At 46.8% G+C, this 285,211-nt stretch overlaps 6 protein-coding genes and 4 long non-coding RNA genes across 16 annotated transcripts; 3 read left to right on the forward strand and 7 right to left on the reverse strand.

Annotated features, from left to right (window-relative positions):
- Window positions 1-1,016: 1,016 nt before the first annotated feature.
- Ccdc182 (coiled-coil domain containing 182) lies at window positions 1,017-1,901 on the reverse strand. Its single transcript, XM_090351742.1, has one exon. It carries the CDS (start codon window positions 1,835-1,837, stop codon window positions 1,376-1,378), a length of 462 nt encoding a protein of 153 aa, XP_090207868.1. The 5' UTR covers window positions 1,838-1,901; the 3' UTR covers window positions 1,017-1,375.
- Window positions 1,902-2,058: 157 nt separating this feature from the next.
- On the forward strand, window positions 2,059-3,360 carry LOC150051907 (uncharacterized). The gene is made up of 2 exons (XR_016538462.1): window positions 2,059-2,188; window positions 2,634-3,360. It is a non-coding gene; the product is annotated as an uncharacterized LOC150051907 (long non-coding RNA).
- Window positions 3,361-62,953: 59,593 nt separating this feature from the next.
- Window positions 62,954-70,231, reverse strand: Mrps23 (mitochondrial ribosomal protein S23). Its single transcript, XM_090351089.1, has 5 exons — window positions 70,127-70,231; window positions 69,650-69,820; window positions 66,537-66,614; window positions 66,126-66,252; window positions 62,954-63,352 (listed from the first exon to the last, which is right to left on the reverse strand). The coding sequence occupies exons 1-5, from the start codon at window positions 70,168-70,170 to the stop codon at window positions 63,239-63,241; spliced, it is 534 nt and encodes a 177-aa protein (XP_090207215.1). The 5' UTR covers window positions 70,171-70,231; the 3' UTR covers window positions 62,954-63,238.
- Window positions 70,232-75,533: 5,302 nt separating this feature from the next.
- Window positions 75,534-160,214, reverse strand: Cuedc1 (CUE domain containing 1). Of its 3 annotated transcripts, none has more exons than XM_090351090.1 (11): window positions 160,146-160,214; window positions 95,743-96,363; window positions 91,592-91,719; window positions 86,111-86,237; window positions 85,017-85,194; window positions 84,067-84,150; window positions 82,139-82,210; window positions 81,209-81,302; window positions 80,291-80,349; window positions 79,456-79,526; window positions 75,534-76,991 (listed from the first exon to the last, which is right to left on the reverse strand). In XM_090351090.1, exons 2-10 carry the CDS (start codon window positions 96,322-96,324, stop codon window positions 79,459-79,461), a joined length of 1,392 nt encoding a protein of 463 aa, XP_090207216.1. In that variant the 5' UTR covers window positions 96,325-96,363; window positions 160,146-160,214; the 3' UTR covers window positions 75,534-76,991; window positions 79,456-79,458. The 3 variants fall into 3 exon arrangements, with proteins under 3 accessions (XP_090207216.1, XP_090207217.1, XP_090207218.1); XM_090351091.1 differs by lacking the exon at window positions 160,146-160,214 and adding an exon at window positions 136,354-136,448; XM_090351092.1 differs by lacking the exon at window positions 160,146-160,214 and adding an exon at window positions 112,331-112,349.
- A 9,250-nt stretch (window positions 160,215-169,464) lies between these two features.
- Window positions 169,465-187,669, reverse strand: Vezf1 (vascular endothelial zinc finger 1). Of its 3 annotated transcripts, none has more exons than XM_090351093.1 (6): window positions 187,449-187,669; window positions 181,478-182,172; window positions 180,675-180,738; window positions 179,236-179,437; window positions 176,481-176,630; window positions 169,465-171,837 (listed from the first exon to the last, which is right to left on the reverse strand). In XM_090351093.1, exons 1-6 carry the CDS (start codon window positions 187,479-187,481, stop codon window positions 171,410-171,412), a joined length of 1,572 nt encoding a protein of 523 aa, XP_090207219.1. In that variant the 5' UTR covers window positions 187,482-187,669; the 3' UTR covers window positions 169,465-171,409. The 3 variants fall into 3 exon arrangements, with proteins under 3 accessions (XP_090207219.1, XP_090207220.1, XP_090207222.1); XM_090351094.1 differs by having other exon boundaries at window positions 179,236-179,419; window positions 187,449-187,666; XM_090351096.1 differs by lacking the exon at window positions 187,449-187,669 and adding an exon at window positions 187,025-187,193.
- An 885-nt stretch (window positions 187,670-188,554) lies between these two features.
- Window positions 188,555-201,867, reverse strand: LOC150051911 (uncharacterized). Its single transcript, XR_016538362.1, has 6 exons — window positions 200,730-201,867; window positions 199,331-199,498; window positions 195,148-195,223; window positions 194,062-194,255; window positions 189,341-189,490; window positions 188,555-189,180 (listed from the first exon to the last, which is right to left on the reverse strand). It is a non-coding gene; the product is annotated as an uncharacterized LOC150051911 (long non-coding RNA).
- Window positions 201,868-202,475: 608 nt separating this feature from the next.
- Srsf1 (serine and arginine rich splicing factor 1) lies at window positions 202,476-206,209 on the reverse strand. 2 transcript variants are annotated; one of them, XR_016538361.1, is made up of 5 exons: window positions 205,879-206,209; window positions 205,260-205,444; window positions 204,826-204,998; window positions 203,894-204,575; window positions 202,476-202,987 (listed from the first exon to the last, which is right to left on the reverse strand). XR_016538361.1 is itself a non-coding variant. In XM_090351097.1 (4 exons), exons 1-4 carry the CDS (start codon window positions 206,070-206,072, stop codon window positions 204,381-204,383), a joined length of 747 nt encoding a protein of 248 aa, XP_090207223.1. In that variant the 5' UTR covers window positions 206,073-206,209; the 3' UTR covers window positions 202,476-204,380. The 2 variants fall into 2 exon arrangements, 1 of the variants encoding a protein (XP_090207223.1); XM_090351097.1 differs by having other exon boundaries at window positions 202,476-204,575.
- Window positions 205,920-211,549, forward strand: LOC150051913 (uncharacterized). Its single transcript, XR_016538363.1, has 3 exons — window positions 205,920-206,002; window positions 207,077-207,739; window positions 208,439-211,549. It is a non-coding gene; the product is annotated as an uncharacterized LOC150051913 (long non-coding RNA).
- A 22,858-nt stretch (window positions 211,550-234,407) lies between these two features.
- On the reverse strand, window positions 234,408-238,756 carry LOC150051914 (uncharacterized). The gene is made up of 3 exons (XR_016538463.1): window positions 238,670-238,756; window positions 237,354-237,497; window positions 234,408-234,882 (listed from the first exon to the last, which is right to left on the reverse strand). It is a non-coding gene; the product is annotated as an uncharacterized LOC150051914 (long non-coding RNA).
- Window positions 238,757-260,102: 21,346 nt separating this feature from the next.
- Window positions 260,103-268,533, forward strand: Dynll2 (dynein light chain LC8-type 2). Of its 2 annotated transcripts, none has more exons than XM_090351099.1 (3): window positions 260,103-260,198; window positions 265,148-265,286; window positions 268,145-268,533. In XM_090351099.1, exons 2-3 carry the CDS (start codon window positions 265,155-265,157, stop codon window positions 268,280-268,282), a joined length of 270 nt encoding a protein of 89 aa, XP_090207225.1. In that variant the 5' UTR covers window positions 260,103-260,198; window positions 265,148-265,154; the 3' UTR covers window positions 268,283-268,533. The 2 variants fall into 2 exon arrangements, with proteins under 2 accessions (XP_090207225.1, XP_090207224.1); XM_090351098.1 differs by lacking the exon at window positions 260,103-260,198 and adding an exon at window positions 261,650-261,927.
- The last annotated feature ends 16,678 nt before the right edge of the window (window positions 268,534-285,211 follow it).

The raw sequence follows: 285,211 nt of genomic DNA on the forward strand, positions 1-285,211 counted from the left end.
TGGTCTCTAGGCATCTCTTTGCTTAAAGGACAGTGGCTGCTACATGACAGCATTTCTGGGGTCAGGGAAAGAATATGTAAAGCAATGGAACAGAAGGCTAATGAGAAATAAAAGATGCAGGAGACACCTAATGACCCCCCCAAATCACCCATGTGATCATCACCATCACCGTCACCATCATCATCATCATCACCATCATCATCATCATCATCAGGACAACTCCAAAGTCACCTAGGGTTGGGAGTTGGGAATAGTGAATGAGCATGGGTGGCCTACACTTGAAGACTCTGGGGACAGGTCTCAGCCTCCTTTGGTGGCTTGATCAAGCCACCGTAGGAAAATACCATTCCCCTCCAGAGCTGTTTGTGGAGGCCTATAGGGTAGGGCGTGTATAGCATCTGATAAATGGCCCCAAACCATCACAAGTCTGGCTCCATGAATCCAACATGGAAGTCACGTCACTACTTTATTGTGCCATTTTACAGGGTCCCATCATCAGCTCAGTAAGGATCACCCATCCAAAGGCTTAACAAGCTTGTCGGCCAGATTGTCCAGGCTGCAAACCAAACAGAGGGGAAACAGATGTGGACTAAGACAGCAATGTAGGAGAGGAAAAGTCCAGTGTGAACACAACCAGGAAGCGCAAACAAGCAAGGGCAAGACTGATAAAACTGGGCCGGGAGTTTGGCCTAGTGGTTAAAGTGCTTGCCTAGCACGCATGAAGACCCGGGTTCGATTCCTCGGTACCACATACATAGAAAAAAGCCAGAAGTGGTGCTGAGGCTCAAGTGGTAGAGCTCTAGCCTTGAGAAAGTCCAAGGACAGTGCTCAGGCCCTGAGCTCAAGCCCAGGACTGGCAAAAAAAAAAAAAAAAAAAAAAAAAAAAAAAAAGACTGATAAAACTAAAGCCATCTGGGACCATTTGCATACGCAGGCAAATAAACTGGCAAATGTAACCATACATTGACAGGTCTCCGTGGGCCACGCATGAAGTGACAAATCGTAAGAGTCTTGAGTCATTAAAAGGTAAGTCTATTCAACACAATCAGTTTAAGAATATACAAGAAAAAATGCTAGCCATCCCAGCAATATTACTGTTACAAACAGGAAAGCATTCCAAGTACAAGTTACAGGTATGTGACAGGCGGTAGCGGGTTGCCTCCTTCCTTGATGAGGTGGAGAAATGGAACTTCACCCAAAACACATTGAGGTCTTTTTGGCTCTCTATAAGCTGTTATTTTTTTTTTTTGTAGAAGGAAAGCAATGGAAATGAGAAAGAGAAATAAGTGGGTGAGGACTTAACATTTGTCCTTCATTAAAAACAAAACCAAAAATTTTCCACTTAGCACAGGGCTGGCCCAGCACAGGTGGTAGGTCAATCTGCCTGGCTATTTCTGGTGATGGTCTGCACGTCTCGACCTCTGCCCAGAAGCATGTACTCCAGCCGCTGGCAGTGCTCCCGGAGCTGTTTCTCCCGTGGCAGTAGAAAAGTGAGGACCTTATTACGCACGACGCCTCGATCCTCCTCTTCCCTCAGCCTCTGCTTCACTCGGGCCGCCTGCTCCTCTTGCTGAGTGAGGATGCTATTCATCTCGCAGAAGGCATCCTCTAGATAACCGATGGCCTTCAGCACCTCCTTCTTAAAGTCCTCCAGCTCCCGCTGTACCAAGACTACTTTCTGCTGAAGGCTGTCCAGGTCAGCCGGGGGGAGAAGGCAGGAAGACCACGATTGAGAGAGGGAAAAGTCTCCAGACTGAAGACCACTCTCCACCATCTTCTGCCCTTGTAAAGTATTGACTTTCATGAGAATGGAGCCAGCCTGATAGAGAGGTTCCATTGCCTTACTTCCTCAAGAGAGGGAAACAAGAGAACAGCCTGACCAATGAGTTGTTGGGCTAGAGGCATAATCTTTTGGAGTGGCCAGATAGTACCCACTGTGACGTCAAGGCCTTGTCAGCCAATCAGGAAGAATAGCACAGCCCTCTTATTTACATATTGCAGCCTCCTCTGGTGGGACAGAACTTAAGAGTTCTGTCTGCACTTTCCAAGTCACCCTCCTGAGCGGTGGATTTATCCTCTTTCTAGAACCAGAGCTCAAGCTCCCCTCTGGGACAGATCACAAGCAAGAAAAAGCAAGACAGGCCCTGCTCACCCTGTCAAGACTCCCATCCCGACTGATCTTAGAATGGTATCTAGATTTCAGTATCTCACCAGTAAGATGGCGATGTATAAAAAATGAGGCCTAGCTCTATTAATCTAAGTCTATATTCTTATTATGGGTTCACATTGTGAGAAATGTATTCATCTTGATGGACCCACCACAGTAGTGGCTCATTCACCATCACCAGGGTAAGCCTGGCTATTCCTATCCAATAAATACTTCCTGTGAGCTCACTCAGTACGGGAACCAGGGGAACAAGTGTGAACAATGGTGCGTGGTTCCCCAGTATACCTGGGTGTTGACAAATATGAGAAGAAGAAGAAGAAGAAGAAGAAGAAGAAGAAGAAGAAGAAGAAGAAGAAGAAGAAGAAAAAAAGGCTGAGTCTTACGCTTTTACCTGGGTACTATATTTTTCAAACAATCCATGTTTGGTATAGAGAAGAACAAACCTCCACTTCAATCCCTTTCCCAGACCTCTCTCCTGAACAGGAAACCTAAGCCTCTCACCAGCCGTGAGCCTCAACTCTAATCCTTCCAAAGCTGAATCGATGACCTATCCAACCAAAATGGTTCCAGTTCTGGTGTTTCTGTCCTGCTGCCTATGACTGATACCAACCTGGGGTAGCATCCACAGGAGAAAACTGGTGCAATGGTTTTGGGATGTTGCTGCCTCCCCAACTCATGCTGAAAACTTAATTGCCATTATATCATGTTTAAGAGGTGAGAGATGAGCTGGATGTTGGTAATTCACACCTATAATCCTATATACACAAAAGGCTGAGATCTGAGAATCACAGTTCAAAGCCAGCCCAGAAAGGAAAGTTCATGAGGCCCTTATCAACTTAACCATTCAAAAGCCAGTAGTAGAGCTGTGGCTCAAGTGGTAGAACACCAGCCTTGAGTGAAAATGCTAAAGAACATTGTGCCAATGCTGGCACAAAAAAAAAAAGTGGAAGACTTTAAGAGGCAGAACCACCCTGACTACATAAATGCCATTATCTCCATTGTGGGTTCCTTATCAGAAAAGGGTGAATTCTGCCTCCTTTTGTCCCTTTCCCTTCTTCTCTTTTGCTCTTTCCTGATGGGACATCTTTCACCATGGGATAATGAAACAAGAAGATCTTCGCCAGATACCAGCACCTTGACCCTGGATTTCCCAGCTTTCAGAACTGTGAGGAAATAAATTTCTGTTCTTTATAGATCGCTCATCCTCTGGTCATTTTGTTCTGTCAGAATAGAACAGAGTAAGCCATCTGGGATCAACCTAGACTTCTCCGTATCAAAGTGGCTTTGAGTGATATTAAGTGTATAGCACTTGAAATACTCTAGCACCAAATTGCTTGGGTTGGCGTCCTAGCTCCACCACTTGTGAGCTACTCCCAGCGGTAGCCTACATGTCAAACTTCCCTCCTTGAGCATGTTTCCTTCTCTATAAAGAAGAGTTACTAATTCCATGGTGAGCAGGAAAAAGAAAAGAATAAAACTCTAGTTTATAGCTATTACCAATTCCTACGGTGTAAATACTCTCACATAACCAATTTCAAGCTACCAGCACGTCACAAGAAAGAAATGAACCAAACCAGGGCTCCTGACCCTAAACAAGCCACCTCTAGCATCACAGGGCCTGTGGGAAAGGCCACTGCTGACTGCCTAGTGTGGAGGAGGGCGGGCGGGGGGAAGAACTTGTGGAGTCACGAAAGAGGTCATTTGGTGGGGAGGTTTGTACTAACCTAAGGTGGGAATGCAAATGGCTGTGTGTGTGTGTGTGTGTGTGTGTGTGTGTGTGTGTGTGTGTGTGTATGTGTGATATTCTTGCTATCAAGACAGAATGTCGCGTGGAAAGAGCACTCATTGGTCTGGAAGTTGGGAGACCTAGTCTCGGGTTGTTGCATGGTGGTAGATCAGTTGCCTCCATTCTGAACCTGGATCCTGGGCTGGAACATGGGAAGGCTTCTCAGAAGACTGACATGCTGTTTACTTTCCGTCTTCCACCTCTTTTCCTTACTTTAGACCTTGTTCTTCCAGGCCCTTTAGCACAGGAAACACCATAAGGACTGGAGACTGTTTACCTCTCACCCTGTTTGCCCTTGGGTATCCTGTCTAGTGTCCTGCACATCATGGCACGCCTATAGCCAGACAAAATCAAAACTGCTGCTAGGTAGCTGGCAAATCCTGAGCACCCTAGCTTTTCTGCTGATAGGGTGACCCCTACTGGTCACAGCAGAAACATCAGCCTCCTGACTACAGAAGAACCACAGATGCGAAGCTGGTGTAGAACAGCACGGGGATTATGGTGTGTTTACTTAGGGGGTGGTTGGACACGTAGTAGGTTCTGAATAGATAGTTCTTGAACCAGTGAAAGGAAGGTGTTTCTGTCTCCCAGTCTCTTGACAATCTGTTTTAGTTTCTGCCCTTTTTCATTACCCTGCCAATGTGTGTGTGTTCGTGTGTGTGTGTGTATGTGCATCTGTGCATCTGAATGTGTGTGCATGCAGGTGTGTCACTGCCTCTTTGTCTTCCACAAGAAATGGTGGCAGTCACAACCAAAGCTGTGAATCAAAAACTAACAGAGAGCAGAATGGAATTGCATGTTTTCAATTTCCTAGGTGCCATTGAATGAGATTTCAGTTTGCTCCATGGAACCAGAGGGAGAAGAACGCAGTGGTCCCCCTTATCCTGGAAGCCACGGAAGATGTTAGCAGAGGTCTCAGGACTCAGGGCTGCTATACTCCCAGAGTCCCACAAATATGCCACAAAAGGACTTCGTTCCAGTCTTCACACTTAGGGTACAGCCACAAGGACATAGAGAGCTGGAGATAATATTCAAGAAATAACAGCAAGGGGAAAAGCTCAAGACAAAAACTGGAACTCAGAGGAGCACTGTGGCTAGAGGCCATGCTAAACGAGTTGGCTGGGAGAGAGGGAAGGAGGAAGGGAGGACACAGTGCAGACAGGGTCTAGGCTTCCCTGGTGTTGTGCGTGCCCTGGCCACCCAGGGACATCTAGAATGCAGGCAAATTTCCACTTGTGCAGCTGGTATTCCAGTCTGGGGAATGGGGGCATGACAGATAGGGGTGGAGGAAGGAACCAGGATCAAGAACAATACTTGGTACTGTTCACTATGATTAATTAACCCAGTGCCAGAGCCCCAAGGCACAGTGCTAAAAATACCTTCTTTCCTCTGAGATGCGGCAGCTGCCACCCAGCAACTTTTAGCCACACCATTTGTCATAATTTGACACCGCTAAGGAGTTGTCCGCGGGGCGGAGCATCTGCAAGAACAGGGTTCATCCAGGCCCCACCAGCCAGCTGGTCCTCGGGCCCTGTCCACTGTGCATTCCTGCCTTAACTCTTCCCTCATCCCGGAGCCCAGAGCCTTGCCAGCTCTGCACCACCACCACCCACCACGTGCCTGCCAGCTGTCCACAGCCTGCAGCCTGCTGCCCGCTGGGCTCGCCTCCTCCCCCAGAACTGAGGCACCCACCTCCAGAGGTGGGCGCCAAAGCATCCTCTAGAGCAGGAGTGCGTCCTCGGTACCATGTTGCACTCCACTGCAACTCTGCAACTCGGATTGCAGCCATCTCTCAGAGGCCCTGCCAGCCCAGGGCGGCACTTTAATTAAAATATGTAAAACGCCCTGGTGGGAGTTGGAGCTGAAGACACAGAGGACAGGAGCAGGCCCTGGCTAGCCCACCCTGGAGCTGGGCTTTCTCTAGTCTGTGTGGTTGGCACTGCCAAGAGCACTCTTCTTAAGGATCGGCTGGTAATGTCTGAGAGACACCAGCATCCACTCTGGGGCACAGAGCCAGGAGAAGAATGTCTCCTCCAAAGAGCAAGTCCAGAGCCAGGCGCTGGGAGCTCACAACTGTAATCCTAACTACTCAGGAGGCTGAGGATCACAGCTCAAAGCTAGGAAAGTCTTGAGTCTCTTCTTATTAACTACCAAAAAGCCAGAAGTAGAGCTCTGGCTCCAGTGGTAGAGCATCACTAAAGGGTAGTGACCAGGCCCTAAGTTCAAGGCCCAGGACTAGCACACACACACACACACTCACACCCATGAACTAGCACAGTGAAGGATGTGGTGTCACCCCAGCTGCCAGTGTCGGGGATTCAAATTCTCTATCACATTTTCAACATTAACTTTCTTAAATTCTTTTCTTTCCTTTCTGGTGTGTGTGGGGGGGGGTGGGTGGGTGTGGGTGTGGGGGGGGTGGGGGGGGTAGGGGGGTGTGTTCAGCCTGGTAGCTGTTCCTGAGCTTTTGGGCTTAAAGCTAGCACTCTACCACTGAGCCACGGCTCCACTTCTAGCTTTTTTGCTAGTAATTGGAGATGAGAGTCTCATGGTCTTTCCTGCCCCAGCTGGCTTTGAGTCCCCATCCTCGGCTCTCCTGAGCAGCTAGGGTTACAGGCACGAACCACTAATGCCCACACTCCCCCCACCTTTTTGTTAACAACTTTATTAAGAAATAACTCACTAGGTGGTTCAACACTCATTTTTGTCAACAACTGGCTGTGAAACTGATGGTTGACATTGGCACAGATGCTCCAACAGAGCTGTTTCCCCTTTCCCAACTAAGCAACAACCGAGGTGCACTCTTCAGACATTGTTCCCCGCATTGCTGGGACAGGTGATAGAGGCTGCATGGGTGAGAAAAAGGGTGAGCAAACACTTTTGCACAAAGATTGTGCAAAATCAGGGGAAAAAATAATTTCTAGGCCAAATTTTTCAATACAGCTTTCTTTAAAAAAAAAAAAGTATCAGAAAATGCAATAATTGCAAATTGCGTTAAGCACACTAGCCGCCCCCCCCCCCCCACACACACGTCGTGGGAGAAACCTGTGATGCTAACTGAAATGCTCCTATCACACACTGCCGCTTGCACTGGCAGCCAGGCCTCCGGCATGAGGTCTGAGATTACCATGATGTAGACTGTGGGGGGAGCGTCAAAGGATTCGGGGCTCACATGGAACCCTAGGCCCAACCAGAGCCCCCGGGTCTGGTAAAGCAAGTGAAGCCAGTTTCTGGAGAAGCACGGGAAGGAGGTAATGAGACACCAAGTGTCGTCAGAACCAGAACGAGGCGTCTCCTGTCATTTCACCAGCCTGCACCCCTCCAACAAGGACAGCTTCTTGGGGCAGTGTGGGAGTGAAGGTCTACATGCCAGGATGGCAGGAGAAATTATTTGAGCTTCAAAACCAAATCGCTTCCTTCCTGGGTTACTTCACTGTCTGCCTGGTGAGGCAGGAGATTCCTGGTGACAGACACTGGGGCCTTCTAGAACCTCCAGACAGAGCAGCTTTGGTCACCTGGAAAACTCCAGACACCCAGACTCCTAATCATGAGTCATGAGCTTGAACGAGGCAGGTACCTAGCATTGGGCCACAAACACCCCCGCTCCCCCGGAAGTGGAGGAGCCCGGGCAGTGGGGGGGGCACCGTCCCCCTTCATCCTGGGGGGAATCTGATCCAACTCCATTCAAGAGTATCGCCTTGTCATTCATTCATGTATCTATTGAATACGATACGCCAGGCCTGATGCTAGATGCTCAAATAAGCATGTATCCTATGGACATTTGCCGTTTACCATGGGAAGAGCCTTATAGACCCAGGCTGCCTGATGGGGGGGGGGTCTGACCTCAGGGCATTTACATCGCTCCTACACGGTCCCTTCTGGGAGTAAGGACACCACCCAAGCTGGGAATGGAAGTGATTCCAGATTCCTAAAAACAGGAGTTTCCTTTGACTCTGGGAGATTTCCCAGTTTTGTTGTTTGGGGGTTTTTTGGGGTTTTTTTTTTTTTGCTTGTTTGTTTTATTTTGTTATTTGTTGGTTGTCTGTCAGTCATGGGGCTTGAACTCAGAGCCTGGGCACTGACTCTGAGCTTTTTCACTCAAAGCTAGCACTCTACCACTTTGAGCCACAATGCCACCTCCCATTTTCTGGTGGTTAGTGGGAAATAGAAATCTCACAGGCTTCCCAGGCAGGCTGCCTTTGAACCACGATCCTCAGATCTCAGCCTCGTGAGTAGCTAGGATTACAGGTGTGAGCCACCAGCACCTGTCTGGTTTCCCAGTTTCCAGCTGTAATTCATCTGGGATTTTCTCCGGTCCCAGTGTTGCCTGGAATTTGTCAGCCTCGAGTTTCCTTTTGGCTTCTTAGGAGGTTAAACCTGGAGACTAAAAATTTGGCCCAGTAGAGAATCATCTAGGAAGAGGGTTCAGCATTGTGAAGGCCTCAAGCCCCACCCAGCCCCACAAGAGATTTTAATTCAGGAGGCCTTGGAAGATTTGAGTTTGAAGTTTGCCCAGAACTGAAAGATGTTAGACTTTCACTGTAAAAGCAGAGACAGTCCTGGGAAAATCTGGACAAGTTGATGACCCTAACTGGAGCATGTCCTGTTAGTCCCTGCCTAGCAACAGACCTTTCTTCCCTGAGTCATAGCAGAACTCCAGTTTTAATGAGGCAGGCAGTAAGATGCTCAGAGATGGTGAATACCCATCCAACCCAAGCAATAAAAATGGATTGTTCAATAATTCCATCCCTATTGCTATTAAGGTCAGACCTGTGACCTGTTTCTGACCAGTGAGCAGTAAAAGAAAGCTTTATAAAATGGCATTGTATCTGAGGTGAAGAAATGAGAGGTGGGGGAGAGAGAGAGAGAGAGAAAGAGAGAGAGAGAGAGAGAGAGAGAGAGAGAGAGAGAGAGAGAGAGAGCGCTACCCCCTTGGATATACTGGTGTAAGAACGTGCAAGCTGTAACTGTGTGAGACCTTCTGCAGTCAAGAGACAACAAATCCAAGGCTAGCCCTTCATCTAAGGTATCAGAATGATACTTTTTCTTTAAATAACATCACTGAAATTCTACACAACCCTGAAAAGTGTTAACCTTCAGTCTGATACATGATTAAAATACATTTCTTGCTCAAACAACTATGGTCTGGCATTCTATTAACTGCGCCTGTCCACCATTACAAAGCGTCTTGACTATCACTTCAGTTTTGAACGTGGTCCTCTAAATCATTCTGACGCCCCCCACAAATGGGCTCATTCCCCTCGCTCATTCTCAAATGTGAGTCTCATACCAGCATCACCTGGGAACGTGTTAGAAAGGCACATTCTCAGGCCCTGCCCTGCCCTCCCGAACCAGAAACTCTAGGAGGGAGGGGGCAGTAGTCTGTCTTCATGAGCCTTCCAGATGCTTCCAGCCTTAGCTGAAGGGCAAGTCACTGCACTGATCCACCCGCTGGTACTCGGCACAACCTGTAATCCCAGAAGCCACCATCTTCAGAATGGGACTTTTAAACTTAAATCACTCACCCTTCTCTTGAAAAGCTCAGCAGTATGCCTCCTCACCTCCTCGGGGTTTCCTCCCTCCTCTCTAGACCCTCCCCAATTAGCTCATCTTGCCCGAGTTGCATGGCCTGATGGGAATGAACTTGCCAAGCTAGTGACTAAGGAGGAAGGAGCATGGCGGCGTTGATGCCTCTGGCCGAATAATCCTGGGTGGCAGCATTTGGCCGCTCTGTGATGGTCTACTCACCAGACAAAGGCGGCTCAGGACCACTGGCCCAGTGAGGAAGACCCAGGCAGCTCCACGCTTCACCCTCTCGTGCAGCGAGGCAGCGCCTCCTGGCCGGCCTCTCCTGACCCATCAGCTGCTCACAGCTACAGTGAACGTCCAGAGGCAGAAATGGAGCAAGAGAGAACGGGATGCGAAAGACACAATTAGAGTACATTCCTCCTGATGTCTCCTCTCGGGACGACTTCCTCTAGCCTGCTCTCCAGCTTTGCACCTGTGCTCCTGAATCTTGCTGTTTCTTTTTTTTTTTTGCCAGTCCTGGGCTTGAGCTCAGGGCCTGAGCACTGTCCTTGGACTTTCTCAAGGCTAGAGCTCCACCACTTGAGCCTCAGCACCACTCCCAGCTTTTTTCTATGTATGTGGTACCGAGGAATCGAACCCGGGTCTTCATGCATGCTAGGCAAGCACTTTAACCACTAGGCCAGACTCCCGGCCCCATGAATCTTGCTGTTTCTTCACAAAACAGCACACTCAAATCATTCCCCAGTAAACCTATCATATTATGACCAATTTATTTGAAAAAAAAAATAGTAACACCCAGGTGCCAATGGCTCACGCCTATAATCCCAACTACTCAAGAGGCTGAGCTATCTAAGGATCTCAATTTGAAGCCTGCACCGGCAGAAAAGCCCATGAAACTCTTATCGCCCATAAATCTGATAAAAAAACAAAAAAAAAGCTGGAAGTGGCGCTTTGGCTCAAGTGGTAGAACGCTGGCCTTGAGCATAAAAAGGCTCAGGACAGCACCTGGGCCCTGAGTTCAAGTCCCAGGACTGACTAAACAACAACAATCCTAGCTACTCAGGACACTGACATGAGACATTGGTCCAAAGCCAGCCCAAGCAGAAAAGTCTATGAGACTCTGATTAACCACCAGAAAGCCAGGAGTAGGGCTGTGATTCAAGTAGTAGAGTGCTAGCATTGAGACGAGGGAGAGAATGAGGCCCTGAGTTCAAACTGTACTATGGGCACAAATAACAACAACAACAACAAACAATAAAAACAGCACACTGGAGGCATGGCTCAAGTAGTGGCATGCTAGCTGTAAGAGAACTCAAAACCTTGAGTTCAGGCTCCAGTACCAACACAAACAATAGAAACACAACCAACCAATGTGAACGACTATTGCCATGCACTCGGCCTCAAGGGTTTTACATGGGTCATTCTTCACATCCCGGCCCAGGCACACTCCCAAGGCTGGCTCTGTCCCAGCTCAACGAGCTTATGAGCTTGAAACTGCAATTTCCTTTTGCCATTTCCCATTCATATGTATCAAATAAGGCCTCAATGCCATAAAATATTTGAACACACATACCACTTTTGCTTCAAAGGTCACTCTGGCAGTGACCGCTGGCCATAGGCCTCCTGAAACGGCTGGGAGGGCTGCTCAGCCAGAGGCTTGACAGTGGAGAACGTCCAGCGGTTCTGAATGTCCACGGTCAGGAGTGAAAGGCACACCGGAGTCCTGCCTGGCCTGTTTCATCAGAGGTCCCAGTGGCTCTGGCTCCCCCAGCCCTGTAGGTCTTGGCTAGGGGCCCATCTCTCAAAAGGCCAACCCCAGGCACCCCTTAGGTGGACACCTGTTGGGACGCTTGGTTGAGTCACCCTTTTCTTGGCGATCATCATTAGTCGCTGTTACAGCCAAGGCTGAGACATGAAAAGGTCCCTCTTGATGGGACAACTGCATGAGACTGCCGCTAAGGGTGCACTAGAGACCAATGGAAACACTCAAGGTCATTCTATAACATGCAGACAATTTGGAAAGTGCCGTGGACACCAAGTCTGAGACTGAGTTTGCAGCCAAGCCCTGGAGCCATGCACTCTGCGGCTGTCACCTGGCAGCCGGCTACATGCCACCTCATGCAGCCCCCTTTCCTTCTGCTTCCTCTGTGGGGGGTACTCAGTGCAATCTGCCAACCACAGGAACACTTTTGCCAAAAGGCCAGCCATTCCACCTTCCCACTTCCCACTGCCCCCCCACAAGACCCTCTGAACCCAGAGGGCGGTGTGGAAAGGCCCAGGAGGGCTCAGGCAACCACGTGCCTGCCATTTCTTTCTTCTTTCTCCGTCCCTCCCTCCCTCTGTCCTTCCTCCCTTCCTTCCTTCCATTCTTCCTTCCTTTCTTTCTTTCCTTCCTTCCCTTCCTCTTTCTTTCTTTCTTTCTTTCCTTCTCCTGTACTAGGGCTTGAACATAGGACCTGAGCACCATCTTAGCTTGGTTTTTCTCAAGGCTAATGCTCTGCTACTTGCCCACAGCTTCACTGCTGGTTTTACTTGTTTGGTTTGGGGGGTGAGGGGTGGGAAGCATTAGTGGTTAATAGGAGTTGAGAGTCTTGCAGACTTTCCTGCCCAGGCTGGCTTCAAATCGCAATCCTCAGCTCTCAGCCTCCTGAATAGCTAGGATTATACATGTGAGCCCCTGGCCCCTGGCTCACATCTGGCTTTTAATCATAGGCTACTGGCACCCTAGCACTGGGGCTGGGAAGAATCGTGGTTATGCTGGCTGCAGGGGTCTGCAGGGGGCGACCAGACTCTCTAGGGAGCAGCCTTTAAGACCCAGTGCTCTGAGACAATGGAAAGGCTAGCCTCTGGGAGAGGTGGAAATTCCAAGTCCTTCTTGGCCACAAGCTTGCCAGAGCCCAGGAGCAGAGTGGCCGGGGCTGCTGGGCCCCTCCCTTGCCAGCCGCAGAGTAACAAAGCCTTCAGGAATCAATCACCTGTCTGGGACACAACGTTCTGAGCGAGCAGCTCCCTTTCTCCCTCTGTTCTCGCCCAAGGAGGCCAGAGTTCACATCAAATGTCATTAATCACTTTCCTGGGGGCTGGGGGCTTACTGGACAGTCCTATTAATCAGAAGCCTATCACACCCACAGTCTGGCTGGGTCGGCATTGTCCTGGTCCTCACCTATCATAGAAAGATTAGATTATCAGTGACAACTGAGACACCCTGTGAGTCACAGGAAAGCCAGAGAATGGGGTTGCTTTTATTTATTTATTATTTTTTTATTTATCCTCCTGATTCGAGGATGAGCTGTTTCGAGTTTTGCTTCAAAGAATCAGCTTGAAGAATCCAATTTGTCAAACGGGACAATCATTGGCAAATCCATTTAAAAAAAAAAAAAAGCCCTCAGTGACTTTATCAAAAAAGGTAAAGTAAAGCAGAAGGTTTTAAATGGGGTCTGAAAGGATTAGAAAGTAAGTTGCACTTGACAACAATTAATCTCTGAAAAACAGGCACACTTCAAAAAAAAGAAAGGACGAAAGGAAGTGGCAGAGATGTGTGAAGGGATCCGGGCCCCACAGCTGGGGTCTGTCCATCACCTGCGTACCCATCCAGCTTCCAAGATGGAGTCCAGTGCAGACCTGGGGCCAAATCACAGGAGGCTTCCTCCAAACTTCCTCCTCAGGGCACAGCAGCAAGCAAAGCAGAGCAGCCGGGAGAGCACCACGAAAGGGGTGATGTTGGTCAAAATGCATTGTTCTCCTCAGCTGGTGCATTGACTTGGAACTCCTCTATAGAACTAGTGAAGATATTTTTTAATTAAAAAAAAAAAAGCCAGGTGTTGGTGGCTCACACCTGTAACCCTAAACTTCTCAAGAGGTAAGATCTGAGGATCATGGTTCAAAGCCAACCCCAGAGTAACAGAAGGTGGAGAGACATCTCCAATTAACCACCAAAATCTAGAAGTAGAGCTGTGGTTTCAGTGATACAGCACTAGCCTTGGGCAAAGGAGCATTCAGGAATCTGCACCCACACCTAGAGTTCAAGTCCCCGAACCAGCACCAAATGAGAACAAACAAACCTACAGAGCAGTGCAACACAGAGACACCTCGTCCTCACTCCTCTCAGTTCCATCAGGGACCCGATCACCTGTGGAGTCCACCCAGAGCGAAGGGCTCCTCCACTGGAATAGTGTAAGGAGGGGCGAGGGGAGGAGAACCAGTGACCACTGAACCCAGCCACTGTTACCCCAGATGTGTTGATGGGCCATGGAGGAATGTGAAGCTGGGACATGGTAAGAGTAAACTCCTGTAGCAAGCAGCAAAGGTAGAAAAAGGACCTGTCAGGCCTGGTCCAGGCCAGAACTGGATCTATGAGCCCAGATGTGAGCAATCAGCAGAAACATTGCCTCGAGAGCAGAAGCAGTAGAAAGAATTGAGAGCACAGAGCTCATACTTCTGCTGTGAAATCAGAGAAAGGATTCCATAGATAAGACTGAGGGTTGCAGGGCTGGGCGTTTGGCCTAGGAGTAGAGTGTTTGCCTAGCATGCACGAAGACCCGGGTTTGATTCTTTGGTACCACATACAGAGAAAAAGCCAGAAGTGGTACTGTGGCTCAAATGGTAGAGCATTAGCCTTGAGAAAAACCCAAGGACAGTGCTCAGGCCCTGATTCTAAGCCCAGGACTTAAAAAAAAAAAAAAAAGAAAAAGAAAAAGATTGAGGGTTGCTGTCTCACAGGCACCATCTTCATTTAATTGTCTGACTCCTTGAAAGGAACCTTGGAAAGCATTCACACTGGAAACAATGGGGAGGCACACCTAGAGAATCCCGCCCTCTGGAGGCTGAGGCAGGAAGATCTCAAATTTGAGATAGCAAGATCCTGCCTTAAGGAAACAAAACAAAATCCCACTAGAGTTGTATAGCCTACAGGTAAAATACTTGCCTGGCAGGCACAAGGCTTTGGGCTCCATCCCCAGTACTGCCTCAAAACAGTGACATGTGAGTTGGGGTGGAGGGACAAAGCAAATTATTCTACACTAATTGTCTGCTGTTGGAGAAAAAGGAAACAGCAACAACAACAACCCAGGTTCCGTTCAGAAATGGAAGCTTTACTTTGGGGGTGGGCACAGCCCGTTGCAAGTCATCTTGCCTTCCTGTCTTAACTTCCCTGGAAAGAAGAAGAGTTTCTGCTATAAATTCATTTAAAAGCAGAGCCAAGTAAGGCCTTCAGGCTCTCAAATAAGTTAGCCAACATCAGCGTAGTTCACGTGGTCTACGTGTCCACCCCGAGCTCATTAAAGAAAGATTTGTGAGACAACTCAGACTGGTTTTGTCCACTGCAAGTTTGAGACCAGCTTCATTTTTTAAAAAAGATTCTTTCCCCAAGGCAGCTGCAATCATTAGTGAGAGATTGGGCCTCAAAGCAATTTTGGTGTTTGGGCAAAGATGCCGTCTGTAGCATTGTGGTCAAGCCGGTGGATCCTTTGTGAAAAATTGAACACTTGGATGTGTTAACTGCTGGCGAAACTTCACAGCTAGTGTGTGCCTTCATCTGGTGATTAATTAAAGGCTGCTGGAGGTACTGGTGTGAGGGGAAAGGCCTGGGTTTGGTGCTTTGATAGATTTCAGGACCGATTGGAACTCTTCACTGGGCTCCAAAGCCTTAGGCTAGTTTCTTAAACTCTCTGAGTCTCCATTTATTCTTGTGTGAAATGAGGGTAATAAAATGACTTCAAAAGACTTGGTGAGAATTAACAGAAAATGTATGCGCCGGCACCCTGAGCCTGCATGCTCCCCCCCACCCCGCCTCTGGGAAGCCAGGGCAGCTGTTCATCCGTGGACAGGCGTTCACTGAGTGGTTCTCATATGAAGTCTCTTGTCAAGTGCCCAGATGAATCAGCTCAAAGCTGAATTCAGGTTAATGTCAGCTGAGAGCGGAGAACAATGAACCACGTTCATGCTTTGTGCTTCTGTTCAGGCTTCTGATCTAAAGGCCAATTGTTGGGTTATTTAAATGGGTTTGCCCCTTCCTTGGAGCTGAGGAGGAATGTGAGGTCAGAGTCCTGGCTGAGTTCCAGCTGAGGATGCTATTTCAGATTTATTGACCTTTCTGTAACCTTCCACCTTGCAGAAGCCAGTGAAAGGGAAGGAACCCTAGGGTACGATGCTAGTCAGGGAAGACCCACAGAGACTGTGTACCCCCCAGCCCCATTCTTCCTGCTGCAGAGCAGTTCCTCAAGACTGACTGTGTTGCCTGGTGGTGGCTCATGCCTGGAATCCTAGCTACTCAGGAGATTGAGATCCGAGGAACATGGTTCAAAGCCAGCCCAGGCAGGAAAAAAATAAAGAATCCATGAGACTCTTATCTTCAATTAACCATCACACCTTAAGTGGAGTTGTGGCTCCAGTGGTAGAGTGCTAGTCTTGAACAACAACAAAGAAAAGCTAAGGGAAAGCTTCCAGGCCCAGAGTTCAAGACCCAGGAATAGGACACACACACACGCGCACACACACACACACACACACACAAATGATTAATTGTGTCCTCTCATCCCACAGGAATACAAAGAAGATGACATTAAGATAAGAATCTTAATGTCTTGCATGCGTGGTACCCACAGGGAGTTCCTGGCCCCCCAGCTTCCTTCATGCCTTTGCTTTCTACCCTGGCTCTGAGAGAACCCCAAGGGTCATATTTGTGCCCTGTCTCATGTCTGGAAAAACTTAACTTGAGCCTGGAAAGGCATGCTGTGAGCAGAGGCCAGTGTGTGTCCTGAGAGTGATTGTCCTGAAGCCACTACTGGGGCATGAATGCAAGACCTGAGCACGCTCCCTTCATTTTTTTTTTCTGTACTAATTGTCTACCATTCGAACCATGCTTCCATGTCTGGCTTTTTAGATGGCTAACTGCATCCAGGCCCACCTGGCATGGCTTCAGACCATGATCCTTGAATCTCAGCCTCCTGAGTAGTTAGGATTACAGGCGTGAGCCACCGTCTCTGAGCTGTGCCTTTGGTTTCTATGACCTTGCAAAAGCTCTCCCCTGGTGCACTGTTTAGATTTGAGGCTGATTGTTTGGGAAGCAAGAGGAAAGGTGAAGAAGAATAGGTACAAACCAAAATAGGTATATTGGCAACCAGGAGAGAAACTCAGAACCAGAGCGAGGATGAGCAGGCTTCCAGCCACTTGAAATAGTAGCATTTTCTCCTACACGCTTAATAAAAGCTGACAGCCCTCACTGTCTGCCGCCACAAGGTAAGCTGCGTCCCAGTGATAGGGTGAGGAGAGCAGAGGGACAAAGGCGCCAGGGCTGAGGAGGGGGAAGTGGGGAGGAGTAAAAAATAAAAAGAGCTCATGGGGGGAGGCCCACTCTTACTGGGGGGGGAGGCTGGCAGGAGACCCTGGGAACGGCAGTCACTGACAGCAGAAACCAGGGGCTCCAGATGGCTTTTTGTCTGGATGCAATAAAAAATGTAATCTGACAGGGTCTGGAATGGGACTCGGGAAACAAAAGTCTGGGGAGGGGGGTGAAGGGAAGATTGGGAGGAGAAATGGGAGCGGGTAGGGTTAAAGGTATCAGAGTCAGAGACAATAGGAGGAGGAGGAGGAGGAGGAGGAGGAGGAGGAGGAGGAGGAGGAGGAGGAGGAGGAGGAGAAGGAGGAGGAAGAGGAGAAGGAAGAGAAGGAGGAGGAGGGGGCAGTGGCCAGTGTTCAGTCACAGACTTTGCACATGTGTAATTCCAGAGGTGCCTACCAAGGTCAAAGCCCGCTGCCTTCTGGGCCTGGCAGGAGGAAGAATTGGAAATGTACTGTGAGACTTCGCTAGTTAACCATAAATGTGGGCGTTCTACACTCACACACACACACACACACACACACACACACACACACACACACACACGCTCCCCACTACCACCACCATGTCATTAGAGAATGATATAAAGATCCAGGGCTTCCTGGTGCAACTTAATTGCTCATAGACCGCAAAGCACCGAGCTTCACGGGGTTGCACCGGCGTCCTGTAGGAGACCAGCTGCCGGCCTAATGCGGTTCTGGGAGGGGGTCACAGCCGCTCCCGATCCACGGGAGCATGCAGATAGCCCGGGAAGCTGCGGCACCCCTGTGGCCTCTGATGGGGCTGTCGCTTTCTATTAAAAAATCTCTGCCTTTCAAATCACTGCGTGTTTTCTTCCCAGAGGTCTCAGTAGCTGTGTGGGCCCAGCGCACGGCAGGCTCTCCATAAATATTCAACAGTGGCTGCTGCTGACTCCAGAGCTCATGACAGGGGGTGACTTGTCACCGGGGGGTGGCCCCCAACTCCAGGGCTGTGGCGTGGTCACTGGGGATGGGTAGTAGGAAATTTATGGTGTGGGTAAGTTAGAGTCCCCAGGCAGAAACTTCAGGGGAGATATTTAATAAGTACATCCGTGTGTGTGTGTGTGTGTGTGTGTGTGTGTGTGTGTGTGTGTGTGTGTGTGTGTGTAGGTCCTGGGGCTTGAACTCAAAGCCTGGGTGTTGAGCTTTTTTCCACAAGACTGGTGCTCCATCACTTGAGCCACGGCTCTGTCTCTGCCGTGTGTGTGTGTGTGTGTGTGTGTGTGTGTGTGTGTGTGTGTGTGTGTGTGTGTGTGTGTTTAACTGAACAGAAGAGTCTCATGGATTCTATTGCCCAGGCTTGCTTTAAACCACGATCCTCCAATCTCAGCCTCCATACCCAGCTCTGGTAGTATCTCTTGCTGAAACAAAAATTATAAAAATCAGACACTCCTCTGTACATCACCTTTATAATAATTAAAAATTGTATTTGAGGGGCCGGGAGTTTGGCCTAGTGGTAGAGTGCTTGCCTAGCATGCATGAAGACCCGGGTTTGATTCCTCGGTACCACATACATAGAAAAAAGCCGGAAGTGGTGCTGAGGCTCAAGTGGTAGAGCTCTAGCCTTGAGAAAGTCCAAGGACAGTGCTCAGGCCCTGAGCTCAAGCAAAGAACTGGCAAAAAAAAAAAAAATTGTATTTGAAAAGGGAGTTGCATAGTTTCCATGGAGTGGTAGAGAGAATGCTAAAGACTTTTCAAAAGTAATGTACCAAGCTGAGCACCAGTATCTCGCACCTGTAATCCTAACTACTCCAGAGGCTTAGATGTGAGGATCCTGGTTCAAAGCCAGCGCTGGCAGGAAAGCCCCAAGACTATCTCCAACTAACTACTGAAAGCTGTAAGTGCAGCTGTAGCTCAAGTGGAAAAGCACCAGCCTTATTGGAAAAACAGAAACAAAAACACAACTTAGGGACAGTGCCTAGGACCTGAGTTCAAGCCCTAGTACTAGAACAACAACAACAACAAAACAACTAGGAAAGATATAGATGAGATGTGCACAGAAGAACTCAATTCCTGGCGCACACTCAGCCCCCACAGTGGTGTTTAATGTCATTTTAAGCCAATGCACCAGGCACCAGTGACTCACGCCTGTCATCCTAGTTACTCAGAAGGCTGAGATCTGAGGATCATTGTATGATGCCAGTCTAGGCGGGAAAGTCTATGAGACTTCAATTTATCAACTAAAAGCTGAACTTTCACAGTGGACTGGGAGAGATGCCCTTGGTATCTAACTCTACCTGAGGAAAGCTGAGCCCAGAAAATTCGGTGATTCTTCTTGAGATGCACAGCCAATGAGCAGCCAAGTAGAATCTGATCCTATGCTTTAAGCCAATCACTGACTAAGAAAAGTACGAGACAAACCAGGTATGTGACTTAAAATCACCCAGCAGCCAACTTCAAATGGAAAATGAAACAGGTCAAGTTAACTTTGCTAACACATTTTCTTTAACCCTAAATATCTAAAGTGTCATTGAACATATGATCTCTATTAAAATCGAGACATTTTACAGGCTTCTTCTTTAGACTAAGCCTTCAAGTCTGCTAAGGAGTTAACCTTTTCTAGGGAGGACAGGTATATCTCAAGCAGCCTCTATACACTTCTAGCCACTGGACTTTCCTTCTGGAGTCTGGCTGCGATCCTAAGGTGCATGTGTGTTGGGCACTGGGTTGGGTGAGTGCAAAATAGGAGGTGCTCAGGAGAGAAATCTGGGACTTGGAGCTGGGAAGAAGAGAAACACACACACACACACACACCACCACTACCACCACCACCACCAACAACAACAACAAGAACTTTAAAGCTGGTAGAAATGAGCCAAGAAAGCTGCAGCCAATCAGAAGGGTAGAGAAATCTACAGAAGGGGCAGGAGAAACAGCCCATGGCCATTACAGAAGGCCCAGCCAGCTCACTGGCAAGCTTAGCCTCCAAAGTCCAACAAAGAACCAGTTCCTTCTGCCTGTAGTCTTCAGTCAGCTAAGGAGAAGAGACGTATTTAACACCAAATGTGATGGTGCCGAGGTCAGTAAGACAGAAGGACAGTCCCAGTTGTCACAGCCCAGAAGCCCAGAGAACCAGAAAAAAGTAGCCGCCTGTTTGTCCCGGGCAGGCCATGGTCTCTGGGGGAAGTTTGGAGGCGGCCAACCCTGAGCTGGACCGACGCCTGGAGGGTTTCTCCTAGCCCGAAGGGGATTGGCGCAACAACTGAAGGGTTCAACTGCTTAAAGCAGGAAATCATCACAGAACCAGGAACACGATCTGCCAGCCCAGAGCTGGCTTCCAGCTCAGGGCCTGCAGGACACAGGGGGCATGGGACAGCATAAGAAGTGGGATTCACAGCCTCTTCTCAGCCTTCCAGCTCAGATACCCTGCTCTCCTGGCTGAGGTGTGAGGGGTAATGGTTCTGAATAACCCTCACAGACATATGGTGGGAGGATTAATTAACGGGGCTAAGGTGCTGGGAGATCCCCACACGAGGGCATTAGCCAGGGGCCAACATTGTTAGAGGGATGATGGCTATTAGGATTACGCTATTGTTATTATATTTGCACTCTCAACCCTTAAATCACACTCCGTCAGTGCAATCGCTTGTGTTTTATGTAATTATAGCTTATATAGGTAACAAATGGATATTTCTGAAAGCCAGAGAGAGAGAAAGCGCAAGCTTTCTGCATACATTAATTTGCTTGATTAGTTTTCTATCTGGTGTGCTTTGTTCCCCCAAACCACCCCTGTCTTGGCCAGCTTCAACAGAAAATTAATGAGTTTTAACACCTTGCAAAAATGGGCTAAGCCATGGGAATACCTCAAGTGTACTTTAGCTTTTAAATCCTCATGTTCAAGGCTTCCTAAAGGTTAGACAAAGGTTAACAAACAATTAATATGTTGAATCAGTGGCTAAATCTGTTTACCCAATCTTGGCCATCTAAAGGCCATTAGCCATGATTCCCCACACTTCACATTGGTCTCTCTTTCCTCACCCCTCCCCCACACGATCTCAGAACAACTTGAGTGAGATGAGACCAAAAAACCCCACAAAAACAAAAACAAAAAGAAATCCTACTAGAAAGCTGTAAATGTCTCTGGAAAGTTGGGAGTTTGTTGCTACTTAATGGTCAAAATTTCAGTTCTGATAGATTTGATCAAATGAAATGAAAAGTTCTGAGAAACCACAGTAGTATCAGTGGCTCATGCCTGTAATCCTAGCAACTCAGGAGGAGGAGATCTGAGAGTCACAGTTTGAAGATGACCAGGGCAGGAAAATCCATGAGATTTCTATCTCCAGTGACCCACCAAAAAGTCAGAAGCGAAGCTATGGCTCAAGTGGTAGAGAGCCTTGAGTGAAAAAAATTTCAGGCACAAGACCCAGGCCCTGAATTCAAGCTCCAAAACACACACACACACACACACACACACACACACACACACACACACACACACACACAGAGTTCTGAGAAGGCAATGCTGGGTAGGGTGTTTCTGCCTTTTTAACAAAGAGCAAGTATGAGTTAGGCAATGGGTGGCTAGCCATTGAGTTGTGCCTCATGTGTGAAGTCCCTTCCTCATGTGCAGTAAGAGGAGGTGTGAGACAGCTTCCACCTAAGGGATCAACGGGAAAGCAGTCCTGCTTCTCTGTTTTAAATAAGTCATTTCAGAAAGGTTAGCATCCGGAGCCAGGGGTTTGGCCTAGTGGTAGAGTGCTTGCCTAGCATGCATGAAGACCCTGGTTCGATTCCTCGGTACCCCACATACCTAGCAAAAGGCCGGAAGTGGTGCTGAGGCTCAAGTGGTAGAGCTCTAGCCTTGAGAAAGTCCAAGTACAGTGCTCAGGCCCTGAGCTCAAGCCCAGGACTGGCAAAAAAAAAAAAAAGGTTAGCATCCACAATGTTCTTTTCCTTAGAGAGAGCAAAAAGGTAAGAAACAGCCAAATGAGGGGCCCGAGTTTGGCCTAGTGGTAGAGTGCTTGCCTAGCATGTACAAAGACCCGGGTTCAATTCCTCGGTACCACATACATAGAAAAAAGCCAGAAGTGGTGCTGAGGATCAAGTGGTGGAGTTCTGTCCTTGAGAAAGTCCAAGGTCAGTGCTCAGGCCCTGAGCTCAAGCCCAGGACAGGAAAAAAAAAAAAAAGAAATAGCCAAATGCAAAGCGGGGTGCTGTGATTCTCCCCACCCCCACCCTGTGATCCTCAGAAGCCTACAAAGAGCCTGTGCTTCTCGCATTTGAGTATGCAGTGATAATCATGAGGATCACGACATCAAGGCAATGACCTTGACACAATCGTCATTAGAATCCCAGAGCATGTGAAAAGCAAACACCTGTTTTCTCACGCCTGTTCCTCACTTTGTATACACATCTATAGTGCTGGGATTTAAACCCAGGACTTTGAGCTTGCTAGGCCAGTGCTCTACCACCTGAGCCACACATCTAGCCCTGATTTTGACTGTATTTTGGAAACAGGGTCTCATGAACTTTTTTGCCCAGGCTGGCCTCAAACTACCATCTTCCAGATGGAAACATCAATAGACCTTGAAAATCAATAGCCTGGCCTCCCTCCCAAAAGGAGCTGTCTTTCCTACACAACCCGTTCCGGGCTGGGTGTAGCAAAACAATCTGCCACAGTGACAGACAGCCCCTCTCCTTTGCTGGTTTCCAGTCTCTCCGACTTGCCAATCAGCCAAGCCTCCTTGTTCTGATGACCATTCTCACACAGACGGCCAGCTCTGGCCCTGAACATATTTCTTCCCACAAGTGTGTGACATTTGCTCTGGGACTCTCAGCCCATATGCCTGCCTTCGTTCTCCTCGTCACTGTCAGAGATGACTTCAGAAGACCTCAAGTGTGGCGTCACTTTCTTCCCCAAAGGAAATTTTCCCCAGGACTGAGAGCCAACTCACAATCTGCTTTTGGTTTGCATTGGTTGGTGGTGAGCAAAAATTGTGCCTGATCAGCGGGGACACCTGGAGAAACAGCCGGCAAAGCAGAGCTGCGCAAACCCGCTCCACACTGGCCCTGGTTAGCGGGAGATTTGGGACAAGGAGTCATTTCAAGGTCATCAGAGTTCCTTGCTCACAAACTAACTCTCTCTCTTCTCTCTCTCTCTCTCTCTCTCTCTCATCTCTCTCTCTCTCTCTCTTCTCTCTCTGTCTCTCTCTCTCTCTTCTCTCTCTCTCTCTCTCGTCTCTCTCTCTCTCTCTCTCATCTCTCTCTCTCTCTCTCTCTCTCTCTCTCTCTCTCTCATACTCCACCCCTTGAGTCACAGCTCTACTTTCAGATGATTCTTTTTTCAGTAGATTATTGGAGATAAAGTCTCATGGACTTTCTACCCAGACTGGCTTTCTTATTGCATTTTGGCTTTTTTTCTGTTTATAAACTAAGCTTTGTTTCATTTTATTCCCACATGCAGTGGAACAAAAGTATTCTTTGTGTCTACACTTTCTTGCGTGTGCATAAAATGTGTGTGATGACATGTTGCAGACTCTTGGGACTTTGACACAACTGATCTCATTTTGACCCTTTTGGTAACACAGCCCAAATTTCACAGATGAGGGGAGGGGAATTAGAGAGGTTGTGTGTCAGGTCTGAACAGTGCATGCGGATGAAAATTAATGGAGCTCATGTTCTTCATTGTCAAGATACAGCTGTACCCTACAAGGCTATGTCACCCCTGTAAGAAAAAAGAATATTGCATTGATTGTATGTATGTGAGTGTGTGTGTGTGTGTGTGTGTGCCGCCAATACCAGGCCTTGAACTCAGGGCCTCAAGATCTCTCTTAGCCTCATAGCTCAAGGCTGATGGACTACCCCTTGAGTTACAGCTCCGCTTCAGGCTTTCGGGTAGTTATTTGGACATAAGAGTTAGATCTGTGTGCCCGGGCTTGCTGGGAACTACGATGTTCAGATCTGAGGCTCCTGAGTAGCTAGGATTACAGACATGAGCTAGTGAACCTGGCTTAAGGGCTGGGATGTAACTCAGTGGTAAGGCACTTACCTAGCAAGTACAACATCCTGGATTTGGTCCCTAGTACCAACAAAGTTTTTTAAAAGATTATAAGCTATCTATCCTAGAGGAAATCAGATGAGTCATGGCTAAATAATGCTTCATAATATTCTTTTCTCTGTCCTTTTCTCTTAACCTAGAAATAAGGTTAATGTCTAGCTTGTAATAAGGGAAAAACTAAAAAAAATCAAAAGGCCAGGAGTTGGGCCTAGTGATAGAGTGCTTGCCTAGCAAGCATGAAGACCCAGGTTCCATTCCTCCGTACCAGATACATAAAAAGAGCCACAGTGGTGCTGTGGCTCAAGTGGTAGAGCTCTAGCCTTGAGAAAACCCGGACACTGCGCAGGCCCTGAATTAAGCCCCAGGATCGAAAAAAAAAATAATAAAACTCAACAATCATAATATGGAAAGATAAATGCCAATAATATATCCCTTTAGTATATTAGCAATCATTAAAAATAAATTTTGCAGATTTTTGTGACAGTCCTACATTAAAAAAATGAATAAAACAGGATTCAAAAATCCCATGTAAGGTGTTATATATTATAATGACTATTTCAAACATCTTGCATAGGTTTTCATGGGTTAAAGGTACCAAGGCCTGTAATTTGGAAATGAATCAGAAAATGAGATAGAAAAGGCCCATGTACAGAGTCTCAAGCCTATAATTCTAGGTTCTTGAGAGGCAGAGATTAGGGAATTGCAATTAGAGGTCAGACAGAGCAAAAATGTCAAGACACTCTGCCTAAACCATCGGCTGGGCACAGGGACACAGAAGCACAAATAGAAGAGTCAAGGTCTGGGGCCGGGAGTTTGGCCTAGTGGTTAAGGTGCTTGCCTAGCATGCACGAGGACCCGGGTTTGATTCCTCGGTACCATATACCGAGGAAAAAAGCTGGAAGTGGTGCTGAGGCTCAAGTGGTAGAGCTCTAGCCTTGAGAAAGTCCAAGGACAGTGCTCAGGCCCTGAGCTCAAGCTCAGGACTGGCAAAAAAAAAAAAAAGAAGAGTCAAGGTCCAGGCTGCCCCTAGGAATAATAGGTCTGGAGGCATGCTTCAAGTGGTAGAGTACCTGCCTACCACATACAAGATTGTGAGTTCAAGTCCCAGTGCTACAAAAAAAAAAAAAAAACCAAAGACAATAAATAAATGAGGACTGGTAGGTGGACAAATGGATGATAGAAAAAGTTGATTGTGGAAATATAAGTGGTGGGTAAATAGTTGCTTTTAGAATATATGTTTGAAAGATTTCAGAATGAAGTATTGGGGGGAATTATAAAGAAAATAAGAGTCTGAAAGGTAAAGCATGCAGATGTTAAGCGCAGTCCTCTTTCTGTGACAGCATTATGGGAGCTTATTTTTCCTCTAACACTATTTCAGGTCCCTAATGTTATATAACAAACTACCCAATAGCTAGAGTCTGGAAATGATATCCATCTATTATTTCTCATATTCTACTTGTGAGTTAGTGACTTAAACACCAACTGCTTCTTGGCCAGTGGCATGTTCCTTGGCTGGCTTTATCTAGGTTCACCCAGGCAGTTGTGCTCAGCAAAAGGGGCAGAGTAGAGATCCAGGAGGGCCTCTTAACTGGGATCATAGTGACCTTTCTCTCCACGTGGTCTTTCATCCAGGCAATGTCAGGCCAGCGTTCCGAGAGAAAAGGTAGGAAAAAAACCTCTGGATTTTGCAAAGATCCAAAAGGTCCAGCCTAGAAACTGCCTAGGCCTCTCTACCCCATTCTGTGTGGACAAGCAGATCTAAGACCCAGCCCAGTTGCAAGGAGTGGAGCTCTCCGCCCTGGGATGGCAGGAAAAGTGCCACCAAGGCTCATGACCTTCAACTACAATGAATCTGGAGCAATAAAAAAACCTACAGCTACTGAAATTGGATGTTAAAATGAGATTCTTGTCTCTATTTTTGTACTGAGGTCCCAAAGTAGAGAATAATAGATATATTAATCTGTTTTGAGTTACCCTGAGGCTGAGTAACTTTATAAAGAAAAGCAGTTTATTTTGGCTCATGATTCTGGAAGCCCAAGGTTGAGGAATTGCATCATGATGATAGCCTTCTGGCTGGCAGAGTTTCAAGGCAGCACAAGGCCTCATGTGGCAAGAGATGTGTGTGTGTGTGTGTGTGTGTGTGTGTGTGTGTGCGCGCGCGCGCGCGCACGCGTGCGTGTGTTTTCCAACATGGGGCTCCACCCTGATGACCTTATTTAGTCCTAATCACCTCCCAGGCCCCACCTCTTAAACACAATACTTGGATTGTTTCCACGGTCTTAATGCCTTTTGACAGGGATTAAATTTCAGCAGGTGAATCCTGGGGGAGCAGAGTCAGAGCACATCCAAACCGCAACCATCGGTGCCAAGAAAAGCAGGCTGCTAGGCCACCTGGACAGGACTTGCAACTGGGTCAGAACTGGAACCTCACCGGCCTCCATGCTGAGAATGCATGGATTAGGGTGATGAGATTGAGAAGAAGTTCAATTAAAGCTGGAGAAAGCGGGGCTCACACCTAGAATCCTAACTGCTCAGGAGGCTGAAACCTGAAGAACGGCAGTTCAAAGCTACCAAGGGCAAGAAAGTCCATGAGGCTCTCACCTCCAATTGACCATCAAAAAAACCAAAACCAAAAACAAACAAAAGTGGAACTAGGGTAAAGTGCCAGCCTTGAGTGAGAAAGCTAGGGAACTGTGCCTAGGTTCTGAGTTCAAGCCTCAGTACTGGCAAAAATAAATAAATAAATAAATAAATAAATAAATAAATAAATAAATTTGGGGGGGGCGGGGGTCATGGGACTTGAACTCTGGGCCAGGGCGTTGTCCCTGAGCTCTTCAACTCAAGGCTACCACCCTACCCCTTGAGCCACAGTACCACTTCCAGTTTTCTGGTGCTTAATTGGAGATAAGAGTTTCATGAACTTTTTGTGCCTGGGCTGGCTTTGCACTGTGATCCTCAGATCTCAGCCTCCTGAGTAGCTAGGATTGCAGGCGTGAGCCACCGTGCCTGCATGCTGGCGATTGTTTTTCTTAATGTGTGTGGGATGGTTCCTTGTTCAACTCCAGGGTGGAGGGAACTTATAAGAACCACTCGAGTCAGGCCCTGGTGGCTCACCTGCAATCCTAGCCACTCAGGAGGCTGAGATCTGAGGCTCACAGGTCAAAACCAGCCCAGGCAGGTAAAATCCATGAGACTCTTACCTCCAATCAGCTATCAAAAAACCAGAAGTACAGCTGTGGCTCAAATGGTAGAGCGTTAAATTCGAACACAAAAGTCCAAGGACAGTGCCCAGGCCCTGAGTTCAAACCCCATGGCAAAAAGGAAAAACCACTTGCCCTCTGTGTCTGGAAGGCAAAGGCTTGATGAATGTAATTAACTCATCCCTAAAGCTCCGAGACAAAGGGTTAACACACACAGTGGCCTGCATGCAAAGAGAAGGTGGCAAGAAGTACATTCCCATGGTTGGTAGTGGGAGAGCACATCTCACAAGGTCCAGAGGCAGACTCCCCTACCATCAGATGTGCCCCCCCCACACACACATACTCATCTGGGGTTCTTCCTGCTAGAGAAACAAGGTGACCACACAGAGGGGCTCTGTAAATGAGCTGCTGTGTGCAGCCAGCTGAAGGAAGCTGTCAGGTGAATAGAAAATCCCCAGAGGCTGCCAGGTGGGCACCATTACCTGGCTACTTAAGCCTCTTCCCTGCCTCCTCCATTCCTCCAAGAGGAAGACCAGAAGAGCAGAGAGAAGATGGACTGGGCTGACCGTGCACCAAGGCCCACAGGCCAAACCCAGGAAGGGAGAAAGTTATAAACTGCACAAGAATTGTTTCATTTTGTGTTGGGGTCAGCAGGGACCACAGGCCTAGGCACTGTCCTTTTTTTTTTCTGTTTATATGGACTTTTCTGCCAAAGCTGGCTTTAAACCAGGGTCCTTCGATCTTGGTCTTCTGAGTCACTAGGATTATAGGTATAAACCACCAACCCCCGGTAGCAAGAGTGTGATAGGACCCCGGGCCTTGGTGTTTTGTTATGAGAGAAAACAAGATTTTTTTTTCTTCTGGCTGGTCCTGGGATTTGAACTCAGGGCACGGATGCTGTCCCTGTCTTCTGCTCTACCATTTGAGCCACAGCTCCACTTCCAGCCTTTTTGGTAGCATAATGGAGTCAGTCTCACAAATTTTCCCGCTCAGACTGGCTTCGAACCTCAGTCCTCAAATTTCATTCTCCTCAGTAGTATAAGAGTACAGGTGTGAGCTGCTGGCTCCCTGCAAGGCCCTGGGAGTATCAGAAAAGCGAGACAGGAGAGAACACATACACAGAGCCGGTGTGCAGGGAGGTGAGGGAGATGGGCCCAGTCCAAGCAGATGGCGACTCACGATTTCCCAGTTTTTATATTGAATTGCCACGACTCACTCCGAGAATGAAAAATAAACTCCATTACTTTTAAAGAAAGAGAAGGGTTTTGTGCCTAAAAGTTCCAAGCATTTAGATGGGTAAGAAAGTATCCTGACAGGAGCCGAGATCCACCCAGAGAAGGAGGAAACGAGAGGCACTCCAAGGAATGAGGAAGTCCTTTTTATCCAGATTTTGTGTCTAAATAAGCCCATGAGAGTGCAACAAACACAGAGTGTAAGTGGCAAGCCCTGAGATACCTGATCCACCCCCACCAACGGGACCACAGGCTGCCATTTTAGATGGACAGAGCTGTGATTTTTCTCCCTAGCATCAACACATTGTGCTTTTCAAGTTCCTGAGAAATGAATGCACAGCTTGCTCTGGGGTCCCACAGGGGAGAGAGCTTGGGGAGAGCACTGCTTCCTCGGCCCTTCATGGAGACCCCAAGAGAATACAGATCACCCCACTTCAAGCGGAGGTCCCAGAGGCCACCTTTCCTGTCTAAAGAGAGGAGCACGTCTCATTGTTTTACAGAAATGCCAAGCGGATGATATGAAGGAGAAAAGATAAATAAGTAACACAATGCCCTCTGGATCATTCCAGTGTTTTTATGCATAGATTTTTATCCTTACAAATAGGAAGAACCGAAGCTGTCAGATCTGACTTGCCAAGCAGCCAGCCTCTGACATGAGAGCGTGTTGACTGCAGAGGTGACAGCACTAGGGAAAAGATACCGGGAAGAGCAATCGGAAGCCACTGGCTTTGGATAGGGTGCGCATGTCTGACAATTGGCGCACATGGGAGCTGGGCCATCTGGGGAAGGGCAGGCCTGGGTGAGCTGCTGGGGCCTGGGACGGGAGAGGGGGGGGGAGTGGGGGGGAGGGGGGAGGGGAAGGACCAAATCTTGCAAGATTCCAAGCCAGTACTTGCTGGATCTTTCTTCCCTTTCAGACCTGGAATGACCAATTCAGGAGCCATTGCTCACTCCCCACCCCAGCCCCATTAGCCCCAGATGCTTAATGTGGCCTCCTCTGACTTGTCTCCATTTGGGAGGAAAGCAAGGGGGACTTTCTTCAAGCTGCCAGCCCCAGTGAGGGATTATATGCATTTCCGCTCGGATCTGCAGCCAAAGAGAGAAAGAAGTAGGAGCTGATACCTTCCAGAGAGACAGGGAGAGATGCACCATATCGTCACCAAAAGGCGTCACTGTGGCCAGATCATGCTGGTCCCGATAGAGGACGGCAGTTCACCACGAGCCAGATCACACCAGAGACCACCCATCCACAAGCACCACAGCTGCTCTGGCTCCTTTTTCCAACTAGTTCTTTAATTAATTTATTTTTTTCATTATTATTATTATTTTGTAAGTCACGGGCCTTGAACTCTGGGCCTAGATGCTGTCCCTGAGCTCTTCAGCTCAAGGCTACCACCCTACTCCTGGAGCCACAGCCCCACTTCCCATTTTCTAGTGATTAATTGGAGGTGAGTCTCATGGTCTTTAGTGCCCGGGCTGGCTTTGAACTGTGATTCTCAGATCTCAGCCTCTTGAGTATCTAGGATTACAGGTGTGAGTCACTGCACCCGACTTCTTTATTTTTTATAGCACAAGGGCTTGAACTCAGGGCCTTGCACTTTCTAGGCAAGCATTCTACCACTTGAGCCATGCCCTCAGCCCTTTTTGCTTTAGTTTATTTTTCAGACAGTCTCTCATTTTGCCCACCAGTGTCCTCAAACCATAATCTTCCCTTCCCTGTCTAGTGGGGATTATGGGCGTAGGCTACTTCAGCCAGTCCCTTAACTCATTCCTGAACTCTTTCTCCTCCATGGCCCTCCTCCCTCTTCCAGAGCACGAGGTGAAACTACATCGCCCAGCTTGCCCTGCAGTTAATGGGAGTCAGGTAACCAAGAGTTCTTGAAGGAATATGGGTAAAAATGAAGGATGCCATGACCCAGTCTGAGCCCTTGGGACACATAGTGATGCCTGTGCTTCTAGGCTTTGTCCCTTATCCTGTGTGCCTGGAGCCATGGTGGCCCAGGCCTCAGTCTTGTAGACAGCACCCAAGCCTAACAAGAAAAGCTTAGGTCCTTGAATGACTGGATGAAAGACTCATCTCAAACCAGTCCATTCTGCAGAAGACGCCTACATCCCATAAACCATTCAAGTTACAGTAGGCCTTAGCTACATCCAGCTAACAACCCTGTGCCTATAGCCTAGCTTGCTCATCTATCCCCAGAGAGGAAGCAGGGAAGGGGCAGAGAGAGAGAGAGAGAGAGAGAGAGAGAGAGAGAGAGAGAGAGAGAGAGAGAGAGAGAGAGAGAGAGAGAGAGAGAGAGAGGGAGGGAGGGAGGGAGGGAGGGAGAGAGAGAGAGAGAGAGAGAGAGAGAGAGAGAGAGAGAGAGAGAGAGAGAGAGAAGCAGCAGTCTAAAGGTGTGCAGAAACACAACGCAGAGAGGCCTTCTCTCTGAGACCTATTGGAGACCAGAGGCCAAGGAGACAAGCCCCAAACTCTCTTCACTTCTCCTTGCTTAATTATATTCTCATTTGTAAGCCAAGCCCTGTCATTTTGTCTCCCTTAATGGCTAGTTTCTATTCTGGTCCTTTTTCCACCCTATTATCTTTTGCAATATTCACGAGTTCAGGCGAGGAAGGGTAGGCTGCTTCCTTACACTGCCGTTCCCTTTCTCTATCTTTTTAAATATTTCAGTTGCTCCCAATCCTTATTTTTGCATTTCGATTTCCTGTGGTACAGTAAATTTATCTTGGTCACTCAATCAAATTCTTCCAGGCTCTCCCCCACCTCCCTTATCTTTCTGGCTCCGGGCTGGCTGAAAATATCTACATAATCTTTGCAGCCAATATGCGATTGGAGGAGAATCTACAGATTGTCTCGATAGGGAGTCTTCTGAAGGAAAACTTGGAAATGCTGTGCTTGTCAGAACAAGGACAAAGCGGGAAGCCTCCATCGGTGACTTTCAGTCAAGGTTAAAGGCATGGTGCTGGTCTCTTTCAAAGGCTAGCTTCAGTTCAAATCAGATTGGCCTCTGGATGTTTGTCCTTCCCCAAAATGGATTCTCTTTCCTTTCTCCTTCTTTATTTTTTTCCCCAGTCCTTGGGCTTGAACTCAAGGCCTGAGCACTGTCATTGGGCTTTCTCAAGGCTAGCGCTCAGCTACTTGAGCCACAGCACCACTTCTGGATTTTTTCTAAGTATGTAGTACTGAGGAATCGAACCCAGGTCTTGTTCATGCTAGACAAGCACTCTATTACTAGGCCAAACTCCAGGCCACCAAATATATATATATATATATATATATATATTGTGGGTCATGGGGCTTGAATTGGCCTGGGCTCTGTCTCTTGAGTTCTTCAGCTCAAGGCTACCACCCCAGCCCTGAGCCTAAGCATTGCCCCAGAGCTCTTCCGCTCAAGGGTACCACCCTACCCTTGAGCCAAGCATAAGAGGCTCAGGTTTTTTTGTGCCCAGGCTGGCTTTGAACCTTGATCCTCAGATCTTAGCCTCTTAAGTAGCTAGGATTACGGGCATGAACCACCAAGCCCGGCTCCTTCTTTATTTCTTCCTCAAACCTTTTTTTTTTTGGTGGTGCTGGTATTTGAACTGAGAGCTTCACACTCCTAAAGAGGTGCACTACCATTTGAGCCACACCTCCAGCCCCAAGTGAAGTTTCTACTCCTCTGGCCTCAGCTGCTGATCCATGACTTCCATGAGCGCAGGCCTTCCAGTGTGACACCAGCATGCCGGTTGTAGATTTTTAGGAGATATTTGCATAGCTCCCAATGGATTCCCCAAACCAAAGGCCCGGACAAAAGTTCTGCCCTCTTGCCTGGAATCCTGAGGCCTTTGAAATGGGAAAAATCCCGCCTCACCCCTTTTGATTAGAGTCCAGGCTAGAGTCACAGTCCTCCAGCCTTTTAGCCTCCCAAGAGCTGAGATTACAGGCGTGCACCAGTACACCCAACTCCAGATACCCTTTTGATTATGCTTCCCCACCTGTAGGAAATCAGAACATGGAGGCAATAGCAAATGAAAATCTGTCCAAGGGTGGAAGCTGGGTTCCGGAGCCAAACCTTGGGGCAGCGGGCGTACTGGACAACCTGAGCTCCCAGCTTTGGTGACATGAGAACTTGACAGGCTGGCCACTTCCTGGAGAGGTGCACGGACTTTGCTCATTTCTTCTGCACTGGACTTGACCATTTGTAGCGACACGGGTAGGACAGCAGCCAGTAAAGAGAGTGGTGGTTTTCCTGAAGCAGCCCACACTGAGCCCAAGCCATCAACAGCACTCAGCGTATTGGGATCTGTTCAGAATCCACATTCCTTGTTTGATCGTTGCTCCTCAAAGGGTGCTGGCCTTTCCTGCTCCTCTGCCCGTGGCCTTGGGTGGTCACCTGCTTCAAAATCAGTAAGGAAAACCCTCCTTTCTTCTTTTAACTCACTTCTTCCCCTCCCCACGGGCTGCACATCTGTTCAACCCCTGGTACATTTCCTCTCGTTGCATTTGATGACTCTGGAATTAGAGAGTGAGGGAAGAGACGTACATTCAGATTTTGCCAGATGGACTCCTCTTAACAAATCTCTGGCGTGCAATACAAACGTATCTGGTTTCTTCTCTGAGGCTTTAACACTTAGGAATTGCATTTATCTTCCTGAAAGAGAGACCGGATCAATGTAGCCTAAACAAGATAGAGATTTATTTCTCTCTCATCTTACAAAGAAGAGTGTATGCACTCAAATGTCCAGAACAAGGCAACCAAGCACTGATCTGGTAGCTCCCAGAATCTTTCTATGCTTTTAATCGTAGCATATTGCTTCCCTCATCATGGCTGCTGAAGCTCCAACCATCACACTGACACTCTAAACAGTAGGAAACAGCCACAGCTAAAGAGCTTTCATTCATATTTCACTGACTACACCCAATGTGTTAGGTCTGCCAGGGAGAACAGCTTCCCCCACCCCCACCCCCAATTCTTCCTGAGGAACAGCATATAGCTTTACCAAAAATCCCCTGCCTGAAATCAATCATCACCTGACTGTCAGTCAGCAAAGGACCCTAGACTGAGGTCACTTCCTCTTCCACCAAGGCCACTTCCTGAACTGCCCCAGCCATGTCTCCTTTGGACAGTGAGAGGTTCCTCAGGCTCTGAGATCGCTTCTGCATCGGCTGTGTCATACCTCCCTGCCTTTCCCTATGGAATCTCTCGCAAGCATTAAGCTCCCTCTCCTTTCCTCTCTATTGGCCTTCATCTGGTGCAGGCTGGTAGTTTGTTGGTAGTTTGCCCTCTCCCCAATAAACTCTTTTTTCTGCCTGAACCATGTGGTGTTCACCTTTCCCCAAAACTTACACAAGGGAGATTAGAAAATGCAATTTCTCACCTTAGCATTGTTATCCAGGGTCATGACACTGAAACAGAGAGTAGACTGGATTCTGGGTAGATGCCAGGAATACCTTCCACTGAGGTAGGGCATGGTGAGGAGCAGAGGGACCGGAGCCTAAGGCCATCAGGTCAGAGCCTCTGCTCCTCCGTCACCAGCTTGCATGCTTAGGCTAGTTCATCTCTATTTAGCTAAGGCCTGTAATCCTAGTTACTAGGGAACCTTGAGATATGATGATCGCAGTTCAAAACCAATACAAGCACACCAGTCTGTAAGACTCTTAGCTCCAGTTAACAACCAAAAAACCAGAGGTGGGGTTGTGGCTCAAGCAGTAGAGCACTAACCTTGAGCTGAACTGCTCAGAGACAGAGCCCAGGCCCAGAGTTCAAGCCCCACAACTGACAAAAAAAATAAAAATTGGCAGATGCATGTGGGCAAATACTACATTGACATGTACAAAGGTAAGAAAAGGACAGAAGAACAGAAAGCCACCAGCACATAGGAGATATCTACTTAGCAAGAAAGACAATGGAATGAAGATATGGTCAAAAACCATAATAGCCTGGTCTGTAATGCTTTGTTTTATAAGGAAAGTGGATGCAGGCAGTTAAAAACTAATTTTAAATGTGTATATTGAGTGCTGAGCAGAAAGTGATATGTTTAATGCTCTTGAAGATTCCTACCTAGTAAAGTAAAAATTACTATAACTCTTTTGGAAAGCAATTTGGAAGCGTTCCTACCCTTGGTCTCATAATTCCACTTCTGGGAATTCATCCTAAGGTTCTAAACTAAAATGTCAAACACCTTCATGCACGAATATGTCCATTGTGATAGGAATTATGGTAGCAAAAAGCTACAAGCCTTTCAATAATCAGTCATACAGGGCTTAAATAAATTTTAATGCTTCTACATGATATTTTGCATATTACTTAAAATGATGTTTGCAAAGAGTCTATAAGTAATTTGGGGAAATGCCAAGTGAAGGAATAAGATAGAGTAGTATATATCTAATATCTGTATATATATATATGTATGTATACTTCTGTTGTGATTATAATAGAAAGGATTAAGGTGACAGCTAGGGCACACTCAAATGTCACAGTAGTTATTTTTGAGAGTAGATTTATGTCAATTTCTTTCCTAGAACGTGGTTTTTTCTATGAGTAGTTTTTTTCTAGAACAGTTTCTCAAAAACAGCATAATTTATATATAACTAAACCCTAAAGGCCTCAGAAAGGGTGCTCTCATGGACTGAATATATCCCCCCCTCAAAAAAAATTCATAGATTAAAATCCCAAACCCTTGCTGGCACTGGTGGCTCATACCTATAATCCTAGCTACTCAGGAGGCGGAGATCTGAGGATCACAGTTTAAAGCCAGACTGGGTAGCAAAGTCCATGAGACTCTTATTTTTATCTCCAGTAAACTATACCCCCCACACCCAGAAACAAAAAAACAAAAAAGGCAGAAGCAGAGCTGTAGCTCAAGCAGTAAAAAAGCTAAGATACAGTGCCCAGGCCCCCAGTTCAAACACAAATCAAAGAAGCGACTCTCTCACACCTTATCTTGTCGCAGTACAGCCTCTTCTGACCATCTGCGACCCCAAACCTCCCTATCTCCCTCCACAGGAGACCCAGAACTGGATCATTGTCAAACATTTGCATTTGGCAATTCATCACACAGGGACCTGTGACATCTCTTCTACGTCATGGAAACTATTACGTGCATGGCTTCCTAGCATGAGCTTGGGCTTGGGCCTCTTCTCTTCAACCGCATGACAAGCACCTTTGGAGCGGTTTCCTGCAGCCTGGCACTGACTGACTCCTACTGTGCGCCAGAGCTTTGTGTTTGTTTAGGTCCCAGTGCACGTGGCTGGTGCAGGGCCGAGTAGCTGTATCCTAGAAGTGTCAAAGCAGCTCTACGCACAAGGGGAAGGCTGGGTGGTGCAGTCACACCTATAATCCTGGTACATGAGACACTGAGGCAGGGAGATTATAGACCAGCCTGCACTATACCGTAACACACACACACACGTGCACACACAGGCACACACACAAGCCAACAGGAAACAAGTCACAAGGGAAAAAAAGAGGCAATACAAAGTATCTGCGTGTTGCCAATCGCCCTTCATGGGCAATTCCCTGCTTCCAGGCACGCTAGTGCCCTGGTGTGGTGCCAGACCAGGGATCCCAAATGAAGAATAAAGTTTGTTAGGGACCATGCCAGGATGCCGGATGCTTCCTGGCACCCACAGCTGCTGTGGGAGCCCCAAGTGGTAGCCACCCAGAGACACTGGGCTTAATCAGGAAGTGTACCAACTGCCAGCAGGGCACAGAGAATGCACAGGGAGCCAAATCTGGAGTCAGTTAGGAAGGGAAGTTCCTCCTCTCACATCTCTGCTTCCTGGAGGCCACCACTACTGCGCTCCCAGCAAGAGCAGCTGTGCCCCCCTCTCTCTCTCTGTGGCCTGGAGCACCTCTGGTCAAGCTAGGGGTGATCACCTGCAGCTGGCAGCTGTGGTGGCAGCAGGGCTCCGGGGCCCACCACAGGGGTACCTTTAGATCCTGCCACTGCCCGGGAGAGCCGCTCTTTCCTAACAAATGGCCAGTGGCCTCCTGGATTAGGGGATGGGGGGGTAGCCTCCCCCGCTTCTGATCCACAGGATAGTTCTTCCTGCATCCCTAACAATGCAGGAATCTCCTTTTCAAACAAGAAATTCCTATAGCAGAGGCTCTTGTGGCTGAAATCTTAGGAAGAAGCTGACTTGGGCAGAAATTTACAATGGGAAACCAATAGTTGTTGACGCCTGTCCAGTCTTAAATCCACACATCACCCTACACCCGAGTTAGACGCCTGGACTCCCAGACAGAGGCAAGGGCCTTCACGTGTTCGCTCTACTCGGGTGGATTTGGCTGTTTTAATATCAGTGTTTCCAAGCCAGAGGACCACGCATCCCCTCCTACCCTACTCCAGGGCCTTTTCTCCAGGCGGAGGCTTTGGTGGTCGTTATTCTGGCCCTGGGGATTTAACTCAGGGGAATGGGATCCTGAGCTTGTGTGCTCCGGGCTCTTTTTGTGGGTCATGGGGCTTGAACTGGGCCTGGGTGCTGTCCCTGAGCTCTTCAGCTCAAGGCTACCGCCCCATTCTTGAGCCAAGCCCCACTTCCCATTTTCTAGGGGTTAATTGGAGATAAGAGTCTCGGGTCCTTCTGTGTCCAGGCTGCCTTTGAACCCTGATCCTCAGATCTCAGCCTCCTGAGTAGCTACGATTACAGGCAAGAGCCACTGCATCCAGCTTCCATTTCCAGCTTGTAACTAGGCATGAGCCACTGCATCCACCTTCCATTTCCAGCTTGTAACTGTAGATAAGAATCTCAGACTGGATTTGATCTTCCATCCCCAGATCTCAGCCTCTGGAACAGCTAGGATTACAGGAATGGAGCCACAATCACCCAGCCAGAACAGAGGCTTTTCATAACACTCCCTAGCATAGTGGGTTCTTCCTGGTCCTGGAAAGTGGCTTTGGTGGTTACAGTGGCAGTGGTGGCGGTGGCAGCAAAGCAACAAGCTGGGAAGGGGAAAGCTGGGCAGATGGAGAATCTGCTCCTTTGGTCAGCTTCTCGTGACCACAGAGCGCCCCCTGCTGCCCAAGATCAACCGACTTTGCCCAGCCCGGATGCTGGGAACAAAGAGAAAGGGACAGAGCCCAGTCCAGGGATCTGTGATTGGCAGCTTGGCAGATCCTACTGCACCACTCAGGCTGTGCAGTTTCCCTGCGGTGACCACAGCCTGGGCCCGCCTCCCCACCCCAGGGTTTCTTGATTAAGAGAATGAGGTCTGGTTTGGCCCCTGACCCTGACATGAGGTTTCACCCCTGAAACTTTGGTTTCGTCATTATTAAACTGAGCTAATCAATAGTACCTATGTCAGAGTGAGGACTCACAGAGATAATTCATGTAAAGCACAGGCGAGCTTTCAATAACAGTAACTTGTTATTGATTCCGCCGACATCCCCTACACACAGTGATAAGAGAACCAACAAGGGCTTGTGGACAAAAGTCGAGGGATTTGTTTTGGGGTAGTTTTCTTTTTCTTTCCTACTTTTTCTTCAAAGCATTTTCATCATTCACTGGATCTGGTTTAGTTCCATGGACATATCTGAGAAAAAGAGCTTTGCCTAAAGGGGAAATAAATGCCAGAGACAGCCACAGACACATCAAACACAGACAATTACTAAACACATTGATCAATGCTGAGAGCCGCGCAGTGAGGGAAAGGGAGTCTGCACCCAGCTTCATCCATTCGTCCCTCTCTGCTAAACTGCATGCGTGGACGACAAACTTAGTGAGCTATCTCCTCCATGAAAAAGCAACCAACGAAAGGAAGTCCCTTCCAGCCAGCTCCCAGGCCACCTCCGCCTCTTCTTTCTGTCTTGCGCATCTGAATAATGGCACTTCCCATTTGCAATTGCTCAAGTCAAACACCCTCACCCACCATGTCTCACCTTTGCTTAAACCCTCCAAGGTTCTCTTCTTCTTGGGAGGAGAAGGTGAGGTCCTGCCATGATCTGCAGGCCATCAAAGGTCCTGGGCTTCTCCTCTGAGTCCATCTCCCATCCCCAGTGCTCGTGTCATGTGGGCCTCTTGGCAGTGGCTGGAGTGTGCCTGGCACAATCCTGTCTCAGAGCCTTTGCCCCTCTAATTACGTCATAAGCTCAAGGACAGCAGGAACTTTGTTTTGTTCACAGCTCTTTTCCAGTTCCTAGGACTGGGCCTGAGCCATGGTAGCTGCTCCAGAAATGTCACTGTGTCTACAACTGGCTCCTCCATCCATAAACAAATGACAAGATATTCAAGGCAGGCCGTCTCCACACTGATTTCCAAGAAATATTTAATGTGTTTGTGGCTCTGTGCTTGACTGGTACCAATAACCCCGAGGACACTCCTATATCTAGAACAAAAGCAATAATGCATCTGTATTCTCAGGCTCAAGAATAATGATCACATAAAGCTTGGAACTTTAAATAAGCATGACTTATTCCACTTTGGGGTTGCCCAGTTACATTCCCCCATTTTTCTTTTCCCATCATAGGAGCAGAGGCAAACCTGTGAAGTAATCCACTCCAGATTTTCTCTCTGTTCTACCATGTCATCAGCCCCATCACTCACTGTTAAGGTGCCGGGTTCAAAGACATAAACGTTTAGGGGAAGGCATTCTGGGTCTGGACAACCTTTGATGGAAAGTGGGCCAGTGCCTCTAAATCGGAATTTGCTTTCTTGTTCTACAACTGTAGAATTGTATGCACTGCAAGAAAGCAGTGCAAATATTCTCAAAAAGTATCAGGCAGTCCAAAGCTGGTAGCTCAAGCTTGTAATCCTAGCTACTTGGAAGGCTAATAAGATGGAGAGAATTTCAGCTCAAGTCCAGCTCAGGAAGAAAAGCCCATGAGACTCCACCTCAACAGACAGGAAGCAGGATGTAGTTCATGGCACAAGCCTGTAATCTCAAGTATAAAATAGGTGGCTCACAGTCCTGGCAAGAAACAAGACCCAATCTCAAAAATAACCAGAGGAAGCCAGCGCTGGTGGTTTGCACCTGTAATCCTAGCTACCTAGAGGCTGAGATCAGAGGATAGAGGTTCAAAGTCAGCCTAGGCAAAAAAGTCTGTGAGATTCTTATCTGCAATCAGAAGTGGAGCTGTGGCTCACAAGTGGTAGAGTACTGGCCTTGAGCACAAATGCTCAGAGATAGTGCTTAGGACTTGAAGTCCAGCCCATAACAAAAATAAAATTTAAATAAAATGATATTTATACACACAAAGGGGGGGGAAACAGAGCTGAAATGTAGCACCATAGAAACAGCAGCAGCCTAGCAAGAATGAGGCCCTGAGCTCAAACTCCAGCATGGAAGGGGGAAAAAAAAGTGATAGGAGAGTGGTTGGAAACCACCCCCCTCCTTTTTACAAATTGCTCTCTCTCGAGTCTATCAGCTTCCCCGCCATGTCATTTCCAGGTTCATTTTGGTGAGAGGATGATGTTTATGTTTCAGCTGGCTCTCCTCCTAGCTACTATGGAGTGCTTTGAATGGCCACCAGACCAAAGGTCCTGCCCCTGGTCTTCTGGAGGTTTTTTCATCTTATCACAAAGGCTTACAACTTCTAGCAGCTCACCTATTCCCGCAGTTCTGTCCCCAGCCTCTAAGTTGACCCTCTGGTTTTGTTTATTCTTGGTCCCCTTGGGCCTCTAGAAATGCCAAGTCCTGTTCTACAGGAGCCCCAGATTTATGGCTTCAAATGTAAATTCCTCTCATCAATTATGTCCTCATTCTTTCATCCAACTAGCATTTGACTAGATGGACAGCCATATAAATTCACAGTTACCATCTGTGTGCTAAATACAAATGTAGGTATTTAAAAGGTGCCAAGGAAGAAAGATGATTCAGGGGGAGGGTTAGAGAGGATGGATGGGGGTGCTGGGTACAGTTTATCAATTGTAAAAGAATTGTGTAATAAATAGCCCAGGCAAGATCTAGTGAAGCTCTGGGGGGAGAGGGAGGGTGGGTGCTGTGGAATGGCCTAAACCAAAGAGCAATTCCAAGAGCTGCTTGCTGTTGTAATCACGCCTTTAGCTAAAGAGGCTGAGATCTGAGGATCACAGTTTGAAACCAGGCTAGCTGGAGGGGATGAAGAGGTGCTACCTCCAGGGAGACTCCCAGATTCGGGGGGGTCCAGATTTGACTCCCAGATTTAGGACACTCAGAAAGACTGGTTGCCATCTCTTCCTCTTCCATATCTAGTTGTCTCTCGTATAGCCATGGCTCCAACCGCCCAGCCTTATCACCTTTCTGTGACTCAGACTCTGCATCTGTAAACTGTGATAATAAAGGGCATTTGCAGAGGTGGCATTGTGGTTCAAGCCTTGTGCTGAAGAGCTCAGGGACAATGCCCAGGCCCAAAGTTCAAGCCCACGACTGACTACTACTGCTAAAAATAATAAGTAATGAACATTTGCACCTAAGTCTGTAGCAAGGAATAAGCAGATTGTCTAGCTCATATAAAGTAGTTTGGTACAGTCCCTGGGATGTAATAAACAGCCAGGAAGTGGCAGCTATGGTGACATCCCTGATGTCATCATCTTTCATCATCGTGGCTATCAATATCATCACCACTGACATCACCAACATTTACTTGCCATCCTCCTACCACAAACCCTCCAAGAGTTACCACTCTCCAAACGGATGACATCATTCTACTATCTTTTCAAGCTTCCTATTTCTGGTGTTTCTGCTCCAAAAGGAACTCTTTCTCCAAGACTGACTCGCCATGTAAGTGAAATTAAACCTGGAGATGGCTTTCCAGGCTCCATCCACAGCAGCCGCCCACTTCTGTATCCACTGGCTACTTCCGTCTCCAGTGGGTGTGTGAAACAGAGCCCCCCTCCCTCACCCAGGGGCGGGGAGGGGAGGGGAGAGTGCCTCCCGCCTCCTGACAGGCTGTTGTTGAAGCCTGCTTTGTTTTTCTTTCCACTCTCTAAATCCACACAGATGTCTCTCTGTTTTCTTCCGAGATATGCTTTCCAAAAGAGGGAGCCTGATCAGATACATGTAAATAGTTTAATCTCTCTTTTTCCTTCTCTCTTACTATCAAAAGAATAAGTGGCTAAGGGAGGTAGAGTTTAGATTGGCCAAACAAACCTGCAAGCAGCTTCATTTCACATTCTGATGGGCATGGGGAACTAGAATGAGCTCTTCACCCCTTAATGCTCTGAGACCTTTGCCCAGGATGAAGGGACAGGAATGGCAGATGCCCAGCGGAGATGATTCACACCTGTCGCCCTAGCTGCTCAGGAGACTGAGATCTGAGGATCGTGATTCAAAGTCAGCCAGGGGAGGAAAAGTCATAAGATTCTTATCTCCAATTAACCACCAGAAAAACCCTAAGGGGCACCGTGGCTCAAAGTGGTAGAGTGCTAGCTAGCCTTGAGCTGAAGAGCTCAGGGATAGCACCCAGGCCCTGAGTTTAAGCCCCATGATTGATCAAAAAGAACAAAAAAGGGGGGGGGGGAGAATGGCAAAGATAAGGAGTAGTGACAACCACACAGTTCTCTTGGCATCCCCATCAGAATATGAGATGAAGCTAGCTGCTTGCAGGTTTGTTCAGCCAATCAAAACGCCACTTCCCTCAGCCTCTGGTTCTTTTGATAGTAAGAGAGAAAGAAAAAGCTTAAACTACTCGATGTCTTTCAGAAAAGACTGTGCCTTTGGTGTCATGCCCTTTAAAGTTTATATGGGCACAGGGAAACATTTACTACAAAAGGCATGACATGTGACACAAGGCCACTCTAAATTTAAAGACTCACATCAGAACTTTCGTGTAAATTCATGAAAAACCAGTGACAAGGAAATTAGACAAATGAGTCAAGAGCCCTAAAAATACCCAACACTAGACTCAAGAATCCTACATCTTGGGTTGGATCCTAGGGAAATCACTCCAAATATAGAAAAAGATGTTTGCTGTGATGTTATTTATAATTGCAAAAATGGTAGCATTCTCTCCTGTCCCTTTGTAAAGAGAGAGGAACACCAGGAGATCTTTCTCAGCACAGCCCCTGGCAACATGCCTGTTAGGAAGAGTCTTTTGAGCCCCTCTATGGGAAGAATAGGAACTATCTGCCTGGTGATGGTGGCTCTCACCTGGAGGATTTTTTGTGCATGGGTTAAAGCCAGCCCTGGCAGAACAGTCCAGACACACACACACACACACACACACACACACACACACACACACACACACACACAAACTGAAATTCATAACTGTATTAAAATTGGTGAATGTCGTGGTTGTAATAAACAGTGAGACTTTTTTTTTTAATGTGTATGCTAGGATTTCAACCATGCACTCGATGCTGATTGTGCATTTAAAAACCACTAGCAGAATTAAACAGATGAAAATATATTGGTTTTGTATTTGACAATAGAGCCACGTCTGTATCTTTTTCTTCTTCTTCTTTTGCACCCCTCTTATGTATTTTTTCAAGAGTTCGTTAATGGAGTTTCTCACTTTTAAAGTAGAAGATAATTATGGGCCTTCAAATTAGAAAAACCCATCAAGAGGTTTTGCTTTCGCATCTAAATGAAAAGTTTTGAATGGGAGAAGTCCTTTTCTTTTTTCTTGTTTTTTTCAGAATTGTTTTTATTCCCTTGAAAAAATCCACTGATGTTCAAATCCTGCCACTCCACGCATGCTAGCACATCTTCCACTCTCACAGTGGTCACTCCAAGCAGAGCTGGACTGGGGGGTGGGCAGGGGGCAGGGTATCCAACAAGACAGAAGCAACTGTGGTATACAAAACTAAACACAGATGCACTGCTTAAACTTCTGGCAGGAAGACCCAGAGGACATTTGGACCAAATCTTCTGCTGGATCATCTAGCTCACCTAGATGCCAGGAGTCTGTAGAACACAGACATAGGAAGACCCCAGAAATAGTAGAAGAGGAATATGAGAACACATTGCCTTCTGACTGTGATGGGGGGGAGGGTCGGGGAAGTAGACAGGACCTGAATGGCTCCTCTGTAATAGTTGCTCAGAAGCCATGGCTCACATCTGTAATCCTTGTCACTCAGGAGGCTGAGAGCTGAGAATTAGACTTCAAAGTTTCTAATATGCCAAGCCTGGGCTGCCAGGATGAATGGTCATCAGAAACCTTCACAGCCACTAAGTGTGATATCATCTTGTTTCCTCCCATAACTTGTTCGGAAAAGCTAACCCCGCTTTGCTGATATGTTGTAATGGTAGAGCCCACAGAGAGCTGTATGCATAGCAGTCTTGGTGTCAGTGGTAGCCATTAAAATCTCTGGGACAACCTCAGGAATCACCGTCCTCAGCTCCACACATCCCCTCCACATCTGATGGCTTTCAGTAGATCGCCCTTGGGCTCTGCAGCTGCTTCACTCCGGGAATTTCACCCATTCCCCCTGGGTGGGGCCACAGACAACAAGTGCAGAACTGGAATGTGAAAAGGCCCAGTTCCTTTGATTCAAGGTGATGACTCTTTAGGTGGAATTTATAATCCAGGACTCCCCATGGGGTTCTGCTCCCCCCTAGTTGCTATCTGCAATCTAGCTTTTTCTTCATCCTGCAGCTTTCTCTGGAGAGCAGTTCCTTGCCCTGAGATCCTTGGCTCATGCTCTTGATAAAACTCAGTCTTAAAATCCAGCCAGATACCAGTGGCTCACACCAAAAATCCCCTAGCAACTCAGGAGGCTGAGATACAAGGATCCTGGTTCAAAGCCAGCCACGGCAGGAAAATTCCTAAGATTCTTATCTCCAATTAACCACCAGAAAACCAGAAGTGGAGCTGTAGCCTTGAATGGAAAAAGCTCAGAGACAGCACCCAGGCCCTGAGTTCAAACCCCAACTACCTCCCACACTCTTACTGTCCTCTACTTTCCAAACCCCAACCAACCAGGGTGAGGAACCTTAAAAACAACTTCACATCTGCACATCGATGCTTGTAGTAGAACACTCATGGTTTTTATTCAACTTTACAAAAGAACACACAACAGGGTTCTTCCCATGGGGAGCCCCAATTGTGTACTTAAAATAAAATTATAAAATTTTACCCAAAAAGAAAAAAAAAATAAGTGACCTAAGGTAACTTTCCAGAAATAAGACATCCTACATAAAGCAGTGCCCCGTGTACCAGCGTAATAATCAAGACTTTGAAAGTCCTCTGTGTGCAAATGGCTTTCTCCTTGGGGCCCCCTGGTAAGTCTCTCACTCTTCTCCTCCACCCCCTCTGTTGTACCCTGAAAGGAGTTGCCATGGCGACCGTGGGACTGTGACCTCCAGGGAGTAGCTCAGAAGAAAGGATTTCCCCAGTGTAGCTGAGAAGCAAATGGCTCCTCTGTCAAGCTGGCAGATGTTTGGTGGGCTTAGCCTCCAACCCCAGAAAGGGGTCGTATCTGAGAGAAGGGTCCAAAGGCTTTCTGATGCCCCAGAGCTGACACAGGGCGCAAAAACTCGTTCCCACTAATACCCACACCAATCGAAAGGTCGCAGGAGAGGAGGCTAGTTGGGGCTGAATGGCTCTAATTCATTCATTATTGGAGTTCACTGGTATAAAGAAAGGGTCACTACATATGTAAATGAGTCTCTGTTTATCCCAGGATCTAAACCTATTTAACTAAGGAAAGGAAAGCTGTCTCACTTTGGTTTAATTAGCTCATCTGAATAGAAGAGAAGCCAGAGGGAGACAAATAAGACCTAAGACTCATTTCTCACTCCCTTAACACAGAGACCCTCGCAAATTATTAACATCTGTAATTATAAATATAGTATGTGCTTATTATAACAATAGAGATAAGTTTATATATATATATATTGTATATATTGTTGTTGTTGTTGTTACTGTTTTCTGTCATGGGGCTTGAACTCAGGGTTTGGGTGCTGTTGCTGAACTTTTTACTCAAGGCTAGTGCTCTCCACTTTAAACCACAGCACCACTTCTGGTTTTCTGGTGATTAATTAGAGATAAGAGTCTCAGGGATTTTCCTGCCTGGGCTGGCTTTGAACTATGATCCTCAGATTTCAGCCTCCTGAGTAGCTAGGATGACAGTCATGAGCCATCAACACCCAGCAAGAGTACATTTCTTTTTGAACAATGTCACCCCTTCCCTTGACAATACTTTTTTTTTTTTTTTTTTTTTTTTTTTTTTTTGCCAGTCCTGGGCTTGAGCTCAGGGCCTGAGCACTGTCCTTGGACTTTCTCAAGGCTAGAGCTCTACCACTTGAGCCTCAGCACCACTTCTGGCTTTTTTCTATGTATGTGGTACCGAGGAATCGAACCTGGGTCTTCATGCATGCTAGGCAAGCACTTTAACCACTAGGCCAAACTCCCGGCCGAATAGACTTTTTTTTAAAACCGGTCCTGGGACTTGAACTCAGGGTCTGGGCATTGTCCTTGAGCTTTCTCAAGGCTAGCACCCTACGCTTCAGCTACAGCCCCACTTCTGGCCTTTTCTGTTCATGTGGTTCTGAGGAATCAAACCCAGAGCCTAATGAATGCTAGGCAAGCAGTCTACCACTAGGCCACACTCTTGGCCCAACAAAAGACTTTAACAGTGAATCAATCTCTTCCCCTTCCTTCACTCCAGCTCCAATCAAGTTAAGCTACCACCAGGAACTTCCCGAAGTACTTATATCCTTCTGGGTCTTTCTTTGAAATTGCTCAGTGTTGCACACTTGTCTGTCCTGCACCCCGCATGTCCTGCATGCTAAAATAGGGCCCAACTCAAGGTTGAGTTTGGGTTTTGCTACTTAAATGGTTATCACAGTGATTCTTCCATATCAATATTAGTCTAGCTTGCCTTTGACTGGTTTTAGAATGATCTATAGTAGATATTGAAGGGCCCCCTTTCTTGACTTCCCCCAAATCCATCCCCTCTAGGCATTTCCCATCTTTATGACAAAGGAGGATTTGACCTAAGGTGGGGGGGGGGCCTGCAGAATCCCTGATAACAGCTCAGATTACAAGAGCAGCTAAGCCAGTTGGAGTTACCAGAATTCCTCCCCACCCCTCCCCCCTTGGCCTGCCAGGGAATTCCCTCCCCTTCCTTTGTCGTCAGAGCAGTGCGCCAGAAGCCCACTGAAATGATAGGTCCGTTCAAACAGCAAAGGTGTCAGTGGTTGCCCCAGCCATCAATCAACCATGCTGAATTCCATTGGCCACCTGTGTGTGGCCAGCCCAACCACATGGCTGGGGCCTATAAAAGTAGCCTGTGAGATCAGGCGGGGTCGCTCTCTCCCTCACATCTTAGAGGTCGCCCTGACCGGTCAGTATGATTCTCGATGCTAGGTGTGGAATAAAACTCTGTTTAACTTAACTTCCAACTTCCGCTTTTGTGTCAGACTTGTTCCTTTGACCACGGACCCTAACAGATATAATTTGCTAAATATCCCTTTATTGATTATCCAAATTTTACCCTACTATGTGTTCCAGGGAACAATTCTACAATAAACAATGTGTGCATGTGCATACATATCTATATGAATATATAACTTCATACTGCTGCCATTATTTTTATAGCATATGTTCCCAAAATTTATATTGCTAGATTAAAGGATCTGTTCATTTTTAATTCTAATCAATTGAGACTTGAGACTGCTTTCCCACTTCACCTAGCCATTAACAATACATGAGAGTTCCTGTTTACCCACATACTTAACAATACTGCATGTAATCAATTTTAATTTTGGCTGTCTGATGAGTGAAAATGGCATTGTTATTTCACTTTGCAGTTCCCTGACTACACAGAGTTGAGTGTGTGTATCAAAGGCAATTGGCCGTTTGTTTGTATTCTCTTGTCTGTAAGATGCTTGTTCCATTCTCTAGCCATCTTTTTTGAAGTTTCTTCTTTATTCTTAGCAGATTGTATATTAGGGATTTTATTTCTCATCTGCCTTATGGGTCTTCATTAATCTTTTTGGCTTAGTAAAAATTGATCATTTTTGTCCCTTCCTGTCAGCTTCTCTTATGAATGTCAGCTTTCACCCCTTTCTTACTTAATGTGTAAAGGGAGGGAACTAGCGAACATCAGGCAATAGCATAAAACAGGAGACTGAGGTCAGCAGAGCAACGAAACAGAACTCATGCAGGGAAACTGGGAGAGAAGACTGGGAAAGTCAAAGGGGACCACATTCGGCATCGACGATACTCTTTTTTTTTCCTTTGGAAAAATTATTTCAACCGTATGCCATTGGCTCATGCCTGTAATTCTACATCTTCAGAAAGTTGAAATCTGAGGGGTGCCATTTGAAGCCAGCCTGGGAAGACAAATTTGAGACTTATCTCCAATGAACCCCCCTCCCACTAAAAAATAGAAAGGGAAGTTGTAGCTCAAGGGGAGAAAACAAAAGTTAAAAAGTGAGAGCATGGGGGCCAGGAGTTTGGCCTACTGGTAGAGTGCTTGCCTAGCATACATGAAGACCCGGGTTCGATTCCTCAGTACCACATACATAGAAAAAAGCCAGGAGTGGTGCTGAGGCTCAAGTGGTAGAGCTCTAGCCTTGAGAAAGTCCAAGGACAGTGCTCAGGCCCTGAGCTCAAGCCCAGGACTGGCAAAAAAAAAAAAAAATTAATTCATGCTAATAAAAACTTAAGAAGAATCTCTTAAAGAAAAATAAAGCCGGGTGAGGTGGCTCATGCCTGTAATCCTAGCTACCCAGAAGGTTGAGATCTGAGGATTGCAGTTTGAAGCCAGCCTGGACAGGAAAGTCTGTGAGACTCTTTAGTGCCAATGAACCACCAGAAAACTAGAAGTAGCCTTGTGGTTCAAAGTAGTAGAGTGCTAGGCTAGAGCCAAAAAAGCTCAAGGACAGTGCCCAGACCCTGAGTTCAAGCCTCCCAACCAAGAAGAAGGAGGAGGAGGAGGAGGAAGAGGGGGAGGAGGAGGTGGGAGGGAGGGAAAGAAGGAAAGAAATGCTTACTTAACAAAATTATATAATGAGTTCCTCATGTCTCCACATCCTTCCCAGAAAACAAAAACAAAGCTCCAAGTTGGTTTGTTCTTTTCCTTAGCCTTTGCTTTTGCTATTATAAATAACACCAGAGCCAACACCTTCCTTCTGTTTTTCAAGCAATTTGCTTATGCAAGTAGAATTCCTGCACCAAAGATGATGTACTTTTTTTTTAATGGCTCATCACCTATTTGGCCAACTTTCCACAGAGTTGGCACTAATTTGTGCACCCACTCGGGATGCAAGCACCCTTGTGCCAGGTACTCCTTGTGCACTGAACACAGTCCTGCTCCAGCATTAACTCTACAAGCTCTGAACCCTCACACTCAGTGCTGCGTGGTTTGGTGGTGGGTATTATCCTTAGGGATAATACTGGCTCAGAAGAGACGATCCTGACATATCCCCAGTTTGTCATCAATTACAACGAGAAAGTTTTTTGTTTTCTTGATTTTTTTGTTTTTGTTTTTTGAAGAGTTCCAAAAGATAGCCTGCCTGTGTTTAAGAAGCTGGTAACTTTCCAGTATTCCCAAATAGGTACCTTGGGGATTGTGGCTGACTGACCCAGTGGAAAAAGCTAGGTTATTTAAAGTTCTGATTCTTTTCCCCCTTTGCAATAAAGTAGTAGAGTGTTTGGGAAAGGGGGTTGTTTGTAGCTGGAATTTGTGTTTTTGTTTGTTTTTGTATTTAATGAGTCCCTTGTTGATGGTGCTAATGAGAGCATCCTAGAAGCTAGAATAAGATCAGTCATTTTCCACCTGCTTCCAGTCCACAGAACATAGACCTAAGGCTTTATCTTCCCCTAGGACTGATGAGCTTCCTAGATTCAGGAGAGGAAAAGAAAAATATGACAACATTATTTGCCTCTGTCTCCTCTCTCACACACTTCTCACTGTGCTTGGGTCCCAAGGCTATAGCTCAAGCAAAGAGAAGCAGTTAGGTAGACATGGATCACAGGGTCTGGAAGATTCTAGAAGTAGAGGCTCCTGAGAGATCGGGCCATCAGTGTTCACAGTACACAGTCCAGTGACCTTTCCCAGGCCTTTCCCTCTTTCCTTTGCCTACTTTAGCCTCCTCTCAGCCAGATACATCCCTATGAAATAAGGCCTACTTCCATCATGTTCTTCCCTGACAGGTGACACGGGCAGGGCAGGCCTCCAGCTTCAGGTTGGGCTTCCACGTGAGTCCAGGGCCTGTGGATTTCCTGTGGCACTTGAGGCTTCCCCTCCACCCTGTACCCCACCCACACCCAGAGGATTCATCAGACCACAGCAGGAAATGAGGAACATCTTTTAAATCAGAAGGGGAAAGCAATGTCTTTGTGTCAGATAAGTGGCCTGGATCCAGGGCTGAGAGACTGGGGCGCATTTCTCCTCGCAGACAGCAGGTGCTCTTGGAGATGTGGTTATGGCAACAAAATAAATGATGGATAATTGCTTTTGTGACAACTTGCCAATTAAATTAGACTCAGCAGAATAACATAATGACAATTTGTTATGCTCCGGTGGGCACTAACATACCAATCATAATTAAATGCTATGACTGAAATAGAATACCGCTCAACGCAGGAATATATAACCCCAATTCCCTCTCCGTGAAACATTATAGGTTGAGGCTTGATTTTAATTTCGGGAAGATAATGGCATTAGTGCTTCTCCAAGTGGGTTTGTGGAGAGGCCTGTGGTGAGAGGAGACGGGACTGCATGGAGTCTAGCCTGGGATGAACTGCCCCAGGGACTGAATGGCAAGGGCATGAGGAAAGCTAAACCCCGTAGAGACAGGGCTTCATGGTGTGGTGCTGTGACCAGTTCTGCCACAGAACTTGGGAGTGAAAAAAGTGAAGAGTCAGCTCCCTGCACCAATCAAGAAGGTGATGTGCGCTAGGCTCCGTGAGTCCTGAGGCTCCCAGAGACCACCCTCTGGAGTCCCCACCTCCAGAAGCCACTGACTTACCAAGCAGCATGAAGAGGCACAGAAAAGGGCTTCATCACAGGGCCAGGCCATGGCGCAGGCAGCCCTGTCTCTCGAGCTGCGTGACCCAGCAAGTGTCCCTGGTGCTAGGACGAGGTGCTCCGTATTCCACTGTTGACGTCCACCCATGTGCCCTCAAAACATGACTGGGGAGAATTGTTCATAGTTAGAATAAAGCCTTCCATAAGCCAAGGACAAATCCAAGGACCACACTTGTTCTTCCAAATGGAGGGGAAGGGCTACCAGCACGTATGAGTTCCTTAGGGGATATTTTTAGTAAATGACAGAAAAATGCAGAAAACAGCTTGATTGACTGACAGACAACCCAATTTTTAATCTGGACATCTTTAATAAATTCTGCAGGACAGGATTATCCATCTTATCTCCCCTGGATTCCTACTCTTCCTGAGGAGATGGCCTTGATTTTAGAGGCCAGAATAAGTGGTTTCTTTATCAAAAGGCTCCCTGCAAATACCTACTTTTGAACGATTCTGAGTCAGTCTCCAGGAGCCAAATTTCATCAACTTTTCATGGTAAGAATTTTTCTGAGTAGTTACACCTAGGGAATATGTTACTTGACATAAGCCAAGGTTTGAACAGAAGCCAAGTCCACATGTCAGTTTTGTCGGGATGCAGCCATGCTACTCCAAGAAGTTAGTCGTGACCATGTCTCATGTTGACAGAATGTTAAGTTCTTAATATCCATGACCCTTTCTTTCTTTCTTTGTTTCTTTTTAAAATTTGGTACCAGTCCTGGGGCTTAAATTTAAGGCCTAGGTGTTGTCTCTAAGCTTTTTTGCTCAAGGCCAGGGCTCAATTTCTTGAACCACAGATCCATTTCTGGCTTTTTTGTGGTTAGAAATAAGAATCTCACATACTTTCCTGCCCAAAGATGGCTCTGAACCAGGATCCTCAGATTTCAGCCTCCCTCGTAGCTAGGATTACAGATGTGAGCCATCCACACTCACTTATCCAGGGACTTTTAATCCTTACAACACTTCCAAGCAGAAGCAGAGCCCATCCTTTTGTGGATGACACAGTGACGAGTGCTGAAGGTAATTCCCCAAGGATTGCAGAATGATGTATCCAAACCAAGCACCAGAGGCTCACGCCTGTAATCGTAGCTACTCAGGAGGCTGAGATCTAAGGCGCATGGTTCAAAGCCAGTCAGGGTAGGAAAGTCCATGAGATTCTTATCTCCAGTTAAACACATGCGCACACACACACACACACACACACACACACACACACACACACACACACACAAAGTAGATCTGTGGCTCAAGTGGTAGAGCTCTAGCTTTGAGCACAAAAGCTCAGACAGCACCCAGCCCCAAAGTTCAAGCCCCATGATAGGTGGGAGGTTCAAAAAAAGACAGGAGGGGATGGGGGAAGTAAAGGGGAACAAAACCATGAGAAGGGGTATCAAGGTTCAAGAAACCATGCATCCATTACCTGACAAATGTAACTGTAACCCCTCTATATATTATCCCAACAATAAAATACAATTTAAAAAAAGACTTAAATTTAGACTGGGAATATGATTCAAGTGACACGAAGCCTACTTAGCAAGCATAGGGCTCAGAGCTCACATGTCAGTTCCACCACAAAAGGAACAAAGTTTGATTTACATATCTGAAAAGGAGGGGAAACTGAGGGCCACTGAGCCAGCTGTGCAAGCTTACGGATAAGGCCTACGCCAGGCTGCTTTTCTCATCTGGGAAATGAGAAGAGGACTGACACCTGTCTCATAGTATTGTCCTGTGGATTAAATAAGACTAAATATTACAGGTAAAACCTTTAGCACCATGTTAGATGCCTGTTGGATAAACATTATCACTGTGAAGACATCATGTCCACACCAACCACCGCTCTCTTCCACACGCATGCGCACAAATCCAGCTGACTGGCTGAGAACCACAGCCTGCCTTAGTGATATTGGAATAAATCACTCAATTCCAATGGTCCAGTTGTTAAGGACATTATTCTAAAGGCCTGAAAGGCAGACCTCCTGGATTTTACCTCCCTTAACTCATTCTGTGACCTACAAACTGAAAGGAGAACGATAATTCAGATGTGAAAAGGGCCCGGAGCTCCCCCCACTTTGATAAAGAGGTACCCCCGCAGTCACACGGCAAGTTGTGCTGTTGTGATAAAGCAGGAGGCTGTTTGAAAATAATCAAAACTTCTCTCAGGAAGTCCAATTATATTTTTACATCAAGAATCAAAATGCTGGTGCTTGCAGCCTTCAGCCTATCATTCACAAACCTTTTATCCTGTAATTAAGCCAGAGCTGCTGCTGGGCTAATTCTTCCCTGAATGACACCACCCTTTGAGCCAGCCCGCATGTCAGGAGAAGACTTCACTCTGATGATCTATTACACCAATACATCACCGCGGTGAGCTGCCTCCTTAATGATTTATCCATAACACATCAGCAGAGCGAGGCACACTCGTAATATATTGCTCAATAAGACTGTGGTGGCCAAGGGAGGAAGTCTCGAACACAAGCCGAGTCAATGCCCTGACATGGCTGGTGTCAGAGCATGGCCCATGCTGGGTTCTGCCTTCTTAAACAAATGTTTGTATAGGCAGGAGGGTTCTCAGGCCCAAGAGCCTGACCTTAAGAGAGTCATCTAAATCCATAGCTGAAAAGCCTATCCTTCCTTCCTTCCTTCCTTCCTTCCTTTCTTTCTCTTTCTTTCTTTTTTTCTTTCTTTCTTTTTGGCTAGTCTTAGGGCTTAAACTCAGGGCTTGGGTACTATCCTTGGACACTTTTTTTCTCAAGGCTAATGCTCTGCCACTTGAGCCACAGTACTACTTCTGGCTTTTTTGGTATATGTGGTACTAAGGAATCAAACCCAGGACTTCATGCATGCTAGGTAAATAATCTACCACTAAGCCACATTCCCAGCCCCACCATTCAGCTTCAATTTGCCTTTTAAGTTCTCTGTAGAAGCTGGGCACTGATGGCTCATGCCTATAATCCTAGCAATTTAAGAGTCTGAAATCTGAGGGTCGCAGTTCAAAGCCAACCCAGGCAGAAAAGTCCTTGTGAGACTCCTATCTCCAAAAAAACCACTCAAAAAGAGCACTATGGCTCAAGTAGTCAAGTGCTAGCCTTGATGACCAAGAAGCTCAGGGACAGAGGACTGGCCCAAGCCCTGAGTTCAAGCCCCACAGCCAACAACAACAACCAAGAGTTCTAAGTAGAAGACCACCACCACTGCCCTGCCCACCCAAGGGCGGCCACGACATTCCCAACCTCCTCCGGGAAAATGATACCCCTGGAATGTGCACCTGGTAGCCTGAGTCCTCCCACAGAAAGGACTGATGTTAAACATGCCAACTGCCCCATCGCACGGCCTCATTCAAGTCAAAGCTTTGGGAATATCAACCCGATTTCAAGGGTCATTGAATAAGATAATGTACATCGAGCATCTGTCCAGGCCCACCAACAGAAAGAATGCATAATAAGAACTCCAATGAATAATAAGGTAGCTCACCTACAATCCTGGCTACTCAAGAGGTTGAGATCTGAAGATTGCAGTTCAAAGCCAGCCTCTAGGCAGGAAGTCTGTAAGACTCTCAACTCCAGTTAACCACCAAAAAGCCAAAAGTGCAGCTGTGGCTCAAGTGATAAAAAGTGATAGCCTTGAGCAAAAATAGCTTAAGGGAGGGGACCCTGGCCTTTGGTTGAGGTCCCAGTACCAACATAAAAGAAAAAGATGGCAGACACGCACTAACTTTCATCATCCCTGTGGCACATCTATGCCACGTGCTCACTTTCTCTGCCTTGTTTGTTTTCTAATAAACCAGCCTATCATTTTCAGTTATGTCCAAGCCTCACCCGAATTCTTCTCTTGCCAGAAGCAAAGACTGAAGTTGCTTAGCTGCCCTAAACTATTTATTTCGGTGGCCTGGCTCAGATCCAGTGTTTAGGCTACAGTAGAACCTCACCTTAACATAATTCCATCTTCAGAGATGCTATTTCCAAATACTGGCACATTCACTGGCACTTGCAGTGATGACTTTGGGGTGAAGGCATAATTCAACCCAAAACCTTAATTAGTGTCATTACACAGAGGAGCTGAAATGGGTGAATAACCCACTGGATACAAGAGAAATTCTAAATCCCCCATCAAAGCAGAAAACCAAGGAACAAGGATTGTAGTTAGTAAAACAGGAAGGATGGAAGAGCCAGAGCATGTTCTTTGATCAAGGTAACCACTGAATACACTAAAACAAGAAATGGTTAAAAGCAGCTGGCAAGCTGGGCCTAGTGGCTCACGCCTGTAATCCTAGCTTCTCAGGAGGCTGAGATCTGAGGATCGCAGTTCAAAGCCAGCCTGGGCACTAAAGTTAGTGAGACTCTTATCTCTAATTAACCACCAGAAAACCAGAAGTGGTGCTGTGGCTCAAGGGGTAGGGTGGTAGCCTTAAGCTCAAGGACAATGCCCAGGCCCAAAGTTCAAGTCCCACAACAGACAAAAAAAAAAAAAAAAAATGGAGCTGGCCCCAGGGACAGGCCAGATGACAAAGTAGAGAGCTTGTTCAGAGCCCTGTGGGAAACTTGAAGACAGAGTGGCAATCAGAACTATTCTAGAATGAATATTACTTATCTTGCTGTTAGATCTGATCTGTGTTGATATAAGAAAGGGTCTTATGGGGAGTGAGAATGTGGCTTAGTGGTAGAGTGTTTGTCCAGCATGCATGAAATCCTAGGTGCTATTCCTCAGTACCACATAAATAGAAAAAGCTGTGGTCAAGTGGTAAATTGCTAACCTTAGTCAGAAGAAGCTCAGAGACAATGCCCAGGCCCTAAGTTCCAGGCCCAAGACTAGCAAAAAAAAAAAAAGGAAAGAAAGAAAGAAAGAAAAAAAAGAAAGAAAGAAAGAAAGAAAGAAAGAAAGAAAGAAAGAAAGAAAGAGGGGCTGGGAGTATGATCTAGTAGTAGAGTGCTTGCCTAGCATGCACGAAGCCCGGGGTTCGATTCCTTGAGATCACATACACAGAAAAAGCCAGAAGTGGTGCTCTGGCTCAAGTGGTAGAGCTCTAGCCTTGAGAAAGCCCAAGGACTGTGCCCAGGCCCTGAGTTCAAGCCCCAGAACTGGGGGTGGGGGGGACAGGACATCAAAGAGCTACGCACCAATACCTGAAATTCTAGCTACTCAGGAAGGTGTGATCTAAGGATCTCAGCACAAATCCAACTTGGGGAAAACAAATCCAAGAGGCTCTTATCTCCAATTAACCAGCAAAAAGCCAGAAGTATAGGTGTGCTTCAAGTGGTAGAACCACCAGCCTTAAGCAAAACAGTGAGAGTTGGGGCCGGGAGTTTGGCCTAGTGGTTAAAGTGCTTGCCTAGCATGCAGGAAGACCCGGGTTCGATTCCTCAGTACCACATACCTAGAAAAAAGCTGGAAGTGGTGCTGAGGCTCAAGTGGTAGAGCTTTAGTCTTAAGAAAGTCCAAGGACAGTGCTCAGGCCCTGAGCTCAAACCCAGGACTGGCAAAAAAAAAAAAAAACAGTGAGAGTTCAAGATCCTGAGTTCAAGCCCAAGGGTTGGCAGTCTGGCTCAGTAGAAGAGCACTTGTTCAGCATATGTGAGACCCAGGGTTCCATTTCCAGCAACCTCCCCCCCCCCGCACACGTGAGCACGCATGCACAGGTGAGCACGCATGCACGTGCACGCACGCGTGCGCACACACACACAAATAAGCAGGGAATAATTCAAAAAATAAGATAATCCCCAGTAAGATAATTCAGAATATATATGTGCAAATATAGATGAAAAGAAGCCATGTTCCCAGATTCTGTTGCAGGTTGGGTTAGGTGTGTCTTGAAATGGTTAGGTAATTTGTCCAAAGCCACATAGTGTTGCCAGCATCTGGATTTGAACTCAGCTATTTTGGCTAAGACAACAGAGAGAAGAGGCCCCGCTCTGCAACCCACCCTGGATAGTGCACATGGCTCCTATGCTATTTGGCCTAACACACAGATAACCAGTTTCAGAGCCCTACCCCCAGCAGGCCAGATGAAAGCAGGTAAACCTGGAGGAAGGGTAACACTAGACATTCTAGAAGCCACCCTGTTCCCTTCACAAGAAGGAAGAGAAGAGGGGGTGGACAAAATTCCCGCCCTGCCCCAGTTACTAATTGGCTCCAGTCCCCAAGAACTTTTCTCAGCTGGGCCTCTCGGTAGAGACAGTCAAGAATTCCTCAGTCATCTAGAGTAGGGCCAGGAAATGGGGGTGGAAGGAAGGAAAACAGAAAAACAGAACAGTGTACACAGGTAGGCAGAGGACAGATGATAAGGAAAGAAGAGATTTCAGCTGGTGTGATGGCTCATTCCTGTGATCCCAGCATTCAGAAGACTGAGGCAGGAAGATTATGGGTTTCTAGCCAGTTTGGGCTACACAGTAAAACTTTGTCTCAAAAAATAAAAAAAGACACTGATTTCTATATGCACATATACACACAATATAAGAAACAGCAACAAAAGAAAACGGCAAAAATTTCAGTAAAATCTACCGATATTAAATTCCAAGAATGGATTAACTCTCCAAGACGTTTGCTTTCCTCTTTTTTTCTTTTCCTTTCTCTGTGTGTTCATGCATATACACATTCTAGGGCTGGACAGCGCCTGGGCACTATCCCTGAGCTATTTTGCTAAAGGTTGCTGCTCTGTCACTACAGCCACAAGCTCCACTTGTGGCTTTTTGCTGACAAAAATAAGACTTCCATGACTTTCCTGCCGGGGCTGCCTTTGAACCCTGACCCTCAGATCTTAGCCTCCTGAGTAGCTAGGATTCACAAGTGCAAGCTACCTGTGCCCCTGGCTTTTTCTTTCTTTTCTTTTTCTTTTTTTTCTTTCTCTCCTCTCCTTCCTTCTTTCTTTCTTTCTTTCTTGACACATACTGGAGCTTGAACTCAGGGCCTTGAACTTGCTGGGTGGGTGTTGTACTGCTGAGAAATGCCTCTAGCCTTTTTTGTATGGGCAATTTTTTTTTTTTAATTCATTCTTGTGCTAAAAAGTGACAGTAAGGGGCCGGGAGTTTGGCCTAGTGGTTAAAGTGCTTGCCTAGCATGCATGAAGACCGGGGTTCGATTCCTCGGTACCACATTACATAGAAAAAAAAAAAGCCAGTAGTGGTGCTGAGGCTCAAGTGGTAGAGCTCTAGCCTTGAGAAAGTCCAAGGACAGTGCTCAGGCCCTGAGCTCAAGCCCAGGACTGGCAAAAAAAAAAAAAAAAAAAAAAAAAAAGTGACAGTAACTACTAGGTTGGAGGGCAGGGAATTGAGAACTACAAGTTTAAGCCAGCAGCTGGCAAGAAAGGGGCACAGACCAAATTTGTTTCTTTTGAAGTTAACCGCATACACACATTCCTCCTGCCCAGTGTGTGGGGGGGGGGGAGTCAGTTGCCCGGAGCCTCCCTGTCTGAGAGCAAAGGACTAAGGAGTACCAAGAACTCTGCTTATGTTCCTGTTTGATTCCTGCAATAACTCAATGAGGTAGATGTTATTTCTGTCTTCAAGATACAAAAACTGAGGTTCAAGTTGTCCCTAACTCCCCTAAGGTCATAAGACAAAGCAGGAGATGAGGCTGCTCTTCCTCTTAGGCCTGGTTCCCCTCTTTCAAGCTGCCCGCCCCCCATCCTCCACAGTAAATCAAGAGAGATGCCACTGAGTGGAAAAGGTTAGGAAAAACTGCTCCAGGCAAAATCCCCAAAGGGCTTAGCACTGTTGGCTCCCTCCTCTCCAGCTCCTGGCTCTTAGAGCTCAGGGAACTACTCCTCCCTCCTACTCCCCGCTCTCCCCCCTTCACCTCCCGGAAGGGCAGACCTTTGTAATTCGCCCTCCCATCCCTACTCCATCTCAACAGCACCACCACAGACTTCACAGCTCTCTAAATCTCATCCAGAACCTTATTTTACAAGGACATTCACCAACCTTGAAAGGCAAGCTACCCTGAGGCAAGGAAATAAAAAAATAACTAAATCCTTCTAGTTGAGCAGTGTATGAGTGAGCAGCGCCCTCTAGTGGTGCCAAGGCCAACTGTTCGCAGGCAGTGACATTTTCAGACAATCAATACCTCATTATTAACCATAATCACAGCCTGATGTTTACTTTTGGAGAAATGTTAGCAGCAAGGGATGCACTTGCACTTTTCTGCATGTTTCCAAAGCCCACGATCCTAAATGCCACAATGACTATTAAACAGTGTCCTGCCCAAGAGCAAACAGGAGGGAGCAGAGATTGATTGTATCTTTTTTCATCTTAAGCTGCTCACCAAAAACAAAGCACCCATTCAAGCCAATGACCTTTCACTAACTGCTGGGAGGAAAATGCTTGATAAAAAAAACAAATAGTCCACTGCTGGATGTTGCTTAGAACTATCTTCTAATTAAAAGAACTGAGCAACCAAAAGGTCAGATGGCTGATAGAGTATTTAAGTTCCAGCCCAAGAAAAGTGTCAATCAAGGGTAAAACTATACTGGGCATGCAGTCTGCCAGCTTGCAATTCAACAAAAATTCTCTTTCTGCAATCTCACCAGTGGTAAGTGATGGGGACATTTTTAGGAAACATAACACTTTATTTCCCGTGTTCTCTGCCCTTCCCTAGCAACCTTCTCATTATTGTGCCCCAGCAATAACCACTTGTCTGGCTCAGCATCTCCACAGACAATGCTTTAGTGCTGGCCTCATCCAATCAGAGACATGCTTAGCACACAATGCTATCCTGGGAGTGGCATGAAAATCACTTCCTGTTTTTTTCCACTGGAGGGCAGGTGTCCTTCCTTTGCCAGCCAAGGTGACCTCAAACAACTGGCTCATTGAGCCTGCTCAGGCATCCCTCCTCTCACCCAGCACAGTCAAAGGGTGAAAACACACGACAAGCCTTGCCAGAGTCAGTCCTCCACCTTTGGGATATTCTGGAGTAAAACTTAGAAACATAGGGCAGGGAGTTTGGCCTAATGGTAGAGTGCTTGTCTAGCATGCACAAAGACCCCAAGTTCGATTCCTTGGTACCATATACATAGAAAAGGCCAGAAGTGGTGCTGTGGCTCAAGTGATAGGGTTCTAGTCTTGGGAAGACCCAAGGGCAGTGCTCAGGCCCTGAGTTCCAGCCCTAGGACTAGACAAAAAAAAAAAAAAAAAAAAAACAACTTAGAAACAAAGCAAGAGTATAGGCCAACCCTGCCCCACCGTGGCCATTGGCCTTTCCTTGCTCCTACCTCCAGTGCTCTGGCCCTGTCTTCACTACAGTGCCACATTATCTCCAGCACATATACTACAACTTCCAGCCCAGTTCTAAATCAGGCAACAGGCACGGCCACAGTCGAGAACTGAGGACACATCCACTCCAGCATGCCACATCTAAACTCGCAGAGGCAGGCACTGAGGGCAGCCTCAGAGAAAAAGCCATCATTCCATTAAATAAACGACTTTGTTTAAAACAGAAGTCTATCTGCTGAATGCTTTTACATTACAAACTATCAGTTGTTTAGAGTGAAAGGTATATTTAACAAAATGAGGAATCAGAATTCAGAAAATGCATAAACCAAACTATAAAAAAAAAAAGGTATGTGGTTGTAGTGGCTCCTACTTGTAATCTTGTATACAAGTTCAGTTCCAGGTAAAATGTGAGATCCTATCTGAAAAACAACTAATACCAAAAGGTCCAGAGACATGGCTCCGGGTAGAGCACTGTATAGGACCCTGAGTTTAAATCCAAGCACCTCTAAAAAGAGGGAAAAAAAAAAAAAAGAACTCTAAGAGCGCTATCACATTGAGCTACAGCTCCGCTTGCTGTTTTCTGGTGGTTAATTGGAGATAGGAATCCTATGGACTTTCCTACCCAGGCAGCCTTCGAACTGGGTTCCTCAGAATTGCTAGGATTACAAGCATGAGCCATCAGTCAGTGACTGGACTGGCTTTGAACTCTTTTTTTTTTTTTTTTGCCAGTCCTGGGCTTGAGCTCAGGGCCGAAGCACTGTCCTTGGACTTTCTCAAGGCTAGCACTCTACCACTTGAGCCTCAGCACCACTTCTGGCTTTTTGCTAGGTATGTGGGGTACCGAGGAATCCAACCCGGGTCTTTGTGCATGCTAGGCAAGCACTCTACCACTAGGCCAAACTCCCGGCCCTGGCTGTCAACACCATCCCCTTGATCAGATCCACCTATCTGTTCAAACCTGACCTCCACTACCCCTTCACATTATGAAGAATTTACATTCAAGATCTAACTCATCACAGCACTAATAAAGAAGGCACAGAGGAAAGCACTGCCCTTATCTTACAGGCCAGTGGAAATAGGTGTCCAGAACTACCTAGATCCTGACTTGTTTTATGCGAACCTCAATGTAACCTCGACTCCTGCCTCTCTCAACTCCGGCTCAGCAAGCTCCTAGCAGCTTTCATGGTGACAAAAAAGAACTTCTGCCTTTACGTTTTCTTTTTGAAAGTACTGCAGTGTGAACTTGGCTTTGCTGTCCTACTGCTTGAGTTATCACACCTCATTTATACTCTTTTTTTTTTTTTTTTTTGCCAGTCCTGGGCTTGAGCTCAGGGCCTGAGCACTGTCCTTGGACTTTCCCAAGGCTAGCGCTCTACCACTTGAGCCTCAGCACCACTTCCAGCTTTTTCTATGTATGTGGTACCGAAGAATTGAACCCGATCTTCATGCATGCTAAGCAAGCACTTTAACCACTAGGCCAAACTCCCGGCCCCTCATTTATACTCTTAATAGGGGAAAGTATATCACCATATGAATGGAGGCCAAGGGCACCTGGGCTGAGTAGACAGACCAGGTATACCAGCCGCAGAGAAGTACGTGAGTGCAGTCTGTGCGGGATTCCACAGGGACCTGACATTTGATTTGAACAAAAGAAGTTTTCAGGTAAAGACACCAATTACAAAGAGCACTGAAGGTGTGAGTTCTAAACCAGACTGGCTGGGAGTGCTTCTCCAGCCCTACTCCCTCCCAAACCTCACTCAAGCAGCACCCCTAAAGTCCAGAGCTCTTCCCTCACCCAGGAATCCTTGCTAGGTTTAGAATCCCCCTTCCCATCTCTTATAAAGCCATGCTCAGGGCTATGCTTCCATTCTCTCCAAAACCACAAGAGAACTTGATGAAGGCTTTTGCCACAGCTGTGGGAAATGTTCCCTCTGAATTCTCAAGTCTCACACCTCTCACTAAGTCCCTGTCACTGAGGCTCAACCTGAAGGAGCCACTGTATGGTGGTAGCTTTCTGCCCATCCCAAGGCGCTGTGGGGGGGAACCTAGCTCCCTCCCGCCAGGCCTAGGCTCTCCCGAATCCTCTCATTTAACAAGATCAGAATGTGTGGGGAAAGGTGCTCTCTCACACTGCTACTGAGAGCCGACTTTTAAAAATCAACACCCAGAAACAAGGTTTAGCCACCCCATCACTGCCTCTGAAAGAACTATCTTTCACCTGCCTGTCAGGAAGCCTTTCCAAGGTCAGGCCAGACACTGGACGTGAAGCACCCAAACATGAGGAACCATGAAACACATGACAGATAGCACTGGGGGCTCGGGGCAGGGGGAAGAACACAGCTAAGAACTGCTACTGCCTCCTGGGTCCTTCACCCTCTTTAACTGAAAGCCAGGAAGCAGATCCTGCCTTTCAGTCTGCCAGGAGAATGCAGTGACCCGACACTGAGTCACAAAGCCACCCAAGGTTTTGTTCCTTCGGCCAGGACCAGAGTTTGAACTCAGGACCTCACACGTTGACTCAGCTTGTTTTCTCAGCTGGTACCTTAACACTGGAGCCCATCATTTTGCTGGTTAATTAGTGACAGTGTCAAGGACTTTTCTTCCATGACTGGCTTCAAACTTTATCCACACTAGTAGGAGTTCCATCAAATAATCTTTATAAAGGTTTCCTCGTGTTATTTACAACTTCAAAGTAAATTTACTTTATAAGCAGCTAGGGAATAGCTAGGTTTATAGGTATAAGACTGGCACCTGGCACACATGCTTGTTTTAAAATATAGTATTTCTGAAGCAGCTTACTATTAGGTGCTAAAATTACTGGCTTGACTACAAATACAAGAGATACAAACACTGGGTGCTGGTGGTTCATGCTTATAATCCTAGCTACCCAGGAGGCTGAGATCTGAGGATCATGGTTTGAAGCTAGCCCAGGCAGGAAAGAAAGTCTGTGAGACTCTTATTTCCAATTAATCATCAGAGTTGGAAATGAAACTGTGGTTCAAAATGGTAGAGTGCTAGTCTTGAGTAAAAAGGGAAGTAGCCAGCCCTTGAGCTCAAGCCCCAACACCACAAACAACAAAATGTCACAACCATAGAAGAATGTTTCACCTATTCAGTAAAATAGGAAAATAAGGGTGAAACAGTTGGTAAGCACGGTAGCACACTATGGTACCCCAGGGATAGTGAAGAATACTACCTGAATCACCTGACCCCATCCTACCACCAAGCAGGCCCAGTGACCAACTAAGTCCTTAGCTGGGTGTAATCATTCATCCATTTAGTCACTCGGCAAGTACTTACTGAGCATCCTACCTCCAGGACTATGCCAATTAGCACTAACACACTCGATTCATGAGATGAAAGATACTTTTGGCCTTTTCCCATCACCAATGACAGGTCCTGGCTCTGAATGCAAAACCACAAGACAACTTGGCCTCTCTCAGTAAAGTCAGAAGTACAAAGATTATCTGCAGACAGACAGCTGGCTGAGGGATGACACCATGTGTGCAGGCAGAAGTCTGAAGGACCCACGAAGATTCAGACCAGAGGATCGGATGTAGCCAGCCTACATGCTGACACACACATCTGAGCAAACCACACTAGAAGGAGTTCCATCAAATAATCTTTATAAAGGTTTCCTCGTGTTATTTACAATTTCAAAGTAAATTTACTTTATAAGCAGCTAGGGAATCCTTTATTTAGAAATGTCTTAAAATAAAAGTTCACAAAACTGCTTCTTTCCAACTATGATACTGAGTTTTCTAACAATCCAAAAATGGGAAGAGAAGGCAAACATATGTCTCAGAGATCAAAAAATATTTACACAGTTCAACTATTAAAAATGGCTCAGCCTTCCTCCAATGAGCACAGTGGGGCTGTCGGCACACACACCCTTCAGGGAGGAGAGAGATCTTTTGGCTGCTCTTTGATTGTCTCCAAATGCTGGTCTGGAGCAACTTCTTTCTGAGGCCAGTTGCCCTCCGACATGGTTTGGGGTTTGACAATTACCTGTTGAGATTTCCAGAAAAAAAAAAAAAAATAACAATGACTACCTTCTGTTGCTTAAAACATCAGAGATGTCATACTGATACTACCATTTTTACTCAACTGACTGGAACTTCAGCAGTCATCACATTGTTACTGAGTGAGAAATTTAACACTAATATCTCATGTCAAATTCTATGAGGCAGGGGGCCAGGAGTTTGGCCTAGCGGTTACAGTGCTTGCCTAGCATGCATGAAGACCCGGGTTCGATTCCTCGGTACCACATACACAGAAAAAAGCCGGAAGTGGTGCTGAGGCTCAAATGGTAGAGCTCTAGCCTTGAGAAAGTCCAAGGACAGTGCTCAGGCCCTCAGCTCAAGCCCAGGACTGGCAAAAAAAAAAAAATAAAAATAAAAAAATAAAAAATTCTATGAGGCAGGCGACAGTAGCTCATACCTGTAATCCTAGCTACTCTGGAGGTTAAGGTATGAGAACTATAGTTCAAAGCCAGCTCGGGCAGAGAAGTCCAAGACTCCAACTCTACATATACACACAAAAATTCTACTAAGACAAATAGTATGATTTTTTTTTTAATTTCTATTAAGCCACAATTTCAGAAGCATCAAAGATAACTCACTTCATTCTAAGTAGCAGCTATTAAAAGTCCAATACAGCTGGCACAGTGGCTCATGCCTGTAATCCTAACTACTCAGGAGGCTGAGATCTGAGAATCAAGGTTCAAAGCCAACCAGTGCACAAAAGGATCTGAGACCCTTATCTCCAATTAACCTCTAGAAAATGGGAAGTGAGGCTGGGCTCAAGAGTAGGGCGGTAGCCTTGAGCTGTAGAGCTCAGGGACGGCACCCAGGCCGAGTTCAAGCCCCATGACCCACAGGGGAAAAAAAGAAAACGTCCAGTACACTCAATCTAACAGTATTTGAACAATACCACTCCCAGAGAAATGGACTTTGACATTCTTGGGTCCCAAACAGATGCTGACCTAAGATGTATACATAAGTCAATTGACAAGCTCACTGACTCACTGGGGTCCCTAGCTGAAGTTGTCCTCCAGAACAAAAGAGGACTAGATATATTGTTTCTAGAGGTTTGAGTGTCACCCTGGGAGAAGAATGTTGCTTTTGGGCGAACCACGCTGGAGTAATAAAAGATAGCCTAGAAGCTATAAAGAGAAGACTAGATGAGCAAGAAAGGAGAGACAGGGGTTCCAAGGATGGTATGAGAGGCCGTACAACTGGTTCCCCTGGGGAACTTCCCTAATCTTAGCCATGATTGGCCCACTGGTGATTATTTTAATGTTACTGTTGATTGGCCCCTGTGTAATTACTGCAATGATGTCCTTAGTAAAAAAAAAGAGGATCAGAGTTATAAAACTGATGATCCCACACACCCAATATAACCCCGTTTGTACTGAAGTATATGAGTCAAGGATTTGACTAGGCTAAAAGAAAAAGGGGGAGTGTTAAGGGGAGCAAAGACTGGCACCATCTTGAATGCGCTAAGAGCTACCTGCCCCATTGTGGAAGGCCAACAATGGTAAAGCAGCCCAGCCATTTTTGCCCTTCTAGGGAGGGGCACCTTATCCCCACCCGCCATGAAGCAGGACATCCACTTGGTTTGTGTGTAGGGGGGACCTGCTTTGTGTGGTGATCAGCCAAATTCACTAGCTAATTCCTACAAAGGTGATAGGTTAATTCAAACACTGGGCTGTAACCCTATTGGCTACCTGCGTATGGCTGGAGCTGGCTACAGTCCCTCTGTATATGTAACTATCCCATTGTCCACCTGGGTGCGGCCAGGTTTGACCACATGGGTTTTGCCCTTAAAAACCCAGTGTGAGAACCTTTCGGGGTCACAGTGTTAGCTCCCGAGTCTGCACTGTGTCCCTGGCCGGGGAGTTCACCATCTATTTCCCCAATAAATTCACCATTTTGTATGAAAAAAAAAAAAAAAAGGAACAATACCAGTTGAGCACCAATGATTCATGCCTGTAATCCCAGCTACTCAGAAGGCTGAGATCTGAGGACTGCAGTTTAAAGGCAGCTTGGGCAAGAAAGTCTGTGAGACTCTTATCTCTACTAAACCTCTAAAACAGCTAGAAATGGAGCTGTGGCTCAGGTGGTAGAGTGCTATCATTGAACAAAAGAAGCTCAGAGATAGTGTCCAGGCCCTAAGTTCAAACCCCAGGATTGGCACATAAAAAAAGGTAACAAGCCGGGAGTTTGGCCTAGTGGTTAAAGTGCTTGCCTTGCATGCATGAAGACCCGGGTTCGATTCCTCGGTACCACATACATAGAAAAAAGCCAGAGGTGGTGCTGAGGCTCAAGTGGTAGAGCTCTAGCCTTGAGAAAATCCAAGGACAGTGCTCAGGCCCTGAGCTCAAGCCCAGGACTGGCAAAAAAAAAAAAAAGGTAACAATACCAATCTTATCTTTTTTGGGGGGCTGGGAGGAGGTTGTAGTTCTGGGGATCAAATCCAGGACACCTCTTTAGGAGGTGAGGAGAGAAGATGAAAAAAGAGTGATGGAAGAGGTAAGTCTGAACAAGATACACTTTGTGTGTGTGTGTGTGTGTGTGTGTGTGTGTGTGTGTACGTGCGTGCAGATATATAGATATGTACAGACCCTTGTAATAAAAATGTAACTTAAATAATATATTACAATAATATAATTTTTAAATGTAATAATAATAAAAAAATCACATCACACGCCAGACAAGTATTCTACCATTAATCCATATCCCTAGCAGGGTAATAACAAATTTAACAAGAAAGTACTCACAGTTCTTGCTTCTCCTATTCGTCTTAAAATGATGCCTTTTGCCAATAAAGCCTTCCCTGTTTCCACAAATAACTTCTCTTCATCTGTTTCTCCAAGACTCTGCAGTTCCAAGTACTGCTCCACAAATCTGGAATTCCAAGCAGACTCATCTTAGATTGCGTGTTAGTGCTGTCAAGACATGCTGGTCTAAGGTGGGGACTAGCTCAAGTGGTATAGTGCTTGTGTGAATACAAAGCCCCAGACTCAAATTCCACACAAAAAGACCGACACGTTGTGGTTACAGAGTGCCGAGCATGCCCTCAACATTGTTTTCCTATAGAAATACCTTTTGCTGAAGTAGATTCAAAACTTCTCAAACTGGTAACTAGTCCTTGAGAATGGGGGGAAATAACTCACGACTCCATGGCTTACCGTTGACAGGTAGACTTGAAATTAGGATTGAACAGATCAAAAGCCTTTTGACCAGACCCATAGGTAGAATAAAATCTCCTAGAAAACATAAAAGTATAATATCAATCTCTAGTAATAGTAAACATGTGGAAATGCCTATGGGTTTTACCTAGGTTGGCTACAAAAGCCTCCTGAGTAGCTAGGATTATAGGCCTTAACCACTGGAACCTAGTAACATTAGCCCTTCTTAATATGTAGCATAATCACGCTGTGCATCACCTCCATCTAGTTCCAAAAGAACTCCATTAGGTAGTCAGTTCTCACCTTCCATCTTCCCTTTTGAACTTAGTTATTCCAAGAGACCATATCAAATCAGTGCAGGTACACTGTTTCCAGTGCTTTGCAACTTCAGACAATGCTGCAAGGACTATCTGCACCCAAACTGTCCCAGTGTACTCTGCAAGTACATGTGTGCAAAAGCTTAAAGTAATGATTATGGGATCAAGGAATGTACTTATTTACCTAAATTACTAAAAAGTGCTACCAATTTACACTCCCATTAGTAATGTGTGAGTACCAAGTTTACCATATCCTGGTCAAATTGTACATTCCAACTTTTTTTATCGTTGCCAATTTGATAACTGAGACATTATAATTAACTACTGTGCTTTCAAATTACTTTTTCTTTGATGGAAGAGATTGTCCATCTTATTTAAAAAAAAAAAAAAAAAAAAAACCCTGACTTTCCTTTCTGCAAACTACCCACATTTTTTGCCTATTTTTCAATTTAGTGATTGCTAGGGACTGAATGTTTGTGTCCCCTGAAGTTCTTACAATGATTTTCTAATCCCCAAGGGGATGGAATTCAGAGATGAAACCCTTGGGAGAGTATCAGACCATAAGATTAGTGCCCTGAAAAAGAGAGGCACAGGCTTGTTCTCTCTCTCTCTCTCTCTCTCTCTCTCTCTCTCTCTCTCTCTCTCTCTCTCTCTCTCTCTCTCTCTCTCCCTCCCTTCCTCCCTCCTCCCTCCCCACTCACCCTCTTATTTTTTTTTGGGGGGGGGTTATCGTGGGACTTGAACTCTGGCCTGGGCACTGCCTCTGAGCTCTTCAGCTCAAGGTTACCCACCCTACCTCTTGAGCCACAGCGCCACTTCTGGTGTTCTGGTGGTTCATTGGAGGTAAGAGTCTCATGGACTTTAGTGCCCAGGTTTGAACAGCAATCCTCAGCCTCCTGAGAAGCTAGGATTACAGGCGTGAGCCTCTGTGCCCCGCTTCTCTCTTTGCTCTCCTTCATTATAAGAACATAGTAAGACAGGCCTCTTCCAAATCAGGAAGAGAGCTCTCTCCAGAACTCCTACCTTGATCTCATATTTTCCAGCCTCCAAAGCTATGACAAGTTTTTGTTCATAAGCCATCTAATCTGTGGAATTTATTAAAGAAACCTAAACTAAGACAGTGATTATTTGCTTACTTATTTATAAACAAATATTGTAGTGTAGGAAATCAGTTCTTTGTCAAATATGCTACAAACCTTTGTCTTGATTTTTTTGTTGTTGTTGCCTTTTCTAATGTTTTGTGCAGAAATTTTCAACGTTTTCTTTTATAGCTTCTATGGTTTATGTGATGCCTCTTAAGACCTTTTGCCCCCCCCAATATTGCCATGATTTACTTTTTTTTTTTCCCCCCCAGTCCTGGGCTTGAGCTCAGGGCCTGAGCACTGTCCTTGGACTTTCTCAAGGCTAGAGCTCTACCACTTGAGCCTCAGCACCACTTCTGGCTTTTTTCTAGGTATGTGGTACAGAGGAATCAAACTCGGGTCTTCGTGCATGCTAGGCAAGCACTTTAACCACTAGGCCAAACTCCCGGCCCCTGCCATGATTTACTTTTTATATTTAGTTCTTGACAATAGCTGGAATTTATTTTGCTAATAAGTTCTTAAAACTATGAAAACCACCATATGGGAGTAACAGGAGGGAGGGGAAGGTATACAAAGATAAAAGTTAAAGGTTCAATTAATTATATCCTGGCATTAACAGTAAGAGAACAATGAAACACTTGACATTCTCCAGTGACTACCACCCCCTTCCAGTGCTGCCCACATCAGAATGGCAGGAGAGATGAGACTAAAGCAACTGAAGGATAAAAGCACTCTAAGTTCATGCAATGGATCTCTAATTCGAGGCCAGGAATTTGGCCTAGTGGTAGAGTGTTTTCATGGACGAAGACTGGGGTTCGACTCCTCGGGAAAAGCCCAAGGACAGTGCTCAGGCCCTGAATTCTAGGCCCAAGAATGGCAAAAAAAAAAAAAAAAAAAAAATCTTAATTCCGCCAACAATCTCATAGTCATCCTGAAAGATTCACATAGAACAAGAACATGCCTGTTCCCTTACCTCAAGAAAGCCCTAAGGGAAAAAAAGGAGGAAAAGAGCTGGGCACTCTTGGCCCATGCCCAACATATCCAAGATATTCAAGAGGCTGAAATCAGAAGACCACACACACACACACACACACACACACACACACACACACACACACAGAGCGCACTGGCTCAAGTGGTAGAATGTGCCAGCTTTGAGCCAAAAGGCTCAGGGACACCACCCAAACCCTGAGTTCCTGAGTTGAAGCCCCTGGAACAGTACCCCCCTCCCCAATTTTTTTGGGGGGTGGGATGGGTCATGGAGCTTGAACTCTGGGCCTGAGTGCTGTCTCTGAGCTCTTCAGCGCAAGGCTCACCCTACCCTGGGTCTGGGCACTGTCCCTGAACTCTTCAGCTCAAGGCTACCACCCTACCCTTGAGCCACAGCCCCACTTCCCACTCTTAGTGATTAATTGGAGATGAGTCTCAATGCTTTGTAGTGCCCCAGCTGGCTTTCAACGGAAATCCTCAGATCTCAGCCTCCTGAGTAGCTAGGATTACTCAACTATGAGCTAATCACAGTCAAGAGTAAGCACAGTGCCTGGTGCTCAGAAAAAACAGATGTCTGTAATTGCGAAGACTAGTCAGTTGCTAGACTGACTAAAAGAACTTTTTTCCTCCCACAGGCTCCGTGGAGCAAGCCTCTGGCTCCACTAGTTGTTCCATGAGCCTTTCCTTCCGGGGTTCTGCGGCATCCTCATCTCTGCGCACTCACGCTCGGATGCGATCTTCGTGGTAAAAGATGTCCTGGATGGGAGCTTTGGCTTTGCCATATCGCAAACGGGGCCTCTGGAACTGCGGCTCCTTCAGCGGAGGAAAGGCCTCGTAGACGTCATACCACAGGGGCTTCTCCTTCAACACCGACGCCCGGAGCAGGTCTCGGGTCCTAAGAGGGAACCGCGGTCAGTGGGGTCCAGAGGCCCGCGAAGCCCCCGGACCCGCCCAGCGGAGCCTGGAGCAGCCTCGGCACAGGGCAGGGCGGGGCGGCCCGGCCCCCGCCCCGCCCCGCCCCGCCCCGCCCCGCGGAGGAGGCCGCGGAGGCCGGGCAGCCTCGCCCTCCCTTCCTCCTCCACAGACCCCCACTCGGCGGGGGGAGCACGAGGACCTCGCCCCGCCCGCGGAGCAGCCCCGCCCCGCAGAGCCTCCGCCCCGGGGAGCCCCCCTCCGCCCGCCCCCGGCCTGGAGGACGCACCTCGTGAAGACGTTGCCGATCGTTTCCAGGCGGCTGCCCGCCATGGTGCGAACGCCTTCGGAGCCCCAGCCCCACCGGAACCGGAAGCGAGGATAAGCAAAGGGGGCATAAGTGGCAGGCCGAGCACAGGATCGCACGTGACGTCACAGCCACGGCCAGAGATAGGAGCCAGACAGAAGCAAACGATGGACGATCCCGGAGCTCGAGGATGTAGTTGCCAGCTTCCGACTGGAGCACTGGATAACGGAGGCAAAAGGAAAGGAGACAAAGCAAAGCAGAAGTAAACAGAGGATGGATCTAGAGAAGGGACACGTATAGATCGTTTCTTTTGGAAAAGGCTGGAAATATGGCTCATGCTTCCTATGGGACTTTCTCTGCGGCTATTAAAATAGACTAGGACTGGAGGCCTGGCTCAGGTGGTAGAGCACCTGACTCTCAAGCCCGAGGTCCTGTGTTCCCGGTACAGGGAATAAAGAGTATTTTTCTCTCTGTCTCAGTCATTTGCCAGGTAAAGAGTTTCTATTCACAAGTGCACTTCATAGTACACTGAATGTTTTGAATCTCATAAAGTTCTCCTGGGGAATCCATTGTCTGCCTTTGTCAACAGGGCAAGAAAGCGCCTGAAGTCAGGCCAAAGTCCTCCCCCTCTGAAGAGAGGCTCCTGAGTGGGAGTCAAGCACCAGTTTGATGAGCAATGACCAGTTGTGTTATCTTATTGAGTCCACACCCCCGTGGTAGCTGTTATCATCCTCATTATACAAAAGAAAGTAAGGGCACAGGAGGTTAAGTACCTCCTCTGACAGGCAGCTAATAGCCAGGATCCTGCCCAGCCTGGGCACCTGCCAGAACTCATAGAGCTACCTGAACTCGCCCAGTGCTGGAGACTGGAGGTGCTGGCGGAGGGCGGAGCAGGCAGATGATGGTGTGGACCCAGGGCTGAAGTGAAAGGTGGACTTCAGTGCTGCCTCAGGGCCCTCTGGAAGGAGAAATGAGGATGGCCTCTGGGCCAGCTGTTGGAGGCTCCAGGCTCCTAGTCCCAGGGAGGAAGACTTCTCTGGGGAGAGCAAACACATTCCTAGCTAAATATAGCCTTACCACACCCAACAACTTTCTAATTCTGTCCAAGTGGAGCTATCTGCCATCCTATACATGTGCTCTTCTCGAACCAGGACCTGCTTCAGTTTCAGCCGCTAAAGGATTAAGAAGTCAAATGCAGGTGTCTCATTCATACCTGCAGTCCTAGCTACTTAGGAGGCTAAAATCTGAGGATTAAGGTTCAAAGCCAGCCTAGGTAGGAAAAGTTCATGAGACTCTTCTTTCCAAAAAAGGCCAGGAGGGAGCTGGATTTCAACAAAAAAAAAGGCCAGAAATAGGGGCCCAGGACTGGTACACACACATACACACACACACACACACACACACACACACACACACACACACACACACTGAATAGCTTGCTGGAATCCTTGCATTTTTGGGGGGGGGGGGCTGTGTAAGAGTCTCACACAGTAGGTGGTAAAAACAACAGAAATTTATTTTTTTACAATTCTGGAGGTTGGAGTTCATATCCAAGGTGTCCTCTGTATAAGTATTAGGCTGGTTGCCTTTAAGACCTCACTCCTTGCATTTGGATAACTCTCCTCTCCTTGTCTTGACTTTTTTTTTTTTTTTGGCTAGTCCTGGGGTTTGAACTCAGGGCCTGGGCATTCTTCCTGAGCTTCTATTTTTTTTGTGTGTGTAGGTCATGGGGCTTGAACTCTGGGCCTGGGCGCTGTTCCTGAGCTCTTCAGCTCAAGGCTACTGCCCTACTCCTGGGACCACAGACCCACTTCCTGTTTTCTAGTGATTAATTGGTGATAAGAGTCTCATGGTCTTTGGTGCCGGGCTGGCTTTGAACCTTGATTCTCAGATCTCAGCCTCCTGAGTAGCTAGGATTACAGGCATGAGCCACCGTGCCCAGCTCCCTGAGCTTCTTTTGCTCAAGGCTAGCATTCTACCACTTGAGCCACAGCACCACTTCTGGCCTTTTCAGTTGATGTGGGACTGTGGAATTGAGCCCAGGGCTTCATGCATGCTAGGCAAGCACTACTACTAAGCCACATTCCTAGCCTTCCCCTCCCACCCCATGGACTATTGCCCAGGCTGGCTTTCAACCGTGATCCTCAGATCTCAGCCTCTGGAGTACCTAAGATTACAGGCATGAGCCACCAGTGCCTGGCTTGGATCAGCAGTTTGCGCCCATACCTGGCCAACAAAGTCTGTATCACTTTGGATTTTTTTTCCCCCATAGCCAAGGAATTTGGAGCAACAGTCTGGCCTTTTACTATTAGAATGCAAGGCCAATAAGGACTACTCTGTGGAGTTCTGTGGCACACCTCACAAGGATGAGACCTTTCTGGGGCAGACATCTCAGGGCTGGCAGGGGCCCTTCTCTTCTTCTGAATCCAAGTATCTCAACTTGAGGTCTCCTAGAGAGCTTGAGACATACACCTCATGACTGAACGTCTGGGGAGGCCTAAACTCCTCATCTGGATTGACTGCAGTTAGTCTCCTGGTCTGTAAATGAGATAACCAAGTCACTCCAAGCTTCTGCACTGCAAGTTTGAATAGCGGGGAGGAAGTGGTGTGTCCGTATTACATGTTGAAGAACAAGGTTATCACAAGGCAGGCTTGTACGAAGTATGCTGAGTTTCACAGGTGCCCAGTGCAGAGGCCCTGCAAGATCCTCTTGACATGAGAAAGAAGAATGACTATTAGGACACAGGTGTATCTCAGCAGAGCCCCTTTCTCCTAGGCATAAGACCCTGCATCCCATCCCTACTCCTACCTGCATACTTTTTATTTATGATTAGCTTACAATAGTAATACAGAAGGGGATTTCACTGTTACATTTGGACATACACTGACAATATATTCAATCAATTTTGCCCCCCCAAGAACTCCCCCATTTATATATATATATATGACTTATTTTAAATCATAGATATGATGTCTAGAAATGAAATCTCACTTCGAGCCTCAGACCTCCAGGAAGGATAAGACTTTTTTGTGAGACATGAAGCTTCTGTGGTATTAGTGGCCCTTAAACATTGTAAATTTTATGGAACATCTGACATGACCACAGGAACAAACTCTATTCTCTCTGGCTTGAGGTCAAAATAATGATCTGTCACAAGGCCACTTCTGCATGATGAACACCAGGTGGCAGACGTATACAACCACTTTTAATAACCTCCATCTCTAGAAATTTCCAGCAATTCTCCCAGCTGGCCTAGCCTGCAAATCCAGCAAATTAATGATGATGAGCAGAAGGAGTTCGTGTTGGGGTTGTTTTCAAAACCAGATAAAGAATACTAACAGAAGATTCCAGGCATATAACTGAATCACAGGTCACAGATGTTTAGAACAGGTGAACCCTTTCTGTACTCTATAAATTATATTAATTCAGGGATCCCGGGTGTTATTAACACTCCCCCGGTAACCCCCAACAGATAGCTTAGCATTTAGATATCGCCTCTGGAATTCGAATTTGTACTTATTATTAAAGAGCTCAGCATCTCCATGCCTGTTTCCTATTGATTTCATATTATTGTTGGGGTGGGGTGGATTAGGTACAATCACACATGTAAAAGAATCCAGAGTGACTGGCTATCATGCTCAACATCTTGGGCCTTGTCTTCCTCCCATTCTTCACACTGAATTCTCTTTCTCCAACACTTACCCTCAAGCAGATACCTCAAAAGAAAGGAAGGAGAGTTGAAATCTCAACATGTAATAACCATGTTGGTTCTTCTGGGTATAGTGTTTTATAGACCCTGTGATCTCTTTCTTTGCAAGATAGGGACAATGAGGAACACCAAAGCCTTTGAAAAGCCAGGGGCTCTGGCAGGACTATAGGCACAGGGAGAGGGGGGGAGGGTTAGGTCAGTATAGACCCCCTTTTCTGGTTTCCTGCAGTACCAGCTCTGCAATCTTGGATAAATGACTGTCACTTCACCATGTACAAAGAAGGTACAATTGGGCAAGGCCGGTCAGTTGTTGGGCTAATATGAAAGTTTTGGTCTGGTGTACTAGATCTGACTTGATTTAACTGATCAGGGCACTAAGCATTGGGTTTGTTTGTTTGCCAGTCCTCAGGCTTTGAACGGAGGGCCTGAGCACTGTCCTTGGGCTTTCTCAAGGCTAGAGCTCTACCACTTGAGCCACAGCACCACTTCTGGCTTTTTCTATGTGGTACTGAGGAATCAAACCCCGGTCTTTGTGCATGCATACCACTAGGCTAAACTCCCAGCCCCTAAATTTTTTTTTTTTACGAAAGGATTTTGTGCTGTCTGCACATGCCTGTAATTCCAGCTACTCAGGAGGTTGAGATCTGAGGGTTTGTGGTTTGAAGCCAGCTAGGATGGACAAATCTGTGAGTTTTGTTTTTTTTTTTTAATCTCTGACCAACTGGCAAGAAGCTGGTAGTGCCTAAAGCACAGAGTAGCCTTGAACAAAAAGCTCAGGGTAGCGCCCAGGTGCTGAGCCGAAGCCCCAGTACACACATGTACACGTGCATGTGCTCGCGAATGCACGCACACGGGTTTTGTGCAACCAGTGCTAAGGACCGGCCTACAGCTGTGGTTCCCACATGTTAGTGTGCACGGGCATCACAGATGGCTGGCTGCGCCCCCAGTTTCTCACTTACGAGGTTGAGTCGGGGTAGGAACCGGCCTTCCTAGCAGCGGGGCTGCGGGCATTCGTCCAGACCATCCGTGAGGAACTTTCTGAGCTAGAGTTGTTGGAGAATTTTGATTTGTGTAGGTAACATGGCCTCTGCTCCGACCAACCCGCCTGCTGGGGGCAAGGCTGGACCCCGAGGGACCGGCTGCTCCCGAACATGCGAACACAGCCTCCCGGGGACGCGGGCGCGAGGCCTGGAGAGCTCCAGCCCGGGACGAGGTGTGTGAGACCCCCGCTCCACGCCAGGAAAGGTTTGAAGCTTGAGAATGGCCCTGTCTGAAGATGGCAGCCGCGGTCCTTCCCGGGTGACCCGGCGGGGGAGCGGGGGTCGGGCAGAGGAGCGGGGCCCGGGCTAGGAAGGGAGGGCGCCGCGGTCCCTTTGAAACCTGACCCGCGCAGGCCGCAGCCTGCGTCCAGAAGCTTCGATCACCCAGGGAGGTGCTGTCCGGAGCCTTCCCCGCAGGAGGGGTTTTTATTCCTTTTCCCTCCTCCCTGCCGGAAGGCCGCAGGCAGGCAGAGCACTGGATGAAGCCAGCAGGTGGGCGAGGCTGCGGCGGGGCCCGGGGTGAAGGGGGCGACGCCGGCGGCCCGCGGACGCAGCCCACCTCCTAGGCCACCCCACCCCCGCCCCGGCTCGACCGAGAGGGGCAATGAGGGGAGAGTCCAGCCCACGCCGCGGGCCGCATCAGAGCACCAAGAGAACACCGAGTGTTTATTACAGGACTTCCTACGAAACAGCGCCAAGACAAAACCCACACACGGGGGGGACAAAGCCACACACGGGCACCGACGCGGAGCTGCGGCTGCCCCGCGCGCCCGGGCGCAGGCGCGGGGCGGGCCCGTCCTCTCCTCTGACCCCGGCTGGAGCGGCGGCTCGCGGCCCGGGGGCTCCCAGGCGGAGGGCAGAGCCCCCCGCGGCGGCCGGCTGCGCTCCCGACCCCCCGCCCCGCACGCGCCGCCCCGCGCAGCTCGGTTCCACCCCCCGAATTCCAGCGGGGACGGGCGATCCCCTTCCCAGGTCCCCAGTCCCACGCGGCGGGGGCTCCGTGCCTGCTCTCGGGAAAGGCCGCCGCGTTCCCAGGTCCGGGCCCCGCGGGAGAGGCGCCCCGTCCCGCCCCTTGGCAGTGTTGGTGCCGGTAGAGTTCGTGGAAGAGTTCGTAGTTTTCCTCTCCGGATCGCCACCTGGCTCGCCGCAGGGGGACAGCGCCTACCCGAGACGCTCCCAGCCAGGCTGGCAACTTCTCCACCCAGGCCTGGCGCCCCGCGACCCTTCTCCACGGAGTCACCCCCGAGTCTCCTGCTGCCCCAGTCCCTTAGGACACAGTCGGGCCAGTCCAGCTACCCAATCTGAGCCCCCGGGAGCCCCACTGAATCCAGAGCCGGCTTTTGACTTGGGCCACACTAAAGACCTTACCCAGACAGAGCGCTCGGGCTCCGGTGGAGGGGCGGGCAGGGGCGGGGGGGGGGGGGGAGGGACGCGCTCCTCACCCCGGCTCGGTGAAGCGGGGCTGCCAGGCTGGGCCAGCCCCTAACAAGTGGCCTACTGAATCAGACAAGACAGGCAGCAGATTCCTGTCTGTGGTGCCCAGGGCTGTCCCTCGAGAGCAAGGGCTGCGGCCAGGGAAAAGGCAGTGGTGCCGGAGACCTTGGGAAGAAAGAGAGGGGTGCCCGGAGGAAGGGATGGGGGAGATCAGGCTGGGGCCTGCCAGGAGAGGGAGAAAGGGGGACCAGAGCTCCTCCTTCAGGCCCCAGAGCCTCTGGTAGTGTCATCCTTTGCTTTCTCCAAACTTCAATCTTTGTCACTTCCTGGGACATTTTGTTGTTTTGTTTTTCTTTAAAGAAGGGAAGGGGTGGTTCCTGCATTTCTGTACATTGCCCACAGAAAAGCCTGGCTGTAAAAGGGGCTGTAACTGCCTCTGGGGGCCCCAGGTCCCTCCTCCAATCTCAGGATGGCAACACCGAAGTTGTGAGTCCTGCAGTAAATGGCAGTGGCTAAGCTGGACTGCGGCCCGAGAGCCCCGGGCCTTCGTATGCAAGCACCATCTGTCCGGCTGCAGCTGGGCCCTTCAGCTGGGCGCCGGTGTTGCTGTCTGGCAGCCCTCACCGGGTCAGAGCATCTCTGGCAAGGCGGAGCCACTGGCACCTGGGAGGAAGAAGGGACAAGCAAAGTCTTTCAAAAGAGCTTCTTGGTCTTCCTTGATCACTGGTTTCGAGAGAGATGGTTTAGGGCAGAAGCTTCCAAAGGGCCCCTCCCCCCCTTTTTCTAGGAGCTTTAGATCAGCATAGTAACTCCTTGTTCCCATAGAACCCTGCAGGAACTCTGGCAGGAGATAGATGGAGGGAGGGGATGGAAAGGAGGCTTTTTGGAAAGGGCTCCCGGGTGGGACATTTTGTGAGACACCGGTAGCTCAGATGAGCCACATCAGGGGGCCTGAAGAGAAATAAACTGGAGCCAGGATTTGGTGGGACCAGACCTCAGGTTGAGGAATTTGTACAACTTTGCTCAGAAGACCCAATCATGTGGGTGCCACAGGCTTGTGCCTGGCCTGCAACCCTAGCTACTCAGGAGGCAGAGGTCTAAGAATCGAGGCTGAAAGCCACGAGACTCTTAACTCCAATTAAACATGCGTGCACACGCGCACATGCGCGTGCACAGGCGCGCGCGCGCACACGCGCACACACACACACACACAGAAGCCAGGAGTGGATTTGTAGCTCACATGGTAGAGCATCAGCCTTACTCAGAAATAGCTAAGTGCCCAGGTCCTGAGTTTGAGCCCTAACACTGACAAAAAAAAAAAAGTGGGGGCTGGAGGGAGCTGAAGTGGGACTGAATTAGTGTTTGGGGTGAACAGAGATAGGAAGGATCCAGGTTCCAAGTGGGTGATGAATCTATGAGTGTAGTGGTGAAGGAATAGGGAAGAGGAACAGAAAGGAATTGGGGAAGTGAGACGGCTTCACTGGGCTGACATTCAGGACTGGAAAGACAATCATAAAGGCAGCTGGGGATACGGAGCCCATGTGGGGGACTTGAGGTTTGGAGCCAACTGCTCAGAAGTATTGCCGATGCTGTGAAAGAGGGGCCACAGTGTTGCCAGAGCAGGAAGGAAGAAGCTGGAAGAAGGTGAAAAATGAAGAGTGGAAGGACCAACAGACGCCTGGGAAGAAGGAAGGCAGGGAGGGAAGGGAGGAGGAAGGACAGGGCTCCTGGGGTTATAGGAACCAGGGAAGGGCTTTCAGGAAAGAACCAGGGGCATCAGATGCGGAAGAGAGTTCTAGAAAACAGGACAGGATGCAATCCTGGAGCTGGCAGGTGACCTCCTTGGGTCAGTTCCCTCCTAGATGCTGCCAGCTTGCAGAGAGTGGATGAGGATGCCAGTCTTTTGAGGGTAGCAAAGGCAGCACTAAAGACTCCTAGTTTTTACAGTGAAAAGGAGGAGGAAGTAAACTTGAAGAGCCATGGAGGAGAAAGCTGGAAGGATCTGGAAAGACAGGAATGAGAAACAGGCTCTGAGATGAGTGGCCTTGGGGAGGACATCTTCCCAGGGCACCAGTGGCAAGGAAGAGGGATTGGGGACAGTGGCAGCATCACGTGGGAGTCAAGTTTTCTCTGGGCATCGCAGAGAAGAGGGAAGCAGGGACACAGGTGGGTGAGTGGAGGAAGTCTGGGAAGAATGGGACAGGCTAGAAGGGAGTAGCCGGAGAGAGGGCAGGGTGTCCAGTTTCTGGATGGGGCAGGGGTGTCTGGATCGTGGAAGAAGTGCCAGTCCTCCCTATTACTCCCCCCCTTCCCAGTCGTGCACAGGAGACAGGAGGGAAGGTAAGCCAGTCCTGAGGCTCCAGCCGGAAGTATCTGCTTTGCGAGTAGCCATTTCCAAGTCTGCTGTGGATGATGCCAGACCATCCAGCGTAAACAGGGAACTGGACACTGTTCTGTGTTCATGGCCATCTCAGTTGTTCCTTTCTTTCTTTCTTTTTTTTTTCTTTTATCTTTTTTTTTTTTTTTTGCTGGTCCTGGGGCTTGAACTCAGAGCCTGAGCACTGTCCTTGTTTTTTTTTTGTTTTTGTTTTTTTTTTTTTGCCAGTCCTGGGCTTGAGCTCAGGGCCTGAGCACTGTCCTTGGACTTTCTCAAGGCTAGAGCTCTACCACTTGAGCCTCAGCACCACTTCCGGCTTTTTTCTATGTACGTGGTACTGAGGAATCAAGCTGGGGTCTTGGTGCATGCTAGGCAAGCACTCTACCACAAGGCCAAACTCCCGGCCCCTTGGTGTTTCTTAAATTGTCCTCTCAATGCTGTGTGTGTGTGTGTGTGTGTGTGTGTGTGTGTGTGTGTGTGTGTGTGCGCGTGCGCATGCGCACACATGTCCTGAATTGCTTTCTCAGTGGGGCTCTAAACTACTCAAATTCAAAAGCTGATTTTGTTTTCTTCCAGCCTCTGTCATAGGCAGGTGTGATCATCTGTTGTCAACTGAATAAATAACCAAATAAAATAAATGCAATGCAGAAGCCCTATGCTCCCTGCCACAACTATGGGGAAAGAGATTGAGAATCAGCACCTGTGGAGCCCTGGGAAGACAAGGAGGGACAGGGGTAGTGCAGGCCTTACCTCTTATTGTCCTTCCTGTAGGGTCTCCTCCACCTTGGACACCTCTTGCCGCCTTCCTCGGAAGTCTTCATCTGAAAGGCAGAGGTGGGCAGCCTCATTCTCCACTTGGCAGAACCTCGCTGCCTCACTCAAACCTGTCTCAAACAGGGTAGAGAGCTATCTCCAACTCACTAGGCCCCTTTGGGGTACATGCTGATCCCCAGGTGGGGATGCATGAGTCTGGGAAGAAAGGCAGCAGCACCTAATGGTGGCTTGGTTCCCATCATGGATCTCTGAGGCTTTGTTCAAATTCTTCCTTCTTGTTTGGACCTCAATTCTCTCATCTGTTTATGGGATACAGATGTTGGGCTTCCAAGATCTTGAGCCCTTGTTTCTGGACACACTGTGGCCCTTCCAGAGAGCTATGGCTTGCAGATCAGGGTTCAGATGTGTGTGGCCTGGTCTGAGGCAGTCTTCTGGCCCTGACGGCCTTTGGAAGGGAGCAAGTGAAAATGGCAATCCCCTGGGGTCTTCAGACTGAAGCTGCCCTGCCCAGCTTGTGGTTCTCCACGTGGGAGGCCTGTCTGTCCATTACAACCCTAGGGAACGCTGCCCAGGAATGGTGGCTGGCACTCAGTGTTACAGGTAGAGATCGGAACAGGGTTAGGCCCTCTTTTAGGTGCTGCAGGAAGGCAGAGACACTGTACCCCAAGTGAACGGGGATCCACATTTCTTAACCCACCAGCCCTTGGTGTATCCCCCATGGTTGTGTCTCCTCCCTGACATAAAACTCAGGAGCTCCTCTTGGGGGGAGGGGAGGTAAGTTGGAGCTCAAAAATTCCCCTCCCTGCCTCACCACAAGCATGGCCCTCAACGTCATCCAGGAGGTTGGCTGTTGACGCTGCAGCTCCCAGCCTGCCAGGCCATTCAGGAAAACTGTCCCAGAGACAACAGGCAAGCACTGTCCATCCTGTCCCACAGCCTGCCCCACCACTGTCCCCAACTCCCGTCCCCGGAAGGTCTCAAGACTCCTACTATATCTCCTATTCCCCAACAACCCCAACAATGTCCTCACCAGGCTCTTTGGAAGCAGCTGGCACCCAGGCCCTGTCCTCCTCACTTTCCTCCCACACCTAGTGATAAAAACAGTCTCCCTCGGGCCCAGGAGCATAGCCTTGTGGTAGAATGCTCACCTAGCATGCACGAAGCCCAAGGTGGATTCCCTGGTACCACATACTCAGAAAAAGGCAGACATGGTGCTGTAGCTTAAGTGGCAGAACACTAGCCTTGCGCAAACTGTCCAAGGACAGTGCCCAGGCCCTGAGTTCAAGTCCCAGGACTAACCAAAAAAAAAAAAAAAAGCATAGTCTCTCTTTACCCATTTAGCCTTTAACATCAGGCACTGGCTAGATAAGCCTGGGTAGTGTGAACATCCATGTGCAAAGTTACCATTCACAAGGAACTGGGAGTGAGAAGGCTGGTCTCTGGAGAAGAGCTTACAATAGGGAAAGGTTTGCTGACTGCACTGGAAGGATCAATTTTTCTCCCAAGATACAGTTTATCCAAAACTGGAAAAAGAAAAAAAATTATAGAAAGGACAATTTCATTGTCTACTCCCCATGCCTGAACCCAGGTGCTCTGGGAGGGAGCGGGCTGGAAGGCTAGGCCCAGAGAACTGAGTGGCATCGGAGCTGCTTTCCTCTTGCTAGGGGCACAGCCTCAGTGGACCCACTGGGGCATCCACGACCACACCCAGTGCCAGGCGGAAGGATACGATGGGTGCTTGGGCAAGTGTTTCCTCTTTGACTTCCTCATTTTGGTCTTCTCTGAGAAGGCGCGGGCCAATTCAAACAGCTTCCTCCGGGTGGCTGGAGCAGAGAGACCTGTGAACCTTTCATTCTCTTGGCAGCTAGAGCACCAGATGGCCTCCCTCCAGGTCTGACAGAGACCAGGGCAGCTCCAGGCCCCTGGGGTGGGAGCTGCGGCAAGGGAGGTGACAGCCATCACAGACAGGGGCAGCACCTCCCAACCTCGGGGAACAAGGCTGCGATTCCAGGTCGGCCTGCAGGGGCAGCACAGGCCACCACAAGCCAGGTCCCGGGCTTGTCAGCAGCCCAAGATCCGGGTATTCCTTTACCAGCTGCGACAGCCAGCCACACGTCTTGGATTGCTTTCCACCAAACCTCTTCCTGCCCCTCCCCTGGCAGAGCTGTTCCTGGGATTTCCATGACTAATCCGCCCGTTTCCCAGAAATGGAGTCTCAAAGGGTAGCAGCCTTAATCACACTGGCTGTGAGGCTAGGGGTGAGGGTTGGGGTGATACAAGGGGATAGGAGGGGGCTTTCAAGATGGGCAGGACTGGAGGCCCCCTCCCTCCTCCCCTGACTCTGGCCAGAAGGAGCCAGGCCCTGCTGAGCCCTCAAGCCACAGACAATGTGACCACTGGTATCAAGACAAAAGGATGCCCACACATTATTTTTCCGTAGACAGCTGGCTCAAGAGGATTTAAACTTAATTTGTGTCTACAGGGAAGTGAGGCAGTAAGGCTGAGGGAGCCAGTCTGCGATTAAAATGTCATTTCAGTTTGCCAAGAGTCAGAGGGCATTAAAAATTTGGGGTGGGGGAAGACTCCTTTCCTCCCATGAGGCCACAGGGCCTGCCTTGTTAGCCCCGAGAAGAGCAAGGGACGTAAATTGGACACTCACATTTTCCCATATGTTTCAACTTGTCCCTGAATAAGGCATCTTCAGACACAGCAGGGTTGGGATCACTGGTTCCTGGAAAGAGGAGGTACCTGCTGAGGGATGGAGCCCTTTGGGTCTCAGGTATGGTGATGAAGGGAAGGCAAGCAGTTGCCCTGACTGGGCAGGGGAAGGGGGAAACTCTGCCCTCCATGGTGGCTGTCTCAGCCTTTCTTTACATCTGAACAAGAGAATAAGGCTTCTTGAAAGGTGCTTGGTGGCTCACGTCTGTAATCCTAGCTATTCAGGAAGCCGAGATCTGAGGATCACAGTTTAGAAGCCAGCCAGGGCAAGAAAAAAGTCAGTGAGCCTTTTATCTCCAGTTAACTATAGGGGAAAAAGAAGTGAAGCTCCCTGGGTTCAAGTCCCAGAACCAGCACATGCAGACATACAAAAAGAGGGTGGGCTTCTTTCACAGCTGGAGGGGGTTCTAGAAATACTTTTCCCTCCATGCAAGCCATGCATGTGAAATGCATGTGAAAATGGGGACCGCCTGGAGTGGAGAGCTGGCTGGCAGAGAATACCAAATCACAACCTGCGAAGTCATTTTAATTGTTTGAAATGAGCGGTGGCCTGAGTATTTATACCATCGAAGTCGCCAGACACCACAAATTTGGCTCCCCCTGCACCCAGAGCAGGTTAACCAATTAATTCACTGGCACAGCTGTCCCTGCAGCATGATAGATATGCATGAGTCAAAGCAGGCACACGGAGCCAAAAATACCAAGGAGATCCCCCTCTTCCTTCCAGGGCTCCCCTCATTCCTTCTCATTGACTAGTCGGGACAGAAAAAAGCTATGGCAAGAACGGGGCTATGGCAAGAGTCAGATCCAGCCCGCCATGAGAGCCTCTGGACTCCCTTAGCACAGAACTGCTTGCATTTCTCACTGCCCTTCTAGAGCCATCACTCCCCACCCTGCAACCTGGCTAATCCCAAGTCACCTTGCCTGCTAAGTCCCCTTTGAGTCATTCTGATCCATCTCAGCAGCCTTGGTGTCTGGTTAATTCAGGATAAAGGACAAGAGGCTCTGTGGAAACTCCAGATGCACATCTGGTAAAGACTAAGCTCCCAGCCTGTTGCTTACGAATCAGTTCTGTGGGATTTGCTGGGTCCAAGCCGGGATCAATGGGCTCTCCATCCATCTGCTCCTGCATGCCCTACTTCACTGCCTGATAGACAAAGTTGCTGAGTGTCTCTGAAGATGTGGCTGGAGTGAGTGCGGTGACTGGCTAAGAGGCATTGGGCCCCCACAGGTAGAGAGTCCAGATGCTGGACTCTGTGAAAGCAGGGCCTCTGCCCCTACATTCCCAGCTCTACCTCAACCTTGATCCATGAATCCCACCAGCACTCCTGCCCAGCCCCTGGACCTGTGAGACAAAGGGCCTGGCTGGCTCTCTTGGACTCAATGCTTCGAATTCCTTTTGCTTCAACACCTAGGGCTTGGTCCACGGTAGATATTTCTCAGTGACTTAAGAGATAAACAAGTGAACCCTTCCCAGATTAGCCCTGCCCTCTTCCTCTCCATGAATTTGCTAAAATAGCAACTGACTTACTGGCTTTGCTGCTTTGCCTTTTCCCATTGCATGAATGTATCTTTATACAAAATTGTGAGCTCCTCCAGGGTAGAGATCAAGGCTCACCAAATCCCTATTTGCTACCATGGGGTATTACATGGTAGGGTGCATATCTTATCCTCCACCCCTCCCCCACCAAGCACAGGGGGAGTTCAGCTAGGCTGTGTTAACCCGCTGAATTCCAAGACGCTGCAATTAGAAATGTCCCTGCTGGCAATGCTTATTTTACTCTGCCCCTAACTCCGTATGTGCAAAGTTAAATCGGGGTGTGAGTTCCCCATTTCCTCCAGGGTTCTCTGGTGGGAAAGCGAAGTTACCTTGGATGGAAGAGGGAAAGCCAAAGTCATTTCCGACTGCCACACTGCTAGATTTGGATTTCTGGGACTCATACTTCAAGCGATCTGGAAAAGGAACACATTCCTTCCTGTCAGGGAAGTTAAGTAAGCTCCAGGGCTCCCAGAAAGTGTGCTGCAGATGGCCAGAGGCTGAACCCCTAGAATCTCACCCAATGCACACATGCACACACAATCTACAAGCACACAAAAGTCTACCAACTCTTGAAGAGCCAGTGATAATAGGAATGACTGCCTGGTTCTAACGTTCTGGAATGTTCCAATGGCAAACACAAGCTCCTAGAGAGAGTTCAGCTTCCCTGATCTAAGGAAAGAAGACCAGCACCTTTGTTGCAGTGGGGCCTGCCCTGGAGCCCAGCATCCTCAAAGTACAGTCTGTGGCTCCTGAGAGTCTCTCTCTCTCTCTCTCTCTCTCTCTCTCTCTCTCTCTCTCTCTCTCTCTCTCTGACTTTCACCAGATAACCTCCAACACCCTCTCTCTATAGCTCACCCTAAACCCCCTTCCTCCTGAAGGAGAAAGGCAGCTAGAATGGAAAGCAAGGTATCCCACCCAACCCTCTGCCCTAACATCCTCCACTCAGGGAGCCTTCCACTCTGGCAGTTACCATTATTGCCGCCCGGTGGCTGGAGCTAGGGTCTCGGGCAAAGACCAGTGCTGAACTTAGAGCAGTTATATAGGGGTAGGGATAAAGCCTCAGCAGGCACATCATCCCCCCGCCCCCCGAGTCCCAAGGTGTTTCTGATCCTGTTGGCAGAAATCTGGTGTCCTCCGATAGAACCTGGTGAGGGCCATGATTCAGCAGGATAGAAAGGACCTGGTGCTTTGGTCTCCAATACAACCTGAGCTCCTAGGCTAAAGCTCACATCACTTCCTTCTTCAGCCACAGTGGCCACAGGGCCGACTCAGTACCCACCTCTCTCCAGTGCAAGGAGGAAGTCCCGGTTGCGCTGGAGTTCTTTCATGAACTCCTCATTCTGCAGGAAAAGCGCAATCCTCTCGTCCTCTAGGTACTGCTTCCAGCGGCTGTCCTGGTCATTAGCCACGGGCGCGGGGACAGAAGGCACTCTTCCCTCTCCGCTCACAGAGTTACCCTGAGGAGGAAGCAAGCATGCTGCCCACTGCTTACTCATTTGTTGACCATCCTGGAGCTTGAATTCACTCGAGGCCTGGCTGCTTAGCTCTTGGCTGGTTGACTGGAGTTAGAGTCTGGCTTTGAACTGCAATCCTCAGAACTCAGCTTCCTGAGTAGCTAGGATTACAGGCGTGAGCCACCGCCAGCACACCTGGCTGAATGCCTACCCTTGATGGCACTCTGGGCATTAACATCTGTGCACATGTGTGTGCGCGCGCACACACACAGACATACACACACACACACACACACACACACGTATCCTTCCCCAGGATCCTCCAGCCCCACCTTAGGGTCCACATCACCTATTGGAACCCACTTGTCAGCCCAAATTCACCACAATAGGTCAGAACCTTCTCTGCTACAGGAGCAGCAAAGGTTTAACATCTATTTTTTCCTCTTGACCTCAGATCACCTCCCTCTTTCATCTACAGCCTCAACAGTTCTGAAGAGATTTGTAAAGTGCTCAACAGTCTGCACCTAGACTCCCAAACTCCTATCTCTTCCTGCATCACAAGAGATACATACACCTCGGAGCATCTTGGGACAAGCCAGTGTCTGGAGAGAGGCTGCCTCTGGCCCTTTCTCAAGGAAGGGAAAACAAATATCTTGGCTCTGTTCTCAGTTTTCCCATGCCCCCTCTCTCCTGATGGCTTCAACCAGTCTCCAGCCATCATTTTTCCCTAGATCAAACAGGAAACCACCAGGGCTAGACAGGAAGTAAGGCTTTGGGTTCCGTGCCCCTTTCCTACAAACCCAGAGCTACAGAAATAGCTCAACCAGGGCTTAAAAATCAGGAAGCAAAACTGACTCAAACCAATCATGTGGGCAAAGAGCTGGTAGACAGGCCGACAGGCATGGGTGGGGGAAGTTACCTGTATGCTGTCCAGCTGCTGGGGCAGGATACGCAGAAAGTCATCAGGAAGCTTGCCCAGAAGTGGTGGGTTCCAATTCCGGTAGCGCCTCTGACTTGCAGGGGGTCCTGAGCTCAGAGCATCAATCCTTGGGGTGGGGAGTGGTAAGGAGGAGATGGCAGTCAACTCAACCATAGACCTGGTGGCCCCTGACACCATCTCCTCAGGCAAAAACTCACAGCCTTTTCTCTCCTCACCACAGGCTCTTCTCAAAGAGTCTGGCCTTGGCCTTGGCCTTGGGCTGACAGCATTGTTCTCTCGTCACTCAGGGCCCTCCCAGGTCTCTAGACCTCATAGTGCTAATGTTGATGGATTTACACACAGAGGGTCATGAATGTCCTATGCAGATGGCAGGGGTCATATCCTTCTGTACTTATGTCTCTAGCCAATAGCACAGCACCAAGCTTGTGACTGCGGAGTAACAGGTATGGTCCAAGGAATAGACACAAACACCAGCCTGATGTATGGTGATGTACTGGGAAGGAGATATAAGAGGACCCCTAGAGAACAGAGGAGGTCTGAGCTCCCCTGCTGCCTTAACCATAGCCAGCAGGGTGGGCTTTGGGAAGAGCCTGTTTCCTCATCTCGACCTGTTGCTTCCCTGCCAAGAAATAGGGGGCCTCTCATTAGCTGCATCTTGCACAGCCTTCTTTTAGCACTCAGCACTTGCACACGCGCTTGCACACAACAGTACTGAGACTTGAACTCAGGGCCTGAATGTTCTTTATTAGCTCTTTTGCTCAAGGCTGGTCCTCTACCACTTGAGCCACAGTTCCATTTCAGCCTTTTTAGTGGTTAATTAGAGCTAACAGTCTCACACACTTTCCTATCCCAGCTGGCTTTGAACCACAGTCCTCAGATCTTAGCTTCCAGAGTTACTAGGATTACAGGCATGAGCCACTTATGGCCAGCTGGAAAGCTCTTCTTTTGAGGGGTGCTCAGGGCCCACTCTTCCCAGGCAAGGTGTGTGACAGGACCTGAATCAGGGCAGAGGCCCATCCTCCAAGCAGGACCAGGAGAGAGGTGGGGGGGTGGGGGTGAGGCCAGCCTGCAACTGCTCTGACCCCCAGGCTTCTGCCCTAAAGCCCAGGCCTAAGGGCAGCTGGACCCAGGCCAGGATCTCCCCACAGTAACTCAGCAGCCTGCAGCGTGGCAACCGCAGGCCACGCGTCCTGCTGAATCAGGGAAATGACACACTGCGAAGGCAGCCGGGCTGGGGATGGCGGGGGCTGCTCTCGCAGGCTCAGCCTGGCTTTGATTTGGCCTCCCCAGCTCCAGGAATCCCGCCTGCCCCCTTGCTGGAGAGAAGCTTTTCCCCAGCTGCCTCCCAATGTGGAAATCACTTCCTTTCCTTTTTCTATTTTGGGCTAGCGAGCTGGGTGGGGGTGAGGGGAGGGCGGGGGCAGCAGCAGACGATCGCAGCTGCTAAGTGCACTGCTCAGGGCTTGGAGCCAAGGGAACCCCTAACACTCTGGCCACCCTCCGACTACGATTCAGACAAGAAGCCGGCCCGGGGACTCCCAATCCTGAGCCACCTCTGCCTCCGAGGAGGCTTCTTTTCCTGCCGAGACATTGTGGGGTTGGGGGGCGCAAGGGGTGGGTGTTTGGCACGTCTCGGGCCCAAAAGATCCCCAGCCACAGGGAGAGAAATCCTCTCCCTTAGGCTTCAGGCTGTCCTCTGGGACAGAGTGCCACCCCAGCTCAACTACACCTCGGCACCTTACAGAGCAGGCGCACAGGGTTAGGTTGTTCTTGGACTCCCTCTAAGCCACTTTATTACTTGAGAGGCCCAGATGGGTGGGGGAAGGTGAGAAAGGCCGAGAAAAGCCCCTGTTGTCTACGGAGTCTTCTTTGCTGGCTACTGAGACTTAGTCCTTGAAGGAAAGATGGGCGGCCTGGCCCTGGCAGAGATGAGGTCACCCACAGCTGCTGGAGCAGGAAGGGGTGTGGGGCAGCCAAGCCAGGCAGCCCAGGCTGTCAGAAAGGAATGTCAGAAGTGGAGGGGGGGCGGGGGGAGAAACACCAAGAGACCAAAAAAATCCAACAACAAAAACTTCCAAGGCTGTAATTTCCATAGAAAACAGCAGGCGGCCTATGCAGAGGGTCCCCCCAGCATCAGAGACTCAGATAGACCGGAATGTCAGAGTGGGGAAGATGAAGCAGACTGAGGCTGGGAAAGAGCCTGTTCCCCACCCTTACCCCCGAACTTCCAGAGTCCCAAACAACAGCTACAAGCACCTTTGGAACCCCAAGTTTATCCAGAGAATGTCAGGCCTGACTGGGAAATAGTTCAGAAGTGGGCTGTGGGCAGGATTTTAGGACAGGGCCAGGCTCTGTCCCTGGCCTCAGAAATCCTGGCACACCAGGCCTGCTTCCCTGGCATGCTCCTACCTCTAAAACTCAGCCCCGTGGCAGGCTCTCACACATTCCAGTGACCAGATGGCAGAAAGGGGACCAGACCATTTCCCCCCCTCAAATCTGATCATGATCCAAGGCCCAGAGGGGGATTCCTAACACCACCAGACCGTGCCACTCTCCAGCTCACACAGCCCTTCAGTAGCTCCTGCACTTGCGGGGTAAGACACATGCTCCTTGGAGGCCAAGCAAGTGGCTCCAATAACCTCCAGCCTCTCCAAACTCATCCAACTGTTTAATACTTCCAGGAGCTCCCCAGGTAGTTTCCTCTTTCCTGTTGCCAGGTCTTTGCCTGGAACACCTCAGACTCATGCTAACGTGTGTGTAGCCTGACTAATGCCACCATGTGTGGCCTTCAGGTCACAGCTTGGCCAGTCGCCTTCTCTGCCCCTGTGTCTTTGGCTCCCCTAGTCTCTGATCTCTATGCACAAGGAGAGAACCAGGCAGTGTGGCTCACCTCTGCAGCCCATACAGGGTAGAGCATCTCTGTGCTCCAGGGGACTCAGTGGGCTAGAAGTGAATTTGTCCATGCTTAGGCTGAGTAAGGCCCTGAAACTGGCCCAGGGGAGATCCTTGCAGGGACATCACTCCCCTGCCCAAGGAGCAAAGCTCTACCTATGGTGAATGCTGGCCTGTGAGGAGGCCTTGCCACTGGTCTCAATATTCAGGGTCAGAGCTGAGGCTGAAAGCCAGCCAACTAGTGTCGCTGGGGGCAGGAAGAGCAATAAACCACTGATTATAACCACCAATTATAGGTCTCTCTGTTCCTGGTACTGCAGTAAGTGTTTCACATGTGAAATCATATCCAGTCATAACGGTGCTGAAATGCAAATCAGAAATCCCATTTCGGCCAGTAATCGAGAGGCTGAGATCTGAGGATTGTGGTTCAATGCCAGCAAAGTCTGTGAGATTCTTACCTCCAAGTGGCACTGTGGCTCAAAGTGGTAGGGCAGTAGTCTTGAGCTCAGGGATAGAGCCAAGGCTCCAAGTTCAAGCCTCCAAACTGACCCCCTTCCTCCCAAAAAAATCCCATTTCACAGATGAAGTGAAGTTCAGAGAGATGAAGGAATAAACCACAAGGCCACATAGCAGAGACACCCAATATATGAGAAGTTTAGCTGAAGAAAAGGGGAGGGTAAAGCAGTCCGCTGCTTTCTGACTCTATAAGTTAGTCTAATTTTCTGCCATGTGTCCACTCCCAGACTCTTAATTTCCTGGGTTAGACCCCCGAACCTCACTCAAGGGCAACAACTTGGCTGAAGTCCTCAAGGTCTGAATAAAGTCTCTTGAGTCTTAGCCTGGTGCTAAGGTTGGCTTGTTCCCAATGGAGCTCCATCAGTGGGCGGTAGCACCCCTTCCTCATAGCCCTACCCTAGGCACAGTGGACTGAACACCATACCACCAGAGCAGGGGAACGAGGATGTGATGCAGACTCATGGCACATATGCACTGCCGTTCTCTCTCCCTATACTCTCAGTCCTCCCTTTTGAAAAGCAGGCAGAACCACTCTACCTAAATGGTCACTGAACATTTATATATAAGAGCATGTTGGGGGGGGGGGAAGGATGAAGGGAGAAAGGGAAGGAAGAAGGAAGGAAAGAGGATGGGCAGGCAGGCAGGCAAAGGAAAACCTGGGCCCTGTAACTCACCCATTCCATGCTAAATGTCTTGTCAGGACCTACCTAGCCCCATCTACTGACCCTCACTTCCAACCCCAACACAATCTGCACCCCTATACCATTCAGGTCCTTTTCTTTTCTTTTCTTTTTTGGTGGTACTGGTGATTGAACTCAGGATCTGAAGTTCTAATACTTGAGCCATGTCCCTTGACCTTTGTTCTCTCAGGGCTTGGATACTCCCCCTTAACTTGTAGACTCAGGGCTGGCACTCTACCATTACAGCCTCCTCAGCAGCTAGGGTTACAGGCAGGAGCCATGAGCACCAAGTTGTACTTTGTTTTTGAGATAGATAGCCTCTCCCTAACTTTGCCTGGGCTAGCCTCAATGTCAAGATCCAGCAGCACCCATCAATGTGGATTCTGGAAAATAAGCAGTTCTCAGAGACCCTGGGACCCCCGCTGACAGCCAGTTTCCAAATGACAGAGTCCCTGAGGAACTTCACAGTCCATTCTCCTGCCTCCAGCAACCAAACTATCCCAAGAAAAGAAAGAACTACTTCCGGGGCCGGGAGTTTGGCCTAGTGGTTAAAGTGCTTGCCTAGCATGCATGAAGACCCGGGTTCGATTCCTCGGTACCACATACATAGAAAAATGCCGGAAGTGGTGCTGAGGCTCAAGTGGAAGAGCTCTAGCCTTGAGAAAGTCCAAGGACAGTGCTCAGGCCCTGAGCCGAAGCCCAGGACTGGCAAAAAAAAAAAAAAAAAAAAAAAAGAAAGAACTACTTCCATTGCTCAGGAATCCTCCCGACAAAGCGAAGTATGGTGGCGTACACCCGTCATCTCAGATGTGGAAGCTACTCAGGAGGTGAGGTAGAGCATTTGCTCAGCAAATGAGAGGCACTGAGTTCAAGCCCTAGTACCTCCCCCCGCCCCAAGTTCCCTTAGATTTCGACTCCAGCAATGACAAGTAGGCGGTCATTCACCCATTAGTGGTCGGCATCTGTCCGAGGTCCCATCTGGACTCATCAGGAAAGAGCACAGTGATTAATTACGAAAACTTCCCATGGGGCTGATGAGGAGAAATGGCAGCGCACAGCTCATGTGCTGGTCTTTCGTACCCAGCCTCTCCCTCGACGGTTAGCTCCCAGAAGGCAGAGGCCAGGCCATCCTTCACTGTGTCCTATTTAGCATGGGATGCACTAACTAGCCTAGAGTAGGAACTCGGTAACTCCATGCTCATGCAATCTCTATGTGCTGTGAGTTCTCCTTGTCAGCTAGCTAAACTGTCTTTTGCTACGGGAGACACCTGTTCAGCTGAGCTGTCCGTCTAAGTTTCACTCCGTGTTTGTACACTAGTGACCCTCTGGTCTGTTTCCTACACCTCTGCACTGAGACAAGGTGAGTGCTCACCGAGGAGGTGGAGTTGGGGGAGCCAGGGGGTAAGGCCTGTCAAACATGTGCATGTGGTAGGCAGGCGGGGAGTACACAGGTGGCGGCTCTTCGTCAGAACTATCAGGCTCCAGAGTCCTTTCCAAGATCTAAAGCAAAGACAACCAAACACAGAAATATTACAATCCATCCTTAAATTTAAATGGCATTCAGACAAAACCAAGCGTGATTCCTTATAAGGAACTCTGTGCATTGCTGACAGGAATGTAAATGGATACAATCGCTCCTCTGGAAAACTGGCCTTTATCTATGAACTCTACCTCAGCCCTATAAATCTAGTGGACTCAGCAGACACAAAGCACATGTCTCCACTGGAACGTTCATGACAGAATTACCCACCCAAGGAAGGTTCAGGAAAAGGCCAAACAAAGTCAGGTGCCAGTGGCACCTGTAATCCTAACTACTCAGGAGGCTGAAATCTGAGGATCATGGGTGAAAGCCAGCGCAAGTAGGGAAGTCCCTGAGACTCCTATCTCCAGTTAACTAAAAACAACAACAACAGAAGTGGAGTTGTGGCTCAAGTGGTAGAACACCAGCTTTGAGGGAGAAAGCAAAGTGCTCAGGCCTTGAGTTGAAGGCCCTTACTGGCATTCATACATAAATACACGCACGCACGCACGCACGCACGCACGCACGCACGCACGCAGGCAGGCACGCACGCGAGTTCTGCTAAGGATGTTTCTTCCTCTGACACAATGCATTCACGCTGAGAGATTTTCACTGCTGGGCTACTACTCATCTGTGATTTGTGTCCTGTTCATTTTTTTATTTGTTTATTTTTTTGTTGGTCCTGGGGCTTGAACTCAGTACCTGGGCACTATCCCTGAGCCTCTTTGTACTCAAGGCTAGTGCTCTACCACTTGAGCCGCAAAGCCACTTCTGACTTTTTCTGAGTAGTTTACTGGAGAGAAGAGTCTCGTGGACTTTCTTTCCAGGGCTGGCTTTGAACTGTGATCGGCAGATCTCAGCCTCTGAGTAGCTAGGATTACAGGCGTGAACTACTGGTGCCCAGTGTTGTATCCTTTTTTGTACCTGTTTTGTTTGCTGATGGTAACATCCTTGTTACCCTCATTGCTGTCTGTTATTTTAACCTCCAACAACCGGGCAAGGTAGCACATGGACTGCCACACCCATTTTGAAATGAGGATACTGAGGTCCAAGTGAATAATTCAACGGCAAAAGTGACCCACGGGTATTAGATCTGAGTCTTCATTGTGGACTGTGGTCTTCACAGCCCGGGTAGCTCCCTCAGGAATCATATGAAATAGAGCCCCCTCGCCCTTCTGGATTCTGCACTCAGGAGAGGGGGCAAAGAAAGAGGGGTCAAAGCCTGGGTTTCGGCTCCTTGGGTTGACTTAGACCCATCTTCGGGACAAGAGATGCCTCCTCACACTGGGCCTCCTGATCCTCCCTGCTCCTCCCCCTATGGCCCTGTTCCTATCTCCCCAGAGACTAAAGAACAGGGCAAGGCTCAGAGGCTCACATAAGTGAGTCTGCAAAAGTTGCTGCTAAAGCTGCTTCTGCAAGTCTGGGCTGGGCTGAGCTGGCACGTCCCTGCTAGAACAGCCATGCCTGGCACACACTGCCTCCAGGAACACCCCGGGGGTGAGCATGCACAAATGAGCACATAAATGAGCATGCGCACGCTGCTGCAGTGTTCTGCGTGCAAGCAGCCAGCCGGACCCAAGGAGGCCCTCCTGCTCTGGAATGCGCTAACGTTCGTTCCTTTGAGGCGGAAAGCATTTAAACAGATGCTTCTGCAGGGAAGGAAGAATGCCACTGCTTTTGGGGCTGCTGCTCTGCTTACCCTGTGTTTCCACAAGAAGGAGGTGGGGGTGGGGAAAGACTGTTAAGTGCTGTTCCTGCTGGAGGGTGAATGCCTCATAACTTCTGGTTCCTGGCATAGAGCAGCAGTTTAATAAGAACTGGTTTCTACGGTGGACTGGCAGCTGCCACCTGCAGCCCCACCCCTCACCCCTTCCTGAAAGACAGGGGTCCAGGCTAAGGCTGGTCTAGTTGCATGGAAAGGAGAGTTCTGGAGGAACTGTTCCCAGAGGAACCTTGCTGGGGCTTCCTGTGAGTAGAGCCCAAAGCCTCAGTCCCCCACAAACCCATCCCCTCCATAGCACAGCCACCTGGAGGTAGAGGCTCCTGGAGAGAAATGGCTCCAGAAAGGCAGATCCCCACACTCAGATATCTGGCTTCTCACACGCTTTATGGGGCCCCCTCAGCTGGTGCTGGTGGCTTGAATCACCAGGACTAATCAGCTACTCCGCAGGCTGAGATCTGAGGATCACGGTTCAAAGCCAACCCTGGGCAGCAAAGTCTGAGATTCTTTTTTTTTTTTTTTTTTTTTTTTTTTTTGCCAGTCCTGGGCTTGAGCTCAGGGTCTGAGCACTGTCCTTGGACTCTCTCAAGGCTAGAACTCTAGCACTTGAGCCTCAGCACCACTTCCGGCTTTTTCTATATATGTGGTACCAAGGAATCGAACCTGGGTCTTCGTGCATGCTAGGCAAGCACTTTAACCACTAGGCCAAACTCCCAGCCCAAGTCTGAGATTCTTATCTTCAACTAAACAGCAAAAAGCTGAAAGTAGAGATGTGGGTGACAAGGTACAGTGACAGCCTTGAACATAAACGCTAAGGGACATTACTCAGGCCCTGATTTCAAGACCCAGGACTGGCACAAAGAAAAACATTTTTTAAAGGGGGGGGGCAGACCCCCTCCTTTTCAGCTCCTTGGTCTCTCTCTTTTTTTGCCAACCACAAGGAACTTATCCTTTGGCTTTAAAGGTGCTGGAGGCTCTGTAGCCTCCAAGCTTACCTCATTGTGGGTGATGGATGCCAGCCAGGTGCTCTGAGGGGGGTAAGGTCTAGGCCATTTATCTGACAGGCATTATTTCTCTGTGGCAAGGATACCCCTTGGACCAGCCCACCATCCATCAGGCTCAGGGCAGGGGCTTTTTCCAGTCAGCAGTTGCTGTCATTCCAGCTGCTGCTCATAAATTTTCAGCAGCACTTTGTGCTGGCTCAGGAGCTGCCTGCTGACGAACCTAGACTGGTCTCCAGAGGTGGGGGCTGGGGGAATGCTGAGGAAAGAGACGCAACCTGGAGCAGTGTGAGACCCTTAGGGGAACTGGTGAGCACGCTGAAGGTGATTCAGGGCTGGGGAACCACACGGAAGCACAGGGCTGTGGGCACTAAGCACGGATTTGTGAGCACACAGATCCTTATCTACCCATTGGAAGGGTCTGGATTTTCTAATACTTCCTCCACTGCCTAACAGGCAAGTCAAAGGACTGATTTCCAACAGGGGAAAAAGGTGCTAGAAAGCTGCACCAAAATAGCAACAACATTTATTCATCCAACACACATTCCCTGAGCACCTGCTATGTGCCTGGGAGCTGTAGGTGGTACAGGTGATTCAGGGACAGGCACCACTGCTCACATAGCTTCTCTTCCCCTGGAGACAGTACTGTCTGGGGGTGGGAAGAGGCTGGCTCTGACTGATGGACAGGCACTGCCTGCAGGGCTGGTTTGAGATCCTCGAGGCCATATCTGGGTCTAGGTTTCTCTCTGTAAAGAGGAGGGGTGGAGGAGAGTTTGGCCTACTGGTACAGTGCTTGCCTAGCAGGCACCAAGACCCTGGTTTGATTCCTCGGTGCCACATCCATAGAAAAAGTCAGAAGTGGTGCGGTGGCTCAAGTGGTAGAGTGCTAGCTTTGAGAAAGTCCAAGGACAGTGTAGAGTGCTCACTTAGCATGCATGAAGTGGTGAGAAAGCTTGAGGACATTGCTCAGGCCCTGAGTTCAAGCCCCAGGGCTGGCAAGGAAAAATAAATAAATAATAAATAAATAAAATAATTCAAGCCCGTGTGTGTGTGTGTGTGTGTGTGCGCCCCCGCGCGCGCACACACACACACTATCGAGGACTCCAGGTCTGGAATTAGTGATGAGTGGGGCTCAAGCACCACTGAATGAGTGCTGGGTGTTTGTTGAATGACCAACCAACCGCCCGGGCTTTCTGCTCCTCACCAAAGGAAGGAGGGTGGCTTGCTGATGGGGCCCAGCGGGCTGGAGGCCGGCGCCGGGGTGGGTGCGGAGCGCAGCCTACCTCGGGAGGGATGCTGTCCTCGGAGTCGGAGCTGTCCTCGTAGGGGCTGCCGGCCCCCGCCTCCAGGTTCATCTGCAACAGCTGGTCGATGGTGGCGTCCACGGCGCCGCTGTTGGCGCGGAGCACGCACTCGATGATGTCGTAGTCCATGTTGGGGAACATGGTCTTGAAGTCGTCCATGGCCTGGTTGAACTCCAGGCGCCGCACCTGGCGGGCGGGCCGGCTGTTGTTGAGCTCCTGCGGGGCGGCGGCGCTGCCTCCTCCGGCCCCGGGCCCGGGGCCCCGCGGCCCGGCGGCCCCGCTGCCTCCGCCGCCGCCGCCGCTGCTGCTCCGGCGGAACAGGCTGGTCATTTTGCCGAGGTGCTTGGGGAGAATGGTTCCGGCGGCCGGGCGGTCCCCGCGCCCTCCACGGCCTGCCTGCTCCGCGCGCGAGGCCCGGGCCGGGGGGCTGGAGAGCGCGCGCGCGCCGGCTGGCGGGGGCTGGGGACCCCGGGCGGCCTCTTCCGGAGGGGTCCTGGTCCTAGCGAGGTGGCGGCCTGCGGGGCTGAGCCGTGCGGGAAGCCGGGCATCCGTCATCCACATCCCCGGGCCATCTTGACCGCTGGATCCACCCGGGTTCCACTGAAACAAGGAGAAGCCAGGGTCAGAGGCCAGCAACCACGAGCCCCGGGGGCGCGGCCCGGGGTGGGGGGACCCTCCCAGCCTAGGGGGAGACCGCCTTTCCGCCGCCTCTCCAGTACCACACTGAGCATCCCTGCCTCCCCTTCTTGTTTTAGATTGGGGGTGATGGTGCAGAAATGGATCCCAGGACTTGGCGCGTGTTAAGCAAGTGCTCTGCCTCTGGGCCACACTCCCAGGCAGACAGCTCTTCCCCAATGGACTAGAGCTACAAATGTCACGGGCCTGCTCTACCCCCAAACATCCTAAGCCTCCGAACGGGTTAACACAGGACAGCACTCAGAGGTGTGCGTTGGTATCCCCATTTGCCCATGGAAAACCCAAGCACAGACTCAAAGGAAGTAGAGGAAGCAAGATTTGACCCCAGAAAGCAGATCACCTTCCCAGCCGCTGGCCACAATCGCTACCCATCCTGACAGGGCCCCCTGAGAACCAGATGAGAGTGGAGGGGCTCAGTGCCCTCCAGTCACTCGCCTATTCAGACTCTGCCTCCTCCCCACTTCCTGCACCACCACCAAATGTCTTCCAGCATGGTGGCGTTGCCCCTGTGCAGAGCCACGGGGTCACCTTAGGATGACCAGGAGGTTCCAGCCTGAGGCAGGAAGTATCATTTGCATCCATGAAGGGCCTGGTGGAGTGACTGAGACCCAGACTCCACTTTGGGAGAGTGTAGATTTGGCCCTAATCTACAGGATACTTTAAGTTATCTCCCTTGTCTTCATTCTCCCTAACCCCCTCCTCACAAGGTTAAGAGGACAAGCTAAATCAGGAAGGCAGATTTGTTTTTGCACAACCCTGAATAGCCTTGCATGCATGTGTGTGTATATATATATATAGATAGATAGATAGATATAGATATATATATATAGATATTTTTTTTCCCCCAGAAGTTTCTTCTCAAAGCTGTTTTTAAAAAAAAATGAAGCTGGTGTTCATGACTCATGCCTGTACTCCTAGCTACTTAGGAGTCTGATATCTGAAGATCATGGGGCAGGAAAATCCATGAGACTCACAATTCATCATAAAGAAACTGGAAATAGAGCTGTGGTTCAAGTGGTAGAGGGTTACAAAAGGAGCCCAGGCCCAGATTTCAAGCCCCAGGACCTGCAAAAAAAAAAATTGGGGGGAGGAAACAACATAGTGATTTGAACTCACAGCTTTGTGCTTGTTAGGCAGGTGCTCTACCACTTAAGCCATGTTCCTGCATTCTCAAAGCTGTCTTGAAGAAAAATGTGCTCTTCCATTCTGCTCTTATCCCTACCAGGTCCCCTCCCCCATCAGCCTGGTCACAGCACCCCCCAAACTCAGCACAGTGATAACATGTTGAGAAGTCAAGCAGAATTAGGGACTGAACTCTGTAACTGAAATCCGCACTCTCTCAGAACTAGACAAGTTAATTATCACTAGGTCACATCTCTGTGAGTGCAGAATGTGTCTAAAAATCATCAAGTATTGACTTTCTCCACCTTATCTCAAGACACTTACAATATGTTTCTTTTCTGTTGTCAGCCCTGGGGCTTGAACTCTGGACCTGGGCTCCATCTCTGAGCTTTTCAGCTCAAAACTATCATTCTACCACTTAAGCCACAAAGCCATTTCCAGTTTTCTGGTGGTTAATTGGAGATAAGAGTCTTAAAGACTTTCCTAACCAGGCTGGCTTTGGACCACAATCCTCAGATCTCAGCCTCCTTAGTAGCTAGGATTACAGGTGTGAGACACCACACCTGGCTAATTTTCTTGTGTGTGTGTGTGTGTGTGTGTGTGTGTGTGTGTGTGTGTGTGTGTGTGTGTGTGCTGGTACAGGAAGGGACTAGAACTCAGGGCCTTAGCACATACCACTTGAGCCACAGCTCTGCTTCCGGCCTTTTGTGGTTAACTGGAGATAGAAGTCTCATGGACTTTCCTTCCTGGACTGATTTCAAACCGTGATCCTCAGATCTCAGCCTCCTGAGTAGCTAAGTTTTCAGGCATGGGCCAAAGGTGCTCAATTGTTGTCAATTACACTTTAAAGGACTGCTCCATCAAAGGATACTCTTGCTTGATTAAAAAAAAGGTTAAAAAAAACCCCTATTCTCCCTTTCCTAGGATCAGGCACCACCAGCTTAATAGCTAATGGACAAACATTCCTGTGTGCAAATCAGTGGCGTCTTCTCATCACAGTCAGAGCAGTCAAATGCTGGAGGGTGTGAGCAAGGTGGGGCCAAGGGCTGTGAAGGGGCTATGGAGGGGTCTTCTACCCCAGGGGCACAGGACACATTGCTGCCACTGATTCTTGGTCCCTGTATGGTTCATTAGGACCTCGTACTCATCCAGTGGCTTCAGGTGCCATCACACTGACCATCTAATCCTTCATCACTACCTCCTTGGAAGGACATGGAAATTGTCAATTGACTCCACTTCTGTGAACTGCTGAATGTCTGCCTAATTCCAGAGGCGGGTTAGATTTAAAAGTGGAAGACTAAAAGCACATGGGTTCTGAGTAGCCAGTGAACCCTGAGGAGACAGAACTAAAATCCTAAGCTTGGCATTGGTGGCTCACACCTGTGAGCCTAGCTACGCAGGAAGCTGAGATCTGAGAATCGGAACTCAGGGCAGTGCCCAGGCCCAGAGTTTAGACCTCATGATCAGTGAGAGAGAGAGACAGAGAGAGAGACACAGAGAGAGAGAGAGAGACAGAGACAGAGACAGAGAGACAGAGACAGAGACAGACAGAGACAAAGAGAGAAAGAGAGAGACAGAGACACACAGAGAGAGAGAGAGAGAGAGAGAGAGAGAGAGAGAGAGAGAGAGAGAGAGAGAGAGAGAGAAAGAGAGAGAGAGGGAGACCTCCCCCACTTGGAAAAGCATGTTAACATGATAACATGTCAATGTCTCCATTTATTCTTTGCATATACTACTGTAAGTTTACTCAGAGGTGATCAAAGCACATATTCTATGCCACCACGTTTTTCTGCCTAATAGTATATTGTAGCCATCTTCCCATGTCAGAACACAGAGACTACTTTATCATGTTTAATGCCTCAGTGGTAATGTGTTGACTGAGGGAAGCATGATTTATTACCCAACTCCATCTATCACATCTCTACCCAGAAAAACAAGCCATGGCCCAGGGAGGCCAAAGCCATTTCCCAAGGAGAAACAGAAGGAGGGCTGCAGCGCTGAGCCCACAGATTGATTATGGGAATGAGGACAGGAAGGCAGTCCAGTAAACACAGCTACCCACAGCTGACTCCAGACATCAGACCCCTTCCACAGCTCCCGCCTCCCCAGCACAGCAGGAGGTGGGCAGGATGCTTGCACTCTGGCTCTGCCATAATGCCCTCCAAGACAGGACTCCACCCTGATGGCTGCTTTGGTTTGGGGCTCTAGGGACCCACCCCAAGACCTCCAATACAGACTTCTGGGGCCAGGAGGTCCCATAAGCCATCCTACACGAGGGTCAGGGCCTATATGAAGGCCCTCTGGACGAAAGCAAACATCTCCTTGTCCCTCAGATAATTCAGTAAGAAAGATGAGGACCTATCTCATCTTGTCATGAACAACCACTGAGAAAGCTATCAGGGCCTGGCCTACCCCAGACAAGAAGAAAATTGGTGGGGCCTACATTTTCCCCATGAGCAGCCCTCTGGACAGGTTCCTCAGGCTCTGAGCCTCTGAATGTGGAAAAGCCCAAGAGTCTTGTTTAACCCTACCACGGGCAGTGAGCATACGCCGGGCCAGACGCAGGCTGCTGCTCAAGCTCTGCCTTGCCCTAGCAGCAGGGCGAGTTTCCTGTCTGTTCTATGGTCCCTCGTGGCCTCTGTAGGTGTCCCTGGTGTAGTTTCGCTGCAGTTGAAACATGGTGAGCTGCCTGCCTATGGGCCCCAGGTGGTGAAGAGCTGGGAGCAGTGGCTGTGCTGTCCCAGCTCTCCTCAGGGGGCTGAATGAGCAGGGATCTGGGGAAGAAAGCTCCCCAGCATCTAGAATATCAGCCCCTGGAATCCCTTCAGCTATCTGGAAGGAAATGCCGATACTCTGGGCCCCAGAAGAGCTCTGCCTTACTGGTCTGGGCACCTGGCGACAACTCAGTCCAGGCAACACAAAGCCTTGGAAAATGTCATTTTTTTGTGCGCATGTCACAACATGTAAATGGCTAACAAAGCTAATCCACCCTGACCCTCTGTTCCATGGTACGGTGAAGAGACTGAGACTCAAGACAGAACAAGGAAGGTACAGAACAAGTAATAGAAAAATCATAGACTTTTCCACCAAAGGGCAATTCTAAAGGATTGCAAATAGCAATGGGAAGCCAGGCCCAGTGGCTCATGGTTGTAATCCCAACTACTCTGGAGGTGGTCTGACACTCACGAGGCTTCCATCAGGAGGATCACAATTTGAGGGCAACCTGAGAAGGCAGATGTGGTGACATGCATTAGATCTCAGCTACTCAGGCAGTGCAGATAGGAGGATCACAGTCTGAGGTTGGCCCTGAGGCCAGTGGCAGTGGGATATAAGCTTGAGGCCTTATCTGAAAAACAAACTGCAGGCAAAGGGAGTGAAGGAATGACCCAAGTGGTGGCAAAAGGCTTAATTGGCAAATGCAAAGCCCTGAGTTCAATCCTCAGTAATGACTAAAACAACAACAAAAAGCGGGGAGGGGGGGAAAGGAGGGAGGAAGAAAAGAAGAGTAACAGGAAGCCAAGAAGTAATGGAGAAAGGGGCTGGATACACAAATATGCCATTTCCTGGGTCTCTACAAGGCCTGCCTTTGGGGCTCTCTAAAGCAAGCAAGGCTGGCTCTAATGAGTTCCCCACAGCACTGGGAGAGCCCACTCACTTGCTAAGCATAAGCAAGAGTGTAAAGCCAGGGCTGAGGGCTAGCCAGCCACACAGGGCAGGACAGGGCAGTGGGCTCCAGTGAAAAGCAGTTTAACTCTGTGTCTTGCGAGTCCTCTGTTATTGTTGAAAGATTGGTTAGCAAAAAGTTAGAAAAGCACAGAGACCTTCAGCCAAGTGGAGACTTTCTTCCTGGAGTAGAGAAAGAATGGGATGAGAACGGAAAGGAAATAGGAAAGAAAAGCCATTTTAAACCCCTGAATAAAATGAAGGCATGCAGCTATCCTAGGTTTATGCGTTGTGCCAGGTACTCTCACTTTGATTTTTTTTTTTAACTCTACTAGGGCTTGAACTCTGGTCCTGGGTGATAACCCTTAGCTTTTTTTGCTTAAGGTCTGTATTCTACCACTCGAGCCACCACTCGATGTCTTGCTTTTCGCTGGGTTATTGGAGATAAGAGTCTTACCAAGTTTCCTGCTGTGGCTGGCTTTGAACTTGGAGTTCTCAGACCTCACCTTCCTGCGTAGTTAGGATTACAGGCATGCGCCACTGGTGATCACTTGGAATCTTTAGTACAACGTCTTTCATTTCTACTACAACTCTCCATCTCCTGATCTGCACGTAGTAGCTGTGGAGACTGGCTCAGAGAAGACAGGTAACGTGCCCAAAGTGATACAGCCAAGTAAGGCTTACAGGGCTAACAGGCAGGGGACATTCCACTAGAGAAAACGTGACCCAGACAACATGGGGGTGGGATGGGAATCTGTTGGCACAACCCAAGACCTGGCCCTGTGGCCTTGGGGAAACCATCTTTCTGAACCCCACTGCTGAGTGCTGGCAGGAAACAGAGAGGACCACAGACTAGTTTCTGACAAAGGAAGCAAACCTGCAGAGCCCCTTAGATGCACAGTGTGGGTGACCTGAGGACCTGGATGCAGAAACTTCCTACCTGTCCTCCCCCAGGTCCCAGGGAGCCAGGCCCATGGCAGGCCTCCACCCTGTGATGGCACCTAGGCCTGGCCGAGGGAGGCCCACAGCCAATCTCTAATTCCTAGTGTGAATGGTGGCCAAGGCCTGAGTCACTGTAAGCCTGGCCCAGGAGACGAGCAGGCTGCCCCAGTATGCCCCACCTGGCCTTGCCCAAGGTCAGCCAGCCAGCCGCCTACCTCAGGAAGGGCCAGGTCTGCACAGAGGTTGTGAGGGTCTGGGAGCCAGAGGCCTGGGTTCAGGTTCTCTCTCTAGTAATGCATGTGGTATGGAAAACAATCTCATTTCTTTGAAGTGAACCTCAGCTTCTTTGTTGGTAGAAATCCTGCGGGGAATCTATGTAGTGTGAAAGGCAGAGGAGGCCAGAGCAAGCACTTGGCTGTTACACTCAATCCTTGAGCCATTACATGCTCATCAATAGTTTTAAATCCACACCGAGCCAGGCACCAGTGGCTCACACCTGGAATCCTGTTCAGGAGGCTGAGATCTGAAGAGCAAGATTTGAAGCCAGCCCAGACAGGAAAGCCCATGAAACTCTTATTTTCAAGTAGCTACCAACAAAAAAAAGCTAGAAGAGGATCAAATGGTAGAGTGAAAATCTAAGGAATACTATGTCCACCCAGACCCTGAGTTCAAGCCTCAGTGCTGACACAGAAAGAAATGGAAGGAGGCCCTTCAACTGACCAAAACAGGAAGGGAGAGAGGGAAGGAGGAAGGAAGAAAAGGAAGGAAGGGAGGGAGGGAGGGAGGGAGGGAGGGAGGGAGGAAGGAAGGAAGGAAGGAAGGAAGGAAGGAAGGAAGGAAAGAAGGAAGATCCACACTGGCTGCCCAAAGCAGCTCAAACAAAGGGGATCTGTCTGACTTCTTCATGCACCCAGCCCACATCCAGAGAGAGCTCATCTAGCACCAGCGAGACACTGCGATCCAACCCCAGCATCACAAACAGCAGCAAAAGACTCAGTTCCTGGCTACTCCTCACCTGAAAGACTATCATCTCCCACATCATCTCCCTGCCTCCACCCACCTCACCTCCCCAGCCTTTTTTTTTTTCTTGCCAGACTTGGGACTTGAACTCAGGGCCTGGGCACTGTCCTTGAGCTTCTTTGGCACAAAGCTATTGTTCTACCACTTGAGCCACAGCACCACTTCCAGCTCATTCTGTGTATGTGGTACTGAGAAGTGGGAGCCAGGGCTTCATACATGCTAGGCAAGCACTCTACCACTAGGCCACACTCTCAACTCCCTCACCTCCCTTTATGTCAGGGTGGCATGCCCTTCCTCAGCCCCAAAGCCCAAGGACCCTCCAGGTCCCCAGAATATAACCCAGTGCCTTACTGTGGCCTACCAGGCCCCATGGTCCTGTCTCTGCCATCACATGAGTATGAACACACACACACACACACCCTTACTCTCTCCAACCACCCTGTTGGCTGCCAATCCACCAAGAGCCACACACACCACCCTATTTTATTCAGCATGTGCCATGGTCTGCCCCCTTTGGGGAGGGGGGGCAGAGCAGCTCTGTACACCGTTTCCCAGAATTCCCTGACCTTCGCTGGTCTTTGTTCTCTGTGTGACAGGCACCGGGATGACACATTTTTCTCTGACCATCTTCTCAGTAGGCCTGAGCTCAGGGGCGGGGGGCAGGGAGGGGGCTGTGCCTTATACGTTCACTGCAGGGTTATCAGATGCTGATGAGGTAGGAAGTGAAGGAAAGAGGAAGCAGTAATTGGGTTTTCTTTCCTCCTTCTTTTTTCATTTGTGGGGCTTGAACTCGGGCGCTGTCCTGAGTTCATTTTGCTCAAGGCTAGTACTCTACCACTTTGAGCCACAGCGCCACTTCTGGTCTTCTGGTGGTTCATTGAACATGAGTCTCATGAGGACTTTTCAGCCTGGCCTGGCTTTGAACCAGGATCCTCAGATCTCAGCCTCCTGAGCAGCTAGGATTCCAGGCATGGGCCAGCCGCCTCCAGCTAGTAACTGGCCCTTTCTTCTCTCCACTCCACTCTCTGGGAGGCTCAGGGGGTACAACTATCCCACTTCCCACAGTGACTGAGGCTGGAGCAGCTGGGTGACAAGGCTGAGGCCTCACGAGCTTTCTGCCACCTGCTCTCTCTTCCCTGACACACAAGGTTGACAGCAACTGGACCCCTTCCTACACCGGTGTCAGCAGGAGGGAACTCCACTCCCAGAGCTGACTTGACCTTATGCGGTGCCCCCAGGAGGACCAGTCACCTATGCCAGGTGGAAGTTACCAGAGGAGGCAGGAGGAGGCTGGCACTTTCCTGCCTCCCTTGACACGGCCCCATTTCTATATGGAAGAGCGGAACTGCCCCTCTGGACCAGCTCTGCCAGGCCCAGCGGAGAACAGACCCCGGAGCTCCTGCTCCTCGGAACAGGTGGGGGCCGCTGCCTGCCTTCCGGGGAGGGGCTTGTGGAGGGAGATCTGGAGGCAGTGCAGCGGCACTGCCGGGCCAGGCCACTAGGTGGACCCGGGACTGAGGCCCAGGTGGCTCTAGTGAAAGGGCAGACTTGGCTTCCATCCCAGAGCCCCAGGGGTTACCCTGCCCCCACCCAGGACCCACAAAGGAGAGACAGACCATTCACTTGCCCCAGGCCCCGAGAGCTCCAGGTGGGGACTGTGTGTTTGGCACTTTGCTAAACCATTGAAGGATTTTGTCCTGCAATACCCCCCAGCCTTTAGGATTTAAGATCGATCCCCACACACACATCCCTTTCCCTCGACCTCCCCGCCCCAGCCCCCCACCTTACAGGCAAACTGGTTAGACTCGGTGTGAGACAGAGCGCCCTGCCAGCCTTTTCATCTCCCATCCTGGAAGCTAAGGCCCAGGCTGCCTTTGTCTCCTCTGGAGTCCAGGATGCAAATGCCAGCGGGGCCAGAATGAGGTCATATGACCCTGGGAGGCTTGTGTAACCATGGTTAAGTCCCCAGGAAACCTCAAGTGGGTAATGGCGGTGTGAGCTGAGAGGCTGCTGGGCCCAGGCAGCTGCATCTCAGCCAGTTGTCACCTCAGACATGATGGGGTGGGGCGCAGGGCAGCGAGTGTGTGCTGAGCTTCTTGGCTTCTGGGCAGAAGAGGCCCCAAAGGGGGGAATGAGGAGGGGAAGAGAGCAAGAGACAGGGAGAGTGTGTGTGTGTGTGTCTGTGTGTGTGTCTGTGTGTGTCTGTGTGTGTGTCTGTGTGCCAGGGTGAGGAGGAGGGGCAGCCCTCACAGAGCCGCCTTGTCCTCCAGCCCCTGCACAGGCTTGTTTTCTTCCCAAGCTATTAATGTCGCTGCAGCTTCAAAAGCTGGATGACCTTTAAATGCTGCGCTTTCTGCTCCTGCCCAGGGCGCGGAAGCAACTTAATGGATGCTCCGCCGCTGTCAGCCACAGCTGCCAGGCCTGCCACAAAGCCAGGCTCCTTCCCCGTGGGCCTCTAACGCTGCTGACAGTCACACCTGAGCCCATCCCCTAGCGTACCCAGCAAGGACCCCAGGCCAAGCCACTGGAGGAAGAGCTAGGCTGGACATGAGAGGAGGAAGAAGAGGAAAAGTAAGGAGACAAAATTCTGCCGTGCCTGGCTATGTGGCTGTGGACTGGCCCCTTACCTCTCTGAGCCACTCATGTCTTCCTCACCTGTTAACTTGGAGGTTTTGGTTAAAAAAAAAAAAAGACTCAGGCTTCTTGATAGGAAGGAAAGACACAGGAAAGCAGAACATAGGACTCCTGTACCCACCCCCAATTGGACTGGAGGGCAACACCTGCCACCCCACGGCCACTGTGGGCAGCGGTATGGGCTGTGCCCTGCACAGCTCCTGTCATTTAATCAGATCTGTAAAGCTATAACTTTAACTATAATGTTTTTGTTGTATCTTTTTTTCTCCCCATTTACTGATGTGGTGGTACAGAGGCGCAATCGCAGCACTCAGGAGGCAGAGCAGGAGGATCAAGAGTTTAAGATCTTGTGTCAAAAGATCCAAGGGCTTGGGATGCAACACAGTGAGAGAGTGCTTGCCTAGAATGTGCAAGGTCCTGGTTCAGTCTCCAGTACTTAAAAAGAAATGGGGGGGGGGGGAGAGGGGAGAGAGAGAGGTAGAATATGTTGGGTGCTAGTAGCACACGCCTGTAATCCTAGCTACTCAAGAGGCTGAGATCTGAGGATCATGATTTGAAGCCAGTCTGGTCAAAAAAGTCCATGTGACTCTTATCTCCAGTTAGCCACCCGAAAGCCAGAAGTGGAGCTGTGGCTCAAGTGGTAGAAAGCTAGCCTTGAGGACAAAAGGTCAGAGATAGTACTCAGGCCCTGAGTTCAAACCACTGAACCGCACAAAAGCAACAACAACAGGCCAGGAGTTTGGCCTAGTGGTAGAATGCTTGCCTAGCATGCATGAAGACCAGAGTTCGATTCCTCGGTACCACATACATACACTTGAGCTGTTTAGCTCAAGTGGTAGAGCTCTAGCCTTAAAAAAAGACCAAGGACAGTTCCCAGGCCCTAAGTTCAAGCCCCAGGACTGGCAAACAATACCACCAACAAAACAACAAAGCAAAGATTTTCCCCCCCACCACACCCCACCTCATTTTTCTCTTTCTAATATCAATACTGGTGGCTAGATCTAAAGCACAGACTAGGGCAAAAAAGTTTCAAAGGTTAACAACCAGCTGGGAATGTGGCTTTGTGGTAAAAGTGCCTAGCACGCATGAAGCCCTGGGTTTGATTCCTCAGTACCACATACACAGAAAAAGCCAGAAGTGGCACTGTGGCTCAAGTGGTAGAGCAAAAGAAGCTTAGGGACAGTGCCCCGGCCCTGAGTTCAAGCCCCAGGACTGGCAAAAAAAAAAAAAAAAAAAAAGGAAGCTAACGTTCCACCCCTCCTGTGACGCTGCACTGCCATAAAAGGTCCCCTTGGAAAGCCACCTCTGCCTTCCAGTAGGAGATTCCAGGTGAAGCTCCTCTGGCATGGGTGACATCATTTGTTTAGCTTAGTAGGATAATGGGTGGCTCATGCCTATAATCCCTCACTCAGGAGGCTATGGAAGGAGTTCAAAGCCAGTCTGAGCTACAGAGGGAGACTTCCTATCAAACAAACAAACATAAAGCTTATGGTAACAAAAAGCTAATGGTAAATAATGGCAATAGTTAACATTATCTGGCTGCCTCCTTCCAAGCCAGGCACTAAGCCAAATGCCTGGGCGAACTCTTCTTCCACTCTATACCCCTGTGAGGGTTCCTATTACTGCTGTCCTCTCTGCTTTATAGGCAGAAAAACAAGGCACAGAAAGTGCAGGAACTTGTCAAGGTCACCACAGGTAAGTGGCAAGCTGAAACCTGAACCTAAGTGGTCTGATTCCAGATTCGTGTCTGCATCCATCAGGTGCTGTGTTTCAGGTGCAAGAACGGCTAATTGAGGCTGCACTGAACTGTGAGGGTCCACGTTGCCCCTGCAAAGGCCTGGTGAAAGAAGCAATGCAAGGTAGAGGGATTATATTCAGGAAGCAAATGAGTAGGAAAAAAAAGAAAAAGAAAAAAAAAACCCAAAACACAAATGCTTTACAAAATGTTTTCCCCACCCTGCTAACGTTAAGTTGCCTGAGCAATGAACTGTTTAGGACCATTCATTAACCTAGGCCATCCAGAGACTATTTCCACAATAATCTCTTGTTCCATCAACAAACTCTACCAACTAGGCCAAGAGCTCAGACCAGGACCTGGATAAAGATGGACCCTACGGAGTGGAAGGGTGCTACCTCCCACTGCGCTCTCCTCACCCAAGTACCATAGTTCTGGGGAACCCCACTGGTCTGGCAGAAGCACATATGTACCCAGGACAGAGTGACATGGACCAGTCTGGAAGCAAGGGCCATTGGGGCAGGGAGCTGGGCTGGCTCCAGGCATGAGCTCATACTGGCCCAGGACCAGCTGCTTGGAACCAGGGGCAGGTGCCCTCCCTGTGTCTCCCCTGCAACCAGACAGGACAATAACCCTTTTGACTGGTGGGAGCTGAGGGCTGGGGCAGTAACAGGAGACATCTCTGGGACCCTGAACTGGGTGAGCAATCAACACCTCACCACAGCATGGGAGCAGGCCTGGGGAATCCAGGCCAAGGAATCTAAGATTAAGAGGGGCACTCAGGGTGGGTAGAGGAGGGTCCTCAGAACACACGTCCCAATCTATCTCTATAACACACATTGCATTTCTACTCTGATCCGTGAATTCCAGCTGTGGACTTTACCTACAGATCCATGCCATATACACATAAGGACATGACTTATAAAAATGTAATAGCAGAAGGTTGAAAACACTCTAAATATCCTCCTCCAGAAGGCTAGTGAAATGACATCACCTTCATCTATAAAATGGAATATCGCCAGGCGCTGATGGCTCATGCCTCTAATCCTAGCCACTCAGAAGGCTGAGATCTAAGGATAGCAGTTCAAAGCCATCCTGGGCAAAGAAAGTCTCTGAGACTCTTGTCCCTAGTTAACCACCAAAAAGGTGAAAGTGGAGCTGTGGCACAAATGGTAAAGAGCCAGCCTTGAGTTAAAAAGCTCAGAGATAACAACCAAGCCCTGAGTTCAAGTGCCAGTACTAGCACCAAAAGAAAAAAAAAGAGAGAAATATTATTCCACAGTAAATGAAAGTGGGACATTAAGTTCCTTTTCCCCCTAACCCTAAGAGAACAATGCCAGGCACAAAATAGGGAACCCAGCCAGTATACTATAGTATACTATGGGGAGAGGTCACCTGTACATACATGGGGCAGGCAGGGGAGGGGATAATCTGCTGAAAGAAATGATAGGAAACAGAGCAAACAGGCTTCTTCCCAACAGAATTTAGCCATGGAAACAGATCAAACTGCCCTATAAATTCTGTACACCTTATAATGTTGATTTATGTTCATTTATTAAAAATAAAAAATACATAAAGCTGGGCACAGTAGCTCATGCCTGTAATCCTAGCTACTCAGGAGGCTGAGATCTGAGGATCTTGGTTCAAAGCCAGCCCAGGCACTACAAAGCCATAAGAATCTTACCTCCAATTAATCACTAGAAAAGGAGAAGTGGGGCTATGGCTCAAAGGTAGGGTGGTAACCTTGAGCTAAAGAGGCTTAGGGACAGCACTCAGGCCCAGAGTTCAAGCCCCATAAACCGCCCCCCCCCCCCGCCGCATGATCCTCAGACCTCAGCCTTCTGAATAGCCAGAATTACAGGCATGAGCTACTGGACTTGGCCTTTCTAAGCATTTGGCATACATTATTTCCTCAAATCTCCAAAGTAAAGCCCTTACTATACCCACTTTTTTTTTTTTTTTGCCAGTCATGGGCTTGAGCTCAGGGCCTGAGCACTGTCCTTGGACTTTCTCAAGGCTAGAGCTCTACCACCTGAGACTCAACACCACTTCTGGCTTTTTTCTATGTATGTGGTACCGAGGAATTGAACCCAGGTCTTCGTGCATGCTAGGCAAAGCACTCTACCACTAGGCCAAACTCCCGGCCCCTACTTATACCCATTTTATTGATACATAAACTAAGGCTCACAGAAGTTAAAGGACTGCCATAGGGTCACACAGTCAGACTTTCTCAAGTCTGGCATCCATGGAATCTAAGTACCTTCCATGCTGGCCTACAGCCTTGCTCACTCCTGGTGACGGGGGAGGAAAGAAGGCCCTGTCTGGAAGGGGATGGCCCAAACCAAGGCTTTTCCAGACCCGGGCCTGCAAAGCCAAATGTAAAACAGTGCTGAGTCCAGAGTAGGAGGCTGCAGAACAGTTCAGAGTGGGGCTCTAAGCTAAGTGTAGTCTCACATGCCTGTAATCCCAGCTACTCAGGAGTGAATGAAGGTAGGAGAATCTCTTTTCTAGGCCAGCAAAGTTAGCTGGAGACCCTATCTAAACAACAAACTAAAAAGGAGTAGAAACATGGCTCAAGTGGCCTAGCAAGTGTGAGGCCCTGAACTCAATCCCAATCATTTTGAGAGTAGAGCTAGAAAGGAGAGAGGGGGGTGGGGAGTGGAGAACTGGCCTCCAGCTCAAGCAGATAAGATTCCTAAAGCTGTAGCTCACTGGATGACTGGTTCCTCACAGGACCCCTTACAGGTCTAAGTTGGGCTGGGGATGGGAGACGTCTAGAATCCAGTCCTGTAGAACAGGGTAGCACCAGGCCTCCAGTTGGAGGAGTGGGAGGGGAGGTGGCTCAGGACTTCTAAGGGAAGAACAGGGAACCTCAGCCCCCTTTTGCCCTTTCCTGCCCACAGCAGGAGAGAAGTAATGGAATACCAGGAGGTAGGCCTCACTCCCCTCTTGCTGGGGCGTCTCTCTGGAGAGGGGCTCTCAGCCCTGGGCGGCAGGAGCACAGGCTGAATGGCCTGTCTGAAGTGCCGCTCTGGCAGCTGAGGAATGCAGGCTCAGGCTGGGGAGCAGAGGCTAGAAGAGGGGGACACTGGCCCAGGGCTGAGCTTCAAAAGAGCAACAGCAGCTGTGGCTGGAGGCCACCCCGCTCCACAGCCAGGACACCATCAGAAATTCCACCCAGAGTGAGAGCCCAGCCAGACAGCAGATGGAACTGTTTAGAGCACCACCTCCCTGCTGCCCCTCCTCTCCTGCCCTGGCCTTGTAGCTGTAAGGCTCCTTTTCCGCAGCCAGGGGCACCCCAGACCAGCGGCTGGCATACCCTCCCCGCAGCATCCCTCGTCCACATCCCCACGTGGGCACTCGCTCAGGAGTCCCGTGCTTAGGGAGATGGGAGCAAACTCCTGTTCTCACTGCTGTGGCTGCAGGGATGGATTCAAACCCAGACCCCCTAAGCCTCTTAGGCCAGTGTTCTTTCCCTCTGTGGATACACATGCTGCACGCTTGTCCCAGGACCACTCTCTCCTCTCCCCCGCCCCTGCAGAAGCCAACCTACAAGCCCCTCCTTTGACCCAGCTGTGGCAGGCCCACAGGAGGCCTAGAATCCCTCCCTGTTCCCCTGCCCCATCTGCGCCAGTAGTGGCACTGTACAAGGCTGACAAGGTCGAGTTGACCTGAACTGCAACAAAACTGACAAAAGCAGTCAGTGGCACACATGGCCGGGTCCTGGCTTCCTTTGGCTGCCTGTAAGCCCAGCTTCTGCAGGGACTGCAGGGCAAAGTGGCAGGACAGCGGGGCCTGGCGGCCCTGGTCCATGGCAACAGGGAAAGAGGCTCCATAACTAGCCTTCTGGGCGTCCCGAGACCTCAGTCTCTACATCTAGAAAGTTCTGTCTGATTACTGAAACCTTTCCAGGTTGTATGGAGGTGCATGGTGAGGATGGATCAAAGCCACAAAGGGACCCCAAACCACCCTGACACCCCTGGTCACTTCACCCTAGTTCCCCAGGGATGCACACTCTCTTTAGCTGCAGAACTACAACTATCTCCCTAAAGTGAAACGCTCAGCAGAAATCATTAAGAGAATTAAGGAAGAATTAGGAACAGGGCTCACATGATAGAGTGCCTGCCTAGGAAGCATGAAGCCCAGAGTTCAAAACCACAGCACTGCCAAAGAAAAGCAGAGGAGGAGGAGGAGGAGGAGGACGAGGACGAGGAGGAGGAGGAAAGAAGAAGAGAGAAGAGAAGAGAAGAGAAGAGAAGAGAAGGAGGAGGAGGCGGAAAAAGAAGAAGAAGAGGAGGAGAAGGAGGAGGAGGAGGAGGAAGAAACTTGCCTTCAACACCCCCATCCTTCCTAGCAATTGTGTGTACTCTTTTCCTGGATGCTTAGCCAAGTCTCTCTCATGTTCCATGTCATTTAATTTCATAATAATGAAGTCCAGTCAATTATTATATTATCTGCTTCCGTTATCCCAACCTTTTTACAGATGGATGACTGGGTCACATTAAAGGCTGTCCAGGACTGGGTCCCATCTAACCATATCTAGTCTTCCAGGGAAGACAGGCTATGCCAAGGCTCTTGGATTTAACCCCGCCATTCAACTCTAAGCCTTTTGTGCTGCCTTTTTCCCCTTTACCAAGCCATTCCCTCATCTGTCAGTCATTCCAACATAAAGCAGGCTGATGCAGCTTGGAAATCTGGACATCGGTTTGAACTCCATCACCGATTAGCCAAAAGACCTCAGTCAAGTCCACTTACTTTCCTTCAGCTTCACATCTGAAAAATGGTAGAGAAGACTAAGCAAGGATTCCATCTACCCTTGACGTGTTTGTCTCTGCTCTGAGCCCCCAGATGGTCCATACTTATCGGAACTGAGTTTCAAGCACTCTTAAAGTCAATGTGTACTGTAGGCACAAAGAGTTCCTACCTGACGGATTTAGAAAAATATGCAGAAATACATTCTCTCTGGCTCCAGGCCCTAGACAAAGGGCTTTTGGGTTACCCGTATCTCCTCCCTCCTTCCCTCCTACCAACTGGGTTCTGTAAATATTGGGCCTGTACACCTGGACTATGTCAACAGCCATCAAACAAAGGTACAGCCAAGCCTCCTCACAAGCCTCAACTTGTGCCCCCCCCCCCCCCCCCCCGTCTGTCTGCAACCATCCTGGGATGGGTGGATAATGAACTCCCTCCCTCTGTGTTTTCATGCGGGGCTGGGCTGGATGCATGGTCCAAGTCTACAAAAAGGCTGCAAGTTTAAGGAGGATGGAGGAGAAATCAGGGAAATAGCATGAAAAACAACCAGCAGTTACTGGAATGATCAAGAGTAAAACCTGATGTATTCAGCTAGTACTCAAATACTGCTCGCTGGTGACAAATGTTATGATCAACTCGTTCTCCTAGGTCTATGAATCCTTGACAGTAGAGCTCAGACCATGATCTCATGCTCAGACCGGCCTTCAGGTACATTCAGATTCACGCCGCCTTTACCTGTGGCAAACCTGTCCTCACCACGTAACAGAGGTCCATGGGAACCAAGGCAGTAGAAACTGCTGACGCGCAGACAGGGTGTCACAACCAGGATGTGACGGGGTCAGGACTCTACTCCAACATTCACACTCCTAACCACTCACCACCCTGCTACCACCACTGACATGGATGAATTTCTGTACCTCAGCCAGGGGCAAAAAGGGGGAGCTGCTCAGAAGGGCTAGCCATCTGGGGTGAGCCTGGCAAAAGTTCTCCCACCAGGTGAGCTGGGTGCTGGGCTGCAGTAGGCAGATCAAGAGTTGGAATATGGAAGAGCAATGGGGAAAGGGGTGCCCCCGCTCAAGACTGATTCGTCCAATTCTGCCATCATAAGTCCCTGTCCCAAATAGGGCCTCCCACAGCTCTGGGCTCTCTTGTGGATTAAGACTGCAGTCAACAAGCAGCAGCCAGGCTGGGGAAAAGAGGCCACGCTTAAAATCATTAATAAACTGGGCCTTTGTTCTTGAGCAAGCACTGTAACATTTCACTTTCAGGAAGGAGCTGGGAGGGTAAGACCAGCTCAGAATTGCCCAACTGAGCAGGGCACCCATAACTCACACCCGTAATCCTAGCTACCCAGGAAGCTAAAATCTGAGGTTTGAGGTTCAAAGCTAGCCCAGACAAAAAAGGCCATGAGACTCTTATTTTCAATTAACCACTAGAAAACCCCAAGTGGTCCTGTAGCTTAAAGTGGCAGAGTGCCAGATTTGAGTGAAAAAGCTCAGTGACAGTGTTCAGATCCTGAGTTCAAGCCCCACAACTAACAAAAACAAACAAACAAAAAACCTGAGCACAGGCTCAACACACACACAGGTCCCTGGTACAAGCTTGCTTGCTACTTCTATAATGCAGGCAAGCAGCCAAGCATGAGAGTGTATGCTTGTCACCCCAGAACTCAAGAGATGGAGGCAGGAAGATCATGAGTTTGAAGCCAGCTTGGATCACATAGTAAATTCGAGGTCAATCTGGACTATACAACAAGCCTATGTGTGAAAACTTAAAAACAAGGGTTAAGGATAGAACTCAGTGGTAGAGTGATTACATAACAAGTACAAGGCTCTGAAAGCAGGAAAAGAAGTTGTAGTTCAAGGAACACGGCACAAAAACTGCTCAAGGCAGTGCAAGGCCCTGGGTTCAAGCCCCAGTACTGGCACAAAAGCCAAAACAAAATAAAACAAACAAAAAATGATTTCCCTTTTCAACCTCACCCACAACAGTCTTTACAGCCAGCCCAGCCGCCCTGGAGACAATCTCTAGGGCAACTAGAGGCTGGAGGCAAAGAACAGTCACCTCTCAGCCCACCAAGAGTGGTGGGAAAGGCTGTGCCGTGAATTATGAATTAGTTAATTCTGCGGGAGGAAGGGAAGGTGACAGCTGGTGGTGGCGAGAGGGAAAGAAGGGACTATGGTTACCAGGGGAGAAAAGCCAGTCACCAAGGAAAAATCTGTTTCTAAAAATGCAATGCAAACAATAATCAAACAGGCTTTGAGCAAGCCCTCTAAGCCCTCAGGCCCAAAACTGTCCCCAGCTGGCAGGGAAAAGCCCTGTCCTCCTTCCCACCCGGAGGGGGGGGGGTACAAGAGGATAAGGGTCTTCTCGCCTCCCTCCCAAGTCTCTTTGGTGCTTAACCCCCAGGCCTTCAAGGAAATTAGGAGGAATGAGACCCTTGTCTTTTGCCGGCTGCAAAGTAAACAGCTCTCCCGGGACTGCCTTCTTAGGGGAGGGGTGGGGGTCTTCCTCCTCTACCCCCCTCTCCCTCCCTTGGCTCTGCTGGGCGGCAGCAAAGCCAGGTGGCAAGGAATGGACTTGTTTAGGGACACTGTCCCCTCCTTGCTCTGGGAAGCCTGGCCTGAGCAGGCAGGCCACCCACCAGGTCCCACTCACCCCCCTCAAGGCGGCTCTGTTTGTAAAGGGCTTTCAGGGACAGGAAGCAATAAACAAGAGTCAAGCAGCCAAGATGCCTAGGCTGGTTGTGCAGTTTATGGGGTTTCCAGGCCTCTGTGTACTCTCCCTCTAGCTGCCTGGGGCTTGGTGGAACAAGGTGCTAGTGAGAAAGAAAGAGTCCTGGCCGCTGGCTTTGCAGGTGGCCTTTGGCCAGATCTACCTGGGTCTTTCCAAGCCTGGGAAGGGACTGTGTACCTTGAAACCCTCATAGGCCAGCTGCTATGGAAAATAGCATTCCCTGCCCCCCAAACTTGTAGAGCCCACTTGCTAATGACTACAAATCTGCAGCACATGCACACCAACACACCAACACCCCCCCCCCACACACACCCCACAACACCATCTGCTGCTTGCTACTCTACCGAGTTACCTGTGGGGTATTCCCAGAGGGGAGGGTGGGCCTGGCTCAGTGCCTACTGGCTAAAGCCAGCTGGGTGGCCCTCCCTCACAGCTTTGCATAGCTGCGTTCTGGGAGTGGGAAGAACTGGGATTGTAGGAAGGTAGCTCTGGGCTGCTGGCTGCCCTTCTACAACGCTGGGTTGGCTCTGCTTTCCCTACACGAGCTGCAATCTGGTGGGATGGGAAGGTACCCACAAGGGCACAGCTATAAATAAAGAGTGGTTGGGGAAACAAAAAAAAGAAGGGGAAATCACCCACTTATCTTTCAATGCCAGGAACCAATAAATTACACTGGGTACTTCCACATGTGACCAGCCATTATTTCTGTCATTTAAAATTAGCCATTTATAAACACTAAGTACATCACTGGCGGGAATGCAAAACAGTCCAGCCACCGTGAAGAAAGTTGGTGATTCCTTGAAAAGTATAACACAAAGTTTCCATGTGTATGTTGGGCAATGGTGCCACATGCCTGTAATCCCAGCTATTCAGGAGGCTGAGATCTGAGGTTCAAAGCCAGACCAGGCAAGAAACACCATGAGACTTTTATCTCCAATAAGCCAGAAGTAGAGTTGTAGCCCAAAGTGGTAGAGCACTAGCCTTGAGCAGAAAAGCTCAGGGACAGTGCTCAAGCCCCATGACAGACCAAAAAAAAAGAATTCCTTTATGGCTTAGACCCAAAAGAACTGAAGTCAGGGAGGGACTCACATAGACACTTGCGTTTCAGTGTTGGTTTACAGCTGCTCCATCTACAATACAACCCTAGCCTCATCATCAAGGGATAAATGGAGAAACAAAATGTACGTAATGTAAATATCTGGAACAATGGGATACTTATTACTCAGCCACAGAAAGGAGTGACATTCTGACATATGCTATACTGTGAATGAACCTTGTAAATGTTAAGTGAACTCATCTAGACCTAAAAGGATACAAATACTGTATGATTCCACTTACATGAGGTACTGTAAATAAGAAAATTCATAAGGACAAAAAGTAGAAGAGTAGAATAGAGGCCTCCAAGGACTAGGGGGAGCAGAATAGGAGGATGGTTTGTTGCTGTTACTTTGCTTTGTTTTTTCCTGTACTGGTATTGGTGCTTGAAGTCAGGGCCTCAAGTTATCACTTAGCTTTTTCATTCATTCATTCATTCATTCAAGGCTGGGGCTGTACCACCTGAGCCACAGTTCTACTTCTTGTTTGCTTTTTAAAAAAAAATAATAATTAATCAGAGCTTAGAGTTGCACGAACTTTCCTGTTTGGCCTGACTTCGAACCACAATCATCAAATCTCAGCCTCCTGAATAGCAAGGAATACAGGTATAAATAAGCCACATTCACTTGGGACTATTGCTTAATTAGCACATTAGAGCATTTTGAAGGGAGGATTATGAAAAAAAATCTGGAAATGAATGGTGATTATAAATGTATGGCAACAGGAAAACACTAACTGCCTCATTTTAAAATGATTTAAATGATGCAGTTAATTACATTAGAAGCACTTCATGATACGCAGAGAGGTACAGAAAGGGGGGAGGAGAGGGAAGGAGAGAGAATGAGAGGGAGATTCATAATTAAGGCAGGATGAGGCAGTGGGTTGCAGAAGTCACTGTAAGCCATGGGCAGAGAGGCAATTCAGAGAGAGTGCACAGGAAATCCTGGCTTACACAGAGGGGTCCCCATCTGCAGGGAATGGGCCCAGACACAATGACACCCCTGTTAATGAAGACTATTCACATAGCTTGCAAAAGAATCACAGATGTCACAAGGATGGCAAAGATGACAGACAGTTGAGAAATAGAGTTTCTGGACATGTGGCGTAGTTGGGTTGATACACCAAGAAATTTAACAGGTGAGCATGCTGGAAAAGAAAGCTTACATCTGAAAGCCTTGGAGGGAGAGGGAGACCCTGGCATGGGGTGAGAACAGGAGTCCACTGTAAAAGACCAAGCAGAGTCTGCTCTAGAGATCATTCTCCCAGACAAAAGTCATCGCTCAACAGACAAGGCTTCTAGACTCTAGATGATGAGAAAGTGGGGGGTGGGGGGAAACAGGGTTGGATAAGAAACCTGACTCATCTGATAAATACAGATGCTTCCCAGCTTACAAAGAGGCTTTCCCAGGAAACCACTGTAAACCAAAAATACCCTTAGTCAGAAATGTATTAAATACATCCACCCTACCAACATCATAGCTTGTTCTAAGAGCCTGCCTTAAATATGCCTCGGCTGAGCGAAGCCATCTAACACAAAGCCTTGTTCTAGAGCAAGAGCGTTGACGGTTCATATTACTCACTGAACTGAAACTGAAAAATAATCGTTATAGTCGACTCTCTAATCATTATAAACTAGAAAAATCAAAAGGAAACCGTTACCAGTCAGTTAAAGGACCATCGACAGGTTGGTATACCTTAAATCTCCTCAACCTATCTTGCTCCAAAATATAAACATATATAAAACAAGATCTTCCCTCTCACCCCACTCAAAGAACACCAAGTCCTTATTAATTGAGGCCAGATCATTGAATCAAAAATAAGAAATGAAATAAAACTGCCAGTGGTGCCAGGTACTGATGGCTCATGCCTGAATCCTAGCTGCTTCAGGGGCTGAGATCTAAAGACTGCATTTTGAAGCCAGTCAGGGCAGGAAGGTCCATCCATGAGACTAACCACCAAAAAAGCTGGAAGTGGATCTGTGGTTCAAGTGGTAGAATCTCACCAGCCTTGAGCACAAAGGTTCAGGGACAGTGCCCAGGCCTTGAGTTCAAGAAAGAGAGAGGGGGGAGGGGAGACCAGCCACTCCAAAGCTCTCCTCCCCATGCCACCGTTGTTTCAGACAATTGCATTTATCATTCAGACTTCCTTCCCCGTTCCTCCTTCCTTCTTCCTCTTCTTTTTTTTTTTCTTGACACTGTGCGTTCAGTCTTGGCCAACTGCTTGTCATTTTTGTGTGGATGCTGATGTGGGGATTTGAGCTGCTGCTTGGCTTTTTCACACTACCACACCTCCAGTGCTGGTTTGGGACTGAATAACTGGGGATTCAAGGCTCACCGAGGGGCCGGGAGTTTGGCCTAGTGATAGAGTGCTTGCCTAGCCTGCATCAAGACCTGGGTTTGGTTCCTTGATGCCACATACATAGAAAAACTCCAGAAGTGATGTTGAGGCTCAAGTGGTAGAGCTCTAGCCTTGAGAAAGTCCAAGGACAGTGCTCAGGTCCTGAGCTCAAGCCCCAGGACTGGCAAAAAAAAAAAAAAAAAAAAAAAAGACTCACTGACTTAACTCTGTGAGTTGAATCCAAACTGTGATTCTCAGAGCTCAGCCTCCTGCATCTGAATATTTCCGATTGTAAGTGTGAGCCATCAACGCTCAGCTTCTTCTGAGCGCTAACACCCTGGGTGCCAGCAGGAAGACTGAGAACAGGGTAAAGACGCTCCATGGCATCCCTAGTTCAAAAGGAGACCGAGTAAAACCTGGGGAAGTCATGGCAGTCTCATGACCGTATTCTCTGTGATGAAGGGTTCACCGCAACTCTGTAACTTCACCCCTGGAATGGCAGAGTCGTGAGTTGCTGTCACAGGAATAGGAGAAACTTGTCTTTGCAAAAGGCCCTCCTGGTGCACCAGGGAGGCCTGGGAATCAGCATTCCCAACCCAGGTGCTCTGGAGGTCAGGGCAGGTCCTGGGTGGGAGGGAGCTTTTCTCTCTATGCCAGGTCTCCCAGAGTTCCAGGTGTCCTATTTCAGGGATTGAGAGACAGCAGAAGGGTGAGACCTGTACTTTCCCCATCTGGCCTCTAGAGGCCCTGCAATAGGCCAATGAAGAGGACATCCCACTGGCTTTATATAGGAGAGACGCTTTATTTAGGAAAGGCTGCAAAAAAAAAAAAAAAAAAAAAAAAAAAGCAAGAGCCCTGGTGAGCCTAACAGTAGCAGGATAAAAATGTACTCCCACTCAAGTGGAGTAACTGAAAATAAACCATCTGCCAGGCACTTGGCAAGGTGCGGGCCCCACAGTCTCTATTTGATTTTCACACCAACCCAATGAGGCAGCTACTATTTTCCTTGTTTTACCAACAGGAAGCTCTGTCATTGTTCTGCTGGGAGGAGAGGAGAAGCCAAGAGGCTGGCCTCAAACACTGGGTGTGTTTAGTCCCGGCTGAAGAGGGATTCAAGTATCTTTGAGTAAAGCATTGAGGATAGATGTTTTGTTTGTTGGCCAGTCCTGGGACTGAGCTTTTGTGCTCAAGGCTAGTGCTCTATCACAAGAGCCACAGTTCTACTTCCAACTTTTTGATAACTAAGTAGAGATAAAAGTTCCAGGGCTGGGAGTTTGGCCTAGTGGTAGAGTGTTTGCCTAGCATGCACGAAGACCCGGGTTTGATTCCTCAGTACCACATACATAGAAAAAAGCCAGAAGTGGGGCTGAGGCTCAAGTGGCAGAGCTCTAGCCTTGAGAAAGTCCAAGGATATGGCTCAGGCCCTGAGCTCAAGCCCAGGACTGGCAAAAAAAAAAAAAAAAAAAAAAAAAAAAGAGTTCCATGGACTTTCCTTACTGGCTTGGAACTGCAATCCTTAAATCTCAGCCTCCTGAGTAGCAAGGATCGTGGGTGTGAGCCACTGGTGCCAGCTGTTTATTTTTCTTAAAGATGGAACAAAGAAAAAGGAGTTTTCGATTAGGTTGCCTAAGAAACTTCCTGACTATAAAAATGGTTGAATTTCAGCCTGTAATCCTAGCTACTCAGGAGGCTGAGATCTGAGGATCACAGTTCAAAGGCAGCCTAGGTATGGAAGGCTCCAATTAACCACCAGAAAACCAGACGTGGGGCTGTGGCTTAAGTGGTAGAGCATTAGCCTTGAGCTGAAGAGTGCAGGGACAGTGCCCAGGCCCAGAGTTCAAGCCCCAAGACCGACAAAAAAAAAAGTAGGGTTGAGTTTCACAGGATAGATGTGTAAAAGCTGCAGTGGCATCAAGTGGCTTTCTGCAGAAAGGAATCTATGGCTTGACTTCTGCAAGCACATCTAACCACGTTCAGACCACTCCTGAAACAGAGCGCCACCTCCAGTTGCAAGGGAAGCTTTTGAACAATGCAAAATCCGAGGTCACACACATCCTTAGCTACACTTAACATCTTAGCGGATGATCAAAGAATAAAGGTAGCAAAACAAAGGGTTTATTGTTACTATTATTATTATTATTGGGCAAGGCTTGTCATTTGCTGACTTAATCAGTGGGGTCACGTGTGATTATGTTCATTCAACTTATTGCCAAAAGCCAACCAAATGGTTGCACCTATTGGTGAGTGAAGTTCCCCAAGCCACAGAGATGACAGGCAGGCAAGTAGAAAGCTGCCGGGCCCCTTTCTGTCCGCCCCCCTCTGAAACACAGAAGTCCCTCAGAACATACAGATCTGCTGTGGTCCCTAGCTGTGGTGGCTTGTGATGTGGCCTGAAACAGGGCTCCCCCACAGGCTGTCATTAGCCAGAGAGGGCCGAGCACCCTGGGGGAAGCAAGAAGCTGTATTATAATCGAGCCGCTCAGTCTACAGAGAGGTGCTAGTTTTGTGAGCTTTATTTCTAATTGGCAACTCCCGGGTTTGACGCAAACACAGAATGTGCCATTGATCATAGAACAATCAAAGGACACACACTGCAGCGTTTACCCAGAGGTGGGTTTTCCTTCAAATAAAAGGAGTTCCCATCACCATTGCAACGTCTCAAGAGAAGCAGAGGCCTGGAAACCAGGTCAAAGGCCTCACCCTCAAGCTTGTGCTGAAGAAGCACAGCTAGTGCCAGCTCACTGACCCCCTGCCCAGGGATACACACCAGATGGCCAGCAGCTTGCCTCTGAGAATACAGTGGGGTCTGAGGGCCTCACGAGGCAGAAGCAAGAACCATGCAGGCCAGGCCAGGTCAGGAGCCACACCACAGGGGGTCAAGCCCCTCCTCCCAGGTCAAAGGTCTTTTGGCAGTTCTGGCTATAAACCCACCTCCTCCTTTGATCCCAAAGAAGGGAGGCGGTGGGGAGCAGGGATTTGCCCAAAGCAAAGGCAACACAAAGGCTGCACCTGTTTCCATGGAGACAGGATAGGGGAAAGCAAAGGAACAAAACCCAGGGAGAAACACAAACCTGTCACCACCTTCCCGACCAGCGTGTGATGGATGTCAACAGGCAGAACCCCGCCAGGAAGACAGCACAAGGATGAAGGGTAATCAGCAGATCTAGAAGCCGGGTCGGGAGCCCTTTCCGTTGGGCAGAGAGGAGGCTGGCTGTCTAGCCTCCCTTGGCCCTCAGGCCTACAAACTGGCCTGCAGGGCTTGACTCGATAGAAAAACCCTGAATGTCAATCACAACCCTGAACAGAACTCCAAAATGAGGGATTATTCATTTCACAAAGGGATTCTTTCTTGACAAAGATTCCTGGAGACATGACTACCCCAGGGAGGGCTGAAGTTTTCTACCTCTGGAGGCCGAGGTGAGGCCCAAAGAGTAAGAAAAGTCAATGCGGAAAGGATGGAGATGAGATTCTGCTAAGCCTACAAAGAAACTGAGGTGTGGTGGGCAGCCTGGAAACAAGTGAGCAGAGGGCCTGAGGCCATGTCATAGGAAGGACACAGACATCAAACAAGTGTCCCACACTTGTGTCCACACTTAGGTGGCCACAGGTCCCCCCTGAGATCCCAAGAAGGTAAGTGACCTGAAATACCCCCGAGTGGAGGGCAGACGATGCACTGTGTTCTGCAGATGGCAGGGGCTCAAGGGCAGTCATAAGAGCAGCTTGGCTTGCTCTTGCCACTGATCAGGTGACACATATTAAGTACCTCTTCACACAGGGTGCCATTCTGGGAAAGGGGCAGAGCCAGGCACCACCACACTGCCCTTGGAGAGTGGTTTGGGAACACCTCTGCACCCGCTCATTGCCTGACTAATTGTACAGAGAACACAAGCCAAGAAGGGCAGCAGAGATACTTACCAAGCCAGCCACTCAGGAACTATTGTCTCCTCCATCTTTCGGACCACCCCAAAAGGGAGAAACCATTCTCTGCCCCCATCCCAGTGACTAACAGGGAGAAAGGCACAGATGAGCTAAGTAACTTGCCTGAGGCCGTTCAAGTAGCAAGTGGCAAAAACTGGCTTCACACCACACACCTGCCCAACTTCAAAGCCCGAGGACCACAGGGCCAAACACCGGCCACATCAGACTGTGTAGCACACAGAGATGGAGGATGAGACAGCCCAAGTGACATGCTCAGAGGCAGAGAATGGGCGGAAGACGCCGATGCGTTTTGCTCGGGATGCCTTCCCTGGTAGAGTATGCGAACTACTGCCCTGTTCTTCGGGACACAGAGGCATCATTCCAGGGTACACACCCCCTCCTCCGCTCCCAGCTAATCCTTCCTGGAAAGAGCAGGAGAGAGGGGGTTACAGAACAAAGCCCCGGGCAGTGTCTGCAAGACATCCAGGTCAATCAGCTCCCCATCAGGCTTTATTGGGGAACCCTGGGGGAGCCTGGCAGCTTCCAGGGGTGCCCAGACATGGATGACCACCAGGAAATCAATCATTTTCAACACTTTTGAGCACCAGCTGGCTCTGATGACTGCCTTCGCAGTTCTCTAACCACTTCCAAAACAAGGGCCCATCCCAGGGCCCCAACCTTACTTCATTCCCTGCCCTGGGAGGTGAAAGCCACCAAAGAGACAGCCAGAGCCTGCCATAGGTGGCTTACACCTTGAATCCTTGCTACTCAAGAGGCTGAGATAGGAAGATAGCTTGGTTCAATGACAGTTGGACCAGACAAATCTAAGGGACTCTTATTTCCAATTAATCAGAAAAAAAGCCACAATTAGAGATATGGCTCAAGTGCTAGTGAGACTGTACAGTCCCTAAATTCAATCTTCGGTATTGGTGCGCACACGCACACATGCACGCACACACACACACACACACACACACAATCAATCAATCAATCAATCAGAGAATGTTGCTCTCCTAGGAGAAATCTCAAGAAGCCAAAGAGCTGCCTTATGGCCTCGTGACTGAGGAAGAGCCTGGCTTCTATTTTATCTAGCCAACTGCTAAGGATTAAACTTAGAAAGCAGGCAGGCTGACACCAGGACACCCGCTTAACACTGTGTGTGTGTGTGTGTGTGTGTGTGTGTGTGTGTGTTATTCATGTTTGAACTAAGAGCCTAATGCTTGTTACACTGATATTCTACCTCTCCAGATATGCGGCCAGCCCTGCTTTTTCCTGGGAATTTTTGGAGATGGAGTCTAGTAAACTTGTCTATTCAGACCAGCCTCCAGACCTGAGCCTCCTGAGTAGCCAGGATGATAGGCATGAGCCCCTGGCAGCTGGCAAAACATTTTGTGAGCACCACTGACTCATTGGTGCCTGTCATCCTCCACAGGGCGGAGATCTGAGGACCACAGTTTGAAACCAGCCTAGGCAGGAAAGTCTGTGAAGAGTCTTATCTCCAATTATCCAACAACAACAACAGCAACAACAACAACAAAAAAAGCCGGAGTGGTAAGGCCCAAATGGTAGAGCACCAGCCTTGAGCAAAAAAAGCTAAGCAACAGTGCCTAGACCCTGAGTTCTATCCCAGTACTGTCACCCCCCAAAAAAATAAATAAAGAGAAAAAAAGGAGCCCAATATTTTTCTGACCCAAAGTATGGCTATTTGACTGTTCTGACCCCAAACTCCAGTTGTGCCAATTAGGAATTATGGTAGACATTTTTCATCAGTGTCTGGACCAGACCTGCAGGTCCAAGTCTTTGACAAAAATATGGTTCAAGCAAGTATATAACATAATAAGACTGGAAACAGTCCAACAGAAGTTATGATAAATATATCTAGTACATATTTATTTGTATCTAAATATATTTATATGTAAACACATATATTTATCATAGTCTTTATATTCATCATAACTTTCTATGTATGTTCATTAAAAATATGTGATTTTTTTTTCCAAAATGATTTTGACAAAGTTTGAAGACTTGTTTTACTTCCCTGAAACTCAAAGGCTCTGGTTTCCACCCACGTAGAGAACCACAGAGCATAGACTCAGGTTATCAAGCTACAGTCTCTACAACAAACAACAGACACTCACTCCTGCTGCTTCCTTTTTTTTTTGCCAGTCCTGGGCCTAAGCACTGTCCTTGGGCTTTCTCAAGGCTAAAGATCTACCACTTGAGCCACAACACCACTTCTGGCTTTTTTCTATGTATGTGGAACCTCAGTTTCCCCAGAAGTACTTAAGCAAACTGCCACATACAGTATATGCAACATCTTGATGATGATGATGACAACGGCAACAACGACAAAAACATTCACTGAACAGCAGAGGTGTGCAGCAGGACAGATAGCCCCAAATAGTAACCAACCAGCAAGTGTTTTCTGTTTGTGTTGGACCATTTTATGCTGACTTTGTACAACTCCAGCTATACTCCCAGCTACCTGTCTCTAGATAATATTAATAATGAATATTGATTGAGTACATACTGTGTGCCAGGCACTGGACTAAGTGCTTTGCGGGCCCTAGCTCATTTTGTCTTCACAGCAGCCCCACGGGTCAGGTGTCATCCCTACCCCTGATGCACAGTTACAGAAAGCTGGCTTAGCTCACCGGGCTAGCAACTAAGGGCCCAGTGGCTGATTCCACAGCCCAAGTTCCTCCATAGCCCCCACTCATAGAATGGCTTGCAGTCTCAATAATTAGCAAAGCAGGATCTATTCCAAACCTACTGGATCAGAACCCAAATTAGAGCAAAATCTATGAAGGATCTGTATTACAACCAGTCTGAGACTGGATGCTCTGACCACCAGCCCGCCTGGGTTAACCATCCTGGTTTAATCCTGTTGAAGGTACTATTAGAATCCTTGCTCTCTCCATGCTCACATACACAGCTGGCAATTTAAGTGAGTAGGGCGGTTAGGCGTATAATGATCCATCAGTAACAGGCAAAATGTGGTTTTTAAAGAGGTCTAGGAAGACCCACCTCAACTGCCATCAGTGGTTTCCTCCGAGGAGTACAGGGTGTGGTAGAGGTGTCAAAGGGGACTTTATATTATTTTTAATGGCTATTTTTACTTTTATTTTATTAATTTTACGTTTATGTGGTAGCATGGAATCGAACCCAGGGCCTGCTAGGCAAGCATTCTACTATGAAGCCACATTTCCTGCCCCAATATATTATTTGAAATTTGTAATAAAAAGGATGTGGCTGTGTCTTGGTCATATAATTAAAAAGAAAAGAGGGTTTGAAAATACAAGTCCACATCACTAGAAATTGGCTGTATTTTATGAGTTCATCTACCTAGGGCTGTCGACAACTTCTAGCCTCAGATCTTGGAAGGCCAAGGTAGACAAGACCAAGTCTTAGTGAAAATGAGGAGAGCTGTGCTCAGAGCCAGAAGCCTCACATTCAAGCTCAATCAATGGCCCTCATTTGCTATGGACCTCAATTCTCCCATCTGTAGGCCTGTTTCCACTCAGTTATAAAAGAGGGGCAACCTATCCCTCTTTATCAGCCTAGAAGGGTGTATATGGGATCAACAATGCAGTGAAATGCACGAAAAGCCCTTGTGCAAGCTGCCACTCAACGCCAGGGCCAAGCATTCTTAAAAAGAAATTAAAAAAACGTTTATCCTAACTCATTCCAGTCCCTAACACAGAAGCTGGTCCATGACTTTATAAGGAAGATAATGCCAGAGTAACCTGCGTATGGAGTCCGTGGAAGCCTCAGGCTGCTTTTCTCAAATCCTTATTTGAACTTAGATGTTAGGTTTGAGCCAGGCCCAGGGGCTCACGCCTGTAATCCTAGCTACTCAGGAGGCTAAGATCGGAGGACCGAGGTTCAAAGCCAGCCTGGTCACTAACAGTCCCTCAGACTCTTAATCTCCAGTTAACCACTAAATGGGAAGTGGCCCTGAAGGGCAGGAGTAGGGCAGTTGCTTTTAGCTGAAGAGCTCAGGGACAACGCCCAGGCCAGAGTTCAGGCCCCATGATCCACAAAATAATAATAATAATAATAATAATAGCCTTGAAGTGGGTGACGATGGCTCGTGTCCATAATCATAGCTACTCAGAAGAATGGGATATGAGGATCACAATTCTAAGGCAGCCCAGAGAAGAAAATTATGTAAGACGCCATTTCCAATGAACCAGCAAAAATACTAGATTGGAGGTGTAAGTGGTAGACCCCCAGCAGTGAACAAAGCCAAGAGAGAGCACAAAACCCAGGGTTCAAGTCCTGGTATCAGCACAAAAGAGAACAAATCAACAATGAGTTAGGTTTGGACCTGGGTGGGGTGGGAGCGTGGCTCACTCACTTTCTTTTCTTTCTTTCTTTCTTTTTTTCTTTCTTTCTTTCTTTCTTTCTTCCTTCCTTCCTTCCTTCCTTTCTTTCTTTTTTTTTGTCCTTGGTGGTAGGGCTTGAACTGTGGGGTCTGGGCATTGTCCCTGAGCTCTTCAGCTCATGGCTTCCACCCTACCCCTTGAGCTACAGCACCACTTATGGTTTTCTAGTGGTTAATTGGAGATAAGAGTCTCACAGACTTTAGTGATGGGGCTGGCTTTGAACCTTGATCCTCAGATCTCAGCCTCCTGAGTAGCTAGGATTATAGGTGCAAGCCACTGTGCCCAGAGCATTTATTTATTTATTTATTTTACTTATTTATTTTCCTTCCTTCCTTCCCCCCCCTCCTTCCCTCCCTCCCTGCCCCCTCACCCTCTCTCTCTTTCTTCCTTTTCTTTTTCCTCAGTCCTGGGGCTTGAACTCAGGACCTGGGCACTGTCCCTGAGCTTCTTTTGCTCAAGGCTAGCACTCTACCACTTGGGCCACAGCACCACTTCCAGCTTTTTCTGTGTATGTGGTCCTGAGGAATGGAACCCAGGGCTTCATGTATGTTAAGCAAGCACTCCAGCACTAAGCCACATTCCCAGCCATGTGGCTCATTTTCTCTGTATTTCTTGCTAGTCTCTGTGGGCTCGGGGGTTCTCAAGGGGTTATGTCTCAGGGTTCTGTATGTGTCCTATTTGAGTGCAATGGCTACATGGCTCTCTGTGACTCCTGACCAGATGGGCCACTGTTTCAGCATCATTCTCCTAGCTGTCCTAAAGAGCCAGAGACTTACACGGGGCCTGTGGTTTAGCTCACTCTGGTCTATGCATCATTTCCCATGTCTCATCTTTCTTTGTTATTTCTTTTGTTGATTCTATTGGAGTTTGAACTCAGGACCTTATCCTTACTAGGCAAGTGCTCTACCTGGAAGAGCCATACCCACAACCGCTCCCACCTCCTTTTTTTCTCTTTATTTTTCAGATAAGTTCTCATGCTTTTGTCTAACATTGGGTCTCAGACTACAATCCTCCGACCTTCGGCCTCCCACCGAGCTAGGATTACAGGTAGGTAGGTATCTATACCTCAGTCTGATGTTTGTTTTTTACTGAGCTGAAGGGGCCACATTAACTTTTTGCTCAGCGTGGCCTTGAACTGCAACCCTCCCTATATCTGTTTTGGGGGGAGCTAGGATTCTAGGTGTGAGTTCATCTTACAACTTAGAATTAGCGAGAACAGAGAATTTCCTCTAATCATATAAACAGACTTGCTTGAATCCATAGGGTTAGTTTACAGTTGATTTGAGTAGGTTCTCTGGCTCGAAAGTCTATGTTTTCTACACAACCTGTGAAAGACTTCCTTTCCTTCAGACTTCTTGGTCATTTGTTTGCAGCTTGTCAGTCACTGACCTGGAACCACCATCTCCTTCGTTTGAGGAAACTAAAGCCACTGTACTTTTCTTGAAATCCAATGCTAAAATGACATAGACTGAAAGTGCCAAGGCAACTGAGCCAGAAAAGAATCGCAGGCTATATTTTCCCGAGGAGAATGAGACTTGTCTAACCCATTAGCCATTAGCGTGTCAGTTACAGTAAACAATCCCAGAGTTCACCATTCCAGCCCCACTACTTATAAGGCCTTCAACGCTGTGGTTCACTTCCCTGAGCCTCAGCCTTCTTCCTCCCGAAGACAGACAGCACAGCTCCTTCACGCTTAAAACAAATAAATAAAATAACAGATGAAGATAAAGCTCTAGGTATATAGTAGGTGCTCCACAAACTACAAGCGCCCTCATTCAGACCCTCAGCCCAAAGACAGGGATCTTAACCAATTCTCCTGTCTAACACACGTGAACTACCTGGAGGAACTGTTTTTCCTCTCAGTTGTTTGTTGTTTGTGTGTGTGTGTGTGTGTGAGAGAGAGAGAGAGAGAGAGAGAGAGAGAGAGAGATACTGAGTCTTGCAAGGAATCCCAGGCTGGCCTCAAACTCACCATCCAGCTTAGCCTCTGAATTGCTGGAATTACAGGCATGTACCACCAGGACTGGATTTTTATCTCTTTTGAATACCAATGTCTAGCAGGGGGATTCTGATTCATTGGTCTGGGGGGATAGGTCCTGGGAAACAAATATAGATAGACAGATAGATAGTAGATAGAAAGATAGATAGATAGATAGATAGATAGATAGATAGATAGATAGATAGATTAGAGAGAGAGAATTTCTTCCTGGCTGGCACACAATTGCTCAAGCCATGCCTCCTGTCCATAAACCAGTATATATTTTCAAACAGCTCTCTAGGTGATACTAACGGGCACTGGGGCTGAGAACTGCAATCTAAATCAGTGCTTCTCAGTCTTTCATATTCATAGGCATTTTCCTAGGGACCTTCCCAGAATGCAAGTCTGACTCAGTAGTGTGGGACCCAAAGTTCTGCATTTCTAACTAGTGTGCAGGTAATACCAATGCCGCCCAGCCCATGGCCCCAGAAAGAACAGTATCCTGAATACCAGGTGGTGGGCAGATGGCTGGAGAGGATTCTTCTCCCTTGTATGGTCAACCAGGCCAGCTCTGGCTGGATAGGGGCTGGAAACAGTCAACAATATAATCTCAGATTGGACCACAGTGACCCAGAGCTAACACTTGTCCCCAGATGACCTCTCCTTGGCTTCCTGTTGGCTACTGGGCTAAAAGTGTGGTCATGGACTTTCAGCAACAAAGGAATGGTGACTCCACCCCCCTTTTGCATTCGTGTAGAGTCGCTTTCTCAAGATGGGTAAGGGAGAAAGAAGTCTGAAGGAAAGGGCCTGATCACTTTCACTCGGGTGAGCAAGCTGTAGGAACTCAGGGCTGGACTTGGCATGATGCCCCAGCCACAAGGGACTGGAAGCAACAGAAGCTCTAGAGGGCTAACCAGGTTCCTCTGGTCAGCCAGGCAGGAAAGTTTCCTGCCTGGAGCTGGTTTGGTAAAAGACACAGTAAAAGGCTCTGCAGAAACATGAGCAGGGAGGGCTGGGGAGGAGAGGGGGACAGTTATACCCCTGTGCCTTCAAGGCTGGTATATTTTGTGACCCTGATCTGACTGAACAACTATTATGTGCCAGCAAGTTTTACAGAAGCACTTCTACTTGATTGTCCTATCAATATTGTACGTCAGGTTATTTCTGCTTTTCATTGGACATACAAGGAAAGAATCTCAAGAGCTAAGTGACAAGAATATTTAACATAGGACAGAGACAGGACTGAAGGTAGGTCTTTCTGATTCTTCCTATTCCTTCATATTACTACTCAAAACATTTTTTTCTTTTGTGGAAGTGGGGTTTAGGGTTTGAACTCAGAGCTTTATCCTTTTAGGTAGCCAGTCTACTATTTGAGCCATGCTCTCAGTCCTCAAAAGTCTTCAATTACCCAATGACTTAATTTTCCCTTCTAAGGAGGCAGAGAAGAAAGGGAAAAGTGTACATAAATCAATAGAACTGGAAGTGACTTTGGGTCTAGAGGAACAAAGGATAATATTCATTGTAATTATTATCTATCATTATCTTCAACAAGTGAAATTAAAGGATACTGAGAGAAAAAGCAGGTGTCTATCTAATGCTCAGGACAGCTAAGCAAGACCCAAGCTCTCAGCAATGGCTATAAGCCCAGTCCTTCTTCAGAAGTAAAAAGCACCTGAAGACTCCAGGGAAAATACCCAAGAGTCTTTGGGAGAGGAGCCAAGCAAGGGACTAAGGCATGTTAAGAACAGCTCAAGGAAGGAGACGAAGTAAGTCAGAGTAGCTGACCACCAGGCCAGGGCTAAGGTTGGAAGTGAGACTCAACCAGTGTGTTGCCAGGCCCAAGAACCAATTTAAACCTGTGTTCCCTCATCCCACCACAAAGACATCTCCCAGAGCAGTCAGATGCCACTCAAATGGGTGTCCCACTGTGTTCCATTAAGGTCTCAGACCTGTACCTTAGCCAAGTTCCTCCTCCTAGCACTATGGCAAAAGGAGCCTTGGCAGAGGCCCCAGCCCTGGATTAATATTATACCTGTAGAACCCAACAAATACCTCCTGACCTTCCTTCATGCTCCATAAAGTTCTGAGACTTAAAATAAAGGCAAGTGAGGGAGGGGTGATACTAAGCAATGATGTAGACAAAACATATCCAGAAATACACCATTTCATCTTAAATATAGCCTGGAGTATGACATGAAAAAGCTAGACTCAGGGCCACGAGTTTAGCCTAGTGGTAGAGTGCTCGCTCAGCGTGCAGGAAGACCTGGGTTCGATTCCTCAGTACCACATACATAGAAAAAAGCCAGAAGTGGTGCTGTGGCTCAAGAGGTAGAGCTCGAGCCTTGAGAAAGTCCAAGGACAGTGCCCAGGCCCTGAGTTCAAGGCCCATGACTAGCAAAAAAGGAAAAAGGCAAAGAAAAAGCTAGACTCAGAGCACATACTCAGTGAGATCTCAACTGTTTGTTTTTTTTTTAATGGGCACATTTCAAAAAAGAAAACCAAGCCTGGTACCAGTGGCTTATGCGTAAAATCCTTCCTAGTCAGGAGGCTGAGATCTGAGGATCCTGGTTTGAGGTCAGCCCAAGCAGGATAGTCTGTGAGACACTTACGTCCCATTAACCACCAGAAAACTAGAAGTGGCACTGTGGCTCAAAGTGGCAGAGAGCAGCGAGGGCTAGCCTTGAGTGAGAAAGACGGGATGGTACTTCCAGAAACCAGTAAATCCTAAACAAATGGAAGGCGTCATTATAAATTGGAAGCATTCCCCCCTCCCTTCCAGGACAATACGCAAATCAGAAGCAAAACAGCTAAGGGCATCCGTGGCTCTCCCACCCCCCCAGCGAGCATCAGGCATACACCAGAAACAAGGTTGGATGGAGCTGCTTCAGGAACAGAGGAAATGGGCTGGGAGGCTGCTACCCACAGGGCCAGGAAAGGAAGGAAGAAAACCAGCGAGCGGGGGACGAAGTAAGGAGGTGAGAGCCCCATGTCCCTGGGAATGAGGCAGAGATGAAAGGGCCACGCAGCTGCGGGGAACAGGCCGTGAGAACAGACCACGACTGTTCCTCCACAGCCAGCCAGGACGCACAGGGCCCTGGCTCTGCTGCTTTGTGCCTTAATGTAATTAAGAGCCTGGTGGGGGCTGGGCTGGGAATCCTCTAACTCCTGCCCTTCTCACAGCACCAAGGAGGAGAGAGGGTGAGTGGCTATGAGGATGTGGGAATGGACAGGCAGCAAGGAGCAGCCAGAGAGACTTTTCCTCCTCTTTTGCACTGACCCCAAAGTCCCTCACAAGCTGGCCACGGCCCTGACCCCACTTCACACTACCTCTAATTGCTGGGGCCTAAGAGCATAAATACAACAACAAAAAAGGTTAGAGTTAAGGCAAGAACAAATGTCCCTTTCCTCCTGCCCAGCCTCACCACTGCCCTCGCCCCAACACACTCTGGGGTGAGACATCAAAGAAGTTCCTCAAGCCGCCATCTCCACATCTGGAGCCCAAAACGACAATAGCTAATATAACAAATCGCTGGCCCGGAGCAATAGTTAAAAGGACTCTGGGAGCTTCCTTCCAAAGGTCCCTGACCTTTCCCCCAAACCCTCAAGATCTCAGGCAGGTGAAGAGATCCACTCCCCCAACCCACCCAAAGGACCGCCAACCACTTGTCACTCTGCAAAGAATGGTAGCACTGGTTCTTTCTACCAAAGGTAGATACTATACAGGCTAAAACAACAATTCATGCAACATAATGTTTTGCAAACCTTATTTCATGTAACCATTCAGTTACCACAAGACAGGAGGTACAATTGGGTTTTTTAATGGTAATGTTATTATAAAGGTGTCATACAGTAGAGTTACAGTTATGTAGGTCAGGTTGAGTACATTTCTTTTTGGTAAATGTTGCCTCTTCCCTGACTCTTTCCCAGTTCCCCCCCTCCCCAAATTGGATAGTTCATTTTCAACACGATGTGCAGGGAGAACCACTGCTGAGTTTGTTCATCCTATCCCTCGGTTTCTGTGCCCCCTTTACCTTCCCAAAGAGAGATAAACAGGGCCAGCAGTTTGGCCTAGTGGCAGAGTGTTTGCCTAGCATGCACAAAGACCGGGGTTTGATTCCTTGGTACCACATACTTAGAAAAAGCCAGAAGTGGTGCTGAGGCTCAAGTGGTAGAGCTCTAGCCTTGAGAAAGTCCAAGGACAGTGCTCAGGCCCTGAGCTCAAGCCCAGGACTGGCAAAAAAAAAAAACTAAAAAAAAAAAACAAAGAGATAAACAAACCAACAAGACAAAACCAAACCAAACCAAAACAAAAACAACAAAGAAATAAAAATTGTTTCTACTTCCTGGAGTCCATTTGGTAAATATTATTTTCTGTGATCAGAGACACATAGGCATTGTGCCTTTGAGTTTTTCCCCTAAGAGTATCCTCCTTTGCTGTCACTATGTGTAGATGCCTAGAGTTCTCTAGAATTTATCATGTCCTGCATGCGAGAGAAAACATGTGCTATTTGTCTCTGAGTTTGGCTTCCCTCACTTTGCAGGATTTGTTCTAGACTATCCATTTCCCTGCAAATGACATACTAATATTCTTTCTAATGGCCATGTAAAATTCCATGGTCTACAGGTATCACACTTTTTGGATCCACTCATCTGTTGTGGGGCATTTGGCTGTTTCCATCACTCGGCTATTGTTCATAGTGTGGCAATGAACATATATATAAACATGTATGAACATGGGTGTACAGGAGGTACCTTTTTTTTTTCAGTTGATTGTGTAGTCTGTGAACTCAAGGCCTGGGCACTGCCCCTGAGCTCTTTTTGTTCACAGGTAGTGCTCTACCACTTTAAGCCACAGCTCCACTTCTGAGGAAGTACCATTTTTATCCTCATGTTAAAAATGGGGAACTTGTGGCTTAGTATGGATAAATAACTGTACCCAAGACAGACAAGCCAGAAAGCAGCAGAGGAAGGATTACAGACCCTGGCACCCAGACATTCTCAACCCTGTGCATTGAATCCCTGTTCTCTGTTGAGGGGCTCTCAGACATGCACTGTATAGCAGAAACCAGACACATGGAACTTGTGACCTGGAAGCAAATTCTTAGCCACAGATCTGTGAGGCCTGTGACACCCCTACAGAACTAAACAAGCAATTTCACACATCTGAATGTGCATCCACTTTGACTTTTTTTCCCCCCAGTACTGAGATTTGAACTCAGGTCCTTGTGCTTGCTAGGCTGCTGCCATAACACTTGAGTCATGCCTCCAGTTCTACCTTTTGCTGGTTATTTTGGAAATGGGGGGGGGGTTTAAACTTTTTCTGCCCAGCCTGGCCTTGAATCACTCTAGCCTTCAGCCTCTTGAGTAGCTAGGATTACAGGGATTATAGGCAAGAGCTTGGCTGTCTCCAGTTTTTAGAGTATATTATTTAAGGGAGTTTAGAACCAGAAAAAAAAAAGAAAAGAAAAGGTTAAAAAACAAAGAACTAATGCCTTGCTAAGTTGATTCTAGAACACATGTTGTCTTTAATTTTTTTTGGCATTAGTGGGGATTGAACTGAATAGCTACCATTCAGTCATACCACAGTCCTTTTCCATTTATTTAGTTTAGTTTTGTTTGTTTATTTGTTTGGTTTTTTTTTTCTTTTGCCAGTCACGGGGCTTGAATTCAGGGCCTGGGCACTGTCCTTGGACACTTTTTTCTCAAGGCTAGTGGTCTGCCACTGAGCCACAGTACCATTTCTGGCTTCTTCTGAGTACGTGGTACCGAGGAATTGAACCCAGGGCTTCATGCATGTGAGGCAAGCTCTCCACCACTAGGCCACGCCCCTGGCTCCATTTTTTTTGTTTTGTTTTGTTTTCAGATAGGATGACATACTTGCCAAGAGTCACCATCTATCTTAATCCTCTTATCTCTGCCTCCCAAGTAGCTGGGATTACAGGCACAAACTACCATAACCACCCTAGAACATATCTTCAGACTTAACGCCGGCTCTACACAGGATGGGGAGAAGGAAAGGTTAACAGATGGGTCCTGTGGAATTAAAGGATTTCCTACAGGATTTATTACTTCAAAACAAGTTCCAACATTGTCCCAGTTTTGATTATGGGTTTTGCTTGGATCTACATAGAGAAAAGTATCATTCCCAGAAACTCCACACAGAATTAGGAGAAAGAGAGAAGTTCCTGTGCTAAATTAATTCGCTACCATTTTAAAGACTAGGGTGTGTCTAAATACAAAAATGTTCCTGAACAGACGCCAAGGTCCTCACTTCCGATGCTCCAAGACAGTAAACAATAACAATGATGCTGCCTGCTGCACTTGACACCCAATTATCAAACGTGAATTCTATGCAGCAGAGGCTTTATTCTTGCCAATTTAGACACCATAAAATTAAGGATCGGACAGGCTAACCAACTGCCCAAGAATACACAGCAAATACATGGCAGAGCCAGGACTCAAGCCTGGATCTAGTTGACCGCAAAGACAGAGCACGAGAGCCAACGCCAGTAAAAGCAAATCCACAAGCCACCATACATAGCTAATGAAGAGTCCTCGGCGAAAAATTAAAAAGCACAGCAAGGAAAGCAGGAAAGATTTTTAGAAACTTTTCTAAGCAAGTTGGCATTAGCATGACACGCAGGCATGTGATCTGGGGACTCGCCTCTGAATCGGTAGAGAACAGTTCAGATGTTGTTAGACTTGTCCAGACTGCAGGCCCATTGTTCCATGAGCAAATGGAAACAATACATAAATGTTTAAAAACCTGTCTTTCCACTCAGATAGTCTGGGAAGCACTGTTTTTCATAGGAGATGAGATGGTCTGAAACATCCCCCCAAGCAGCCCTTCGCCTGCAAAGTCTCCTCAGACTCTAAAGTACACACAAACCACCCTGGTCCAATGGAAATGACTCAGAAGTGTTTGGGGCTTGTAACTCTCTCTCTCAAAACTCCCCCTATTTCTCTCTCTCTGCCTAATCCCTCTTTTCTTTTCTTTCTTTGTATGTGTGTGCCCATCCTGACTCTTGAACTCAGGGCTTGGGCACAGTCCATGAACCTTTTTTGCACAAGGCTAACACTACCACTTGAGCTATAACTTCACTTCCAGCTGTTTGATAAAGAGACCCAGGGCATGGCCTAGTGGTAGAGAGCTTACTTAGCATGTATGAAGCCCTAGGTTCGATTCCTCAGAACCACATACTCAGAAAAAGCCAGTAGTCGTTCTGTGGCTCAAGTGGTAGAGCACCCTGAAAAAGCTCAAGGACAGTGTCCAGCCCCTGAGTTGAGTCCCAGGACTGGGGAGGGGGTTGGGGGGGAAGATAAGAGATTCAGCCTGGGCTGGCTTTGAACTGCAATCCTGAGTAGCTAGGGTTACAAGTGTGGGCCACAGGCACTTGGTGAGTCTCCATTTCTAACCAGAGGATGGCCTTGCTGCTGGTCTAGGACCTGACTTTGAAGAGCCTGGCTCTACCCGCACAAGTCTACCACAGCCCATCGGGCCAATGCTAGGAACCCCATCTGGCGAAGCGTCACTACTCACACTGCTGTGCCAGGGCGGAAGGCACAGAGCTTACCTCAAAGACAGACCTTGCAAAACACCTTCCCCTCAGTCCAGCCGGATCCTGGGACACACCGGGCCTTCTTTCCTAAGTTCCAGAAACAGCAGCTCTTTCTGTCCCGGGGACTTAACAGAAGATAGAAAAGCAGCTTGAGAGCATTTACAATCAGTCAGAGGAATATCAGCCATTACCATACCTCCATGACTTACGAGGAGACTGACTACTCCTCACTCTGCTCATGCCACATTGCAGCTGGGCCTCAGACTATGTTCTGAAGAACACACACACACACACACACACACACACACACACACACACACACACACATTTATATAGCTCTTCTTAACTTCTGAAAACATGCCAGGTACCCATGGCTCAAACCTGTAATCCTGGCAACTCAGGAGGCTGAGATCTGAGGATCAGAGTCCAAAGCCAGCTGGGCAGGAAAGTTTGGGAGTCTTATTTAATTAATCACCAGGAAACCAAAAGTGGAGGCATGGCTCAAAGTGGCAGAGCACTAGCTTTGAGCAGAAAAGCTTAGGGACAGCACCCAGGTCCTGAGTTCAAGCCCCATGGCCGACACACACACACACAGAGAAAGAAAAAAAGAAAGAAAGAAAGAGAAAAGAGGATTTCACATCCACTGTGAGAACTAAGAAGCTGGGAGCTGGAAGCCTCCGAGAAAGGGACACTTTGAGTTCAACCCTGACCGGTGAAAACTGCCTCCATGGCCGCTTCTACAGCCAGAACTCCAAATACCAATAGTCTCCACTCGCTTAGGTTACCTTCACAGCACCGACTGTGTTCCCTAGAAATTAATGATAGCACAGACCTCCCTCCGGTGACCACCTTCAGGCTCTCACTCAGTTTACAGCACAGGGAATGAAGGACTTACTGAGCGGGCCATCTGTAGTCAGTTTCAGCTTTCCCATTCCACTGGGAAGATTCACCCATTTATTCCCAAGCATAGGTGGGGCAAGTGCAGGGGCCAGACACTGCCAGGCAGCATTCCATGGCCGTCTCTGCCTCCTCCCTCAGAAGATGGAGGGGTAAAGGACATTAATTAAGCTCCTGGAGTCAGGAGAAAGGGAGTTCCAGGGCAGGAGCTGCCCACTTGAAGAACGTCAGCTAGCAGGAGAGCAGGCATGTGGAACGGATGGTACTGGGGCACCTACCCTGAACTCCCCGGGTTACTGACACTCAAAGCAGACACAGGAGAGGGGTCAGCAGTGACAGTCGATGAGGTCTGGGACTCATCTAGATCTCATGTGGCTTCCATGAAACCCCGAGCCTCTTTCCTCTGTGCAAAAATCAAACCACTTATTCCTGCCCCAAAGCTTACTGAGCTTATCACACAGCCCCACTCCACTTCTCCCCACAACCACATCCTTCCCGTTCTTCAAATCCCACTGGAAACACATCTCCACATGCTAAGCCCAGACACTACAGCAGGGGCTTTTTTTTTTCTTCTCTTTTTTCTCTCCCCCCGCCCCCACCTTTTCTTGTCAGTTCTGGGCTTGAACTCAGAGCCTGGGTACTGTCTCTGAGCTCTTCTGCTCAAAGCTAGCACTCTACCACTTTGAGCCACAGCTCTACTGCTCTACTTCCAGTTTCCTAGTAGTTAATTAGAGCCAAGTGCCTCCTAGACTTTCCTGCCTGGGCTGGCTTCAACCCATGATCTTCAGATCTCAGCCTCCTGAGTAGCTAGGATCACAGGTGTGAGCCACCAGCGCCCAGCTGGCAGGGGTCCTTGACACTAGGCACCTGTTGAGGGGCTGTCCTGTAGAGTGGAGATTTAATAGCATGCCCTGGTCTCCACCCACATGACCAATAGTACCTCCACCATCACTCCCACGTGTGGCAACCAAAAAATGGGCTCCTGACACTACCAATATCTCCTGGGAGGCCAAACTGTCCCCATTTGTGGCCCACCGCACGAAATTCAACCATGAGTGCACAGGAGAAACATCTGGGGTGCTTAGAAAATTCACACATGTCTGAGCCCCATGCTCCAAGAGCAGAGTCACTTGTGCAGCGAGGAGGAGAACCACTAGCTGGAGCCCACTGTGGGCGTTACAGGTCCCTCAGCCGGGGCTTCGATTCTGTAGAAATCCAAATATTCCTCTAATGTGTTGGCTGGTCCCTCCACTGTAGTGAGTGTCTACCAACGCCGAAGCTGTAGCTGCTTCTTCCCTCTCCCCACAGAGCTCCATGCAGGGCTTCCAGCTTTATACTCATCAGTAAACTTTAGGAAGTGCTGCTTGAGACTGCTTTCCTCCCCGACTTCAGATGCAGAAGAGGCTTTAAACAGCGCCAACTCACCCACATTCAGCACAGGAGGAGGTGACAGAAGAGGAGAGGGAAGAGAGCCCAGCCACCTGATTTTGGTCCCAGAATGAGACTCTTCCGGTGTGAATCATCAGAAGCCTGGCCTAGGGGTGTTCATACCTATGGAGCCCCCATAACAGAAGACAGAGGAAGAGTCATTAGCCATGAACTCCCATCTACCACACTGTTGCCTCTCTGGGCTGACAGTGACTTGAGACACAAATGATGGCACACCCAGCGGGGGCCTTTCTGGGCCCTGCTTCCTGTGGGATCTTTTCCCACAGCTCTTTCAAGGATCCCTGGGAGCACCTGAAGACCTGACAGACCAGACATCACGTCTGCCTCCCCGACGCACCCATGCACACTCGAGGCCGCCCCTGCCCATCAGGCCTTCAGATCAGGCTGGTGAGGAGTGCAGCACCAAAGGCAGCTGTCTAGATGTGGACCTGGATCTTCCCTAGAGAATGGCAGGACCCAAAGCCTTCGCTCATTCACTAATGAGCACCAGAGGAGGCCCACGCACATTCTAGGTGCTCAGAGCACAGACGTGCCGTCCTTTCTGATGTTTACATGTGGGTAACTTTAAAGCCAAAAGGCAGGAGCAAATCCTCGGATGAAGTTTCCTCCAGGCCAGCAAATGATCCCAGCATCCACGCTCAGCTTTCTCACTAAAATGTACCCAATACAGAAGAATGCCAAGGGTCACTATGGTCGTCTTCCATGCAATAATGGTTCTGAGCTCTCGGATGTTACAGCTGTGATAGTCCATGCTGGCAGGGGCCATCTTTAAAGATGTGTATCGGGTACCCCTGGCCAGCTGGCTGAGCTCCACATAGGGCATGGGCCTTCCACTCTGAGGTGATCAGTGTGACTGTGACCTTTCTTCCCTCCCTTCAACTGCACACATGCACACACACACACACACACACACACACACACACACACACACACACACACACACACGGAGCCTGTTGCCTGGAGACCAAGCACGCTCCTCTGCTTACTCTTTTCAACCTCCAGAAGCTCTGGGCACTGGGGCCTCAGGGAAAAATGTCGGGGGGGGGGCAACGTAGAGGGGGAAGTAGGGGTGACATTTCCTCAGAAGCAGGCATCCCATCCCCACTGCCCCTCCCTCCCCTCCTGAGGTTTGAAAAGCCCCAGCAGGCTGGAACTGAAGGGCTCCCACAGGGAACAAGGACCCCTTTGAAAGCCTGTGTTTGCCCCAGCTGTCAGCGGCCATGGGTTGCCATGGCCACGGGGCACCTTGGCCAGCCAAGCCTAGGCAGGCCCTGTGGAGGCGCCTCTGCTCCCAGATGCTCCACCTCAAACCCTTTCTAGGGGCCCTGCACCCCCACCTCCATCCAAGGCCCCCTCTGCTGCTAGAAGCACTGATATTCATCCAGCTTCCAGATTGAAAACTTACCGGGAGGGGATAAAGGAGGATTAATGGCCTCTTGGGAGGGGCTAAGGGGAAAGTCCAGGTGGCTGGGGTTGGATCAGCCTTGCTGGGGAGGAGACTGACGAGGCCCTTATAACCTTCCCAAGAACTGCTCTGTCTCCTGGCCCAACAATTGGCCCTGGCCTGGCTGCTAATGGGAATGACTTATTTATGTAATTCATTATCGCTGTATCCTGGAGCCAAGCAGGAGCAGCAGAGGGAGGGAAAGGAGGGGCTTTCCTCCATCCTCAACCTGAACCTGGCAGAGCTGCGGGGAAACTGCAGGAACAGAAGGACAAAGGTTACCAGGACAAGGATGAAGCCTGACAGGGTGGGCTCTGTGGAGCTCCAGAGTATAGGAGCGATCCTGAGCCTGCCTGTGCCTCCCCGCAAAGGGCCTTCGGGAGAAAAGACAGAGGGAACAAGGGCCCTGAATAATTCAGCCCTCAAATTGCTCTGTGGTAGAAGGGCTTGTTCATTACTTTTTTTCTCTCTACTCTGCAGTTTCAGAACAGGAGGGACTCTGATCCCAAACCAGAAGCTTTGTTTTGGAGCCTGCCAAGGTTCTGTGGTCCAGGAGGGATGTTCTGGAAGAAGCCTCAGAACTTCCAGGATCTGCCTTACAGGACTCAAAATTCTTACAGATATTATTGAACCAGCCCGACAAAGCTGGGCCTGCCCAGATCACATCCTTCAGTGAGGACTGACTGCTCACCCCTACTCTCAAAACAAGGCCCCCAATCCATGTGGTACAGCTTATTGGACCAGCAGCACACAGCTGGCCCACGCAGCCAATCAGACTCTCTCCCCAGGAATTCAAATCAAAGTTCAGAAACCATTTGGTCTCTTAAGGTTACGAGAAAGAGGGTGGATGGATTTGGGAGTTGAGGGACCATGACAGCTGATCTGCATTCTCAGCGGCGGCGTGCAGGTGCACCACACGCAGGTACTAAGAGCAGCTGCCGCCCTCCCAGGCCCTCAGGAGGCCAGCTTTCCTGCTCTCCATTCTTCATTTCCCTCAGGGCTTTGAGTAACTCAGGCTGGTTTCTGTTCCTTGCACTCACTGGAGTCTGAGCCGATTTGGACTGGTCTTACTAATCTTGAACAGATGGAGGGATGTGTATAAACGAGTGTCACGTGACTGACATGTCATTAAGGAGGGGGAAAAACTCTGCTATGTGCCGGCCACCAGTGGTTCATGCCTTCTTTAACCCTGGTTATACATGAGGATCAAAGTACAAAGCCAGCCAGGGAAGGCAAGTTTATAAGACTCCAATGAACCACCAAAAAGCAATAAGCAAAGGTGTGGTTCAAGTGGTATAGTGTCAGCCTTGAGTAAAAAGGCTAAGGGCTACTAGCACCCAGGCTCTGAGTTCAAAACCTAGTACACACACACACACACCTGCTAGATGACTCTCCTTGAGTGTCATCTCACGCCCCTCCTTCCTTCCCAGAGCTAAAGATAGAGGCAGGTGTTCCCTTCCTGTCTGTGGAAAAGCATGGTGACAAGGCAAGTGACTCAGCCAGAGGCTACAATGGTCTAATGCCTGTAGCAAGAAAAAAATATACAAATCCTCTCCCATACATACTGTGAAGCAGTCTTTTACTCCACAGCTTATCCCAGCCCTCCTTGCAGGAAGCATGCGCCCTGTGACCTGCTCTGGTCAGGGAAGTGAGGATGACAGTGACAAGCCGGGTATGGTGACCAGTTCTTTGGAGGCTAACGCAGGAGGACAATGAGTTGGGGCTACATAGTGAGTGTCAGACAAGCCTGGGAGATATGTAAGACCCTATCTTAAAAGAAAAAAAAAAAGTTAACAGGTGCCACTTCTTTGCCAGCCAAAGCCAAAGCGCTGCCTCTACCTCTTTGTTTCCCTCCTTCAGTCACCTAGAAGGTCTCAAATTCCAGCTGGAGGACTGCCTGAACCCCATCAGACATCCCAGGAGCTAAAACCAAACCTAGATTGTGTCACCCTCTTGGGAAGTCAAGGGGTGACTGTCCCTGCCACCCAACCTAAACCTCTCCCACCTGAAGAACGGAGCGTTCAATTGGAGCCCTTCATTTCTCACATCTGCGGGATGCTGCATTCAACTGTATAATGTTCATCTGGTAAACAAGTCTTGAAGCACCAAAAGCCAAGCATTGTGGCAAGTACAGACAAGGACACGGTAATCAGAGAAACAAAACAAAACAAAACAAAGAACCTCAATAGCTGCCCTGAAGAAGCTCCCCTTTGGTGACCCATAGGCCCCACTTGGGACTGAAAGGAATCATTCTGCAGGAGCAAAAGCCAAGTTCCCACCCAAGCCTTGGCTAGCCCACCCCTGAGATCAACTAAGCCACCAGGAATCTAGGCAGCATGTCCCAGCCCCTCCAGGAGAGTGGCAGCCAAGAGTGAGTTCACACTAGGCTTTAACACCCTGAGCTCCACCCTCTCCTCTCTGACAGCCTCTTGGCCACAGATAAAGGATTCCCTGGCCTTGGGCAGAGAAGAGTGGGGAGAAAGCATCAAGAAGAGAACTCCTGGAGAGATCAGGACAGGAGGCCATAGAAAACAGGAGTAGCAAAGACTCTTCTGTCCCTGCCCGATCTGCACACAAGTGATTTCTTTAGGGAATGACTTCTTCCTTGATTTTAACTATAAAATAAATCCTCAACTTATACAAGACTCCACCCATCCCAAATGGCTGAGGATCAGAGAAATCATCACTCTTGTCAGGTGGTTGGCAAGAGTTGTTTTGTTCTGTTTTCTTCCATTCCTGGGGCTTGAACTCAGGGCTTGGGCACTGTCCTTGAGCTTTCTCAAGGTTAGTACTCTACCACTTGAACCAAGGGCTTCATGCATGCTAGGCAAGCACTCTACCACTAGGACACACACCGAGCCCTTGAAACTCTTTTCTTTATGAGAAAAGCTAGTTGAGAAGAGGGAAAGTAAGGTAGATAGAGTCACCATATACAGTTAGATAAGCCTACAGGCTGATAATTTCATAAGATTCCATTCTGACGAGGCAAACAAGGCTGGAATCAAGCTCACAACCCTGCTTGCCAAACTGTAGACCCTGGAGGAAGAGTACTTTCTTCCAATTCACTCGAATATATCTACCGGGACTTCTCCACAAAGAGTAGAGGAGCTTGGTGATGGGGTCTTAGATTTGACTTTTGGGTAACCTATCACAGCAAAAGGTTAAATAAAAATTTGTTCAAGGAAGTGAGTATATTACATGGACATGTTACTTCACCCTCACCCACAGTTCCCGTATCTCCAAAGATAATAAACCCTGGCCCCACATAGGACTGGCCTAAATCCCAGGTTAAATTACATAAATTGAACGTCTAATCCAGAATAAGTCCTTTTTCCCTAAGAGAAGCTATAAACAGTAATTACTGCTGGGGACCCCAGGACAGGAAGGAAACCAAGGCAAATGGGACCAGGGGACATAATCAAGAAGAGAAAACTCTCTGGGAAATGTAAGACCAGTCACTAGCCTGGAGTGGCCCTTTCACAGGGAACAAGTAACCAAAATTATTATTATCATTGCACTCTACCTACTGAGCCACGCCTCCAAATCCTTCTCTTTTTCTTATTTATTTTTATTTTTATTTTACTTTATTTTCCAGTCCTGGGGCTTGAACTCAGGACCTGGGTGCTGTCGTTGGGCTTTCTCAAGGCTAGTGGTCTACAACTTGAGCCACAGCACCACTTCTGGCTTTTTCTCTGTATGTGGTACAGAGGGTTTTGTGTATGCATGCCAGGTGGGCACTTTACCATTAAAGGGGCTCCTGGCCCCTTTATTTTTATTTTTGTCAACAGTGGGGCTTGAACTCAGGGCTTGGGTGCAGTCCATGAGCCCCCTCCTTTTTTTTGCCAGACCTGGGACTTGAACTCAGGGCCTGGGCACTGTCCTTGGACTTTCTCAAGGCTAGCACTCTACCACTTGAGCCACAGCACCACTTCTGGCTTTTATTTCTGTGTAGGTGGTACCAAGGAATCGAACCCAGAGCTTCATGCAAGGTAAGTAAGCACTCTACCACTAGGCCAGGCTGCTGCCCGGGCCCCCCAGCCCCGCTCTGAGCCCCTTTGCTCAAGGCTGGTGTCCCATCACATTGAGCCTCAAACTTCCAGTGTTTTGGTGGTTAATTGGAGATAAGAGTCTCATGGTCTTTCCTGCTCTGGCTGTCTTTGAACCCTGATTCTCAGATCTCAGCCTCTTGAGTAGCTAGTTTTATAGATGTGAGCCACCACTGTCCAGGATCTAATCCGGGCTTTGTGTAGTCCAAGCAAATACTTTATCTGGCCCTTCTGGTTGGTATTCTGAAATAGGGTCTTGCCTTAAACTAGGCTGGCCTTAAACTCTTCCTATGTCAGTCTCCCAATAGCTGGGAATTCCTTGTGCCAACGCCCAGTCACCAGTATATTCCTTTTTTCTTCTTCTTTTGCTTCTTGCCAGTTTGAGGCTTAAACTCAGACTGGGCACTGTCCCTGAGCGTCTCTGCTCGAGGCTAGCACTCTACCACTTGAGCCACAGTGACATTTCTGGCCTTTTCTGTTTATGTGGTACTGAGGAATCAAGCCCCGGTCTTCATCCACACTAGGCCAGCACTCTACTGCCAAGCCCATTCCCAGTGCACGATGTTCTTTTAATGACACACTCCTTGTTTGCTTCATTCTGAGGTCTATAGGCCCAGAACCCAAGGATAAAGAGGACTGAGGGCTGCACAGACAGGAAGCTGGGAACCCTTCCCAGAGCTCCTTGAGGGACCTCATCCTTGGCACGAGCCACTAACACCCCAGAAAGCTGCTGGCTTCAGTCAAATGCCACCTCATCCTGCTTTCCTCTCTCCTTGCTTCTCCGGGATGAAAGCTAAGAGGATGATTCATTCTCTTATTACATCGACTCATAAAAGGGGGCAGGGAGATCATCTAAGTCTCCAACCTCTGTCCACTAAGTACAAGCTGTTCCATGCTCACAAAATAAAACCCACTGAACCTCTCCCCTCTGCCTTCCATGTCTCAAGAATTCACTATTCCAGGCACAGTGCTTATAATTCCTGCAGGCAGGAGTTTGTTGATCAACAATTCATAGCCAGTCTGGACTAAATAGCAAGACCCTGTCTCAAAACCAAACAAAATCCACTATCTTTGGCAGTTTGCTAAATTCCTACAAGCCACGGCAACTGGGACTGAGTTGCCATTTAAAGATAGGTTTTCAAATAAAATATGATAGGAGAAAGAGACACGTGGCTCTTAATTCCACAGGCATGCGATCCCTCTCAGCAGATAGTAAAATATCCACCCAGAGAACGTCCCCAGCCCGCCCGAATCTCCTCAGCTCCACTCCAAACTTGAAAACAGTTGTTTCTCTGGAACTCCAAAAAAAGCAGCTCTTGTGCTCTGTCTCCATATTCTCTACAACTCTGTGATCTGTACACTTAATCTGTAATCTTAATCTCAGTTCATCCCTCCCTCCGCCTGTCAAAGAAAACCAACAAAAGACTTCCCCAACACTGCCGTACCAGAATGCCCTGTGCGAAACACATGTACAGACTCCACAATGTGATGCTGCCTCAGTCCCCTCTCTGGAACATGATGATAACACCACCTCCACAAGAGTTGATTATTTAATCAACCTGAATATCGCTATATATTTAGAAAGCCTATGGGTATGCAATAAGCATACAATAAATACCAGTTGTTATTATTAGGCCATCAAAATAATCCAGTGAGACTGGGATTCTTTCCAGGTCTATTGAACAGATGAGGTCAATAGCCATTTGTGGTTGTGGGACAAAATAAGAGATTAGCCAAATCTAATCTCTAAGATGGTGGCTCATGCCTGTAATCCTAGCTACTTCAGGAGGTGGAGATCTAAGGGCTGCAGTTCAAATCCCAAATAGGAGATTCTTACCTCCAATTAACCACTTAAAAAAAACAACATGGGGGAGGGAAATGGGTACCAAGACATGTGAAAGGGTATCAATGTATGTGAATTAATGCACCTTCTATCTGGCAAATACCATGTAACCCTTTTACTAATTACAATAAAAAAAATTAAAAAAAAAAAACAACATGGGGGCCCGGGAGTTTGGCCTAGTGGTTAAAGTGCTTGCCTAGCATGCTCAAAGACCAGGGTTCGATTCCTCGGTGCCACATACATAGAAAAAAAAAGCCAGAAGTGGTGCTGAAGCTCAAGTGGTAGAGCTCTAGCCTTGAGAAAGTCCAAGGACAGTGCTCAGGCCCTGAGCTTAAGCCCAGGACTGGCAAACAAACAAACAAAACATGGCTCATGAGGTAGAGTGTTAGCTTTGAGCAAAAAAAGGTAAGAGTTTGAGTCCCAATTCCGGGGGCTGGGGAGGCGGGGGGAGAATCTGCCCAGGGCCAGGAATTTGTTCTAGTGATAAAGTGTTTGCCCAGCATGCACAAAGACCCGGGTTCAATTCCTTGATACCACATACATAGAAAAAGCTGAAAGTGGTGCTGTGGCTCAAGTGGTAGAGTTCTGGCCTTGAGAAAATCCAAGGACAGGGCTCAGGCCCTGAGTTCAGGTACCAGGAGTGGCAAATAAATAAATAAATAAATAAATCTGCCTCAAAGAAAGTACATTGCACTTTTTCTTCTTTTTCTTATGACTCTGTATTCTTTACCTTATATACACTATCTTCATGGGCATATCTGTCAGAGGATTGGAGGAAAGGCACAGAATCTGAGGAGAAAGAGTGAGAAAGTAGAGCAGTGCAGCACACTGGACACCGGTGAAAGTGAATCATACAGCTCAAGGGTGAAGATGGGGGAGGGAATGGGAGAGAATGAGGGAACAGGTGGCAGCAGACGAAAGGAAATATTCTCATTACCTGACTCATGTGCCTGGATATCACCTGCATAAATAACAGGAAAGTAAACTTTAACAATAGGTAAGAGTAAAAGGTGAAGTGACCAGCTCAGAAGGGCATGGTCATACAAAGTGGGGCTCTGGAGGACAATGTAATTTGCAGACTCACACCCGATCTACTTCATTGATTGATTTTAATTTATTTGTTTTTGTCAGTCATGAGGCTTGAACTCAGGCTCTGTCCCTGAGGCTAGTGAGCCACCACTTTGAGCCACAGCGCCACTTCTGGTTTTCTGGTGGCTAATTGGAGATAAAAGTCTCATACCTGCCCATTCTGGCTTCAGACCTCAATCTCTGTCTCTTGAGTCGCTAGGATTACAGGGGTGAGCCACCAGCGCCCAGTCTGATCCACGTTAGACACACTCTCTGGGTGAAACACACAAAGCTGACCAGTCTCGTGCATCAGCATCATAAACACGTCTCAGTTCTGGAACTCCTGGAGAAAAGCAGTGTCTCCAGGGAGTGAGGCCTTGCCAAATACAATTTCTGTTCATTTTCATACTAGAGGAAAACACCCCAAAGCATCCTTAGGGCGAGGGTGCCAGCCCCAGTGAGGGTGTCAAAGGCCACTAGAGGCCAGGGAGCACTCATGTTCCGTAATCTCTCAGACGGAAACATCTCCCTTGAGAGGATCCTACCTAGGCTGTCAGCAATTTTGCAAACGGTGATGTCAGTCAGTGCTAGTGTAGGCCTGGCCTAAGACGAGTGGACCGCTGCCAAGCCCATATATTAAAAAAAAAAGTGTACATATATATGTGTGTGTGTGTGTGTGTGTGTGTGTGTGTGTGTGTGTGTGTGTGTGTGTGTGTGTGTGTGCGCGCACTGTCTTCACCCTTGATGCAGAGCAACCAAAGCTACAGAAATATTTCCATTAGGCTCAAAAGCCTGTTTTGCTGTCTCTATCCACTGAAATGATGTTTCCTGTATGAGACAAACTCTTCCTCAAAAACCTCTAAAAACATCCCAGCCTTCTCAGCAGAAGCAACGAGTATGGTATTTAGGAAACCTCTAAATGTTAGAAAATGATAGGCATGGAAACAAATGATCTGGTAAATACATGCCCTCAAGTTCAGAATCTAACTATATCAAACAAAAGGTCCAAGTCCACTTCTATTATGAATGCTCGCTCTTTCATAAAGCTCTTTCTACATTCAGGGCTGAGATGCAGTCAGTTTATGTCCAAGCTGGAGAGAACTAAAAGTAAAAAAAAAAAAATGTTTGGCACTGTAGCCCTGGCTCTATTACTGAGTAACTGTGATTTCATGAAGGTGGAAGAAAAAGGAAATATGCTGGGCTCTGGTGGCTCATATCTGTAGTCCTGCCTGTTCAGGAGGCTGAGATCTGGAAGATGATCAAAGGTCTAGGATTAGTCTGGGCAGAAAAGTCCAGAAGACTCCACTTTCAAAATAAACAGCAAAAGCCAGGCTGGGGATGTGGTTTAAGCAGCAGAGTACCAGCCAAGTATGAGATTAAAAGTTCAAACTCTCATATTAAAAAAAAAAAAAGAATTAGATAATCATAGCAAGATGGGTGCCAATGGCTTCTGCCTGTCATTCTAGATACTCAGGCTGAGATCTAGTATTGAGGTTTGAAGGAAACCCAAGGAGGCAAATTGGAGAGATGTGGAGGTGAAGCACAAGTCGTAGAGTGCCAGCTGTGAGAAGACCACTGGATCCTTAAGTTCACGCCCTGATACTGGCACAAAATAACAACAACAGCTAATTTATGAAAATCTTACAACTTAATAAGTGTTTGAAGAGCCCGAGACTGAAGAAAAATCACATGACTGTCTCGAGTGTCACAGCAAAAGCCTTTGATAAAATTCAATATACCTTTATGATGATAAAAGCTCTCAAGAAACCAGGAATATGGGCCTGGAGTTTGGCCTAGTGGTAGAGTGCTTGCCTAGCATACATGAAGACCTGGGTTCGATTTCTTGGTACCACATATATAGAAAAGAGCCAGAAGTGGTGCTGTGCTTCAAGTGGTAGAGCTCTAGCCTTGAGAAAGCCCAAGGCCAGTGCTCAGGCCCTAAGTTCAAGCCCAGGACTGACAAAAGGAAAAAAAAGAAAAAGAAAAACTAGAACTAGAAGGAGCGGACCTGAATGTAGTAAATGCCACATTTGACAAATCTATAGCAAACATCACATTAAATGGGGAAAAATTCAAATGGTTTCCTCTAAAAAATGAGATAAGGGTGTCCATTTTCTCCACTCTTATTCAATATGATTCTAGAATCATATTGACCACCACCAACAACAAAAGGTAATTTCTTTGCACAGCTACTTAAAAGTAGTTTTGTTGGTTTTGTAGTTGTTGCTTTGCACTGGTCCTGGGACTTGAACTCAGGGGCTAGGCCCTATCCCTGAGCTTCTGTGCTCAAAGTTTTCACTTTACCACTTGAGCCACTGCTTCACGTCCAGCTTTTCTGGGTGCTTACTTGGAGACAAGGGTCTCATGAGCTATCCTGCCCAGGCTGGCTTTAAAACATGCTCCTCAGATGTCCTCCTGAGTGCCTACGATTACGTGTGTGAGCCACTAGCTGTCTTGCAAAAATATATATTTAAAAGAACAAAAGAAAGAAAGAAATTGAAGAAGACATCAGAAGACAGAAAGACCTCCTATGCTTATGTACTGGCAGAATTAATATCTACAGATTCAATGCAATATTATCAAAGTTCCAATGACATTCTTCACAGACATTTCTTTTTAAAATTAAATACAAAACTTCATGTGGAAACATACATGACTTCAAATAGCAAACGCAAACCTGAATAAAAAGAATAATAACAGAGGTATCACAGAATCAAATTATTCTATACTGCCACAGTAATGAAAACAGCTTGGTAGTAGTACAAAAACAGACCCAAAGATCAATGGAATATAGAAGATCCAGAAAGAAAACACATCTAAAACCAGCTACCTTTGGACAAAGGAGCCAAAAACACACACAGAAGAAAATACACCATCTTCAACAAATAGTCTTGGAAAAACTGGATAGTCACTTTCAGAAAACTAAAACTGGACCCGTCTCTCTTCTTGTAGAAAAATCAACTCCAAAAGGATCAAAGAACTGAAGGATATCATATTGTGATATCCTAGCTACTCAGGAGACTGAAATCTGAAGACTGCAGTTCAAAGCCAGTCTGGGCAAGAAAGTCTGTTAGATTCTTTTTTTTTTTTTTTTTTTTGCCAGTCCTGGGCTTGAGCTCAGGGCCTGAGCACTGGCCTTGGACTTTCTCAAGGCTAGAGCTCTACCACTTGAGCCTCAGCACCACTTCTGGCTTTTTTTCTATGTATGTGGTACCGAGGAATTGAACTTGGGTCTTTGGGCATGCTAGGCAAGTACTCTACCACTAGGCCAAACTCCCAGCCCCGTCTGTTAGATTCTTAGCTCCAATTAACCTGTGAAGATGTGGCTGTGAAGATGTGGCTCAAGTGCCATGGCTCCAGCCTTGAGCACAAAAGCTGTAGTGGTAGAGAGACAGAGACAGAGAGAGACAGAGAGAGAGAAAGAGAGCATGACAGAGAGAGGATGAGAGAAGAAAAGAAAAAGAAAATGAGAAATGAAAATGAATACATTGTGCAAATGAATGGAAATGTCAAAAAGAAATCATGTACAATTAATGTATGCTTATTTGAAAAAAACTACCTAGCCCCCAAAATAAAATAATACACAATAATAGCAGCTGATAGTTATTGAGAATTTACAATGGGCTAAGGATTTAGTGTATATTTGGTTCTCATTAGCAGTATTATAATTCCCATTTTATGGATTTGGAAACTAATTCAGAGAGATGAGGTGACGCCTCCAGAGCACAACGGCTGAATTCAAACACAAGCAGTTTGACTTAGGGGGGGAGGCATTGTTCTTTGTTTTTATGCCAACCCTGGGGCTTGATCTCAGGATCTAAGTGCTGTCCCTGAGCTCTTTTGCCCAAGTCTACCCTATACCACTTGCGCCACAGCTCCACTTCTGGCTTTTTGGCTGTTAACTGGAGGTCAGAGTCTCCTGGTCTTCCTGGTGTCAAATCTCAGGAGTCCTCAGTCCTGTCTATGGAGTAGCTAGGACTATACACAAGAGCCACCAGCACCCCACTGGTGTTCTTAAACACATGCCCTCTGTCTTTCAAGGTGCTTCAGGGCCCAGGACCCAGAAATTCCTCTAGGAGTAAAATCCTTCCTGCTTTGAAATTTAGGCGATCTCTCTTTTAGAAATAAACGCATGACTGACTCTTTTTATCAGAAAGCAGTGACGCTCAACCTCAGCCAACTTGAAATGAAGCATCTGTACGCCCGCCCCAGAGCCAGGCGGGAACCGTTGATTTCCTAGGGTAATGATGCCTTGTGAGGCAGCCAGACTGGCCGCAGCCGTCTCAGGAAAAATGACAGCTTGAAAGCTCTTACAAGATGCATCAACAAGCAGAGTTCTGCAAGTTTGCAACTATCAGTTCTCAGACTTGAACTTGACCTTTTTTTTGGGGGGGGGGAGGTGCTAGAGTTTGAACTCAGTCCTTGTGCTTGACAAGTGTCTTGCCATACCTCCAGCCCTTCTGCTTCTGTAATTTTTCAAACAGGGTAGATCTGCCCTGGTAGATCTGGACCATGACCCTCCTTTTTTTACATATAGTTGGACTGACAGCACCACTATACCCAGCTTTTATAGTGGTTGAAATGGGGTCTTGTGAATTTGTTTGCCTAGGTTGGGCTTCAAATACAATCTTTTGGTTTGAGTCTCTTGAATAGCTAGTATTATAGACATGGTCAATGCCTGACACTTTAAAGAAAAAGAGAGAGAGAGGGAGAGGGGGGGGAGAGAGAGAGAAAGAGAGAGAGAGAGAGAGGTCAAATGCAAGAAAATGTTACACAACAGGGTCTAGTTCTCTTTAGAAGACAGGTTTGTGCAATGTAGTCCAGGCCTGCGACTCATGATCCTCCTGCTTAGTCTCTTGAGTGCTGGGATTGTAGGTCCAGACTATACACTGTTAAAGGGGCTGATATTAAGGATGTCAGTACAAGATGCTTCTTGCTGATACAGGCTCGGTGGTAGACTTTCCCAGCTTTGCTTCCTTCCTTCTCTCTCACCAACTCTCGGCTCCTGGTACAGCCTGAAACTGAAACCTAATGCAGACCAGAACAAAGCAAAATCATTTCCTGTGCCTTATCACCTGTGGGACCATAATGCTGCATCATCCAACTTTCAAGAGAAACCAGTCTTTGCAGACATTCTCCTAAAACAAGAATGCCTTCTTAGTGAGTAGAGAATCTGGGGTTAGAGAGGGGCAAGAGGTCTTAGCCATGCTGGTTTCTCATGCTTCTCTTTACACAAGTCAATGAAATTCATCCTGGTAGCTAAAACTTGCCATTCAGTGTTTCTCCCCCCTTTGGTTAATATTGGGGTTTGAACTCAGAGCTTTGTACTTGCTAGGCAGGGCCTCTACCACTTGAACTATCCTTCCAGCCCCAGTACTTTAAACATGTGTGCATGTGTGTGTGTGTGTGTGTGTGTGTGTGAGAGAGAGAGAGAGAGAGAGAGAGAGAGAGAGAGAGAGAGAGTGTGTGTGTGTGTGTGTGTGTGTGTGTGTGTGTGTGTGTGTGTGTGTGTTCTGGTCCTGGGGCTTGAACTCAGGGTCTGAGCACTGCCCTGGAGCTTCTGTGTTCAAGGCTAAGGCTCTCCCACTTGAGCCACAGCTCTACTTTTTTTGGTAGTTAATTAGAGATTAAAGTTTCACCGACTGACTTCTGGCCTGAGCTTGCTTTTTTTTTTTTTCCTCAAGTACAGGGGCATTGTCCCTTTGACTTTTTTGCTCAAGGCTGGTCTTCAGCAAAACTATGAATTGAGTCATAGTTCCGAAGCTGGCTTTTTGGTGGTTGGTTAATTGGGGAGAAGAGTTTTTTTGATTTGTCTGCCCAGGATGGTTTCAAATCAGATCCAACCTCAGATCATGGTAGCTAGGATTACAAGCCTGAGCTACCGGAGTGCCTAGCGATATTTTAAACTTTTTTGTTCAGCATATACTTACACTCTTTTTTCCCTTTTGTGGCATCACTGATCAAACCCATGGCTCCACAAAATCTGGCATTCTCCCACTGAGCTACAGCTCCCAATGCATTTTCTTCCTCCTCCTTTGTTTATACAGTCTTGGTACATAGCCCAAGCTGGAGCTGGAAAGGCAAGGCAGTTCTGCCTCAGCCTCCTGGGTACAAGAATTAGAGCTGTGCATGACCATACCCAGACTGATTCATCCTTAATCAGTTTCCCTACTGAGAGCATGATAGACCTCCATAGCTATCTTGTTAGGTGAATTATACATTTTGAGAAGTGTTCTTCAAAGTGCTTTATTAACCTTGCCCTTAGCCCTCAGCTTACCTGTGGGCCCCTTTTCTTTGTTTGGGGGATACTAGGTGGGGCATATTACAAACCCATCATACTGTTGGTTTAAGCAAAACAGACACGAAGGCTAAGTGCCTTTGCCCAGCAACTGTAGAAATAATGAATTAGGCATGGCACCAGTGGCTCACACCCACAAATCCTACTGCTGTGGAGAGAGGATCAGGGTTCAGAGCCAGACTGGGCAAGAAAGTCTGTGAAGCTCTTATCTGTAATCAACCGCCAAGAAGCTGGAAGTTGAGTTGTGGCTCAAATGGTAGAGCGTCAACCTTTAGCAAAGGTAGGGGATACTGCCCTGAGTTCAAACCCCAGTACCAGCACACAAGGAAGAAAGGATGGAAAGGACGAACTGTGTGCTATTTGCTCACTCGTTTAACGAAGCAGACGGAGGGGCCGCATGTCTGCCCAAAGCTCTTCTAGTGCAAGGCTGACAAGGTGGATGAGAGAACAGGTGGCTCGTCCCGGAATGCCTTCTGAGTGCCTGCACCTGACAGAGACCTAATGAATTCCAGGTTTCTTGACCGTCTTCTCCCCAGGCTTGGACCCCACCCAGATAGCATCTCTGCTGCCCCAGACCCAGCTGCTGAGCAGACAAGGTCTATCTGGTCTCTTTAACTCACAGATGGGTTGCCCAGTGTTACTGGACATTCTTCCATCCCTTCTATAGGGGAAAGGAGGTCAGAGTGAAGAAAATTTCTGGCTCCTTTCCAACTCCTTTCATCCACCTATCACTGTGCTGAACAGAACCTCTAGGGGCCCCTACTTCTTGTTTCCGGACAAAATTTCTTAGACCACACGGACAAATGAAACTGTTCCCATTTCCCAATCCCCAGGAGAAGGCCACTACTATGAGTCACTTTTCTCACATCTCACATCCTATCTGAAACATAGGCTTCATGTCTTATTTGACTCCTTTCTACACAACTTTGATTCACTTGCCTCCAGTTCTGTGTCTAGGTACAGGGAGATGAGCATGAATTCCCTAAGCAGCAATATTTATAAGACTTGTCACTTTTTTTTTTGGCAGTAATGGGGTATGAACTCAGGGCTTCCAGCTCATTGTACTGAGCCTCTGTCAACTGAGTCACTCCTCCAGCACCCCCTCTTTTTGTTTTTGCTTTTTGTTCTGGGACCTGGGATTGAACTTGTGGCCTGAGCACTGTCCCTGAGCTACTTTGCTCAAAACTAGTGCTCTCCCACTTGAGCCACAGCTCCACTTCTGCCTTATTTGGGTATTAATTGGGGATCAGAATCTCACAGACTTCCCTGCCCTGATTGGCTCAGAACAATCATCACATTTCAGCCTCTCGAATCATTAGGATTATAGACATATACCACCAATGCCTAGCTTTGCTGGTTATTTTTGAGATAAGGCATCATGATTTTTTTTTTTAACCTAGGCTAGCCTCAAATCACAATCCTTCATAGCTCAGTCTCCTAAATAGCTAGGATTAGATAGGTGTGAGCCAGCAGCTCAGTTTGTTCACTTCAGGAATGACAGATGTTTTTGCTTGGCTATTAAAACCACAAAGACATTAAGGAAGCAGACCGTCCTGCCCAGTTCCTGCCTTGCCTTGGAAAGTGTCCTGCAGGACCCCAAAACCCCGACTATTCTGACACTCACACCCTGATCGCTTAGCTGGCCTCAGAGTTCATGGTATAAGACAGTAATGTTCACAGTGTTCAGACGAGGAATCCTGGAGCCAGCTGCCAAGTGTATCCTTATTCTGTTCAATTGTCCTCTTCTGCAGAAAAGCCTTCTCTGCTCCAGTTCTTCTGGCTGGCAGTCATCCTTCTTCAATGCTTCATCTTGGGTTTTGTTGTCGCTGCTGCTTTTCAGTGAGAGAGTTGGAACCAGGGCTTTACGCATGCTAGGAAATCAGAGCTACCCTGCCAGCTCCAGAACTTTCCTTGCCAGGGTCAATGGAACCCTATGCTGTTTTCTTGCCACTAAAATGTAGGCTTTTTGAGGACAAGGCCATACTTTTTTGACCTCTGTGGATCCCTCCAGGCCTATTCCAGCAATCACTATGTGTGTGTGTGTGTGTGTGTGTGTGTGTGTGTGTGTGTGTGTGCGTGCGTGCGTGCGCGCGTGTGTGTGTGCGTGTGTGCGTGCTGGTACTGAGGCTTGAACTTTGGGCCCAGGTACTATCCCTTCTGTCCCTTAGCTTTTTCACTCAAGGCTGGCACTCTACCACTTGAGCCACACACACATCTCCTCTTCTAGCTTTTTGGTGGTTAATGGGAGATAGGAGTCTTGTAGCCTTTGCTGTATGAGATGTCTTTGAACTGAGATCCTCAGATCCCAGACTCCTGAGCAGTTAGGATTACAAGTGTGAGCCACCAGCACCCAGCTTCTCCCACCTCCTAGCTACATGACGTTGGGCAAGTAACCGAACCTCTTGAGAGCTCTTAGGACTGTGTTCCTCTGGAAAATGGATGGGATATCTCAGGGTCTTGTGAGGCGTGAACAAGCTGGCCTGTGTAGAGCTAAAGACATTTCTGAGCCAGGTGCAGGTGGCTCATGCCTGTAATATTAGCTACTCGGGAGGGTGAGATCTGAAAACTGAAATTCAAAGCCAGCCAGGAAAGAAAAGTCCTCAGGAGATTCATCTCCAATTAACCACTCAAAACCTGGAAGTGGAGCTGTGGCACAAAGTGTTAGAGCACTAGCCTTGAGCAAAAGAGCTCAGGGACAGCGTCCAGGCCCTGAGTTCAAGCCCCATGACCAAAAATAAATAAATAAATAAAGGAGCATGCTCACCTCTGTGCTGGGATGGTGGTTTCTCCAGCCCGTTCTTTCCTGGGAACTTCCTGCACACTTCCACTCATTACCCAATCAGCTGCATTCCCACTAAGGGTCCTGTCCTTGGAACCAATCATCCAATATCATAAAAAGCCATTCAGGGCCAGGAGTGTAGCCTAGCGGCAGAGTGCTCACTACCATACATGAAGCCCTGGGTTCAATTCCTCAGAAAAAGCCAGAAGTGGAGCTGTGGCTCAAGTGACAGAATGCCAACCCTGAGTAAAAAATGTCAGGGCTTGCTCTCCAGGAGAAGGGAGAGTTGGTTCCAACACATGGTGAGATGTTCACCCTCCAATGCTTAGCTGTCACCTCTCTATTTCAGCACACTCCCACATAGATACCTTCACTGCTTGGTCTCCTCTTGCTCAGAATTCAAGAGTTTCACCTCATCCCCGCTTCCTCCCCAAAGCCAGCCTTAGCCTCTCTAGTTCTGACCAAACATTCATCTTAATAACAAGTCTTAGAACTTCCACACCCAACACGCAGAAACAATAACAACAGCTTCTGTCAAATGAACACTTAACTCTTCCTGGCACACGTTACATCTCCTTCAACAGGAGACACTGAGGCACTTGGAAAAGTCTTGGAGTAAGATGGAGACCTGGGCGATCTACCTGGGAATGCTCAACTGGAGGCTGAGGGTGCAGCTCAGCAGAGGCTTTGGATTTAATCTCCAGACCCCAAAACGAAACCACCTAAAGGCCCGATAGGAACTGGTAGAGGTAGGGACTGAGCAAAGCAGCAGTATTCCTGGAGTCTGGAAGCAGAGAGGATCAAAGAAGAGCGAGCCAAAGTACCTACTATCCAGAACTACTGCACACAGACACTGGGGAAGGCAAATTCTCAGCCACTGCCACAGGACCCTTGCATGCCACCAAGATATCTTCCAAGTCCCAAACCACTAGACCACAGCCACTCAGTGTCTAGGGTCCTTTTACTTGCCATAAGAATAAGAGCCCAGGGTATCACTTGGCCCAAACTTCCTTGAATACTCAAAAGGGATCCACGCACCCAGACCTCGGGAAAACCCTCAGCTGTGCTGTCTAGCGATAGAGCAGAATAACTAGAAAACTTAAATGAAACAAACAGGTGTGAGTGGTGCCATATGCCAGACACAAAGAAAAGCAAATCCTGGTAAGTTGGATGGGTTCCTGTGGGTGCAGGTAGGGCTAGTGGAGTTGGAACTTTTGTTTTTTTCTTTTTGTCAGTCATGGAGCTTGAATTGAGGGCTTGGGTACTGCCTCTGCACTCCTGCTCAAGGCCAGCTCTCTACCACTTTAAGCCACAGCACTGCTTCCACTTTTCTGGTGGTTAATTGTAGACAAGAGTCTCACAGACTTTCCTGCCTGGCCTGGCTTGAACGGAGACCCTCAGATCTCAACCTCCTGAGTAGCCAGGATTACAGGTGTGAGTCACTGGCACCTGGTGAGCTGGCACTTTTGTGTCCCACCAAGAGCTTCTTGAAGACCCTTGGTGCTGCCATAGCAAGGAAGGCCATTTCACTTGCGATGAGAAGGGAGGAATGTTTCTGAGCATTCTTACAGTATTTATCGTTTATGACAAACGATAAGAACTTTTTCCATATCACTGGAAGTCCATTGTATGTATTGCTGTGGCAGAGCAGAGGTGACTGGGGCCTAAGGAGGGCTTCTCAGACCCTCCAGAAGACTCTTCCAGGCCCTCAGCAAGAGCGGAGGCTACAACCACCTCTGCAGCTGCCCAGGGCCCAGTGAACTATGGAAAAGCAACGAATGCCAGCCAGATCTCCTTGGGAATGTGCAGAGGGTGGCAACAGCCATCTCCTCTGGCCTTGACTTGCCTTCTACAGTGCCAAGGGGTCAAAAGAAACTACAGCATCCACATCCCATTCTTAGACAATCTGACCCACAGTCTTAGTACTCCCCATTCCACAAGAGGAACAGGGGTTCCCAAAGAACCTGGCTCCCACACCAAACTGAAATCCTCCAATACCCACCTCAGCCACCTCTAATTCAACAGTCCTGTGGCCCCGGGTCAGTGTCCAAAGCCTTCCCCCCACACCGACAACAAATGCAGTCCCTGGAGAAGCGCCACCTCAGCTGCCCCTGTCCTCCAGCTTGCAGCAGAGAACTGGGAACTGAGCCAGAGCTTCCAGGTCTCCCTGGCCTAGAGCCCAAAGTGGCATAAGAAGGCCATGAGAAAAGGCCTTAACAAGAATCCTGCTCTTTGCCCCCTGGGATTATTCACTGACCAGCCACAAGGAAGGATCTGTTTTGAAGGATCTGTTTCCAAAACAGAAGTCTCTTTGGGTTCCTGGATCCAAGAGGGTAGGAGTACAAATGTGTCCCTGTACCTGAGGATGGAGAAAGAACAAAACTTTCACCAGATTCTCAAACCTAACTCGAACCTCCCCATCCCCTTCATCCTAATGACATCACCTTCCCGGGGCTATCCCAGCTGCCCAGGGGCTCGCCTACTAAAGAGGGGTCCAACTGTGCTCTCTTATCTCCTGCTTCTTCTACCTACAAAAAGTACACAGGGGGTCCAGCCTGGCTTTACAACACCCTCTGGCTTTCACCTACATCTGGTTTCTGGGGAAGCTGGTCTCCATCCCAGAGATGCCACCCACCATTCAACTGGCGGTCCAGGCCTGACCTAGTGGTAGAGAGCTTGCCTAGTATGCAGGAAGCCCTGGTACCACATATACAGAAAAGGCCAAAAGATGCGCTGTGGCTCCAGTGGTAGAACGTTAGCCTTGAGAAAGCCCAAGGACAGTGCTCAGGCCCTGAGTTCAAGCCCGTGGACTGGCAAAAAAATATTCAAATAATAACAATAATAAATCTCAAATGGAGGATTCAAGTTCACACCTTCACACACTTCTCAGCACCCTGAGAGATGAGCGGAGCCAGCGTCCCTCGGCTCGTCTGGGCAGCCTGGCTAACTCTACCAGGCCGTCCAGCAAACGCTGGGCGCAAGGCCCAGCCTACCTCCGCCCGGGTGTCCTCGTTCAGAGTGCAGCAGCAAGACAACCAAAGGCAAAGCCGACACGTGGCTCTCTTCAAGGCGGTATCCCCGCTGGAACGTCTTGACTCTACTGTCCTCTCAAACCTCTACTCTCACCCAAGGAAGGGGGGAAGAAATCTAGGATCACCCTCCCCCTCAACGCGGTTTTTCTGTTGTTGTTGTTGCTAGAAATTGAATTTCGGCGTACATCTCTTGGGGCTGAAACTTCTTTAAGAAGATGGGAGAGGACGTGGACACGCTAGTCCTGGGTCCACCACCACCGCGCACTGAGAGGACCAAGGGCCGCGGGAAGAAAGGCCATGCCACCCCGCCCCGCCCCGGGGCTCAGCGCTGGGGGCCCGGGCCGGGGCCGGCGGGGCGGAGTCTCCGGGAGAAGCGGCTCCCAGGGGACCGGGTGGGACGCCAGAAAAGGCCGAGGCGACCTGTGACATCGGCGGGGACAGGAAACCGGCCGCCCCTTCCACCCGCTAGGTTCAGCTCCCAGCTGCCACCCCCCCCCCGCCCGCCATCCTCAGGCCTGCGCCCCCCACCCCAGCCCACCCCCGAGCCCCAGGCCGGAGCAGGCGGGGACGGGCGCCACACAAAAGGGGGAGCAGCGGGCGGGGGAGGCCTCGCCTCCCTTCCCCGCCCCGAGCCCGCGGGGCGCCCGCGGACCACCACCCGCCCCCCGCCCCCCGGTGCCCGTCCTCCCCCTCGAGCCCGGGGCCTGAGATGAACTGCGGGCTCGGGAAGGAAAGGCGGGGCCGGGACCCGCCGCGCGCGGCTGGGGAGGCGCGCACTCCACGGGGAGCGCGGCGACCGCCCCGGGAGTCGCACTCGCGACGCGCCCGCCCGGCCCTCCGCGGCGGCGGCCCGGCCGGCGGGCCCTCCGGGAAGGCGGCGCCGGGAGCCGGGGCCGCGGCCGGCGGGCGCGCGGCGGGGTCCGCACCCCGGGAGCGGAGGGGGGGTCTTACCGGTGGGCGCGCGCGCGTCCGCTCCCGCGGGCGGGTGGGGCGGCGGCGGCGGCGGCGGGCGGGGGAGGGGCGCGGTCCCGCGGCGGCGGCGGCGGCGGCGGCGGCCCGGCTCGGCGGCGGCCCGGCTCGGCGGCGGGCGGCGCGGCGGGGCGCGGGGAGGCGGGGAAAGCCGGGCGAGGCCGGGCCAGCTTCCTAGCGGCGGGCGGCGAGAAATGCAGCTGTCCCTGCGCGGCGGCCGGCGGGGCCACCCGTGGGGCCGCGTGGGGCGGGGGCCAGGCCTCGGCGCCCCCAGACCCCTCTGCGGAGAAGGAAGGAGGCGGGATCGGGGGGCGGGGGGTCCGGAAGCCCCGGCGATGGCGGGGAGGGGGCGGGGAAGGCAGCACCCTGGGGACCTGCCGGGCTGGTCACTGCGCGCCCCGCACCGGCGGTCGGGGCGGCCCCTGGGCCCAGCGGGGTGCGGAGAGTACCGGGCCCCTCCCGAACCCTACCCCAGGATGCAGATGCTGGCGGAGAACCCCGAGCGACGTCTGGGGCCCGAGGGGGCGGGGGCCGCCCCGGGACTCCAGCTCCGTCGAGGAGCCGGCGGGGCCAGGGCACCGCCCGCGGCCTCCCCTGCCCTCCCCGCCCCCGTCACCCGCGACGCCTGGAGCTGTTGCACCGGGCACCTTGTGTAAGGAGCGGGAACCCCCGGCCTGGGCGCCCTGCCGCCCGGGAGAGCCCCTGCCCCGGGACCCAAGCCCTTCCTTCTTCTGGCGGCTTACAGTCCGCTCACCGTGCCGGGATCCACGGGCTCAGCCACACAAACCCAGCCGCCCCAGGACCCGGCTGCGCTTCCTTTATTTGCATGGGGAAGGGACTTGGGGAAGTTGGAGGAACCGTCGAGGCCCGGCGTTAGGGTGGCGCGGAGCCTGAGCTCCGGGACTGCAGAGCCAGACCGCCCCGGCCTCCCCGCTTCCCTGGGCCCCCCTCCTCCCCAGGAGAGGGTCGTAGGCGCCCACCCTCCCGAGAAAGATTACTAGACCTCTTGGCCGGTTCCTAGCTCCTTCCCCAAGCAGTAACGGACAGTGGCTCGGGATTTCTTCTCCCCGGCAGTAGACCTTAGTCCATGTTATCTGATGGCTGCCTCTCTCCTGCCTCTTTTCTGCTTCCTGAGAAGATCCTTCTATAGTCCATCCCTGACACTTCTGCATTTCAGGACCGAAAAGATACCGCTGCAAGCTTGGGGGTTTCCCTATTGGTGCTAGCATGCGCATTGTTCGTAGAATGCTTAAATATACATATATATATTTATAATTGTTCATTTAAAAAGCAGCCATGGAGCAGGTGGATGCTAGCTACTCGGGAGGCTGAGATCAGAGGATCACAGTTTGAGGCCCGCTCTGACATAAATGGATAAAAGATTCCACTTCTAGATAGATAGATAGATAGATAGATAGATAGATAGATAGATAGATAGATAGATGGAAGATATCAGAAAGCTGGGCTGGAGGTGTGGCTCAAATGGTAGAGAGCCATCCCAGTAAATGTGAGATGCTGAGTTCAAAGCCCAGTATTGGTTTGGAAAAGGTAAGAACAATTATGATGATGGACTGTCCGTTAAGCACGCTGTCCCTGGACTTTGCTAACATAACAGTCTTCCTTAGGGTCTGTTCTGGAAACTTTCCTCATACCCTCTGCCTAGCCATATCCACCCCCATGCACCAAATCTCACCTCCATGCACACACTGCCTACACTGGACACCTCAAGTTCAGAGGCTAATGTCAAACACAGAGAGCTCCCTCCCCAAGCCCCTGTATCTGAGTTATCTGAGTGCCACCTCACCCCCTGGGGCCGCAGATCCCAGCACATTCATACCCACTCCTTCCTGAACTTCCTTCATCAAGCACTACCTTCTCACGTCCTCTCATAAACCCCTCTTCCTGGGATGTACACACAAGAGCAGACACCAACAGAAAGAAGCAGTTACCAACACCTTGGGCTCCCCTTGTCTGATGTGCCTCCGTTTTTTCCTTCTGTGGTTGGGGTTAACGCTGGTGTCTGCTTCAAAGGTTTCTGGTGACAGTGAAACAAGTCTGTGCGGGAAGCACCCTCCACCGCTCCTGACACCTTCACATTCAATCACAGCTAGTGCGGTTATTAACGGTTATAATCCCACTTCCCAGGGCATTGATGAATGCCTTCCTGCAGTCTCTCCATCTTGAGTCCTCTACCTGGAATGTGGAGCTGCCATTGGCAGGCTTTATAGTGGCAAGCCTGGAACCTGTCATCTCCATATCCTCCTTGACCAGAACCGCTGTCCTGAATAAAGACACTTCTCATTCACTGGAGTTAGAACTCACACGTGGCCTTCCTCCTCTTCCACATCCACCATAAACTCAGGGATTCCTACTTCCTGGATTTCTCCGGATTCTCTCTCCTCTCCATTCCCACATGCTACTCTGGGTTAGGTCCTGCCATGATAGCCCTTCCTGCCCTAGTGCTGGCAGCTGTGTTTCTAAAGGATAAACTGATGGTATCTTGGTCCTGTTGATAGGGTTGAGGATGACTTTGAAAGAGATTTCACTCACCAGATACCTTTTTTAAAAAGAAAACAAGTGGAGCTGTGACTCAAATAATAGAGTACTAGCTTTGAGCTACAGAAACTCAGCAACAGGGCCCCGGCCCTGAGTTCAATCCCCAGGATGGGTAATAACAAGAATAATACTAATTTAAACGAGAAAACAAATGTCCTTCCCTGGGATAGGGTGTGTCCCTTGAGGGAAAAGGACACAAGCTACTCCAGATCCTTACTCTCAGGTCCCACATTCCAGTCTGCAGGGTCAGCTCCTTTTGGGGCAGGAGGGGGGGGAGGGAGAGCCCAGGACTCTATTCAGTTCTTGGCCCTAGCCAGGCAAGTGTCACGTCATTGAGGCAGATGAGAGAAGAGCCCAGGCAGGGAGAGTAGTGTAGGGACCCACCTGTCCCTGCTGCATGGGAAGGCTAAACGGAGATTGAAAGGAGCAGGGAGACATGGCTTTATGTGTGGATTCATGCATTATCATTTCTTTTCAATAACTAATTGTTTATTATCATCATTACTTATTTTGATGCATAGATTGTTGTTTTGGTTTGGACCATTTGCTGATTCCTGACGTTCTTCTAATACATCCCCATCTTCTTTGAAAACGTCCTTACTCTAGTGTGCAGAGCAGCTTTAGCCATTCTGGTAGACATCAAGTCGGGTCAATGGATGCTAATCTAGGGGGCAGTTATGAGAAGAAGGAGATTTGGGGGGTCTTAAAGCATTTCATTTCAGATGTTTATAAGTTCCACGAGGAGAATTTCATGGTGGAGAAACTGGGCAAAATTAACAATACCAAGCCAGGTGCTGGTGATTCACTCCTGAAATCCTAGCTCCTCAGGAGGCTGAGATCTGAGGATCATGGTTCAAAGCCAGCCATGCAGAAAAGTCTTCATGAGACTCATCTCCAATTAATCACTCAAAAACCAGAAATGGCAAGATATGGGGGGAAAAAAGAAACTACATAGTAGAAACAAAAAAAGAAAGGTATGGAAAATAAAACCATCTATATGCATCTATTTCTAAAAAACAAACAACAACAACAACAAACCCAGAAATGGCACTGTGACATGGTAGAGCGCCAGCCTTGAGCATAAAGAGGCTCAGGGACAGCACCCAGGCCTTGAGTTCAAGCCCCATAACCACCACCACCAACAACAAAAATTAATACTACCTATGAGGAACAAAGAACCATCCTGTGTTTCCTGATATGATAATCCTGAGGACATGTGGTTCGTGCGGCCCGCCATCTGGCAACTCATAATCTTGAGAGAAAATGCAGACAAGTGCCAAATGAGGAAGCTTCTATTAATGAGTAAACAAACATATAAATAAGACAGGCACTTCTATGTTTATAAATGCCAACCATGGGGGCCGGGAGTTTTGCCTAGTGGTAAAGTGCTTGCCTAGCGTGCACGAAGACCCGGGTTCGATTCCTCAGTACGACATACATAGAAAAAAGGCCAGAAATGGTGCTGAGGCTCAAGTGGTAGAGCTCTAGCCTTGAGAAAGTCCAAGGACAGTGCTCAAGCCCTGAGCTCAAGCCCGGGACTGGCAAAAAAAAAAGAAAGAGCATTTGTAGCAGCTGAAACAGCATGATTGACGGCAAAGAAACAAGACCTATGTATAGACTGACACTGGCAGGAGGCACGAAAGGATAGCCAGAAAACAGCCTCCCGGGCAACCCTGGAGTCCTCCACACACATCTCATGCATCCCTTCCCATCTGGGGGATGGGACATAGGAGGCACTAGCTTAACACACCTAGGCATCCTTGAGCCGCCAACACTATTTGGTGGCATGTCACGTGAAATTCCTACTCGTGAATTTTACCTCTTTTCATAGAATAAGTACAATGAGTGAGCCAAGTGCAGAAAGTGAAGCAGCATTCTGTACTTTGGAAGAAGCAGCAGCAGCAAAGCTATCTCGGAATCGATCATCAACCAATCAGAACCCAGGGGATATCAGCCAATTCAGTCTCTGGGATGCTCTAATGCAGGTGGAGTTAACATGCCTAAAAATTGTCAGCCTCATCCACCACCAGCCCCCTTTCCCCTCACCCTCCAGCTCCCTGCCCAGCTGTTATAGGAAAGAAGCAGAGAGGAGACCCAGAGGCCCTGCAAAGTAGATGAGACCACAGATGGGGGCAGTAACTGCTAGACCTAGACTTGTCTAGCACTCTGTGGGGCTCTGCTCTTATCCTTGGGCAGAGAGTGGCTTCAGCGGTCTCTTTACCATCTTCCTTGAACAAGTGGTGAGAATCCCTTCCTTCTAGGGAAGGAAAGAGGAGGCTTGTAGCTACTAGCTACAAGCTTGCTGCTTTTCAGGAGGGTATACTTAAACAAAAAAGCTTCTTCCTCTGGAGAGGGAGGTGAAGTGAGATATTATTATACCTGTCTGACCAAGCATATGTCAAGTCTCCGATTGGTAGGTTCTTCTCTGAGTCTAAGCTGAACCTTCTCTGCCACCCTCTCAGGCTAGACTCCAACAAGCTGCTTTTCAAGTATGTCTCCCATTCTCATGCTGGACAGCACCCCAGTCAGAGGTGAGGAAGCAGCGCAGGGTATCATTTCAGTGGATGCACTTGGTATCTTTGAGCAGGCTGACGTGGCCATGACTGAGATAGGAAATAGGATCAGGAGCTGGGGGCCTAGTTCAATGATAGAGCACTTGTCTGGCATTCGTGAGGCCTTGAGTGTGTGTGCCAAGCACTGCCAAAGAAAAATAGGTTAGATTTCCAAGCCTCTACAGTTGAGTATACATTGTGTTGTGACTTCCTGGTTCCCTCCCCCTCCCCCTCCCCCCACCACTACCTCAATCTGTCTCTTCTGTCAAGTCTTCCTCCACTTTGGATTCTCACTCACCTTGGTATGGGCACCTTTATGGCCTTGGTGACTGTATTGCAAATCTCCTGGACATCGAGATTCATCTACACAACTGGCAATCAGCAGAAATCAGTTTTCATGTCCCCCCTGCCCCACCCATGGATCTAGAATGAGTGATTTTAAGGATGTAGCAACCTTCTAAAAAACCTACCATTCAGTTTAGAACTAGGCTCCCTCCCTTAGAGTGCTGGACTGCTCCTACTTTTAACATCTTCTAAGTCTTTCTGGTATACCAAGGAGGAATGAAACAACTGCCTGCAGCTTCCAAAGGAGCAGTGTTTAAAGTGGACTTGGCTGCATGACTATGACTCATAGTGGAGGAAATATGTTGGAGGGTTGTTTATGGGGAGGACATTCATTCTAAGCTGAAAGAAAAGCATACGTTTTTGCTGTCTACTCTTTCTCGTAGAGACATTTTCCCCCACCTCCCCCAATTCTTCTCCCTCAGAGATTCTTCATGATCCACAGCCTCTGTTATTGATATGGTTACAGAACTCTCTTGTTCTGGACAGAACCACCTTGAAACCAGAGCCATTCCTGGGACTGGATTTCCTCTTCCAGCAGGAAGTGACTTACGGGAGGATTCTGTCCCAATCACTTGAATATTGCCTTTTTCTTCAACTATTGATTTTGTCCTTTATCTGGACAGACAGCACATCTTTTCTACCAATTGACAGAAGCTGAAATGTAGAGGGGATAGCAGGTCCAAATCAGGTCAAGCTAGGCCTGTGAGTCCTCTGAATAATGTCCAGCCCATAACAGATGCATAGAGAAAGGATGGAAGGACAGGGTGATGCCACAAGTAGCACAAGGATATTGTCTCCAAAACCAGACTGTCTTCTTCCTTTGCCTCTTTGCAACCTCTTGTCCCCCTTCTTTTTATTTATTTATTTATTTATTTATTTATTTATTTATTTATTTATTTATTTATTTATTTTTTGGCCCCCTTCTCTCTTTCTGGCCCCGCTCGCTCCGGCCCCGCTCAACTCCGGCCCTGCTCCGGCCCCGCTCGCTCTGGCCCCGCTCGCTCCGGCCACCACTCGGTTGGGCTCCGCTTGCTTGCTTTCGCTCTCTGTCGGTTGTTGCAGTCTCGTCTCTGCCACTTCCGGCTTGGTTGTGTATGTGGGATACCGAGGAATCGAACCCGGGTCCTTGTGCATGCTAGGCAAGCACTTTAACCGCTAGGCCAAACTCCCGGGCCCTTGTCCCCCTTCTTTCACCACTCTTTTTCCCACTACTAACAAAGACAGGAATGTTTTGGCTTCAGAACATGGGCCTTGGGGTACCCGAATCAGACCTTTGGATCTGGTTGACTCTTTGGGTCTGTAGTGACCCTGGCAGAAAAGGCTCTGGTGACCTTCAACTGTCCCTCCGATTGACACAGGCCGGACTTCTCATCCCAGTTTCTGAAGCTGACTTTCATCGCTATGAGCAGCTTCTAGAATAGATGTGTATCCCAGCAGGGGACCTGAGCTTTGACTGCCAGACGGAGCTGCTACACCTGTTACTGAAAGGGCATGTTTCTCCCTTCATGGTCTCCTCCAGCTCTTCAGTTGCCATGCCAAAGGAATAGCTTGCTTAAAGAACAGAATGTTCACACATCTTTAGCCTGGGCTGACTCAGCGAAATGCACGTGAGTTTCACTTTAAGGAAGCTTGATTGAACAATGTTAATTTACAAGATCATGGGAGAGAATCTGCCTACGTAGTTAACAGTTAACTACTTAATACTGCACTTTTCCAAGATGTTTAGGGTTTGGTAGAAAGTTGGAATGCCTACTTTGGACAGAGCTATCAAGAAAACTGATGATGCAGTCGATGGTAACATTGTCATTCCTGTGATAGAACAGTTTATGAAAAGTGACATGCATGGACCAGGGGCAAGATCCAAATCAAGTGCTCATCTTGGGGGAAGACTAGTCAACTCCTACTGAGTAGGTCCAAGAAGAAGGCTCACACCAAGACCTAAGTTCCTTGACCTTCCATTCCTCTCTTGGTAACTAAAGAGCTTCAGATTGCCTATATGTGGCTGCCAAGAGAAGCTGGAATCTGTACTGCTTCACAAATTCATCCCTGGATCACTGCACGCTGATCTGTCTGCCTCAGCAAAGCAGATGGTCCAGTTACCTGCCAAGGGCAGCCCAGCACTGGAGAGATTCGCAGGCCTAATATTCTTTCAAGCTGTAAGGTCGTGAGGCATGGCTTAGGTAGTAGAGCAATAAGCAAAAAGTGTCAGATACTAAGTTCAAATCCTATACATCCCAGGTCTCTCCAGAGGACCACACTGAAGGATCTTGTAGAGACATGTGGAAGCTAAGACTGGAAAGATTAATTAGTAACTCAGTGAAAAATCTTCCCTATTCCTATGGCAAGAACACTGCATTTTCCCTCTAATTGTAATCAGTCAAAATACTAAGGCAATTTTCACAGAAAATGTGTAAGTTCCCAATTCTATATAAAATAGATACAGGTATCCAAAACTTTTCCATTCAAGCGTCACTCACTGACTTGCTGTTCGGTGATACTGTCTTTTGGATACATCTCCCTTAACTGCCTCTTGATGTCTCAATCATCGTTAACACGCTGCTTCATGCCTAGCACGTTGCCGATGGTCAGGGGAGTTGTACGGCTTCGTACAGAAGGGATAGTGCCCCTTCTCGTCAGCCTGGTGCCTGTCTACCTGCCTTTTGCCTGCTAATACTAACCAGCCTAGCACCTGCCTTCCCACTCTTTCCAACCCTGGACTGGAAGTATATACTTGAAGAAGTAGTGCTCCAATCATTTCTATCATTACCACAGTGAACTGAAGAAGCTTCAGCATTAAGCAATCCATCATAACATTTGTGACTGGTTAACTTTTAATTTGCCAAAATAAATCTGCAGTATTTTGCATGTTAGTAATACAGTGCTGGTATTGACAGGTAAAAATCATCATCTGCTTACATAGAAACCTTCATTTAGGAGCACACCTCAGGAGGGAAATGGATATACAATAAAAGGCAAATGCAGGCCAAGCAGCAAGCCCTACAGCATAACAGGCTGGAAGTCAGATTTGGGGATTATCTAATACAACTGTTTAGCTGCCAATCTGATAAAGGGGAAGCTCTCAACCAGGTTACAGCCAGAAGGGAAAAACAGATTCTGCCTTTCCGTAGAGTGGTGACCGTCGTGCCTTCACCTGGTTGGCTCAGTTCATCAGCATCACAACTCAGCTCCAGTTCCAAGATTTAAAGAGTTTCACCATACAACCTGTTGGGCCCCCTTTGCGGTGGCCTGCCTCACCATCGTCCTGCCATCAACTCTCTCCCTCCCCAAAAAAGACACGACGTGGCTTTATTATTGCAGACAAGCTTCTTAAGTGAATAAAGAATGCATACAAAATAGCATTTTAACTGAAGTCATACAATGAACTCTCACTTCTGTTTACTATACAATGAATTGATAAAACAACAATTTCTAGTATACATATATATATGTATATGTATATATATATATATATATATATCTTTTTTTTTTTTTAAAGAACTAATACTTTCAGGATTCTGATGAGCACACTCAAGCCTCCACGTAGGGCCCACACCTGCCCCTTTAGCCACTGTGGAGGAAGCCTGAACTATCTGACTCATGAATGAGTGTGACTTCCAGCCCACCAAAGAGATGATAGGTCCCAGCAGGAAGAGCCAGAACCCAGTCTTGGATATGCACGAAAAGAAACAAAGGCTTCCTCCAAAGGCTTCCTCCAAAGGTACGCCTCCCAATCCAGACCTCAACGGGGCCTTTCACATGAGTCCTGCCAGCAGTTCACACATGATGCTCTACATATTAAAAACAAACCAGTTTTTGTACTGTAGATAAGAACAGTTATAACAAAGTCATAGCTACATATTTTTCTCTACATTTTGTTTATTGAGACAAACTAATTAAAAGGCACAAACATAGGGCATGTTTACATGGACATTGTAACAAACATATACATTAAAAGTGTAGGAATGTGTTGCCTTCCTGCTAAACAGAAAGTTCCTAAGCTTTTTTATATACAAAAGTTGTACAATTTAATGTCCTAAAGTACAAAAGATCATTTATAAAATTATTTTTACACTAGGTACTATTTATTTTTCTTTACTATGTAGTTCAACCCCCTAGAACTGTTTTGAATAATGACACACAGATACCTGTCCCTGATGTCAAGAGTCTGCCTCTGATGCAAGGTATTTTGATGCTTGAACTGACACTGGGGTATAAACAAAAGTCACCCAGTTTGATAGTCAGTCCTGAAAACATTCTGCAGAATTAACACAACTAATTTCCATTTCTCTTAACTGCAAGATTTAAAACATGAAAAAAAAAAAAAAAACATATTGCAACTTAAAAAAAAAAATCACAGCGTCTTGGTTTTAGTTAGCTTTCAAAAAAAAAAAAACCCCAAATAAAACACAATGCTTTAAAAACATTAATAACGTGGCATGATGGTGTAAAGAGTATCTGTTTTCTTAGCTTTTGGTTTCTATCTTATGTACAGAGATAAAACATCCCGCTAAGAAATAAAAAGCACATGTTTCAACATGCACAATCACTGCTGGGTTTCCACAGAGAGTGCAGGAAGTTGTCTCCCTGAAAACACCACAAAGCTGATACAAGTGTTTTCTAAAAGAAAAAAAAGTGACATCCATATTTACATAGTTGAATGAACAAATCTGCACAATACTTGATTAAACGGAAAGAGGGAAAAAAAGATACACGCTGCTTGTTCTGAAGGGGCATACTACCTAGTTAGTGGTTAGAATAAAAACTGTATACAATTTAATATAAGACATAAACTCTAGTGAGCATCTAACACATCTGTCCCTGTTGTAACATCAACAGGCTCTGATTGGGAGAGAGAGGGGCATATCACATCCCAGTGCCTCCAGCGTCTTCCAAATTAAAGCAATATATGAGTTGTTCCAAAGTACTTCTTGGCTCCTAAATAGGAGTCCCACTGGCCTCCATCTGTCAGGAGACTGTCTGTCTGCACACTTGACTTTTCTTCTGTCAGGTGCAGCCTTTTCTTACCAAAAACACCTTTTTTTTTTTTTTTTTAATTTTTTTTTAAAAAGTCAACTACAGTGCTATATTCCATCAGGATTAATATGCTGAGCAATATTTACATCTCCAAATATCAGGTCACAATCCCTATCATATGTTGAAGTTAGAATGATAAATTATCATATGCTTTGCATATCAGAGCTGGTATCACCTTTCCCATAGGGAATGCTGCCTGAAATTAACATATTCCCAAAGGTAAAATGCATATTCTCTGAAATGCATTTTATTATGACAATGCATGTACTTACTCATAAAAATAATAAACACAGACAATTCTACACTAGCCTCAATCTGTGGATTTCAGATTATAATTTCAGGTTAAAATCAGCCATCCACCTTGAATATGGAGAAGAGCTCTGCTAGTGTTCAGAATAAAATGACTTCTTGGGATTAGAAATGGTAAATGCTGTTTTTATTTTGAAATGGGTTTTGCTTTTTTATGACTGGTTTTAATTCTGGCGTTTCATCTTGTCAAACACTACTATCCTGTTTAAGCAATGCTGTCGGCTAAAAGGAATCTCTGATTAAACTAAAGTGGTCCAGTGATAAGTTACATATTACCCTCCTTTGAATAATCCCAGCCAAATTGGAGGAAAATACTACTATACTCTTATTAACTAATGTAATAAAATACCCCAATTTCATCATTTGCTTTTTGCTTTAATCAACTAAAAAAAAAAAGTAAGCTGCTGGCAAATATTTACTTTAACCCATGTTTCAACCGTATAACACTGTTTACCAAGGCGGGGACGTCGGCAAGGCTTGGGGCAGGAAAGGCATGCTTTCTACAGGCCTCATTGCTATATTGAGAGGGGCAGCCAAAGTCATAGGCGTGGGCAGGTTCATTGGAGAGGTGATTGTGACAGGGTGTGCTATATTCACCGGGGCAGTGACAGGAGTGGGGAGGTTCACTGGAGTAGTGAGTGTTAAAGGAGAGGTCATAGAGAGCGGGCTGGTTATAGTTACAGGATGTCCTATGTTCATCGGGCTGGTTATGTTAACTGCACTTGAAACATTTACTGGACTTCTCATACTCATGGCAGCTGCCACTGTGACTGGGTTTGACATAGTCCCAGATGACACTGAGGATGTTATATTGAATGGAGTAGTGAGAGTCACAGGTGTCGTAGCAGCCGTGGAGGTTTGGCACAGGTTAGCAGCTTCTAAAATGAGAAGACAAAAGGGCCATTAGACTCTCAAACAGTGAACAAAATTCACACACAGTTTTTGAATCAACTTCTTTTACAAGAAGTGACAAGCATTTAATAAATCAAATGACAAATTCTCTACCAAATGCTGAACAGGAAGAGAGGATCCTCTGTACCCAAGCTTGGGGGCCAGGGGCCCGTGTGCAAATCTCTTCACTGACGCTTTGCCTCCTGCAAGGACTTAGGCAATTTGTTTAGCCTTGCACTTTTGGTTTCAAGTTCAGGTTTACTTACCTACCTCACAGTGATGCTGGGAGGACCAGTTAACTTCTGTAAGGCACTCTGGGGGCAGAGATACCAAGTAGGGCTAAGTGTCCTCACTACCACTTCATGCAGTTCTTCTGAGTTCTAAAGACCTTCCTGGGAAGAGCCAACCACCAGCAGGCCAGGCGAAAAGAGCTTGCTTACAGAGCTGGGCCAATGGTTACACAATAACAGATAATCAGAAAAATCTTCTCATAAGGCACACTAGCAGAGAAAGGTGTGTGTATTCAGTGACATGTTAAAGTCTTCTTAGAAGTGAAGCCATATTCTGTTAAGGTTTTTAAAATGCATAATTAGAGAATGATAAATAAGCTAGAGTCACAGGAAAACTGTTCTAATTAAATACTTCTGTATTTTCTGCTTATATTTCTTAATTATACTAAGAAAAACACTGCTCAGTAGGCCTGTGTTGTCCTTCTACTTCCTCTTCCTTTTAATGGTGATATAATTGCCTACTTTATTCTTGCATCATCTAACCACACATGTCATATACACTACCAGCTACCCACAAGGACTAACTAAGGCAAGGAAACCCTGCACTGAGTTGGGATATACTGCAATGCCTGGACACTTCTTAAAAAACATTTCCCTCAAAGGTAACACCCCAACCTACCCCTCCACAAAGCTTAGAACCACTAGCTGGTGTGCCACAAAATGGTATAAGGGGGGAAATGTGTGGGCTGGTGGTGACGTGGTTGTCAAAACAAAAAACCCTACAAGTCTGCACACAGATCACATAGGGGTCGTATTAGCTCAGGTGGAGCCCTTAGTAAGCAACTGCTCTTTTGTCAATGATAGAACCGCATATTCCTTACCAGTTATTTCCCCAAACTCAAAAGTCAACAATCCATCCATCCATCCATCCATCCACTATCTATAAAGTTTCTTCTTCTTCAAAAAAAAAAAAAAAAACCCAATTTCCAAGATATTTAATAATAAAATTTATATGAATCTAGGAAATTCATATTTTTAAAAACTCGTCTGATAATCTGATTTCATAAAGGTTTGAGAATCTATAACTTTAAAATAAGACATTTACTTTCATTTTTGTTTCATAGTACTAAGATCTGAGCTCAAACACTCAAGCTTACTATGCTGGCACACTACCACTTGCACAGCCTTGCTTTTTTCCAGCTATCTTGGAGCTGGAGTCCCTTGAACATCTATGCAGCTGGCCTTCAGTTGCGTTCCTCCAATTTTCGGCTCTTGAGTGGTAAGGATTACACATATGAGCCACTAGTGCCGGTCTAGGTCTAATATTTAAAGAAATACCGTGATTTGGGCCAGGAGTTTGGCCTAGTGGTTAAAGTGCTTGCCTCGCATGCATGAAGACCCGGGTTCGATTCCTCGGTACCACATATAGAAAAAAGCTGGAAGTGGTGCTGAGGCTCAAGTGGTAGAGCTCTAGCCTTGAGAAAGTCCAAGGACAGTGCTCAGGCCCTGAGCTCAAGCCCAGGACTGGCAAAAAAAAAAAAAAAAAGAAATACCGTGATTTAAGTTTAGATTTTCAGTTCAGTAATGTCTTTTCCCCTAAAATATGACTTTACTCAGAGGAATACAGAGGTTTCTAACATAAGTGGTCATTTCCAGAGAGATTCATGCTACAAATAGGAGCACAATAGTATTTTGTTTCAGGAAGGTCAGAAGATGAGCTAAACAATCAAGTCTCATTGTGCAAAGCAAATTGAAATACAATACCAAACAGAAGAATGCAGAAACAGAATGGGAGAGAAATTCAACTCAATTCTGAGGTAATGGTAGCATTGCTAAAGTTCCTTTCCTACTGCTTTCTTCAAAAGAATTTTCAGAATATAATGCAACCCTTCTATTAATTACAATAAAAAATATATGAAAAAAACCACTTTTGAGTAGTAGAGTAGTATAGCACTAATCTATATTTAGCTTAAATATTAAGTGTTTCTTTCTTATGACTTAAAACCCTTTTACTGTCATTCTTTCTCTAAGAAAATACCCCTCATAATACATTTTCTTCTCCACAATAGTTATCATAGCACTATATTTTTCTCTATACTCTCCACTTCTAGACAAAGCATTTGTGTGTGTGCATACATGTGCACCAGTCCTGGAGAACTGGGCCTTAGTGCTGTCCCTGAGCTTTTTCAAGGCCAGTGCATTTTACCACTTGAGCCACAGCTCTACTTGTGGCTTTTTGTGATTAGTTGGAAATAAGACTCTCACAGGCTTTCCTGCATGGGCTGGCTTTGAACCATGATCCTAAGATCTTACCCTCCTGAGTAGCTAGGATTACAGGCATGAGCCACCAGTCAGTGCTTGGCTTTGACAAAGCTTTTTTTTTTTTTTTTTTGCCAGTCCTGGGGCTTAAAGTCAGGGCCTGGGCACTGTCCTCAGACTTTCTCTAGGCTAGTACTCTATCTACCACTTGAGCCACAGCACTATTTCTAGCTTTTTCTGTGTAGGTGGTATTGAGGAATTGAACCCAGGGCTTCCTGCATTCTAGGCAAGAACTCTACCACTAGGCCACACTCCCAGCTCCTGACAAGGCAATTTTATAAAAATGACAAATCTTCATTAGGAAGATAGGAACAAAATCACTGAAGCTATGGCTTAAGTGGTAGAGCACTTGCCTAGCAAGCTCAAGGTCCTAAATTAGGAAACAAAACAAACAAAAAAGGATCAAGATGTACCCTTTTCCTCCAGTACCAACAGATGTATGAAGATGGGTGCTATGCATTTTATTTTATCCAGTTACAAAATGTTAGAAGAGATCTGAGTAAAAGCACAAACATGAGACAAAAAGAAAGAAACTAACTATAAAGCAATAGAATTACATATAGAGGAACCTACTCTCGAGGATCTCTATGGATTTAAAATAAAGGGGCTGGGAGTTTGGCCTAGTGGTAGAGTGCTTTTCTAGCATGCACGAAGACCTACGTTTGATTCCTTGGTACCACAAACATAGAAAAAGCCAGAAGTGGTGCTGTGGCTCAAGTGGTGGAGCTCTAGCCTTGAGAAAGCCCAAAGACTGGCAAAAACAAAACAACAACAACAAAAACTAAAACTAAAGGGGCTGGGAGCTCTAGTCTTGAGGAAAAGCACAGGGACAGTGCTCAGGCCTTAAGTTCAAGCCCCAGAACTGGCAAAATAAAATAAAATAAAGAAAAAGAAGAAAAAGCCAGAAGTGGCACTGAGGTTTATGTGGTAGAGCTCTAGCCTTGGGAAAAGCCCAAGGACAGTGCTCAGGCCCTGAGTTCAAGCCCCAGGGCTTGTAAAAATAATAATAATAGTAATAAATAAAAAATAAAGGTATAGGCCAGGTACCAATGGCTCATGTCTATAATTCTAGCTATTCTGAAGGCTGAGATCTGAGAATCAGATCGGCCTAGGCAAGATAGTCCATGAGACTCTTATCTCCAATTAACCACTAAAGAACTGTAAGCAGAGCTGTGGGTCAAGCGCTAGAGTACTAGCTTTGAGCAAAAGAAGGTTAGGGATAGCACATTAGCTCTGACTTCAAGCCCCCAAACTGGCACAAAATATTAAAAATATTTAAAAATAAAATAAAGTAAAGGAATAAGACAGCAGGGCTAGAAGAGGAGAGAAAGAATTCAGGAATCTGCCCTATGGGTGACATTATAGTGACAAAATAACTTACTTGAAATGGCTGCACAGAAACCTATAAGTCAAACCTGTAGCTAGTAAGTAGACAAGTATGTTGAGATGAATTCTTTGTAAGCTATACAGAGAAAAGCAAATCAATTTTCAACCCTGTAATAATTATAGTAAGGTCTCTACTAGCAGAGGTGCCGACAAATGCAGCTAAAAGCAGCCCCTGTAACAAACTAAAGGATATCAAGAGTAAGACCAAGAGAGAAAAATATATAACTGTAGAGAATGCATAATATACTAAATAATCCAATGCAGAAAGATCATTAAAATGCAGAAAATAATATAAGTTACAAGAAAATGAACTTACATAAACACAAGGATATTTTACTTACCTCTATCACTGAGAATATTTTAGAAATAAAGAGGAGCTCATAGTGCATGGAAACCGGCATTAAAAGGAACAGTTCCTTTAAATGCACAATGAAGACTAATATGACTTCAAATTTGTAACAAAATCAAAAGAACAGAAAATACTGAGAATTTTAATTTCCTAGTTATAAAAACTTACTTTACAAAAACTTGAGTTTGCTACAACTAAACATTACCAGATATTTCCCAGCATACAAGATTTACATATTTCCATAATGTTCTAGTCCTAAACTGTAGTTTCTCTCCTTTGATCATTCTGTACACTAAATGAAAACATATCCCCAGTCCCACCTAAAGCACTGGAATTCCCATCTTACCTTTCTTACGTGCTTTGACAGCTTCTTCCCACAGTCTCAGGGTCTCTACCTGCTTCCCTGGCCAGCTTGTCACATGCTGCTGCTGCTGCTGTTGCTGCTGCTGCTGTTGCTGCTGCTGCTTCTGATTGCTGGTCTCATCACTCATACATGCTATTTATTACAAAACAAGCCAGAACACTGTGTTTACCTTGAAATTGTATGGTCAATTATTCAAAATCCAAAACTTCTAAGGTACTTTGCTTCGTGCCAGGAGTTTGGCCTATGGTAGAGTGCTTGCTTAGCATGCGTGACGACCCAGGTTCGATTCCTTGGTACCACATACATAGAAAAAAAAGCCAGAAGTGGTGCTGTGGCTCAAGTGGTAGAACTCTAGCCTTGAGAAACCCCAAGGACAGTGCCCAGACCCTGAGTTCAAGGCCCATGACTGACAAAAAAAAAAGAAATGATACTTTGATTCCTTACACCTATAAATTTTACCATTTAGGCCGAGAGTGATGGCTCAAGCCTGTAATCCTAGCTACTCAGGAGGCTGAGATCTGAGGAGTAAGATCCAAAGCCAGCCCAGGCACAAAAAGGACCTGAGACTCTTATCTCCAATTAACCTCTAGAAAGTGGAAGTGGGGCTTGGCTCAAGGGTAGGGTGGTAGCCTTGAGCTAAAGAGCTCAGGGACAGTGCCCAGGCCAACCTCAAGCCTTATGACTCCCCCACACACAAAATAAATAAATAAAATAAAATAACCATTTAATACCTCTTACTACATTAGGTTTTCTTTTCTGCTTGTGTCTCAACTGATCAAAATAAACTAGCGCATTTTAAAATCTAGATATAAGAGGCCAGGAATGTGGCTTAGTGGTAGAGTGCTTGCCTAGCATGCATGAAACCCTGGTTTGATTCTTCAGTTACCCATAAACAGAAAAAGCCCAAAGTGGCACTGTGGCTCAAGTGGTAAAGAGCTAGCCTTGAGCAAAAGAAGCTCAGGGACAGTGCCCAGATCCTAAGTTTAAGCCCCAGGACAGGCCAAAAAAAAGTAGATACTTAAGAAGAAAATAATTATTTGCTATATTAAAAAAATAAGTGCCCTTAAAAGAAGAGAGCTATGACTCAAGTGGTAGAGCACCAGCCTTGCGCAAAAGAGCCAATTAAGAAATTGAGGCCCTGGGTCAAACCGCAGTCCTAGTGTATGCACGCACACACAGACTCATGTACACATAGTGGAAGACAGGTAATATTAATATTATCATGGACTCAGGGTTCATTACATTACACTAAATACATTGGCTTAAACACAATGATATATGCTACAAATAAAATTTAAAGTATGGTACTATAGATAATAAATTCAAGGTACTTACAGAAGTAGATGAAATTAAAACATATTTAAGCCATCCATGAGAATCTGGTATCTCTATCATATGCAATACATATGTAAGATAAAGAATTAGGAAACTACTCTCTGCATTCTTCTAGCAAGAATAGGGAAGTGCTTTTTTTTTTTTTAAGAAAGACCATCTGAGTATTTACAATATTATTAAGGGACATATAAAATTATCAATATAGACAGATGGGCTATACACAGCCAATCAGAAGAATCATATGTGTCTGTCCTGTCACATACCAAATGACTTCACGGGTTACATATAGTCTGTAGGTTCCTCACTCCTAATCTAGTAGGTAGGGAAACTAAAAAAAAAAAAAAAAAAAGGCCATAGGGGGCCGGTGACCTGGTAGTAGAGTGCTTGCCTAGCATGCACAAAGTCCTGGGTTCGATTCCTCCGTACCACATAAACAGAAAAGCCAGAAGTGGTGCTGTGGCTCAAGCGGTAGAGAGCTAGCCTTGAGAAAGCTCAAGGACAGGATCTGAGCTCAAGCCCCAGGACTAGCACCAAAAATAATAATAATAAGCGTAGGTAAAAATATTAAAATTTACCATTAAGTCTCTTGAATATTTGACCTTCATTTCTAAACTTAAGGCAAGCAAAGTGTTTACACCTTTAGATGACTATTTTCCTAAAGGTTTGGATTTGAAAAACAAGTTTTTTGGTTGGTCATGAGGCTTGAACTCAGGGACTGGGTGTTATTCCTGAGCTTTTCTACTCAAGGCTAGCACTCTACCATTATGAACCATAGCACCATTTTCATCAGAAATAAGAATCTCACAGACTTGCCTGGGTTGGCTTCGATCTGCAATCCTCAGATCTCAGCCACCTGTGTAGCTGGGCTTATAGGTGTGAGTCACAGATTCCCAGTTGAAAAATAAGCTTTTTAACACTGTCTTCACACATTTAAGGTTATTATTATTAGGAGACTTCTACTAATAAAACCAGGAGTTAGAAGAGACATACTTGAGAATCTTCCTAAGTTTAACAATTAAAATTGTCCAACATATAACAAGCTTACCAATATGCCTCTGCTGACTCAATTCCCACATACTCTATAGAGCCTTTTATTCAACCCACATAGAAAAAGAACACACTAAAAAATAGCTGTATTTTGCTCTATTGGTATTATTAGATAAGCACAGGACTAAACCAAAAGTAGTAGAAAGGTTATCAGTACTGTTTGCATGCATGAGTGTAATGCAGACTACCACACTGTCTCTATTAATGTCTATTCACCATTTTGGTGACAGAAGGAAATCTATTAAATGAACATAAATATAGTCACAAGAACACTGCAAAATACCTCTAATACATTATAGGAAAATCTAGGTATGATCAATATGAAATATAAAAGACTAGTGAAAGCATCGCCTACTTTTACTGATGCCTTGTTTACATGTGTTACAGTTGATGCTTTGGCTTTGCCCGTGTGTCTTTAAGTGGCTGGTGATGTACGCTGCACTCAGGAGCTTCCCACAGATGTTACATGACACCTTGCCTTCATGGCGCACCATGTGAGTCCGTAGTCTGTCTTTGGTAGCAAAGGCAGCAGTGCACGTCTGCATGAGGGAGGAAAACTTTTTTTAAATATAGACTATCCTGTTCTCATTTGAAAGTACGTTATATTCTATGTATTATCCTATCCATGGCAGCAAGCTGACTTAGCTAGTGGAATTTCCATTGTATATGTTACTTAAGCAAGTTATAATCATACTTAAAACACTTGGTGAATTTTAGAATCTTCCATTTGGGGAGAACTGACTTTGAGCTTCACAGTTTACTAAGCAGTATAATGTTGAACAAGTTACTTAGTTTACACCATGTTGTTTATCTGCATAATGGTGATATACCTACCATAAAATTACTGGAGATTAAGAAGAGCCTGGCACACATAGCAGACAATGATACTGTCCAATTAAGTTGTTGTTCATTTTTAAGATCTCATACAATTTAATAAAATCAGTTATTAACAAACTAAACTGAAAGTACTGAACAATGTCAACAACAAACTAGGATCAATGATGTCTAAAATAGTCACTTGATGTGGCAGAATTTTAAACTGAAAGTCATTATCATAACTTAAATCAAATAAATTCATTAATCTATACATTTTCACGTAACTAGAAAAGCATCCAATTTGATAAAAGAGACACTAATCTAATCAATGATAACAGGTGGGGGAAAAAATCTCTATTTCTTTTATTATAGTTAAAATTCCTTTATCCTTCCTGTATCCATCAACCCCCAAATTCATTGAAAACTTGTTTTTCCTGGAGACAGGTTTCCTATGTAGCCCACACTTCTTCATTCTTTTTTTTTGGCCAGTCCTGGGGCTTGAACTCGGGGTCTGAGCACTATCCTAGGGCTTTCTCAAGACTAGCGCTCTACCACTTGAGCCACAGCACCACTTCTGGCTTTTTCTGTGTATGTGGTACCAAGAAATCAAACCCAGGTCTTCGTGCATGCTAGACAAGCACTCTACCACGAGGCCAAACTCCCAACCCTTCTTCAGTCTTATATTCATTTCAAACACACAACAATCTTCACATGATTATAAATATTTTCTTCTTATATCAAAAATGCTGCTACTCAAGGAAAAGGAAATACAGCTTAATAAAAATAACACACATTTAAATGATCTTGTCTTATACAGAAGCTGTCATTTATATTTTATAAAACTAGAATCAAATGGACCACAATTACTCAAGACGGTGATTTGAAAATTGTTCAAGAATTGTGAGATTTGATTGGCTCAGACCTTTTGGATACTGTGCATTAAGTGCTACACTAAGGATAAGTCATTTTAACTCTTACTTGGCATTTGAAGGGTCTTTCTGTTGAATGGACATGTTTTACGTGACAGCTTAAGTGGTCAGGCCTGTGAAAGAGAGTTTCAAACAGAAGATGTAATGGAACACACATAGAGAAATGCTATTTAGGTGATGCTTATATGCTTGGTAGGCTGGAGGCGGGACTTTAAAGAAAGCTAGAATTACCAACTCTTCCCTCTTCCCCAAAGTCTCCTTACCTTTCTTACCATAAACAAAACTCAGTCCTTCTAAGCTGTTGTTTTTCTCCTAATCAACATCAATCGATATCAGGTCTTGGCTCTTTCTAATTACAAAATACTCAAAAGTTTTAGTCCTAACAGGAATCAAGAATACCTACCACTGTATTAATTTGAAAAGCTTTTTAAAAATATGAAGACTTCACGATTAATAATAAAATGTTAATATCCACAGAAAAAAATGAGAAAATGTACTGTGAGTATCCAAGGTCACCCCAACTTCCAGGAAGTTTGTTCCTTTGATTTGTACAGTGAACCTTATCTCTAACACAGCTGGACACTGATGGTCTATAAACTGGCAACTAAGTAGTCATATGCCAAATGAATGCCTGAGTCTATCAAGGCACCTCTCAGCTGAAATAACAGGTCAATCAATCACTATGCCACCACTTGTCAACCACACCAAACTGACCTAACGGTATAACATTTACATCGCCAATCTCCTCTAATCACACAGGTTTGCCCACATCTATTCTCATATAAACCTAGGTCCCAGAGACAAAACTAGAGTTCAATGACCCAACAGAAAAAGCAAAGCAAAATGTAGTACCTCGAGAATCCTTTCCCACAAACACTGCAAGTATAGGGTTTGGTGATGCCTCCTTCATGAGACCTCACGTGGTAAGTCATCCGGTCCTTTCTCTTGAAGCGCTGATTACAAATAGGACACTCAAAGGGCTTTTCATCTGAATGGGAGAGCTTGTGCCGATTGAGGTGGTACACATCTCGGAAGGCCTTCCCACACATCTCACAAGCATGGTTCTTCTTGACAGGCTTACTTGGTTTCTTGACAGACTGGGTAACGGGCATAGCTGTGGTGCTGGCACTGCTACTGGGGTTGGTGCCCGAGGAAGATGTAGTGACTGTTGACAAGATGCCTGCAATGGTTGAGACCAACGAAGTTCGGCTGCTGTCCCCAGCGATGGTGGAGATAAGGGGAACCACTGTAGTGGGGGTTTTCTTTGAACGGGACACCAACTTGATCCCTGTGTGGCAGGATACGTGGCGCCTCAGGTGATAGCTGTCCCTGAATGCTTTACTGCAGTAAGTGCACACAAATGAAGTTTTGGGTTTCTCTTTTTTAATCCCAATAGCATCCTTTAATGTTTCTGGTGCAGCCTGAGGTTTTTGAATGATTGGTATTGGAAGCAATGGTTTCTGGTCAGGGGGCTCCACAGCAGAGCTCAGGAGGGGCAGCAAGCTGTTCTGTGCTGCCTGCTGTTGGTGATGGGAGGCTTCCTGGGCCTAAAACCAAACATTTACACTTGAGAAACTCAGCCTTTCACAATGACCTTCAAAATTCAACATGCTCCAGACAACAGAGACCAGAAATAAACAGTCCAAGAGGTATTTTCTGCAGTAGAGATCCAGCAAAGATCTAGTTAACTCTCAAAGCTTCCAATACAAAGCATTCAAAATTACTCGGCACACAAAACTTTTGCAACTTAAGTTTGCTAATGGTGATCTTGCTTGCAAGCCAGCTGACTACAGTTACTCTGCTTCATTAAGTGTCATCCCAGCTCAAATCAGTTTGCACTAGTCTTATCAGAGCTGAAATCAAGTTTAAATAACTTGTCAAAAAAAAAAATTACAACCCAGTTGGGCCCAGAGGCTCATGCCTGTAATCCTAGCTACTCAGGAGGCTGAGATCTGAGGATCAGGGTTCAAAGCCAGCCCAGGCACAAAAGGACCTGAGACTTTCATCTCCAATTAACCACTAGAAAATGGGAAGTGGGGCTTGGCTCAAGGGTAGGGTGGTAGCCTTGAGATGAAGAGCTCAGGGACTGCACCCAGGCTGAGTTCAAGCTCCATGACCCACAAAAAAAAATTACAGACAATTTATTAATGCCTTACTACAGCAACCACACTCTCTCTCCTCTCTCTCTCTCTCATCTACTTCTTATCTGGGAGCATTCTTGTTACTCTCTTCCTCAGAAAACGTTAAGTGACTGAGAAAGGGGCTGTTACTAAGTGATGAGAGGAATCTAGTTATCTGAATACACATGTTAATTGCTGTTTATTTTTAAAGCTTTCAATTAATTCTACTAAAAGATTTGGTTGAAACAAAACCTGCTGTTAATCAACTTGGAAGGCATCTGAAGGTAGTCCATGGCAAAACACCTGGCAGTTGTTTTTCAGGTCATTTAATCTTCCAGTAGAATCTGCATCCTTTAGCAATATTAGCTGTTCAGACTCTATAAACTCACAAAGATAGAAAAACCAAACTATAAGGACTTAAATTTCTTTTTTGTCCATATTCTTCCAGCAGTTGAAGATTTTTGATAAAGTGCTAGACATTTGCTATTATAATGTGCTTTTCCACTCCAAAACTGGACACTGAAAGTTTCTTTAGCTGCACTGAAACCAACATTTCAACATGGGTTGGGTCCTTGATATTTATGAATAGTTTCTTGGTTTTGATTCTTACACCTCCATATGGATAAGCATTTAGGAAATGATGGAAACAATTCCTTAAATAACATCTTCCTAATGTTGTTCTTTATACCACAATTAGTTTTGAAACTCTTGACAATGAGCCCACACTCCTATGCTTGAGGGTTTTTTGTCGTTGGTTTTTGATTAATTTTTAGTCAATACCAGGGTTTGAACTCATTTGCTTGGCTGGCATTCTATCACTTGAGCCACACTTTCAGCCTTGCTTCTTGCTGGTTATTTTGGAGATGGGAATCTCAAGAACTTTTCTCCCTGGGCTGGCTTAGAACCACAACCCCAGAATTATAAAGTGTGAGCCACTAGCACCCAGCTTATGTTTGAGTTTTGTAACCTTACAAGGATATATAGACTATGAGAAGTTTCAAATTTTATTTACTGCCAGTCTTGGGGCTTGAACTCAGGGCCTAGGCACTGTTCTTGGACTTTCACCAGGCTAGCACTCTACCACTTGTGCCACAGCACCATTTCCAGCTTTTTTCTGTGAATGTGGTACTGAGGAATTGAACCAGGGTCTTCGTGCATGCTAGGCAAGCACTGTACTACTAGGCCAAACTCCAGGCCCAATTCAAATTCATATACTTTTTTTTTTTCTTTTTTCCCAAACCTGGGGCTTGAACTCAGGGCCTGGGCACTGTCCTTGAACACTTTTTGCTCAGGGTTAGCACTCTGCCACTTGAGCCATAGCACCACTTCTGGCTTTTTCTGTGTATGTGGTATCTCGGAAATGAACCCAGGGCTTAGTGCATGCTAGGGGAACATGCAACCACTAGGCCACCTTCCCGGCCCCCAAGTTCCAATATTTTAAGTACACAATATCCTAGGAAGAGCCCACTCCATAATCTCAGACCCTTTAGACAATTCTTTACCCTCTAGCTTTATAATCACTTGATTAGCTAATTAGATTGAAGAAGGTGGGGAAGACACAAGGAAACATACAGACATACAGACAGACATATACACACACACACACACATCCCTCCTCTACTGATGATTATAAACTGCACATCGCTTCATGTTTATTTAATGGCTATAAAACAGCTGAACCTGGAACTACTTCCCATCAATGACTAGGAGATGTGGTATTCAGAGCCATCAGTTTCAATTTAACAATTCTGACTTAAATATACTTTGGGTCCCAGAAGTACATTCAGAAATTGTGTGATTACTTATGAATATCTTTCTAGACTTACAACTTGACACTAAATTACAGTCCATACAATTTGTAGAGCTCTTATAACCACCAAAGTTATCCAACCAAAGTGACCTCGATAGAAAGTTCACAGAATTTAGACTCTAATCTTACCCCTTTCTTTTCCAACCTGGCTGTAGGATACCCATTTCCATATAGTATGCAAACAGTTTATAGCTGAAGATAGCTCAAGATGTGTAATTTCAAGGGCTAACAGATTAAACAGTCCAAAATGCACATCTTCTGTACAAAGTTCAAACTTATAACATTTTCAGACATTTTTCAATCATAAACAACCATTAGTACAATGAAATGCTCAAAGCATTTTACCAATCCAGATGACTGTAGCAGCATGACGTACTTTTTACAGCACTGCTGTGCTCCCTCCTCTTAGGAGGAACATAACAGGTTCCCACTCCTTGAGTAAAATGCTGCAGAACAATCACTACCAAAATCACTCTGAAGATTCCTAGGATCCCCATATGTCTGCATGATTGATGTGTTTCTAAAAGGGGCACTGAGTTTTCCCAACAGATAAGAGTAAAGAGTAACAACCATGGTCTGATTTCAGTTAAGGGATTTGTTTTGTAAATATAACTTATAAGTCTCTTTTGATTCACATCATGAAATCAAACTTTTCATTTTATCTCTCTCAAGTGCAAGGCTTTTTTAGTTCTGCCCATGGTTTATTTTTTTCTACGGCTGGCAAAAACAAAACAGAAATGTTACTTCATCATTCAGGGTGGTAGGATACTGCACCATGAAATCTCCAGTGCCAGAGGGTAAAAGATTTTGTACTGAAGCAAATTAGCATTGGTGAGTCATATCTTGAATGTCCTGTTAGGAAAATCATCCATCAAACATTTTAACACCTATGACTTTCACTTTTCACTAGGCTATCTGGAAAGCAAGCAGATATTATATTATTTTAAAACTATAAATTCAACAGAATGTTCCAGGAAGCACACGAGTGTTTAATTTAATATTTCCCAGTGAGAGTTACCTGAAGCTTGAACTGATTATTCATATTTTTCCACAAAAAGATGCTTATGCAAAATACTCATATTCATCTCCTCTAAATTAGAACTTTTCCAACAATTCTCACTGCACACATTGCAAGACCAGGATCAAATATTAGCTTCCACACATCTCCATAACATGGAAAGATTTTAATCACTTGGATATGCTTTATCCGATGAAAGAATAATTTTCCCTTTACATAAAGAATTTGGTTTTTCTAACTTGTTTTTTTAATCATATGAAAATCGGTTATATGGTTCATCACTGCTTCATTTGGAAACGATTATTTGAGAGCTGCTTCTAGATAAGGCATTTGCTACCTTTACACCAATTAGGATGCTAACTAGTCATGCAGTTTCCTTTTCAATACATCAAGTTGATTTATTACCGTATTTTCAAGTTCATCAAAGCACACTAAAGCAACGTGAGGTCAGAATAAGAAAAGGGGCAAGTTCATGAGTTCCATAATTTTAAGAATTTCCAGTTTTATGAAGTCCCAATGTATGCAAATTCTTTAAAAACCAACTTGCCCATATCTGAAAAGTGTCTTAATACGACAGACCGGCTCTACACAACAGGTAATGCTGAACGCCTTCCCCATATGAACTCCACTGGAATGAGCCGAGAGGTGCTGGAAGGATGATTTTTTTTTTTAATTCTGCATCCATTCCTCTTTAGTGCCTGAAGATCTCAAGGGCCTAAAGCTACACGTTTGCGGATTCCACCAAACACTGCAAGAGGGAAAATAAGAGGCGGGGGAAGGACGCACTTTAAAAAAAAAAGTTTGCTAACCTCCTCCGGCTCCCAAGTTTCTCTACGAGCTCCTCGCGACTGCCCACTAAACGCTTCCTTTGCCAACAGACACGAGGCGAGGGGCGGGGGGTGAGACAAAAGTTCCAGACCGGAGTCTTCCCACCAAAAGAGGTAGGGCGCGAGGGCAGCGCGGGTCCCCGCCGCGGCCACTGGGCCGAGCGCGGAGCGGCCCCGCGGAGGCCGCGCCGGGGCTTTGTGCGCGCGCCCGCCGGCTCCGGGGGCCCCGCCGGGCCGGCCCGGCTGGGGATGCCGCGGACCGCACGGGACGGACGGCGGGTGCCAGCTGCCCGGGCACCGCACCGAATCGAGACCCCGGGAAAAGTTTGGGGAGGGGAGACACGCTGCCAGCCCCCCCCCCGCGCACACACACGCGCGCACACACACACACACACGCGCACACGCACACACACGCGCGCGGCGTCCACACGGGGGGCGCGGCGGGAAGGGGGAGTGGCGGGGAAGCGGGGATACCCGCTATTCGCGGGAGGTGGGAGGAGGGTCACAAAGTCCACACGCAAGCACACGCACAAAAAAAAGGGGGGGGCGAGGGAGGCGAGGAGCGCGGGGACGGAGGGATGGAGCGGGAGCGGGATGGGGCCCCCCCTCCCCGGCTCACCCCACCTGGCGGCCCAGGCCCGGCACACCGGGGCCGAGCGGCCCGCGCTCTCCGGCGGCCCGGCGCCCTTCTTTCTCCCGGCCGCGGGGTGGTGACAGCGGCCGGCCTCCTCCTCCTCCTCCCTTCCCCTTCAGGGCGGGCGGGAAGGGTGTGCGTGTGCGTGTGTGTGTGTGCGCGCGTGCCTGCGGGCCGGGGGGGCTCCGGGCTCACCCCGAGGCCTGCTCGCTCCCCCGCACCCCGAGAGGCCGCCTCCTTTCACCTCCGCAGCCGGGATCCGTCAGGGCGGGCGGGCGGAAAAACAAAGGGGGATTAAGGCCGGGCCGGAGCGCGGGGCCGGGAGGGAGGGGAGGAGCGCGCGCCCGCCCGCCCGCCAGCCCGGGGCCCGGCCCCCCTGTGCCCCCCCGCGCCCCCCCGGGGGGGGCCCAGTACCTGGAACAGGAACGCGGTCCAGTTGGCCTCCATGGCTGCGGCGGCCGACCCCCCTCCTCCCCACTCCCCCCGCTCGGGGAGCCTCCTCAGCCGGAGGAGGCGACAACAAAGCGGCGGCGGCGGCGGCGGCGGCAGCGGCAGCGGCGGCGGCTCCTCAACATGGCAGCGCCGAGCGCGGCCACTTCCGGTAACCTCCGGGACGCACCACCGCGGCGGCGAGCGCGGGCGGGGGGGGAGCCCCGGCCCGGCCGCCGCCGCCCCCAGTGGCCCCGACCCCCTCCGGGCGTCCCGGCCGCCGGCCCGCCGCCTTGGAGCTCAGCCAGGGCCCGCCGGCGGAGGGGTCAGGGCCCCCGCGCGGGGGCTGGGGTGGGGCCGGGGGCGGGGACGGGGCGCGGCGTCCCCCCCCGCGGGGGTGTGTGGTGCTGCGGTCCGCGGCTCCGGCGGCTGGAGCAGGGGGAACTCAGGAGAGAAGATGGAGGACGCCAGGGTCTGGCGCCGGCCCACTGGGCACCGCCGGGCGCTCTCTGGTGACCCCGGCTCCGGTGACCCCGCGAGAACCTCCACGAGGGCGCCGGCCGCGGCGGCCACCCGCGAGGCAGTCACCCACGCACCGCCACACTGCGGGAGGCTCGCCCTCGTGCCCCTGCCCCGGCGCGGGGCTCCGGCCCCCAAGCCCTCCGCAGAGCCCGTGGCTCCGCCAACGGGCAGCCCCCGGGCGCACCTCAGAGCCTCCCGGCGAGCAGGGAGACTCTTCCCACGCACGGAGATGTCAAGTCCGGGTTATACTTGGGCGCAGGGCTGAGCTTCCCATCCTGCTCTGCACGGACGACGTGAAATTCCACCCCAACGCCCTCCCCGTCCCATCAGAAGCACAGACGGGAGAGCATCCACACGACATTGTTTCCGTCCTTTAATACACCCCCAAAACAAACATCCAACTTCTGGTTGGACGGCGTCGGAGATGTCACTGAGGTGACCCCAGCCTCTGTTTGCAGTTCCAAGACTTCAGTGTAGGCGTCACTGCTACTGCAGGATGTCCTGAATGTTTTCTATCCTTTTCTTACATAGAGGTAGCTGCTACTAGGAATAGCAGAGACAAGCCATTATTAAACAAGTGTCTCCAGGCCAAGCAGTCGGTACTAGTGTGGCTGTATCAATTATATATTATTTTTCACTTTATTTTGCTTGCCAGTCCTGGGGCTTGAACTCAGGGTCTGGGCACCGTCCCTGAGCTTCTCTTGCTCAAGGCTAACACTCTACCACTTGAGCCACAGCGCCACCTCTGGCCTTTTCTGTTTATGTGGTACTAAGGAATAGAATCCAGGGCTTCATGCATGCTAGACAAACATTCTACCACTAAGCCACACTCCTAGCCCTCAATGGTATTTTTTTTTTTATAAACTCTAGTTTAAAAACATTTTCTCAGATAGGCAAACATCTTCAAAATCAACTGACTCCTCAGTTGATTTCAGATTTCCCCTCAATACATACATAATACAAATAATGTTTGCAGAATAGTAAAATTGACAACTTTTCTACTCACTATGCAAGTATATCTCCCTCCCACTCTTTCATCAGTCACCAGAATGAAGGGGCTGGAAACTGTTGATCTAGTTCCTTTTACAGCTGATTTCCCCAGTGGATATTGCCTGGAGACCTTGGGGATGAATGCATTCTGTGGTTTGGATCAGTAGCAGAAGCAGGTAACACATCAGAGAGAGAACAGGTCAGCCTAAGACAGGAAGGGACAGAAAATAATAGTTTCTAAGAACTGGACTGTTATAATGACCTGTGTCTCCTATAAATGTACATTAAATTTATATTTAAAAGCCTCAGTTTATGTACGCATGCAAATTAACATAAGGTAAGAATCTTTATGTTCTTACTCTGACCTTAGACACTGCATGTCTTTATATTTTCATTCAGTGGGTAGCAGTCGATGCCTTTTCCCTGCCTTAACATATCCACTTCAAGGTCTCAATAGTACATCTCCTCATTTTACCTCCTCTCTTGTGTAGCCTCTCTTCCTATTGTCTTTCAAACTGTGGTGAAAATGAAACTTCAGGATTAGAAAAATGAGTACTTAATATCATTTATTATAATGACAATATTATGGACTGTCTTGTGTTTATACTGGAATAATTAGGATCCCTTGCCTCTAATTTTTCTCACAGCACCTCTAGAAAGGGATTTCCCCACTACCAGGAAGTAGTCAAGTGAAAAGGAATCTAATTTTCAGTATTCAAGAGCTGAGATATAGTAGTCTCACTTTTGAGGAAAATTGGTAGTTTTATCTCTATCCATAAGATAAAAAGAAATTCTGATTATTCCCCAAACTCTCCTATAAAAGGAAACAACTTTTTTGTTTTTGCCAGTCCTAGAGCTTGAACTCAGGGCCTGAGCTCTATCCTTGGGCTTTCTCAAGGCTAAAACTCTACCAAGTTGAGCCACAGTCACAGCACCGCTTCTAGCTTTTTCTATGTATGTGGTACCAAGGAATCAAACCCAGGTCTTCGTGCATGCTAGGCAAGCACTCTTACCACTAGGCCAAACTCCTGGCCATGTAAACAATTTTTTAAACTCAGGTAATTTTTTTTTCCTGTGCTAGGGATTTGTATTTTCAATGCTTGAGCCACATCCTAGCCTCCCAGTGAAATTTTAAATAGGATATTTGCTAGAGGACAAATTACTAAAAATTTAGAACAAAAACCATCAGCTCCACTGTTAGAACATAATTAAATCAGTAAGATCAAAGACTTTGTCTCTAGAATTTTTTTTTTTTGAGTTGGTCCAGGGGCTTGATCCTAAGCTTGTTTTGCTCAAGCTAGCACTCTACCACTTGAGCCACTGCTCCACTTCCAGCTTTTTTGGTGCTTAATTAATAAGAGTTTCATAGACTTTTCTGTACCAGCTGGTTTTGAACTTCAATCTGCAGATCTGTTTCCTGAGTAGCTAGCCAGAGCCACCAGTGCCTGGCTAGAGTTTTTCTACATTTAAGGACAATCTTTTAAGCCACAGTGAGGCCCTCCTCAGTCCTGGTTCTTCAGACCTCATGCTAAGGTCCAGTCAAAATTACTAGAAATGTCTATGGACAGTAAACTTAGTTATTAAAATCAACTTTCAGTGAATGGACTAATGGTTTTGATGAATATCTAAAATATTTGATGTTTAAGTAAAAACTGTGGTGTACTTACATCTGACAAAAGTCAGATTCCCAAACTGTTCTGTGTTCAGATTCCTCTCCATACCAAGTTGTATGACCTATCATAACTTTTCAGGGTCTCAGTTTCCTTATTCAAATAATCAGAACAAAATACTTATCTCACAATGGCAACGTATGGACTAAATGCTAAGTCTGTAAAATTCTTAAGACTCTCCTAAAATGTAATGGGTGCTAAGTAAATATTTTTATTATTCTATTAACTTTAGGGCTAGAATCGCAGTACAAAGGCTTGGAGCCAGTTAATTAGCTATCAAGCTTTCTCTCAAGATGATGGTAAGACTGTTCGACAAACTAAAACCAATCAAGCCCCAAACTTCTAGAAGAATATCTAATTAGAAGAAATTCAAACTGGCAAGTTAATAAACTCTTCATGAAAAAAAAAAATAGAACAACTATCTAGCAAAAGCCAAGATTGTGGGCTGGGAATGATGTGTGGTGGTAATGTGCTTGCCTAGCATGCATGAAGCCCAGAGTTCGATTCCTCAGTATCACAAACAGAAAAAGCTGGAACTAGCACTTTGGCTCAAGTGATAGAGTGCTAGATTTAATCAAAAGAAGCTCAGAGACAGTGTCCAGGCCCTGAGTTTAAGCCCCAGAACTGGCAAAAAGAAAAATAAAAAAACATTGGCCCAAAATATGTTCCTTTTTGATACCAGCATAGATGCAATCAGGGAACCAGGAAACATGTTCATACCAGACCAAAATGAACTCCCTCCTACCAAACTGCTCAGCTAGAAAATCCCCAAGCTTCTCTAGGAAGAAAGCATAAGGGCTCTTCTCTTCCCGAGCTGGATAACCATTGGAAAAGGTTACAGCCACTTGCCTGTGGCACATGTGTTTAGAAATGTTGTTTGTGTCATCACTAGTTATGTCTGTTTTAACTGGCAAAGTTAGGAGGAAGAAACAATGAAGGTTTTTTTTCTTCTGAATAAATACTACTTAAGTTTACTGATGGCTGGAACAGTCACAAAGAACAAAAGAACAAAGAACAGATATGCCTGATAGAAGTGGTCTGGTAGTTAAAGAAGGTTCTTGACTAAATACTTATTTATTAAGAAAGGTCATACATGCTAGATTCCAAAACATGCAAAGTCACAGGGAAACATTTCTTTTTTAATCTTTTTGACTCTGGAAGAAATCAATGATAAACTTATCAGCTTTAATCACAAAATTTCTTTTTTTTTTTTTTTTGGCCAGTCCTGGAGCTTGAACTCAGAGCCTGGGCACTGTCCTTGAGGATTTCTTTCTTTCTTTTTCTTTCTTGACTCAAAACTAGCTACCACTCAAGCTACAGCACCACTTCCAGCCTTTTCTATATATGTGGTACTGAGGAATTGAACCTAGGATTTCATTCATGCTAAGGCAAGCATTCTACCACGTGGCCAAACTCCTAACCCCACCCAGCATTTGTTCCCCCAGTCCTGGGGCTTGAACTCAGAGCCTGGTCACTATTCCTGAGCTTCTCTTGCTCAAGGCTAGCACTCTACAACTTGTGGTATTGAGGAATCAAACTCAGGGTTTCATCCATGCTAGGCAAGCACCTTACGACGAAGTCATATTCCCAGCATCTGTGTAGAAATGCTTCCATTTTATAATTCTTGAATGATGGACAGAATATTCAACAAATAGCAAGCAAAATATCATAAGCCACAAGTAGGAAAGAAAAGACAAAAAATACACCAAGTAAGAAATTCAATACTTCTGGAAAATATACTCTCAGTCATCAACATTTCTCCTTTGGACACCTGTTTCTCACTGCCCAAGGATACCCCAGGCCTAGATAATTGGCTGGGCTTGAAAACAAAAGAAGGTACCCAACCAACCAATTACACAATTGTTTTAGGCCTAAACAAAGCTTACATAAATTTGTGATAATGAAAAAAAGGAAATTTTTACATAAAGTTGCTCTTATATACAAAAGTGGATCTCTTCTCAGTAGCTACTGTCTTCATTATAAATGCATCAAATATAATGACACTAAACTACACTGTGTTACCCGCTAAACTAAAAATGCTATTTGTGTTAAAACAAAACTTCACTAATTGTAATACCTGTCTAAATGTTCATACAGAGTAGAACCTGGGCATAAGCTATTTAGTGAATACCTTTACTGAAGTTCTAACAGAAACCTTTCAGTTTCTTCATTACTAGATCAGTCTGATGTCAGCTTGGAAATGAAGGGAACAGGAACAGTGAAACCGGTGAGGGCTGGGAGTCTGACCTAGTGGTAGAGAGCTTGCCTAGCATGCACAAAGACCTGGGTTTGATTCCTTGGTACCACATACATAGAAAAAGCTGGAAGTCAGCTGTGGCTCAAATGGTAGAGTTCTAGCCTTGAGAAAGCCCAACGACAGTGCTCAGGCCCTGAGTTCAAGCCCCAGGACTGGCAAAAGAAAAGAAGCAGGTAATAAAGAACCTTTGTATTAAGTCTCTGGGTGAAGGAAGTGTACAGCAGAAAATTACAATATTAACTTGAGACAAAACTAACCAGATTAAGCTTTGAGAAGGCTGTTCCATTCTAGAAAGAATGTCAACAGGTAGTAACACAAAGCCATAATAGCATAATAGCTGGTTAAGGTTCCCAGAAGAGCGAATTAATTCATTTGAGTAAGTCCCTGAACTAGAAGTTATCTAAAGTTCTAATACTCAGTAACCCATGTTCAGGCATAAGAGGCCAGATAAGCTAGTTGTTAAAAAAAAAAAAAAAAAAAAATTAGGCCGAGTGCAGTGGCTCATGCCTGTAATCCTAGCTACTCAGGAGGCTGAGATCTGAGGATTGAGGTTCAAAACCAGCCCAGGCGCTAAAGACCATGAGACTCATCTTTAATTAACCACTAGAAAATTGGAAGTGGCACTGTGGCTCAAGGGCTAGGGTGGTAGTTGAGCTGAAGAGCTCAGGGACAATGCCCAGGTCCAGAGTTCAAGCCCCATTGACTGACAAAAAAAAATTTAGGCCAGGAGTTTGGCCCAGTGGTAGAGTGCTTGCCTAGCATGCACAAAGACCCAAGTTCGATTCCTTAGTACCACATGCATAGAAAAAAGCCAGAAGTGGCGCTGTGGCTCAAGTGGAGAGCTCTAGCCTTGAGAAAGCCCAAGGATGGTGCTCAGGCCCTGAGCTCAAGCCCAGGACTGGCAAAAACAAAACAAAACTTTTAAGCTACTTAGCTTTAACTCAAATAACACATCAAGTTTACCTGCTTCTGCACAAATATTTCACCTTGGTTGCCTGAAAAAATGACCAGAATTCCAGGAAACAGAATAGTTTTTCATGCGATGAACAAGTTATTAAGTATCAACATTTTCCTTTGAAGTATCTATAGTCTCTTTAGTTTTTATGGCTTTACTTATTCCCAGGGCTTGACCCTGTCCCCTGCTTTTTGTTTTACTGACCTTATATAAGTGTAGCATACATTTAGCTTCCAGCTGTTTCCTCATATTTCTCTAGCTTCCTTTCTCCACCTCTCCTTTCACTTTCTCTCCCCTTTCATTCAGCAGTGAATGCTCAGGAAGAGATGGTAAGTAGTCAACCCAAGCCAGAGAAAACACTTCCCGTGCATCAGGTATAAAACAAGTCCTGAAATAGACTACGTCAAGGTTGGAATACACATTAATTTCTGACTTTTCATTTTAGATGGGGAAGTCACAATACACTTGAAAGATAAATTTTCAGACCAATTCTTTAAATATTCCCAGGGACAAAATGATTATTTGTATCAAATTTGTTAACTATTATAGCAATTCCCCAAAATTTCCTACATAGTATACATAGTATGTTTAGTGAAAGTGATGCCAATAGCTGTGTATTCCCCATGTCTATATACAGACTTAGCTGGGGTAGTTACTCTGATCATGTAAGGAAGAATGATCCAACTTTGAACTATAATCTATAGTCAGGTATAATTAGTCTTATCAGAGAAGAGGATAGGCCCAGGTAAATCCTTACTAGTGAGGAAGCTGAGCTCTGAGGATAATATTCCAAGCCAACCTGGACAAAAAAATCTGAGATTTTTATCTACATCAAGAGAAGTTATAGAGATATAACTTGAATGGTTAGAAGGCCAGCCTGGAAAGCATAAGGAGTAATGCCACCCCTACAAAATAAATAAAAATGGCTAAAAGCTAAGAGCACTTGATTAACATATGTAAGGCCTTGAGTTTTCCAGGAGGGTGAAAAACAAAAACAAAATAAACCATGACCTAGAGCAAGTTTGGGATGGAAACTTGTGAGAAAGCATGGAAAGGAAGGTGGGCTGTGCACAAGTCCCATATCTAGTAGAATACATTAAAGAATATTCTCATGGTAGCTTAGTCCACATCACAGATGTCACCTCAAGAAAATAAGCTTAGACACGGTCCCAAACTCAACATAAAACAATGCTCTGAATATTTAATTGGGGGAAAAATGGCTTAGTAGGTAGAATTGTCACAGAACTATTGCATGTTATTTCAGCAAACAAATATTTATTGAGCACTTACTAAGTGCCAGAAACTGCACTCGCCACTTGGAATACTTTCAAGGGTCTCCAGTGGAGAAACCAGGACTTGTAAAAACCTGTAAGAAATTTACACATGTGTACAAAGTGGAAAGGAAGCAAATTTTTAAAGGCTATTTGTGCCTTACATGTAACACCAAATCAGACTTCCAACTCATGGGCACTCAAAGTGATGGCTTTGACAATGCAGACCACCTAATGCTGTCCAATACATAAATAGAAGGATAAAAAAGCTAAATCTAATGTTTCTTTTTTTCATTTCTGGTTGGTTGTGGGGCTTGAACTCTGGGTCTGGGCACTGTATCTGAGCTCTTCAGCTCAAGGCTACCACCCTACCCCTGGGTCTGATGTTGGTGTTGTCTCTGAGCTCTTCAACTCAAGACTACCGCTCTACTCTTGAGCCACAGAGCCACTTCCGGTCTTGTAGTGATTAACTGGAGAGAAGAGTCTCACAGACTTTAGTGATTAGGCTGCCTTTTGAGCCATGATCCTCAGATCTCAGCATCCTGAGCAGCTAGGATTACAGGCGGGGCCACCATGCCCAGCTTAATGTAAGGAGCCAAGCAACCCACTGTCATGAGGCTGGGCTCTGGGCCTGGGTACTCTAATTACATGACTCAGTCTAGAACAGCTCATACCTTCCAGGGCTAAGAACATGATGCGGGGAGGGGGCAGTGGGAGTTTGGCCTAGTGGTAGAGTGCTTGCCTAGCATGCAGGTAGACCAGAGTTCAATTCCTCAGTACCACATATATAGAAAAAGCCAGAAGTGGTGCTGTGACTCAAGTGGTAGAGCCGTAGCCTTGAGAAAATCCAGGGACAGTGCTCAGGCCCTGAGCCCAAGCCCAGGACTGGCAAAAAAAAAAAAAAAAAAAAAAAACATGGATCGAACACAGTACCATGGGACACTCTAGTGGCAAAAGTAGGTATTACAGGGGTTCATTTTCTCCACTTAAAGACCTCCCAACAAGCAAAGACAGACTTGGCAAGAAGTAGCAGGGTAATAAAAGACCTAATTCAAGTTTTGGCCCTGCCATTTCAGCATCTCAGAAGCTGTTTCCTCAAACTGCTAAATGAGGCTAGTGGCACTTGAAAATGGAAACATATTGAAGAATAAAACTAGAATTTAAGACACATCGTGGTTAGGTGCAGTTCATACCTATAATCTCAGGCTACTTAGGAGACAGAAAGGTTTGGAGGATCTCAGTCTGAAGCTGAACTCAAACTAAAGCCCAAGACCCTAACTGAAAAACAACTATACCATAAAGGGATAGGACTGTCACTCAAGTGGTAGAGAACTTGCCTACCAGATGTGAAGTTCTGAGTTCTAATTTGAGTTCTCCTTAGGAAAGCTGAGATCTGAGATTTGAAGACAGCCACAGAACTAAGACCATGAGACTCCTATCACCAATTAATCATCAGAAAACCAGAAACTGAGGCCCAAAGTGGTAGAGCACTAGCCTTGAAAAAACTCAAGGACAGCACACAGGCCTTTAAGTTCAAGTCCCAAGACCAACCTACTCCCTCCCTGCCCTGCCCGGGGGGGGGGGGGGGGGGGGGGGGAGGGGGGGGGCAGGGGGTGGTGGTGGTGGTAGTTGAATGCTAGCTCTCCTAGGCACCCCTCAAAAAAAGAAAAGAAAAAATATTTATATTTTCCCTCAAAAATTTCCATTAAAGCTGGGTGCGGTGGCTCACGCCTGTAATCCTAGCTATTCAGGAGGCTGAGATTGGAGGCTGGGAAGCAGGGCTGTGGCTCATGGGGTAGGGCGGCAGCCTTGAGCTGAAGAGCTCAAACACAGTGCCTAGGCCCAGAGTTCAAGCCCCATGACCCACAAAAAAAAGAAAAAGCTTCCAAGCCAGGTGTCAGTGGCTCATGCCTTTAATTTTAGCTACGCAGGATGCTGAGACCTGAGGATCGCTCAAAGCTAGCCTAAGCAAAAATGGCCATGATTCTTATCTCCAATTAACCATCAGAAAATCAAAGTAACACTGATTCAAAATGGTTGAATACAAGCCTTGTGCAAAAAAGAGCTCAGAGGAGCCAGGAGTGTAGCCTAGTGGTAGAGTGCTCGCCTAGCATGCACAAAGCTCTGGGTTGATTCTTTGGCACCACATACTCAGGGGAGAAACAAAGCTGTTAGTGATGCTGTGGCTCAAGTTTTCAGGGCACTAGCCTAAGCAGAAAGTGTCCAAGGACAATGCCCAGGCCCTCAGTTAAAGCACCAGGCATACATGAAGTCCTAGGTTTGATTCCTAAATACCAAAGAGAAAAGCCAGAAGTGGCACTGTGGCTCAAGTGATAGAGTGCTAGCCTTGAGCAAAAGAAGCTAAGGGACAGTGCCCTAGGTTCAAGCCCTGGGACTGGCAGAAAAAAAAGAAAAAGCTTCAGTCATTAACCGTTCCAAAGGATAGAAACTTGCTGCTTATGGAATTTGGGGCACACATGAAAATATATGCATGTTGGGTAGCCTGGCTTTGATAATCTGATTTAAATTGTTGGTTTTGATCAGGGTTAGTCACATGTCTAGACTTCCAAACCAAAAAAACTACTCTGTATTCTCTTCAATCTCAATATGCAGGTTATAGAGGTATAATCTGTAATCCTAGCCCTTAAAGACTAAGGCAGGAGGATTTTAAATTTGAAGATAACCTAGACTACATAAATACCCTATCTCAAAAACAGCACCCAGGTAAGAACCAAGCCAAGAATGTGACAAGGAGACTGGAGGTTATTTTTGTGTCTGTAAGGCATGGTCTTGAGGTATGATACTCCTGGCTGAGCTGATGTCGTTGAGGTGTTGTTTCTTTGAGACAAAGTCTTGCTGTGTACCTCAGACTGACCTTCAACTAAATCCTGCCTCAGTCCAGGGCTCTGAAAGACTGGGATTCTAGCTTTATACTATCAATTCCTCATGATACATCTTTTCTTGTACTGGATGTGGGGCATATATTTGGGGCTACCCCACAGCCTTTTGAACAAAGCTAGTGCCCTATCACTTGAGCTACAGCTCCACTTCTGACTCATTGGTGGTAAAGTCTCAGAGTTTCAGGTTTGGGTTAGCTTTGAATCATGATTCTCAGATCTCAGCCTCCTGAATTGCTAGCGTTATGGGCAAGAATCACCAACTTAAGTATGCTTAAGAACTGGAGTAAATAAAGGCTCAAAATTGCAATTCTCTCATCTCAGCCTCCTGAGAGGCTGGAATTCTAACAGGTATGGGCCACTGGCTCCTAGCTCGAGTGCCTCTTTCATATTAAATTTTTTGGACTTAATTCTAAGGGAAAGTGTGTGTTTCCAGGGAATAAAGGCACTTACCTAGAAATAATTTTTTAGGACAAGAAATGTTATGATTGGCAGTACACATCTGGCTCAGCTGTGTATCTCCATGTTTGTTTTTTTGCAGCACATCTACCCTGTATCTCACTTCCTACATTTCTTGGCTTTATTACTACCTAGTAATAGATATAACCACAATCTAAGATGTTTACAGGAGTGTTCCTAGTTTGTGTCAGAGCTCCCTCTAGTGGCTATGCCACTACCTTTATTTACTCCAGTGGAGTGAAATGAAACAGTAGCTCAGAAGGCATTCAGAAGGCAGAGATCTGAGGATCCAGTTCAAAGCCAGCCCCGGCACAAAACTCCTTGACTTTTTTCGAGTTCTGGGGCTTGAACTCAGGGCCTGAGCATTGTCCTTGGGCTTTCTTATGACTAGGGCTCTGCCACTTGAGCCACAGCACCACGATTGGCTTTTTTCATGTATGTGGTACCGAAGAATTGAACCTGGGCCTTTGTGCATGCTATGGAAGCACTCTACTAGGCCCAACTCCTGGAATTAAGCACCAGAAAACTGGTGGTTAATGTGACTCAAAGTGCCCCCATGACTCAAGTGGTGCAGCACTAACCCTGAGCTGAAGAACTCAGGGACAATGCCCAGGCCCAGGGTTCAAGCCACATGACCAATCAAAACAAAAACAAGAACTACACCATCTGTAATTTAACATTTTTGTTCCACGTGTACACTTTAGTAACCTAGAGCCTTTCAATTTCTAGGTACTCTTCATGTTGATAGTTCCAAGTTATAAGGTGAAGAATTACTTTTTAACTTGGGGCTCAAATCCTTCTAAGATAAAGCACCCAGGCTGAGCTCTTCCAAGTGTTATGTCTTACCTGTCTAAATGGTAAATGATAATCTCCTTATGAAAAGATATATGACTTCTCTTGTTTAGATAACCCAAACTGGCCTTGGCACGTGAGGGCCTGGATTCAAATTCCCAGCAGACAGGGAAAAATAACAAAAAGCAAGCTGTAACTGATGTAGATGTTATTTCCAAAACTCTGTAAGACAAAAAAAAACCTACTCAACTTATTTTTTGACTATTGAAATACTGTAAATTATTTCTTAGAGGTACTAATGTTCTGAACAAAAGGACATGCCCCAGACCTGGTTTTTTATAATAGGAAAACTCTCTCTTGATCCCTATAATCACAAATACTTTAAGGTTGTCCAGCACAGAGCTTTTAAACCTAGCAAGCACTCCAAAGTCCTCATTTACAAGAACAAATCCTAATTTGAGCATACTGTTAATTCTATGTTCTATGTCTGAAGCATATTATTCAATAAGCACTATAGACATCATCTGAGGAGCTTTCTTCATAGGATAAAGCTGGCCAATGTTTCGAAGTAGAAACATTTACCTTAAAACAGTTGTACTGTAATATACACTGATTATAATGGAATGTTCTAATTCTGCTGTAGCAAGATCACAATGTGAGTCATCTTTCCTTCTTCTAGCTAAAATGTAAAACGCCTTTATGAGGATCCTGTTTTCACTCAGCTACACAAAAGCATTAAACCTCTGTAGTGCAAACCTTAGGATGTATTTGGAACTCATGCTTCTTTTAAGGCATATTAGGTATCTTATATAAATGAAATGTTCTTAGTAAGTCTGTGTAATGAAAAATGAAGTATACCAGCACTTCTGCAGAAGTCACATTAAGTATGAAGGCATCAAACCTCATCAGTTTATACATTTAATTGATTTAGCAACAAATGCTATCTGTATTCAGAGTTCCTCAATAGTTCAAAATTGTGGATAAGATAGTCAATCTTGCCTTCACATTTCATATTGTGACACAAGCCAGTGGGGTGGTTAAAAATGGTTAAGTTACAACAAAAACTTGAGTATAGTACTTTTTCCTTTTAATACTACAGTAAATAACATACATGAACTTAGTCTTACAAATTTCACATACAAAGCAAACAAGTCAAACATGAAATTCATCTTACCACAGAAACTTGAAAATAGCACCAGCCCTAATTAACAAGACAGTATTTGTAGAAAAATTAGAAAAGCTGACTCTAGAATTAATCATATCAAACAAGCATTAAGATGGGTGTACGAACACTTTATTAAAGGTATAACAAAAAAAAGCCATTGTATATATATATATATATATATATATATATATATATGGGGAATTACACTCCAAACATTTTTTAAAATTAGTTTTTAAAAAGTAAGATTCAGATACCAAACAATTAGGAGGCAGAAAAGGGGTTTCTTACCTTTTGTCTCCCATAGGATATAGGCTGAACAGCAAGGTGAGTTATTCAGATGTTATGAGAAATAATTGCTTCTTAGAGACTTAAGTGCTTTCTTGGTTAGAAAAAAGCTAATCATTGGTTCCCTACAATATTCTAAGGGGACACAGAAGGGAAAAATTCAAAAAAGCTTTTGTAACTTCAAAGTTTCTTCTAATTGCCAATATAGAGGTTTACTTTCTAAGACTAAAAAGAACAGGCATCCCAAATTTTGTCTAGCTCAGCTCAATAAAAACCTTACACTCTTTCCATCTTTCCTACACATGCACCAAGTCCTTTCTATGATCAAGGATACTGAGGAAAGAATACAACTTCAATTTAGAACTGTCAGTAGAGCACCTCACTTTTAAACAGGCTATCTTGAGTAAAGGCCATTTCTATCTTTGCAATGTTTTCAAAATATTTAACTCAGATTAACTCACATTAACCTTCCAAAAATTATCTTCTTAGTCACTCATATCCCTTTAATAACCTGATATACACTGCAGAATACCCTACCCAACTATGTCATGTACTGAAGCTTTGCAATAAAGATAGCAAACTTACTTCTTGGTCTTAACTTAGCCACAGCTATTTAACCTACATCAATCTCTGCAAACAGTCATACCTATGAAACCCATAAAGTTCAAAATATACTGTTACCTTATCCTAGTCACTCTTGAACATCTTCCACTATCAAAACGTTTTCCCTACATCTTAAAATTATATATCCTCTGAATAAGCAAATCTAGCCTTGCAACTGTGATTAGCACCCCAGGGGTAAGTTAAAAGATGTTTTTGTTGGACATATGGACGAGTAGTTACTACTTGTAATTAAATGAGGAAACTGCAAGGTTCAGGACTTTAAATACAACTCCACTCCTAGTCTCCAAATTGAAGATAAAAATTTAGCAACAAGGGGCTATCAGCAAAAATAAAAGCACCAATAGGCTGCAAAATTATTTGGATAAAAAAAATTGGGGGAGACCAATCTGATGGCTGAGATTTACAAGGCAGACTCACCTAAATAAGCAAGTGATCAATCTTCTGTTGCAGTTACTTCATCAAAAAGGAATTGTGAACTGGGTGCTGGTGGCTCACTTGCAACTCTAGCTACTCAGGAGGCTGAAGTTATAAGCCAGCCTTGCCTAGGTAGACCCTTATCTCCAATTAACCAGAAAGACAAAAGTGGAGGTGTGGCTCAAGTGGGAACACAATCCTTGAGCAAAGCAGCTAAGTGAAAGTACAAAGACTGAAGTGCAAGACACAGTACTGGCACCCTTCCCTAAAAGTGATTTGTATTCACTTTCCAATACATATGTGCTAAGTAACATTCAACACTTCATTTCTAAGTTCCATGAAGAACATCAAAAGCTATCTCCAACTAGTGGTTACTAGTCATTAATCACCAATTCTACACAAATCTGTTCAACTAAATGCTTAATAAGCATCTATATTTTTATTCATTTAGCAAAGTATAAAGTTCTTTTTCAATAGACTAGACCATCCTCTGTCATATTACATTTGTAACTGCCTTAACCCATTCTTTTATTATCCCTTTAAAATTTTCACAATTAACAGTTAAGGGTCAGTTAATATCATTTACTAAGATTGCCTTTCAAGAATCTTGACTAACAAACAAGTCAGAATCTTATCAATTTAAAGAGTTAACTGTTGAGACTAGGTACCCAGTTAAAATCTTATATGAAGAGGAAAAAGGACAACCATGCATAGTTTTTTAAAAAATGTTTATTTTTTCAAAGAAAAACGGCAATAGCCAATTGGAAACCTATTCATTCTTCAACTCCAATTTGTTTTCTTTAAATTTAGAAGTGACTTACTGATTTACTATTTTAAACAAACCCCCCTTTCCCCTTTAAATGTTTACCATCTACTCGTGCTGAATCCTTCCAAGGAGATTGCTCCAGCGTATTATCTCCAGGTCCTCGCTTTGCTCCTTTTACCAAAAAATGCAAAACACAATTCCATCGTGCATCTTAAGGGCTCCAATCGTCAAAAATAGGAAAAAAAAATCTTTGGAATAGCCAATTAAGTTGAATAAAGAAAAAAATCCACACGAATGCGGTTTGGTTGGGGCAGGAATCCACTCCTATGTTCCTGGTAATCTGATCCCGCTCCATGAATCCTTGTAATTCATCCTCCCTATCCTATCCACATTATGATTTGAATCCAATGATCCAGCTCCAAGGATTGGGATCCAGTGAGCCCTCTCCAATCCAAACCTTTATAACCAGCAAAACCAAAAAAGAGGAGGCAAAACGTTAGATACTGTAATCAAAAAAGGTTTCTGGGGAATGATGAGTTATGTCTGTCATCAGTTTAACAGATGTACATCAATAACTATCAAATTCCCCAAAACAAGTTTCTGTATGGTGTTCAGATAAACTCTAGAAACTTAATCATCATAGAGACTAACTGGAAGAAGCATTTTATATTTACAATTCAACTGATAATGCCAACACTTGTTACTGTACAGCGTATCAAGGCTTTGTGGTTGCAAAGTGTTATGTAGTTGAAAGTTTACTGGTATTGCTACCCATCTAAGTCTAAACTAAATCTAATACTCCCACCTATAATTTAATTTGTAAATTAAAGTTTTAAACATGAGTCAATTATGAGTATTAGCTTATAATGGGGGAAGGTGACTTAAAAAATACTCCCAACTATATTATCTACATCAATACGTTGGAATTCTATATTTTGCTGTAATTTTGTCTTAAAAAATGAAATAGCAACGCTCTATCAGTCACACAGAGGACATGCAGATTTAGCAGTATTGATATTATACTCTATCTGGTTGGAATTAAAGACACCCTGTACCCACATGTACACCAACAGGAGATCACACATTAACAGTTGTAACTAAGGACTGTGACAAATTAGCCAGTTCTTCCCACATTAGTCCCTATTAAAACAAAAAAAAAGGGGGGGGAGCAAAATAATTGTTACAAAATGGGCCATGTAATTTTGCCACAATTGCCCAGGTTTAAGGAACAAAGCAATTGTAGCTAAAGTTAACTGCATGTTTGCAAACGTTTTAAGATACACAAAATCAATTTTAATATTTGCCTTTAGTATAAGGTCAATACTGCCAATTTCATCTGTGACAATAGCACTTGGAGTCATACCATTGCCTCCATTATTGATCTGATCCTCCTCAATCCTCCTTTTGACAATCCTAAAATGATTGAAATGTGCTCCACAATCCTTAATCCAAAGCATTCTTAATCCATCTCTTCAGATATGTCTACAGAAAGACACATGAAAAGCAAGATAAACATAAGAACTTCCCCAAGTTAAGAACCACAAACACCCCCAACATCCCAGTTCACACAAACCAGAGCAGAATAGACATTTACACAGTATCACAGTCTGAAGAGCATGGAAAGTTAACTAAATTTAAACAATCCTGTCTATGACATCACTTAAAATACAATTTATCAAAGACATGAGGGGAATGTAGATGTTAGGAGCAAGGGGATATTACACAAGAATGCAATTCAACACTTTAGCCCATTCTGAACAAAACAGCTTGAATTAAAAAATGAAAAGATTGTACTGAGTAAAGGAAAACTGTATACAACATGGGTTCTACAAAAAGTGTCACCAATCATTTTATGTACGAGAGCGAGATCTGCTATGACGGGGAGAATAGCGTGGTGATCCTCTGCTTCTCCTTGGGGAGTAACTGCGACTCCTGCTGTTGCTTCTGCTACGGCTTCTGCTACGACTACGGCTTCGAGATCGAGATCTTCCATAACTTGGACTTCTGGGCCCATCAACTTTAACTCGGATGTAGGCAGTTTCTCCCTATTGGATAGACAGAACTTTCCATTGAAAGATCTAAGCTTTCACCTGTCTTCAGGCATGCTGAATGAACACACACGAACACACACACACACACACACACACACACACACACACACACACACACAAACCCTAAAACCAGGCATCTGGCAATTTACTTGGACACTCTTGCCTGAATCCTTACCTGCAAATTCCACTGTTAAGATCATTGTATCCAATTCTGGCCAAAGAAAAGAATAAGTGTATAACCTACCTCGTGAGATCTAAACTTAGTGTTATCCAGTTTTCGAACTGCATAGGTCATATCTTCCTTCCGTACAAACTCCACGACACCAGTGCCATCTCGGTAAACATCAGCATAACATACATCACCTGCTTCACGCATGTGATCCTTTAAATCCTGCCAGCTTCCACTTGGAGGGAGTCCTGAAAAAGTCATTTCCGCCTCCTTAGTACCCATTATCTGATGTCTCTCGTTAAGTACATTGGAACAAAGATTATTTTAAAATACTTGGTTGTACTTAAGTGTGTCCAGGTAAAGAGCTGGTAAGATCCAGAGTCCAAATTTATTTGTAAAGGATCTTCGTATTCTAGTACCGCAACCTAATTTGGGCAAATCACCAACCACAATAGTCTTTATTGAATTTTAACCCGAGAGAGAGAGAGAAGAGGAGTAAGTGAACTCACCAGAGACAACCACTCTGTTTTCAGAACGCCTGGACGGGGGGCCGTAGCGGCCCCGGGGAGCTCCGCCACCTCCACCCCCGCCGCCGCCTCGGCCGGTACCACGGCCGCTTCGAGGAAACTCCACCCGCAGACGGTATCCGTCGTAATCATAGCCGTCGCGACCGTACACCGCGTCCTCCGCGTCTCTGCGTGATCACAGAAAGGCACCCGGGATGAGGGGGAGAGGGAGACACCCGCAGGGGACGCTCGCTGCCTCGGTCCGGAAGGAGCGGACCCCGCACATGCGCACCCACGCTGGAAGGGCCCCACACGCGCCGCGCACGGGGCCGGCCCCTCCCCCACCGGGACGCGCCAGGCTCGCGACCACGACTCCAGCCCTCCGCGCCTCCGTTTCCCGCTCCGGCCCCGCGGAGGGGGGGTTCCGGGGGCGTCCGAGGCACCCCCCTCCCCGTCACCGGGGAGGCCCCACCGACTCGGTTTCCTTACCCGACTCCTGCAGGGGCGATAGCGCCTCGGCCCCAGCTAAGAGCCCCTCCTTCCCCATTACGTGCAGGCCGCGGAGCCTGCCCCAACTACTCCAGCCTATTTCCTTAAGGCCGCAAGCCCCACGCTGCCTCACCGCGGGTCCTCGAACTCAACGAAGGCGAAGGGCGGTCCTCCGCGGCGATTCTTGAGGTCGATGTCGCGGATAGCGCCGTATTTATAAAACACGTCCTCAATGTCCTTGGTTCGGATGTCTGGGGGTAAGTTACCGACGTAGATGCGGCAGTCGTTGTTCCCCGCCGGGCCACGAATCACACCACCTCCCGACATGGCGGCGACGAAAAAGCGCGGACTCAACCAGAGGCCTTCCCACCAAGCCTAGCGAAAGGCAGAGCGAGCCCGCGGCGGCACCACGTCTCCCGCGGCCCCTCCAAAATGGCGCCTTTATCAGCGCGGCGCACGGATATGGGGGGGAGGGAGGAAGGGAAGCGGGAGGAAGCGGCTAGTGGAGCTTAGTACGCACGCGCAGGAGCGTAACGGGTTTAAGAGAAGTACGCTCGCGCACGCGCGACGTCGCCCTCCGCACCGAGAGGAAAAAGTTCCCCCCGCCCGCTCCGGTTTGCACCGTGGCTAGGCGGCGCGATCAGGCTTTTTGGCGAAAACTGTAATGGTTCGTGACGGGGGTGATCAGGCCCAGCCGTACCTTCGGGAGTAGCGTGCTTCCCCAGCAGCGGCTGAAGGAGACTTCAGCGCTTGGAAAGGCTGCCGGGAGACTTAGCCCAGAACCTCTTCCCACCATGCCCCGCGGCGCCAACAGCCTTTGGCGGGAAAGCCTCGGGGGCGGGGCCAGAGAAGGAAGGCCCGGCGGTTGCCCCGGAAACCAAGGCTTCCCGGGAGCACGCCGCCAGCCCTGAAGGCGGGTTGCGGGTAATTCGATCCTGAGGTGGGCGCAGCTGTGCCTGTGCCCGCTTGCGTGCCAGTGGCGTTGGCCGCTTAGACAGTGAGAAAGGGGCCTAATTTAGAAGCGCCCCGATTAGATTTCTTCATAAACACGCCAAGTGCTCGGGTGCAGAACCTCCACCCCCCACGCCGGAAATGGAGGTCAGGCCTCCGCTCGGGGACGGCGCGGCGGGGGCGCGGCCCGGGCCTCGGGGCTTGGCGGGGATGAGTCCTGTCTTGGTTCTAGAGGCGGGGCGTCGACCCTCAGCCGTTACCAGGCGGCCTCCGCCTTCCAGACCCAGACTTCTGCGAGCTCTGGCCAGAGAAGAGTCTCGCTGAATCCTTAACCGATGGCTTGGGCCCATGGTTTTGTTTTGTTTTTTTCTTCTTTCAAGGAACGAGGAAGAAAAGAGGGGGAAAAAACCAAACTAGGTACAGGGTAACCGGTGGAGACCATAGTTCGCTTCTCAGGACTAAGAAGTCACTTGCCTGCTGCCTATACAGATAAGAACTTTTGACCTTTCCCCGACTCCCCACCCCTGTATTTTTCTGTAAAATGAGGTTGGGAGGGGAGGTTTCTAGGAATGGAATGTAGAACGCTATGTAAATCCCTTCTGGGTTGTTGTGGGTTTTTTTTTCAGTGTTAATTGAAGTTAAAAGAAAAACCAGTGGGGCGCTGGTGGCCTGGAGGCTAAGATTTTTGGATTGCAATTCGGAGCCTGCGGTTGCAGAAAAGTCCTTGAGACAGATCTTCAGTAAACTGCTAAAAAAGAAAACCAAAACAAAACAAACAAAAAACGGAAATGGTGCTGTGGCTCCAGTGATGGAGTCCTAGTCTGGAGCAAAAAGTTCCGTTCTGGGACAGTGCCCAGGTCCACCCAGTTCAACCTGAGCTTACAGATGATTTTCTGGGTATTGTATGTTTTCTGACCACATGCCCTCTCCCTCAAGGATTTAAGGCTGCTTAAGGAGATACTGTAAAATGTAGATTACTGCCTGCCGGCGAGAGCCTCTTAAATTCCTAGGAGGTGGACTGCAATTTGACCTTCCAAGCAGTAGTAAGTAAAGAAGGGAACACAAACATATTCCCAGTCCAGAATGACACGGAAATATTAATAGGGTTTTCTAGGACTTTTTTTTTAAGCTAGTTGAAATATATTTTACAAACAAGTGTGGGGCTAAACCTCTAATTCTAGTACTTGGGAAACTGAGTCAGGAAGAGCAAAAGTTGGAGGCCTGCCTGGCCACATGGTTAAATTTTGTGTCTAGACCAATAATAGACAAGGGGGGAAAACCATATTCTACAAAGATTTTTGGCACCCCAAGAATACAAATTTAATCAGTTCACATAGCTACCAAAAATTAAAGGTAAGAAGATGGATGCTATTTCAAGGAAAGATATCTTCTTGAAATTTTCTTAAATCTTTTAAAGGAGTCTAGCTCCTCAGAGGGAAAAGGACTTCTAAAATTTTTTAGAAGACAGGTTCAGTGGCTCATGCCTGTAATCCTATCTATTCAGGAGGCTGAGATCTGAGGATCAAGGTTCAAAGCCAGCCCGGGCACAAAAGGACCCGAGACTCTTATCTTCAATTAACTTCTAGAAAATGGGAAATGGGGCTTGGCTCAAGGGTAGGGTGGTAGCCTTGAGCTGAAGAGCTCAGGGACAATGCCCAGGCCAAGTTCAAGCCCCATGACCCACCCCCAAAAAAAAAAAAATTAGAGTAAAGGATATCTACCATCTTTTCTGTTCATTCCAGCCTGAAAAGAAAGACCTTCACCTTAAGAAAACAAAATAATACTGGATATGGTGGCCTTGTGCCTGTCATGCAAAAAAAAGAAAAAGAGGAAGAAGAAAGAATGTGATCTTGGGCTGATGATGTAGCCTGGCTCTATTGTATGCTTTCCTACAAGGCCCTGAGTTGAAGAAAGTAAAGGAGGTAAAGGAGGGAAGACAGGAAGAAGGATCTTATTGTTGTCAGTGTCCCAGAAATGATTAACATATTTCAATTTGCAAGAGTGAAAAGAACAAACAGGTTGGGTAAACAGTGGATTAGAACAGACTAGTAAATCATTCTGTGGGGGTTTAATTCCGATCATGATAAGACCTGATAAATGATCTCTTCCCAACCATGAATATGCTTTTTCCAAGAGAGGAAAATAGTCTCTGGATTTTGAGTCTTTTCCTTGACCAGTAGTAGGTAAAGATTGGCAGACTAATCTATGAAGAAACTTCTCACAGCAGTGTATAGATAAGTGATTCAGTTTCTTCTGACTGAATTAGTCACTTCCAGTTTTGCTTCCTGAGATTACACTCTCATTTTAATTGGAGTGTTGGAGGAGGGGCAGATTTCTGAACCCAGTAGCATTCAGAAGCAGTTAATAGGATTGCTTCCATAATTAGCTAATTAAGTATGGACTTAAGGAATTTCATTCTCAGAAGCTACCTTATTTTCAAGCCCATCAATATTTATGAAAAGTTACATCCCCAAAACACTTTAAATGTTTTCCATTCAGTGTATCATATACTAGTATCAACACCATGCCCCACTTGGGTAGAGAGGGAGAAATTCAGAGTTAATTACTGTAAGAGTTCAATCACGGGGCTAGGAGTTTGGTCTAGTGGTAGCCTAGCATGCACAAAGGCCCGAAGTGGTACTGTGGCTCAAGTAGTTGATTCCTTAAAACTATATATGTGGTGATAGCTTTACAACTCTGATTATGTTAAAAATATTGGAAGCTGAGTGCCTGTAGCTCACGCCTGTAATCCTAGCTACTCAGAAGGCTAAGGTTGGAGAGCTTGGGAACAGAGCCCAGAGGCCCAGAGTTTAAGGCCCATGACAGACCAAAAAAATAAAAGAAAAAAAAAAAAGGAATTGTATACATAAGCAGGTAATTTATGGTATATAAAGTATACCTCAACAAAACTTCTAAGAAATGACTGGGGGACACAATAACAACAACAACAAAAAAGAATGACTATTTCTAGTCAGGCTCACTGGCTCATGCCCATAATCCTAGCTACTCAGGAAGCTGAGATCTGAGGATCGAGGTACAAAGCCAGCCCCAGCACAAAAGGACCTGAGACTCATCTCAAATTAACCTCAAGAAAACGGGGAAGTGGGGCTTGGCTGAAGAGTTGGGGACAGCGCCCAGGCCCAGGGATAGGGTGATAGCCTTGAGCTGTAGAGCTCAGGGACAGTGCCCAGGCCTAGTTCATGCCCCATGACCCACAAAAAAAAAAAAGAAAATTGATTTTGGCTATGCATGGTGGCTCACATCTATGATCCTAGCTACTCCAAAAGCTGAGATCTGAGGATCATGGAGTGTGTTCCAAGAGACCTCTCTGTATAATTACAGAATCACTCCAGTACTGTTCCTCCAAAGGCATACCTACGGCTAGGTTACTGAGAAGAATTTGCATCAAAATCCATCTTTCCTAATTTGGGAATTCTGTTTACATTTGTGTTCATCTTTACTGACCTTCTGGTAATACATTTGTTTTATTTTTGTTTTTTGCCAGTCCTGGGGCTTGAACTCAGCCTGGGCACTGCCCTTGGACAATTTTTGCTCAAGGCTAGCACTCTGCCACTCTGCCACTTGAGCCACAGCACCACTTTCAGTTTTTTCTGTGTATGTGGAACTGAGGAATGGAACCCAGGGTGTTGTACATACTAGGCAAGCACTCTACCACTAAGCTACACTTCTGACCCCACATCTGTTATTTTTTCACTAATAGGTAAGAAGGCACATAAAGTCAAGTTAGGAATAATTCACTCTAGTATGTACAAAGGTTTTTTGCCAGGAAGACTGTTGCAGGATTTGCTGTTCCCTTGCTCCATTTGTTTTAGTAATAAATATCCTCAGAAAAATGAAATAAATAGTATATGCCTTTGTTATTTCATTTATATATGCCTCATTTTCCCCAGTGAAATACCTTGATGACACATTTCTACTGTAACTTCCTCTATTACCAGAAGATTCTCTGCTAAAATGAGTATTATTGACTATTTACTGACTTGTTTGAGAGAGGTGAGACAGTAGATGATCAGAATATTGTTTCTATGGAAACTTCTTCATGTTACTGTGAGTGAATAGATACAATGGGTACAAGAATTGTTTTTCCTTTCACAGTATAATAAAGCCACTTTTAAAACCCAACTGAAAGCCAAGCAAGGGTGGCTCACATCTGAAATCCTAGCTACTCAGGGGATCAAGGTTCAAAGGCAGGCTGAGCAGAAAAGTTCCCATGAGCTTATCATCTTCAATTAACCATTCAAAAACCAGAAGTGGACCAAAGTGGAAGAGGGCTAACCTTGAGCAAAAGAGCCCAGGGACAGCATCCAGGTCTGAGATCAAGACCCATGACTAACAACAACAAAAAAAGATTATGGATTGTAACCTCTTTGTACAATTCCTTAATATAAGAATAAGAAATTGGGGCCGGGAGTTTGGCCTAGTGGTAGAGTGCTTGCCTAGCATGCACGAAGACCCGGGTTCGATTCCTTGGTACCACATACATAGAAAAAAAAAAGCTGGAAGTGGTGCTGTGGCTCAAGTGGTAGAGCTCTAGCCTTGAGAAATGTCCAAGGACAGTGCTCAGGCCCTGAGTTCAAGCCCCATAACTGGCCAAAAAAAAAAGAAAAAAAAGAAATTGGGGAGGGGGGGCAAACTAAGTCGTATAATACAGTCTTGGTCATTTTATTTTAGAACTATCTTCTCAGGCTTTTGGGGGTTTTTTTTGTTGTTTTTTGGTGTCAGTCGTGGGGATTGAACTCTGGGCCTGGGCACTGTTAATTGGAGATAAGAGTCTCGTCCTTTTTGCCCAGGCTGGCTTTGAACCGCGATCCTCAGATCTCAACCTCCAGAGCAGCTAGAATTACAAGTGTGAGCCACTCACATGGGCTTCTAAATATCATCTGGTTATGTGTATAGAATATCATTTTCTCAGAAAATAGTTCTTAAAGTGATCTGTAACAAACTGGGTGTCAGTGGCTCGTATCTGTAAATCCTAGCTACTCAAGAAGGTAAGATCTGAGGATCACAGTTTGAAGCCAGCTCTGACAGCTCCACTTCTGGTTCTTTGCTGATTAATTGAAGATAGAAGTCTCATAGATTGTCTTCCTGGGCCAGCTTTGAACCTTGATCCTCAGATCTCAGCCTCCTGAGTAGCGAGGATCAGACATGAGCCACTGCACCCAGCTCAATTAATACTATTTAAAAGATTAAATCCTCAACAAGATGTTAAATTTTATTCACCATTTCAAGGCATTACAAATTTAGTATATCTTTTTTCCAGTGTCAGGGTGGCCTGGCCTTGAACCTGGATACTCAGATCTCAGCCTTCTGAGTAGCTAGGATTACAAGCATGTGCCACCAGTGCCCAACTCAATTTCTCTTTTCTTTTCTTTCTCTTCTTTTCTTTCTTTCCCTCTCTCCCTCCCTTCCTCCCTTCCCTCTTTCTTTTTCCTGGAACTTGAACTCACAAGCCTGGGCACTGTCCCTGATCTCTTTTGTGGGGTCATGGGGCTTGAACTCAGCCTGGGTACTGTCCTTGAGCTCTTCAGCTCAAGGCTACCACCTTACCCTTGGGCCTGGGCACTGTCCCTGAGCTCTTCAGCTCAAGGCTTACCACCATACCCCTGGGCCTGGGCACTGTCCCTGAGCTATTGGGCTCTAGGGAGGGCAGGAGCCCTACCCTTGAGCCAAGCCCCACTTCCCCTTTTATATAGGTTAATTGGAGATAAGAGTCTCAGGTCTTATTGTGCCTGGGCTGGCTTTGAACCTTGATCCTCAGATCTCAGCCTCCTGAGTAATCCTAAGGATTACAGGCATGAGCCACCGATTCCTAATCTTTTGACCAAGGTTAGCACTCTACAACTTGAGCCGCAGCACCATTTTCAGCTTTTTTCTGTGTATGTGGTACTGAGGAACTGAACCCCAGGGATTCATGCATACTAGGCACTCTACCACTAAGCCAAATTCCCAGCCCAGTATACATATATACATACTTCTTTAATTTACTTGAATAGCTGATGCTCTGCCACTTAAGCCATACCTCAGCCTGGCTTTTTACTGGTTATTTTGGAGATGGAGACTTTTCTGCTCTGGCTGGCTTCAAAATACTAGGATTATAAGCATGAGTCAGTGATATCTAGCCAAACTGACTATATCATGTTTTCTGAAACATTCCAGATTCCAAATAAGCAACATGAGTCAGGATTTAATGTAGAAAACAAACATGTTGGGTGTTTTTTATGCAGACAAGGATTAATTGACTACAGTAGATTAGGTACTTACAAAGTTGCTGGATGATTATGAACCTGTAATCCCTCTGTATACCACTTTTTTTTCCTTTCAAACATGGGACTTGAACTCTGGGCCTGGACACTGTCCCTGAGCTCTTGAGCTCAAGGCTATCGCCCTACCCCTTGAGCAACAGCCCCACTTCCCTTTTTTTTCTAGTGATTAATTGGAGATAAGAGTCTCACATTCGGGGCTGGGAGTTTGGCCTTAGTGGTTAAAGTGCTTGCCTAGCATGCATGAAGACCCGGGTTCGATTCCTCGGTACCACATACATAGAAAAAAGCCGGAAATGGTGCTGAGACTCAAGTGGTAGAGCTCTAGCCTTGAGAAAGTCCAAGGACAGTGCTCAGGCCCTGAGCTCAAGCCCAAGACTGGCAAAAAAAAAAGAGTCTCACATTCTTGGGCCGGAAGTTTGGCCTAGTGGTAGAGTGCTTGCCTAGCATGCACGAAGACACGGTTCGATTCCTCAGTACCACATGCATTTGAAAAAGAAAAAAAAAAAAAAGCCAGAAGTGGTGCTGAGGTTCAAGTGGTAGAGCTCTAGTCTTGAGGAAGTCCTAGGACAGTGCTCAGGCCCTGAGCTCAAGCCCAGGACTGGCAAAAAAAAAAAAAAAAAAAAGAGTCTCACATTCTTTAGTGCCTGGGCTGGTTTGAACTGTGACCCTCAGATCTCAGCCTCCGGAGTTGCTAGGATTACAGCCATGAGCTACCACGGCCAGCTTATGTATCACTTTTATAATAACAAAAATATTTTTTACATTTCTATTCACTAAAAAAAAAAAGTTGTTGGAAGAAATGGAGGAGTGGGCTCTAGGCCTTACCCTTGTGTGTGCCTCCCACAGCATTGCCTAATTGATCTGTCAAGAACATTGGTTCAGCCAGGCACTGGTGGCTCACACTACAATCCTAGCTACTGTAGAGGCCGAGATCTGATCTGAGGATCGTGGTTCAAAACCAGCCTGGGCACTAAAGAATATGACATCTCCAATTAACCACTAGAAAACAGGAAATAGGGCTGTGGCTCCAGGGATAGGGTGGTATCCTTGTGCTGAAGAACTCAAGGACAGCACCCAGGCACAGAGTTCAAGCCCCACAACTGACCGAAAGAAAAAAAAGAACATTTGTTCCTCTGACACAGCTAGGAAAATGGAGACAAAGTGGCCAGAACTGAAGTATTAAAAATAAGAGCCCCTGGCACACTGCCAAAAGTGCCATTCGGAGATCATAACCTAGGATCAGAACACTAGTAGCCACCAGCATTATTGCCTTGTCATTGAATCATGCTATTTTTGTGTCTGCCATTGCTCCAGTTACTTCCCAATACCCAAGAGGCAAAAGACTGAACATTGACAACCTCATTTTCCCAGCATTACACTCTGCAAAGAGTCCAGGAGAGAGAATGTACCACATTGTTCCCCTGCCTTACTTAATCATTGTTGTTAAGGTAGGTGTTGTGATTCTTCTAAGTGAATTGAAACCTCAAGACTCCTCTTTTTCTTTTTTGACTCACCAGTCCTGGGGCTTGAACTCAGGGAGTAGGTACTGTCCTTGGACACATTTTGCTCAAAGTTAGTGCTCTGCCAGTTGAACCACAGCTCCACTTCTGACTTTTTCTGTATATGTGATACTGAGGAATTGAATCCAGGGCTTTGTGCATGCTAGGTGAGCACCCTACCACTAGGCTACGCTCCTGACTCCTCCTCTTTATTTTTCAACCTTTGGCACAGGCACATAAAAATTTCTTGGTAAATGTTCTTCAATTCTGGGACATCTGATATATAGATACAGATAGAATATCTGTCTATCTACTGATTCCCTACTTTTGTTATTCTCATCCCCTATACCTTTCAACTAAATTGCTAGTAAATCAACTATCAACAGCTGAAGATGCACAGCCATTCTTGAAGCACCAGTTGTGGACATTACTAATGGAGCTACCTCCTAATAGTAGATAATAGTGATTATCTACAGCTGAGAGCTTTAAAGTTTGTTACATAGGGCACCAATAAATATAGTTGGCCTAACCTCATTCACACCCAGAAATCTAGGTGCAACTATGTTGGGAATGGCATCGCATCTCTAATACAAAGAAAAATGTCTGAATACAATGTTGATTTACTAGTCTGTTAAAAATTCTGTTTGTGAGGCTGGGTGGTAGAGTGCTTGCCTAGCATGCACAAAGACTCAGGTTCGATTCCTCAGTACCACATGTAGAAAGAAGCCAGAAGTGGTGCTGTGGTAGCCTTGAGAAAGCCTAAGGACAGTGTTCAAGCCCTGAGTACAAGCCCTAGGACTGGTTAAAAAAATTCTATTTGTAAAATTGACCTCTCTCTCTCTCTTTCTCTCTTTGGATTACATGGCTTAGATGCAAGGCTACTGCCCTACCCCAGGGCCTGGACGTTGTCCCTGAGCTCTTCAGTTCAAGGCTACCACCCTACCCATTGAGCCATAGCGCCACTTCTAGTTTTCTAGTGGTTAATTGGAAATAATCTCACGGACTTTAGTGCCCAGGCTGAATTTGAACCTTGATCCTCAGATCTCAGGCTCCTGAGTAGCTAGGATTTCAGAGGCCTGAGCCATCGCACCCAGCTCTCTTCAATTTTTCAAAATAAAAATACTATTCAAACTTTGCTAAGTGAAAGTATGATTTCAGAAGTCTACTAGTTTTAAGATAACAATGGGAATTGGCTTAGTGGCAGTGCTTACCTAGCATGCATGAAGCCCTGTGTTCCATTCCTCAGTTCTACATAAACAAAAAGTGACAGAAGGGTGCTATGGTTCAAGCGGTAGAACATGAGCCTTGAGATCAAGCTCCAGGACTGCCGGTGATGGGGGGAACCATTAAACTATTTAGAACAGCAATAACAAAAACTCAAGTGAAACTAGAAAACAACTAAGGCCTGTTTATTGTTTGTTTTATTATTATTTTTTTTTTTGCCAGTCCTGGGGCTTGACCTGTGTCCCCTGAGCCTTTTTATGTTCAGATAGTACTCTACCACTTGAGCCACAGTGCCCCTCCTGGCTTTTTTCTGAGTAGTTTATTAAAGGTATGAGTCTTGGGCTGGGAGTTTGGCCTAGTGGTAGAGTGCTTGCCTAGCATGCATGAAGACCCGGGTTCAATTCCTCAGTACCACATATATAGAAAAAAGCTGGAAGTGGTGCTGTGGCTCAAGTGGTAGAGGCTCTAGCCTTGAGAAAGTCTGAGGACAATGCTCAGACCCTGAGCTGAAGCCCAAGACTGGCAAAAAAAAAAAAAAAAAAAAAAAGATATGAGTCTCACAGACTTTCCTGTCTGGGCTGGCTTTGAACCTTGATTCTCAAATCTCAGCCTTCTGAGTAGCTAGGATTACAGACTTGAGCCAACAGTGCTTGGCACATACCTGGTACTTTCAATCTATTTAGTACCCTGATCATCTATGAGTGGCCAGCTAATAGCAATTAGACACTTAAGGAAAATGACCAAAAGATAGATACTGGAGCAGACCAAAAACATACGATGTGGGAAAGAGGTAAAAACTTTAAAGAAACTATGATACAGTCAAAGAAAGCAAAGAATATGCATATAGGTTTTGTGTGTGTGTGTGTGTGTGTGTGTGTGTGTGTGTGTGTGTGTGTGTAAAATGAATAGGAAAGAAAGTAGTACTCTTTTTTTTTTCTTCTAATGGTACTAGATTTAAACTCAGGACCTTATACTTGCTGGGCAAGTATACTTGCTTGGGCCTTACCCCTGGCCTTTTGCCGTTTTAATTTACTTTTCAGCTATCCACAAACATTCATTTATTTTTTTAAAAAATCTTCCACTCTATATTACATACTCAGCATGAATGCCACATGACACTATCCTAAATATCTATGCTCACCATGGAATGTTCATCTTTGGCAAGGGCTCTCTGTAGCTTATCTGTGACCAGTGTCTGTGAAACAAAATGAATTGTGCTGCTGCCTGTATGGAGACAGAATGCTTTTGGAACTGAGTGACAGGGAGCTTAGGTAAGAGAAAAGACAAATTAACTTGTCAAATCCTTCTCAGGGAACACAAATACAATAGGTTCTTGCATAATGAAGGATGTTTCCCAGGAGTGCTCCACATCCATTTTCTTGCTACCCGTGGTTCATGCTAATTAGGGTGGTGTTTGTAAAAAGTTTCACATGGCAATTGAGGCATGGTTTGCAGTATGAAATATTTCCTATTGCTTTTAATTGTATGTATGTGTAGGTACCAAGCCAGGTAAAGGTTCTCTATATTGGTCACTAGATGAAGAATGTTAGACTTATGATATGATCTGCAAAGTTTATATGTTGAAGCCTAACCTCCAGTATTAAGAGGCAGCATCTTTAGGAAATGATTAAGTCATGAGGAAGGATCCTTCATGAACAGGATTAGCTCCCTTATGATACAGGCACAGGGAGTTCATTTTCCCCTCCTAGCCATTTCTAGCCAGTTCTTGGTCTTAGACTTCCCAGGCTGTCTTTTTTTGGTACTGGTCTTGGGGCTTGAACTCACAGCCTGGATGCTACCCCTAAGCTATTGCTCAGCACCAGTGCTCTACCACTGGAGCCACAGTGCTACTTCTGGCTTTTCAGAAGTGTCTCACAGACTTTCCTGCCCAGTCAAGCTCAAATCTTGATCTTTAGGTCTCAGCCTTCTGAGTAACTAGAAATTAGAGTCACTGGTGCCTAGCTGCAATAAACTATTCTGTTTATCTTTTTTTTTGGGGGGGGGAGGCTGGTCCAATGCTTGAACTCAAAGCCTCTGCACTATCTCTTGTTTTGTTTTGTTTTGTTTCGTTTTGTTTTCCAGTCCTGGGCTTGAGCTCAGGGCCTGAGCAATGTCCTTGGACTTTCTCAAGGCTAGAGCTCTACCACTTGAGCCTCCGCACCACTTCCGCCATTTTTCTATGTATGTGGTACCGAGGAATCAAACCCAGGTCTTTGTGCATGCTAGGCAAGCACTCTACCACTAGGCCAAACTCCCGGCTCCTATCCCTGAGTTTTTTTGCTCAACACTAGCACTCTATCACTTGAACCACAGCTCTACTTCTGGCTTTTCAGTGGAGATAAAAGTCTCACAGACTTTCCTGCCCAGGCTGGCTTTGAACTGTGAACCTCAGATCCCACACTCCTAAGTAGCTAGGATTATTGCCCAGCTCTCTCTACATATAGCCAGTCCTGGGCTTGAGCTGAGGGCCTGAACACTGTCCTTGGGCTTTCTCAAGGCTAGAGCTCTACCACTTAAGCCACAGCACCACTTCTAGCTTTTTCTATGTATGTGGTACTGAGGAATCGAACCTAGGTCTTTGTGCATGCTAGGCAAGCACTCTACCACTAGGCCAAACTCCTAGCTCTTATCCAGTATTTTGTTACAGCATCTCTAACAAAGACAAATTGAAAATAACTTTTTTTTTTTTTTTTTTTTTTTTTGCCAGTCCTGGGCTTGAGCTCAGGGCCTGAGCACTGTCCTTGGGCGTTCTCAAGGCTAGAGGTCTACCACTTGAGCCTCAGCACCACTTCCGGCTTTTTTCTATGTATGTGGTACCTAGGAATCGAACCTGGGTCTTCATGCATGCTAGGCAAGCACTCTACCACTAGGCCAAACTCCCGACCTGCAAATAACTTTTTAAAATAAAAACACTATCCAAGGAAGTGGCACTGTAGCCCAGTGGTAGAGCACTAGCCTTGAGCTGAAGAGCTCAGGGACAGCTCCCAGACCGAGGTCAAGGCCCACAACCAACAAAAAATATTACCCAAGTGCCTGTGGTGCTTGGCACTCCCTCCCATCTTCCCCCCTCTCCCGCTTTCTCCCTCTTCCTCCCTCTTCCTCTCCTTTTCCCTCTCTCTCTCTCTCTCCATCTCTTTCTCCCTCTCTTTCTCCCGTCTTCCCTCTATCTTCTATCTATATATAATTTTAGGGAGAGGGAAACTGGGAAAGAGCAAAGGAAAGGGTGATTTTCTAAAGAAATGTACTTTTGACTTATGTAACCACTACCCCTCTGTATATCACCTTTATAATAACAATAAAAAATTAAAAAGATATTTACAATGTTATTTCTTTGTGGTGCCAGGGATGGAAGGGCCTTGTGTAAGGAGTCACTGGGGGCATTCTTTGAAGGGTATGTTTTGGCCATGGAAACAGCATCATTCCTGATGTTCTCTACCTCTAGCTGCCATGATTTGAATGGCTTTGATTTATCACACCCTTCTGCCATTATGCACTGCCCCACTACCCACCCAGAAATGTAGAAATAGCCCTATCACAGATGGAAACTAAAATAAATCCTCTCTTAGGTAACTTTTCTCAAGTATGTCATAATAATACAATAAAACATACCACACTTTTATTTACCTCTATAGGACTTGACTTCTTATTCTAGGGATCAGAGTTTCCTCTCTACAATACCATACACTTTAGACTTCTTCCTCCCCTCAAGCTGCCCACTGCACTGTTAGTTAACTTTCAAGATAGACAGGACAAGCCAGGTGTGGTGGCTCAAGTGTAATCCTGGCTGCTCAGGAGGCTGAGATCTGAGGATCTTGGTTCAAAGCCAGCCCAGGCACTAAAGACCGGGAGACTCTTATCTCCAATTAACCACCAGAAAACTGGAAGTGACGCTGTTGCTCAAGGGGTAATGCAGTAGCCTTGAGCTGAAGCGCTCAGGGACAGCATCCAGGCCCAGAGTTCAAGCCCTACAACCAATAACAACAACAACAAAAATAAGACATGACAGTCCTTGCTGATACCAGAACAGCTCCTGGGCTAGCTTGAAGCAACTTTAAGCTGCCACCAGGGTGGTTTCTGTGGGTGGTCCTCATAGCGCATTGCACTGATTGGGCAAAAGCTTTCAGTGTTCAGCCACCAGACTTAGTTCTCTAAATGATTGACCCAAAGCTCTCTGTCACGATTTAACAATTGGTAAATATTAGCTCCTTTACAACTTTTTTTTTGGGGGGGGGCAGTTCAAGACAAACTCAGTATCTGGTGCTTTTACTCATTGGCTGGAGCTCTACCATCTGAGCTATGCCTCTTTCACAACTTTCTAAAACTTGACTGAGCACTATTTCTGTGGGCCCCTAATTCATCAAGATCTCTGTGAATTTGTCCTACTATTAGCTTAATGTTATTCTTTTAAAATCTCCTTTTTCTATAAAGGGAGTTGAAAAGTGAAAGGAGCCTAGGGCCTCTGAAGCTCTTCCAGTCCTTACATTTTATTTTTGATTTACTCTTAAGCCTTTTTTTGCTAAGGCCACTTGTAACAGATCACACTGTACCCATGTGATACTTAGCATTTTTTTAAATAGCAATAGTATGACAAGTTGGGGGTGCTTTGGAACCCCTTGAAAGCAAGATGAGAATGAGAATTAGAACCTGGGCCCCCAGCTTCTCTCTGTACCTCCTCATTACCCATCCTCTGTGTGCTCCTCCAAGTGCACAAAACCATTGGTATAGTTATTCACATCTTATTCACCAGTGCCAACCAACCTACTTAGGATTTCATACAAATTCTTTTAATTCAAGACTCTAGCCCAATGTCATTGAGCTAGCAGAACAGCTGTCTAGGATTAGCAGCCAGGGTTTCTCAGTCCCTTTTTTTTTTTTTTTTGTGGATCATATGGGCTTGAGCTCTGGGCCTGGGCACTGTTCTTGAGCTCTTCAGCTCAAGGCTACTGCCGTACTCCTGGAGCCACAGCCCCAATTCCCGTTTTAATTGGAGATAACAATCACATATTCTTTAGTACCAGGCTGGCTTTGAACCCAGATCCTCAGATCTCAGCCTCCTGAGTAGTTAGGATTATAGGCATGAGCCAGTGTACCTGGTTTGCTCAGTCCTTAATGTAGATGTTATTGTTTCTCAGTCCTTAATACAGATGTTACTGTTTCTGGGGCTGGAAGTGTCGCTCAAGTGACAGCCTTGCCAGATCAGGGCCCTAGAGTTCAAACCCCAGTATTGCCCAAAAATGTGTGCATTTCTGAGGATTAACATCCATCTGAATTGGATTCCCAAATAAGCTTTTTATGGAAGAGGAGAGTAACCCTAAGATCCTTAGTTCCCAGAGTGAGACTAAAACAGTAGCAACATCAGGAAAGCAAGCAGGCAATCTCAACATCATTTGGCAAGGTTCTTGGAATGTGGGAGTAGCCGTGTAATTTTTCTTGAATTGTGAAGTCTAGTTTGGGTTGTGAAAATATTGCAGGCCAGGCGCTGGTGGCTCATGCCTATAATCCTAGCTACTCAGGAGGCTCAGATCTGAGGATTATGGTTCAAAACCAGCCCAGGCACAAAAAGTCAATAAGACTCATATCTCTAATTAACCACCAGAAAACCAGGAGTGGCTTTATGGCTCAAAGTGGTAGAACACTAGCCTTGAGCTGAAAAGCTCAGGGACAGGCCCAGACCCAGAATTTGAGCCTCATGACCAAAAGGAAGAAAGAAAAGAAGGAAAGAAGGAAGGAGGGAAGGACAGAAATATTCCAATTAACCTGCTATTATTCTTCTCCTTGAGAATCCTGCTCATCTGACCCCAGATGAACCCAGACCTTTTTGTGGCCAGCTCAGACAGAAGACTTTTAAAAATCCTTTCAACGGGAGTGGGGGGGGGGGGGAAATGAGGACCAAGACAAGAGAAAGGGTATCAATATATGTGAAGTAATGCACCCTCCGTCTGGCGAATGTAATGTAACCCTTCTATTAATTACAATAAAAAATATATGGAAAAAAAAACCTAACAAAAAAAAAATCCTTTCAGCTACTTGAAACAGAACTTCACGTTGCTGCCATAAAAATACAAATACTGGGCTGGGAGTTTGGCCTAGTAGTAGAGTGCTTGCCTAGCATGCATGAAGACCCAGGTTTGATTCCTCGGTACCACATACATAGAAAAAGCTGGAAGTGGTGCTGAGGCTCAAGTAGTAGAGTTCTAGCCTTGAGAAAGTCCAAGGACAGAGCTCAGGCTCTGAGCTCAAGCCAAGTACTGGCAAAAAAGCAAACAAACAAACAAAACCCCCACAAATACTAGGGGCCAGGATTTTGGCCTAGTGGTAGAGTCCTTGCCTAACATGCACAAAGACCCAGGTTTGATTTCTCAGTACCACATGCATAGAAAAGGCCAGAAGTACTGTAGCTCAAGCGGTAGAGCACTAGCTGTGAGAAAGCCCAAGGACAGTGCTCAAGCCCAGGAGTGGCCAAAAAAAAAAAAAAAATTGAGACCCCAGAAGATAAGATGGGGTGGGCGGGTACCAAAGGAGAGAAAATTTGCTTAACAGGTAGAAGAAATAAGTGAGATGCTCTTGGGCATAGAAATTGTCTGAACCAAAGATTTGCATAAAAGTAAGGTTAATGGAGCAGGGTGCTGGCAGTTCCCATTTGTAATCCTCACTACTCTAGAGACTGAGATCTGGAGGATCATAATTTAAAGCCACTCCATGGTAGGAAAGTCTATGAGTCTCCATCTACCAGGCTGGAAACATAGGTCACATGGCTGCCAGAGTACCAGCCATGGGCAAGAAAGCTGAATGACCACAAGAGTCTCAGGACTATCCAAAAACAAAAGAAAAAGCAGGATTGGTGGGAGAATCCTAGAACTTTTGAAAACAAAGCAGATTTATCTAGAGTTTTTGAGGCTGTCCTACAGAGGTCACAGGTCAGAAAAGTGATAGATCCAAGCAGCAGTAGGTTTGGTTCACTACTGGCCACACTGCCTCAGGTGGCTGAGACTTCTGGAATCCTGTGTGCTTAGGAAGGGCTAAGGAGGGAAGTCGGGAAGGTCTTTATGGCTGCCAAATAAGAATTATGTGGAAGAGAAGCCAAAGAAGGAAGAATAGGTAGGTGATGTGAGGGTCTCCCAATGCTGGGAAGAGCTTGTAGGTAACAAGAAGAAGGGGTGAGTTCTGGAGTATTTATCCAATGGCATTATGCAGGCTGTATTTGGGAGGGTTCTTTGAGGGGAGAGGGTAATTAATTGGAGATGAGTCTCATGGACTTTACTTTCTGGGGCTGGCTTCAAACCACTATCCTTAGAGCTCAGCCTCCTGAGTAGTTAGGATTATAGGCATGAGCCAGTGGCACCTGGCTTTCTTCAGTGCTTCATGAGTAATCATTGGTGCCCAGCTGGGGAGGGTTATTTTGAGTCTGGGAGGCCAGTGAGAACACTGTCATGGTTGGAAAGAATATGCCTGAAATGCTTGACGCTTTTAGAATTTACTTCCTATTGCTGTATGCATGAGTTTGTGTAAATGGGGCAGGAGAAGTGGAGGGTAGGTCTCAGCCTGATTCTCAGCTTGAATTCAGCCTTGCTGGGATATCTCATGAATACATTGGGCTGCATTCCAAAAGCATGACCTCTAAACTACCTTGAATAATTTCCACACTCTATTTCCATCCTCCTTTGCCCACCTGCATGCTTCAGTTGAAATGAGTTCACTGAGACTGAGCAGTCATATGTACAAAGAGGCCTGTTGATAGTCCTTTGTGAGCAAAGAAACAATTGGTGCCAACTGCTCAGCCTAGGGTAGAATCGCTCCCATCTGGACAAGTAGAGCAGAGTCTGTGTCCATGGCTACTCTTACCCCAAAGCTCAGCTGCATAATTCTCCATTTCTCCTGTGCAAAGCAGCCTGGATATTTCAATTTTCAAGGGACAGTGTCCAGGCCCTAAGTTCAAACCCCAGTACCAGCACAATTTTTTTGAACGTTTTCTGGTGGTATTGGGGATTGAACTCTGGTTGTTTTAGCTAGGCAGGCACTCTTACCACTAAGCAACACCAGCCCTTTCATTACACTAGTCTTTTTTTGAGATAGGGTTTGCCTTATTGCCCTTGTACATGCCTAGACCAAAATCCTTATTTGTATGTGGGGGCGGGGTGGGGGAAGGGGGGTTGAACTCAGGGCCTCATGCTCTCAACTTAGCTTTTTCTTTTATTTTTTATTGTAATTAATAGAAGGGTTACATTACATTCGCCAGATGGAAGGTGCATTACTTCACATACATTGATACCCTTTCTCATGTCTCCCTATTTCCCTCCCCCCCACCCCTACCCTCATCTTGTTTTCCCCCCTTTCCTATCCAATTTCAAATAACCAAATACGCATATATCCAATATATCAGATAACAAAGTGAAATACTGTAACAATATGAGAAAACCAAGGGACAGCAAAAGAGATGAGAGATAACATAGTACATTAAGGACAACAATCACTCATTATAGGGCTTTTGTTTCTATATCCTAGAGGTCCTTTCATTTAGCATCATACTGTGTGGCCTTATGTATCTAGGTTTTGCTCTACTGCAGATCTCTGCTATGAGAGCCCAAGGTTTCTACTGATTATGGCAAATGAGGGAAACCATTGAGCCTATGTTCCTTTGACTCTGGCTTACTTCACTTAATATGATTTTTTCTAAGTCTTTCCATTTCCTTACAAATGGGGATTGGCTTTTTCTTTTAAGGCTGGCACTTTGCCACATGAGCTACACCTCCATTTCTGACTTTTTGTTTGTTAATTGGAAGTAAGAGTCTCTCAGATTTTTCTGCTTAGGCCATCTTTAAACCTTGATCCTCAAAATCTTAGCCTCCTGAGTTGTGAGGATTAAAAGCATGAGCCACTGGAATATAATAGTATAAACTGTGGTTTCTGGTCCTTGCAAGGTTGGAGTTAGAAGAAACAGGTACATTTCCACTTGCTTGGTCCTGGCAGTGGATCTGGCATTAAGGTTCCCTGGATTTGGCAGAGGTTTATTGCTGACACTTCGGTAGATGCTTTATGTCCTCTTCCTCCACACCTGCCACCAATGTTGGGACCTCTTCAGTTTAGGTGAACACATTCTTCCGCATCATTCTTTATTCCTTTCTCATCCCTAAGAATCTGACCATACATCTGACTACTCTTGACTGAGAGCTCTTTATCCCTCCAGGTTGTCCTTTTTGGATAAGACCCTTGGTTATCCAGATATTTTGGTTTGAATATGAAATGTCTTCTACACTGGACGTATACCAGGGGAAAAATATATCTTGTCCCCTGATCCTTCCAACTGTCTCTGCTTCCTGCCAAGAGGTGAACTGGTTTGCTTTACAGTATGATGTCACCATGACACTCAGCCTTGCCCCAGGCCCAGAGCAAAGGAGCTAGCCAAGCATGCACTAAAATCTCTGTATGGTGAGTCAGTCTTGCCACCCCGAGGTGGTGCTACTTACATATTTTGTCACAGTGACAAAAATGTTACACACATGGTTCAACCTTCTCTATCACCCATAGCTCACGCTTTTAACCCCAAATTCTGTGAGAATAATTCCTACAAGAACCTCTACTCTTTCTCTTGCCATTTTGACTTCTCTGGCTTCATGTCTCTCATTGAACCAGGACTGGGGTTGAGGAACTCAGGAGAATTCTCTCCATAGAACTTCCTTACCCCTCTCTCTCCCCAGCCCTGGGGCTTGAACTTAGGGCTTAGGTACTGTTCCTATGCTCTTCTTTTTTATTTTGCTCAAGCCTAGTGCTCTATCCCTTGAGCCACAGCACCACTTTTAGCTTTTTCTGAGTAGTTTATTGGAGATAAGAGTCTCAGGGACTTTCCTGCGGGATTGGCTTCAAACTTTGATCTTAGTCTCCTGAGTAGCTAAAATTACCACCAGGTCCTGCTTTCCAAAGAAATTCTTTCTTCTTTCTTTCTTTCTTTCTTTTTCTTTCTTCCTTTTTTCCTTCCTTCCTTCCTTTCTTTCTTTCTTTCTTTCTTTTTTTTTTGCCAGTCCTGGGGCATGAACTCAGGGCCTGAGCACTGTCCTTGGACTTCCTCAAGGCTAGAGCTCTACCACTTGAGCCATAGCACCACTTCCAGCTTTTATACATATGTTGTATGGAGGAATCGAACCCAGGTCTTCATGCATTGTAGGGGAGCACTCTACCACTAGGCCAAACTCCTAGCCCCCCAACTTCTTATTTTAAATCTTTCTTTCTTTCTTTCTTTCTTTCTTTCTTTCTTTCTTTCTTTCTTTTTTGCTAGCCCTGGAGCTTGAACTCAGGACTATCCCTGAGCTTCTTTTCCTCAAGGTGGGTGCTCCACCATGTGAGCCACCTCTGGCTCTTTCTGTTTATGTGCTACTAATGAATTAAACCCGGGGCTTCATGCACACAGGCAAGCACTCTATTACTAAGCTCCATTCCAGGCTCTTCCCCTCAATTTTTTTTTTTTTTTGGTAAGTCGTGGGGCTTGAACTCTGGCCTAAATTTTGTCCCTGAGCTCTGTAGCTTAAGGCTATCACCCTACCCCTGAAGCCACAGCACACTTCCGGTTTTCTGTTAATTGTAGATAGGAGGCTCACAGTCTTTAGTGTCCGGGCTGGCTTTGGACTGTAATCCTCAGATCTCAGCATCCTGAGTAGCTAGGATTATTGGTGTGAGCCACTGGCACCCAGCCTGCTAACATTTCTATTTTAACATCTGAATACTTTTGATTTATGACACATTATGAACTAAGGCAATCCTATTATATGAATCTTGAGCATTTGTTTAACATTTGCTTCTATTTTTCAAGTATAAGATACCATCTAACACTTGGATTTATTTCCCAGGCTAGGCACTTCTGAATCCAAGTCTAGTATCTAGAGAAAGAGGCTCTAAATAGGAGGAGATAGAGCCATTGTTGCAATCAAACTCTGTAAAGCCCTAGGGCCCTGAATGATACTCATTACTCTAGCAATGGGGAGAAAAATGTTCTTTCAGTTTCCTCGTATCTTTAGGACTTGGTGGAGCTGGGGGAAGAATATCAAGGGATATCATATTCAAGAGCAGATTAGGACATTGCTGGGAGAGGGAGGGGTATGGCTCAAGTGATAGAGCACCTGTTTGAGTTCAAACCCCAGTACTGAAAATATTAAGGTATTTCTAGGTACTCCCTGAAAGGAGAAACAAAAACAAAAGTATTCAGGCCTATGTAATACCTTGAATATATCACTCAACCCCTTTGATCTTAAGTTTCCACCAGTGCAGAATGAGAACAATGGTCTCCAGATCCCTCCCAGATGACATTTCATAAAATGTCACATCAGAGCTGGGTGCGGTGGCTCATACCTGTAATCCTAGTTACTCAGGAGGCTGAGATCTGAGGATGGCAGTACCAAGCCAGCCAGCACTGTTCCAGAGCTCAGGAACAGTGCCCTGGCCCAGAACCCATGACCTACCAAAAAAAAAAAAAAAAAGTCTCATCAGCTGAGAATTAAGTGAAAGTGTCAGGCCCAGGTCCGTGTATAGATTGCAGTTAGTCTCTCTGACCGAGGACACGTATATGTCAGGATCCCACACTGGTTTTCTTCTTTCCCAGTGAGTACATGAATTGGATAGAACCGTGGCAACATTGGCACATGTCTGTTCCTAATGTAGCTTATGGTATGGATTTGCTCCATGGTGCTGCATGTTAACCCTATCTGCCCTCTGTCAGGCTGAATCTGGAAAAAGTGAGTGAATGACTGGTATTACCTCATTACATTCCTTTCCCATCCCCAAATAAAGTTCAAATTCTTTTGATCATATATATGAGTACTTAGCTCCATTTTCTTTCTTTTTTTTTTTTTTGTGGGTCATGGGGCTTGAACTCTGGGCCTGGGCACTGTCCCTGAGCTCTTCAGCTCAAGGCTACCACCCTATCCCTGAGCCACAGCTCTACTTCCCATTTTCTAGTGATTAATTGGAGATAAGAGTTTCTCAGTCTTTAGTGCCCAGGCTGGCTTTGAACCAAGATCCTCAGATCTCAGCCTCCCGAGTAGGTAGAATTAGGGGTGTGAGCCACCATATCCGGCCTTAGCTTCATTTTCAAAAATATTTTTGAAATATTGAATCTAATTCTTTTCCTGGAAGTAGTAATAGCTCAAACGATAGTGTGCCAATCCTGAACAACAACCTAACAAAAAAATACTTAAGCAAGTGTTTGAGGCCCTGGAGCCAGGAGTTTGGCCTAGTGAAAGAGTGCTTGCTTAGCATGCATGAAGACCCAGGTTCAATTCCTCAGTACCACATACATAGAAAAATGCTGGAACTGGTCCTGGGCTCAGGTAGCAGAGCTCTAGCTTTGAGAAAGCCCAAGGACAGTGGCCAGGCCCTGAGTTCAAGGCCCAGGACTGGAAAGGAAAAAAAAGGGTTTTAGGCCCTGAATTCAAGTCCTGGTAGGTGAGGTAGGAGAGATTAGAGCCAGACATCAACGGCACCTGTAATCAGGCCTGTAATCCTAGCTGCTCAGGGGGCTGAGATCTGAGGATTGAGGTTTGAAGCCAACCTGAACAGGAAAGTGAACAGGGATCTTTTTTTTTTTTGACCAGTCCTAAGGCTTGAACTCAGGGCCTGAGCACTGTCCTTAGACTTTCTCAATGCTAGCACTTTACCGCTTGAGCCACAGCACCACTTCTGCTTTTCTATGTATGTGGTACGGAGAAATCAAACCCAGGTCTGTGCATGCTAGGCAAGCACACTACTACTAGGTCAAACTCCTGGCCAGCTCATCTTAAATTAACCATTAAAAAGCCAGGAATGGAATTGGGGATCAGGCAGTAGAGGGTCAGACTTGAGTGAAAAAGCTAAACGACAATGCCTAGGTCCTGCCCTCCCCCCCACCACATACACACACTTCTTTGATTCTCCTTTTGTTTTGCTATGTTTCTTGATTCCCCCCATATCCTTTCAATCATTTTTTATGTTTATTGTCAGGGTAATAGATACAGGGGTTGGTTACAGTTACATTCACCCGGGAGCAGATGCATTACTTCTCACATATTGATACCCCTTCGGTATCCTCTCAATCATGTATGTCATTTTCATCTTTTGCCTCTGGAATTTCAGGTTGAACATTCAGTTGCTAAACAGGAGTGTGGAGAAAGCAAAGCAAAGGCCAGGAAACCCCAGCAACCTCTAGCTAATGCACGGGAGCTTTTAGCTTGGTGATTACTACAATTGTTGCTTAGTGGAACAGGGAGCCATTAGCTGAGTTCTCAACCCTCTATTAGTATTACCCTGTAATTTCATGACAATTAGATTCCCAGAAACATAGACATAGGAAACAAGTGGGCAAAGGAGGCAGATGGCAGAAGCAATATCACTCAGGGTATTTAATTAAAGGCATTGTTTCCAGAAGATACAGAGCTGAGGAAAAGTGTGGTTAGAGGTGGGATCAAGGTAATCCAACAAATGATTAAGGGGATTTTGAATTTATTTATTAGCACTGAGGTTGAGGTTGGCTGGATGTTGGTCTCATGAGCTGGGCTGGGTTTACTTGATAACAATTAGGATGGATTGCAAGAGTCATTGCGGGGGCCAGGAGTTTGGCCTAGTGGTAGAGTGCTTGCCTAGCATGTACGAAGACCCAGGTTCGATTCCTCAGTACCACATATGTAGAAAAAAGCCAGAAGTGGTGCTGTAGTTCAAGTGGTAGAGCTCTAGCCTTGAGAAAACCTAAGGACAGTGTTCAGGCCCTGAGCTCAAGCCCCAGGACTGGCAGAAAGAAAGAAAGAAAGAAAGAAAGAAAGAAAGAAAGAAAGAAAGAAAGAAAGAAAGAAAGAAAGAAAGAAAGAAAGAAAGAGAAAGTCTCCATCTGCCCTTCACTTCCTATCCTTGCAATCTGTAGGGAAGAGGCTCTCAGGAAGGGTTTCAACTGGGTGTCTGTGGCTGATCCCTGTAATCCTAGCTATTCAGGAAGCTGAGATCTGAGGATCACAGTTCAAAAACAGTCCAGGCACAAAAGTCAGTGAGATTTGATCTCCCATTAACCACCAGAAAACCTGAAGTGGCGCTGTGGCTCAAGGGGTAAGGCAGTAAGTAGCCTTGAGCTGAAGAGCTCAGGGACAACGCCCAGGACCAGAGTTCAAGTTCCATGACTGACAAAAAGAAAAAAAAAAAAAAAAGATGCAGAGCCTAAACCTGGTGCTGGCAGGCTCATGCCTGTAATCCTAGTTTCTTAGGGGCTGAAATCTGAGGATTTTGGTTCAAAGACAGCCTGGGCAAGAAAGTCCATTGAGACTTTTTTTTTAAATTGTAGGGATAATGTATAGAGGGGTTAGTTACATTCGTCAGGTAGTAGGTACATTACTTCTCACACATTGATACCCATTTCTCATGTTTTTGTCCCCATTTCCCTCCTCCACCCCTTCCCAGTCATCTTGTTTACCCCCCACACCATGGGGACTCATCTCCAATTAACCAACAGAATAATGGAAATGACATTGCGGCTTAAAGTGGTAGAGCAAAAGAACTCAGGGATAGAGACAAGACCCTGAGTTCAAGCTCCACAACGGACAAGTCATGGAGTCTAGTGGGAGGTCATTAGATTATTATAACCTTGGAAAGGGTTAACTAGTTTTCACTTGACCACATGTGTTCTCCAGCTGCCTATTTTGCTGTATAATCACTCCCTCTTGCATGTGCTTCATTTTCATGATGCTCCATTGGCTACTACTGAAGCCAACACGAGAGCCAAGTGGATATCATCCTCTTGTGGCTCCAGAACTATGAGCTAAACAAATCTCTCTTCCTTACTCCCAGCCTCCAGCACTTTGATATAGCAACGATAGTAACAGCAATAGCAACAACAAACCTGATAATACAGGCTGAAAGAAGAAATTATGAGATAAGGAAGAGGGGAACACAGAGTTCACAGGACCTTTCAGAGAATTGTTTTGCTTTGGAAACCCAATTCTCAGTTGTAGAAGGGAAGAAGCCAAACAAGGTCCCAAAGACAGCTATTACATCCCTTTCCAACATGGAACTGATCCATGAGGAAAAAAGGGGGAAAAATTGTGAAATTTTAGTCTAACCCAGTCTCTCTTCATTCTTTAGTAATATCTGTCTTTGGCCATAGTTAAGTTGTTGAGGGCAACTCTGGCTGTGGATACTGTGGGAATGTGATGGTGAGGGGAGGGTTGGATGGAGGAACACTGGATCCAGGTCAAGGAGCAAGAAGCTGGGAGCCCAAACAGCTGTAAGCAAAATTTGGAAACACTCTGGAGGCTTCTCATTTCCCCTCCCATTCCACTTCTCTGCTTACCAATCAAGATCCAGTTCTCCTACTGTTAGAAGTTTCCAGAAGGGTCTGGAAACTCAAATCAGAGGATAAAAGATGCAGAGAAGTCAGGGCTTCTCCCTCCTTCAGATTTTCTTGGCATCAAAGTCTCCACTTCTTATGGTAACCATGTGATCACAATTTGGGTACATTCCAGAAGAGTTACAGTTTAAAATCCTTTATCCTATTGTTTTTGTAAGTATTTGTGAGGCCACATGCCCTGATTTTGTTGTGGAAAAAAACTGTACAATTCTAGCTCAGAGTACTTCCTGTCTGGCTGAGTCTACATAAATCTTGCTCTTCCTTGGCACCTAGGCAAAGTGGCATGTGGAAGATTTGCAGAAACATCAGCTAAGGAGAAATTAGTTTGCAGGTCAGCATAGGAGCAAAGGATGATGACTTCCTCAAGTTTCTAGGGATACCTTGATTCTAAAGCTACACCCCAAACACATGCGAACACTTATCATGGAGACACTCAAACTTATCTCTTCCTTTATACCTCTGGGTAGGTTTAGGGAAAAAAATGCTTCCATCCAACTTTTCAGAATTATCTCTTCTACTAAATACTTGATTTAAAAATCTCCTCCAGCCTGGCGTGGTGGCTCACACCTGTAATTCTAGCTACTCAGGAGGCTGAGGTCTGTGGATCATGGTTCAAAGCCAGCCAGGACACTAAAAAGAGCGCGACTCTTATCTCTAATTAACCACTAGAAAACTCGAAGTGGTGCAGTGGCATATTGCCTAGGCCCAGAGTTCAAGCCCCAAGACCGACAAAAAAAATATATATATATATCTATATATATATATCTTCCAGCTGGGCACTATGGCTCATGCCTGTAATCCTATTTAAAAGAATGTGAAAGTCTTATCTCCAATTAATCACTAGAAAACAGGGAGTAGGGCTGTAGCTCAAGGGGTAGGGTGGTAGCCTTGAGATGAAGAGCTCAGGGACAGTGCCCAAGCCCAGAGTTCAAGCCCCATACCCGCAAAAAGAAATAAAATAAAATAAAAAAATCTCTTCCATGGAAAACAATCAGTTAGCTAGGCACTGATGGCTCACATCTGTATCCTACCTATCAGGAGGCTGAGATCTGAAGATTGTGGTTCAAAGCTAGCCTATGGCAAGAAAGACCTTGTGACTCTTACCTCCAATTAACCATCCAAAAAATCTGGAAGTGGAGTTGTGATTCTAGTGGTAGAATGCAGGAAATCTCAGGGACAATACCCAGGCCCTGAGTTCAAGCCCCAGGACTGACACATTAGAGGAAGAAGGATAGGAAGGGAGGGAGGGAGGAAAGAAGACTAGAAGATAAAGAAAGAAAAGAGAGAGAGAGAAAGAAAAAAGAAAGACAGGAAGAAAGAAAGAGAAAGAAAACAATCTATAAGGAGAGATGAGAACTAATTGGCCTCTTCCTCCTCGAACACTTTAATTCAGGCTAACCTCAACTAACTGTTGGCTCATGAATTCATTTTAGAGGGTCCTGATCTTATTTTTTTTTCTTTTTTCTAGTCCTGGGGCTTGGACTCAGGGCCTGGGCCCTGACCCTGAGCTGCTTTTTGCTCAAGGCTAGTGCTTTACCACTTCAGCAATAGCACCACTTCAGGCCTTTTCTATTTATTTGGCACTGAGGAATCGAATCCAGGGCTTCATGCATGCAAGGCAAATACTCTACCACTAAGCTACATCTTCAGCCCTGACGGTTCTGATCTTTGGCAAAATGTTGACTCTTTTACATTAAGTCTGATATAGATAGAATATCAAAGTGTAATGCTGCTGAGCGCGGTGGCTCATGCCTGTAATCCTAGCTACTCAGAAGGCTGAGATCTGAGGATCAAGATTCAAAGCCAGCCTGGCACAAAAGGCCCTGAGATTCTTATCTCTAGTTAACCTCTAGAAAACAGGAAATAGGGTTTGGCTCAAGGGTAGGGTGGTAGTCTTGAGCTGAAGAGCTCAGGCCGAGTTCAAGCCCCATGATCCACAAAAAAAAAAAAAAAGTAATGCTATATAAAAAGTACCTAAGTGGGGCCCGGGAGTTTGGCCTAGCGGTTAAAGTGCTTGACTAGCATGCACAAAGACCCGGGTTCGATTCCTCGGTATCCCACATACACAACCAAGCCGGAAGTGGCAGAGACGAGACACAACCAAAAAACCGGAAAAGTGGCAGAGACGAGACTGCGACGGCGACAGAGAGCGAAAGAAGCGAGCTGAGCTGAAGTGAACAGAGCCCAACCGAGTGGTGGCCGGAGCGAGCCGAGCCAGAGCCAGCGAGGCCGGAGCGAGCGGGGCCGGAGCGAGCGGGGCCGGAGCGAGCGGGGCCTGAGCTAGAAAGGGGGCCTAGCCGGGCCAGAGCGAGCAGGGCCAGAAAGAGAAAGGGGCCAAAAAAAAAAAAAAAGTACCTAAGTGTAATTTAAGTAGAAGGTAATGTATGGATTGGAGAGAAAAGGAAAAAGAAGTGAGCATGACAGCACACATTATTCCTGGTGTGGATAGGCTCTGTTTCATGGAATTTATTTCTTTTGTATCTGTAGATGTGTGTGTGCTCTTAGACACCATGTACAATGTGTTTTGTTTTGAGGGTCACAGTTTTAAAAGTTTGAGTCTATTCTGCAAGGAAAGGTCACACAGTCAGATGTGGGACAGATGATTCCATAGGGAAGAAAAAGGGAGGGAATGTGGCTCAGTGGTAGAGTGTTTGCCTTGCATGCATGAAACCCTGGCTTCAATCCCTCAGTTCCACATTTACAGAAAAAACTGAAAGTGATGCCATAGCTCAAGTGGTAGAGTGCTAGCCTTGAGCAAAAGAGGCTTAGGAACAGTGTCTAGCCCTGAGTTCAAGCCACAGGACTGGGGGAAAGAAAAAAAAAAAAGAGCAAAGCCGGCACTCTGCCAAGTGTTTTAACAAGTTACCCTTTTAAGTCCAAGAACATCCACAAGGAAAGGAAAATGAATACTATTTATACTAACCCTATTTAATAGACAAGGAAACTGATACACACTTGCCTGAGGTCACATTGCTTGTAGTGGCAATCAAAACTTGGTCTCCAACCAAAGTGTGCCCATTTTCAGTCCATGCACAGTACTCTAGCAGTCACGGTAGACAGTTCTTCTTGGTCTGTTAAGGGAACTTGGGGTTGGCCCCCCAATTGATGATCAAGGCCAGCTAGCCCTGGCTTCTTGTCTGTGGATACAAGACATGCAGGGTCCAGGAAATGAGGAGCCCAGGTTTTGCAGGACAGAGGACTGGAGGCTGGTGGCTGCGAGAGTGGCAGCTCTTCCCCAGCCCTGCTGCTGCGTGCAGCCTGCTTTGCCATGGCAGAATATGCTGCTAATTATAACCAAACACAATGAGCAATCACAGCCCGCTGGAGGAGGAGCACTCCAGAGAGGTCTGGCAGGCTTTTCTTTAGAACCTCCCAGCAGCCTGAAGGCAGTGGCAGGAACTGTGAGCTCCAGCTCCTTCCTTCCCTTCCTGCTTCCTCTCCAGGCCAGGTCTACTCAGTGCAGTCAGTACAGTAACTCACTTCGCTCCTATGGTGCCTGGTTCTGCGTTGAGTGCCGCAGGATGACTGAGAGCCAGGACTTTGTTCTTGCCTTCAGTGAGCTAATCATCTTCCCAGCACTCTTTTGATTGGAATTTAAAAGCCTGGCCAAATGAACTGGTGGTCAGGGCAGTTTTCACCAGCTCTGTGTCCTTAACTGCTTTGTTCTCAGGTTGAGACACTGGGAAAATTTATCTTCTGGTTACAAAAGCCTAACTATCTCTGGTGGAGCTCATTTCTCAGATGTCCCAGGGAAAGGAACTCTTCAAATCTCAGGCCAATACAAGATATGCATGAAGTTGGGGAACCCAGAGAAGATACTTATCTGAGAACTGGAAGGGGAATGGAAGAAACAGCGTCAGACGGTGTGCTATCTACCTCGGGCTCTGGGCAGATGCAATTATTTTTCCTGGACTGAACCAAGAACTGGCTCCATCTTTGGCCAAACTTCAAAGTACATCAAATTTTTCTTTGGGGCCCTTCATCCTTCTCTCACCTTTTTGGCATCTAACTTCTTTCAGGTATACTCAGGGAACCACTTGTATTGCCCCTGTTATAGTTTTTTTTTTTTTCTTTTTGTCTAATGTCAACACATCACAATGTCTTGAATTCAGGGACTCTCACTTGGCCCTTTTTCTCTCAAGGCTAGTGCTATACCACTTGAGCCATAAATCTACTTCAGGCTTTTTTGCTGGGAAATTGGAGATGAGTCTTATGAGCTTTTCTGCCCAGACTAGTTTTGAACTACCATACTCAAACCTCAGCCTTTTGTGTAGCTAAATCTTCTGACCAAATTATTCCGTTCCTTGGATAATGGTCTCAGGGAAACAATCAGAGATTGAAGTCTGGGTACCAGGGCTTTGTGCCCACAGCCTAAAGTCAAATTAGGGGCAACCTAAGAGGCCAAATATAAATTTCTCTCAACCGTTTTTTTTTTTTTTTTTGCCAGTCCTTGGGTTTGAACTCAGGGCCTGGGCGCTGTCCCTGAGATTCTTTTGCTCAGGGCTAGCAGTCTACCACTTGAGCCACAACACTAATTCCAGCCTTTTCTGTTTATCTGGTACTGAAGAGTCGAACCCATGGCTTCATGCATACTAGAGAAGCACTGTACCACTAAGCCACATTCCTAGCCACTCTCAAGTTTTGTTTTTGTTTGTTTGGTTGGTTGGTTGATTTTTTGTTTTTTGGGTTTTTTTGATTCGTCTTGTTTTTTGGGCTTTGTGCCCACAGCAATCTCATTCTAAAGTCAAATTAGGGGCAACCTAAAATTGCTTCTTAAGAGGCCAAATATAAATTTCTCTCAACTGTTTTTTTTTTTTTTTTTTTTTTGCCAGTCCTTGGGTTTGAACTCAGGGCCTGGGCACTGTCCCTGAGCTCTTCAGCTCAAGGCTACCACTGTACCCTTGAGCCAAGCCCCACTTCCTGGTTTCTAGAGGTTAATCAGAGATAAGAGTCTCAGGTCCCTTTGTGCCCGGGCTGGCTTTGAACCTTGATCCTCAGATCTCAGCCTCCTGAATAGCTAGGATTACAGGCATGAGCCACCGCGACGGCTTCTCTCAACTTTTAAGTGGATCAATTCTACTCTTCTTTTGGCTCTGCATTCAGTGTCCAATTTATGCCTACAGCCTGTGTTTTAGATTCAAATAGTTCTTTCCCAAAGAGGAATCTTGTCATTAGCTTTAAAATATTTTTGTTGTTGTTGTTCTTGGTCACGCTTAGCTCACGTGGTGCACTGGCTATTCTGCCCTTTGGCATAACTTGGTCATAGCATTTTTTGGTCATAAATAACAGAAACCAACTCAAGTTATCTGATGGAGGAAGGAGTGAAAGTGGAGGAGGATGAGAAAAGAATGGCAGCAGACACTCTTAAATGTGGAAGGTGAAAATTAAGCCCCAGAGAAGGTTTACCTAAAATAATCTGGCTTCTTTCTTTCCTTGAGCACAATTCTGAGCAAATCTCTTAACTCTGACCCTAACTGGCTTGGTGCCCTTAAGCAAATTATGTAACCTCTCTGTATCTTGGAGACTTCATTTGTAACAACAGGACATTAATACTTCCTATCATATCACATTTACTAGGCAAGCTGTGGTACAACCGCAATACATATTCGAATTTCATCTCCTAGAACCCATGAATTTCCAGAGTTATTCCTAAGAAGCCTTCAGTTTATGTTAATGAGCTTATGTTAATGAGGTGACACTGAGATGCTACAACCAGTGCCTCTAGCCCTTCCTTTCCTGCATTCCCACACCTGCAGACACCTTTCTACCAGACACATCCCCCAGTCCACTCCTCCATGCAGTCACCTCCCTTCCTTCTCAGAGGCCATTTTCTATCACTGTAAATGAGGTATGGTAAAATGGCATACACCCGAAATCTTAACACTACGGAGGCTAAGGCAAGAAGATTGGAATTTTCAGGCCAGCCTGGACAACTTGCTGAGACACAAAACAAAACCTAAACCTAATATTAACCAATACCCTCAGCCCTGTGATAATCTTAAAATAAGGCCTGCGAGTTCTTTGAAACTTGTATTAGTTTAGTTTACCATAAGAAAAATGTCTCACCAGAAGTTTGGCCTAGTGGTAGAGTGCTTGCCTAGTATGCATGAAGTTCCGGGTTCAATTCCTCGGTACTATATACACAGAAAAGGCAGAAGTTTTGCTGTGGCTCAAGTGGCAGAGCTCTACCCTTGAGAAAGCCCAAGAACAGTGCTCAGGCCCTGAGTTCAAACCCCAGGATTAGCAAAAAAAAAAAATGTCTCAGATGGATGGCTTAAACAACAGAAATTTGTTTTCTTACAGTTTTGAAGGAGATCCAAGATCAGAATTCTGGCCAGTATCCTCTGCTTGGCTTTTTGATGACTATCTTCTTACTGTCTCTCTGTAGTAGTCTCTTCTCAGCAACTGTCCACAGAGAACTTATTAAGCTCTCTAACTTCTCATCCTAAAAAAACATGAACCCAAGAACACTGGTAAGTCATGCTTATAATCCTAGCTGCTCAGGAGGCTGAGATCTGAGATAATGGTTCAAAGCCAGCCCAAGCAAGAAGGTCTTTGAACCTCTTATCTACAATAAACTACCAGAAAACCAAAAGTAGAGCTGTGGTTTAAGTGGTAAAACACTAACCTTGATCAAAAAGAACTCAAGGACAGTGCCCAGGTCCTAAGTTAAAGCTTCATGACTGACAAAAAGAGAAAGAAATATACTATTACCTGTACATCATATCATCTTAGCTTGTGTTATTAGTACACTCAGACGTTCATAGAAAAAAATTGCTTGATGACACATTTGTCTCAGAAAGTATCCCCATCTGGGCTGTGAGTTTGGCCTAGTGGTAAAGTGCTTGCCTAGCATGCACGAAGACCTGGGTTCGATTCCTTGATACCACATACATAGAAAAAAAGCTGGCAGTGGTGCTGAGGCTCAAGTGGTAGAGCTCTAGCCTTGAGAAAATCCAAAGACAGTGCTCAGGCCCTGAGCCCAAGCCCAGGACTGGCAAAAAAAAAAAAAAAAAAAAAAAAAGTATCCCATCATCGTTAAGTGACACGTGATTGGACTATATTTCCTTAAGAACCCTGTCTCCACACTAAGCTCTAGGGGGTTAGGACTTCAGCAAATAAAGTGAAAGGTCCATAACAACACTTCTCCCTTCAAAAGGCATGGACTGGACTTGGTAACTTGCTCCTAACAAATATAATGTGGCCACAGCAACATTGAGATGACTTTTTTTTTTTTTTTTTTTTTGCCAGTCCTGGGCTTGGGCTCAGGGCCTGAGCACTGTCCTTGGACTTTCTCAAGGCTAGAGCTCTACCACTTGAGCCTCAGCACCACTTCCGGCTTTTTTTTCTATGTATGTGGTACCAAGGAATCGAACCCGGGTATTGGTGCATGCTAGGCAAGCATCTACCACTAGGCCAAACTCCCGGCCCCTATTGACATGACTTTTAAGTCTAGGTTAAAGAAGAATATTTTCTTCTTGGATTCCCCTTTGGCTTGCCAAAGGCAAGATGGCAATGGTCAGATTGTAAAGACACTCAAGCGGCCTGTGAAGAACTAGAGAGGAAAGGAGTCTTGTCTACCAACCACCACCAACAATCAAAACAGTAACTACCTACCAATCACTAGTGCACCATCTTGGAAGCAGATCTAGCGCCAATCAAACTTTCAGGTAACTGCATCCCCGGCTATTTTTTTTTTTTTTTGCCAGTCCTGGGGCTTGAACTCAGGGCCTGAGCACTGTCTCTGAGCTTCTTTTTGCTAGTATTCTATTACTTGAGCCATGGTGCTACTTGATGTGGTCCTGAGAAGTCAAATCAGGGCTTCATGTATGCTAGGCAAGCTTACCACTAAGCCTTATCTCCAGCCCAGGCCCAGCTAGCATCTCAACTGCAGCTCCCAGGCCGATACCAGTGTACAAGTGTCCAGGTGAGCTGCTTCCAAATTCCAAATTCTAATTCACAGCCTCTATGAGGTATTTCATGTTTATTGCTTTAAGCCACTAAGTGTTTCCGCAGTTTGTTTCACAGCCATAGAGAAAGATCAGTGACACACTTGCCTTGATATTCCCTTCCAACCCATGGATCTAGCAAAACATCAACACCAGTTCACATAGCTATAATCCCAGCCCTTGGGAGGCTAAGTCAGTAAGATGGTGAACTTCAAACTAGTATGGGCTATACAGTGAGTGCCAGGCCAGATGGGTTAGATAGCAACACACACACACTTCTATTAGTCACAAAACAAAATCCTTGAACACTGGCCCATCTCTAACTTCCAGCTATTTTATGCCTTCCTGCCAGCTGCAGAGTACAGCTAGAGACAACCCTGAAAGATGTTCCTTTCCACTCATGATGATTAATCGGAGGAAGGCCTCCTCACTGCCCAGCCCGCCAGCACGCTTTCTACATCTTCTTCCATCCCTATGTGGTGTCTCCTCCCTTCAGGCCTCACCACCACTCCTCTCGCTCTCAATGACAGTTGGTAACGTCACTTCCTTCCCACGGAACCAAAAGGAATTCAGGGAAAAAAAAATCCTCATCTTCCCAGCTCCAACATCCCAAAATATCTCCTTTTAGTAGCCAGGCTGCACACACTGCCCTCCTTCCTCTTGCAGGGCCTAGACCACGCACAAGTCTATGCGAGTCTAGCCCTCCGCTTGCCCACAGTCCCTTCCGGCTCTTGCTATTGAAAGGCATCACTCTGTCAATTATTGGCTCATCCCCGTGGATGTTCCCTGGTGACTGGACTGTGCTCCTCAGCATAGGAATGGGCTACAACAACCATTCACATCAAAACGAAAAATCCTTGACTACATCTCCCTCCATTTACTTCTCTACTCATCTGCTCACCACTCATAGCTTTGATAGAAGTTTTTTTAAAAAGCCTACCTTGGTTCTATTTCCTTAATTGCAATTCTTCATCTCTCTTTCACACACTCCAGTCAAGCATTTCTCCCTATCATGACATTTCTCAAGGTCACCGGTAAGTTCCGTGCAAACAAATTCAGTGGTCAATCCTGTTTGAGCATCCATAGTACTTTGTCATTTGATCATTCTTCTTGCTCTCTCCCTTTCCATCTTCCTTTCTTTTGCTTTTAGTTTGTTTTCAGATAGGTGCTCTTCCTTTCACCTTAGCCTTGAAACTCAATTCTGCCTCTGCCTCCCAGATAACTGGGATTACATGGTGGCCCACTACCCTAGCTCCCCATATTTATATAAGCCTCCAAGCTGGATCTGAGCTATGTAGGGTCTCTCTCCCTCCCCCCCTCTCTCTGTCTCTCTGTCTCTGTCTCTCTCTCTCTCTCCTTCTTTGCCAGTCCTGGGACTTGAACTCAGGTCCTGGGCACTGTCCCTAAACTCTCTCTGCTTAAGGTTAGTGCTCTACCTCTAAGACACAACACCACTTCTGGCCTTTTCTGTGTATTGTGGTACTGAGGAATTGAATCCAAGGCTTCATGCATGCATGCATGGTAGGCAAGCACTCTACCCCTAGGCCATACTCCCTGTCTTTTTTTTTTGGCCAGGCCTGGGGCTTGAACTCAGCCTGGGCGCTGTCCCTGAGCTCTTCAGATCAAGACTACCACTCTGCCCTTGAGCCAAGTTCCGCTTCCTGTTTTCTAGAGGTTAATTGGAGATAAGAGTCTCAGGTCCCTTTGTGCCCAGGCTGGCTTTGAACCTTGATCCTCAGATCTCAGGCTCCTGAGGAGCTAGGATGGCAAGAGTGAGCCACCGCACCTGGCACATGCTTCCCTTTTTAAATGCCATCTCTTGAGATGTTCTAGTCTACTTTAGCTCCGGTTTCTGCCATGGACTAGTGTGAGACAATATTAGAACCTATGCAGTTTACAAAATTATTCTTTTGAACTCTCAGTTTTTTTCAAGAAAACCCATTTGGAAGGTTCTGCCTAGATTCTGAGTTTTCCAGCTACATAGTGTACCCATGTTAGCGACAGACTCCTATTGAGATGGGTGTTTTCTAGTCTGAGGCAGTAAGGGTGAGGGAGACAGTGACTGAAGGGTTCTGGAAAGAAGCTGCTCCTTTCTCCCATAAGTACTCCCTAAAAAGCATCTTGTTCTTCCAAGAGTGTTCAAAGGTGCAGACAGCTTTGGTTGCTGCTGGCAACTGTGTGACAATCTTGATGATTCATAGTTCCAGGATGAAATTGACCCCATGGACAGCAGAGTGAAGGGACAAAACGAATCAACGTAGAGCAGGTGGTTTAGATGTTACATAAGGCCACCATCATGCCTCAAACTGTTTGACTGTCATGGGCCAATCGGTTCTCTATTGTTTAAGTTGGTTGCCTTGTGCTTTCTGCTATTGCAATAAAAACCATCCATCCTTCCAATACCGCATGACAGCTCAGATTCACTGTGCTGTGGGCTGGGAAACAGGGAGGCACAGTCTGGTCTGAAACGATTCATTCACATCTGATGCAGATGGTGTATTGCTCTTACTGGGGGAGGGAGGGAAGGTCAGGCAAGTTCATCCTGAAGCAAGGGCATAGCTGAAAGGAAGCTTCAGGTGTTGAATGTGATGCTCTGAGATCTTACAGGGCTTCGGCTGCAAGATCCAAACGGGGCCAGCATTCTTTTATTTATTTATTTTTTTTTTCCTGGTCCTGGGGCTTGGACTTAAGACCTGGGAGCTGTCCCTGAGCTGCTTCTGCTCAAAGCTAGCCCTCTACCACCTGAGCCACACCACGTCTCCCTTTTTCTGAGTAGTTTATTGGAGATGAGAGTCTCATGGACTTTCCTGCCCGGCTGACTTTGAACTGCAATCTTCCGATCTCAGCCTCCTGAATAGCTAGGATTACAGGCGTGAGCCACCACACCCACAAGGGATGATGCTTTTAAAATGCAAAGTTCTAGCTAGACACATGGCTTGCACATGTCCTAGCTTCTCAGGAGGCTCAGATCTGAGGATCATGGTTTGAGGTCAACCTGGGCAGAATCCCCCATGAGATTCTTATCTTCACGTAACCCCTCAAAACTGGAAGTGGAGCTGTGGCACACAGTGGTAGAGCACTAGCCTTAAGCAAAGACAGCACCCAGGTCCTGACTTCAAGCCCCACAACCGACAATTATGATCATAAATAAAATAAAATGCAAAATCCTGGGCTCAGCTCTGGCTTTGGAAATTCTGATTGTTTAAATGAGTCACAACGTTCATAACTGCATTTCTGAAATCACCTCGCCAGGTGAACCTGAAGCTCACTTAGGTGTTTTTCTGTTTGTTTTTTATTATTGTTGTTTGTTTTCCCAGTCCTGTGGCTTGAACTCATGTACTATCTCTGAGCTTTTTTTGCTCAAGGCTAGAACTTTAACGTTTGAACCACAGCTCCACTTCCAGCTTCCTGGTGATTAATTGGAGAAAGTCTTATGGGCTTTCTTGCCTGGGCTGGCTTTGAACCACAGTTCTCACATCTCAGGCATTATCTTACCCCTAAGCAGTCCTACCAACCTAAATAAGATGTCTAGGATGCCTTTATCTTCTCTTTTAGGGCTCTTGTTTTGGGTCCTGTTTTCTAATGCCTTGAAGCTCTTCTGATCATCCCACATCAGATGGAAACTGGTCGGCTTTGGGAGTCAGCTCTTTGGGGGGACATTGTCACAGTGGGCACTCAGGGGCAGGTAATCCTTTCACCTTAATAGTAGTAAAATTTAGTCTAATGGAGTTTTCAGGTTTGAGACTGGCAAATGGGTGCAGGAGATGTTTAGGGGAGGGAGGCATCTTGCCACAGCATACAGTGGCTATATATTTACTGCGACACCTCTCCATGGCAGCACTTTTCATATACGTGTCACTTGCTGTACCATAAAACTCTCAGAATGAAGAGCTAACAGATATAATGAGCATTCGGAGTTTTAAAGCATGCCTTTTTTTTTTTGGAAGGGAAAAATATGGAAAAATAAAGAAAGCATTTCAGTGTCAACTCTTACCACAATGCATGCTGTTCAAGCTGGAGGAGAGGCACTGGGAAATACAATTTTGTCATGGAAACGCTGACAGGGCTTCATCTGGGGGACTGCTCACAGGTGCAGCCCAGAACGGCACAGTCTCTCTAGGCTTATTTACATCCTACCCTGCTGAATGAGTTTTCCTTTTATTGTTGTTCTTACCTGGCCCCTGGAAAGTCTGCAGGCTTTCTGGGGATGGGGAAGGGAGGATGTCCTTTACCAGGAAGGTGGAGATCAAGAAGGATGAAAGGAACAAGAGACGGAGAAGAAATGTACTGATTCTAAATGCCAAACACAACTGAATGAGTATACAAGCAGGATGTTCATGTGTTTATCTCCATAGTCTGTAGCTCAGTGGGAGGGCGGTACACAAGGGTTTATTTATTTATTTGTTTGTTTGTTTTTGTGCCAGTTAGCACTCTACCACTTGAGCCACAGTGCCACTTCTGGCTCTTTCTGTTGATGTGGTACTGAGAAACCAAACCCAGAGCTTCATGCATGCTAGGCAAGCACTCTATCACTAAGCCACATTCCCAGCTCCATACCCAAGGTCTTAAATGTTACAGAGAAGAAAACTGGCTGGCAACACCCAAGAGCTTAGGGTCACTTTCTTGGATGCACTAGGCAGCCCTGATTCCGCCACTCTTGCTGACACCGTGACCCTGGGGGAGGACCGCTGAGAAGGCAAGGGGAACCTGTCTCCTGAGAGGGGCTGCAGTGACCATCTTCAGACTTCTTCAGTGGTAGATGACCAACTGCAGATTGGGTTTCAAGCAGGCTTTGCTCAGGGTGGGCTCTGATCCCTGTAGCTATCGATTCTCCGTTCTTCCTGTGTCCCAAGAGTCCTAAGAGACAACAAAGGGCCCCGGCTGCTTTCTGGAGCCAAGGGACTGGACCTCATTGGCCAGAAAGGAAAAGATGCTGGTGGGATATCTGTGGGACATTTCCATTTGGCATGGAAAGTGCCCTTAGGGATTCGCATTCCAAACTAGAAGGGGAGACAAGGACTCCAAATACAGAGTCCAAGAAAGATGAAGGAAAAAGTCACAGTCCACGAAGTCCAGAACTCACAGTCTGAACAGGAAAAACCTGTTTTGTTTTGCTAGCCAGGATCCAAAGCCCTGAGCAACCAAATGACTTTGGAATTGAAGCCATCGATCTCCCTTGGACTGAGTGAAGAACTGGGGAGAGACAGGTGTCTAGCCTGCTCTGCATACTAAGGGCCCCAGCATCCTCCCACATTTTCTATTGGAGCCACCTCTGGTGTGTGGTGTGTGTGTGTGGTGTGTGTGTGTGTGTGTGGTGTGTGTGTGTGTGGTGTGTGTGTGGTGTGTGTGTGTGGTGTGTGTGTGTGGTGTGTGTGGTGTGTGTGTGTGTGGTGTGTGGTGTGTGTGTGTGGTGTGTGTGTGGTGTGTGTGTGTGGTGTGTGTGTGGTGTGTGTGGTGTGTGTGTGTGTGGTGTGTGTGTGTGTGGTGTGTGTGGTGTGTGTGTGTGTGGTGTGTGTGGTGTGTGTGTGTGTGTGTGGTGTGTGTGTGTGTGTGGTGTGTGTGTGGTGTGTGTGTGTAGGGGTGTGTGTGTGTAGGGGTGTGTGTGTGTGGTGTGTGTGGTGTGTGTGGTGTGTGTGTGGTGTGTGTGTGTGTGTGTGGTGTGTGTGTGGTGTGTGTGTGTGTGGTGTGTGTGTGGTGTGTGTGGTGTGTGTGGTGTGTGTATGTGTGGTGTGTGGTGTGTGTGTGTGTGTGGTGTGTGTGTGTGTGTGTGTGTGTGTTGGGGGGAAGGGATTGCAGCTCTGCTCCGGGAGCGGTTGGAGCCTAGGCAGCTCTGATCAGATTCATTTCTTAGCTCCGTGTGTTCTCAGCAATACAGATCCCACCTTCCCTCCCCACCAGGAGTTTGGGAGACGTTCCAGCGCTGGCTCTGACACGAATTTACAGCTCGGTGCGCCAGGCGATCAGAGCTGACTCCTCTCCTTCTCCCTCAGAGGTGTTGATAGTAACAGCAGCAATGAGCTGCCAAGTTGGCAGGAGAACAGAGCGGGCTGTGCACTGCGGATGGAGGGGGGCAGGGAGCAGGGAGCTGGCAGAGGGCTGGGGCAGAGAAGGACTGTCAATTTATCCTGAAGTTGAAAGGGTCCTTCCTGCCCTGCAGCAGGCACAGGGATGGGACCATGGACTCGAGAGTGTAAAGTAAAGGCCCCAGGGGCAGGGGATGAGGCTGAACTCTCCCTCGTCCCATCCTGAGAGGTGCTGGATTCTAGATGTGACTAGAGACAGTGGAAAGGATTCTGGCTGGGCCTTGAAGTCTCTAGGCAGCTTGGCCCCAAAAAGCGTGACAAGACCCCCAAGTCCTGAGATCCACCTGAGATTCTGCTTTGGGTGGAGAGGCTCTGGTATGAGCTGGAATGCCCCCCCCACTGCACCCCCCCCATCACCTCACAGGGAAGCTGCTTCTTCCTAAAGATAACAGATCTCAAGGAAATCGAGAGGGCGCTCAGGCGCTTTCAAACAGACCTGAGGAACTTAGGCATCTTGACCCTCAGCAATTAATATTTACTTCGGAGATTTGGGTGAATAGCCAAATCTTGTCTACTTCATGATAGATGCTATGCTTTATGTTATGAATGTACTTGATCTTGAAATTTTACCAGGTGGGTCCTATTAGCATTCCCATGTTATTTGTGTATTGCCAGTACTGGGATGTGAACTCGGGGGCCTTGATGCTGTCCCTAAGCTTTGTCCTCAAGACTGGTGCTCTACCACTTGAACCACAGCTCTACTTCTGGTTTTGTTTTTTTTGTGGGTCATGGGGCTTGAACTCTGGGCTTAGGTGTTGTCCCTGAGCTCTTCAGCTCAAGGCTACTGCCCTACCCTGAGCCAAGCCCCACTTCCCAATTCCTAGTGGTTAATTGGAGTTCTTTATTGCCCAGGCTGACATTGAACTGTGATCCTCAGATTTCAGCCTCCTGAATAGCTAGGATTACAGGCATGAGCTATTGCAACTGACTATTTTTGTTGTTGTTGTTTTGTTTTGTTTTTTGGCAGTTTTTTGGAGACTCTCGTAGACTTTCCTGCCCTAGCAGGAAAGCTTTGCAATGAGATCCTCAGACCTCAGCCCCCTGAGAAGCTAGGATGACAGGCTTGAGCCCCTGGTGTCTGATATATTCCCATTTCATTAGTAGGGACCAGAGATGTTAACTGACTCACTTGGAGTCACAGAACTCTACTACTGCCCCACATCTGAAATATCGAAGTCAGAAGCTTGACTTCAGCCTATATTGCTTGGACCACTGTTCCCAGCCCCTTCACAATCTGCCTTCAGAGAGCAACTGCATTCCAGACACGGTGACTGGCACTGAGAAAGTGTTTAATAAATGCCAACTACCACTGATGTCTGTAGGCAAGACCCATACTCTTGGCATCTACCCAGACTTTCCGTGAGGCTTTAGGTTGTCCTCCCATCTTTGGCCTAACTCCTCTCCTTTCTTATCTTAGGAACTGGAAAAATCACTCCTTTGGAGAGCTTCTAGCCCTGCATGAATCCCTGTTCCTCTCCCCTCCTCCTCAAGACACAGCAGAGGAATTCTCAGCTTCCTCTAGTTACCCTCAGCTTGCAAAGAAAACATAGTCTGCTGTGCCTGCTGCCAGTTCCTCTCTGGTGACAGACATAACCCATGTGCTTAGTGCCAGCCCAGTCTGTGCTGTGGAGAGGGCCAGGAGCCTGAGGCTGGACCCGAGTGCCCTCCAGGAGGGCCTGGGGAAGGCCCTTCAAGTTTGGACCTTTCCCTTAGAGAACTCTATCCCAAATAATTTCTTGGCTCTTTTGACTATTAGAGCTGTGACTGAAGATGTCTGTGCCTTACCCATAGACTCTTTTTATATAATATTTGCAATGCTGGGATGGAACCCAGGGACTTGTGCATGCTGTGCAAGTGTTCTTTTACTGACCTACATTGCCCTGCCATTGGATTTTTTTTTTTTTTACCAGTCCTGGGGCTTGAACTCAGGGCCTGAGTACTGTCATCAGGCTTTCTCAAGGCTAGAGCTCTACTACTTGTGCCACAGAGCCATTTCCAGCTTTTTTCTATGCATGTGGTACCGAGGAATAGAACCTGGGTCTTTGTGCATGCTAGGCAAGCACTCTGCCCAGGCCTGCCATTGGATTTTTGAGAGTTTATGCGCGTCACATTGGTTTTGAACTTGCTGTACAGCCTAAGCTGACCTCAAACCTGCTATTCTCCTGCGTCTGTCTCCTGAATGCTGAGACTGCAGGTGGGTATCACCATGCCTGGCTTTCCTACTCATTGTATTGATATCCCCAAACTAAAGTGGATCCATTTGTAAACAGCAGCTTTCTAGGCCACTAAATTATGCTACAGGCCACCCTGCTACCTGAGAGAGATGAAGCAGAACCTTATGTCACTTTCTTTCTTTTTGTCACTCATGGGGCTTGAACTCAGGGTCTAGGCACTGTCCCTGAGCTCTTCTACTCAAGGCTAGAGCTCTATCACTTTGAGCCATGGCTCCACTTCCAGCCTTCCAGTGGTTTATTGGAAATAAGAGTCCTGCCTGAGCTGAACTGGCTTTGAACACCTACACTCACATCTCAACCTCTTGAGTAGACAGGATTAAAGGCATAAGCCTCCTGTCAGCTGGAAAATGGCCAAACCAGAGTCAGTGTCAGACTGAGCTCTACCTGAGACACTTAAACCTCCATCCTGTGTGCCAGGGAAATGAACTGCAGTGTAGACATCTCCCAAACAACCCTGTTTGTTTATGTTGCTGGTGGAGGTTCTGTCTACTGGTGCCCAGTCACTTCCAGCTTTTTGCTGATTAATTGGAGACAAGAATCTGTCAGGATTTGTTTGCCTGAGATGGTTTTGAACTAATGTCTTCAGATCTCAACCTCTTGAATAGCTTGAATTGCTGGCATTTTCCACCAGGGCCTGGCAGAAACTTCTTTTTTTTGGCCATTCCTGGGACTTGCACTCAGGGCCTGGGCACTGTCCTTGAGCTTTGTCAAGCCTAGTACTCTACCACTTGAGCCATAGCACCACTTTTGGGTTTTTCTGTGTATGTGGTATTGAGGAATTGAACTCAGGACTTGGTGCATGCTAGATAAGCAATTTACTACTAGGTCACACAACTACCCTGTCAGAAACTTTTAACCAAAGGAATGTTCAATCTCCAGGGAAGATCTAGAACATAGTGATCAATAATTGTGAACAAGAGCGGGTACATACCTGTAATCCCAGCTACTCAAAAGGTAGAGATCAATAAGATATTAGTTCAAGGGCCGGGAGTTTGGCCTAGTGGTTAAAGCGCTTGCCTAGCATGCACGAAGACCCAGGTTCGATTCCTCGGTACCACATACATAGAAAAAAGCCGGAAGTGGTGCTGAGGCTCAAGTGGTAGAGCTCTAGCCTTGAGAAAGTCCAAGGACAGTGCTCAGGCCCTGAGCTCAAGCCCAGGACTGGCAAAAAAAAAAAAAAAAAAAAGATATTAGTTCAAGGCTATCTCTGGCAAAAGCACACAAAACTATGGCTCAAGGGGGTAGAGTGGTAGCCTTGAGCTAAAGAGCTAAGGGACAGCACCTGGGCTCAGAATTCGAGCCCTATGATACACCCCACCACACACACAAACAAAAACCTCACAAAACATCATCTTAAGAAACAACTTGAGGGCCGGGAGTTTGGCCTAGTGGGTAAAGTGCTTGCCTAGCATGCATGAAGACCCCAGTTCGATTCCTCGGTACCACATACATAGAAAAAAGCCGGAAGTGGTGCTGAGACTCAAGTGGTAGAGCTCTAGCCTTGAGAAAGTCCAAGGACAGTGCTCAGGCCCTAAGCTCAAGCCCAGGACTGGCAAAAAAAAAAAAAAAAAAAAAAAAGAAACAACTTGAGGGGGCCGGGAGTTTGGGCTAGTGGTAGAGAGTACTTGCCTAGCAATACACGAAGCCCTGGGATCAATTCCTTGGTACCACATACACAGAAAAAAGCCAGAAGTGGTGCTGTGGCTCAGTGGAAGAGCACTACCCTTGAGAAAGCCCAAGGGCAGTGCCTAGGCCCTGAGTTGAGTTCAAGCCATAGGACTGGAAAAAAAAAAAAAAAAAAGTTGAGCTGGGTGCTAATGGTTCATGCTTGTAATCCTCGCTACTGAGGAAGCCAAGGCTGTGGATTGCAGTTGGAAGCCTGATCATGCAGAAAAGTCAGTGAGATTCTTGTCTACAATTAGCCATCAAGAAGTAAAGTAGTAGAATACTAGCCTTGAGCACAAGAGCTCAGGGACAGTGCCCAGACCCTGAAGTCAAGGCTTAGGACACACACACACAAAGCTGGGTGTGGTGTTCACACCCAACTGTGGGGAGGCATAGGTAGAGTCATCACTGTCCAGGATGTTCCTGGGGGGAAAAAAAGTATAATTTGAAAAACAACAAAAGAAAAAAAGGGCCAGAAGCGTTGTTCAAATGGTAGAGTAAGTGGAAGGCCTGAGTTAAAACGCAAATAAAAAAAATGGGGAAGGGGAATCAAACAGGGTTATCACAATCCAACAAATCCCTTCTCTATACTGGTTACTCAAGAAGCTCTAAAGACTCTTTCCTTAGTCCTGGGAGCCCTCCAGAGAGCTGAAGCGGAAACTGAGGCATTCGCACAGTGGAGAGATCTGAGGTGTTTCAAGGCACACCTAGAAAAAGGCTGTTCTCTATCATTATACAAGGCTGACTGCCACCATGGTTTGGGATGGAAGGGGGAAGGAGAGAGGGAAGGGGGGGCCCCAAATACTCGACTTGTTAAAGATTTCTGTTTTGAGTACTGTGACAGAAGTGGGGAGTGGAAGGAAATGTCTTCCGGTCAACTTACTAACCTGCAACTTGCTGCTCTTTTGTGAAATAAATTCCGAGGGTCTTTGTCTCTGTCACACAGAAACACATTTTCTTGGTCAGAGCTTGAAAGGCTCATTTATGATGAGTCTGAAAAGGTTAAGACGGGCAGGTTCTAGAGGTACAGAGCAACTAACCAGCTCCTTCTTGCTGCTCATGCAGTGGGGGCCAGCCATGATCAGAAGAAACACACAAAATCTGAAGGTGAGAAGCAAAGGACTGAGCTGAGAGGCCAGAGTATACCAGGAGCGACAGCTAAAGGGAGGGCTTGATGAAGGTGGATGCAGGAGTCTGGAAGCAGGGTCACTCCCAGACAAGAAGAGCCTGCTGGGAAGGTGTTGGAGGAGGGCCCAGGCTCTGGTCTTTGGTCCCCTTGCATGTGGACGTGGCATCTGGAGTCAGCGTAGAGGGCCAGGGGCTGCCTGAGATGACCGCTCAGCGCTCCTTCCCTCTGGAGGTCTCTGAAGGAAAGCAGAATGGGAGGCCAGAAGTGGGTTGAGGTTTGATTTTCCTGAAGCCCTGAGCTGGAGACAGGATGTGTTGACTATTTATTTATGAGGCTATCGATTATAATGCAGCTTTCCCACAGGATCCTGAGGTAGCTCGGGTTGGGAGAAGAAAAGAAGTTAAGTTCCTTTGCTCTGCAGATGTCAGGCACTCAGAAAGCCCACTGGCCTCACCTCCCTATTCTCTCTCCTCTCCCATCCCACTGGCAGCCTTCCCCTCAAGTGGGGGATGTGGACAGCCCCTCTCCTTCCCCTGTCTCCATTTTCCTATTCTGGATTCCTTCCAATATGCAGGGCATAGACTAGCCCTCTAAATCCTGAGGGTCCACACAGTGCTTGAGCCCAGATGTCAAGATTCTGAGCTATGAAAGACCACTGAAGGCTCCTATCAAAATCATTTTGTTTTATTGAAAAGGAAGAGGCCCGGGGAAATCACAGAAAGTGAGAGGCATGCACGGGACAGGAGTCAGGCCTCCTGATTCCTCCAGGTGACAGCTCATCCCGTGTGGCTCTCTTTCTTGAAATAATCCCTCGGATCTTCAATGACCCCCATAATCTCTCTTTGGCTCAGGTATGGGAGGCTGCTGAGCCAGGTATCGTGTACTGGAACCTTTGTTCTCTCTCCCCCCCTCCTCTCTCTCTCTCTCTCTCTCCCTCTCCTTCTCCCTCTCTCTCTCTCTCCTGGTGTGAGCCACTGCGCCTGGCTACCCTTGCTCTCTTTAGCATTCTCTGGGACTTTGCTCAGATTGTTTTGTGCTTGATAAAGTCTTTACACTCTTCTTAAGATTGAGGGGGTTCTGCCTGAACCCTGGAGAAAAACCAAAGCTAGTGACAATGACTGTGAGTCCAGTCAGCTTGGCCCAGCCTTGACCTATAGTCCTTTTTGAAGGACTCTCCCAGTCTTTGTGTCCACTTCCATTCTTCAGGTGGGCAGAACTGTCATGTGGAAGGAAATAGCTGTTCTCTTTTGGCACCAGTGCCAGGGCTCAGTCTACTGAGAGAAGTAGGACTAGAAGCTGGACATTGATGTGATCCTAGTTACTTGAGAGACGGAAACCAAGAGAGCACAGTTTGAAGCCAGCCTACAGAGGAAAAAGTCCAAGAGATTCTGTCTCCATGGAAAGGAAGCTAAACATTCCTGTGATCCCAGCTAGGATGAAAACCCTAATAGTAGGCAAATTTGGATTTTAGCTCAGGGACATATGCTTTAGTGGGAAGTGAGACATTGCTTTAAAAATAATCAATGGGCCGGGAGTTTGGCCTAGTGGTAGAGTGCTTGCCTTGCATGCACAAAGACCCGGGTTTGATTCCTTGGTACCACATACATAGAAAAAGCTGCAAGTGGTGCTGTGGCTCAAGTGGCAGAGTGCTAGCCTTGAGAAAACTCAAGGACAGTGCTCAGACCCTAAGTTGAAGCCCCATGACTAGCCAAAAAAAAAAAAAAAAATCAGTGAAAAGCCAGGCATCAGTGTTTCATGTATGTAATCCTAGGTCCACAGGAGGCCGAACTCTGAGACTCTGTTTTGTCCTGTGCAGACAAAACAGAATTTTAAACTCTAATTCACTAGCAAAATCTGGAAGTGGAGTGGAGGTATGATTCAAGTGATAGAGTGATACTTTATTTCTTAAGTGAATGAAACTAGCTGGGCGCTGGTGGCTCACACCTGCAATCCTAGCTATTCAGGAGGCTGAGATCTGAGGATCGTGATTCAGAGCCAGCCCAGGCAGGACAGTCCAGGAGACTCATCTCCAATTAAGCTTCAGAACTCTGGAGCTGTGGCTCATGGTGGTAGACAGCTAGCCTTAAGCATAAAGAGCTAAGCCCCACAACCAACAAAAATAAATAAACTACATAGATAACAAAAACATCTAAGAGAACAGAGGCGTGAGGCTCAGAGTTCAGCACAAAATTTAAAAGAAAAGGAAGAAGGGAAGGAAGGAAGGAGAAAGGAAGAAAGAAAAGAAATAGGCTTTTCCAGATGGTCCGAATGTAGAATACAGACCAACAGTAAGGTAAGCCTCAAGAACTCTCTTCAACTTCAGAGACCCAGAGATTTCTCATCTTCAGAGCTTCCCTCATGTGGCTTAAAAGGTGAGGGCTATTTCTTGGGTGCTCTGCCCTATCAAGACTGTTCATTTTGTGGGCCAGGAGTTTGGCCTAGTGGTAGAGTGCTTGCCTAACATGCACAGAGACTTGGGTTCGATTCCTCGGTACTACATACATAGAAAAGCTGGAAGTGGTGCTGTGGCTCAAGTGGTAGAGCACTAGCCTTGAGGAAAACCCAAGGACAGTGCTCAGGCCCTGAGTTCAAGCCCCAGAACCGGCCAAAATAATAATAATAATAATAAGACTGGGCCAGGAGTTTGGCCTAGTGATAGAGTGCTTTGCGTAGCATGCACGAAGACCCGGGTTCGATTCCTTGGTACCACATACATAGAAAAAAGCCAGAAGTGGTGCTGAGGCTCAAGTGGTAGAGCTCTAGCCTTGAGAAAGTCCAAGGACAGTGCTCAGGCCCTGAGCCCAAGCCCAGGACTGGCAAAAAAAAAAAAAAAAAGACTTCATTTTGGCATTCAATAGTCTAAGACTTGATCCTAACTCAGTTTCCTGGCTTTATCTCTTCTTTATTCCTTTCTCATAAGCTATGTAAGGAAGTCCATAGAAATTCTACATTTTTTTCATTTGCACCATTTTACAATACTTCAATCTTCTTCCACACAAGTAGAAAATGCAGGATATATGCTACCTTCTTGAATAGCAGCTGGCATTTATTGAGCTACTATCTGCCAGACATTGAACTTTAAACTCCCAATCAGTGCAATATTCATGTCATTTCTTCTCAGGGTTACACAGCCAATAAGCAGCAAAGTCAGGATTTGAACCTAGCCTATTCTTTCAAGGCCTATTCTTTCAGCCACTATACAACAGTGCCCAAAAGGTTGCACTTACCAACAATAGCACAGGCAGGGGTCTTTTTACCGTGTTTTGAATGAAGGAATGAGCACATGAATGCATGGATCTGAATCCTAGCCTGCCCACCGTAGAAGGAACTGGGAGTCAGAACTTGCTTTTCTGAAAGGCTCAGTCTTCCGTTTTCTTTTCAAAGGCACTCTGGGAAAGGAGGGGAACGAAGTGTAGAGCTGCCTGTGTGTCATTACAGAGCCTCTTGTGTTGGCAGCTGCTGTGGTTGCCATTGCCGCCGACTTTCCAGGTTGGGAACTGCAGGGACTACTGATTGCTTTGCGTGAAAGGAAGGAGAGAAAAGGATAAGGAAGCTTCTTCACATGGCAAGGCCTAGCCTTGCTTTCCATGTGCATCTCATCAGCAAGATCCACTTTGGGGGAGCACTGTGTAGATCAGTGGTAGAATGTGTGCTTAGCACATGTGAGATCCCGAGTTCTAGTCCTAGCATCACGAAAAAATAAAAAGGTTCAGTTTTGGTAGGGCAGATGGGAATTCAGCTAAATTCCTCACTATGGATTAAAGATTAAAGATGAATCTAATGGCTACTCTAAGAAGAAAGGGCCTGAAGTATGTGCCCTTCTGGATAGTGTCCAGAGACAAAGGATGCTGGAATCGGAGTAGCCATTCTAGACCAGGAGAGAAAAAGCATGAGAATGGCAGAAAAACAGAGAAGTCTTGAGACGCTGATACCGTGGAATTATCACACCATGTGGCTAAAGATCTCAAGTCGCAAAGTCTGCATGGGCCCCTGTACATTTGGGAGTTACTATTCCCGGGTTGGCTATCGAAGCCATGGTAACATCTACCATCATCAAGGAAGACGAGTAAAGAATCTACAACAGAACCCTGAGGAACAGCAGATTTGAAGAATGAGCAGAGGAAATGTAGCCTTCAGAAGAGTCTGAAAGGAGGAGTCAGAGAGGTAGGAAGCCAGGGAAGCATTGCGCCACAGAAGCTTAGGTGAGTCCCCAGCTGTGAGCCATGTGTGTTGAAGAAGGCAGTTATGTCTGCTGACTTCCACAAGACTAGTGCTGGGGGGCCGGGATTTTGGCCAAGTGGTAGAGTGCTTGCCTAGCCATGCACGAAGACCTGAGTTCGATTCCTCGGTACCACATACATAGAAAAAAGCTAGAAGTGGTGCTGAGGCTCAAGTGGCTCACACCTGTCATCCTAGCTAATCAGGAGGCTGATATCTGAGGATCAAGGTTCAAAGCCAGCCAGCCTAAAGTCTGTGAGACTCTTATCTTCAATTAACCACTAGGAAATAAAAACAAACGCAAGTGGCACTGTGGCTCCAGGGGTAGGGCAGTAGCCTTGAACTGAAGGACTCAGGGACAGTGCCTAGGCCCACAGTTCAAGCCCCATGACCAACACAAACACACAACACACACACACTTAGAAAGAAAAGAAAAACAAAAGCTTATATCCACCCATTGGGAATATACAGAGATAAACAAAGGGATATCGCAACTTTTAAGACATTCACTTGGTACAAGTTCTCATTGAGGGGACTAGAAAACAAGGGACTTAAATCTGGTATCAATAGAGGTAAAAGCTCCTTCGTGGGCTCTCTGGTCCACAAGGAAAGGACCTTTCATGATGAGTATTGAAATCAGATGAGCATAAACTCTGGAGCCATCTCTGGATGATCCTAAGTTTCTTCCCTGAGTTTCCTGAAGAAACTCAGGACTCTGAAAAGCAAAATGACTAGCAACCAAACTGGCTTGGGACTTTTCCTTGATTCCTACCTCTAGCGCTTCTCTCCCTCATTTGTAGTCACTAAGTTACTTTGGCTGACCCCTTCAAGTCTCAGGAGGTTTGTGGAGGAGGTGGGGGCAATATTTGGGGTTTGCTTAATAGTTGCCTAGGGAAGTATATGTTACAAAGCTTTTGAAGAGCTGGAACAGATCCTGGCAATTCCAGTGATGTTGTTTACTTCCTTAGGTTTTTCCACTGGGGATTTGTTTGGGGGACTGGTATCAAGCATTGCAATGTGATGGGCATGTCAGTGGGTGTATTTTCCATCCTTCTCCTATTTCCTGGAGTCTCTGAAATAGGTCATTTGACTTCTGTCAACTCCATCGTCTCTTTCTTCTAGGTGACCCAGTCAGCTGGAGTTGAACTGTCTTTACCTATGGATTTCAGCCAATCCAGTGAGTGTGAGCAGGATGTCGATTCAGGAAACAAGACTGGACTTTCCCCAGGATTGATAATGACTTATCTTAGCTGGCAATTTTTTCGGGGCGGGGAGGGCCTAATGTAAACAGTATGTGTTACTAGTTCCGGGGAAAACAATAAAACAAAAACAACCATAAAACAGAAAAGCCTGGATATCATTCTTGGTGAAGAAAGAAAAGGAATGAGCCAAGTGCTGGTGGTTCACACACCTGTAATCCTAACTATTCAGGAGGATCCGATCTGAGGATCATGGTTTGAAGACAGACTAGGCAGTAAAATCTGAGACTCTTATCGCCAATTAATTAATTGCGCTCTAGCCTTGAGTTGAAGAGCTCAGGGTCTGTGCCCAGGCCCTGGGCACAGAGAGAGAGAGAGAGAGAGAGAGAGAGAGACAGAGACAGAGACAGAGACAGAGACAGAGACAGGGAGAGAAGGAATATTCTAGTCATGCTTTTCAGTCACTCACAGGCAGCATCAGATTACCCAATACTCAGAGAACTTGCCGTCTATTAGGAACGGTGCTAAATCCTGCAGCCCACATAGTAATAAGATGTAATCCCTGCCTTCAAGGAACTATATAGACAAATGTAAGACTTTAATCTTCAGGTTTAATAGGAAGTGGTGGATGACAAGCTCTGGAAGTTACAAACCCCTCCTCCCCCACTGTCACCTGGGATTCAGGGAAGGCTGCACAGACGCTGCCACCCAAACAAAGGAGTAAGCTGTGAAAACAAACTACAAGCCTTAGGGTAAAGGAACCACTTGAACAAAGGTGCCGATTCTGACTGTGAGAAACTCAAGAGCTGATGGTGTTACTAAAGCAGGAAGAGTGATATTCGAAGTGTGAGGAGACAAAACAAAGAAGCAGATGTGCGGCAGGTAGGTATGTGGGGCAAAGACAAGTAGCGCGTTAGGGGGAAGAACCTAGTCTTTGTTCTGAGCAGGGAAGTGGAAAGTTCTAGAGGAGATTTGCATTTTTCTGGTGCCATACAGGGTGTTGAACTCTGGCCTCATGCCCTCCCTTAGCTTGGTCACTCAAAGTCTGGTGCTCTACTATGTGAGCCACACCTCCACTTGTGGATTTTTGCTGGTTAGTTGGAGATGAATCACTTGCATTTGTCTACCTAGACTGGTTTTGAATGGGGATCCTCACAGCTCAGCCTCCTGAGTAGCTAGGAATGACGGGCAGTTTTGATAGACCGTTACATTGTAGGTTTTTGGGGTAGAAAAGCCCAGAATGGAGGCAGAGAAACAACTGAAAGAGGTTGGAAATGCCTATTGAAAGACATGGGCTGGAAAAGCAGCTAAGTAGTGAGCAGTGATGGAAGCGTGGAGGATAAGAGAGGGGTACAAACCGAGGGAAGCTCCGAAGTCTTTCACTAGTACCTAAGTGGATCATGGGGCCATGAATGGATGCAAGAGCTACAGGGAAAGGAGACAAGTACTGGAGAGGGGTGTTGATGATAGCAAATGTTTGTTCATCATCTGTTTGGACCAGGCATTGGGCCAAGAGTTTTTGGTGCATGTTTCCTCAACACCACAGAGTAGATATTATTGTTGTCAATTTGTTAAGATTAGGAAAATGAAACTTGGAAATGATAAATAGCATGAACAGATCTGCACAGTTGTGAGTGATAGAGATTAGAATCAAGACATCCTCGCTTCAGAATGCATGTGGATAGAACTTCTTAACTGAGCAATGTACCATATCTTGGGGAGTCCTGGAATTAAAGTATGCTAAGGAACCTCATATGAGCCCCCCCCCTTCACAACAACAGTCATCTTTGATTTTTAAATTGGTAAGACATGACTGCTATCTGCTAGGCAACAGAAGCCTAGGCAATCTTAAAAAGTAGTGTCCGACCTGAGTTAGATTCCTCAGTACCACATACATAGAAAAAGCCAGAAGTGGTGCTGTGGCAAAGAAAAAAAAAAAAGTGTCAAATAGAGACATCCACCAAGTTAAGTAGATAGGTTATCTGTTGCATAGTAATTATCCTAGACAATAAGCACTTTACATAAATACATTTGTAGAGCACAAGTGTCCCAAACTGTGTCTGGTGGAATAGTGATTCCTAAAGATGTTAACAAATGTTGGGATAAAGAAGGGTTTTTGAGCCAGGTGCCAGTGACCCACTTGTAATCCTAGCTACTCAGGAGGTTGAGCTCTGAGAATCACCATGCCATTGGAAGCCAGCAGGATGAGAAGTCTGTGAGACTCCTATCTCCAATTAAACACCAGAGATTCACAAGTAGAGGTGTGATTCAAGTGATCAAGGCACAGGCCTCAAATGAAAAAGCTAAGAGAGAGTACCCAGGCCTTAGTTCAAGTTGCAGTACACACACACACACACACTTTGGAGTCCAGAAAGTTTAGGAAATGCTGGCATGATGTAGACAGCTAAAGTCCTGTTTTATACTATTTTTCTTCATTAAGAAATATAGTTTAATAACTAAGATTACAACAGAAATAGGCAACATGGACTTCAATTCTGCCAATGACAAGCTGGGCAAGCTTGGGCAAAGTAATAAACTGCTTTAAGCTAACAATTGCTCAACAAAAAGAAGGATAAAAATACAGTTGCTTCAAAAGACAACATGGGAGTCAGTGCCATGGCTCATGCTTGTAATTCTGGCTACTTCAAGAGGCTGAGATCTGAGGATCAAGGTCCAAAGACATCCTAGGCAGAAAAGTACCCTTGAGACTCTTATCTCCAAATAACCACCCAAAATCCAGAAGTAGGGTTGGGGTTCAAACTGGTAGAGCAAAAATTGCTCAAAGACAGTGCCCAGGCCTTGAGTTCAAGCCCTACAAGACAAAGTGGGGGTTGAATAGAATGTACTACATTTGAAATCCTTAGACTGGAGCCTGGCCCAGAGTAAAGGTACCACAAAGGTTAAGTATTACGTACAAATTATGTTTCTTGTTTTTGTTTTGTTTTGCCAGTCTTGAACTCAGGGCCTCTATGCTGTCCCTGAACTTCTTTGTGCTCAAGGCTAGCACTCTACCACTTGAACCACAGCACCTTTTTTAACTTTCTCTGAGTAGTTTCTTTGCCATAAAGGTCTCAGACTTTCCTGCCTGGGTTGCCTTTGGGCTTTCACACACACACACACACACACACACACACACACACACACACACACACGACTACCACTACTACTACCCACTTTTCTTTTGGCTGTGGGAATTGAACTCTGGGCCTGGGTGTTGTTCTGAGCTCTTCAGCTCAAGGCTACCACTGTACCCCTTGAGCCACAGAGCCACTTCCAGTTTTCTGGTGATTGGTTGGAGATAAGAGTCTCACAGACTTTTTAGTGCCTGGGCTGGCTTTGAACCGCGACCCTCAGATCTCAGCCTCCTGAGTAGGTAGGATTACAGACACCTGGCTCCAAACTATATAATGTTTGGCACTGAAAGTTAAACTCAGGGCTTTGAGCCTGTTAGGCAAGTGTACTTTCACTTCCCAAACCCAACCCAAACTACACATTCTAAAGTTTAGTCTTTAATACACACACACACACACACACACACACACACACACACACACTATTACTACTACTCCCATGCACTACATTTGAAACACTTGTCTCAAGGCTACCATCCTTCCCCTTGAGCCACAGGGCCACTTCCAGGATGATTAACTGGAGATAAGAGTCTCAGGAACTTTTTAGTGCCTGGGCTGGCTTTGAACCGAGATCCTCAGATCTCAGTCTCCTGAGTAGCTAGGATTACAGGCATGATCCACTGTGCCTGGCTTCCCACACTTCTTAAAAATCGAAAGTCTTGCTGGGAGTTTGGCCTAGTGGTAGAGTGCTTGCCTAGCATGCACGAAGACCTGGGTACCACATGCATAGAAAAAAGCAGGAAGTAGTGCTGAGGCTCAAGTGGTAGAGCTCTAGCCTTGAGAAAGTCCAAGGACAGTGCTCAGGCCCTGAGCTCAAGCCCAGGACTGGCAAAAAATAAAAAATAAAAATAACAAAACAAACAACTCAAAAGACTCCTGTTAGTTGAAGTGCTTAGTGTCCCCCATTTTCACCTCACTACAAGCCATGCTGCAGATCTGCTCAAGCTATTCATCATCTCAGTTTCATTTCCCTAATCATAAACATTACAACTCTTTCGTTCCTTTACTCCAGGTAAGGGGGAACATGGCCTTTGAATGGCCACTGCTAACTCATAATCACCTTGGTGCAGACTTAAGGTCATCCGATCATCTCCCTGTGTGGGTACATAAACAAGTACCCACAATGGTGCAGGCTCCATTTCCACTCTCACAAGCTCCTTCCATTGGACGCCCCTTGGGCAGGGGACATCCTGCATGGGAACTGGGAGCAGTTCTGACCTTCAGGACTTGAATGGGTTAGAAGCTGTTGGTGAAAGAGCTCTCCTTCTCCAAGCAGTTCACCAGACTTGCTCTGCAAAAGACAGTGAACAAACCAACCTTCCTCCTCCTTTTCCTTCCCACCTTTGCCCCACCCCCCATTCATGAACTGGGGAGGCTGAAGTCAGAATACCCACTGTGTGAAGGGCTACCTTCAGGACTGGGCTCTGGTCTCCTGTGTGGAGGATGGGAACAGACAGCTGTAGAAAGCAGAAGCCAGCCTGGATGGTTTTCCAAGACACGAACTGAACCCTAAGTCACGATGCTCCCAATCCGAGCAGGTCAGGCCCAGAGCAAGCTTGACTTGCTGATCATGATTGAGAGCAGGGAGGGGGAAAGAGATGGATACAGGAAAGATGGGCATGGGAGCGATCCCTGGCAGTTTGCTAATCCCCAGTGTAGACAAAATTACTATCGATGAACACTTGTTACTCCTTTAGGTAGACGCCTGGTGAATGACACAATTTGGGAAGAAAAAACCTCTTTCTTAGGTGTCTTTCTTAGGGGATGAGTGAGGATAATATAGCACACACACTGCTCTGTGTGCACCACTCCTCAGTCTACTAGCCAAATGTAACCCAACTTTAGCTGATCTGGCAAAGGTTCTAACCTCTCTAGAGCTTGGTTCTGTCTATAAAGTGAGTGATATGGAGGAGTGGTGTGTGTGTGTGTGCTGGTACAGGGGCTTGAACTCCGGTCCTGGGTGCACTCCCTGTGCTTTTGTGTTCAAGGCTAGTGCTCTACCATGTAAGCCACAGCTCCATGTCCAGCTTTTTTGGTAGTTAACTGTAAGAGTCTCAGGACTCTCCTTCAGGGACGGCTTTGAACTACCATCCTCAGATCTTTGCTTCCTAACTAGCTAGGATTACAGGCATGAGCCACCAGTGTATCAGGCGGAGGGAGCGATTTTTCTTTTTGTCACTCTGGGACTTGAGCTCAGGGCCTGAGCACTCTCCTTGGGCTTTCTCAAGGCTAGAGCTCTACCACTTGAGCCTCAGCACCACTTCCGGCTTTTTTCTATGTATGTGGTACCGAGGAATCGAACCCGGGTCTTCGTGCATGCTAGGCAAGCACTGTAACCACTAGGCCAAACTCCCAGTCCTTAAAAAACAGAAGCAAGCGAGCAAGCAGCTCGGGGGTCTCCATGGCGCCCGAGGCTCCAGGCTGACTGGGCCCCACATGGGAGCTCCGCGGAGAAGCCTTCAGACTCAGGAGCAAAGCCTGAGCACGGGGAGGAGAGGCGCCCTGGGGCTGCTGGTGCTTGTGTCTCCCCACTTTCCCTCAGACTTGGGGCGCTGGGGAAAGGGGGCGTCTGGTCTGGTCATCCCCGGCTGGTAGCTTCTCCTCGGCTGGTGTCTGGACCCCTTCCCCACCTGTTCCTCGCGTGTGAAATCTCCATCCTCTCCTCCGTGGACCTGGGGTCTCCCGTCCCCCACCTGCAGGTCGGCAGGGAGCGCAGGGTCCGCCTTTTTCCCTCTTCCCGCCCTCCCCCCCGGCCCCGCCCCACACCTTCTCGGCCCCTCCGCCCCGCCCCCTCCCGCCGCCCCGAGGCATTGTGGGAGGAAACAAGATGTGGGGCGAGAGCGGCGCGGGGAGAAGCCCGCAGTGCGGGGCCGGCCGCGCTCAGCCAATGGCGAGCGCGGACGGCGGCGCGCGCGGCGGGGGGAGGCGGGGGCGGGGCGCTATTTCAGGGGGGGCCGCGCGTCGGCCGCGCTCAGCGGCGAGCAGCGCGCAGCGGCGAGACGCCAGCGAGAGCAGCGAGGCAGGCGGGCGGGCGGCGGGCCGGCCGGCGTCGTGAGGCGGAGCGCGGGTGCCCGGGCTGGGGAAGGGAAGCTCGGAGGGCAGGCGGCGGCGGCGCGAGCGTTCGTCCGGGGCTGCGGGGACGCGGGCGACCGCGGCGGCGGCGGCGGCGGCTGCAGGAGGACCAGCCCAGGGGACACCGCCCCTGTCCGCGCTCTGCCTCAGCCCATCGCGGCTCCCCGGGGCCCGTGAGGACTCGACTCCGTGAAGGTGAGCGCGGCTGGGTGCGGGCGCCCCCCGGGCCGCACCCCGCGGCGCCCCTGCGGCCTCCTCTCCTCGCTCGAGGCCGGGGTCCCCGAGGCCTGGAGCCTCGGCTCGGGCAGCTGGCGCCCCTCCCTCCCGGGCCGCCGGTCGCGCCGCCCCGTGATCCGGAGGACCTCGTGGCGCCGCGGGCGGCCCGGGACCGCCACCCTCCCCCACCCCGGGAGTCGGCGCGCTGCGTGGAGGCCGCGGGGGGCCGGGGGAAGACGGGTGGAGAGGGCTCGGGCGTGACGCGGCTCTTGTCGCCGCGGCCACCCTCCGGGGTGTCCTTCCTGCCGCCGAGGACGCCGCGGGCCTGGCGGGGGAGGGCGGCCTGCGGACCCGGCCGGGCGGCGAGGGCGGGTGGTGGGGAGGCGGGGAGGCGGGTGCCTTCCCTCCCCTCCCCCCCTTTCCAGGACTGCCCTTGGGGCCGCGGCCCTGGGGAGGATGGGGTGGAGGAGGGCACGGCCCCCTTGGAGGGCCGGAGGGAGGAAATGGGGGCATTGGTGTGCTGTTGCCGAGGGAGAGGCGGCCCGTGTCATTCCGAGTTTAGCCTTTTTAAAAAAAAAAACAAAAATCGCAGAACGGTGGATGAGGAGGAAGCCGCCCTGGCGAGCCCATGCTTCTCAAAGGCGCCTCTGGCTCGTGACTGAGGCGTCTGGCCGCTGGCCCTCTGGCCATCCGTCTATCTGGAGGCCCTGTCCCTTGCTTTTTTTTTTTTCCTCTCCTTTCTCCCCCTTAGGAGGAAGGATTGGGCTTAGCATCTCCCCATCTTTTTCTCCCTGGCATCTAGCATCTCCCTCCTTTTCCCCTTGGCACCTTGGACAGGGGTAGTTCCTGGTTGGACCTTAACCTTTATCAGACACCAGAGGGGCCAAGGGTGAAGAAGCTTGGTATTGTAATCACGAGACCAGCATTATGTAACTGCAAGCTCTCTCCTGGAGAGTAAGATGGTTTTTAATTACTGTGACAAAGTTCTTCCTTTGGACTTTGGAGATGAGGCAGTGGAGCAGATGAGCTTGTTGGCAAAATGGTGCCAAGATCATATTTGCACTTCATCGTCTCTAACCAGGCCCCACCCCCACTTCTGGATTAGTAAACAGTGCCCCCTTCTGAGTGGTAGCCTGGACTAGACCACCAGGTGACATTGTACTTCTTCACTTACAGAAAGCCACATCACATGTCATTATTGTACCTTGCTCAAAATTGGTAGAGGTTGCCCCATTTTTTTCCATTTCAATCTTTGATTTGGAAAATGAAGATGTTTGTTCAAGGTCACATAGGCCGGCCTTGAACTGGATTCTTGTGACCTTTTCTTAAGCAATGTTAACTCTTAACTTTTCCCCTCTGGGTTGTAGGAGCAGAGTTTGCTGATCTAATGCTGTGCCTTGATAGTGTCATGCTGAAGTGACGCAGAGCTTGGAGCTTTTGTGCATGCTTTCTGTGCTTTTAGTTCATCCAGTGGACAGGCTAGTGTGGACTCCATGGTTAGAAGTAGTGGATTCAGTGGTTGGAAGAATTTTAGGGCCTCTCCTTGAGCAGGCTGGCATCTGTGTAGCCTTGTGTCAAAGGGGCATGAACTGCCAGCATCTTTTTGTTCATTGAGCTGACTACACAGTGGTATTTTGAGGCTAGGTGACGAGAAGTGTTGCTCTGTGTGTGATGGGACTGTGGTCAAGGACAGAGGGCAGGATTTTGCTGGTCACTGCCTCTGTTCCTGCAAAGTACCTCAACATGTTGTAGACAGCCAGGCAACACTGGCCAAGCTTCTTGAAATTTCCTCGCCAAGAATGCTGTGATCTGTGGTAGCAGCAGACATAGGAATATGGCTGTTAAAATAATAATTGTTCATTGTTCTTATGGTACTTTTAAAAGAAAAGCTGTCTCTGTTTCTCCTCCAGTCCCAACATTCTTGTAAGATAACAATAAGATACCTTCTCTATCTATCCTCAGATATTTTTTGAGTGAATAAATTTTACATGAGGAAGCAAAAATTCAGGGAAGTGACAAGTCATTGGTCAGAGCTGTGTTCAGAATCTAGAGCTTTCAAAAAATATATTGATTGAGTTTTAACCATTTTAGTGAGAATAATAGGGAAGCAGAATGAAGGATAGCATATGACTGCATCACTTCTAGCTTCTCCATCTCATAGGGACATATCAGCCGTGGGTACTTCAGTGAAAGTTATTGTTATCTTCCCTAGTGGGCTTTGTTGGGCCAGAGTGTATGCCCTTTTTTTGTTGTTTGTATAGGACAGGGCTCCACAGAATGTACTTGTAACTACTAAACTCTGCCATTATTGTAGCATGTTCATATAAAACTATATTTTTACAAAAAGAGGTGGTGGCTGAATTTGGCATGTAGCCTTTGATATAGACTTCTTATTTGCAGCTTCTCTCATGTAACTTTAGTTAATTCTTTTAACAACCCCTAAAAAACCATACTGACCTCATTGTTAAAAATGAGGAATTCAGGAATTATTTTCTGATTCTGCTTTGATAGTAATGATGTACTTACTCCTAAGGGATAGTCTGTTTAGGTGTTAAGCCACCAATTTTATTCTAGGATAACCCTTGAGTAGTCTCTGTTTTCTAGATAATATAAAAACACACAAGTTAAGTAAACTTAGCTGGACACCAGTGGCTCACACTTGTAATCTTAGCTATTCAGGAGCCTGAGATCTGAGGATCACTATTCAAACTAGCTGGGGCTGGGAAGTCTGTGAGACTTATTTCCATTTTAGTCACAGAAAAAAGCCAGAAGTGGCTCAGGTGGTAGAGTGCTGCCCCTCAACAAAATGAAGCTCATGGCCAGTGCCTAGACCCAGAGTTCAAACCCCAAGGCAAGCAAAAAAAATGTTGAGTAACTTGTTGTTTAAAGTGTCAGAAGTTGATAGTTGATAGATATTAAGAGTTAGAAAAACCTCAATTTACACATGATTAAAAACTTATGGCTGATTATGTTGATTTTTTTTTTTTTTTTTTTTTACTACTACTACTAATACTTCCAAGGGGGTGGGACCAGTTTCAGCTAAAAAGCTTAGGAACTTGATGTCCTAATGCTTCATGTCTGTGTTTTCCTTAAACTTAGCCTCTGAATTCCCCTGTCCCATTGAGGCCTTCCACCAGAAGCTCATGTTTATTGCCTAGAGCATGACATTGTCAATCTCACCTCTCTTCTCTGACTGTAGTGTCACGATGTCTGACCGGAAGGCAGTGATCAAGAACGCAGACATGTCTGAGGACATGCAACAGGATGCTGTTGACTGTGCCACACAGGCCATGGAGAAGTACAACATAGAGAAGGACATTGCTGCCTATATCAAGAAGGTATGCTGAAAGAGCTCTAGCTTTTGGCAAAGGTAGGGAGGGATTGGCAAGTGAGTTGTAATTCAGGGAGGATTGGAGCAGAGGATGTAAGAGAAGTATATCCTATGCAAACAAAATCCTGGGGGATTTACCAGGTAGATAAATTAGGGAGTGATTCTGAATCACCGATTATTATATATATATTAAAAATATGTATATGCATACACACACTTTTAAGTAGTTGTATAAATGAGTTTTTAATTCAACACGAATACAGTACATCATGATCGTCTTGATCATCATCATTCCCTTCTTCTCAACTAGGAGCTGTTAATAGGAGCTCTGCTGGAGATGTGTGTTACTTTTACAGACAGTTACTGACTACAAAGCATTGGGGAAGGGAATGACTAGCAAAGGTTCAGAATTAAATATTACTGGCCCAGGTCAGCACTGATTTTTCAGGAAATTGTACCACTTAAAGTAGAATATCCTTATAGTAATCATCATGAGATAGGGAGTTTGGTACAAAAGGAATTAGGTACTGGGGCATATTCTCTTCTATTTGCCCCAGTCCCTGGGCTTGACCTCAGGGTCTGGGCTTAGTCCCTGAGCCTTTTTGTGTTCAAGGCTAGTGCTCTAGTATTTGAGCCAACAGTGCCACACTGGCTTTTCCTGATTATGTGTACTGAGGAATCAAACCCAGGGCTTCATGCATGCTAGGCAAGCACTCTACCACTAAGCCACATTCTCAGCCCTCTCTCTAGTCTTAAGGAAAAAGAATGAACTTGAGTATATATTCCCTTTGTTTCTATGAGGAATCCAAGTTCCCTGTAGAAGGACACACCCTTCCCTCTTTACTCATATATAAAATGATGTTCTGCATATAAAATGAGGTATTATTTGTGTATAAGTTTTAATCTCTACATATAATACCTAATACAGTGCACTGTGTAAATAGTTATATTGAATTGTTAGGGAACGACAGAAAGAGTTCATATTCAATACAGACTTAATTTTTTTTCTGCTTGGTTGAATCTATAGATGTAGAACCCACAGATAGAGAGCTGACTATATAATTAAAAATTAATTAGAATTAAAAATTAATAATAGAATTACTTTTGGCCTTCGTGTTGACCTGGGCCTGGGCACAGACCTTGAGCTCTTCAGCTCAAGTCTACCACCCTACACTTGAGCCAAGCCCTACTTCTCATTTTCTAGAGATTAATTGGAGATAAGAGTCTCAGGACCTTTTGTGCCTGGGCTGGTTTTGAACCTTGTTCCTCAGATCTCAGCCTCCTGAGTAGCTAGGATTACAGGCGTGAGCCACTGCACTGGCTAGAATTACATTTTTTGTTCCTGAACATCTTTTTAGTGAATGTGTGAATAAAAATGGTTAATACTGAAAAAAGCAGCTGAGCTAGAAGAAAGAAATGTGTATCTGGGTCACCTGACTCCTACCCAGAACCCAAGTCCACTGCAGGCATGGACCTGTTTTTTTGATTATCTCAAAAAAGATGATCCATGCCAGTAGGATATGGTAGGTAGAATCTCCTTGAGTTTTACTACTTAGGTGGGTGGGGTAAGAGGAAAGAAACAAACTGTGTGTGTGTAACCAGAGGGTACAGAGCCAGTAGAGCAGCTTCATGTTAAGTGGTGGCCTTATCAACCCATTTAGGGGAGAGAATACAGAATCATAGACATGGAGTGAGATTATCTGGTCCAACTTTCTTGTTTTGTTTCTGAGAAATGAGACCCAAGGAAGAGAGTTGTATTCCTACAGAGTCTAGATTCAAGATGATGTTGGATTTGGTTTTCTCTGTTTCTTAATATCTCCTGGAATTGTGTGGTGATAGGGGCTGTAAGTAAGCCAAACATTGTATGTGGAACACCATGTGAGACAGAGAACCTCAGTATTGACAGAATTGATGAGTTTATGGTGGAGAGTTGCTACCTTTTCACAGTTGTAGCAGCATGCATCTAGAATTAAGGTAACCTGCGGACTAGGCCACAGAGGTACAAAAAGAAGCTATCTAATTAACTCACAAGGGATCTCCTCGGTGGTTTTGGGCCCCTGATAGAAGTGAGAGAATTGCCTCAAACTCAGGGTGGAGGTCTTTGTTGTGATTTTTAGAGCCTACATGTTTGTCATATGGGCTTGCCTTTTTTTTTTTTCCTTCCAGCCAGTCCTGGGCTTGAGCTCAGGGCCTGAGCACTGTCCTTGGACTTTCTCAAGGTTAGAGCTCTACCACTTGAGCTTCAGCACCACTTCTGGCTTTTTTCTATGTATGTGGTACCGAGGAATTGAACCCAGGTCTTTGTGTATGCTAGCAAACACTCTACCACTAGGCCAAACTCTCGGCCCCTTGCCTTTAACATTGAGTTAATAGAATGATTTCCTGGTAATCTCAATAGCTGATCCTCAGTTGCTTCAATGTCTTGGCTTTTCACATTTACAAGTGCTAGTTTATGTGAGGCAACCAGTTCCTACTGTCCATGATATATGGAAATGCAGTCGATCATCCTTCATTCCATTGGCTCCTCACATTGTTTTGCTGAAGACTCACTCAGTGTGCTAGTGGTGGTGTGAGGGGGTGGAACAGCTAGAGGAAGGAGAGATGATCAGGGTGTAGAGTGCTAGAGAGTTGGCACACAGGAATAATGGAGGCTTTGTGGTGTTCCATTATTGATAAGGGGAGGAGTGTCCTAGCCAACCTTAGAACCTGAGCTCCTGGGGTTTGATAGCTGAGGCCCTGGGCTGGGGTAGGATAATAACGACTGAATGTGGGTGCTGGAGTTTCAGGGAGGGAGAGACTCCAATTGTGATTTTGAATGCTTTAAGCCCCTCTAATCATTTTTCTTCTTCCCCTTTTAATTTTTAGGAATTTGACAAGAAATACAACCCTACCTGGCATTGTATTGTGGGTCGAAATTTTGGCAGCTATGTCACACACGAGACAAAGCACTTCATCTATTTTTACTTGGGTCAAGTTGCAATCCTCCTCTTCAAGTCAGGCTAGTGGCTGTGAGGAAGGTGTCAGTGGCGGCGGCGGCAGCGATGGCAAGCAGGCAGCGTTGCTGGGACTGTTTTGCACTGGGGCCAGCATCAGGATGTCCTCTCCAATGGCTGTGCTACTGCATGGACTGTATACTCGATTTCATGTGTATGTCGCAGTAAACAAAACCAAACTTCTTTCTGTTTAGTTGCCTGGGGAAGAAGGCTGCTTTATGTTTATTTTCTGAGATTTAAAAAAAAGTTGTTTTTTTTTCTTTGGTTGTATTGCACTAGGAATCTCTTCCACCCCCTCCTTTTTCTCTTTCTCTTCCTATACAAAATAAACGGTCCTCAAGAAAGCCTCAAAGACCAGGAAGGCTGAGGAAAAGAAACAGATATCTGGAGGTAGAACTAACGGCAGCTACCTCTTCTGGTGGTAGATGCTGCTGGAGGACTCATTAGGATTGGCAAGAAGAGAGTGGTAGGAAGGAGGATGGGGGAATTGATCTAGTACCAGGGAAAATATTCCACTGAACTGTGATTTTACGGCTTAGGGCAGGATGTGGGGTGGGGGTGGATTCTTTAAGGGGCCCTGCAATGTGTTCCTCTGTGGTGTGTGGGAGTGGGGAGCAGACTTGTCTTGCTGTCTTTGTCAGGATTTCTAAGTAAGGGCTGTATCTTTGTGGGTTACCTTTTTTCCTGCCAGAGATCACACTAGGAAGATGTTGGGGATAGATTTAGCTTGATTTGTTTTCTTTATTCTACTCCTGTGTGCTCCCTGCTTAACCCTTGGTTTTCTCATTCCTCTGGAGTTCTCTTAGAGCAGCCCCTGTTGTTAGTTGGCTGGCAAGGGAATTTCTGATGACTGTAGTTCCTTAGTTAGGTTTTAGCAATCAAACCAAATCAGTGTCTCCCTTCTTTATGTCTCTGTGTGTGTGTGTGTGTGTGTGTGTGTCTGTATCTGTGTGTGTATGTGGGTTTGGAGTAGAGGGGAGGTAGGGGGCAGAATAGGTGGAATCTCTAGGTATATGGGTAGATAGGGGACATGATTAGTTCTAAGTGACTCTCGGTATGTCTGTTGTGGGGGTGAAGACAAGTGTTGCCACCTCCCACCCCCCAGTCATCTAGATCAGATTTTCCTGCCCTATTCGGTTGCCTGCTCCCTGAGAAGGTCTCAATGGAGGGGAAAAGTGACTTTGTGGATGGTTGCAACTTCTGGTGAGAAGATAGGATGGAAGTAATAAAGGGCAAAGAAGAGCTTAGGTGTGGGGGGCAAGGAGCATAGCCTAGTGGTAGAGTGCTCACCTAGCATGCATGAAGCCCTAGGTTTGAGTCCTTGGTACCACATACTCAGAAGTGGCGTTGTGGCTCAAGTGGCAGAGCGCTAGCCTTGAGCAAAAAGTGGCCAAGGACAGTCCTCAGGCCCTGAGTTCAGGCCCCAGGACTGAAAAAAAAAACGATTGTAAGAAGAGCTTAGGTGGAACTTCAGAGGAGGTGAGTCTTGCAGTGATGAAGTTCCTCCGCATATTAGGAGATTCATAGTATAACTGAGTAGGAGGAGATGCCAGGGAGGATGCAAAGGAAATTACAGCTTCATGACCTAGAATGGGGGGGGGGGTTGTCATCTGATGGAGCTACTGATTCTAATGAATCACAGTCAGAACTCACCAGTAGGATTGACACAGGGGAGTTGGGGTTGAGGGATCTAGTTCATCCCCCCCCCCCCCCTTCCCCAAGCTCTTCAGTGTATGCTGAGTCTTCTTTTTAATGCTATCAGGAGAGGGTGAGACCTAGGGTGGTGACTGAGTTCCCCATTCAAGCCCTTCTGTGGGTATAAGAGTGTTTGATTTTAGGTTTTCTTTTCCTTTTTTTTTAATGAGTGTCCAAATCTGTATTTTTCCCTGCTCTCCCAAACATTGTGTGGCCAGTTGAAAGTGTCTGGTTTGTGTTCATTTCTCCCTCATTTCTGGAGCAGGGACTGAGACCCTGCCACATCTCCTATGCTCTGCATCCACGCCTCTTTTGGACATTAAAGGTCGATTGATGCACCTCTGAACTGTTTGGGTTTCTTTGGAGGGTGACAGATTGGCCAAATAACATTGATGCTGACATGCTGAGGGGTGTGTGTAAGAGAAAAGTACCCAGGGTACAGTAGAACAGTAATGTGTTTAGGAAACAAAACAGCCAGAGAACTGTTAGAGGTAGGTATAGTTCCTACTTCTAGTTATTGGCTGGATCTTAGGGAGACTATCTCTGTGACAGTAAAGTTCCAAGGAGTAGAGATAAGTGACTGGGACATGGTGTGGCACACATTGGTAATCCCAGCACTTGGGAGGAGGATAGGAGGAAGGTCGACTTCCAAGCCAGTCTGGGCTATGCAGTGAGTCCTTGTCTCACAAAGTCTAGGCATTGGTGGCTCATGCCTGTAATCCTAGCTACTCAGGAAACTCAGATCTGAGGATAGTGGTTCAAAGCTAGCCCAGGCACAAAAGTCTATGAGACTCTTATCTCTAATGAAACACCAGAAACCTGAAAGTGACATTGTAGCTCATGTGGGAGAGCACTATCCCACATGGATTATATGGATTAAGGCACTTCCCAAAAGTAAGCCAGCTGCTTGGCATGCATAAAGATGAAACAGGGAAGAGAAAATGCACCTTCCGGGCGCTGATGGCTCACACCTAAAATCCTAGCTACTCAGAAGGCTGATTGATACCTGAGGATCAAGGTTGAAGCCAGCCAGGCAGGAAAGTCATGAGACTCTTCTCCAGTTCATTACCAGTAAAGTGGAAGTAGCACTGTGGCTCAAAGAGCTATCTAGCCTTGAGCAAGAGAGCTCAGGGACAGTGCTCCCGCCCAGAGTTCAAGCCCCACAACCACCAACAAAAAAGCCAGACAGGTACAAGGCCTTGAATTCAGTCCCCACTACTGATAAGAAAATAGACTATAGAACCTAAACTTCTGTTACTGCTGCCTTTGCTGGTATAGTGGAGCTAATGATAATGATGGAGCTGCAGTTTTGTGGGTGAGGGACAATATATTAGACCACAATTGGATTCTGTGTAATGATGGATATCTCTAGAGCCAGAACTCTACTGCCTGCCCTAATGGGAGAAATAATGCAGATGTTATCTGTGGATGACACATTTCTGCCTAGGTAGGTGTTTGTCATTCCTGGAAGGCTGATCCTATAGAGCTTCCTGGAGAGCAGCATCCACCTTGTGGGCCCTGGAGGAGAAAGATGTGAGTGGGTCACAGAAGGGGCTGTGGAGTAAAAACAGGAATTGCAGCATTCAGTTACAACAGGCTGGAAGGAGAGGATGTCTAAGTGTCAATACCCGTGTCTTTCTCGTCTTCTGGGTCTTTCATTTAGTTGAACCCAACCAGAAAGCAGATGACAAGGATGACCCTAGTCTTCAGGGGTCATTGTCCTCCTCCATTCCAGGGACAGTAAGCAAGAAGATAGGAATGAATCTCAAGAGGGATAAATAGAATCTAACCAGCAAGGACCCGAGACTCATTTCCAGTTAACCTCTAGAAAATGGGAAGTGGGGCTTGGCTCAAGGGTAATATGGTAGCCTTGAGCTGAATCGCTCAGGGACATTGCCCAGGCCAGTTCAAGCCCCATGACCCACAAAAAATTTTTTTCTTTTGGTCAGATGTGGAATTTGAACTTGGGGCCTGGCCACTGTCCCTGAGCTCTCTTGCTCAAGGCTAGTTAGCTCTTTGAGCCACAGTGCTACTTCCACTTTACTGGTGATGAACTGGAGAAGAGTCTCATGACTTTCCTGCCTGGCTGGCTTCAACCTTGATCCTCAGGTATCAGCCTTCTGAGTAGCTAGGATTTTAGGTGTGAGCCATCAGCGCCCGGAAGGTGCATTTTCTCTTCCCTGTTTCATCTTTATGCATGCCAAGCAGCTGGCTTACTTTTGGGAAGTGCCTTAATCCATATAGACTGGTCAAATGAAAAAATTATGAGCTATCCTGAAAACCTGATCTCGCCTTTCCTGAAGACTTCTGATCCCAAGCTCCTGAGAGTCTTACCTGCCTGAAAAGCAGTGAGAAGAATTAAAGTTGTCCAAGCTCCAGTCCTTGTTTGCTATGGAAGAATGAAACACTCCACAAGATGCATTTCTTTCTTTTCCTTTTTTGGTCATGGGGCTTGAACTCAGCCTGGGCGCTGTCCCTGAGCTCTTCAGTTCAAGGCTACCACTCTACCCTTTGAGCGGCAACTTCCTGTTTTCTGGTGATTAATTGGAGATAGTCCCATGGACTTTAGTGTCAGGCTGGCTTTGAACAGTGATCCTCAGATCTCAACTTCCTGAGTAGCTAGGATTACAAATGTAAGCCACCATGCCCATTTTTAAGATTTTTTTTTTTTTTTTGCCAATCCTGGGACTTGAATTCAGGGCCTGGGCACTGTCATTGGGCTTTCTCAAGGCTAGCACTCTACCACTTGAGCCACAAGCACCAATTTTGGCTTTTTCTGTGTATGTGGTACCAAGGAACCCAGTGCTTCGCACGTGCTAGGCAAACACTTTACCACTAAGCCACATTCCTAGCCCCTTTCTTGCTTTCTCTAGAGTAGTTATTCACACTCCTGAACTGAGTTGCAGCTAGGGGCTGTGGCTGCTACTCGCGCCCTGCATGCTGAATGAAAAGCTACAGAAAACCTGAGTAATAATATTCATTGCTTTAAGCCACTAAGTTTTGAGGTCATTTATTATGTAGCAATAGAATAACTAATCCATGGAGTCTAAAGATTTGTGTGAATGGGGAATACATGTGAAACACACAGCAGTAGTAGGACACTATAATAATGATAGCAACACCTAGCACTTTCCCCAGCTAGAAAAGGTCCCCTCAAAGCCCTCTAATAACCAGAGAAGTACCTATTAGTTTTTGCACACTTTTCTTGTTCACTTTCATACATGTAACACAGTGCCTTGCACGTTGCAGGTTCTTTTTAAATTTTTTTTTTTTTTTTTTTGCCAGTCTTGGGCCTTGAACTCAAGTCTGGGCACTATCCTTAGGCTTTCTCAAGGCTAGAGCTCTACCACTTGAGCCACAGCACCAGTTCTGGCTTTTTTCTATGTATGTGGTACCAAGGAATTAAACCCAGGTCTTCGTGCATGCTAGGCAAACACTCTACCACTAGGCCAAACTCCTGCCCCCCCATATGACTTTTATCTCTGATTAACCACCCAAAAGCTGTAAGTTGAGTAAAAAAACCTCAGTTCAAGCCCCAGGACTTGCACCATAAAACAAAGCAAAAAACAAAAACAAGTTGAGGATTTATTGACCTGAAAATGCATGCAATCTTTTAAAAGAAATTAGCCAAGTCTGGTGATGTGCTGCTTAGTGTGATCCATTAAAAATAAATCCCTTGACTGGGAATGTGGCCCAGTGGTAGAGTACTTGCCTGGCATGCATGAAGCCCTTGGTTTGATTTCCGGCTACCACATATACAGAAAAAGCCAGATGGATGCTGTGGCTCAAGTAGTAGAGTGTTAGCTTTGAGAAAGCTCAAGGACAGGCCCTGAGTTCAAGTCCCAGGACTGGCCAAAAAAGAAAAAAAAAAAAAATCCCAGGAACTTCTGGTGCTAATAATTTTGTTGGCCTGAGAGCATAGCCTAGTGGTAGAGTGCTCACCTAGCATGCAATGAAATTGGAAGCAAATTTACAAATTAAATACAAAAAAAGATTTGTAGAGCTGTAAAGTTCAAATGAATGATGCCAGTTCATTTTCCCCTGTGTTCAGATTCTATGTCATGTCACCTATCAGAAAGGAGTACCTGCTGCCAGCCATCACCTAGGTTCTTCTGTGCATATTGTGTGTGTGTGCCTGATCCTCACTTATTTTCCCCCCACTTTCTGTGGCTTGAGCCCCTAAAAGCTTCCCTTGTAAGCATGGATACAACAAAGACCATTTGGTTTTCTCGCAACTTGAGAGCATCATCAGGTATCAGGTCTATCTCTGAAGCTCCCCCACTCCCCACTTAGAACTGAATAATTAAAGTAGTCAAAGCCACCTGCAATCACAAATAGGGACACTGAAATGGGGAGGCAGTTCTTAGTTTTAAGATGATCACCTGAGTCCATTAAGAAAAAAAAAATCAAAATGAAAACACAAAGTAAAAAGTTACTTTGGAGATTCTTGTTCCCCACAGCACACCTGATTAAAAGTACACAGATTATCAAGGCTGCTGTGGGCCTCATCTTTTTTTTTCTCTGTCCTTTGGCAGTCATGAAGATTGAAGAGAATTGGGTGCCCAAAGCTTCAAGGCAAGAGAAATACAAACTACTACTCTACTCGTGGAGCCATTTCTGTGCCATTTCTGGCCTTTTCTGAGTAGTTTATTGGAGATAAAATCTCACGAACTTTCCTGCTCCAGCTGGCTTCAAACTGGTGATTCCAAGGTCTCAGCCTCAGCCTCTTGAGTGGCTAGGATTATGGGCATGAACCAGCACTGGCTCCTTGGGGCTTCTCTCTCCCTCTCCCTCCCTCTCCCTCCCTCTCTCTCCCTCTCTCTCCCTCTCCCCCCCTCTCTCTCCTTCCCTCCCTCCCTCCCTCCCTCCCTCCCTCCCTCCCTCCCTCTCCTCTCCTCTTCTCTGCTTTCTCCTCTCTCCTCTCTCCCCCCCCCTCTCTCTCTCTGTCTCTCTCTCTCTCTCTCTTGGCTAGGGCTTTACCACTTAAGTCACAACTCATTTTCTGGCTTTTTGGTGGCTAGACGTAAGAGTCTCATGGACTTTTCTGCCCAGGCTGGTTTTGAACCATGATCCTCAGATCTCAGTCTCCTTAGGCATAAACTTCTGATGCCTGACTTAGAAAGAAATACCGTAAAGCAGCTCGTATAGGACTTTTGGGCACTTTTTCCTTCCAGGAAAGTCTCATTTCTATTCTAATTTCATATTATCATTTGTGACTTCAGCACAAGGTTCTGGAAAACAAAATCCTTACTGTATAATCTGCTTTTGTACTTGTTGCCTGGTGCTAAGAAATAATGTTTTGAATATAGAAGGTGCTAAAATTGAATGGACATAGTTGAACAGGCACAGAGAAGCAGCGCCATCTTCTGTCGTAGGTGAGTAATGCCATGCAGGGGATAGAAAGGCTCTGAGAAAAGATAGGAAAGCGGGGTGGGGGAGGGGGGAGCGGGTGTTAAATGCACTTTTACATTGTTTGTTTTTGGATAGTTCTAGCTCTTAAACTCAGGGCCTGGGCACTGTCCCTGAGCTTCTTTTGCTCAAGGCTTGTACTCTACCACTTAAGCCATAGTGTCTCTTCTGGCTTTTTCTGTTTATGTGGTTTTTAAGTGTTAGCCTGGGCTGAGAGTCTGGCCTAATGATAGAGTGTTGTCTAGCATCAACGAAGCTCTGAGGTTTTGTTTTTGTTTTTGTTTTTTTTTTGGTGGATCATGGGGCTTGAGCTCAGCCCGGGTGCTGTCCCTGAACTGTTCAGCTTAAGGCTACCACCCTACCCCTGGGCCTGGGCATTGTCCCTGAGCTCTTCAGAGCAAGACTACCATCCTACCCTTGATCCAAGCCCCACTTCCCATTTTCTGGAGGCTAGATGGAGATAAGAGTCTCAGGTCCTTTTGAGCCCGGCTGGCTTTGAACCTTGATTCTTATATCTCAGCCTCCTGAGTAGCTAGGATTACATGAGGGAGCCACCATGCCCGACAACAAAGCCCTGGGTTCTATTCCGTAGTACCGCATACACAGAGAAAAACAGAAGTTGCTGGAATATAGTGAACACTATATATTTTAGTTTCAGGTAAGTTAGATTTTTCTGAGATGCAGTTATCTGGAGACATTCATTTTGACTTTTTTTTTGTTTGCCGGTCCTGGGCTTGAGCTCAGGGCCTGAGCACTGTCCTTGGACTTTCTCAAGGCTAGAGCTCTACCACTTGAAGCACAGCATCACTTCTGGCTCTTTTCTAAGTATGGGGTACCAAGGAATCGAACCTGGCTCTTGGTGCATGCTAGGCAAGCACTCAACCACTAGGCCAAACTCCTGGCCCTCTTTTTGACTTTTGTCAGGCAGGTCTGGAGGAGTTTCTATCTAGGACAGAGTATTCTTCAGTACTCATTTTCCTGAGTATTCTACTTTATGCTGTAGGAATTATGCGTCTTCTCGGTCTGGCTGCAGGCACCATTTCTGGCTCTGTAAAGAAGAGCCTGGCAATTCTGTCATTCTTTCACTGGGTTCTTTCTCATGACTCAGGTGGACCAGTACTTTGCAGAGTACTTAAGGGACTGTCTGTACATCCCCTGGGGTCTTTCTGTGCAGCCCTCCTCTCTGGTACCCTGTCCCAAGACCTCTAACAACACAGTCTTCTAGACTCTTGTCTCCAGCTCATGAGTTCCCAGTTTCCTCTGGAATCTCCTTATCTGCAAGACTCCTGGTGCTTTTTCCTAGGCAGTGAGCTGGGTGGTCATAGAGTTTGTAGAGCTCATTTTCCTTTCTCTCAGTGTCCATGGTCTTTTGTTACTCTTGTCCAGATTGCTTCAGGCCGGAAGCTAAATCTGGTTCTTGTTTCTTTTCCTAGACTGAAGGATATTAGACTTTTTTTCTTTTTCTTTTTGGCTAGTCCTGGGGCTTGAACTCAGGGTGTGGGCACTGTCCTTGAGCTGCTTTTGCTCAAGACTAGTACTCTACTATGTGAGCTCCTGGACCACTTCTGGCCTTCTGTATGTTGTACTGAAGAACTGAACCTAGAGTGCATGCTAAGCAAGCACTCTACCACTAAGCCACATTCCTAGCATAACAAACTACCTAACATGCAGTGGATTTAAGCCACAAAATTCTTTGTTTATGGTTTGGGAAGGGGGTGCTTTGTGTGAGACAGTTCTCCTACTCAGTACACTGGTCTGCATCAGCCATTGGTGGTGGTCCTGCTTCTGTGTGCTGGTTGGCTGTTGACTGGCACTATGTATCTCTCCCCACGGCAGCACAGCTTGGGCTTGTTAACATGGCACAAGCAGCAAGCTCCTGTGCTGAGAACTCTGCAGGACTCTTCCACACTCACTTTGGCTACGTTTCTTTTGGCCTAAGGCAGTTACCCACTCTGATTCAAGAGGCTGAGAAATAGGCTCCACTCTTGCAAGGGCATTTGTACAAGAGGGCAGGAATATGTGGCCATATGTATGAGGTCTATCATAGCTATAATTTTATTTTAACCTCTAAAACAACCCAGGAGATGGATCTTGTCATTGGCAATATATGGATAAAAGATGGAGATCTCACAGGTAATTGGAGGAAGAGGTGAGATTTGAGCCAGGGTCTTTACCTGGCTTAGAACCCTTTATCTAGCCACTGGGTCATATTCTTGGCCTGGATGGGGGAGGGGAGACAGAGAAAGGGAGGGAAGGGCAGAGGGAGAGAGAGGGGGAGAGGGAAAGGAGGTGTGTGTGTGTGTGTGTGTGTGTGTGTGTGTGTGAATCTGCTTAGGTGGATCTGTATTCTATTCTCTAGTCTGGTCTTTACTGTGAGGTATTGCCTCAGCTACCCATGTGTGAAATTCTTCTAGACATTAGCTCATCACCTTTCCCCAAATAGAAGGCCTTCCCCTGGGGTCTGTCCTCTCAGGGTCTGTGAGGCTCATGGAAGTTCTCAACCAGGCTACTGAGTGCAGAAAACTAGGAGATGCTGGTGACTGTCTCCACTCAGCCTCCCTCTCTGTGCCTGGGTTTTTCCACAGGCATCCCTAACTCATGGTCCCTGGATACCACTTGATGTTGAACCCAATGGTCCCTGTGTGTGGGGGGGCGGGGGGAGGAGTCTACATTTGATTGCTACTTTACCATGATCCATTCTTCAGGAGCTTCTCATTATCTTTTTCTTAGATAACCTCGTTTTCTAGACACTCAGGTCCTCCACCACCTCACCTCATCTACCTTACTTCCTGCCACTCATGCTCCTTCTCCCATGGCTTAATCAAGGCCACTATGGTTTAGCCCTCCCATGCCTGGACCCTGACTGCACGCACAATCCCACTTCCTTGGCCCCTCCCATCCCTGCTGTGGTTTGTGGGTAATGTCAATCATCCCAAAACTTCTAGAGAGAACAGATCCTGTCTCATTGATGTTTGAGCAGTTACAGAGCCTGGTTCAGAGCCAGGTCCCCAGCTGTTGGTCATTGAGGTACTCTAAAACAATAATGCCAGAGCCATGCTGCCTACCCCAGGCTGGACCTGCTCTGGAGGCCTGCTTCTGGGCCTTGGTTAGGACAGGAGGAATAGATAGTGCGGATGAGATCAGAGCAATTCCTCTGACTGCATATATGGCTGGTTCAGGGGAGTGGAAGTCCCCCAGGAAGAGATGAGAGAACCCTGAGGAAAATGTCAGTAAAGACCTCAAATCCTCCAGCCAGCTTCCCTATTGGCAGAGTCATGGCTTTTCATTCAGTAACACTGAGAGGGGCCTTGCCTCTGGCATCATCCATCCACAGCCTTGGGTTCTAGCTTGCACCTAGATCCCTACCCCATGGATGCTTAAAGAGGAAGGCCAGGACTTGGGAGGGATCTGGGAAGCCCTTGGTCTTCGTGTGGGGCTTTCAGTCCAGAGAGGAACCCTGGGAGATGGATAGAAATCATGGAAGGAGCTGGGTGATGGTGGCTCATGCCTGTAATCCTAGCTACTCAAGAGGCTGAGATCTGAGGATTGCAGTTCAAAGGCAGCCTGGGCAGAAAAGTCTCCAGGAGACTCTTCTCTCCCATTAGCCACTCAAAAACTGAAAGTAGAGCTGTGGTTCACAGTGGTAGAACATTAGCCTTGGGCAAAATAGCTCGGAGACAGTGCCCAGGCCCCACAGCTGACTGAAAGAAAAAAAGAAACCATAAAAAGAGAAAAGAAGGACAAACAAGTGGTTCAGAACTATAGTGGAACAAAATAGGCCAAACTATATTTTCTACCATATGTGCAGCCACAAAACAGCTACATATGGGTCTTATTGTTTTCCTCACAGGACATCAGCCACACACCAGACAACGGGGGTCTCAGGTACAAAACTTTCATTTCCAAAAGTTTCCTATAGGTGCTTCAATAGATAACTGTTGAATGAATGAATGAATGAGCACACAGATATGATCCTTTGTTGTAATGAATTTGTTTATTAATTAACTCAGTCTAGCAACTAAATGTTTATGGAACTACCTAATAAGCGATATCTTATTTTTTGGAAGTCCTGGGGCTTGAACTTAGGGCCTAGGCACCGTCCCTGAGCTTCTTTTGCTCAAAGGCTAGCACTCTACCACTTGAGCCACAGTGCTCCTTCTGGCTTTTTCTGTATATGTGGTACTGTGGAATTGAACCCAGGGCTTTAGGCATGCTAGGCAAGCACTCTACCACTAAGCCACACTCCCAGCCCTAGAGGGAATTTTTCTCAGCCTGGTTTTGAGGAAAACCTTGGATTTGACCCACCAGGTGCCCATTGCCAGCCTTGACCTGCTGTATTAGAAGGAGCTGCAGGGTTAGGGATAGCTTGTTTGGGCATCCATGGCCAAATGCCACTGTCTACTGTCCATGGTTCTGAACTTCAATTCCTGTCCCTCCCCCATCTTTTTTTTTTTTTTTTTTTTTTTTTTGTCGGTCGTGGGACTTGAATTCTGGGTCTGAGCACTGTCCCCGAGCTCTTCAGCTCAAGGCTACCGCCCTACCCCTTAGCCACAGTGCCACTTCCGGTTTTCTCGTGGTTAATTGAGATAAGATTCTCACGGACTTTAGTGCCCGGGCTGGCTTTGAACTGCAATCCTCAGATCTCAGCCTCCTGAGTAGCTAGGATTATAGGCATGAGCCATCACACTAGGCTGTATTTTACTTTTGATTTAGAATATTAGATAGATTAGTCCTTGTCATGTATTTATTATAAAAGTAGGCTATATGGAGTAGTTTAATGAAAGCAAAAAAGAAATCCAGGCTGGAAGTTTAGCCCAGTCATAGAGTGCTTGCCTAGCATGCACGAAGGCCCAGGTTCAATTCCTCGGTACCACATACATAGAAAAAGCTGGAACTGGTGCTGAGGTTCAAGTGGTAGAGCTCTAGACTTGAGAAAGTCCAAGGACAGTGCTCAGGCCCTGAGCTCAATCCCGGGACTGGCAAAAAAAAAAGCTGGAAATGGTGCTGTGGCTCAAGTGGTAGAGCTCTAGCCTTGAGAAAAGCCCAAGGACAGTGTTCAGGTCCTGAGTTCAAGCCCCAGCACTGGCAAAAAAACAAAAAAGAAAAGAAAAATATTCAATACTCTTACTGAAATACCATATTTCAAGAGGTAAGGGAAGATGACAGATTAGAAGTTCCCTCTATTTGACTCCATGAATGAAAAGAACTAAGATTATGAAGAACAGATTATAATCTAAAGAGAGGAAAGACATCTGGAATTACAAAAGGGGTGATAGAACCAATGAAAAGCCTGAGAGAAACTGAAAGACTGCATAGAAAAGTAGGAAAGAGTCTGCAGCTTCAATCCAGCTCCAATCCTGGCTCTCCCAAGAGAAAAGGAACGTGAAGCCAAACACAAGGAAAGCAGTCCGGACTGTAGATAAGACCGCTCTTCAGTCCAGTTCAGGGACTTTGCTGTTTTAAGTGGGAGGTTTCTGCTGATTGAGACTGAGTTACTCTAGACATCTGAAAACAGGGAACCACTGTGCCCCAGAGAGCTTGGAGACACACATAAGGTTTGAATGGGAGATAGCCACAAGAGGGGCTGTGCAGCAGGGGAGGGTCTGATATGGACCCACTGAGATACTTAAATAGGAGCTAGAGTAGTGACAGGTGCTATGGTTGGCTGCCCCATCCTCTCTGGAGAGAGTGAGCCTCATTCCCTGAACATCATTTTGAGAAAAAAAAAAACCCACAACAAAACAAACCAGAACTTTAGGCCCTTGGCTGGCAGAGTGTTTGGCTTGTCTCTCTCAACTGTATGTAGAATGCTATCCGATGAGTTGAGAGCTTTGAGCCACAGATCAGCAGCCAAAGGTCCAGATTCTTTCAGTTTTCTTCTTCCAGTCCAGTTTTGTGTTCTGTTTGCTTTCCCTACTCTCCAACAAATTTAGGGGGCACACTTAGGCTTGAATGCTTCCTGCCGCTGGATACACAGAGGGAGTGCTAGTGAGGAAGTGTAAGCCTGCCCAGCTTAGGCTGTGAAGTTTGCTGTGATCAGTATAGGCTCCCAGTACACAAAGAAGGAAAGCTGCTAAAGGAAGAGGCACCCTGACATGGACATTTCACCTGTCCACACATGGCACCAACCTGCACTCTAAGAACTACAAGAGAACTACAGGGAAAATTCCAACTAGTTTTCTTCTCTCTGAGTGGGGCTAGAGATCAGACTTGGTACCCCAAGCATAAATGTGTATAACCCAAGTCCAGTGGTGATATGCTACATATCAACCTTCCCACCACTATTCAATCCTGTTTGAACATTGGGAATACTTCACCTGCAAAACTCAGGTGATGGAAACCTCTAAGCAATGGCTTGGCTGCAGATGCACAGATCCCACTATAGAAACACAGGAAACATGAAAACCCAAGGCAATAGCACTCTTTCAACAGTGAACAATTCCACAATAATAAACTCTAATGACAGTGAAAGAGATGAAGTTTCAAAGAATTTAAAAGAGTGATTATAGGAGATGGCCAATTAATTTGAAGAGGACACAAATAAACACCTGAATGAATTCCATGGAAATTCAAATTAAAAGCCAAATGAAATAAGGAAACCAATGCAGGATATGAAAGAGGAATTCCTGGGGGGAAAAAAGCAATTCTGAAAATGAAAAGTTTAGTAAGCCAAATAACACTCAACTGGAATCCTTGATAATAGACTAGATCAAATTGAAGACAGAATATCATGGCTCAAAGGAATGAATTAGAATGAATTAGATTAATTAGCACTTTTCAAACAATGATTTAAAAAAGTGCAAATAGAATGTTACAGGATGTCTGGACTACCATTAAAAGATCAACCCATGAAGCCTGGGCAAGGAAGAAGGAGAAGAGATGCAAGCTAAAGACATAGAGAATAACAGCAGAAAATGTCCCAAATCTTGAAATGAGATGACTATCTGATGAAGAAGACGTTTAGAGCTTCAAACACACAAGACCAGAAAGCCTCTATACATCATATTCTACTTAAAACACTAAATATACAGAACAAGGAAAGACTATTAAAGGATTCAAGAAAGAAGCACAAAAAATGGCAAATCCATTAGAGTAACAGATTTCTCAGCATAAACCCTAAAAGCAAGGAGTGCATTGAATGATAATAGTTCAAGCCCTGAAAAATAAACAACACCTAACGTCAATTACTGTAGCCAGCAGAGCTATCCATCATAATTAAAGGAAATAATAATCTTTCATGATAAAAATCTAAAGCAATTCATGTCCACTAAATGAGCACTGCAGAAAATATTTGAGGAACTCTAGCCCACACAAGAAAAAAGATAAACATAATCATAAAGCATGGAAAAATAATAACCATAGGAAAATAATAAATCTTACTAGAAGAGTAGATGAGCAAATGAGGACTAGGAAAGAATTAGCATTTTAAATATAACAAAACAGCAGGAATTATTGCACACTATCTAATAATAACCCAGAATGTCCACGATACTAATTTTCCAATAAAAATACATAAACTAGCAGATTGGATTTAAAAAAAAACAAAACCTAGGGGGCTGGGAGTTTGGCCTAGTAGTAGAGTGCTTGCTTCGCATGCATAAAGACCTGGGTTTGATTTCTTGGTATCACATACATAGAAAAAGTCAGAAGTGGTGCTGTGGTTCAAGTGGTAGAGCCCTAGCCTTGAGGAACTCCTATGAATGGTGTTCAGGCCCTGAGTTCAAGCCCCAGGACTGGGGGGAAAAAAACCAAAAACACAAGACCTCGCTGAGTGTGGTGACTCATGCCTATAATCCCCGATCCTAAGAAGGCTGAGATCTGAGGGTTGTGGTTCAAAACCAGCCCAGTCAGGAAACTCCATGAGACTTTTTTTTTTTTTTTGTAAGTCACTGGGCTTGAACTCAGGGCCTGAGTCATGGCCCCACTTCTGTTTTTTGTTGTTGTTGTTGTTTTGTTTTCCCTTCCCACCCCCTCAGTGGTTAACTGGAGATAAGTGTCTCCTGGGCTTGCTTGCCCTGGCAGGCTTCAAACCACAATCCTCAGATCTCAGCCTGCTGAGTAGCTAGGATTGTAGGCATGAGCCACTAGCTTCTGGTGATAAGATTCTTATCTCCAATTAACCACTTAAAAACCAGAAGTGGAGCTGTGGCTCAAAGTGGTAGAGTACTCATCTTGAGCATAAAAGCTCAGGATCAGTGTCCAGGATCCTGAGTTCAAGCCCTATGACCTATTGAAGGAAAAAAAAAAGATCTGGACATCTGTTGCTGACAAGAAAATTTCCTCCATGGCAAAGAGACAAACCCAAGTTTGAGGTAAAAGAATAGGAAAAGATATTCCAAGAAACTGAGAAACTGGAGCCAAAACCTAACAGGAATATTTACACTCATATCTGTCAAAACAAACTTCAGACATAGGGAAAACACTTCAAGATATAGGTATAGACAATGACTTTTTGACTATGACTTCAATTGTTCAGGAAATAATAACAAAAACTGACAAATGGGATTGTATTTAAAAAGTTCCTACACAGCAAAGGCAATAGGCAATAATTACCACAACAGAGAGACAGCTTACAAAAGGAGAGAAAATCTATTTATTTGACAGGAGATTAAAATCCAGAATATGTAAAGAGCTCCAAAAATTAGACACCAAAAGAACAAATAATCAAATTAATCAGAGGGCAAAGGAACGGAAAGAGAGTTCTCAAAAGGAGAAGCAAAAAAAAAAAAGTTAAATGAATACCCGAAGAGATGTTCAACATCTTTAGCCATCTAGGAGAGAGAGTGAGATTCTATCTTACCCAGTCAGAACGGCCATACTCAAGAAAACAAACAGCGACAATATAGGCTGGTCAGAATGCAGCATCTGTTGTTGAAGAATGACGGTGGGCTGGTGGCAGAAGGAATCCTTATACACTATTGGTGGGCATGTGAGTTAGTTTAGTCACTATGGAGATCAGTATGGAGTTTCTTCACAAACGAAAAATAGAATTACACTATGATAGTACTATCACAGCTGGGTATACATATCCTCAGGCATCCATACATATTGTATGCATATCAGCATACAATAGAGATAGCTACACACCTGATTTTGCAGCAGCAGTTTTCACAATAGCCAAATTAACCCACATTAGCCTGGGTTCCCATCAACCCATGGGTGAAGAAAATGTGATATATATATATATATATACATATATATTTATACACACACAATAGAGTTTTATTTAGCCATAAAGAAGAATGAAATAAGGAGTACAAGCATGCCCCACCAGTGCCTAGCACCAAAATAATAATAATAATAATTAATAATATTATTATTTGGCCAATCCTGGGGCTTGAACTCACAGCCTGGGCAATGTCCCTGAGCTTCTTTTGCTCAAGGTAGCACTCTACCACTTGAGCAAAGCATCATTTCCAGTTTTTTTTCCCTGTGTATGTGGTACTGAGGAATTGAAGCCAGGGCTTCGTGCATGCTACGCAAGTACTCTGCCACTAGGCCAAACTCCCAGCACCCCAAAATTATTTTTGCAAAGTTAAAAATATTTGCAATGTGGCCAAGAGCCACCTACCTAGTGGTAGAGTGCTCACCTAGCATGCACGAAGCCCTGGCTTCAATTCCTGGGTACCCCACACACGCTGGAAGTGGTGCTATGGCTCTAGTGATAGAGTGGTATCCTTGAGAAAGCCCAAGGATAGTGCCCAGGATAGGCATCTATCTATCTATCTATCTATCTATCTATCTATCTATCTATCTATCTATCTATCTATCTTTGCAGTGGAACTATGGCATATTTTTTTTTGACAGTCCTGGGACATGAACTCAGGGCCTGAGC

Source organism: Megascapheus bottae, chromosome 17 (genome assembly GCF_031878675.1).
Source record: "Megascapheus bottae isolate mThoBot1 chromosome 17, mThoBot2.hap1, whole genome shotgun sequence".
NCBI lineage: Eukaryota > Metazoa > Chordata > Mammalia > Rodentia > Geomyidae > Megascapheus > Megascapheus bottae.

Coding starts and splice junctions, on each gene's coding strand:
- Ccdc182 (XM_090351742.1), bottom strand. CDS start 1,837: ATGGAACCTCTCTATCAGGCTGGCTCCATTCTCATGAAAGTCAATACT.
- Mrps23 (XM_090351089.1), bottom strand. CDS start 70,170: ATGGCGGGCAGCCGCCTGGAAACGATCGGCAACGTCTTCACGAG. Junction 66,253..66,536: donor TTCAAGTCTACCTGTCAACG/GTAAGCCATGGA, acceptor TTGGAATTCCAG/ATTTGTGGAGCAGTACTTGG. Junction 63,353..66,125: donor GAATAGGAGAAGCAAGAACT/GTGAGTACTTTC, acceptor AAATCTCAACAG/GTAATTGTCAAACCCCAAAC.
- Cuedc1 (XM_090351090.1), bottom strand. CDS start 96,324: ATGTGGATGACGGATGCCCGGCTTCCCGCACGGCTCAGCCCCGCAGGC. Junction 82,211..84,066: donor CTTTCCCTCTTCCATCCAAG/GTAACTTCGCTT, acceptor TCCTCTTTCCAG/GAACCAGTGATCCCAACCCT. Junction 79,527..80,290: donor CGTTGAGGGCCATGCTTGTG/GTGAGGCAGGGA, acceptor TCTGCCTTTCAG/ATGAAGACTTCCGAGGAAGG.
- Vezf1 (XM_090351093.1), bottom strand. CDS start 187,481: ATGGAGGCCAACTGGACCGCGTTCCTGTTCCAG. Junction 180,739..181,477: donor TGTGGGAAAGGATTCTCGAG/GTACTACATTTT, acceptor TCTCTTTCACAG/GCCTGACCACTTAAGCTGTC. Junction 176,631..179,235: donor TAAACAAGGCATCAGTAAAA/GTAGGCGATGCT, acceptor TGTAATAAATAG/CATGTATGAGTGATGAGACC.
- Srsf1 (XM_090351097.1), bottom strand. CDS start 206,072: ATGTCGGGAGGTGGTGTGATTCGTGGCCCGGCGGGGAACAACGACTGC. Junction 204,999..205,259: donor AAACAGAGTGGTTGTCTCTG/GTGAGTTCACTT, acceptor TGACTTTTTCAG/GACTCCCTCCAAGTGGAAGC. Junction 204,576..204,825: donor CTAAGTTTAGATCTCACGAG/GTAGGTTATACA, acceptor TCTATCCAATAG/GGAGAAACTGCCTACATCCG.
- Dynll2 (XM_090351099.1), top strand. CDS start 265,155: ATGTCTGACCGGAAGGCAGTGATCAAGAACGCAGACATGTCTGAGGAC. Junction 265,287..268,144: donor TTGCTGCCTATATCAAGAAG/GTATGCTGAAAG, acceptor TTTAATTTTTAG/GAATTTGACAAGAAATACAA.